This window comes from Vipera ursinii (genome assembly GCF_947247035.1).
Source record: "Vipera ursinii genome assembly, chromosome: 7".
Classification (NCBI taxonomy): Eukaryota; Metazoa; Chordata; class Lepidosauria; order Squamata; family Viperidae; genus Vipera; species Vipera ursinii.
In genome coordinates, this window is record NC_139521.1 from 34,412,259 (window position 1) to 34,700,616 (window position 288,358).

General features: G+C 38.1%; 2 protein-coding genes across 3 annotated transcripts in view; both read right to left on the reverse strand.

Annotated features, from left to right (window-relative positions):
- MTNR1A (melatonin receptor 1A) overlaps positions 1–10,486 on the reverse strand; it is a gene marked incomplete at its 3' end in the record, with an annotated part of 26,473 nt that extends 15,987 nt beyond the window's left edge. Inside the window, exon 1 of the mRNA XM_083367045.1 lies at positions 10,063–10,486. Within this exon, the coding sequence (XP_083223171.1) occupies positions 10,063–10,243 (181 nt within the window). The 5' untranslated portion in view covers positions 10,244–10,486. The remainder of the gene's footprint in view (positions 1–10,062) is intronic.
- Positions 10,487–17,110: 6,624 nt separating this feature from the next.
- Positions 17,111–144,091, reverse strand: FAT1 (FAT atypical cadherin 1). 2 transcript variants are annotated; one of them, XM_083367002.1, is made up of 27 exons: positions 143,941–144,091; positions 130,470–133,762; positions 91,058–91,372; positions 80,886–80,947; positions 72,277–72,606; positions 71,468–71,678; positions 67,009–67,148; positions 65,428–65,703; positions 64,143–64,353; positions 57,191–61,255; positions 55,106–55,302; positions 54,358–54,511; positions 52,970–53,203; positions 51,979–52,368; positions 49,592–49,806; positions 49,132–49,269; positions 46,986–47,129; positions 44,434–44,631; positions 41,674–42,475; positions 40,396–40,527; positions 40,146–40,309; positions 36,613–37,075; positions 35,800–35,953; positions 35,136–35,246; positions 28,936–29,564; positions 27,851–27,988; positions 17,111–19,364 (listed from the first exon to the last, which is right to left on the reverse strand). In XM_083367002.1, exons 2-27 carry the CDS (start codon positions 133,723–133,725, stop codon positions 18,751–18,753), a joined length of 13,743 nt encoding a protein of 4,580 aa, XP_083223128.1. In that variant the 5' UTR covers positions 133,726–133,762; positions 143,941–144,091; the 3' UTR covers positions 17,111–18,750. The 2 variants fall into 2 exon arrangements, with proteins under 2 accessions (XP_083223128.1, XP_083223129.1); XM_083367003.1 differs by lacking the exon at positions 28,936–29,564 and having other exon boundaries at positions 35,212–35,246.
- Between the last annotated feature and the right edge of the window lie 144,267 nt (positions 144,092–288,358).

Consider the following 288,358-nt stretch of genomic DNA (forward strand, 5'->3'; position numbering starts at 1 on the left):
ATTCAAATGCTAATTGTTTTTCATATTTAGATGGCAAGCTTTAATTTCAAAGAATACCTGTATGTGATATGCTGCTAACACACGAAAAACCAACTTTGTTATCCAGCACGGCTAATGCATCATGCCACGCACAGACCCCATCCCGCTCTTATTTCTGTGAGTCCAGGAAGTCAGTGCTGAGAGACCTATCAAACCCTAAATCAGTCACAACATACTGCTAGACTGTTCAGCTTGCTCAATATAAGTATAAAGGTAAAGGTAAAGGTTCCCCCCGCACGTGCGTGCTAGTCGTTTCCAACTCTAGGGGCCAGTGTTCATCTCCGTTTCAAAGCCGAAGAGCCAGTGCTTGTCCAAGGACGTCTCCGTGGTCATTTGGCCGGCATGACTAGACGCCAAAGGCGCACGGAACGCTGTTACCTTCCCACTGTAGTGGTCCCTATTTTTCTACTTGCATTTTTACGTGCTTTCGAACTGCTAGGTTGGCAGAAATTTAAGTATAGACTTAGCCTAATTACTATTCAATTTTTGCAAAACTAACAAACAAAATCTTCATAATTATTAAACTCTTAGCTTTATCTCTGACTATAAATTACAAAATGCCAAATAAAGTGCAATAAGGACATAATTAGCACATGTGGAATCCTGTATGGCACCGCTGAATGGCAAAATATTTGAAATAACTACATCTGCATCCCCTTATATAGAAAAACCAAAGGTTTCAGGTGTTAAATACCAACAACACTTCATCTTATAAGAATTGTCTTTCAAGATATAATTTAATGTAAATTTCAGTCCTTTAATCTACAAAGTTTTCTCTTGATCAAGCATTATATCATACTTTAAAATTTTTACCCATTTAGATAAATCTTTGTTATATTAATCTTCCATATTCATTTTTAATAATAGTTTGTATACCTTAGCAATAACATGCTTGTCATTAGTACCTAAATCTAATTCAAAATCAGTTTTCTCATTTGTAAAACCAAAATGAGTCTTTAAATCTTTCTATTAACTGAACATAAGCAAACTATTGATAAGTATGACCCTCCATTTCAAATTCTTTTCCTGTTTTCAGTTTAGGTTCACTTTCAGAAGTCAGTAGGTCTGTGTAGGTCAATCAATTTTGTAAGTATTTCTAAAAAAAAGCTTATTGGGGTAACAACCATGGAGAAATTTGGGAATCTTATTTTATACCTATTCTAATCCTTCAATATGAAAGATTTGGGGTTTTCATGAGCTGTACTCCATAATCATCACAATTATAACAAATCACGGCTTGAACTCTCTTGCTTTGCATGTAATGAGTCTATCTCATATATTAGTTTCCCCTTTTAAGTTGCATTACTGAAATAAATGAACTTTTGCACGATATTCTAATTTTTCGAGTTTCCCCTGTACTTTCTTGAACAACATTCTTAGGAGATCTCTGAGAGATATCTGTCTTTTGATTTGAGTTCCGCAACTCTAGTTGCAAAAGTTATGATTGCTGTGAAGAGAGAATGAATTGTGGCCTTCTCTATATAGTGCATAGCCATTTTTTTTTTGCTTTCTCCTACCCACCCACTTTCTTCCCAAAAAGCTAAAAGAAATCCAGATATCCAAATTGCCATTTTCTTCAGCCATTTGGTAACATGATGGAAAGAATGAAGAAACAGATTGATTTCCTCAAGGTATCACTTCCAACTGGCCTTAATCAGTAACTTTTCCTTGAAGAGAGAAAAAAGGTGATCTTCACTGATTTACATTTTCTTTAAGAGGCATCTTTATTCATCTTCTGATCTATGTCAGATTTCCATCATGTGGTGAAGTTTTTCATAGTGAAAAAGTCAGCAAATAACTGTGATAATTACCCAGGTTCCATGTACTTATTCTGTAGAGTTATAGCTTCTTCATAAATAATACATTACAAATAAAAAGTATGTGCATGTGTGCATGCACATGCACATGCACACACATACACATATGCAGAAATGTACTATATGTATTTAATGTCTTAAATGCTTTAAATAACAATTAGAAACTGAAAAGAAAATCTTTTCTCACAAAACACACAGGACAAATAATACTATGCTATATATCCTGTATCCTCTGCACTTTTATCATATCAGTGCAACACAGAATTCATGTTGCTTTGATGAGTCTCATTTAACAGTCTTCTCATGAATATAAAGTTACATGAGATATGTAATTGAATAACTAAATACTCCTGAATTCAGAATTTGTAACAGTTATAGCTAAATGTTACAGTTTAATTAATAACAATTATTTAAGATGAGTCAAGTTTGCTTTTTAAGTCTCTTCTCTCAACAGTTCATCAGCTGCAAATGCTTTAATAAAAGAATCTGGCATTGTAAAGTAAAGGTACTAAAGTAAAGGTACTAGAGAATGAAAATATAAGGGACAAAATGGACAGAGAATTGAGCCTTGTCCAGTACCATCAGATGCAGTATGCTATTAGAATCAGGGGCTTAAAAGAGAATCCTAAAGAAGACTTAAAGCAGATGATCTCTGAGGCTTTGGAAGCAGTACTGGGCCAGCCAGCATCTGTAATAGAGGGAAGTATGGATAAAATCTTTCGTGTAAATTCATGGATTGCAAGGCAGAGGAAGTTACCTAGAGATGTGGTGGTCTATTTTACAAAGAGAGCAACTAGAGATGAAGTTATTCAAGCTGCTTACGATACTAAATTTGTGGTTGCTGAGCAAGAAGTCCTGGTTTTAAAAGAGATTCCTCCAAAGATTTTAAGGAGAAGGAAAGATTTCGCATTCCTTGCACAGGAACTTAAGAAATGTGATATCAAGTTTAGATGGGAGATTCCAGTCGGAATGGTGGTGATGCATGAAGGTAAAAGATATCGTCTGGTTACTGTGACTCAGGCACGTGATTTTTACAGCAATGTGTTAAAAGCAACCCCTCTATCACTTCTGGAAGCTGCAAAGGGATTTGGAGAGGGAAAGCCTCAAGACGCTGAAGCTAGACAGACAGAGGAGAATGGTGCTGGAGGGGATCAAGTTACAGTCTCATCAGCTGCTGCTGGAGAGCAGAGGATGACGCGTGCCACTTTAAGACGAGCGAGACAAGAGCAAGAGCAAGACCAGCAGAAAGTAATGGAACTTCCAAAGCGTACTTATAGTGAAGCTGTGGCCCAAGGAAGCCACAGGGGTCATTGCAGACGTGCTCCAAAAGCTTCGGGATGCCAAGCATGGCGACTAAATTTCTAACTTGGAATGTTAATGGATTAAACTCACCACAGAAGAGAAGGAAAGTTTTTCAATATTTAAAACAATTTAAGACTGATGTTATTTGTTTGCAAGAAACGCATATTAGGGTTATGGACCAAAAGTACTTATCGAATTCAAGGTTGGGTACGCAATTTGTTGCTTCTGCGATGAATAAGAAAAATGGAGTGGTTGTCTACGTTAAAAGTACTCTAACAGCGGAACTAATTGACGTAGATAAGCAAGGAAGATATGTTATGATAGATTTGCTGTTAGAAGGTAAAAAAACGCTTCTAGTTGGACTGTATGCTCCTAATCAACAACAAGCTGACTTTTTTAACTTACTACACACAAAGGTTACCCAATTGGATTATAAATCTTTTATTTTTATGGGAGACTGGAATGGTGTCTTAGACGTACAGATGGACAAAGCTGGTTCTTTTAAGCGTGTCCCGAGCCATGCTAGATTGCCTAAATCTTTTTTTGAAATGAAGGACGATTTGGAACTGCGAGATATTTGGCGTGATACACATTTACACGAAAAGGATTATACTTTTTTTTCTGATAGACATCAATCTTTTTCCAGGATTGATTTTATTTTGCTGACTAATGACTTTTTTTCTAGGATTAAGAAGAAAATCCTTAACCTAAATATCTTAGGTTAAGATATTTTAAAAAGTTGCAAAGAATGGATTTTTTAGCATATTGACATACAATTGTGCTGCTCATTACAATGATAATTTCTTTATAAATACAAGACTTCCACATCTTACGCTGAATATAATTATTCTCTTAGTACACCCTTGACCATAATAATGAAAAGATAATTAGAAAAGCAATACCTGAGATGAAGACAAATAAGCAGATAAATGTGACAGTGCTTATGAAATGTGGTCAGAAGTTCTGAACATGCCATAAAACAGAGGTCACCAAACTTTTGGGCACCAGGGACCAGTTCCGTCGAGAAAATTTTTCCAAGGGCCGGAGAGTGTGTGGTTTTGTGTGTTGCCTGCATCCCACAGATGACGCTTTGCTTGTTTGTACAAACCGGTTGCTGGCATGCCACAGCCCGGTACCAATCCATAGCCCGGGGATTGGGGACCTCTGGCATAGAAGACTAAAGAAGTAGAACCTTATTTCTAGCAAAATACCAGTTGTAGCCTCGTCATATCTCCCTCAGCCACAATTTCCCTCATGTTCGATAGATCTCAGCTGGTTTCATTCACGATACTTTAAAGCAGTGATTTTAACTTTTCTTCACCATGGACCCTCTTTAAATATCTTTTGTGGCCACGGATCACCAAGATGTAACTCAAGGTTTAAATCATAACATTTCTTCAAGCCTTCACAGAACCCCCCTTGGACAACATTGTGCTCCGCAAGGGTCCACTGACCACAGGTTGAAAACCACTGCTCTAAAGCATTTTCTATTATTTTAGCCACAGTAATGTCACACATTGTGTATGTCTACAAATAAGCTTGTGATAGTGATATTCTGAATTACTGAGACCTATCCTTAAAAACTTGGCATATATGCCTGAGAACAGTAAACTCTGAAAAGAAGTCTTTATGTTTTTGGAATTTTATTATGAAAAACTATAGAAAATGGTCTCTTCTATTCCAAATAAGTTACTCTTAGGTTGATTAGAATTTTCTTCAGTTACTCTTAGGTTGATTAGAATTTTCTTCATCTGGTCTACCTGTTCCAAACAACAGTCACTTTCTAAGATTATAAGCACTGGCTACTCCCAACTATGTTATCTTGAATAGTTTAATAGTTCATTGCCGTATTGCCCCAAGCTCTGCAGCTATCTCTGACCATGCTATCAAATTTCAGTAGCAATTTTATGCCATTTCTGGATAGAAAATGAAAGAGAATGGTTGTGTGTGCTGCACCAATAGAGTATTAACATAAATAATTGAAATATATTACATCTATCCCTGAACAAAACCTATAAAAACATGGAATCCTTATGTGTTGTCCAGGCTTACACACTTTGGAACATCATGTCATTACATCATTCGCACAATCCAAAAATATTTAGTGTGATTCTGACTATAAATATTCTGACTCTCCACTCCTCTGCAAGCTGAAAATACCAAGCATGGAACAATAATGTTCCTTTAAAACAAACTTTTTTATAGTTGATGTGGAAAAAGATGGATTTAATGGATTCAGAATGCCTCTCAGCTGATGAACTTAAAGAGGCTAGTGATTTATTTTTGAGCTCAGCAATGCAGGTAAATACAGAAACTAAATTATTCACTAATTCTGTAAACAATACATTTTAATATACTATATTTAATAAGTTATTCCAATCTTACGCTCAGAAAATACTATTTTGTGGAGAAAATATTGGAGTACAACAAATACTACCTTGAACTCTTGGAGGAAAGTAAGATTATAAACCTAATATATACAATTATGCACGGAGACGGCATTGGTCGCTCTGGTGAATGATCTCTGGAGGGCTCGGGATAGGGGATATTCCTCTGTCCTAGTCCTATTAGACCTCTCGGCGGCTTTCGATACCATCGACCATGGTATCTTGCTGCGGCGTCTCAGGGGATTGGGAGTGGGAGGCACAGTTCTTCAGTGGTTCTCCTCCTATCTCCTGGGACGCACGCAGTCGGTGTTGGCAGGGGGGCAGAGATCGGCCCCTAGGTCTCTCGTTTGTGGAGTTCCTCAGGGCTCGGTTCTCTCGCCTCTCCTGTTCAACATCTATATGAAACCGCTGGGTGAGATCATTCGTGGTTTTGGAGTTGGGTATCATCAGTATGCCGATGATACCCAACTTTTCTTTTCGACCCCAAACCACCCCAGTGATGCCCTTGCTGTGATGTCCCGTTGCCTGGAGGCGGTTCGGGTCTGGATGGGGAGGAACAGACTTCAACTCAACCCTGACAAGACTGAGTGGCTGTGCATTCCGGCATCCCGGGACATTCAAAATGTTCCATCTCTTTCTATGGGGGGTGAGCTCTTACCCCCCGTGGATAGGGCTCGCAACTTGGGAGTCCTCCTAGATTCACGGCTTACCCTGGAAGATCATATAGTGGCCGTGACTAGGGGGGCTTTTGCCCAGGTTCGCCTGGTGCGCCAGTTGCGGCCCTATCTGAACCGGGATGCCCTGTGTACGGTCACTCATGCGCTCGTGACCTCTCGCCTTGACTACTGTAATGCTCTCTACATGGGGCTTCCCTTGAAGACCACTCGGAGGCTCCAACTGGTGCAGAATGCGGCCACGAGAGTTGTCTTGGGAGCTTCCCGGTACTCCCATGTTACACCTTTGCTCCGCGAGCTGCATTGGTTACCAGTTGTCTTTCGGGTGAGGTTCAAGGTTTTGGTAACGATCTTTAAGTCCCTACATGGCATGGGTCCGGGATACCTCAGGGACCACCTGCTGCCGGCATCAACTCCCCTCCGCCCTGTGCGTTCCCACAGAGAGGGCCTCCTCAGGGTGCCGCCAGTCAGGGAATGCCGACTGGTGGCCCCCAGGGGGAGAGCCTTCTCTGTGGGCGCTCCGGCATTATGGAACCAACTGCCGGTGGAGCTCCGGATGGCACCAGACCTCCGAACTTTCCGTCGTGACCTGAAGACCCACCTATTTGAAATAGCTGGTCTGGCCTGACGGGGATGGGTTTTAATAGTTGTTTTAGATTTGTTTACTGTTTTTAACTGGGCATGGGTTTAACCTTTTTTAATTTTTGTATTGTCTTTTTTATATATGCCCTGTGAACCGCCCTGAGTCCCCACCAAGGAGAAGGGCGGTATATAAATTAAATTAAATAAATAAATAAATAAATAAAATAAATAAACTTGCCTCAGGAAGGAAATAGTTTCACATAGGAAAACAATATACAGTTCTCATTCAAACAATTGTACATTCTACCACTCCAAGTTGTTATGGTTATATATGTAATTCCTGCTTAACAATGGTAATTGGGACTGGAAGTTTGGTCCCTAAGCAACGTGGTCTTAAAGCACTTGTGTCACATGACTGCATAGCTTAGTGATGGCACTCCTGGCAATCCATGTTGTTATTGGTAAGTGAAACTTGTGGATCATTAAGTCACCACCTCCTTGTGACAGTTCCCAACAAGTAAAGTCAATGGAGAAGTGAGGAAGAAGTTGCAAGTCCCAGATGGGACCAGGTGAATGCTAACCAATTTGCTTGTATGCATATAGTATATACCAGTGGTGGAGAACCTATGGCTCTCTCTGTGGGCACGCACACACAAAGGCCCCAGCCCTGCCTCCCCCCATGGCCCCATCCTCACCAGCAGCCCCCTGGAGGAGAGTCGCCCCCCAGGCGCAGCCCGTGCAAAGCAACGCAGCCAAGGACATGGCAATGGCAGCGGGGACAAGATTCCACCCTCGTGCCCCATTGCATGCAGATGATGCGGGGCATGGAAGAAGGCCTGGCCACCATGGCGCTGCTGGGCCACCTGGGCAATTGGCAGGCCATGGAGGTGGTGGGTGGCCCTTTGGGGGCAGGGTGGGGGGCAGAACAAGGGTGGTTTTTGCTCACTCAGTCTATAAAAGGTTTGCCCTCACTGTTGTATACAATAGAATGCGCTTGTATTCATTTGCTCTGAGAGAATCAGTTCCTATTGCCTGAGAGAATCAGTTCCTATTGCCTTTTATTTTCAATATCAAAGTAAAACTTTGTTTCCACTTGGTCTGTCCTTCTGTCAGTACTGTAGAATATACATGCAGAAATGTGTGTGTGTGTGTGTGTGTGTGTGTGTGTTTGTGTATGTGTAGAGGGGCCATGCAGAAAGGGCTGCAAGAGAGAGACAATGAGAATTCTATACTGCAAATGGAAATTCACTTTGTAACCCAACACGTTATTTAATATAGAGTTCCAAAATCTAAAGTCAGTGAGGTGGCCTCCCGCCCACAACAAACGAACATAATATTGTTTTCGGTACTCCCCACTAATAAAAAGAACAGTAGCAGCAAATACCTCAAAGAAAGGCTATATCCTTTGATTGCACTCTGGTTATGTAATAATTACCTTGTGGCAGTAAGGAGGTGATTTATTCTAAAACTTCCACAAATTCTGGAAAACACTGCAATATGTTAGGTGCTCTTATGGACACCACAGGAAAAAAGATGTGCTTCCCCAGAGTCACCTGTCAGGTTTCATCTGTCCAGATTGTTAAAACACTGCGTAAGAACAACTAACATTCCATATGACAAAGCTGGCAAGACATTTCATTCAGAGCATCAACTAAAGATTGGAATTCTAGAAGGGGGTGTGGAAATACATTTGTCTGCTTTGCTGACGCAATTCCCTGCACGTGTTTTCTGTTCTCTGCACGTGTTTTCTGTTCCTTCAGCAAGCAAGGTTTTTTTCTTAATGAAAGTTTAAAAGGGCCAGAGAGATATGAGCGATTAGATTTAGAATACGTTGTGCACCAACTTGATAAAGCGAATAAGGAAAAAGACCTTGCTTTATTAGATAAAGCATCAAAGAAGGCAGATTTTCTTAAGAGATTCTCTTCTTTAAATACACCCCCACAAGAAGAAGTAAAACTTTGTTTAGCTGCCTGAGAATCTCCCAATGAATTAAATAGTCAGAGGAAAGGCCAAAGAATTGGTTAGCATTGAATTGGCTGCACCCCAAACAGGCAAGGAAGCAACATATTCACTTTGTACAAATAACCACTATTTCTTACCCTGGATTAAATAACATAGAGCGTGATTTAACTGACCATCTCTCTTTCCATTTATTCATCTAAGAGAGAATTTTATTCTCTCTCTCTCTCTCTTGCCTGACTGCATGACTCCAACTGGGACTGGATCTTACAAATTACACTGAGCATGGAGTTTTATATAACAGCCTAAAACCTGGTTTCTGCTAAAAAATATATCCTTGTTTACTCTCCCATCTCAAGTGGAGGGAAAAAAAAACATTTCAGACCCTTGTTTTTTGTCACCCACTCTGAAGCTGATGCTTTGCATAGTACAGGGCTCGAGAATAACAGCGAGGGCAACCTGCAAACCTTGGAAAACGTGAGCACTTAAAGTCCATAGAAGAAAGCAGGGAGATGGGTTACACGAGATGGGTTCATCCTATGGCAGACATGTCAAACACAAGGCCCGGGGGCCGGATCCGGCCCACGAAGTGGTTTCATGTGGCCCCGGAAGCCATCCTGGAAACAGTGAGGGAACGGCCCCCGCTGCCTTGGCCCTGGCCCAGAGACCTTCCTCCTGCCAGAGACCCTCAGATCTGTCCCACTCCTGCCAGGCCCCCATAGGCACCCTTGATGTGAACGATGTAGAGCTGGCCACGCCCATCCAGTAGGCCATACGCACTCTAGCCACACCCACCCAGTAGGCCACGCCCACCCTGGCCACACCCACCCGGCCCCTTGAGGGCAACCGCAATGCTGATGCGGCCCTCAATGAAATTGAGTTTGATACCCCTGTCCTATGGGAAGGTCATAGGAAGAAGGGTGTCACTCCAAACTTCCGGGGAAGCTTAGCTTGAGCTACAGAACCTGCCTTGCAGCAGCCAGGCAGAGTCCGGAGAATAAAGAGCTGGCGGCTGGATGGAGCCTAGTTGTACAGGAGTGCTCGCCAGATTAAAGAGGGAGGGCGCTTGGGGAGGCAAGCGATCAAGCTTTCTGGGGGAGGGGGAGAAAAAAACTATTGGGCCCCTCGCAGTCAGAAGAAACGCCTTTATGACTTGCAGGGGAATATTGTCCCGGGTCGGAGTGACCGTCGGGCCACCTCAACCCTCCCGATCTCCACTCCTCTCCCCGGAGTCCCGTCCGGAGGGCGGCTGGGTTGGCTTGCAACTTTCTTGCCACCCTCCTTCGGCTTCCCGTTTCTCACCAGCGTTCCTCAGCTTCTTGTTCCTATACACGGAAAGGATCACCAGCAAGTTGCCCAGCAGGTCCACCGCGATGGTGAAGATAAGGATCGCGGCCAAAGTGGAAGCCACCCAAGGGGGCCTGTCCAAGGTGAGCTGGTCCTGCGGCCCTGAGCCATTCAGCCCGCTCCCATTGACTGGCATGCCGAGGAGACGAGGAGCCGCTCACCGGACGTCCATGACAGCGATGCAAACTTGGACCACGGAACTTCGCCCCTTTGCTCTTCCTTATGGGAGACGCTAGATGTGCACGGGGTTGGGGTGGGAGGATAACGGCATTACTCCGTCTCCCCGTCCCTTGGCAGACGAGCCAACCAGTGGCTGCCCCTAGCGCCGGACGCCTCCCGTTGTCGTGCCCCCCATCTCGTTCCCTTACTCAGGCGTGGACGTTTCGCCGAAGTCTGCATGTGCCTCGTTGAGCTATTTTTATAGGAAACCCCCCCCCGCTCCGCCTCCTCGTGCCCTTTCGTCGCCCCGACGCTTGGCTGCTGCACTTGCGTCCAGCATCGACCCCTCGGCGCCTCTCCCCAAACGCACACAGACGCCCCCCCCCCACCAGCCGCCACCGTTGTCTCCAGGTGACACTCCGCGTTGGCGTCTGGCCTCCCCTTCCCGAGGCACGTGCGCCGGGCGGGGACTCCAGCTGCCGTCCGAGTGGGCAGCGCCGGCACAGTGCCCCCCCTGCGGCCCTCGCGGGAACGAGGACCGCCATTCACGGCGGAATTGTAAGCGGGAGGGTCTGTGCGGGCGCCAACGCGCGAGGTCCCATTCATCTTCCCCCCCCCCAGGCTTTCCCTCCATTCATTCCTTCGCTCGCTCATTCATGAGCCTACCGGGGTTCATTCATGAGATTGGCCGTCGGTAGGTCTTGGAGAGACAGTCCCCAACATTTTTTCTATCTTTTGCCACTTGATGTACTTGGCTGGATAGCCTTCGGGAGAGCTTTCTGGGAGAACAGAAGAAGGGAAGAGCAAGAGGAAGATGAGAGGAACGAGGAGTTATTTATAATAAATCTATTTTTAGTCAAATAGGTAAGGAAGGGAGGAGTGGTTGGGAATGGGCGGAAGAAGGAAAAAAAAACAGTTCTGAGTAGAATGCTACCAAAACTTGCTTTGAGTACAGTATTTGCTTTGCATGGGGAATGAGAGAGCAGGCAACTCAGACCTCGGCTATAGGGGTAGGAAAAGAAAACAGCAAAGGAGAATCCAAATGTTTTATTTTTATCCTTCACCTTTGTAAAAATAAGTAAAAATCAGATGCTGTACGTTTATGCCATATTACTTACTTATCTACAAAAAGATACAGATTACATTTCCTGACTGTGAGATGCAGTGCAGATTTTTCACATGATTTCAGAACACACTAGAATGGATGCCTATCTGGAACTGGGATCCTTTCCAGCCATCTCTCAGGGGCCAGCTTGGTTTGATCAGCAGAATATTATGAATTGGTAGCCAGATTGTGCTAGAAATCAGTATTTCTCACCCTTGGAAACTTTAAGGTGTTTTGGACTTCAAGCTCAAAAGGTTGGAAAACACAGTCTGATTGGTGTAAAAATAGCAGGGAAATAATCCTTTCCCCCCTCTCATAGAGAAAGCTCATCGCGTTTATTTTTTAAAGGTGCATGTCATTAAATTCAATGTATGTGCGAAGCATATTTACATTATTCAAACAGCCTTAACAAATGCTAACCCAATAGTCCATAGGGCTGAATCCCCTTCATCTTGGTGTCTATGTAGCAGAAAAAAAAGAGTAATAATGCCTTATATGCAGGGCTTTTTTTCTCATAGAACGCTCAGAACGGAGTTCCGGCACCTTTTTTGGATGGAACCTTGTAGGGTAGGCAAGGCGGGTTGTATGACATGTGTGAGTTCCGGCACCTTTTTCTTTTACAAAAAAAGCACTGCTTATATGTGAAGAAAGCACAATATGTAATTATTTGGACCGTTCAGAGAACTGCCCCCTTTCTTTTTTCAAAGAAAAAAAGTAGAATTTACTAACCAAAATGCACTGACTCTTACCCATTTGGTGATTATGTCATTTTGAAGTCCTTGACACCAAATAATGAAACATGCTGTGCTGGGCTATAAAAAAAGGGGGGGAAGCAATCAGTCATGAAGTTTAACAAGCTGAATAAAAAACAAATGAAAAAGTAGGAAGTGATAGATGTGTAAAAAAATAACAACCTCTAAGAAGATGCAGCATTTCCCTATGGTGGCATGCCATTTGCTAGAAGGGGGAAAAAACTGTGCTAAAAATAGCATCCAGTGCTCTTACACGTGCCTTATGCTACAAGGAAAATTTCTCTGATTTGTTCTGATCACAGATTCAGAGGAACATTGGAAAGTGAGGCAAAAGGATGATGCACCACAATACTAAGCCAGTTTTTGTCAATCAAGCTATTCTTGCGACAAAACAGACTCGTTAAAATCATTCAAAAATACAAAAAGTATCCAGGACCTCTCCTAAAGCTATGTGAATTCAAACCAGTGTTCAGCTATTATATCTGAAAGAAAGATGATGCTCTGTTTAAAATAAGCCCCACCATTCAAATGTGGACCATAGTTTTGTCCAATACCCAACTTCTCCAACTCCAATCCTACCTGTCCTAGCATCCATTCCTGAAGAAAATTTCCTCTGTCATGAATATATACATGTGACACATTTGCATATAAGTTTATGTATCCTGAGTTGCCACAGCTACATCAAAAGACAGCTTGGCCAGAATTATCTCCTTCCAAATTTATACTGCTTTATTGTACACTGTCCAGAGTCATGATCATGAGATGAGCAACTATATAAAGATGACAAATAAATATTAATTGAAATAATCACTAATTTAAAATAATTTACCTTTAACATAAATAGCTTGTTTATAAAGTTAATTGATTTCCTGCCGGCATACAATATACAAATCAGTCTCAGACACATGCATGCACACTATCTTGCTGCAGTAGAAAAAGAAAATAAAAAAGGCAGAAGACAAGGGAATAACATCAAAGGGAGGGAAAGGGAGGGGAAATGAAAGGAAGAACAAAACTAGTTGGAGATGATACAGAAATGTGTAAGTAAGCAGAGGGCAAACAAGGGAATAAGGTGCCTGTAGAAGTTGGCAAACCCCAGAAAGCTCTGTAGCTGCTTCCTGTTGTGGGGAAGGGTCTACTCCATGATGGACCACACTTTCTCTGGGCCCATCTCTACTCCTTCATGGAAGATGCAATAGCCCAGTCAATTCTATCCTTATGGATTTCACACTTTGAGAATTTGGAGTACAATTAGCAGTGTGGAGCTTCTTTAGGACTGAAAGTTACTCTTTGGGTTCTTTCTTCCCAGTACTCTTTCTTCCTGACACCAAGTGACCATCTTGGCCTCGAGGAGTCTTCTAGGACAGCAGCTTCCTCCAATCAGGTGGAGGTGTCTTCCCTGGGATAGATCTGGATGGCTGACTCACTGCAGTCTTTGGTACCAGCTTCCCATTTTGCTGCCGAGCAGAGACATGTTGTGCATGCACACACACTCCTCCCCAGTAGGGCAGATGCCTCTCCAGGTTGGGCACTGTTGCAGACCTTGCTTTATGTAAGGACCTGCCTCAACTAGATCTCCCAAGAAAGTAGAACTCTTGAAACAGGCATTGTCTCAAAAGGAACTTTTTATTGAGAGTTAGTGATGGCAAGAGATCAAAGCAAGGTCTAAAGATTTAGCGCATGAAAGATTACATCAAAAAGGCAATTCAGAAGTCCTTCCTCCAGTGTCCAACCATCCAGTTGAAATTCAGCCAATCCACAGGTGCCACAGTATTACGAGAATCTGGAGATTCAGCGGGTTTCTCAAGGTCTCTCTCGGTTTCATTTCCCAATGTTCCCAGGCTCTGTTGTCTGGAGATAAGGCAGATGTTTTCAGGTCATATTCCTCTCACCCCGAGGGAAGGCACCCCATACAGAGCTGAGCAAAGCAGGTAACATTCCCCCTCCATGCAAGAATGGCAGGCCCTGAAAATGAATATATAAGTTCAAGCAGGGAAGGAATAAATGAAAGGGGTGAAGTGAAGACAAATACATTGGAGGGGTTCTGACAAATATACTAGGTTTCAAGGATATAATGCTATGTGACCCTAGCTCTTAACATAAAACTGCTTACCTCAATACAATTCAGGAAAATGTACCTTCTTACGTATCCTCAGTCAATTGCGTTTCTGGAAATCTTGATGGCCATTCTGTATTATTTCAGTTACAGTAATTTATTTTAAAAATATGTCCACTGCCGAATACTGTCTCTTTGTGCTGGTATATACCCATAAAAGGTGTATTTGAATAATACTATAATTAAGTGGTTCATTAAAAGATGTAGTTCTCTCACTTCATTTGGGAAGATGGATCAAATCTCCATGTGTATTTTGTTTCTATGCGATCACTGCTTACCTTCCAGAACACCAGTTTTACATGCACTTTAATGAATGAGCATTCAGTTAATCAAGACATGATTCGTTACCTTCCCCTTTAAACACAGGTATCTTTTTTTATATAGCAAATGTCACCAACATAAACATTGCTGATGGGTAACAGCATCCCCAATCCCCTCCCCTTTGATTTTCCTTTAATCAAAGGATCTGAAGACCAAGGAGAAGCAGTATTCATTAGCAATGAGCCAAATATGGCTTAGTGTTTGAAAGAAAATCCTTGTTCAGCTTGGACAAGAAATTGCCTGTTTAGGGAAAACCTTAGGAAGTTCTTAATTTGGTAGTTGTCCTTGCTTTGTGCAGTCATTGCCCAGTAATTTGAAGCCTCTTTAGCTTTCTGCAGTTCAATTAAATTGCAAAGAGGCTATGAATGAATTCCTCCTAGAAGCTGTTTCTTATCAGGGATTAAGTGCAACCCCATATACTGCAGGTAAAGAAGAAAATACTGTTATGCAACAGTAAGAACACAATCTTAAGTTAAAACATTGTCAAAAAGTTCTAAAGCATTTCTTTCAGAATTAGAAGAAAAATAGGAATCTTTCACAGAAGAAAAAAAAAGAAAAACTGGGAAACAGATTTAGTGAAGTATTAATCCTTTCTTTCTGCTTTCTTTTCTTCCTTTGTTCTTTCATTTAACCACTTTTCAATTCTGATTGGGGAATTCTGGGCACTGGAGTCCTCTAACTGAAGTTGAAAAACATGGTTGTAGACGCAGGGGTGTCAAACTGCCGGCGCATGGGCCAGATGCATCATACCAAAACCGTGCCCACCCCATTGCTGACAATGGCAAAAAAGTTGCGATAGGTCGCAACACATCACATGGCGTTGCGAGTTTGACACCTCTAGTGTAGAGTTCAAGTAGGCAATTTTCGCCACATGGTGTCTCACCAACTGTAAAAAGCAGCTCTTCGCAGTGGAAATTGTATTATGCCCTATTAGTGGAAGGCCATTTTAGTGGATGACATTTTTTGATGTAACTACAAAATTTTATAAAATCAAGAGAACATTCATGTTTCTGTTATATTTCCCAGCACCTGTCAAAATTACTGACCTCATAGGATTCCATTTACTAGATTCATTTACTCTCAGAAGAGTAAAATTGACTGAGAGAAACCAGCATTTCTCCAAGGCTAATCATAAAATTTTCCTAGTGATGCTAAATCTCACTGAAAATATGTTCTCATACTGGGTTTTTTTTTAAAAAAATATATAGAAAATATACAAGTAGTCCTTGATCTATGACAATTGGGGCCAGAACATCCATCATTAAGCAATTATGGTCATTTAAGTGACTGATGCCTGATTTTATGAGCTACCACCTCTTTTGCTGTGATCATTAAGTGAAGCATGTTGTTAAGTGAATCTGGCTTTCCCAACCTACGTTGCTTTCCAGGAAATTCCCTGGGAAGGTCACAAATTGCGACCATGTGATTATGGAACACAGCAATGGCTGTTCAGTGCAAGGACTGGTCATAAGTCATCTATTTCAGCACCGTCATAACTTCAAATGGAGCTTAAACAAGTTTTCATAAGTTGAAGACTATCCGTATTCTCATACCATCCCTGAAATGCTCTTAAGATGTGATAGTCAAAACTAAATATAATTATTTTGTTCTTTGGTGCACATAACAGAATCAACTGGGAAATTCTTTTCCAGAAGTTACACCGAGATAAAATTATTTTGATACAGCTTGCAAAAGAGGATTTCCACATTCACTGTATGTAGACAGTTCAAGGGTGCAAATCAACAATATGAAAACCCAGTTTGTGAAGAGTGTAGTTAAGCTTCCTCATACCAATGTATATAATACACTGTTACAATTTGGATTATCAAGCTTGATTGCTTGAAAGATGAGGGATAATTTCATTGGGCTTTCTTTCATTCAACAAAGCAAACCTGGGACAGGCTGTTGGCACAAAATATGGTGTCGAGCGCTCACCAGTGTTGGCTTGGTGGGCACACGTGATATCTGTTTAACAAGCTCTGTAACAGCTCGATACAATTTGAAATGTTGGTTTTATAAAGACCTCTGTGACTTGGCATAAGGTTACCTGTTGGAGCTCATCTGCCCAGTTAGCCCAAGCAGTTCAAGACATAGTTTATAGTTAAATATAGTCCAATTTTATATTGATACAAAACACTAAGTACTCAATAAACTTGAACAGCTGAAAGGTTTCATTTACTAAAGGCATCACTAATAAACTAAAAGTTGTTTGAAATTTCTGGCAATAGCAACAAGGGTATCATATAACAACTATTGACCAAGTAACTTGTGAGTCTTCCATTCTATTCTGTGTATTTTTACTATGATAACGCACTGCAGTGTAACAGGCAATATATGAAAGATGTCATTCTTAAGTATGTTATCTACTGTCTCTAGATCATGAACCATGTATTTGATTTTTTTTAAAAAAATAAGCTCCTACTGCCACCTAGTGGATTGACTGCACACAACCAGAGCTTGGTTGTACCAAGCAACTTTACATTTTACTACTTATAGATTTATAAATTTATATATAAAAATGAATGAAATAGAGTAAACAAAGCTAGAGTATTTTATTAATAATTTATTATCTGTAAGAAAGACTGACTAATGGTAGATTTCAGTAAAAACCTTTACAAGACTGCTGCATCACAAATATACAGACACTATAAAAACTGTGCTGTGATTTTGGTTCTAAACAGGAATGCAGTGGGGCTCAACACACTGTTCAGGAAAAGAAAAAATGGATACTGTTCCAGAATACAGAAACTTGTGTAAGACACTGCTATGTTTTTTGCCAGAAAATATCAGATATGTTTTACAACTGGAAATTATGTACAATTGGAAATGCATGGGTTATTACACTGAAATATATAAGTGATAACACTGATTTTCTGTGAGAACACATGTAAATACAGTAAACCTAATGAACTAATAAGGGAAAGAGCATTTGTTCAGCACTCTGTGTTGCGTAAAATCTGAATCTGATTTAGAGCTGCACAGTGAATAAGATTCCTTACGTACGGACACAGAAGTTATACAGTGCATGGGTTGATAATATCCTTTGCATTGTAAGCCTACTAAAGAGAGAACTGTTCAATCAAGGGTTTACTGTATAGTGATTCCTGAATACAATAGTGGGCAAAATTGTGGAAACCTTTTGGGAAAAGTGTATTTCTGAGGTTTGATGGCTAATAACACTTTTTTTTGTAGTACCATAAAATTATATATCAATGGAAAGATAATTTAATCAAGAATGTAATGCAACAGTTTGTTCAATTATCTGTACTGTATTCTATGGAAAGTTATAGCCAAATAACCAGAAAAAGGAAGCAAAACTTGGTTAGATTGATAACAGGTAGCTTTCCTTCATCTGATTGTAGCCGATGAGCATGAGTGTTTAGAGAGCCAATCAGGTGTGATCTTATTTTGGCAATGAGCCAATCAGATCACAGTAGGATTCAGTTATTGATGTCATGTATTGAAGCTGGCAGGACGACATTTGTCAGTGTGTTATGTGATTGCTATCAGGTTGGTTGGGGTTTTTTGTGTTCTTTCATTTAGTGAGCTTGTAAAATGTAATAAAATTAAAGTAATGGTGCAAAGAGTCGAGTGGTTGCCCTGAAAGCGATGTATTAAGTGAACAAGGCTACAGTTATGAAGAAATTAGAAGAAAAAATGGAGGAAACTTAACCAAAGGTGGCATTTCTACTGTACATTTTTTCCAAAAGGTTTCCACAATTTTGGCCACTACTGTATCATGAAGCCCAGGGTTTAATGGCACACAGAACACCACTAAATCAATGGAAATCAAACCTTAAAATTATCTACAAAATCTAGGTAAAATTACCAAAATCAAAACTGTACATAAAATTTACAAAAATATAAGAAAAATGATTTATTTCTGAATGATATAAATACATTTATCATGCTAAAATGAGGAAGTGGTGTTTTTTTCTGTTTCTAACACAGACAATGTAAGTACAAAAAAAAATACACAGACCTGTGATTAGTGAAAATGCAGGAGGAAAAAAAATGGAAAATTGGTTAATATGAGCTGCATATTCCATTGCAGCCATGCCAGTTTTAGTTCACTGAAATAATAGCGCTCAAGCATTGCCAGGGAGGGAAAAAGCTCTTCAAGATTCTCTACAATCCTTTTTTTAAAAAGTTCATTAGCATCCAGGCACTTTTTTTTTTGAGGAAGAGTATCAGACTTCTGTGTGCTGCTGAGGATCAAGTGGAGGAATGATCACATCTTCAAAATGGCTGTCATCCCCACTTTCACAGTCACTCATCATTACCTCAGACTCCATTTCACAGCATGCTGACATATCAGAGCATGAAGCTGTGGAAGCGTATGCAGAAATGGACAAGTTCTCTACAGGGTCTCTGCTATAGCCTACAGTGTAAGGAGCAAAAGTTTCTTGGAAATTTGTAGGGATTCCATTTATTGTGTTCTGAGGTTCTGAAATGTCTGAAGGGTAGTGATGGGGAAGATACTGGTTGAGATTGAATCTTTGCCTGCTCCTCACCGAAGACTCTAAGCTACCTACAGCAGATACGTCCCTGGATTGCTGTACAGAATCAAACTGATCATTATATTCCGGTGGCAAGGGTGGGAGGTCATCAGGAACAGGGAAATCATCTGGTGGAGGTGGAAAGTCACTTTCAATGTCATAACCTCCAGTATAATAGTCAGCATCAATCGAATTTGGATCTGTGTACAAAGGTGCCGTCTCTTCAACAACTTCATAATTTGGATATTCTTGTATGCCAGGCAGTTGGACATTTGGCATCCAGTCAGAAGTATCCCAGTGATAGCCTAGAGAGCAGAAATAAAGATCTACTGAAAAACCAAAGCAAAATGCATCAAGAAGAACTAAGCCAACCATGATTACAGAATGGGAATAACTGGAGTAATTTGCTCCCAATGGTTAATGAAGACATTCATTGTTACTACCACAAGTTCACAAAAGTGCCATGCAGTATATAGTGTATTATCCAAGTCTGAATTACCTTAATGTCAATATACCTTATGCTAAGTTGTGAAAAGAAGTAGTTGCATAGCAACTTTTAAGACTTGTTAATTTCAACTTCCAGAATTCCCCAGCCAAGGAATTCTGGAAATTGAAGTCCAAAGGTCTTAAAATTGCCAAGGTTAGACGTCCCAGGCATAGCATTGTTCTTTGGGTAAAAGAGTTAAGTGGCAGCCACTTACTAAAAGCACTTTCTTTGCTTGTAATGCTTGTACTCCATTATTCTGATCCAGGTTTATTTAGAAATAAATCTCACTGGATTTAGCAGTATTTCCTTCTCAGTAAAGGTATATAGAAATACAGGTCTATTACAATTAATGGAAAGTAGATTTTTTTTGATGAATTACTGACTTCAATGGTTTTGAAATAGGGTTTATTAAATCGATTTTTGGCAACTGACCTATATTGCTTTTCCAGTCTAAAATATGCAGTAGTTGTTCAAACTGTGAATTTCCCCACTTGTAATCTAAGATTCAAAAACTTATTTTAATATATATTGTATGTGCATGTTTATATGTGGGTATATGTATATACACACACCTGAGTGGCATATTGTAGGAACAAAGTGGGTATTTCAGGAACTTTTTTCTTTATTCTTTTACCTTTTAGCAGATATGAACAAACTGCAGTAATTTTAGGATATTTCTCCTGATATACAAGAAATAGATTTACTTAAGTATTAATATGTATTTTTTTTTTAAAAAAGCATACACTAAAGTAAAAACAGAATGAACAGATTTAGGAATATGCACGGAATGCAAATAGTACAGAAATAAAGTTATCTTTGATCTGGATTGGGACCAATAAATTTAGGAGCCAATTAAAAATGGTTAATATTACTGTCACTAATATTATCAATGACCTACCTATCAGCTCTTTAACAGAGTATAAAATATAATTGAATATCTGATTTTTTTAAGTATTAGTAACAGCATTCAGACATTCATGTCAAAACAGATATTAAGCTAACCATGCAAAAATTCCAAAACTGCTTTGTGTTGTAGAACAAATATAAAATATGTAGAAAATAACGATGAACTAATTTGGCTACAAAAACATTGCAGTGTTACAAAAAAATAACACTTCTCCAATTCATGATAAATTCTAAAAAGGTGTATTTTAAAATATTGCAATAAAGTGTATGAATTACAACACAAACACACACTAAGCAACCAATTAAAGAGGCAAGTTAGTGCTGTGCACATTTAAATGAGTATCACTGAACATCTACATGCAGAAGTCACCTCTTGAATTGCCCAGGTCAGGAACAGCAAAAGACACTTTAGAAAGAAGACAGGCAAAAAGAGAGGGAAAACACATTTAGTTGATTAGTTCCAAAATTGTAATGGCCCTAAACCCTACATGATGGCGTGATAATGGCACACAAATTCATGTTCATTAGTTATAAAATGAATATAGCAAAGGCGGAGATCCATGAAGGAATATTAGGTTAGTAGCTAGATGATGATAACATTCATCAAATAATCTTACAAAAAACGTAATCTCAGTTTCAAAAGGCGATTCTGTATCTCAGTCAAATTTGGGTGTGTGAAATTAGTTATGTGCCTCCTTGGATCTAATAAAAGTGCTTATTATGAACCTCATGAACTTCCAAATTATCAGGGACATCCATCTGAAGATGTCCTCCTTAGTTATGAAGACACTCCACTATCATTCATGTAAGGAAACACCTTTTCGTATGTGACTATGGAATGTATGCCTTAGGTAGAGAGAGCTGGGTCCCACTGTCCTAAAATTTGGGAAATTAGTAAAAGCATTTTTTTTGTCAAGTCTGTAGCTGTTAACTTACCTGTTTAATTACTGATTTCAAATGGATTTTAATTTGTTTTAGCTTATATTTTGTACGCTTACAGTTGCAAGCTGTAAATAGATCAAAGCTATCATATAGATAGAAAGGTATAATATAAAGCCAATAAATAAATAACAACCACAACAATAAATGTCTGAGACCTAGGCAATTTTTGAAAAGTATAAATCTTGATCTTGGTTTGTTTTATTTTAATATCCACACTGATCTTGTACCACTGCTATGACCAATATGAGGATTACCGGTTATTTTTATAAAATACAATTAGCATTACAAATTTAGTGATTGTATACAAATGATAAAATTTAGAGTAACAAGCTAAATGTGGCCTGCAGAATCTCCCTACCTCAGTGTTTCTCAGTCTTGACAATTTTACAGTATGTGGTCTTTGACACCCAAAATTCCTCAAGCAGCTTGCCTTCTGGCTAAGAGAATTTTGGGAGTTTTAAGTCCACACCTCCTTAAGTTGCTAGGTTGCAAAACACTGCCCTCGATGGTCTGAAACCTCCTTCCTAGCGTTGGCCAAGGGAGGCTTCTTTCAGGCTAGGAATCTTCATCAGCAGAAGAATGTGGTATAGTTACCACATACCACCCTTGGAGATAGGAATCAGTTTTGAAGAAAGCTTTTTATTACTATCAAATCCAGCCAAGCACCTAGAAGGGTGCATCTAGGTAGTCATTTGTGATATGTAAGAATGTGTTGGGTGCATGTTTTATATGTGTTAAATTGTTTCTGCATATATTTAAACAGACAGATGCTTTGTCCACCCCCCTGAAGCTTTGCACTGGCTCGCCACAGGGCTGTGTGCTTAGCCCCTACCTGTACTCTTTATACACATATGACTGTATCATCTGACCCATCCACTGCGATAATTAAGTTCGCAGATGATACAACTGTGGTGGGTCTCATTAAAGGTGGGGATGAGACAGCATACAGGGCAGAGGTACAAAAACTATCCATATGGTGTAGTAACAACAACTTGCACCTGAACATCGGCAAGACGAAAGAGATGGTGCTAGACTTCTGGAGAAAAAAGGAGGAACCTGCCCCACTTTACATTGGGGAGGACTGTGTGGAGTTTCCTCCTTTAAATTTTTGGGAGTCTACCTCTGTGAAGATCTGACCTGTCCAGTTAATACAACCCAGGTGGCTAGAAAAGCCCAACAGAGGCTTCACTTTCTCAGGGTCTTGCGGAAGAACAGGGTAGAACAATGGCTAATGACCCTCTTTTACCAGTCTACTATAGAGAGCGTCCTCTCGTATGGCATTGTGGTTTGGTATGCTGGTCTGACAGCTGCGGATAGGAAAGTATTACAGAGGGTGGTGAGTACAGCACAAGACATTGTAGGCTGTCCCCTAACACCACTGGATGACATCGCCAGGGCTCATTGCCTTGGAAGAGTGAGGAAAATTCTCAGGGATGACTCACATCCTGGACGGTATCTCTTTACTCTCCTACCATTGGGTAGGAGATATAGGAGTATAGCCAGCCGCACCAACAGGCTGAAAAACAGCTTCTATCCGTGGGCTGTTAGGCTCTTGAACGGGAAATAACTTTTGTGAATTTTATGCAGAATTGACTTGGGAGGCCGGTGTGTGGTGTAGTTGGTTCACATGGTGTAGTAAGATGGAGGGTTTGTTGTCACTGTGTGTTGGGGGGTGGGAGCACAAAGGGAGGCTCAGATAATCTCAATGTACACATAGTTGTACTTTGACAATAAAGGTTCATCTCATTTCATTTCTATAAATGTATGTGTATGTTATAAGAATAAGAATGGGTATGCTGATAAATAAAATGTGAAGGATGATATTTTCACTCTGAAAGTTGATGGATATGTATAACTGACTGGAATCATTTCATCTTGTCTTGTTTACTTCTCGAGGGCCCTGACCATTGTGGCTACATGGTCTACTCTAACCATGTTCAGGGTTCACCAGGTAGATACTGACTCATTCCTCAGGCTTTTTTCCTTTAAAAAAATGTTTATGTGTATAATATTGTAAGACATGGGTTTTCCACAGCCTTATTTGTGGATGGAGGTATTTTTTGTAGACAATGATTTTGTAGCATTTAGGGAATTCGTGTGATTTTTATTAGTTGCTTCCCCTATGTTATATCAGGAGCCTCCAGAAACAAAGATCATCCATTACACTTTCTTTCTCCTATCTTTTAAGTTATTACACACATGAATAGCAGCACATAAGCAACACTTTTAGTATATGGTATTTCAGAAATACTACTTGTAGTGCCTTTTGTATAGAAGGTATGTGGATATATGTATTTCTATGTATAGAAAATATAATTAATACAATTAGTTTCATATTATTGCTGGAATATTTGTGTTACTGGCCAATTATCATTCTGCCTAATATGATGTCCTTCAGCTGTGTTTGGATTAGATTTCATTATCTCTTTTCTAGCCATCTTGCTTGGAATTCTGAGAACTGTGTAATACATATGGAGAACATTAGATGTGGAAGTTTGCTGTATTCAAATAGTCAATATAGATTTGTAAATTCAGTCCTATTATAAGTAACACTATCACCTTGCACTAACCTGAATGCCAAGAAGACGTAAAATATTAGTTATTCTTACACACTTATTTTAAATAGTTCCTACACTGCAAACTATTCTGTCTTCCTGCCCAGTTGGGAACACTTGTATATATATAAATAAATTAAAGGAATTTTCTCAATATGGGATGAGATCTAAACGCAGAACAGAAAACGAATATTTGGAGATTTTAGAATAATATTTGGATTATGCTTTTCATGTAAGCAAATAATAAATGTATGCAAAATGGGGAAAAATCTGATAAAGAACTGAACTGTATATGAACTGAAATGAACATGTACACTACTATTTGTAGTATACTACAACTATTTCAAACTGATTGCAGCCATTTAATAACCTTTTCACCAATATTATTATAGAAGTGGGGGCAGAGGGATTGCTTTATTCTGCGGAATTTCTACATTTTATCAGTACAATAAACTCTTGATCTGCATTCTACTATTGACACAAATGTATTCCAATCTGATCCCCCCTCAGATGTATTTAGACATTATGTACATCCCAACTGGAAATTCCAGCAATCAAAGTTCTAATTTATCTGGAGTTTTTCCATGGTGGATGAAGATGCATTATTAGACAAACATTTAACTGCTATGCTTTATACCATTGTTGTCAATAATCCCATTAGCTATCTATACATGAAGACAGAAAAGGGGAACTCTTTTATAGTTATGCAGTATTTAGAAAGCTTTTAGAATGCAAATCATGGGTGAGTAGGTTTTGGGTTGATGAAGACTACAACTTCATCCATTCACAATCCACTTTTTTTTTCCTCAGCAGGAAGAAACTTTACATTTTCTCTACAAGGACAACCATCACTAATTTATCTCAACCTTCCAATACTTAAGAATTTGCATATGGGAGCTGCATCAGAAGAATAAAGTTAGGGGGGACTATAGGAACATCTTATGATCTTGCTAATGCTATCATTTATGCATCTTGAGGATTGTAGAATGTTACCATTCATATTCTTGAATTAGTGCCATTTGAGTATTACAGACTTCTGTGTGGATGTGGATTTTTGGGAAATCAAGTCAGAACAATACAGGGGTACATTAGACATCTCATTTAGGCTCCTTCGTAAATCAATAAAGATGTCTATTTTAAGAATATAGAGCAAGTATATACAGCACACATTACTAATAATAAAGCAAATATTGTACATTATCTTCCAATGTTTCCTGCTTAAAGTATAGGGCATGCAATGTTCTACACAGGCAATAAATAAAAATGAAAGTTATATACCTTCTTTTCCCACCGAGTCAACAACAGCATTGACAAGGTGTATTACAGTCACTAGGGAAGCTTGTAAAAAGTATGGAAGCAGTAAATTAAAAAAAAAAACAACCTATGATTAGCAACCATTTCAAATAGCACATAACATTATCAACATGAATTAATGTAAGATTTATATTTTTATAAAAATTACATGCAATGTAAAACTTAAAACACTCATACAAAACATACACCTTCCCACTGCAGATTAGCACTAGCATTGTTTCATTTTGATTATACAGAGACATTCAATTGAATTAGTCTCTAGTAGAATGAAAACATTTTAAACCTGCAAATATTAACAATCAATCCTATCTACGTGAATGGCTTACAAAGGTTACCAAAATTAAAAATGGATTGCAAAGAGAAACATGCATATAATTTTAACAATCATTTATACTCATTCACTCTTCTTTTCATACTTGTATATAGACTGTCAAACAAAAATGCAATACAGCAATTATAAATCGCACACATAAATAGTGTGTGTGAACAGAAGTGTGTTCAAGCCTTTCACTATTGCACTAATCTTTTTGGAGAAAAGCATTAATTTACCAGGATATGGATCATCATCAAATTCCTATACTGCACCTGGATTCTATTTGTTTTGAATTATGTCTGAATTAGGTCACTATCAAGTTGCAGGGAACACCTTTAGATTTACTGATACAAGAAAGTGAGTTTAAAGTATGAAGAATGCCAGTCAGAGCAATTAACACCAAATAGATTCTGTTTTATGACTATGTGTATCCCCTGTGGCTTGCCACCTGCATATTTGCAAGCACCCATTTATTAGGGAAATAAATACAAGGCAGTACATAATCCATCTTTTGTGCAGGCAAGATGTAGAGAAACAGGTTTTCTAGCAAGTTTTATGTGAAGGTTGTAGTGACACCTGGAAAACTGACAGGTAAAAAGGCAGTGGTAGGGATAGGCAGAAAGGACGGGAAGAATATTTTACAAAATCTTGAAAAGCACAGGGACAAGGCAGAGTCTATGGGTTTTTCTCCCCACAAAAAAAAATGAGTTTCCTTTTAATAGGTTAAGGCAGGAGTTTTATAGGAACTAGTTCAAAATAAACAGAAGCAATGGCAGGAAGACAATTAGGACTAGTTAGTGGAAATAGAGGTGGAAAAAGGAAGCATAAAGTGGAACAATATTTCTGAGAGGTTTAATTACATTTCTGAATTGTGCTTTCAAATTTGCTTTTACATTTTATTTTCTTAGCTGTCCCAAGCATCCTTTTATTTAATTAAATAAAATGAGATGAAGTTGACAATATTAAAAAAGGAAGTGTGTTACTAGAAGTAATAGGGCATTAGAAAACAAACCACAGCTTAAAAGTCAAACTGGAGGGTGGGAGGTTTGATTTAAGTAGCCAAATTGCTGGCTCTATTTCTTTGCTTCTTCTTAATTATTATCTGCCCAGGCTACATCATTCTTATAGCACATAATATTTTCAGCTGCAGCCTGCAATTATGATATTTGTCATTGCTATTCCTCTCTTATCATGCTGTATTATATTAACTTATTTGGAAACAGCATTCAGATTTACAGAAAAAAGAACCATTTGTAGTGTAATAAAAGACAGGAGCACATTTTGAAACTTCTGGAACTTGACAAATGTAGTTTTATTATCTACTTAGAAACACATACACACACGCACATTTCATGAAAAGCCATAAATCAATAAAATTTTACTTTTTTAAAAGTAATAAAAGGAAGTTTTAATATGTAACATTTTATCATAAAAATGTTTTTTTTGATATACTAATAAAATTTACAAAAATATTTTAAAAGTAGCAAGCTTTGTGGTAATTTAAAGGAAAAACTACTTAAGGTTAAGTCAAATTTAAAAAAGTAAAAACAGATTTTCTGAGTATACTTGATGGGTCATGCAACTTTCAGAATGTTTTCCCATTAAGATTATAGTGTGATTCTGTTAAGTGGAATATTTTTAATGCACAAAGAGCACATTATGCCATGATAAAGACTAAAGAGACACTTAGCCCTTATCATGGCATAAAGCAGACATTTATAATAAAGCCCCTCGGGACAACTTCCTTCATTACTTATGTAAACACGACTTACAAGCAAATCCCTTATACTCTGCTTTCGCTCAGTACTGCTCTGATCCATATGGGAGCTGAGGCAGCAGCAGCAAGGGAGAAAAAAGGAAACAAACAAAGCTGTAACCCAATTTTAGACGTTTATAGCCTAACATTAGCATCAAACAGCTAATGTTTATACTTCCAGAGGATTATTTTGCAAAAGAATTATTTAGTTGTATATATAATCAATTACCTATCAAACTAGGATACATTAACTGATTTAACAACTTTACTGAGCCAATTGACATTATGTGGAACATGTACATTCCTATAGAATATTATGGTATTGATTATGAAAGTATAAAACAGATTATCTGGGGATTAAAGTTAAGGAGAGGGCAGGTTTCCTCCACCTGGTGTCCTTCTGATGGTGTTGCACAAATCCCCAAAAGGAAAAGTTGTAATTCTACATGTCTGAAGCACCCCAAGCTAGAGAAAACTAAGATGCAGCAATGATCAGTAAGGATCTGTTGTGTACCTACCATTGTCATCACATGATTCTGACTGGAATGAGCTGAGGGACTGGACCTCAGACATACTTTCCCGAGCACTGTAAGGCTGGGACACCTTTTCTTCCAGAGGCTTCTTTGGCAGGCAGGAATCAAGATCCACAACTTTAGCTAAGATGGGGGGAAAAACTCCACAAAATTAAGGATCATCAGAATGGAATCAGTCTATCTCATAAAATAGTGTAAGAAATATAAAAGGAATATGAAAGACATGTACTAATTTTATTAGGTGTGCCTTTCTATAGATCTCACGTAGGCTTAATGAAAGGAATGGGCGCAGACATTAGCTAGCATAAACAGTATGTTTCCACATAGAATACAACAGAGAAAGGTTAATGGATCCTTCCTTCTCCACGTTGTGCTGGAAATGTCAGTGACTGGGTAATTTTTCATGGCATACATTCCCTGAATCCTGTGTCCACTGTTAAAAGATGCGTATTATAAAACAATTAAGTGGCTTGAGCAGTCAATGTTTTTCATTTCTCCTCACTCCAACTTTTCATTGTTTTTGGTGTTTTCAACAGTAAAGTTACTTATTTGAACATTTTGAAATTAGGAAAGTAGCATGTTCCCTTCTGCTCTACAAAAGCCAGTGGTACAAACAGGATTTTCTGTCTTTAGTGTTCCATGTAATCCAGACGTTTCCTCTCTAATTAGAAATTTTCTTATTTCTATGGTCTCAAACTGTGGAATCTCACAAATATGTATAAATCATTCTGCATGGAAGTGGAGAAAAGAGAAAATGCTGCATTACTTTTTTCAGAAGTGCATACACATCTAATGTTTGAGTTTCCAGGGCCTTTCTGACTGTACAGAAAACAGTTTTCTATTTTTGGATGATCACATTTCACTTGCATTTAACCATCCTAATTAAGTTTCAGAGAGAATCATTTACTACATAAATGATAAAAAAGTGACTTGTCACTTGATGTTTACCTTACATTCTAAATTGTCCCCAGTCACTTTATTGCTAGTCTATGATTGATAATGTTACTGCAAGACACACGTCTCAACATCTATCAGCAAATCTTTTTAATAGAAAGAAAAGGAACACTTACTGTCATAATCAAAGTCCCAGCTGGGTTTCTGTATTGAGTCACTGTCTGATGGAGAATTGGAGGGAGGAGGTGGTGGCAAATTAGGAGCTACACTGCAAACAGCCACTGTTTTTCTATGACCATGTACAGAGTCAGGGTTAAAAGTAGTAAACTCTGGATGTTCTGGAATAGTGGAACCTTCAAAAGAATTTCTGTCTAAGTTGTTTCTAGAGTCACTTGGAATGCTTGGAGTATATGAAATGGGGCGTACAGGCACCTGGGGTGGAATGTCAGAATAAATGTTCTTATTCAGTTTGGAATCAAAGTATGGTCTTTGCAAGAAAGCTGTTGTGGTTCCTAGGTGTTTGTCTTCTGGTTGTGGCTGGCTTTTCCTCTTTTTTCTGATCATTCGGCGACAGAAAACAAAAACCCCAACTAGGACTAAGATTGTTGCTATGAAAATGATTATTCCAATTACTTCGGCTAAGCCAATGTTCCAGGAAGTTGAAACGTATTTATTGAGGACCTCAACACAATGTTTTCCTCCAAATCCATGACTACAGTTACAGTTATAGGCACCATATGTATTCTCACAAAGAGCGCCATTCTGACATGGGTTTTCTATGCATTCATCAACATCGGTTAGGCACCTACAAAACATTAAAATATGTCAGTCTGTGAATACCAACAGCGTATAATTCAAGTTACACACTCACAAGTTGATGCCAAGATTCTTATCATACAAACTGTAATGGGCTGTAATCTGAACTCCTGCTGGGAACAAAAAATAACTTTACTTTTCTAGGTCAATCACAGCAAACTAGAACCTGTAATCCTATTGCATCCAACCACTTTTCTCAAGTTACTCTTCCATTCTGATCCATTTTCCCAATTGGTTTGTGGTCATCCCAACAAGCAAGGGGGAGAGAAGGCTCTTCTATTTTGCTTTCTGCAATCTGGGGGCTATTGCTTGGAATATCTCAGCCAGTCTTAAAGTTGCTGTGGTTGGACACTCCTGTTTGTGGCAAACTTTCCTATGTTTCTCACCACTTCCTGTCTTTGCAAAGAGGTCTTAGAGTGCACATTTGCTACAATCCAGTGATAAGCAAAAAAGTAAAAAAAATAATAATGCCAATGCTTGTGGCAAGCTCTCTTTGGCAAATTTTTTGGGGATTTCAACCTACCATCGCTGGGAGGATCATCTGAGTTGGCCCGGGAGTTCATGGCTTCCATGACGGCCATGGACCTGACGCAGGTAATTTCGGGACCGACTCATGAGGGAGGCCACACCCTTGACCTAGTTTTTTTATCTGGACAGTGGTTAGATGATCTTGGTGGGGGCTCTCCAATTATTATGCCCCTGTCATGGACCGATCATCATCTCCTGCGACTGGTCTTCCGTTTTGCCACCCCCCGCCGTGGGTGTTTGGAACCAATTAAATGGTACCGCCCCAGATGCTTAATGGATCCCCAGAGGTTCCAGACAGCTCTGGGGTCCCCACCTGCCTCCCTTGCTCACAGCTCGGCAGATGCCTTAGTGGAAGCCTGGGAAAGGACGGCCACTGAGGCTCTTGATCGAGTTGTACCCCTGCGGCCCCTGACCCGGTGCAGATCCCGTCGAGCTCCATGGTTCTCTGCGGAGCTTCGGGAGATGAAGCGTCGGAGACGGGGCCTAGAGAGCGGTTGGAGGTCCAGCCGATCCGAATCCGACCGATTGCGACTAAGAGCCTACATTAGGTCTTATCTCGCTGCGATAAGGGAGGCGAGGTCTAACCACTTCGCCACCCTTATCGCGTCCGCAGATAATCGCCCGGCCGCCCTGTTTAGGGTGACTCGCTCCCTCCTAAATCAGGAGGTGAGGGAGGATCCCTTGCAGGGCCGTGCCGAGGAGTTTAACCAACATCTGTCGGACAAAATCGCTCGGATTCGGACCGGTCTGGACTCTGACTGGGCAGAGTCTGACGATCAGGACACGGGTGGTCTTGTCGATATCATCTGGGAGGAGTTTGATTCTGTGACTCCGGAGGAAGTGGACAGGATCATGGGGAGGCTGAGCACCACCACATGTTTATTGGACCCGTGCCCTTCCTGGCTGGTTTATGCAGCCCGGGAGAGGACACGCAGCTGGTTCCAGGCAGTTATATCGGCTTCTTTGAGTGAGGGTATCTTCCCCGCCGTCTTGAAGGAGGCGGTGGTGAGGCCTCTCCTCAAGAAGCCTGCCCTGGACCCTGCTGTATTGAATAACTTTCGTCCTGTCTCCAACCTTCGCTTTCTTGCGAAGGTTGTTGAGAGTGTGGTGGCGCATCAGCTCCCTCTGGTCCTGGATGAAGCGGATTATCTAGACCCGTACCAATCGGGTTTCAGGCCCGGGCACAGCACGGAGACGGCATTGGTCGCGCTGGTGAATGATCTCTGGAGGGCTCGGGACAGGGGGCATTCCTCTGTCCTAGTCCTATTAGACCTCTCGGCGGCTTTCGATACCATCGACCATGGTATCTTGCTGCGGCGTCTCAGGGGATTGGGAGTGGGAGGCACAGTTTTACGGTGGTTCTCCTCCTATCTCTTGGGACGTTCGCAGTCGGTGTTGGCAGGGGGGCAGAGGTCGACCGCGAGGTCTCTCATTTGTGGAGTTCCTCAGGGGTCGGTCCTCTCGCCTCTCCTGTTCAACATCTATATGAAGCCGCTGGGTGAGATCATTCGTGGTTTTGGAGTTGGGTATCATCAGTACGCTGATGATACCCAACTTTTCTTTTCGACCCCAAACCACCCCAGTGATGCCCTCGACGTGATGTCCCGTTGCCTGGAGGCGGTTCGGGTCTGGATGGGGAGGAACAGACTCCAGCTCAACCCCGACAAGACTGAGTGGCTTTGCATATCTTCATCCCGGGTTTATTCGGACATTCCACCTCTAACTATGGGGGGTGAATTATTACCCCCCGTAGATAGGGCTCGCAACTTGGGGGTCCTCCTAGATTCACGGCTCACCTTGGAAGATCATATAGGAGCCGTGACTAGGGGGGCCTTTGCACAGGTTCGCCTGGTGCGTCAGTTGCGGCCCTATCTTAGCCGGGATGATCTGTGCACGGTCACTCATGCGCTCGTGTCCTCTCGTCTGGACTACTGCAACGCTCTCTACATGGGGTTGCCCTTGAGGACCACTCGGAAGCTCCAACTGGTACAGAATGCAGCCGCGAGAGTGGTGTTGGGAGTCTCCCGATACTCCCACGTTACACCTCTGCTCCGTGAGCTGCATTGGTTGCCAGTTGTCTTCCGGGTGAGATTCAAGGTACTGGTAACGGTATTCAAAGCACTCCATGGCATGGGGCCGGAGTACCTCAGGGAACATCTGCTGCCGGCATCAAGCTCCCTGCGCCCTGTGCGTTCCCACAGAGAGGGCCTCCTCAGGGTGCCACCGATCAGAGAATGTCGATTGGTGGCCCCCAGGGGGAGATCCTTCTCTGTGGGCGCTCCGGAGCTGTGGAATCAGCTACCGGTAGAGCTCCGGATGGCGCCCGATCTTCGCTCCTTTCGCCGCGATCTCAAGACATTTTTGTTTGTACAAGCCGGCCTAGCCTGAGGGGGAGTGTTGGGGTTGTTTTATTTTTTGTTTTTAATTTTTCTGGGGGTTTTTAGCGTTGTATCATATTGTTTTTAACTAGGGCAATTGTTTAATCTGTTTTTAATGTTTGTATTGGTTATTTTATTCTGCCCTGTGAACCGCCCTGAGTCCTCAGGGAGAAGGGCGGTATATAAATGTTATTAAATTAAATTAAAAATTAAATTAAATGAGGTTCTGCTGTGCTGTTGCACTCACCACACATATCCCAGGCCCTTGCCCAGCGCCTGGATACAAGGCCATCAATAGAAAGAAGACAATAGCAAAGGTCAGCTGGGGGGCAGCAGGGATTTGTCATAAAGAACAAAGCAGCCAAAAAGGTGGAGATACTGGGAGAGTGGAAAATTAGCAGGTGTTAGGAACTGAAGCACGCCTATGGTCATAATTGTGGGCAGGCTGCCAAATGTCTGAATTTTTTTCACAGGACCAAGGGGATGCTGCAATGCAATGCAACTTCAGAGACCAATTATACTTCTAGTCATATTCTATCTTTCCTTCTATCTTTTCCAGCATTAAAGTTTTCTCCAGAGAGGTAGGTCTTCACATAATCTGTCTGAAGTAGGATAATTTTTGATCCTGGACATTTGTACTTCTAGTGAAAACTCTGTGTTGATTTGTTCAATGATCTATTTGTATATTTTCTTGGTTGTCCATTGTATTCTCAAGAGTCTTCTCCAATACCAAAATTCAAAAGCTTCAATATTCAATATCCTGCTTCTTCAATCTCCAACTTTCACTTCCACAGAGTGTCACAGGAAATTTCATGGCCTGCATTATCCTGATCTTTGTACATACCATCATGGCATCTGAATATCTTTTCTAAGACTTTCATCAATGCTCTACCAGGTTATAGTTTGGTGTATTTCTTGACTGCATGCAATTTTGTCCATTACCACTGCAACTGAGCCATCCACCTTGCTTGACCCCAAAAGGCAGAAACTATCACTTGGATATATTAATCCTAAGGCTTATGTTGTATCCATTGTCGTTAGTTTTATCTTTATATTTATTTTTTTCAATATGCACCTTGGCTTTTATTACTAGAAGTTGCTGTTATACCTATGTCATCAACATATTATATTTTATTGATGTTTCTTCCTACAGAGTCTTCTCCAATACCAAAATTCAAAAGCTTCAATATTCAATATCCTGCTTCTTCAATCTCCAACTTTCACTTCCACAGAGTGTCACAGGAAATTTCATGGCCTGCATTATCCTGATCTTTGTACATACCATCATGGCATCTGAATATCTTTTCTAAGACTTTCATCAATGCTCTACCAGGTTATAGTTTGGTGTATTTCTTGACTGCATGCAATTTTGTCCATTACCACTGCAACTGAGCCATCCACCTTGCTTGACCCCAAAAGGCAGAAACTATCACTTGGATATATTAATCCTAAGGCTTATGTTGTATCCATTGTCGTTAGTTTTATCTTTATATTTATTTTTTTCAATATGCACCTTGGCTTTTATTACTAGAAGTTGCTGTTATACCTATGTCATCAACATATTATATTTTATTGATGTTTCTTCCTACAGAGTCTTCTCCAATACCAAAATTCAAAAGCTTCAATATTCAATATCCTGCTTCTTTAATCTCCAACTTTCACTTCCACAGAGTGTCACAGGAAATTTCATGGCCTGCATTATCCTGATCTTTGTACATACCATCATGGCATCTGAATATCTTTTCTAAGACTTTCATCAATGCTCTACCAGGTTATAGTTTGGTGTATTTCTTGACTGCATGCAATTTTGTCCATTACCACTGCAACTGAGCCATCCACCTTGCTTGACCCCAAAAGGCAGAAACTATCACTTGGATATATTAATCCTAAGGCTTATGTTGTATCCATTGTCGTTAGTTTTATCTTTATATTTATTTTTTTCAATATTCACCTTGGCTTTCATTACTAGAAGTTGCTGTTATACCTATGTCATCAACATATTATATTTTATTGATGTTTCTTCCTACAATTTTAAAACCATGTTCATCTTACATTAGTTTAGTATAAGGCTATTTTACAATACATAGGCAATTAATATACATAGCAAGCTTCATTTTTTTCCAAAAAAATCCTAATTTACTATCTCCAAAATACTGTTGCTTTATGCAATTCAAGCAATTTGCTGGCTTATGCTGTAAACAGTTCTATTTGTACTATATAGGCTATGACTTCTAAACAAGAACATGGAGTTCTTCTCTTTGATTTATTCCCAGAAGCCTAACTCAACACCACAGCAAACAAATTATACTTAGTAGTATCCATGGTTTGCTGGCTGCACAGAAAGCCAGTGGGGATGACTATTTGCTGATAAACTAAAATTTAGACAAGTCCTTGTCTCATGTGTCAAATGAACATAAGATAGTAATAAAAGTTATCTTTGATCATAATGTTCTGTATTCAGAGACTATTCCAAGACCATCTTCATGGCTGAATTTATGTTTCAGCCTCTTATGATAAAACTAAGCTTTAAAAATGGGTAGGTAACATTCTAGACTACTACTACTACTACAGACACACACACGGTAAGAATTTTTATTTTACATTCTATGTAAATGAGAGCAATTAAAACTGTTAATTGTACAAAAGTTACCTACCTCTCACCATGAAAACCGGCCTCACATTCACAAACAGGTCCATCTAAGCTATCAATACATTTGCCACTATTCTTACAGGGGTTGTCTTTGCAATATGGACCAATCTGACACCTAGGGGGGAAAAAGATGTCAATTACCTCCTAAATCAATCATTCAAACCTGAGGAGCTATGAATGTACCCTTGCCAACTTCAGCATATCCAGCCAGGAGGCTGTGGAAAGTTATTTTGTGTACTAAATGGCGTGAGTCACAATATGATTCCAGGATTATTAACATTTATCTTGCCTCTGTATTTGCCCTGCCCTGAACATAAACAGATATGATATCATAAATTTCAACAGTTTGTTTTTACAATTCTTGCAGGGCAAATCTTGATTTTCCAATAAATGTGCATTCCACAAAATCCATAGCATGTTTTGACTGTCCACAAGAATGACTGAAACGAGACATGTTTATTTGCACAAGCTTGTCCTCATTTGTACCTTACTTCTTCAAGCAAACATGAAAACCTTCTTCTGCTTCAAACGAAGTAAATGGATGCAATGCTCACACAGACCATTTTCTCAAAGCACACTTGCAAGAAGAGAATATTATAGAGGTAATACTGTCAAGATAAACATACTGGGATGAAACATATTTCAACAGTTAGAGAAAAGCATCCTACCTCTGACCTGTATATAGCCCTCTGCACTGGCAGATGAATTCATCATTGATGGAAATACAAGTGCCACCATAAAGGCAGGGATTGGAAGCACATGGGTTGACATTTACTTCACAGTGTGTACCCATAAATGCAGCTGCACACTTACAATAATAACCTGCAATGAAAGCCAAGAATGAAAGCATGTCACTGTGCTCACAAAACTAAATGATTTTTTTTTTCTGCACGGAAAAGACAATCGATGGAACCTTTCTGAAACCCAAATTTAGATAAATCAGCACAAAAGCATCACAGATATGCACCACTCCTAAAAAGGTGTAAAGAACCAGTTAATAAAGCTTAATAATATCTTACTATGGGATAAATAACTGTAAATATGATAAGTCATTTCAGAAATGATTACAGCATCGTAATCAAAAGAACCTAACAAATCTCATTCCTTTCAAAAGGTTGACAGTATATGAAAACTTTAAATATTGAAATATAATAAATAAAGAGTCCAGATAATTTTACCCGACTAGCATTTTGAAAACCAGACACAGCAGTGTTGCTCCACCAGGGCATTTAACATTTAGGTTAATTGAACTGAATGGCATCTGTGATATGCAAGTTGTTTTTTTTAAAAAAAATTAAAATAAAAGACCTCCTCACTTGCTCTGGGGAAAGTTTGGTTTTAGACTATCACTTGGAAAGTATTCCAAACAGCTAATACAAAGTTGCAGTGAGATAAAGTGGTCTTGTACAGCACTACATTTGCGATCATATAAAATAAAGCCATGCTAAATACCAATAAACAAACAAACAAATAAACCTTACCTCCAGTGGGGAGTGGATTACAAATGCCTCCGTTCTGGCATGGACTGCTTGAACAATCCTCCATAGTTGTCAGTAAACATCCAGGAGATACATCTACAGATTCTTCCATTTGAGCATAACTCCGAGGTTTGTTATTTAGAGGCAATTCTTGACCATTGAGTATAATGGAATCCATACAGCCTCTGAAGCCATTGCTAACCTGTGGGCTCCTTCCATGTCTCATACTCTGCTGTCGAATGTGACCACCAAAAAATACATGGTTATCTAAATTCAGTGTCCTGAGAGTACCAGGGGCAATACCAGAGGCAGTGTGGACCCTATCTAGAATCAGTTTAGCATAGTTTCCATCCACTTCGAGAGACACTGAATGCCACTGGCCGTCACTAATTTGAATGCTCTGCACAGACACGATTCCAGGACCGCTTCCACAGTCAAATTTGTATTGAAGTTTCCCATGGTGAATCTAAAAGAAAGAAGAAAGGTAACAATTAACTATGAAGACATTTCATAGGCTCCACTTACAAGAATGTCAAATGTGAACAACCTTCTCTGACATATTGCCTGAAAACTTTAAGAACTACAACTCTAGATTTTTGAATTCAGTACCAAAACTTGATATCCCAACCTCTAAGAGGGTATCAAACTATGGTTATATTATACAATCATAGTTCATCTAACATCACTGAAATTCACCCATTCTTTGTTAATGACCACTCATTCACTGACCATTCAAAATTCGACAGTGTTGAATTATTTATTTATTTATTATTTTTTTATTATTTGGATTTATATACTGCCCCTCTCCCAAAGGATTCGGGGCGGTGTACAGGGCAATTAAAACACTATATACAACACATAATATACAAAATTAAAATAAATTAAACCAAGTAGCCCTAAACAATAAAACACGTTCTAAAATTTAAAATTTAAAATCTAAAATCCCAGTCCCTCATTCCAGGCCGGCAAGTTCAAATAGCCAAGTCTTCAGGTTGCGGCGAAAAGAGCGAAGGTCAGGAGCCATCCGGAGCTCAACAGGGAGCTGATTCCAGAGGGCAGGTGCACCCACAGAGAATGCTCTCCCCCGGGGGCCGCCAGTCGACATTCCCTGACCAACGTCACCCTGAGGAGGCCCTCTCTGTGGGAGCGCACAAGACGATGGGAAGTTAAAGCCGGCAAAAGGTGCTCCCGTAAATAATCCGTGGTAATTAGAGGTAAAGGTAAAGGTTCCCCCGCACATGTGTGCTAGTCGTTTCCAACTCTAGGGGCCGGTGCTCATCTCCGTTTCAAAGCCGAAGAGCCAGCGCTTGTACAAGGACGTCTCCGTGGTCATGTGGCCGGCATGACTGGACGCCAAAGGCGCACAGAACGCTGTTACCTTCCCACCGGAGTGGTCCCTATTTTTCTACTTGCATTTTTATGTGCTTTCGAACTGCTAGGTTGGCAGAAGCTGGGACAAGTAACAGGCGCTCACTCTGTTACGCAGCACTCGGGATTCGACCCGCCAAACTGCCGACCTTCTGATCGACAAGCTCAGCGTCCTAACCCACTGAGCCAATTCTCAAAGTTTCAGTTGTCCCAGCAACATGACTGCAATTTGGCAACTGGCTTGCACTTAAAATAGCTGCATGGTTGCATATTTGCCATTTGCAACCTTTCCTATCAGCTTCCTACAAACAAAGTCAGGGGAAGCTGGCAAGGAAGGGTAAATTTCCCACACCAAGCATCATCCACTCCAAGATTTGCTCTGCTTGTGCCATGCTGGCCCTCATGTACCATTTCATAATCCACAGCAGCCACCCCAAATCTTGTTGTGCTTGTACTGCACCAATACAAATTAAAACAAAATTAAAACCCCCGTCGTCAGTCCAGGTCAGCCAGTTGGAAAAGGTATGTCTTTAGGTCGCGACGAAAGGACTGGAGATCTGGGGCCATCCGAAGTTCTTGGGGGAGCTGATTCCAAAGGGCAGGCGCCCCGACAGAGAAGGCCCTCCCCATGGGGGTCGCCAGCCGACATTGTCTGGCCGACGGCACCCTGAGGAGACCCTCCCTGTGTGAGCGCACAGGGCGATGGGAAGTTGTTCCTGGCAGCAGACGGTCCTGTAAATATCCTGGGCCTAAGCCATGTAGGGCTTTATAGGTAAGAACCAGCACTTTGCAGCCCACGCAGGAGGGGTGTAATATGGGAGTATCAGGATGCTCCCACCACAACCCACGCAGCCGCATTTTGCACCGGGTAGCCTTCAAGGGCAGCCCCATGTAGAGAGCGTTGCAGTAATCTATACAGGAGGTAACGAGTGCATGAGTGACCGTACGTAAGGCATCTCGGTCCAAATAGGGGCGCAACTGGCGCACCAGGCAAACCTGGGCAAATGCCCCCCTGGCCACGACTCCTATAAGATCTTCTAAATTGAGTCGTGCATCCAGGAGGACGCCTAAGTTGCGCATCCTATCAACGGGAGGCAACACCTCTCCCCCCATAACCAAAGATGGTTGGACAACACGAGATGCCGACACGTAGAGCCACTCGGTCTTGGCCGGGTTGAGTTGGAGCCTGTTCTTCCCCATCCAGATTTGTACCGCTTCCAGGCAACGGGACATCACATTGAGGGCATCACTGGGTTGGTTCGGAGTGGAGATGAAAAGCTGGGTATCATCAGCATATTGATGATACCTCACTCCGAAACCGCGTATGATCTCACCCAGTGGCTTCATGTAGATTTTGAACAGGAGGGGAGAGGACCGACCCGAGGCACTCCACAATCAAGGGGCTTCGGGGTTGACCTCTGACCCCCTGCAAACACCGTCTGCGAATGGCCCGAGAGATAGGAGGAGAACTACCGTAAAACAGTGCCTCGGAGACGTCGCAGCAAGATACCATGGTCGATGGTATCAAAAGCCGCTGAGAGATCTAATAGGACCAGGATAGAGGAATAACCCCTATCCCGAGCCCGCCAGAGATCGTACACCAGCGCAACCAATGCCGTCTCCGTGCTGTACCCGGGCCTAAAACCCGATTGGTACGGATCCAGATAATGATTTATAAACTTTGCAAGATAATTATAGTGCTTTATTTCTTCTTACATTAAAATGACAACAATTAAGTAGAACGAGGTCTGAATATTTACAGATATAAGCTTAAAGATCTAATTGGAATTATTAATGCCATTTAAGATTCCTAATCATTGTTGGTCAATTCTCAACAATTCTGAATCTTTCAGTTTCCCCTTCTCTTTATCTATTGTATTTATTTTTTCACCATGCTTCTTACCTGTATTATAGAGCATTGTGAGTACTTTTGCTCAAAAAGGTTATTAACTTAGAATATTAAAATACATTATTCTAAAAGGCATTAAATATTTAGCTAAACATCTAAAGCATTTTACTTAATAACGTAGGGTGTTCAGCTGATGATTAAATTAAAGGAATCCAGTAAGTGAGTCTAAGTCTGCAGCAGTTTATATCTAAAGCAGATTCAGAATGAAATACAGAAGCTTTTTGTTAATTAATTTTTTTTAGAATTTGGAGCCACATACCTCTAAAATACTGTAGTCAGTTCCTCGGGCATACATGACAACCGCATGAGTAGAATAGGTTCTGAGCCTCATAGTGAGTTTCATTTCCTCTTTGTTTTCATTTTCTATGAGGCGATACTTCACATAACTGCTTCCAGTAAAAGTCACTGCTTGTCCTGCTGAAACTTAAAAGAAAGACCACAAACCAGAATTTAAAACTGCAGATCATCTATCTGAATTAGACAAAGAGGATTAAGTGATAAAACCTTACCAGGGCACTGGGTGGCAGTGCTTCCATCACAAACACAAGTGTACTTCTCTTCCTGAAGGTCAGCTAAGCATTCAGTACCTTCAGGGCATGGATTTCTTTCACAAATACTGTTCATGAGCGGGCATCTTCCATCTGGGAAACACATAACAGAGCACACTTTTAGTTTTATTCCTGCCTCCCCTCTCCGCCTCTCAGTAATTCTGCAAGTAAAGGTAAAGGTAAAGGTTCCCCCGCACATGCGTGCTAGTCGTTTCCGACTCTAGGGGCCAGTGCTCATCTCCGTTTCAAAGCCGAAGAGCCAGCGCTTGTCCAAGGACGTCTCCGTGGTCATGTGGCTGCATGACTAGACGCCAAAGGCGCACGGAACGCTGTTACCTTCCCACCGGAGTGGTCCCTATTTTTCTACTTGCATTTTTACGTGCTTTTGAACTGCTAGGTTGGCAGAAGCTGGGATAAGTAACAGGCGCTCACTCTGTTACGTGGCACTCAGGATTCGACCCGCCAAACTGCCGACCTTCTGATCGACAAGCTCAGCATCCTAACCCACTGAGCCACCACGTCCCTATTCTGCAAGTAGGAGCACCTAAAGCTCTGATCCTAATATTGCTTAGGGACAACAGGTGATGAAAATGATAGCTGTCAGAAAGCAGGAGGAAGGAAAATATGACAGCCACCCAGCAAGCAATCATTCCATCATTCAGTTGTAAATTACTATCAGATCACATTCTGCTGGGAAAATTACTCACCTGAGATTGCACTCTTTTTTTTCTCTATCTCTCTACAGAATTCATAAATTATGTTATCTGGGTTAACTGTACACTGTTTATCATTTTCAAATCCTTTGGAGCCGTCAGGCAGACTTTTTTAGGAATTGCAATTCTCCAGTCACACTAAGAATGTATGTTTTCTTAAAGGCCCACACTGCATATCCTTAGGGATAGAACTGCTAGTGCTAGTCTATCAAGATAAGGATAGGGAAAAATGAAGCTCTTAAATGTTTGAGAGACCTCTCATAATAGCCTCCTCTAGCCATTACAGCCAGCATGATTTGGGAAAAAGCTACTTACAACAGTGAGGTCAAAAGCATGATCTCTCCACTCTACTACAGTTTTACATTTTGCTCAACATAAGGTTATACTTATAATTGTGGCTGTTAAATAAGCATGGAGTCAATGTTTGTATTTTATACAAAGAATATTTCTTGTACTTCAGTTATTGCTTTTCTGCTTAAGAGCTTAGAAAGTTAATTTTGTACCTTAGAATATAGATAGTTCTTACCTTTACAAAGGCAGACTGCACTTCTATGGTGATGTGGTGTGACAAAACTCAGTCTAGCCGTGCTGTGAGTTGACATGATTTTCTCATCCACCATCACTTTTTCATTACAAAATTTCCAAGGGCAATCCAAACCCAAGCAGAGTTTGTGAAAAACTTTAAGGATTTGGACACCTGAGATCTCTTCAAGATCAGGCACAGAGGAGTTTATTTTGTGGAGCAAGGCTCTGGTTGAATGCTGAGAACTAGCAGCCTTTTCAACAAACAGCAGTACATCAAGATTTGATGGATGATCGGAAGGTTGCAAGCTGATTATCTGAATATCATTTCTTCTAACTCCCAAGGAAGTCCTTAAAGCTCTTTGAAAATTGCGCCAATAGTCACCAATGAATTCTTCTGGGGCAAGGTTTCCAAACTGAAAAGTTATGCTGTGATTCAACAATTCTTGTGTGACCTGTTTGATATGTACTGCAATGACAGCTGCAGTGGTAAACTTTCCATCTGTAACAGTAACATTCAGGGGATATTGCCCTACATCTAACCTTTTGTGAGCAATCAGTTTCCCCCCAGTGCTAGAAACACTGAACAGAGATTCCATTTGGGGATCCAGTTTGTATGTTAGAGTGTCATAAACATCTTGGTCTGTTGCGTGCACTTTTCCAATGACACCACCACCATATTCTTCTCCAAAGATTGTGATGAAGATTTCTAAGGGCAGGATTGCAGGAGGGTGGATACTTTCCTCAATGACTTTAATGTCAATGTAACTCACAGAAGACAACTGAGGCCTTCCACTGTCAGACACCTAGAATAAACAATGAATTTGTACTCAATCAACTCACTTTTTGACTTAAAGCACTGTAAGATGTATGATACAGGTAATTTTTACAAACATTAAAGGACTAATGAAGATGATATAAAATTGAACTTGAGAGAAACATTACCAAGGAGATGCATACTTATCTATCATACTATTCAGTTCAATTTGCTTTCAGTATCTCAATTATGATGAAGAACCATTCAATGTACATAGGAAACATTCATTACTGGCAAAATGTCTAAATAAATGCCTAGGCAGCAACATATGATAATTAACTGGTAGCTCTCTGGAGGAAAAGGAACACTGTAAGGATTTCTAATTCCTAGCTTTTTTTAAAGAATAATAACAACTATAAGAATAAATGGGATACTGTTTCAAATTAAACTCATTACTAGCAAGTTTCTAAGCTGACAAAGCATAAAAGAGAAGCTCATTTTAAACACATAATCCAGGAGTTTTGTTAAGTGGCATTTTAGAGTTTAAAAAAGAAAACAATTCATTTCAAATTGAAGTCATGGCTCCTTCTTGAGCCTGGAAGGCATCTGAAATGACTTCCATCATCATCAGAGTTCATTTTGTGCTGCTAGAAGACCTGACAATAAAGACCTCCCTATTACAAGATTTCAGCAATACCTATTTATAAAAGCTTCTCTGATACAGTTGAAATAACTTAATTGCCTCCTCAAAACTGTTTTTCATATAGTTTAATTAATTTAATTTGAAATCAGTGGGTAAAATAGTATAAAACACTCATTACAAACCTTTATAGGAAAGGCCGACTCTTTAAATATGTGAAACATTTATACATACTAAAAAACAACAACAACCCTTTGGAATCACAAAATTCAGAATGTTCTCTAAGGTACTAAAATGATCAAGGATGCAATATCAATCAACAAACAGCAGGTGGCAGTTGGACTACTTTTTGTTTTCTTCAATGGATCCTACAGTAAACTATTCCAGAACTTTCTTAATATAATTACAAAGCAACCTTTTACAATTCCTTAAATATGCTATTACGTACTTCATCAGAATCAGAAACCATTTATTTTGGTATCATGTAGGAATTTCTTCTTTGGAATCAGGCTTGAAAGGGAATGGGAAGTTCTTCCCATGTTATGATGCTATTTATGTACAAATTCCACTGATCTGAGAAAAGCACATTTTGGATAACATTGTAATATTATTTTCTTCATTAATATGCCTAGACTGAATTATTGGTAAGTTTTTTATGCCACCCATTTCCCCTATAAGATGACTCTATTGCTGTTCTGGAGTAATTTGACAATTTTGTGGAAGTAAATCTTCCATAAAAAATTTCACAAGGCTTCAGATGTAACCCTGGCAAGGCTTGTGAATTCTGGAAGAAACATACGAGTGGTGACTCTTGCCTTTTCTCACTTCTGAATTTTCATAATAGCATTTTAAATGTAGTTTCTATGTAGAACAGAAATGGACCATTAATCTATCAGTGGTTTTATATATATATAAAGGCAAAAGTTTTCCCTGTCTGGTCATGTCTGACTCTAGTGGGCAATGCTCATCTCTGATTCTTAGCCGAGAGAACTAGTATTGTCTGAAGACTCTTCCATAGTTACATGGCCTGCATAACTATATGCTGAGGTGCACAGAACAGTTACCTTCCCCCTCAAGTGGTATCTATTTATTACCTGTATTTGCATGCTTTTGAACTGCTAGGGAGCTCACCCAGTCACTCGGTGCTTAGGTCTTGAACCGTCAACCTTCTGGTTGACAAGCCCAGCATCTTAATTCATTATTAGAATGGGATGGCCACTGCATCCCATTCTAATAAAACAGCAATAAAGATGCAGTGGTGTCAGACTAAACTGAAATAACTATCTGACCATACAGCAGCACATACTAACCCTTTCACAGCCCAGCTCTTTCAACATATTTCAAAGACGTATTACAGCATTTCATACCTTAATATGGAGCAAGTAATGATCCTTCACTTTGCGCTGTAGTTGAATACCAGTTGTAAGTACAGCATGTTGGTTGATCTCAAAAGCATTAAGTTCATTTCCACTCAGAATTGTGAAAAGAAATGGTGGACCATTGTGGGAGGAGTCTTTGTCTGTGACCACCAGCTGCTGAATGTTATATCCAATTGGCTTATTCTCCTATAAAAGTGGGATGTTTTATGTGGATGCGTTAATATAGTTACAAAGCTATTTTCAACTACAAAGATGTGACGTGACAATTGAACAAGAAACTCCATTCTTAGTTCAAAACAATTGTTTCAGATTCAATGAGATATTTCAATCTTTCTCAAACTGTTAAAAATTATAAGGTGAGACAGATACTTTAAATTTAGGATACCTCTTTCAAATTCAACATGGGTCATGTGGATTTCAAAATGTTTCAAATTTAAAATATATTTTTGCACATTCCTTAGCAGGAGTGCTTTGTCTTGTTTTTTGGCTTTGTACAATGGAAGAAAACATGATCAACCTGACTTCATTTTTTCACATGTAAAGCACTGAGCACAATGATCCAGCTCAGTCAGTTATTCCATTTCAAAGGAGGTTGCTGCAAATATGCTACTTTTACACATATTACTGTGTCCTTTCTAGATCATTGAAAGTATTAAAATATAAGAATATAAAGTATAAAAATGTGTAAGAACCAGTAACTGTAATGTATCTCCCCCCTGCATTGCTGAAAATGGTTGGGCGACGTACTCCCATAATTTTCGATTCAATCTCTTCAATTAATGGACTAAATCTAATAATACTATAATATTTCTGGAGTATACTAAAACAGGTTAAAATCCTTTCAAACAGATAAAACTGCTTTATACATAATGTATGAATATATGTGATAGTGAATAGTTTTGTCTTATTAAGAAATTATTAGCTAAAATGAAAGTTTTTGCAACTTAACAATATATTGGGCCTTTTTCAAATGCAATCCCACCTAATTGATGTATTTGCTGACTATTACCCAATGCAACCTAACCTTCAACTTGGAAGAACAAAAAAAATACTGTTTATTGCTTATAAAAGACTTCTGGTCCTTTTTCTTATTTTTCTGAAATGACCACTGCTGAAGTAGGATGCTAGATTAGATGAAATGTGTTTAGCTATTTGGGCAATCCTAAAGTACAAGTCTCAGCAACAAAACATCTAGGATTATTTCCTGTCTGTGTCACAACCCTCTGTGAAATAAATCCTTTAATCTCTCTGTCACTTTACTTCCCATGTAGTTAAAGGAGAGCTAAGCTTACTGTTTCCTATCCTTTGTTTGGTCATGTATACTATGATGCAACCCAACTAGGCCTCCAACCATCAATTCTTGCCTGACAATCAACATGCCAAAAGTTAAGCTTAGCTAGTAAATTCTGTAAGAGTAAAATTAAAGATTCAGATAGGACCTATTTAATTTATAATGACTACTATTATTTTTGAGATCATACAAATAAACGCACTATTACTACAAAGCAAGCACCTGAGAATGAGGAATTTTAGCTACAAGTAAAAGGGAATGAGAATATTTTTCATCTCTTAATTAAATTGCCCCCGTTCTGCTTTACTGTATATTTGTAAAAGGATAAGTTTGATATTGCTAATTTAAGCTTGTTAAAACCTTGTTTTCTTGTTCAACAAAACAAAATTATTAGTTGTATCCCCGTTTTTTGTTTTGTTGAAAGATTTGGATTTATTTTTAAAAGAAAATTGTCAATTACTTTCAGTAAACATTACTATTATCCTCTGCTCACTTTCTGAGTATTGCAAGTTCACACATTAAAACCAACTTTCAGATGATTCTGTAAAATTTATTTCTTGTTGCTCTCTACCTAAGAAACCTAAAAAGGTTTTGAGTATGAACATGCAAATCAATTAACATTTTTATTTGTTAATCACTGATTTCCAATGAATCAGAAAAATAAGTTCATCGAGCTATGATAGTTCCTTTTTTCCTTTCAATTATGCTATACTTTTGTTTCTTTCTGTAGAAAGCAAAAAGACCTGCATTTCTCATGTTGGCAAAACTAAATTTGTGAGATTCTGTCCTCTCCGAAAAATAAGAACAGTTTCCATTTGCAAGATAAACTTAAAATAAATTATCAACTTCAACCTAATAACATAATTAGAAGTATCAGTAAAAATCAAAGGATTCTCCTCTTTGTCCTACAGAATTTTTGAAGGAAATGAAAGCAGCAAAGTGCCAATATGGATCTCCTTAAAAAAAATCAGGATAAGGACTTAGCTTATGGAATCAGGGAAGAAAATTCTTAATTCGTTAGCATTAACACAGACCCTTTATTTATCAACTCTCAAAATCCATACACATTCAAAAGATGTCATTATCGAAACTCAGACTCTGGAATTGATCCAGTCTCACTGAGAATTTATATAAATGTCTTACAATCTTCTAATGGATGAATTATATTACATTATAAGTAGAAGCTTTCCAAAAGTATAGAAAACAAACAGAATACATCAAATGCTAGAATATAATATCTATGAATTACCTGAATAATAATGCTATAATTCTCCTTTGAAAATAAAGGTGGATTATCATTTATATCAGATACATCAATATTGACTGTAGTTGTGTTACTTCTTGGCGGGTATCCATTGTCTGATGCTTGAACTGTCAAAGTGTAACCTGAAATCTTCAGAGTGAAACACATAGAAAAATATTAACACAATCAGGATATATTCTTTTGAACTATAAAATATTTGAATCCATGTATTCACCACCTTTTGCATTAAGAAAGTTTGTACAGATAGCTTATAAGTGAACAACACAGCATCTGGAGATAAACAATACTACTTGATTTACACAATGATTTGGATATAAGCCACCTGTCTATTACAGTATCAACTATGTACAACAAACAACATAACTAAAATGTAATCTTGCTCTTTCCAAGAAACAATTTTTGTCAATAGGGTCAATTCACATATACTGGTCTGTATACCATAAATCAGTTTTAGTAATATGCTACAAACCTCCCACCATTAGTCTATTTTGATTATTGCAGTGCAATTAACACAAAATCTAGCAGTGATGATGCTAACTTGTATAAGCTTGTATTAAAGCATATGATTGACAATCAGTTTACCAGGCACAATTTCAACTTCTTGGATTAACAGTTAAATCTCTGAATTGCTTTCAGATTAACTATCTGAAAGACCATCTTTACTGCTATAAAGTAGCCTAGTCATTACAATTAGCAGGAAAAGCTTTATAACATATTCTCTATTTAATAGGTCCCTCTATCTGGCATGTCAGAAAAAATATTTTCTTTTTTAATCTCTCCCTCTCTCCACCTAACTACCTATTTTAGATTTTAATAAAATCTAATACAAACAGACTTAAAGGGAATATAAAGGAATAAAAAGCACATAATAAAGAAAAAAAGCAAATAAAGAAAAACAAATATATAATATAAAGAAGTGACTTCCAACTTTTATCACAACAGATTCTTAACTCCCTCTAAGGTTAGAAGCATTTACCGTATTTTTCGGACCATAAGACACACTTTTTTCCCCAAAAGTGGGTGGGAAAACGAGGGTGCGTCTTATGGTCCGAAGGTGATCCGTATGGCTAGCCCCAACCTCCGCAAGTGGAAAGCAAGGGAGATTGCCAGGAGCACGAATCGGCACGTGCTGAGAAACGCCAATCTCACGCTCCTGCACTCTCCCTCGCTCGGTTTCAGCTTCCATTGCTACAAGAGAAAGCAGGCTGAAACGGAGTGAGGGAGATTGCCAGGAATGCGAATCGGCTGATCTCATGCTGCTGCAATCTGCCTCGTTTCAGCCTGCTTACTCTTGTAGCAAGGGAAGCTGAAACCGAGCGAGGGAGTTTGCAGGAGCGCGAGATCAGCCGATTCGCATTTCTGGCAATCTCCCTCACTCCGTTTCAGCCTGTTTTCTCTTGTAGCAAGGGAAGCTGAAACCGAGTGAGGGAGTTTGCAGGAGCGCGAGATCGGCCGATTCGCATTTCTGGCAATCTCCCTCACTCCGTTTCAGCTTGCTTTCTGCAAGAGAAAGCCGGGCTGCAGGGCCGCCTCCGCGGGTACTGCTCTAATGCAGAGAGGGAAGGACAAAGAGGGAGGGAGGGAAGGAAGGAAGGAAGGAAGGAACAATGGGAGAGGGAGGGAGAGAAAGAGAGAGAGAGAGAGAAAGAGGGAGAGAGAGAGAAGGAGAAAGATTTTTTTCCCTTGTTTTCCTGCTCTAAAAACTGGGTGTGTCTTATGGTCCGGTGCGTCTTATGGTCCGAAAAATACGGTATCTCTCCATCCCATATGCCATCTCTTATCTTTAAAACAAAACAAAACAAAACAAAACCATCTTTTCAGTCCTGTTGCCAGCAGAAAATCTATAAAATCTTTCTTGGTTCAGAGAAAATCATTTTATTTAATAAAATCAAATTATAGGAACTATAAAATTAATTTAGTTTTTCTAATTTTTTTCTGATAAGATTTGAAGCCTTATATGGACCTTTTGCTGAAAGAAGAAAAATGAATTGAGGATTTTGGATTTGAAGACTAAGAAATATTAAGACAAAATGAAGGGTTGAAATTACTTGCAAAATACTTAACTAATAAATAATTTCTAGAAATACTGTTAAAATAATTACAAACATAATCTTAAAACGTATAACCCTACTTTCTCTCTGTCGAGAGGTTTAGCCACTTTAATTTCCCCCAAGGTAGCATCAATTGTGAAGGGATTTCCTTGGTTGCCATCTATAATAGAGTATCGAATGTAGTTGTTCAAAGGCCCATCAGCATCAGCTGCAAGAATCTAAAAGACACATATTTCTCCATTAAAACCAAACCAGGTAGACAGTGATTTTTTTTCAGATTGTTTAACATTTCGAATAAACCTTTTCCAGAATCATAACTCTTATTTAAACCAATCTGTCTTTAACTATAAATTTAATTATATAGCAGAATTAATATTTTGGGCATTATGGTATTCTGTATCCTTGGTTTAAAATAATATTTCAGAAAAATCAGCAAATATAGAACAGTATTATTCTCTCATGCAGTGCTGTTTAAGCATAATTTTTGTTCTTCTAAAATGCAAGGACTATCTCAGGAAAACTGGGGACGGAAGTACATACTGTGATGACTGATTGTTCAACCTCAGCATCTTCACTGATTACTGCTGTATAAGTGTCTTGACTGAATACTGGAGTATTATCATTGATATCAGTTATGTTTATATTCACTGTTACAACATCACTTAGCGAAGGTGTTCCTCCATCTGTGGCTTCTACCATCAGAAAATGCTCAGGGGAAATTTCATAATCAAGGTTTCCAATAATAAAAATTCCACCTAGAAAAAAGAAAGTGACACTAATAGTTAAAGCAAGTAAAATGACAATTTATAAATATCAAACTGCTTCATAAATTATTTCAGATTTAGTAACAAATGTCTCTGCTTTTGTAACATGGGAAAGAGTTGAAAATAACCACTCATGAAAATAATCCATGTTTTTATGGCTGATCATGTTCATAATATTTCCAGCAGTATTATTTCTATGACACATTTGTGCTAAAAAGCCATCAATCAGTAATCAATAAATGTTAAAAGCAATCAGAAGGGTGGGTAATGAACAATAATCCTTTGGAAGTTGTTGATCTGCAATTCTTCAGCTCTGTTACCTCTGTGAATTCTTAAAGACTGGTTTTGTGACAGGATTTGAATCTTTTGCTCCTTGTAATCAAATATATTGCTAATCTCTCAATGTGTGCATAAGTAAGTACAAGGGAGCAACTGTGACATGTCACAAAATGTTTCCAAGTTGTGCACTTGAAGGTATCAGGATGTAAGTATATAATGGCAACTATGTTGTCTATGTGTTGCCATGCTGGCATTACTGAGCTGGATATAAATTGGTGTTGATTATGTACATGCTCCTCTTTTTAAACAGTTGCTTGAAAGCTTTGAGGTAATCTTCTTTTGTTAATTTAAAATGAAATTAACCTAACATAAAATCTTATTTCACACCTCAAAGAAGTTGGTTATAATTCTCTTGTTGCTGGAAATCTAACTTGGGAGTTGTGGCTTCTTCAATATATTTTCGGTAAGGAATTCACCTATTAATATGACTTTGCAATTATATTTTTTTCTGTTTCCTAAGCATTTGGTTGGTGTAAATTGAATTTATCAACATATCAAGTACTACAGCAGATTATTCAGGCTTTGGATGTAGCCCACAGAATAATCATATAAAATTGGAATGATATAAGTAATGCTTGATTGTTTTTTTTAAGTGTGTGCATTTGTGTATGTTCCTATATTTCAATTTTTATTTATGTACATAGATAAAAAAGGATTTTCAAACAATTTGTCATATTCACTTGTTTAGTTTATAATATATTTTTTCTCTTTTTTCTTTCTTACATCAGCAATCCCCAAACTTTGTGGCTTGGCAGCCAGGCTGGGAGGAGAGGGGAACTGGGCCGCAAGAGTGGGGCGCAGGCATACGAGTACTGCGAGCGGTCTAGCCAGCCACTCGAGTGGCCCAATTCTAAATAGGCCACAGCCTGGTAGTGGGCTGCAGCCTGGTGGTTGGAGACCCCTGCCCTACATGATGTACTTTATTTCTACTTATTCATATTCTAGAAAAATCAGAGTAGCATTAGTTTTTTTGTCTCACAACCCTTCACTTTAAAAAATTATGGAGGACACCAAAGGAGCTTTTGTTTGCATGGGCTATATTAATGAACAGCTTTATGGCTAATTTATGACTATTTACAATCTTTGCAGCATCTCTCAGGCATATGATCACCATTAGTATGTGTTGTCCTGTGCCTGATCTTCTCCTACTTTTCTGGTAGCAGGAAAGGGTCAGGAAAAGGAGGTTGCTTTTTTTTCTCCTATCCCCACTCCTTGCAAAGTAGAGATATTGGAGAGGAAGCAATTTCAAGACAGTACTGTAAGCTGTTCGTGTAGTGTGCCTGTATCTCCCAGCCCTGGACTGCTGGCATAATTGCACTGCTTTCAATGTGCTCTGAGGTGGTGGAGAAAAGGGTCAGGGGTTCCTCCTTGCAGAGTGGAGATATAGAAAAAGAAGAGGTTGCAAAAGAGTAAACAGTTTGCAGAGTGCACTCATGGCTCCCAGCCCTGGGCTGCCAGAACAATCACATGACTTATGATGTGTACAAGACACTAAGCAGACATTCAAGTGTTCCAAAAGGGGTTAGGACGCAAACAAAAGCTGAAAGTGTGGAATTGTCTAGTCTTGTCTCTTTCCAGCATAGTTGCAGTCATGTGATTTTCCACTTCATGAACACCTCATTTAGCAAACAATTTAAGCATGATAATTTGCCCAAGACTTTTACCCTTAATTATTCTATCTCGTTCATGTTTTTTTTAAATAAAATATTGTGTTAACACAATACATTATAGAAAGGTTTAAAATGCACACATATATCCAGTCCTCTATGCAATGTTATTGATGCTAGCAATTTTTCCTTATTAGTAAAATATATGAACAATTACCTGTTTTTGAATCGATACTGAATTTTCCATGTTCATTTCCACTCACTATGGAGTACGTGATTTCAGCATTGGCTTCAATATCCCGACTAGCAGCATAGACCTGAAGAATTTCCATCCCAACTGTTGCGTTTTCTGAGATGGTTGCACTGTATTCTTTATACTCAAAGACAGGGGGATTGTCATTTATATCCAAAATAGAAACCACTAGAGTAGCAGTAGAAGACAGCTTCCTTGGTGAACCTTCATCTTCAGCTTTCAATATTAAATGATACACTGCTTGTAACTCCCGGTCTAAGGGCTTTTCTAACTTAACAATCCCAGAGAATTCATCAATAGAAAATTGCCCATCTACATGTGTTAGCAGAGAATAATGAATCTTCTGATTTAAACCTACAATAAAAAAAATCCCCAGCAAATTAAGGCTCTAAATAGTTTTTCAAATTAATTCCTTTGATTAATGCAGAAAATAATGACAACTGTCACTTTTATTTTTTACTATATAGCTTTCCGCTAGTGTCAAATGGCACACAGTACAAATGTTTACAAAACTTACCCTATTTTTTCCCAAATGCATGCATTAGTTCAATACAACCACAGAATTTAGTCTAAATGGATTGATCGCCCATATCTTTAGTTAATTTATATACCATTCATCCATAATCACAAAGCCTACATTTATATTTTTGTAACAATTATATCTTTCGTCTTCTAAGCACTCAGTTGTTCCATAGCCCAGAAGATTCTGGATAACAATGCTTGATCTAAAGTAAAAGAAATGACCTCACATTCACATAGGCACTGGCTGCCAGCTGGAAGCAGTAGCTAGTAGCAATCCACGCACTGGAACTGTGAGTTGTGATAAGATTATGCTCAGCCACATCTACAAGTTATAGACTGTATCATACAAAAGAAGACTTATGAAATATAATTAACAAACAATTGCATAAATAGTAGAGCTTTCTTTTAGAAATAATTATTCTATAACTCATACCTGCATCTGCATCAGTAGCATGAACTCTTGTCAGCAAAGTGTTCAGTTCAGTGTTTTCAAACACTGTGATGGAGTATGTTTCTGCTGTAAACTCTGGAGGGTTATCATTTATATCTTCTATATTCAGAATAATATCAGACTGGCAAAATCTTCCTCCTGCATCTGAAGCCTTTACCATAAGGGAATATACAGATTTTTGTTCACGATCAAGTGTTGCTAATGTTTTCAGTTCACCTACAAAAGAAGCAACAAAAATAAAATGGAAGCAAATAATGTTAAGAACTAAATACATACTTCAAACTGCATTTATAATTTGGTTGACCAGATTAAAGAGATCCTCTGAAGCTTTTCAAAATCACATTTAGTTATATATACCAAATAGTTTAGTGCCATTCATAAAATGGTTCTCACTGCTTACTAATTGTCAAAACATTTATAACTAAGTTAAGAAGCAGAAAGACAAACACAATCTTTGCAGAACTCTACTTTTTATTTCCCTCCATTGAGAAACCAATCCATTTATCTACTCTTTGCTTTCAATTTTTAACCAGCTAAGAATTGCTTAAGACTCTGCTAAAGATCTTTGTCAAAAGGCTTTTTGAAAATGCAAGTGTAAAAAGTGTGCAGTGTCATCTCCATCCACGTGCCTGATAAAAAAACAGACTAAAAGATTGGTAAAGGATGGCAACACTTGTTCCTTTATGCTAAAATAGTAATTTTTTTCCTTCTAATTTATGTCTGGAACAGCATAATAAGTAATGAATACATTACAGTTTACAAATCAAATCCATCCAACAGTAATTCTGGAATAAAAGTAATTTAAAACATAAAGAGCTAAGATAGTTCACAAATATAAAAAGATATAAGCTGTTCATATTAAACTAATCAAAATACAATCTTAAACTGACTAATTATGGAGTAACCACACTAGTAATGATCTCACAAGTATTTCTGATCTCTAAAAGGTGGGGCATGCAAATGTGAACATAGCACCTGTCAACAACACTTTAAAGCACTTAACTGTTGGCAAGGGCAGCAAATATATGTTTGCTTTGTTTAGCTTTTATGCTAGGCAGATTCTATAGTCATGATTTTAGCTTTAGTAGTCTTATCAATGTAACTGACAGATTCAAACTAAGACTATTTGGGAGAACAGGTAAGTGTTAGTGATTCCAAAATTCACTGTTCCACTCTCCACTGTCAACAGTCTTTGGTGGCTACAAATTGGTAGAAGAATCATGCTCAATAACTGTTGTTCTGCCAAACTAATAAGGAGCTTGTTCATGGTGGCCTTCTCTTGCCTAAACCATCATAAAACCAACTATGCAAAGACCTCTCAACAGTAAGGATTAAGGTTTCACTGAAAGTTTATAACCTCTAAATACTACCTGTGCCTGGACTGAGTCTGAATTCTTCTGCGCCAGCACCATATAATGTATAAGTTATTTCTGCATTGGAACGTATATCTGCGTCTGTGGCCATGACTTGCATGATGAATTTGCCTGGCGGGGAATCTTCTGGAACAGTGTCTGTGTACAAGGCCTAAAAGCAATTTTAAGATAAATATTAAAACTCTTCAGCTTTCCTCCATTTGGCCCCTTCCTACAAGTCCTATAATATTCAAATAATATGAACAGGAATGATAGAAAGTTTCAACATTTTTCCCGGCATCAGCTTGGGGAAGATTGCTCTTGAAAACAGCAAGCTTTGTAGTTTTTAAATATGAACTGTTTACACACACACACACACACACACACACACAAACACACACACACTCCTTTTTGTGTACTATATGCATGTGTCTGAATATTCTGAATAGTTTACAATTAAAAGCTTAAAAAAGAATCTGTAAGTGGCTTGATGCCAAATAAATAAACCAAGCTCCCACCCTACTTTAACCCAACAGGGGCTCAGCCATCACTCCGCCCTAAAGTCTGGGACAATAAACAGGTCTTTTAATAGATTTAATAATATCATCAGATTAGATCTTATTAATATAAATTAGGGTTAGCAGACATACTGATTAAAAATGTTTGTGGGACTTGAGAATTTTCTCCCTCCAAAGTAATAATTCACTTTGAGCATCGTATTCTTGTTATCTAGATGGCAGCATGTATCAAAAATCCAGACCAATACCTTTTCACAAACTGGGCTGTTGTCGTTTGAATCAAGGACTTTAACTTCTACCACTGCTTTAGCAGCAAACATCCCATCAGTAGCTGTGATATTTAGAAGGTAATTATCTTTTACTTCTCTGTCCAATGGCTTCTTGACATAAACTTTCCATTCATTCTGTATACTTTCTACAGCAAACTGGTCCAATGGATCACCTCCTAAATAATTATCAAGACGATATATGATTATGCCATAAAAAATGAATATCCAAGATTTAAAGACTCTAAACGTCACATGGGAAGACAATGAATTACTCGCCCAAGATCGAAAATGCTCGACATCCCTTGCTTAATATGCTACACAGCACGGATCTAATGCTAATAAAAAATGCAACATTTTATGCAGATGAACTGGCACTATGCAAATATATGCACAACACACGGAAGTCAATCGTTTAAAGTTATTACAGTAAAAACAAGCCCATATTTATTAAAGGAAACTAAAAAATATTATAAACCTTATTACATTTAGTGTATACCTCTACAATTTTAAATAAAAGCTGTAACAGCATACAAGTAGTCCTCAACTTACAACAGTTCATTTATTGATCATTCAAAGTTACAATAGCACTGAAAAAAATGACTTGTGACAGTTTTGCAGAGTTACAACCGTTGCAGGATCCCCATGGTCATATGATCAAAATTTAGATGCTTGGCAATTGACTCATATTTATGACGGCTGCAGTGTCCTGGAGTCATCTGATCACCTTTGCTGATCTTCTGACAAGTAAAGTCAATGGGGAAGCCAGCTTCACTTAACAACAGTGTTACTAACTCAACAACTGCAGTGATTCACTTAACAACTGTGGCAAGAAAAATCATAAAGTGGGCAAAATTCACTTAACTGCCTCACTTAACAGAAATATAGGGCTAAATTGTGGTTGTGAATTGAGGACTACCTGTATTTGAGAAAAGATGCAATGCTGCTTCAACAAAAAATATATATTCTGGTTTGGCATGTTTTGTATGTAGACACTTGTACCTTTGTAAGAACCTGTATCCAATGTTTTAGACCAGTGTTTTTCAAACTTGGCAACTTTAATAGATGTGGACTTCAACTCCTAGAATTCCCAGACAAGTTTGAAAAACACTGCTTTAGGTTAATAGGGGTATGAAAGTTTTCCTCAAATAATTGTTATGCATTATTTGATATAACAAATACCTTTTCTATTTTCCCAGGCATTCCAGTCTTTTCTATCTTGTTTTTTTAAATACTGTTTTATGTTGCATTAATTGCCTAACAGAACTTTATGATTTTTTTTTAAATCCATAAAATCAAGGGTTATTTACATACTGCTAAATAAGCAAGGCAAACAAATATGCAGATTTGTAAGCTGTTACTACTCAAACATTGTTAAAAACTTTAAAGGTTCAACTATTGCCTGCTTTGATCCCTTCTTTATTGTGTATCCAACTGGCAATAATTTTAGATGGGAAAAATAACAGCATTTCTTTAGTAATGGAACTCTTACATTCAATACAAGTAATTATTCCATAATAAAAATTATATGTAATATTTTTGTTGAATAAACAATTGCTAGTTTATTATCAAACAGAGAGATTCAGGTTAATGGAAAAATTCAGAAGACCTGAAGTTATCAGACTCTAAAAAACCATGACGGTTTCACATAATGCATCAATAACGCATTACATTATTTTTCTTTTCCATAGCATACTCATATTAAAATCTTAATTTCCTTTCACTTATAATTTTAACATACTGTACATTTTTCTACTGGCCAGAAACTACTAATATTATGGGCATGGATTAAGAAACATTAAGTGCAATGACTTCATAACAGGGATAGGAATAACAATATAGGAATGCCACATTAATTTAATGTTCCATATTTCTTATATCACAATAGCACAGGATTTTGACCTTATATTTCAAGACCACTGCCATAAAACAGATTATGGAACAATAAATTTTCCTCCTTCCATGACTGTGAATCTCATAAATAAAAAGATGTCTATTTAAGATGAAAGTTATGTTATACAAAACATATACAGCTAAAGCTATCTAAATATATTTCTAAATATTTACCAGTAATAAAATAGTTGACTTGTCTATTAGAATATTCTGAGTCAGCATCAGTAGTGCTTATTATAGCAACTACTCCTCCAACTGGATCATCTTCACTGACTGTTCCTTTATAAATCTCTGCAGTAAAGTGAGGAGGGCTGTCATTCACATCTGCTACATAAACTTCCACAAGAGTGGTAGAGGACAACTGCATTTTTTCAGCACGGTCAGATGCCACCACAATAATTTGGTATTTGTCTTGCTTTTCTTGGTCAAGCTCTCTTAGAGTGGTAATCCAGCCAGTTTCCAGATTTATGCCAAAAGACTCCAGGATTTCAGTATCCTGGGTTGGCTCCAGCTTGTATGTAATTTGTCCATTGCTCCCAGAATCCTGGTCCATTGCTTTTACCTGTATGACTTTTGATCCAGCTGGCATATTTTCTACTAAATTTGCTTCATAAGGATTGGCTTCAAAGATTGGTTCATTATCATTTGTATCTTTGATCTGAATACTTATGTCTACAGAAGAGACAACTTTATAATTTTCATTCATAAAATATGCAAGCACTGAGAACTGGTACCATTTAGTTACTTCATGATCCAGAGTTTTTTCAACTTTTAGCCTTCCATTATGCTTGTCTATCACAAAACAATCATCTTTATTTCTTTCAGGTGTATATCCTTTAACAAGACTATATAACAAGGTATGGGTGTGCTCTGCTCGTATAATATCAATTTCAGTCCCAATAGGAGTATCTTCAGAAAGAACGTAAGAATAAAATGGTTCTGAAAATTTTGGCAAACGTATTTCAGGAGAGAGTATTCTAACATATAGGGGGACACTAGAATCCTTTTGTGGAGATCCACCATCCCTTGCTCTAACAAAAAATGTAAGAAACTTATTTTCTAACCCAATTAAGCTTTCTTTTGTGGTTATTACTCCAGTCAAATGATTAATTTCTAAATTCTCCTGAACATGTTCAGAATCTGCTTCAATTGTGTAAGTGATATCTGCATTGGAACCTTCATCAGCATCGGAAGCCAAGGCTTTGATGATAGATGTACCTCTTGGAACATCGGATCCAATATTAACTTCATACTCAGTTGCTCGAAACAGAGGAGCATTATCATTAACATCAGTAAGTATGACATTGATGCTGCAGAATGCCACTTTTCCCCCAGCATCCTTAGCCATGAACCTAATAAAGATGACCTTTTCAGCTTGAGTTTCACGATCAAGTATTTCCAAGGTAAATATTTGCCCCCTCTCATTAGTATAAAATCTGTCTTTTGCAAATTCATTCATAATATGGTATGTTACAGATCCATAACTGCCAGTATCTTTGTCTGTAGCTTTGACTTCAGTCACCAGGGTATGCAATGGAGCATTTTCAGCTAGTTCCACCTCATATTCATTCTGACTGAACATAGGACTATGCAAATTGGCTCCAATTACATTTATGTGAACCTGAGCTGAACTTCTGAAAACTCCATCAGAGACAGATATATTGAGATGATAAACTGATTTCAGAGTCTGTTTATGTATGTTTGAAAGAGTGATGACCCCAGTCTTGCTATGGATAACAAAATGCATGTTATCATTGCCTGTTAGTATGGAATATTCAAGCTTTTCTGAATCTGAACTGTCTGGATCAGAGGCTTTTACACATGTTACAAAGTGCCCATGGGGAGCCAATTCACTGATATTAGCTTCATAAAGCAGCTGGTTAAACACTGGTGGGTTATCATTCAGGTCTGTTATATCAACAGTTACAATAACGTCACTGCTCAGTGGAGGCATTCCACTGTCTATTGCTTTTATCAACAATGTGTGTTGTCGAGCTTGTTCAAAATCCAAATTCCTTGCTGTCAGAATGAGCCCTGTGCTATCTATAACAAAATAATCATTGTTCTTGGCAATGTTGCCTACCAAGTGGTAAGAAACCTTTCTGTTTGCTCCAGAATCAGCATCAGTGGCCCTGACATGCACAACTGATGTTCCAATTATAGATGCCTCAGAAATGGTGGCAGTGTATCTTTGCTCTGTGAAGACAGGAGGATTATCATTGATGTCTTCAATTATTATATCTACAAATACTTCAGCATGGGCCCCTGTCAATGAATCAGTAGCTCGGATGCTCAATTTGTAAGCAGGATGGGCCTCAAAATCTAAGGGGGCAATAACATTGAGAATGCCAGTATGGAAGTTGATATTAAATTGATCAAAAGGATCACCATCTTTGATGCTGTAAAAGACTTTCAGCCCTTCTGGGCTATACGCTTGCACATGAACCACTGGACTATGGACTGAGATATTTTCGGGTATCTCTGCACTGTAGAAAGCTTTTTCAAATATTGGCATGGCTTTATTTACCACAGTGATTGGAACTGTTACTTCAGCAGATAAACTTGGTTCTCCTTTATCCTGGGCTACCACAGTAAGACGATACTCTTTGTTTAGTGTTTCTGGATCAAATTGTTTCTTGAGTGTGATTTCACCAGTTTCCCCTATTTGGAATTGGTCACTGTATTCCCTGAAGTAATACTGTATTTCACCATTTCTACCAATATCATTGTCTACAGCAGTGACATAGTGAATCACTTCACCAACTTCAGTATCTATTTTAACAGTGGCATAATATGGAAGATTGACAAAGACAGGGACATTATCATTTATGTCTTCTATAGTGACCTTTACCACAAGGTGTACAATTATGGATGGATTATGTTCTGCGGTCACTTCTACCACAATATCAAATGATTCCTGTTGCTCGCGGTCAAATGGTATTCCAGTGGTTGAAAGAATTCCAGAAGTATAACTGATTTTAAATCGATTATCTGGATTTAGAATCTGATAGAACAAAGGTTCATTTATTTGATTTCCTATAGCAGAAATGACTGCTACTGTTTTCGCTTCTGTGGAATTTTCCTGGACCACAGCATTATAGGAACTTCGTGTAAATTTCAGCTGATCTGCCTTGCTCTCTTTTACATTAATTTTGACAGATGTAGTGGTTGAAAACCTGCCATCTGATGCTCTGATTATCAATTCATACCGGCTTCTTAGCTGAGTTGTATTTTGTACAGTTATCCATCCAGTCTTGGAATTGATTGAAAATTTTTCTCCAATATTGCCTTCAGTGATAGAATACATGAGTTGTGAGAAGGCTTCTGAATCCGGATCATTTGCATTTACTGTAACAACTTTTACTCCTTTGTATGTTGGCACTAGAAGAGTTGCTTCATATAGATCTTTAGAGAACACTGGAGGACAATCATTGATGTCAATTATGGAAATGGTAACATTAGCTGCATATTCTGCAGATAAGCGTGGTATTCCCATATCATATACCTGTACAGAGAAGTGAAAAATATTGGTTTCTTCATAATCCAAGGTCATTACTGTACGAATTGCTCCTGTACTAGAATCAATGGCAAAATATTTGTGGGCAGACGGCTCAACAATCTGATAGAAAAGTAACGCATTTGATTCTTTGTCAACATCTGTAGCTCGAATCACTAATGGCATATTGCTCTCTGTTAGAACCACACTGTTAATCGAAGCAGATTCACTGATGAGTCCTGTGTATTCTGATTGCAAAAAAGTTGGTGCATTATCATTCTCATCTCGAAGATGCACCAGTACAGAGGTGTTAGTGGACTGGCCAGCCATATTGGTTCCCTGAACAATAAAACTATAAAAAGGCAAGGTTTCAAAATCAAGTATCTTCTGAGAGGTGATAACACCAGAATGTGAGTTGATAGTGAAGGCATCATCTATGTTACCCTCTTTTATTTCATAGATTAGAGATGACTGGCTATATGCAATAACCATGATGATGAAGCTGCCAATGCTGCTGTTTTCACTGATTTCTGCAGAATATTCTTGGGAGGAAAACTTGGGCAATGCATTGTCAGAGATTGTGACTGAAATGTGCACAGCTGTGACTTCATTCATTGGGGGGATCCCTTTATCTGTTGCTTTCACCATCAAAGTGTACTCATCCTGAATCCTGAGATCCAATTCTTTTGCAGTAGTAATACTACCCAAGACTGGATCGATATTGAAAGCATTCCTAATATTTCCTGTTTGGGAGAAAGAAAAACAAAAGGACAAGAAATTAATGATCTGGAAAAAAATGAATAATTTATTTACATAAATCTACAGGCTGCCAACTGTACTTAACTGAACACCAACTTATTAGATTCAAATAATATAAAGCACAAATGTCCTGTAAATGCCATAGCATTTTATGCTGAAGTAAAACAAATAGCTTAAATGAATCTTGCATTTAATAGCAATAGCAGTTAGACGTGTGTGTGTGTGTGTGTGTGTGTGTGTGTGTGTGTGTGTAAATGCTTGTTAACTATTTTTAGATTACCTTGCTAGGCCCCAAACATGGGACAAATCTTTATTTCCTGTTTCAGCCTAACCAAAGGCCATCGACAGGCAGTAGTCACACCAGTGACAGCTCATATTTGTGTAAATTTTAGATTGCTAACAAAGAATTAAAGGGAGACTGATATGCATTTCAAACTTATTTGTTTTCATCAGTCAGCCATACCCTTCTGAGATTCGAACCTGGGCTGATTGCACATTAGGCAGTTGTTTTAACCTCTAGGACGCAAGCTCTCTCTCACTTTGTTAGCTGAGAAGCAAGGGAGATATGTGTAAATGCTTGTTAACTATTTTTAGATTACCTTGCTAGGCCCCAAACATATTTTATATATATATATATATATATATATATATATATATATATATATATATATATATATATATATATATATATATAATCCCATTTATATCCCACCCTTCTCCAAAGACTCAGGGCGGCTTACAATCTAAAGCACAACTCAATGTGCTTAGCAATAGCCTTCATTCTATGTATATGCCTGCTTATTAGGGCTCCCCCCCCCAAGCAGCATTATTACAAAGTCAGCTTATTGCCCCCAACAATCTGGGTCCTCATTTTACCTACCTCGGAAGGATGGAAGGCTGAGTCAACCTTGAGCCTGGTGGGTCTCGAACCTGCACTAATTGCAGGCAGCTGGTGTTACTTAAGGAGGCATTAGCCCACTGCTCCACCAAGGCTTCACCGCTCTCTATAAGCAGTTTACCGAGTCAGTATATTGCCCCCAACAATCTAGGTCCTCACTTTACCGATCTCTGAAGAATGGAAGGCTGAGTCAACCTTGAGCTGGTGAAAACTGAACTGCTGAAAGTCAGCAGAATTAGCCTGCAATGCTGCATTCTAACCACTGCGCCACTAGCTGGTAGCCAGCAAGGAACTAAATTCTGTAGGTGCCTGAAATTTTATGCAGTCAGAAGAAGAAATCAAGTGGGCTATAAGCAATGGGAAGGCCTGCCCCTATGTGCAGAATAGGAATGTAGTGGGCTGCTGATGAAGTCCTCTGACCCTGCTTCTCTCAGCCCATAGCAATCTGGAATATTTTAGGAGGAGGAAGGTTAATTTTTGTGGTCACATTTTCAAAACTGATTTCTCAATAAATATCCAGCCGGCAAATTGTAGTCAAACATCCTTTGATCAAGTCTCAATTGAAGCTTAATTAGTAGTTCATTAACAATCCTTTTATGTCATTATTTTTAAATCTAAAAACACTTCAGTGGCTTAATTAAAACATTTTTTCAGCTAAATTACTCCCAATTAAAATGTATAGACTTGAGGCTCTGTATTAATTTTTTTACTTTGAGAAAATGCAGTTCCATTCTGATTGCTGAATAAAAGCAGGAACAAGTAGGCTTTTCTGAATGGCAGAAAATGTTCTGGCATTTCACACTGCCTGAGAAATTCCAAAAAATTAAGACAGCAAATATTTTTCCTAATGCTTTAATTATAGAACATAGCAAGCAAAATTTAAATCCACCACTTCATAATGACTGATTTTATTAATATGTTCAAATTATGTATGTGGGTAGGCTGTTGATATTAACCTTTTTTATTACTGAAAGTCATAAACAGAGTGCCATTCTTAGAATATCCCATTTCTAATCCTTTAAGCCATTACAAGCATTTAAGGAATGTTCATTTCATATGCCTAAAATATTTGTCCTAGTGCTTTAGCTGTAGAGTTGCTGAATATACCAGAAAAAACAATGTTGAGAAAGTTTTAACATTTCCTCCCACAATGTTCCTTGGATAAATAAGGAAGAACAATTTGTAAGGAAAGAAGAGAAAGTTTGGGTGACAGAGAGCAAACTGGAAACAGACATTTGATCAGATACAGTTTTTATTTCAAAAGAATATCATTTCTTTTAGACTAATTGCACACAACATGGGATGCTACGTTTCATGCATTTTAACTGACAGATTACAACCTAAACTCAAATGTGGGGTTCTAACAGTTGTATTTAAATAAAAGTATATAACCTTCATATAACCTTCTGTGCTGTGAAGGTCTGGTTGGAAATATACTGCATCAGAGATCATCACTCTGAAAAGGGAAAACTGTATGACCCCAAGATAAGACAGGTCATTTTCAGAGATGCCTCTTGATTTATAGAACTTCCTTTTAAAGTAGCTTATTTCATTTCAGCTGTATTTCATCATCTTTTGGATCCTAGAAACAGACATTTCTAATTTCCTTCCCGCTTTTAGTGTAGCATATTCCAGATAATATACACATTTTTTTAAAACTTCTAAAATAACTGAACCATTACTCAGCTAAATTTAAAACAGGGACAAAACAAAATTAACCAATCATTGGTTAATTTTAATGGTTAATAATCTGAGGATTTTTCTTCTTGGGGAGGGATGCTATTTTGCTTCATACTACATAAATAAATCAAACAAAGAAATAAATTCAGTGCAGATCAAATACAGTTGAAAGTAAGCCTTGCACTATTTTGAACAATGTTGGTCTGGTCACAATTTGCATATTAGAAACTGGATATTTTTATACTATTACATTTTAATCTTTAAAACAGGATATTGAAAATATTGGAATTTACCTGATTCTATGGAGTATATGATTTCTGCATTTTCCCCTTTATCCTTATCTAATGCTGTAACTCGAACCACCATGGATCCAACAGCTGCTGACTCATATACTTGGCCTTTATAAGAAGCACTGGTGAAATATGGAGCATGATCATTCGTGTCACTGACATTAATGATTATTCTAGCAAAGTTGCGCTTGACAGGAACATCTTGATCTCGTACCTAAAATAATTAATACAGTATTAATAATTAGCATATTATTAAATCAGCAAAAACTTCATTTTACATGCAATTGTATTCTAAACAAATACTCAGAACTACTGATCATACATGCTACATCCTATTGAAATGGATTTGCTCAATACAAATAAACAATGCAAGAGAATAAATATTACTATTTTGCCTATTTCTTTTGTGAGGGGGTGAGTGTTTCTAATATTGCTGCACAATTCACAAGCTTATGATTAGTGTTATGGATGGCTTTTTATATAAATCTTAGTTAGATTAGCCAAGGAAGAGATATGAATTAAAATGGGGAAAAGGAGTAATAATAGTTAAGCATTTCTTTCTAATTGGTCCTCTCTTTGAAAATATTCCAAGTGAAATTCCTTCCAAGCAAGAAAAAAATAGAAATGAGGGAACAAAATATTCAACAGCTTGAATGTGGAAAAAGACAGTAACATTAGCTGGCATTAGTATTTTATAGTATATTGAAAGTTTTTGATCTTTCAAATATGTCATCTCAATAAAGTTTACAAAACTCTTATAAAGTAGTCAGTTCTATTATCTTCTACATTAGCCACCCAGAATGGCTGTAGTGAGTTGACAGGCCTATACTTTGGATATTTCATTTTAAAGCCAGTGTCTTGTGGATTTGGAGATAACAAGTTGCCAAAAGCCAATGTAACTAGTATCACAGAAGAACTAACATTTCAACAAACGACTTTTTAATTTACAGCTCAATCTCAGAGTTAAATCGAAGTACGGTTTGGATGAGTTAATGAGTGTATTGGAAAGGGAAGGCATTCTAAAAATTAGGGAAAGGTGGATTCCCAGCATACATACCCCACAAACCTTTCCTAAGCAAAAACAAATAAATGGTTAAGATATGTGCTGTGTATAAGTGTAAGAGGGTAGCTGACCTGCAGTCATTTCAGTTTCTGCTTATGAATGTTTTATTGTTTTACTGAAAAGCCAAACATTTAATTAATTATTTGTTTTTCAGATTTGTATCCACATACCCCTGGCAAAGTTTACCACTTCAGCTGAAGAACAAACACAACAATGGTTCTTTACCATGATTGTGAGAACATGCTGATGGATGACTTCATGATCCAACTTTTCAACAGTATAAAGTGAGCCAGTTACAGGATCAAGGCGAAATTTCCTAAGGCTGGTAGGATCCATGCTGCTTTGCATAGTATAAATTAGCTTATTCTTCTCATCTCTGTCCGAGGCACTGACTTGCAAAATTTCTGTCTCTGGCAAAATGTCTTCTGCTATAACGACTTGGTATTCTAACAGAGAAAATTCTGGTCTGTGATCATTTGTATCTATTACGTTAATGTACACCTGAAATGACATGCAAAAAATAAAACATGGCAACAACATTATAACACAAATATGAAATCCCATAGGAAATCAGAAAATAATGCTACAAACAAATTATGAAAAAATACATATTAAAGATGATCAAGTCAGTCTGTTGCAGAGGAAAAAAATTATCCATCCACTACTTTAGAAGTTTTCAAGATTCTGTGCATGGTCTATGAAATTCTTATTTTGTCCTCTAAACAACACAATTATCTTTGAGATGGACTGGTCTATTTAGAAAATACAACATTCTTAACATGTGTCAGAACTTTCCAGTCATATCTACTATAGTATATTATTTACTAACTTTACTAAATTAGCAGAAATTATAGACTACCCCAATCCAATGATTCTAGGTCAGGGGTAGGCAACCTTGGCTCTTTTATGACTCGTGGACTTCAACTCTCAAGGGGAGAAGGAGAGGAGAGGAAAGAAGCTGTTCTTGCTATTTCACAGTACAAATACAACTGATAATAACTGTCTTTTATTTTCTACTTTCTAATCTTTAAACTGAATTAGTTCTTTAATCATATCATATGTCACAGTTAAGTTTATTCAAATTGCTTTTGTTTCATACAGTCTTCTGGTGCCAAGTTGTATGGAGAATTGTTGTCATGTGGAATCTGTTTAATGTGGTTTCAACAGAGAAGTTATATTCACAGCCATTTTAGTTTGACACCAAAATAAACAGGAGGTCTTTAATCATTGGGATAATTCATACATAAACAACTATCATTGCTTTATTTCAGGTTTTAATTTAAATAACTCCATATGCAAACATAAATATAATACTAGTATATACAATTAAGACACATAAATGGATGGAATTTTTTGTTAGGGAACATCTACCAGCAAGAAACCTAAACTATTATTATTACTTTTAAGACCAGCATTAACCCAGACATCAAAACAAGATTATTTCACTACAGAAATGATTATTTTCACTGAATTTGTGTGTGTATGTATGTATGTACACATTGTAGTATTTTCTTATTACTGATATTGTACTTTCTTTTCCTATGTGAATTGTAGTTTTGTTTTGTTTCTGGTTTTCATTTATTCTACTAATAGTAGAACACTGTCTGATTTTAAACCTGACACAAAGTGTACTTATATATTTACACATAATCTTCTCCCTTTATGGAACTTTAGAGCTATTGTATTCTATTTGTATACAAAACTCTTTTTTTCAAATAAAGTTACTTTATGTAATTCTGTCCAGGGACAACGAGAAAACACACACACACACAAAATCTGATTGTTGTAATTTAGAAATTCCGTTACCTGAGTACTAATAGTCCTAGTTCCATCTGTTGCTTCTACTGTCAAATTGTAATTTGATTTCTGTTCTGCATCAAGAGGTTTAGCGACAACTATTGTTCCTGTGCCCTTGTCCACATCAAAGCGGCTGTCAGGGTTGCCACCTGTTCCAAGAAATTGCACAAGAAGTAAGTTCATATAACCCAGTTTTCTTGTAACAAGAATATTCTTTGCTTTAATGTAGGTAGGCAACTATGGCCCCTTTAAGACTTGTGGACTTCCAACTCCATGGCTGTCTCTGGAATTCTGGGAGTTGAAGTTCATAGGTCATAAAAGGGCCATAGTTGCCCTATCCCTGCTCCAATGTTTAAGACAAATTCAAAAAGTCAACTTTGCAATCTCTATTTCATTCAAAACTATGCATTTAGTGTTAAAAATCCAATAGAACTGATTCATCATGCCAGAATTTTACCTGCTAGAATTCCTTCAAAGGCTTCTGAGCAAAAACAAAGAAGAGACAATTCCAGCCACCTTTTTCTTTTCCTTAAATTAATTCTGACTATGATAAATTTATTATGAGAGGAATCCATCCTGCAGTAACAATGAAGTGCTACTGTATTTAACATTATGATAATCATTAAAACACTTTAATCAGCTGTAATATTTTTTTGTTCACCCAATTTTATTGATCCTCAATTTTAGATAAAATATTTCTAAATGAGAAATCATATTGTTTATTACCAAGTCATTAGGGATATCCCCTCAATTATCTTACTTGCATGATGCATATATTCATTGTTGTTGTTGTTGTTGTTAGCTGCGAAGTCGTGTCCGATCCATCGCGACCCTATGGACAACATTCCTCCAGGCCTTCCTGTCCTCTACCATCTTCTGGAGTCCATTTAAGCTCACGCCTACTGCTTCAGTGACTCCATCCAGCCACCTCATTCTCTGTCGTCCCCTTCTTCTATTGCCCTCAATCTTTCCCAGCATTAGGCTCTTCTCCAGTGAGTCCTTCCTTCTCATTAGGTGGCCAAAGTATTTGAGTTTTAGCTTCAGGATCTGGCCTTCTAAAGAGCAGTCAGGGTTGATCTCCTCTAGGACTGACCGGTTTGATCGCCTTGCAGTCCAAGGGACTCGCAGGAGTCTTCTCCAGCACCATAGTTCAAAGGCCTCAATTCTTTGGCGCTCAGCCTTTCTTATGGTCCAACTTTCACTGCCATACATTGCAACTGGGAAGACCATAGCCTTGACTATACGCACTTTTGTTGACAGGGTGATGTCTCTGCTTTTTAGTGTGCTGTCTAGATTTGCCATGGCTTTCCTTCCGAGGAGCAAGCGTCTTTTAATTTCTTGGCTACAGTCCCCATCTGCAGTGATCTTGGAGCCCAGGAAAATAAAATCTGTCACTACCTCCATTTCTTCCCCATCTATTTGCCAGGAATTGAGAGGGCCAGATGCCATGATCTTGGTTTTCTTAATGTTAAGTTTCAACCCAAGTTTTGCACTCTCCTGCTTCACCCGCAACAAGAGGCTCTTTACTTCTTCTTCACTTTCTGCCATTAGAGTGGTATCATCTGCGTATCTTAGGTTGTTGATATTTCTTCCGGCAATCTTAATTCCAACTTTTGAATCATCTAGCCCTGCCTTTCTCATGATGTGCTCTGCATATAAGTTAAATAGGCAGGGCGAAAGTATACAGCCTTGCCGGACTCCTTTCCCAATTTTGAACCAATCAGTGGTTCCATGTCCAGTTCTCACTGTTGCTTCTTGACCCGCATATAAGTTTTTCAAGAGACAAATAAGATGGTCTGGTACTCCCATCTCTTTAAGAACTTGCCACAATTTGTTATGATCCACACAATCAAAGGCTTTAGCATAGTCAATGAAGCAGAAGTAGATGTTTTTCTGGAACTCCCTAGCTTTCTCCATGATCCAGCGTATGTTGGCAATTTGATCTCTAGTTCCTCTGCCTCTTCGAAATCCTGCCTGTACTTCTGGTAGTTCTCGATCCACATACTGCTGAAGTCTAGCTTGTAGGATTTTAAGCATGACTTTACTAGCATGAGAAATGAGTGCAATGGTGCGATAGTTTGAACATTCTTTGGCACTGCCCTTCTTTGGAATTAGGATGTAAACTGATCTTTTCCAATCCTGTGGCCACTGTTCAGTTTTCCAAATTTGCTGGCAGATTGAGTGTAGCACTTTTACTGCACTGTCTTTTAAGATTTTGAACAGCTCAGCTGGAATACTGTCACTTCCACTAGATTTGTTGTTGCTCAGCTTTTCTAAGGCCCACTTCACTTCACATTCTAGGATGTCTGGCTCGAGGTCAGTGACCACCTCATTGTGATTATCAGGGACGTTAAGCTCATTCTTGTATAGTTCTTCTGTGTAATTTTGCCACCTCTTCTTAATCTCTTCTGCCTCTGTTAGGTCCCTGCCATTTTGGTCCTTTATCATGCCCATTTTTGCATTAAACGTTCCCTTCATCTCTCCAATTTTCTTGAAAAGATCTCTGGTCCTCCCTATTCTATTGTTTTCTTCTATATATTCATTACATTTTTTAAAAAAAATATTTTAAAATAATTTAAAACAGATGTTGTCATTCATTCTTGAGCTGTATTTTTTTCACAATTACACTGTACATTTCTTCCAAACATATATTTAGTTGTAAAAAAAGCTTGAGAGATTTTAAAGGCATCTAATATCAAGTATGTTTACAATTACATTCCCTGTAAATAAGACATTTTATTTTAGATGTTGTTTCAGCTTTTAAGACAAATCATTCATACTAATGGACAGGATATTGCCTCATTACAAATACTACTGAATTTCTAGATTTCTAAACTCTAAAAGCAGGATAAAGCTTCTAACTGCTGCAAAACACAAACTACAGCAGAACATCATATACTTTATCTGAATTTCCTGGGGACATATTGCATTGGAGATGATCAAACGACAGACACAACCATGACAATTATTGTGAACTAGAAAGCTGTGAACTGATATAAAATATTCTACATCAGAATGTTTTACTGTAGATCTCATAATCTGAGCCGCAATTATGTGATCTCAGCAGATACCTTCTGTTATACAAGCCATGGAAAAGATGTAAAAAACTTCACTAGCAACTTTGTCACCTGATACAGCCAAAAAGAGAGAAAAATATAAAGCAAATACAGAAAATGTCAATCAATTTGATTCATGCTGGCAGTAACAATCAAGAAACTTGCAGTAACTGCAGGATCCCAATCAGTACATTATATTATCTAAACAACAGCAGTATTTCATGCAAATAGGAATTTTCACAATTCCCATTTAGCTAGGAACAAGCAGATAGACATAGATCAATTACTCCAACTAGCTCTTCTATAATAACTAGATCTCACAGAGTGCTGGCTTGTTCTACTCTTAATAAACAAGTACTAGAAATCAGTGTTTGTTCTTTGTTTGTTCAGAGCTTTGGCAAGAGGAAAAAACCCTCTATAGATATAGAAGTTTGTTTGCCTCCTGACAACAGTCACGAAATGGAAATAATGAAGCATTGAGATGCCTTCCATTCTTGGATAAAAATATGGTCATAATTTCATATTAACTCGCTATGTTCCCCACCACTTTCTCTTACGTTTTACTATTGAACTTTGTATCACTAGGTGGTCTTAGAATACTTTGTATTCAACCTCCTACTGGGCTAAAACATCCATGTTAGAATTATGTCTCTATTAGAAGTATTTGGACTTAAAAATGACACACTTCCACAACAGAGTGGAATGCATTCTGTTTGTACAGGTGTGCAGCTTAATAAACTGAAATTGCAACAAAATACATTGAAGAAAGTCTGCTGGTTGATAGTTACATTGATGGAAAGGAAGTGTGTTCTTTGAGTGATATTCAGAGAATGGGCCATACTTGAGACTATTTGCTGTTCTCCATTTCAAGATCCATTGTGTCTGACTGGGAATCATTGGAGTGCAGAGCTTTAGAAATAGTTTTGCATCCTTTTCCAGATTGATAGATAATAGCTTTTTACAAAGCTCTTCAGAAATTAAAGCAGAACACCTGAGTTGTGACGAGTTCATTGTGATGAAGGGAGCCAAAATCTTTGTGACTGGTATGGTCTAGGAATTGAGAGTTGAAGTCCACGAGTCATAAAAGAGCCAAGGTTGCCTACCCCTGTATGGTCAAATCAGCCCTGATTGTTTAATAATGCATTCAAAATACTGCCTCTAATTATCCTTTTTTTACTGAATTGAATCTAGCTATTAAATTAGAGAATACAGTTATTTTTCATACTGGAACACATGACTTTGGATTACTAATATTATTTATGAAAAAACTGAAATGAACATCACATTCTCTTTAACAGCATATACTTAATTAAATCCTTCCCAGATTTTTTATTTTGTAGCTACAACAGTGAAGAGATGTTAACTATCATCTAATCAAGAAATCACAATGAAAAATTCTAAAATACTCTTACCTGTAATATCAAACCAAAGTGGAGTACCCAGTGGTTCTACGCCTATTACACCAATCATGTGAGCTACTGGATCACTTTCCATGACCGTAAAAGAAAAAAATGACTCTTCAAAAGAAATGGGTTCAGAAGATGGAGTGGGTTTTGAGATCCATTCTATATGGAGACGGGCTGTTGATGACTTTTGTGGCCGGCCATTATCCACAGCCTTTATCTAAGAATATAACAATATTAGCAATTTTAAATGTATGAAGGAAAATAAGATTATATACAACACAGAAAATACTGGACTAAAATGGCCAAGACCATAATTAAGAGATATCAAGAATCAGAAGTTCTGTAACTGCAAGAGAACTTTCAATACAATCCTATTCTGACATATTCAAACATTTATTGACTTTAAGAGGGTTTATTTTCAGCTACATTAGAATAAACTGCAGCCATGTGATATGTATAAAAGGTATATAAATATATTAAAATGTATAAAACGGGGAATGTATCTATGTAGAAGCAGGCTAGCATAATTATTTGCACAATGAAGATCTGAATCTTAGCTAGGAGAATGTTGTTTAAAAAATCAGGTGGTTACTAAAATATTACATGAACTTTTTAAACATTTCATTTTTTTTTTAAAAAAAAAGAGAATACCTATCTCTTTTATATTTTGAAAAAGTATAAGTTTGAGTTGCTATCAATTTAAAGATTTTCCAGGATTTTATACTCTTTTCCATATAGGCAGTAATAACAGTACTACATAAAAATGTAAAGGCACTGACAGCATACAAGGACATGTAACTGAAATCCAAACTTACTGTAAGAATGTCATATTCTCCAGCTCCAGAGTATTTCTTAGATGAGACAACACCAGTTATTGGATCAATAAAAAATTTCCCATGCTCATTGCCATCCTCAATTTTGTAAGATATTTCTGCATTGGGACCTTCATCTTTGTCTGCAGCCACCACACGGTAGATTGGTTCTTTTTTTGCTGTTCTTTCTCTCTCTGGTTTTTCACGTTCAGGCAGTTTGATTTGATAAAATTTTTGCAAGAATTGAGGTCGGTTATCATTTTCATCTAAAATTTTCACAATGACCCGGGTAAGGGTTGATTCTGCTGGTATACCATTGTCTGTCACAGTTACCTAATTGGACAATAAAACAATTCACAACAGTAAATGTTTCTTCTTTGTTACAAATCAAAGCAGACTGTGACTATCCCTCTATTTTCCTACTGTAGAACTTTCAATATGGTTTCCAGCTGTAATGTCTAAATATTTTGAAAAGTAGATTGAAATGTGACGACTATCTTTGCCAACAATATCTAATATGAGCCTAGATTAGATCATCCTCTGAAGTATTCATCATTATCTATTTATCAAAATGGAAAACATGACTCACTTTACTGCAAACACTTAAAAAATAATTAATACTTTCCTTAAATGGTGCTAATATTAAGTATGGTTCAAAATATATTATTTAACAGACATCAGGACTAGAAGCTACATTTCACTGTGCTGGAGCTAGAAACAGGGAAGACGAAAGACACTTTTAAAATGATTCATTTATTTATACAGCCATCCATCTTATGTGCCATATCTCTAGGCAGTTCAAGAACACAAAAGAATGAACAAAAATCAACCTCCAGAAAATAACTCCTGAGTCTTTAATACAATGTACCTGAACATATAAAAAATTGGAATTATTGGGGATCAGATTCACCCTATCCCAAAGCTTGGGGGTAACCAATCTAGAAGGATGGAGGCCTGACATATCTCATGGAGAACTATATTTCATGCAATAGGGCTGCTGCTATTTGGAAAGCACTTGGCCTAGGCACCACCTATCTGACTTGATGGAGCCTGAGGACACATTAGGGACCTGTGATTTTGCAAATAACCTGGCTCTATGCCATATAGAGTTTTAACTGAGATAACCAACATCATGAATTACACCTGGAAAGAAAATGGAAGTCAGTGAAGCATGCAGCAATGATATTATAGAGGCAACCAAGAGGGCACCTAAATGTTAGGATTCTGATCCTAAATCTGAAGTCCATTTTTAAAAATCTCAGTAATTACCAAACTTACCCATTTTAAGTCCTCATGCAAATTTATAACAATTTTTGCCTCAATATTATTATATTTCATATCTTACACACACACACACACACACACACACACACACACACACACACACACACAATTGTCCACAAGATTCTATGTCATTCAACAGAACAGAAGAAAGGACAAGAAGAGAAAATGATCGCTACAGCTGAAAATAAACTAATCCACAGTTCATCATTTGCAAAAAGATATAGTAAAAAATGCCAAAGTTTATTATAAAAGTACGTGAGATGCTATTTCAAAATGTTATGTTAAAGCACTATATCAGGGGTGTCAAACTCAATTTCATTGAGGGCCGCATCAGCATTGCGGTTGCCTTCAGGGGGCCGGGTGGGTATGGCCAGGGTGGGGGGTCGCCTACTGGGTGGGCGTGGCCAGAGTGCGTATGGCCTACTGGGTGGGCGTGGCCAGCTCTACATCGTTTGCATCAAGGGTGCCTATGGGGGCCCGGGCAGGGGTGGGACAGATCTGAGGGTCTCTGGCAGAAGGAGGGTCTCTGGGCCAGGGCCAAGGCAGTAGGGGCCGTTCCCTCACTGTTTCCAGGATGGCTTCGCGGGCCGCATGAAACCACTTCGCGGGCTGGATCTGGCCCCCGGGCCTTGTGTTTGACATGTCTGCACTACATCAACCTTGAACACTGCTCTAGACAATTTTCCATGTAATTTCTGTTTTCTCAACCCTCAAGCTTATGCAGAATAAAAAGTCACTTTATTATTATGTCCTGTCATAAGTGAACTCAAGGAAAAACATTCCTACTTTATCAAAAACAGTACTGTAAAAAACAGATTAGAAACACAAGTTAAGATACACAAGAAAATGGTAAGAGAGGACCTGTCCACCTTAGATGAGTTCAAATCACCAGGACCAGATGAACTACACCTCAAGGTTCTGAAGGAACTGGCAGATGTGATCTCAAAAGCACTGAACTATATCTTTCAAAGATCCTAGAACATTGGCGAATTACCAGAGGACTGGAAAAGAGCTGATGTAGTTCCCATCTTCAAAAAAGAGAAATACCTGGGAAGATCTTGGAAAAGTTAATCAAGCAACAATATTAGCAAAAGCCAATATGGGTTTGTCAAAAACAGATCATGCCAGACAAATCTTATCGCAGGTGGCAAAATTAGTGGACTGGACTAGGAATGCCATGGATATAATTTACTTGGACTTCAGCAAGGCATTTGATAAAGTACACCACAATCTACTACTTGATAAGATATAAAAATGTGGGTTAGACAGTATCATCATCAGACGGATTTATAGCTGACTGACTGGCCGTACTCAGCATGTGATCCTCAAAGAAATTGCATCTACATGGAGGAAAATGTGTAATGGGGTGCCCCAGGGCTGTTCTGGGCCCAGTGCTCTTCAACATCTTCATCAACGATTTGGATGAGGGGATAGTTTGGGAACTCATCGAATCTGAAAATGACACCAAGCTGGCAGGAATAGCCAACACTCAGGAAGATAGGCTTAAGATATAGGAGGACCTGGACAAACTGGAACACTGGGTGCTATCTAACAAAATGAAATTCAATGGTGAAAAAAGTAAAGTTCTACATTTAGGCAAGAAAAACCAAATGTACATGTACAGTATTGGTGGTACCTTGCTCAATAGTAGCAACTGTGAGAGGGATCTCGGAGTCCTAGTGGACAATCACTTAGATATGAGCCAGCAGTATACTGCAGCTGCCAAAAAGCCAACACAGTGTTAGGCTGCATTAACAAAGGGATAGAATAAAGATCACGTAAAGTATTAATACCACTTTACAATGCCTTGGTAAGGCCACACTTGGAATACTGCATCCAGTTTTGGTCACGACGATGGAAAAAAGATGTTGAGACTCTAGAAAGAGTACAGAGAAGAGCAAAAAAGATGATTAGGGAATTGGAAGCTAAAACATATAAGGAATGGTTGCGGGAATTGGGTATGTCTAGTTTAACAAAGAGAAGGACTAGGGCTGACATGATAGCAATGTTCCAATATTTCAGGGGTTTGCCACAAAGAAGGAGTCAACCTATTCTCCAAAGCTCCTGAAGGCAGGACAAGAAGTAATGGATGTAAACTAATCAAAGAGAGAAGCAATGTAGAAGTAAGGAGAAATTTTCTGACAGAACAATTAATCAGTGAAACAACCTGCCTCCAGAAGTTGTGAATGCTCCAACACTGTAAGTTTCTAAGAAGAGACTGGACAGCCACACAAAAAGAAGTTCCATGAGACTTTCCAACTTCTCGCGAGATCTTGCAAGAAGTTAGAAAGTCTGATGGAACTTTTTTTTTAACTGATAAGTCCCACAAACACGCGGCGAAGGCCGAGAAGTGAATGGAGAAACGGAATGCAGCTGAAAAGGCAGGTTAGTAAAAAAAACACTTGGGGAGGCGAGGGCATCTGGGCAGGGGTGGGCCTGGCAACCTTACCCTGCATGGTGGCGGGAGGGTGGGGCATGTGCCCTTCCATGCTAGGCCAGCCCCTGCAGCCCTGGGGTGGCCGTGCTAGGCAGCGGTGGGTAGGGTGTTGAGCTGGGGGCCAGCAAGCCGACCAAAGCTGCATATGGAGCATGGAGGCTCAGGGAGGAAGGGTGCTGAAGTGGGCGGTTGGGCCATTGGCAAGAACAACGCGTCTCAGTGGAAACCGGCCTCAGAACAAGTGGGGCAGGTAAGGAAAGAAATCCTGGTTCCCCTCAGAAATTACCTTTCTTTCCTTACCTGAATTCCAGCCCCGTGCCATTGCTGCTTCGCAATCGGCCACCACTGCCATGTGCAAGGAAACACAGGAAGTTTTTTTGGGGAAAAAAGGTCAATCAATCAATTCCAACTTCTCTTGAAAGGTCGTGAAGTTGGAATTGATTGACTGACCATTTTTCCCCAAAAAAAATTTCCTTTTCTTTTCTTGCACACGGTGGGGGCGGATCGCAAAGGAGAAGGGGCATGGGGCTGGGAATCAAGTAAGGAAAGAAAGGGAGTTTCTGGGGGTAACAAGGATTTCTGTCCTTAGCTGCCCCCACTTGTTCCGAGGCCGCTTTCTGCTCAGAAACGTTGCTCTTGCCAATGGCCCGACTGCCCACTTCAGTGCCCTCCCTCCCTGAGCCTCCAGTGCTTCACCTGCTGCTTTGGTGGCTCTGTAGGCAGAGCTGTGAACTTCTCTTCTCTGACAAAGCAGCAGGTGCCGGGCCCAGGCCCAAATTTGGGGCTGTCCCACAAATGTCAAGGGATCGGCCCCCACTGTCCCAGCTCTGGCCCACCCCAACTTGGCCGGGCGCACTCCCAGTGCACACACAGGAAATGGCAAGTGCCACAGAGGTGGGAGTGCACAGTGGCACAATGTGAGCATCAGCTGGCTCCCATTCACCCTCTCTGCCACATTGTAGGGCCGGAGAGGGGAATCAGCAGTCATGCAGAGCTCCTGCAGCTTGGAACTGCTGGTGGCTGGCAACGTGTGGTGGCTGGAGAGAAAGGGTGAGGAGGAGAAAGCAGGAAGGATGTGTGTGTGTGAGAGAGAGAGAGAAAGAGAGAGAGAGAGAGAAAAGAGAGAGAGAGAGAGAGCTAGGAAGGAAAGAGGAGGAAGCCCAGTTACAAAAAAGGGGAGCTTCCCCTTCCCTCCCCCTTCTTTTTTTTTTTAACTTCCTCCCACTCCGTTCAGGTGCAGCTGGAGGAAAAGGGCGAGAAGGGGGAGAAAGCAGGGCGAGTTTTTGTGTGTGAGGGAGAGAGAGAAAGAGAGATTGAGCCAGCAGGGAAGCAAAAGTGTGGGGAAAGGAAAGCATTCAGAGTAAGCAAACTTACGAAAAGGGGATCTGCCAGCAGTTCCAGGCTGCGTCTCTTTATCCGGCATGAATGCTGGGTTCCCCTCTCCAGCCCTACCACGTGGTGGAGAGGGCAACGCTCGGCTTGTGCCTCCATGCTCTCCCATCTCCCTATTTCTGACAGGCATTAATGTCATATCTTATTTTATTATCGAATGATGCAAGAGGAATGTCCATACTATATGTATATATTCAAACTACACTGTGATGTTTGTCTGTGTCATATATGTGTGTGTATGTGGGTATATGCATAATGGTATTTTTTAAAGAGCTGAATGCAACAAAAATTCTTTTTGCTGATTAGCGTACATTTAAAGTGACAATAAAGTTTCTGTTTCTATTTCTATTCTATTCTATTCTAATCTAACAGAGGAGAAACGATTTGCTTTATAATCACCAACTTCATTATTTTCTTTCTTTTTTAATTCACTTCAGTGGTTGCAGAAGGAAATAAGGGGAAAAAATAAAATAGATTTAAAAGATTCAGTGAAGATGCAAGAGATGAGTTCCATTTCTGACACCTCCAATTACTTAGGAAGCAGGATTGGAGAAAAAAAAATTGTTAACAAGCTACATGCAGGTAACAAAATATCTGCAAGGAAACAACCAAGCTCAGCACCAAACACACTGCAAGCTTTCCCAATCTTCACTTTGTGTTGGACTTCATTTCCCAGCCAGTATGGTCCAATATCCGTGAGACTAAACTTCAGCATCACTCTTCTGGATAATGTGGGCTTGCTCTGGTTGTTGTCTGACTTGTCCCATCTTTTCTTTGTTCTTATCATTGGATTATTTTATTGTTTGGTGTATTTTTATCTACCGCCCAGAAATGCCATGATATTCAATAAAATCTAAATAAATACATCTGAAAAGTTCCAGGCTGGGGAATGCTATATAAGTAACATCTATAAATTAACATGTTTTGACAGATTTTAAAGTGCCCCTGGATGGCAAGTGTAATTTTGTCTTTAAACTTCTCAAGTGAAATTATGTACCCCTTTAATAGATTCATTTATATTAATATACCGTATTTTTCGGACCATAAGACACACTTTTTTCCCCCAAAGTGGGGGGGGGGGAAACAAGGGTGCGTCTTATGGTCCGAAGGTGATCCGTATGGCCAGCCCCAACCTCCGCAAGTGAAAGCAATTGGCTCCTGCAATCTCCCTGCGGCCCGGCTTTCTCTTGCAGAAGGCAGGCTGAAACGGAGCAAGGAATGCGAATCGGCCGATCTCGCACTCCTGCATTCTCCTCCGCTCGGTTTCAGCTTCTCTTGCTACAAGAGAAAGCAGGCTGAAACAAAGCAAGGGAGATTCCCTCGCTCCGTTTCAGCCTGCTTTCTCTTGTAGCAAGAGAAGCTGAAACCGAGCAGAGGAGAATGCAGGAGCGCGAGATCGGCCGATTCGCATTCCTTGCTCCGTTTCAGCCTGCCTTCTGCAAGAGAAAGCCGGGCCGCAGAGCTGCCTCTGTAGGTACTGCTCTAACGCGGAGAGAGAAGGACAAAGAGGGAGGGAAGGAAGAAAGAAGGAAGGAAGGAAAGAAGGAAGGGACAATGGGAGAGGGAGGGAGGGAGAGAGGGAGGGAGAAAGAGAAAAATAGAGAGAGAGAAAGAGGGAGAGAAGGAGAAAGAAAGAGGGAGGGAAACAGAGGAAGAGGGAGAAATAGAGGGAAAGAGAAAAATAGAGAGGGAGAGAGAGAAGCAGAAAGAAAGGGAGAAAGCAGAAAGAAAGGGAGGGAAATAGAGGGAGAGAGAGAGAAAGAGGGAGAGGGAAAGAGGGAGAGAAAGAAAGGGAGAGAGACAAGGAGAAAGAAAGAGGGAGGGAAATAGAGGAAGAGGGAGAAATAGAGAGGGAGAGAAAGAGGGAGAGAGAGAAGGTGAAAGAGAGGGAAATAGAGGGAGAGAGAGAGAGGGAGAGAAAGACAAGGAGAAAGAAAGAGGGAGGGAAATAGAGGAAGAGGGAGAAATAGAGGGAAAGAGAAAAATAGAGAGGGAGAAGGAGAAAGAAAGGGAGGGAAACGGAGAGAAAGAGGGAGAAATAGAGGGAAAGAAGGAAAGGGAAAGAGAGAAAGAAGGAGAGGAGAAAGAAAGAGGGAGGGGAGAGAGGGAGAGAAAGAGAAGGAGAGAGAGAAATTAAATTAGTAACATGATTGTTAAGTGAATCTGGTTTCCCCACTAACTTTGCTTGTCAGAAGGTTGCAAAAGGCAATCACATGACCCTGGAACAATGTGACCATCATAAATATGAATTGATTGCCAAGCATCCGAATGTAAATCACATGACCCTGGGGATGCTGCAACGGTCATAAGTGTGAAAAATGGTCATAAGTCACTTTTTTCAGTGTCGTAACTTTGAATGGTCACTAAGTGAATCATTGTAAGTCGAGGACTACCTGTACTTTATCATTTTTTTCCTTTTTTAAGGGGGGGGGCGTCAAGTTTTTGACATGTTGCTGGGTGACATTGCCTTGTCCTAAAAGTGGTACAATGGATGAAAAGGTTGAAAAGCCCTGTTTTAGAATACTGGTACTATTTGGTTCAGAATATTTTTTTTCTTGTTTTCCTGCTCTAAAAACTGGGTGCGTCTTATGGTCGGGTGCGTCTTATGGTCCGAAAAATACGGTACTTTTTTCTTTGCAATCCCTGTTATGTTTTTGGTGAATCTCAAATATTTCCCTCTGGCTCCTAGAGCAGTACAGCTTTTACTGTAAGCAGAACTACTGTGAAAAAAAAAGAAAAGAAAAAGAAAGCAGCCAAATGTATTTGATGAATTGCAGCATTAATCTCTTGCTGATCAAGTCTGCAAACAGCTTACTGAGCAGCCTTCATCGAATTGTCAAAATTGGCATGGCTCTAGAACAATTGACTAAAGAATGGCACTCAATACATTAGTTTAATGTAATATATAATAACAGCTCAATGTTGTATTGCTGTTTCACAAGAGTAATTGAATTTGCAAGAGGTTTTAGTGGGATCACTGCAATGGCAGGCTCTCCTGTTCCAAGTATAAATGGACACAGTGAAGCATAATAATAGAAAGCAAATACTGCAGATCATACCCAGACAGGCAGTTTGCATGAAAGAAACGGAAGCCGATTTCCATTTCTAAAGTTCAACCTCTCAAAACTGAGTCTAGCTGGGTGAGCACCTTGAAGTGTGCCAAAAGGAATGAACAGATAAACAGATAATTAAGACTGCAATGCATGTAATTGGGGACTTGGGGATGGAAAGCTGTCTTATGAAAAAAACAATCACCTTCCTCTCAGCAGTCACATAGGGACTGGTTAAGCCCAAAATTTTCCTCCCAAGAAGTGAAGAGGGAGACCTAGGGCTTAGAAGTGTCTGGACTCCCATTTATTACACTCTTGTTGCATTGGTGTGGAAAGAGCAGAAGGGCAGAAGTATTTAGCAGGCTGTTTTGGGCAGAAATACCCCGGCCCCCCAATAAGCAGAATTACTTTGTCTAGAAGTGTACTAAGAATACAGCAGCATAATTTACCTCTAATATATGTTCTGCTTGTTGTTCTCGGTCAAGTTTTCTTGAAGTTGTTGTAATAAGACCTGTAAATATATATATATATATATAAAATCAACTCATTAACCATTATTTGGTGCGAAAACGAAAAGAAAGTATTATCAACTGCAATTTTATAATCTCATTTTGTTACAGAAGTATTGTATTAGTCTGTATATATGTATTTTCCAAGCTGATTTAATATTTGATTCATACGTGACAATACTTGATAATAAGCAAGAAAGTCTTAATGCTAATGGCAGAGTAAGAGAAGACCACTACTCTTGGCTATCTTTTCCTTCCCATTGGATTTGTTTATCATAACCTTCACTTTGTACCTTCATAGGTCACCTAACTATTCATCAACTCAATATTTTCCCTTCCAAAAGTTGCCAGTAAATGCTGATATCATCTGGCTAGACTGACCATAAGCGTTTCTCTGTATTCCCAGGATCCAAATGCAAAGATGTTTTATCTTTTTCTTTCCTGCATTATCGAATTTGGCTGATTCTTCTGCACACATTTTTTCCTGGACAACTTACTTGAGAAACACACACATCCACAAAGTGCAATGATATGTGGGAATGAATTACCTTGGAAGAAAGGCAAGGAGATGCAGCCAAGGGAACTGTCAGATAAAAGACAGCAGGCCAGGAGAGGCAAAACCTTGCCTCACTTTTTAGGCTGTAAAGGGTACTGATGTCAGGCTAAGGCCTAGAATGAGGTGGAATAATTCAGCCAGAGTTCAGTTCTTTATTTGCTTACACATAGCAAACAGAATCTTGCCAGACCAAACTCTTACTCTACACCCAGCTAATGATATAACTTGGGAGATTTAGGGAGTGGCTATCCCTACTCTTTTCATCTCCTACACAGCTATGGGCTCTGTTGCGTCGTCTGCCTCCCCTTTCTGGAATGTGTTCCCTTCTTACTGGAAAACTGCTGTTCCATTGCAGCCCATCAACCCAGCTCCTGTTCCACGGGTATCACATCTTACAATGCAGTTGAAAGAAGCTCTTTCAGACTTGCAAAATTCTGTTAATGTAAACTTATAAAAAGTAGCTTTAGCTCATCTGATTATGTTTGCTGTCTGATCTACCTTGCAAGGCTGAAAGTTAATTTGTTCATTTATTTAATGCCTATTGCCGCATATCTCAAACAAGTGACTCTAGGCAGCAAACAATAATAAAACAATTTAACCAGTTACAATATAGTACTCAACTGAATATATATGGCAGCTGAGAAAAAAAATAATCATATATGTCAGTATAGCCAGGAAACAGAATCTTGGTGGCCGAAGCATGGGGACAAAGCCACATATATATTCAAGGCCTTACAAAAGGCCTTTAGAGTTGTGGTCATCCTCAACTCTGAAGGGAGAATGTTCCAGAAGCAGGGGCTAAAGCATAGGAGGAATATCTCCTACTTCCTGCCAACCGACATTCTTTGGCTGATGGGAGCTGTAGCACGCAAACCTGCTGGACCAAATTGTACATTTTCACATAAGAGTCATCGATACTTAAGGAACATACATAATATGATTTTATTTTTGTAATAAGAAATAGCCAAAGTCAGTCATATACCAGAACTGTAGTGTTTGTTTAAATATAAATAACTGTGCAGCAACAGGTACAGAAAATGTAAAAATGCATTTTTATCTATTCTGATAACTTATAAAGCTAGCCACCTAGAGTCTCCCCAAACAGTGAGACGGGTGGTACATAAATTTAATAATAAATAATAAAATATTTCTGTATTTGCCCTGTACTTTAAACTGCAGTAAACTCCATTATTTTCTCAATGTTTTCTGGAATAATTGCAAAAGTTTCAGATTATCTTTGTGTCTCAGGTGACCAATTTTTACCCTTTAAAATGTATTTTTAATATAGGCAAGATTGCACTGGCAAATATAATAATACCATGAAAGCATGGGGGCTGGATTTACAACTAGATGCTTAGTTTTAATGACTGAATGGAAAAATTAGGATTCTTTAAACATATGAAGATATTTTTTTTTGCTTCCTGAAAATAGTGAAATCACAGTTTCTATTTATCAAAAGTAAACATTTTGGGCCTTTCGGGACTGCATCTAATCCTAAAATCATGAACTGCTCCAACTGAATATAATGAAATGATAACTGAAATGAAAGGTAATATTTTGGAAAAAAAACTGGCAAATTATGAATCTTTAAAATTACTTTTTAAATTAACTGGAATATGACGACAATATAATATTTTTTTTAAAAAAACAAGATTTTTTCAAATTATCAAAGCAAGTAGAAAAGTTTATGAAGGTTTTGACTGAGGATAGTCAAACTAACCAAAAACATCTAGATATTCAGGATTGATTCCATTATTTAGTTATTTATCCACAAGAACAGCATAATTATTGCTATCGACAATACAATTAACCTTGAAGCATTTTAACCTGCAGTTGGTTGATAACCTTATTCAAGATAAGAATGCATTCTGCAGAGAAGTAGGATTGTATGTAAAAATAGAGATGGCAGCATTTAAACAGAAATTTTAAAATAAATTAGTTCTTAGCCCTCTGGAATGCAGATGTATGCACACACATTCACAAGACATTGGATTTAGGAGAGTGGAGAGATCCAAGTAAAAATCCAAATCTTCCATGGAGCAAACTAGGTAATTTTCAGCTAATCGTGTTCTATTAGCAAAATCTACTTCACACAGAACAGTTGTTATAAAAGTTACTATGCAAGCAAGTTTGATAATTTAGAGAAAAAGCAGAATATAATAGTAAAATAAATGAAAAAAACTGCTATGAGTTTAGTTATGCATTATGGGGATGGGCAATAAATGTATCCTGGAGAAATGATCCACTAAACTTTGTCCTGTCCTTTGTGAGATGGAGATCATATTAAGTTTAATTGAGATTTAAAAATGTATCTTTTTCTAAATAAAAGAAAATAATTTCACTATTATATCTAATTTGAAGCACAGATGGTGCACATTTACTTTATCTTTTAGGGTTCTTTCTTTGGATACCAAAATATAAACAAAGAAATAATAATGACATGCACAGTTTGACCAGGACTGTGGTCATCTTCAGTTCAGCTGAATGCTTGGATAACTTCAAAAGAGACGGAGAAAGGAGAATGATGCTGGTCCTGTCTATTTTTTTCCCTCTGACCTCCATACATTCAGCTGGAGAGTGTAAGAAAAACAAACTGCTTAAAATTCCAAATCATGAAGGGAAAATTTTCTGAGTCGAAACAAACGGGTAGGGTTTTTTTTAGCCTCATGATTTCAGACTTTGACCAGGGTAAAGTTCTTCATACCTCCAGCTAAAATGTGGAGACAGCTTTCCCATTTATTATTAAACTGCCCTTGTGCACTATTAACTATCAATAGTGCAATACACTACATTCAAATGAATGCTGAATCCCTAATTAAAAAGTGCTTTTAATAGACTAGTATGGAACATTCACAAAATAGTAAGGAAACAGTGAGAATAGGCTCTCATCAGCTGTATTTTAGAGCCTGAAAAATAATTATACGACAGCATTTGGACACACTTTCAGCCTGTCTTTTTTGACCTCTGTACTTCTGGAGGGCTATTTTCTGATAGAACAGATTGGACATCAATTAGCATATTCCACCATCTGACATCATCTATGTTAGCACATCATCTTAAGGCTGTCTAAGAACATTCTTCAAAATCTACTCTTTTCCTGCATCTTTACATGTTCATTCTTGGAGTCAGTTCCAACTAGACAGACCTGGTGAAAATATGTGATGGAAAAATTCGTTTTACAGATGATATAGCAGTGTCAACACCAAAAGTAGTAAGTATACTCTGCTTACAAATATAGTTGTTCCCCTCTATGTGCACAAACACATAGCAAAAAAGAGAGATAATGATATATTATAAAGCCGATCCAGTTACAGAATTACAATTTTCTTAAAAGAGTTTTAGAATTGTCAGTTACAGAATTCCTTTAAATGGAAAGTTGAAAAGCCAGAGATACATTCCTGGCAACCCATTTTAGAATGTTCTCCACTTTAAGCATGAATAGTTCTATTAGGTTGTCCAGCTTAACTGGAGTTTAAGTAAGTTCTATTGTAACACTCTTATTGGAAAATTTAGACAGACTGCATTCTACAGCCTTAAAGTAAATTACAAACATTATAGGGCAAAAATGCAAGTATTCTTAAGATAATGTCATTTCTATAATGGTCTTCATGTTGCCTTATCTTTAAATAAGTTTTCCTTAACTGAATACCTATTATAAATAGGCTTAATGAATTACTACCTCAATCGTATTGACATGCAAAAGGCTGCCCTAAAGTAGAACTTGTGAATGAATTAAGTGAGCAACAGTGCCCTATGGGTAACAGATGGCACACCTACATAGCACAAAATCAGTAGAGTACAAGCTGGCAAACTTGTTTGATTGGTATGTTTGTCAAGGAAGTCTCCAGGACTTCATGTGCTAGATCAAAGGTTACCATTTTAGCTTATACTTGGTATTTTTCTGTAACAGTCATTATGTTATCAGCTGTCAGGAAACATAGAATTGGTTTCAGCAAAACTACAAAGTACCGGCATTAGAGTGCATATGTGTCTGTACCAGACTACTTCCTCAGTCTCTAAGCAGCATTAAGATGTTAAGATAATGAATCTGCAGATTTTGCAAGAATTAAGACTTTTAAGTTATATAATGCCACATGAGAAGATGGATCCAGATATTGGCTTGCTGCCCAAGAACAACACATAATAAAACTAACATTCAGAGTTTAACAAAAGTAACTAGCCACTCAAAGCTTTACCCACTCACTACAAAAGTCTTTTTATGGGCACTTTATATATATATATTTATATGAATTCTCAAACAGCAAATAAGAATTTAATTGTATAGAATTTAAGTTAATCTGGATATTCTAAAAACAAAGGATGTCCCATTCACAATACTGTAAATACTGTTGCTTGAACAATATTGTTGCTTGAAAGGGCAAGGCAGACATTTATAAAAATATAAACTGAACAACTTTTAATAAATATTTACTTTCAAATAAAAATGCCAACCGAGGGCAACATTTTTAGAAGGATAAGACTTCAACTAGATGCTACCTATATAGTTATGAGAAATGGTTGACAGATTGGACAAAATTTCAATGTTTTATTACTTTAATAATGTATTAGTTTTTGGATGAATCCACCACATGATTTTTTAGCAAGCGTTGTGTTAGAGGACTTGTTTTATGAATTAAATGAAAATTTCACTTAAACTGACTTTATTTCAACAGTTCTGCTTTAAAGGTAAAACAATATACGACACTTCAATATTCAACTGATTGTCTTGATCATTTAAAAAAAAAGAATAGCTTATTTTAGGAAAGTAAACCTCACTTTGAAACCATTATTTTTTACAAAGGGTTAGTCTTTGATTTAAAAAGAAGGAACTGATGGCAAGCCATGAATGCTTTACTGATCAGCATGACTGGCTTCTACATAATTTGTTCTACAAGTTGTGGTTAAAACAAATCCTTGTTTCCTGTGATATGAAAAATACAGCCATTACCTTTTGGCAAATTTAATTCTAAAACAAATCTGCTGAGCACTTGTACTATTAAGTCAAATTTTGTTCTAAAGCTAATTATAGATTCTTTAAGCAAAAGAGCAATTCAGCCCTTTTTCAATTTCCCCATCCATACATTGTTCTACAATTATATCCAGAAATTCTGTTGAGATTTTATGTGAAATATCTTTAATCTCAGTTTCTCAGTTTCATGTACTATTCTGTTGCTTAACTTCCATTTGGTTAAATTAACAAGGGCTAGGAAACCGGAAAGCTCAAAGATAGAGATCAAATGTAGTTGATGGCCATTTTTAATCTATTTGATTACTTCATTGTGTTTGAGAATCAAGATCATCTGACTCTCAGGTTTGTTCATTTCTTAACAAGAAAGGCACATACTTGAACAAAATGCACCATACGGTTTAGTAAAATAAAGCTCATTTAGATGAATTATTTTTACTTCTCCACTTTTGTTTATTATTTGAAACTAGTAAACTGTATTATCTGAAACTAGTAATTGGCAAAAGACTATATAAGATTTCTGGTTTAATGAAAAGCCTAGACAATATTAAAATATGAAAATTAAAATATAGATTTCCTTGAAGAAAAAGTGTAAGTTGTACAGTACAGTATGTGTGTCCTGAATGTGGACAAGGGAAGAGAAAATATTTGCCTTGGGCAAAGCTCAAAGACTGTAAGTCCTAAATACCTTTCTAGAACAAACATGCCCACCTAGCTGATGTTAGTAGATCCTCCAAAGCTAAGCAAGTCTTTGGAACCTGAAGTCTTTGGAACTTGCTTGTACTCACACTTTCCTAAGTCCAAGTGCTCAGTCTTTAGATGACCCACCACAGTGTTGGCCAGGAGAGTTGAAAGATGATAGCAGAAATATGATAAACTGTCTGCTGTTATACTTTGCATTTTAGATATGGGCAATTAATTAATTCAAAATTAATTCAAAATAGTTGTCAGAATCCATTTATATCACATTCATAAATGTATATTTAAAACATTATCCCCCCCTATGGATTCTGCCATCTCCCGAGGAAGGAGGAGCATATGTGGATTCAGCCTGCCTTAGGTTATTTCAAAGGCCAAGGGAACCTTTTGAACTGGGGGGAACAAAAGGGAGGGTTAGAGAAGAAGGCATCTGGCTTGTGTCTTCTTTTAATTTTGGAGAGGAAGAAGACAATAACCATAAAGATTCAAAGTTCCTTTTTTTCCCCAGGAAAGGGATCACACGAAGTAGAAGGATGGGGGCTGACCAAATGGGGTTGAGGGAAGGGGGGTTGAACTGGGTACCCTTTATAAAATTTCAATTTGTAAAACAATACTAAGTCCTGTCTTGTATTCCCACAACCAAGCATGACCTAGTAAAGATTCCTTTTGGACTAGAACTGACTCCAAGAGTTTTTGTTTTCCTAAGACGTGGATTGGGGTGGGTCCTGACAATAGTAATAAATCCTTTCATTTATAAAAATCTTGTGAAAAGCTGATTACCAACGGCTTATTTTTTTTTTTGCTAAAAATACACTAGGATCCTGTTCATAAAACGAGAATGCCATGTAATAATTGTTAAAACAATCTGAAGACTAGGAGAACTATTTCTAACATCAGTGAAATGAATGAAATTATGTTCTAAAGTCACTTTTTAGCTTTTGAAAACAGGACATAAATTGGTCAGGAATTCTGTTACAATTCTCAAGGTTTGGAAATATTAGAAATAAAATACATTACTTAGCAAATGTGTATGGGGGAGTTTTCCCCAAATGATAACTCTAATCCTGAATAGTCTGCTGAAGAAAGACTCACTGGTAAGTGGACTAATCATACATCTCTTTAAGGTCTTTTACCCACCTTAGGTAAATGGAACAATCATTAACAAAATATGAAAATATTTTTATTAGTATGATATGGATAATTCCATTGTTATCATAGTGGAAAGATCTGAAACCTATACTGGATTCTATAATGTTCTCAATCATATTTAACAAATCTATGCTTGAATTAGATTTTCTGCTCTCTAACTGAGTGTCGATTTAGTAAAACCAACTAATGCAGGCAGCCTCTAACTGCACTGTGTCATAAGAACTAACCTTTAAAATTGTTCAGAATTGGCAGCTGATCCCAGGATGACGGTAAGCTTATTAATTAAAGCTGATATTTATCCCCATTACACCTGTGCTGTGTCAATGCAATGGCTCCCACTCCTTTTATGAAAGCAGCATGATAGGATTCCAAGGCTAAAGTGCCGTTCTGCTGTACTACCTGGAAGACTGCATTTTCCTGTACACGTCTTCAAACTTCATACTCCAAGTATTCCAACCAAATTCAGGATAACAAATACCAGAGTCAGAAATGGTACTACATATTGCATATTTTTCTTACATAAATATGGCATGATGTGCACTTTCTTATGTGTTATGGGTTGAAAATTGTGTTTTGTCTGTTTAAATTCAGTTTAATTTTTAAAACTAAAAAAAATAAAGATAATTATCTCTGCTCAGTTGTGCCCAACTCTAGGGGGTGTTGCAGATCTCCTTTTCCTAGCTGAGAGAGCCAGTGTTGGCAAAAGATGCTTCCATGGTATAAGGTCAGCATGACTATACGTCGAGGTGTATTAAATGCTGTTACCTTCCCACAGAAGTGGTAGTTATCTATCTACCTGCATTTGCATGCTTTCAAAAGGCTAGACTGGCAGAAGCTGGGGTAAGAATGGGAGCTCACCCTGTCTCATGGTGCTTCAATCTCAAACTGCCAATCTTTCGGACACAAAACCATGCACCCTCAGGTCCATGGAAAAACCTCTCTCCACAGTACCAGTCCCTGCTGCCCAAAAGGTTGGAGACCTCTGCTTTAGAGAGTCTTAAATCAAAGCTATATCTTTTACTTTTATGTGGCACTTTCATTCTAATAATGAAATAAACTGATTTCATTTCTTAAAATTTAAGAAAGCAGAATAGGGAATATGTGCAAAACCTTCCCTCTCAATGAATTTGACCCCCAGTAGAAGACAAAGTACATTCAGAAAAAAAATATAACAGGTGTTAAAAGAGGATAAAAATACTGTTAAATCAAGCTCAACTGCTGATGACTTTGTGGAGATACCCAAATATATGCCTTAATTATTTTTATTAAAATATTGTCATCAGATCAATTTGCTGTTGTAATCTCCTTCGTTTCTACAGAATTCTTTTCCCCCCCTCCAATTTTATATTCTGGATGGAAACACAAGTTGTATTTAGTAGTTTCATTCTGTTTTGGAGTTTGCGGTCATTTTTCACAAAAACTAACTAAAAACAAATAGAATGTAAGAACATAATGTAACATTAATTATTTACATACAGGTAGCACTTTGTTAACAATAATAATTGTGACTGGAATTTCCTTCGCTAAGTGACGTGACTGTAAAGTGCAATGACAGGTAACTGCATTGTTTAGCAACAGCCATATGGTGGCCCTCATTGCTGATGTTAATTGAATCCCATCAGTTATTATGCAAGGCCCACCCTCACCCAATCCAAACTGTCCGTACCCCCAGATTAATATGATTGCTCCGAGGCAGTCATAAATGTAGGTGGCCCTGAATTTTATTTATATACCCATGGAGGCAGTGCAACAGCTGAAACTTTGTGGATCAGTAGTAAATTCCTTTGTTCAGCACAGCTGTAACTTTGAATAGTCACTATGAATGGACTTAAGCAAGGATTACCCATATATTTTTTTTGAATGAAATGTCTAGCAAGTTTGCTAATCATGCTTGTAATAACAAAAATTACTTGATAACTCATTAATCTAGTTCTGAAAGCTATCAAATATGTCTGATGGAGAAGATTCATGTATCATGGAAAATTCTATGAAAAAGTTAATTACTTACTAACCAAATGAAAGACCCAAATTATAAAAAAAAAATGTATCCCCCTACAAGTCAAATGAGTAAGGCACAGATAAGTGCATAGTGTAGGTAGCACTGGAAAAAAATGCTGAACCAAACAGTTGCATACACTGTTCGTGCCATATTTCAGTTTAACCTACTGATTCCTTGACAAAAGGAAAATAAATAGCAAAAGCTGCGTGAAAATGTGTTTGAGATTGCTAGATCGGATGGATTCAAGGACCTAAACAATAAAATACTCAAATAGTTATTTATTTTCATGACTGCATTACCTTTACAGAATTGCATTTAATCTTGACCTGGATACCACATTACCACATGCACTTCCATATACTTATTTCCTATGGCAAATTAAACCTAAGACATTTAAGTCTGTACTAATAAAACAGTATATATTGTGAAATAAATACAAACCAACCAGAATTCAACAGTGGCTGAAAATAAGATACTTTAAAGTTATCCTCTGAATTTTATTTATAGCATGTTCAAATATAAGTATCTGCCAACATTCCCAATAAAAATCATTTTCTCTATTAGACCAATATATAAATCAGTTTTGCAATAGTAGTCCTATTATTTTCCACATATTCTTCATACAGTACACATTATCTCTCAAAGTCTCAAATGATTTTCTCCAATTTAATTTCTATTTAAAAATCCAAATAATTAAGTTAATGATATAAAAGTTCACAAAATAACATCTGCCAGCTACTTACCAGTTTTAGGATTTATGTGAAAGAATCCTTGTGGATTTCCACTACTAATCTTGTAAGTGAGCTTTTCATTAGAGCTTGAATCCAAATCAAAGGCTTCAATCTGGATGACTGAAATGTCCTTGGGCGAGTTTTCCATAACTTCTGGGTAATAAACAGGCTGAGTAGTTTGTGGAGCATTGTCATTAACGTCTCCGACTTCTATGTAGATTTCAATGAATGAAGACAGAGGAATAACCCCTTGGTCAGTTGCATAAACAGTTAGCCAGTAGTGAGAAGTAGTCTCTCGATCAAGCCGATCAACAGTGAATATTTTACCTGTTTAGAAAGAGATAAAAAAGGATGAAAACTTTTTTGTAGGAAGTATCAGCTAAGTTTTTAAATTCTTTTTCCCCTACAGGACAGGTCAAAAATATTTCTGCTATTCTGTAAAGAAAAAAAAAGTATAATGTTCAAATCAATTAATTACAGATGGGAAGTAAAATGCAAATCATATTTAGCTAATTATTGTGAATTAGCATTACGAGAAAGAAAAACCAGCACAATTAAATATACATATAATTGTAACATCAAATATATCCTAACTTAATATTTGACCTGCAATGATGCCTAGCCCAGGGCTTTTCAACCTTTTCATGGATTGCACCACATTTAAGACATGACAATATTCGAGTACCTCCAGTGCTTAGCAAGGAGTCAAAAACTTGATGACTAAAAAAAAAAGGTGGGGATTTTGGGCTTTACTGGTTAGATTCATTTGTTGTTATATAAATGGTTAGTTTATAATATTATGGAAAGTAAAAAGTTGAGGTTCAATGTTAATACTTCCTACTGCAACAGTGGAACTCAGAAGTCAATGCCTTTTCTTTTCCCATTTCCCCCCTCACTTTTCCCTTTTTCTCTCACCCTTCACTCACAACCCCCACTCAACCTTTGCTAGCAAAAGCCTCTAGCCACTCACACATTGTGCACACAAGCTTCTCTCTTGCTCTCATTCACACACAAGTTCTCGCAAAAGCTTCTCTCTTGCTCCACTCACTCACACATTGCTCACAAAAGCTTCTCTCACTCCATTCATTCACACGTTGCTCGCACAAGCTTCTCTTTCACTCCATTCACTCACACATTGGTCACACAAGCTTCTCTCTCCCTCCATTCATACACATGTTGCTTGCAAAAGCTTCTCTCTTGCTCCATTCACTCACACATTGCTCATACAAGCTTGTCTCTCGCTCCATTCACACACACGTTGGTCGCACAAGCTTCTCTCTTGCTCCATTCACACACACTCTTGCTCTATTCATTCACACATTGCTTGCAAAAGCTTCTCTCTCACTCCATTCACACAAAAGCTCACAAAAGCTTCTCTCTCACATTCACACACGTTTCTCACACAAGCTTCTCTCTTGCTTCATTCACTCACATGTTGCTCGCAAAAGCCCCTTGCTTGCTCTTTCACTCACCCTTCACTTGCAAAAGCCGCTCTCTATCTCTCTCCTCACCGCTTCGCTAACAAAAGTCTTTTCTGTTCTCTCTCTTTCTCCATGTGTTTTTTTTCTCACCCACCAAAACCTACCCCTTTTATAGCTTCTCTCTCCGCCCTCCTCCCCCTCCTTTTCTTTTCCTGGCGTGCCAGAAGCTCCAACCATCACGCAGTGGTGAGTGCAGATTCTGGGGCTTCTGCCAAGTCCTGCAGCTCCAGCTGATCTCCAGATCTGTGCGGCACCACTTTAGCTGGTTCCCTCCCCAGCTACCCTTGACTAGGGGTCATGTACCACCTGCCAGGTACTAAGGTACCACTGGTGGTACACGTACCACTGGTTGAAGAGCCCTGGCCTAGGCTGTCAACACAGTTGATCCAGTCCTACTTCCAAAGCAGGAAACAAGTACCTTAATGTGCAGTGGTACTATAAACAGGTTGCATAGTCTTTAGAAACCCTGGGATTAATTCTCCTCAGTTCTTTAGGAGGATTACAAACTTGTGAGGCAATAATCTCTTCATTTCTCTGCCATGGCTAACAATTATAGTAAAAAATTCAATTAATATACTTTGCTAACGTGGATTTCACCTGTGTTAGATCTTCTCCATAGAAAGGAACCCATGAACCTCAATCTTTCCCTTTACTATTATCCTGTTGATCAGATTTAAACTATACCAGTTCTGATGCATTAATGATAAAATTTGGACTTAGTACTGTATTTCCATGAGCTCAAGCCAAAGTCATAGGAATTGTCTTGTGAAGGTTGACTGACAAGCACAGCGGATAAAGAGCCTAAAATCAGGCATGGGAAATGTGCTTTCCTCTCAGGACACTTTGACCCAAGATGAAGATACCACCTTTTGGCCTTCCAGAAGCTTTTAAAAGCTTTGTGTTCTAGAGAGCATTTGGGACTTTAATGCCAAGTTTTCTGAGAGTTGGGATTACATACTTTTTGCAGAAATTATATACAGTATTGCTGTTATTTTATGCAGTACTACTGTTGCTGTATTGGCTATTACCGCTTCTGTAAAGAGTAAAACTGACTACTGTAGTTTACAAATGTACAAATTAAATAAAAGTGAATAAATTAAACTACACATTCAGAAGATCCAGCTACACCTATTCATTAACAACTAACCATCCCCCATATTTGGTTTTCACTTGGCTGCTCTGGCCACTCAATCCCAATGCAGTAACACCAAAGAAGAATTAATTTTCTTATTGGTTAATATATTTGAAGTGTTCCCAATTCCAAAAAAATCTGACCATCATGTACTGTATTGAGTTACACTCTGATCAGAACTTTTAGTCACCAAGGACTTCCAGTTAGGCATTGTGGCGTGATGGGCGCAGGAAGATGGCCTCCATATTCCATGTTCAATTTTGCCCCACTTGGGGCCCTAAAAAGTGTCAAAATTTTCCCTGGAGGGGACCCTCGTTGATCATGGAGGGGCAGTGGCCTCTCCATTTGATCTGAGGAAGCCCTTCAAACTGGGAGGGGAAAGACTGGCTACAGTTCTGTGGCCAGTCAGAAGCTGCTGACAACCAAAGAAAATAAACACTAACGAGAAGCTTTTGAGCAACATGGACTATATCCTCTCTTTATGATTTTAAGATTTTTTTTTCCTGGGGAAAAAACCACCCAAAGCAAAGAATCCTCCCCGATGAGAGAGGGAAGGGGAATTTCCGCCCCATTCCTTCAGGAAAAGAAAAGCGCGAACTAATTGCTTCAGGGAAAACAGAAAATCACAAGATTAATATGGAACCAATATAGATAAGTTTTGAAATTTTTGGGATGAAAAGTATTTTTGAGATTTTTTTAGAAAAGACTTGAAAAGTTTGTAATATAAGTTTGGATTTAAAAAGGTGGAAGACGGTGTTAATGACACCTAATGGAGAACTACGGCACTGCAATTTATTATTAAAGAAACTTGGCTTGAAGCCCACTCAGATAAGACTTTGGTTGTCCTTGGAAACTTTCACTTTTAAAGACTGCAGCTGGGAAAAGAGGAAAAAACCTCTTGGTCTGCTTATCTGTGCTGGGGACCGACTGTATTGGACTATAAAGACTATGTACAAAAACAAAAAGAGTGTTCCATACTTAACCTTAAATGGTAAAAAATAATCTTTAACACCTGTCTCTGAAGCTCCCAGGTTGATATACTGTTAATGTTAATGAAATCTCAGAAAGAAATGCTATGTTGAAATCAATCCAAAAGACAATTGTTTTATTTCATGATGAGACTAAAAATAACGCAAATGAGATAAAAAAAACAATTTTCTAATCTAAACTTACAAATCCTGACAATGACTACAAAGAAGGAACTAGTAACCCAGAAAACAGAAGAAAAATTGGAAGAAACTGGTCCAAAAATGGAGGACCTAAAGGAAGGAATTAACAGACAAGATAATAAATGAAAGAATTATTATAAATGAAAAATTAGAAGATGCAGGATAACACCGGAAATGGAAAAGATATCTTACTTGTCAAGATTTCAAAACACATTTGAGGATAAGGAAGAAGAGCTGAGCGAACGGATAAAGCTGTTAGTAGAAATGCTGAATATTGACAAACAAGAAAAGAAAAGCTGAAGGAGAAAGATGGAGGCTGTTTAATGAATATAAATGGGTTGAGCCTTCTTTCAAAAATACTTCAATCAAATTCTCTTCCTCATTCCAAACAATATATACAAAAACAGGAAGAATTACTTGATGATTCAAATGTACTGACTTGGAAAGTTATTTGGCAAAGGAAGAAAGCAAGAGTAAGACTGAAGAAAGTAGAGGTTTTGACCTATTAGATGGGATATTATACTATGAAACAGATGTTTGAATATGGTTTAAAAAATAGATAACTGTTAGAAATAAAAGTATTATTACAATTAAAAGGATAGGATTTGTAACCAGAATATTATATTTTGTTATGAGATGGGAAATATGAAAATTCTAAAAGGGTTTGAATAAGAGAAGCCTTTGGTTACCCAAATATAATTTATTATGAGAAAATTATAAGCAATAGATACTTTGAACACTGAGGAGAAATTTTTTTAAAAAGCGGGTAAAACAGGATATTGATTGAACAAATGGATTTTAAGTGCAAATGCAATTGAGATGTGTTTTGGCTAGAAAAGATATTATAAACTGACTCTATCGATATTACGTACAATACCAGAAAAATGTGATGAAGATTTCTATATTTAATTGTATATGTATTAACAGTAACAACAATTGTATTTGCCCATTGTGGAAAAATGCATAGCACCAGAAGAAGAGAGGATTAAGGAAGCACTGGATGGTGTAGTATTGGAACTATACTGAAAAAGTTAATATGTATCACTGAATTACCAATGGACCCAGACAACATGTTGTTTATTAAGTACTTATAATTGTAAAATTATAAAATTAATAAAAAAATAAAAAAAGAAATTTTAGTCACCAAGAGTTCATATCTTTTTTCTCTCTTTATTCCTTGCTATATTTGAAAAAGAAAAGAGAAGAAGCCACTTAATACAAAGAGAGGACAGGGATAATAAGCACCAGAATTAACTCGCTACAAGACAACATTAACTCTGAACAGGGTGAATACTAATTGATTATTATTATTTTTTAAAAAAAATAAAAATAGGATTTTTTTTACTTAAATTGGATTTTTTTATTTTTATCAAATTCATTTTAATAAAATGCTTTTGGAGTAAAAATATATCTAAATATAGTTTTCTACTTAAAATACATTAATAATTTAGTTTATTCAGCAAGAAATGGAGCTTTGTTCTGTAGCATTAGGCTGTATATTCTGCAATATTTACCTTTTTGGTAAACTCATTCAGTGAATCCAAGCTCTGCAAGCTGAGATAACATACACTGCATTGATGCATTCACACAATTTCACAGTAACCGTGAGATAAATCATAAAACAAAGTTCAGGAATATTCCTTTATCCCATTGTTTTGCAAATCTATGTACATTACAAATTGTATGATTGTTTGAAGAGAAATGCATCTGTACCAGGTTCTAAGAGTTTTAGTTAAATAAAAGAATTTGAGTATTTTTCCAGCTATGTGTGATGAGCCTATTAACCTAAAATGGGTTCTGATATCGCTGTTTTACTAACCTGACAGCTTATTGTTCTAAACATTTTGTTTGCAAATAATATTAAAGATTCTAACTACCAGCAAGAATGACTCCTTACATTTAAAGAGCACCTGTCATTTCAGATCCATATGGCAGCACCTATTAGCAAGCATCCACTCAGCTGCTGTCCGCCATGTCCCTCACCTTGTTGTGTCACTGCCGCATCACCAGCTGTCCCATTAAAGTGAATGAGACTGTCGGTGAGTCAACAGCAGGTCAGAGGAGGAGTCGCTGTGGGACAGAGATGACAGTTGCTCTTTAAAAATTATGATTTAAATCGAGTTGATTTAAATCAAGCCTTTTTACCAGTGATTTAAATCGAGTTGATTTAAATCAAATCCACCCTGATTCTAAATGAATGGTTAGTTCAATTCAACCCCAGAACCTTTTAAAAAATTGTTTCTAATCACATCTCATTTACTTAAAAAATCCACAAAAAGAAAACCAATTATCATACTCAGTTTTAAACAGGTTTAAATTGAATTCAGTTTCAAATGTTATTTTAAAAATGTCTGAATTAACCACCAGATGTCACTGTAGAAAGACATTTATAAAACTAGCAGTGATGAAACAATATGAAAAGCAAGTAAACCAGATAGTATCATTTTTGTTTTTCATGCAAAATGGTCCCATTTTATTAGAGGAAAAACTGCTAATTGCTTTGAATCAAGAAAAGCCAAGTTATTAATGCAGGTCAAATTGTCATTTATGTAGCACAACTAATTCAAATTGCATATTTTAATTACGATCTACTGTAGACTACCAAATAGAAAATCCTTTACATTTTATATACAATCTACATATATTAAAACTAATATAGTATCATACTGGCAAATTTTCTTTTCTTTTAGAAATTCTACAATGAAAAGAGAAAAAAGAAGAGCATTTCAGAGACAATTGAAGCTAGCAGGTATTGTCTGAATAAACTTGAGGGAACTGTGTTACAACGTCCATCAGCATACCCGTGAACAAATTATCACCTGTTTGATACACATAATATTTCCAATCAGTCTAGTCAATTTGCATTTTTATTCATTTCTTGTAAAGTAATTAGTTTCTCCCTCCCAAATGGAGAAAATAATGTTGTGGCATAGGAGATCTTAACTGATTGGAAAAATGTGCTATAAACATGCCACAACATTTCCTGAACTTTACTTTGATCAGAAAGAGTATGGTAGCAACTAATTTTCCAGCTAATTTTATTAAAATGCAAAAGCTTAGTTGGAAAAGGTGGTACCAGACTCCTCCAGGTTTTTTTTCCTTTTTTTTTTTGCTGCCACAGCTCTTTTAGTGTTTACAATTTGATCTTATCAGTGATGCAGTCTTTATCCTGAGAAAGCCAAGTCATGTTGTAATCCAGCCAACCCAGTTGAATCTTGCACAGAAACTATGACTCACTCCTAGCAACAGACCCTGCCAATTATGTACTGATAAATAGCAATATCCATGAGGTTATTTTATGCAGAAGAGTGGGAAATATTTGGTTGGAGAGATCCATATGATCAGCCTTATCCAAACATTTCTAATATTCACAACTATATAATATAACAAGTTGCAAAGGTACCTCAATTTATTTATAGTGGGGCTTAAAAATTTGTGAATTCTTTTGAATTTTCAATATTTCTGCATGTATATGAACTACTATGTGAGATGTTCTCCAGACAAATCTTAAGACTTGATAAATAGAATCCAATTAGTCAAAAACATTATACTTGTTCATTGATTTGTTAAGGAACACAAATCAAAGTTACATATTTGTCCTTGAACCTTTTTCCAAGTTCTATCAGGGGAGTGCAGATATTGAACACTCTCTAGGATGATTGTCCTCTACTACAGAATGCACAGCTTTCGGAAGAATGTAGAGGAAGGGGACACATATCTAGGCAACCAGATCAATCAAATCAACCCTGGCGATGTCGCAGTAGATGGGTTTTGGGGATCTGACTTTGTGAAGAGTATTTTGACCCTTAATATTGATTTGGAATCTCACTATACAAGCAACACTAACTCATATCATTTCATGATATTTTCTTATAGTCCAAAATAAATTTACTGTTTAAAACAGGGGTCCCCAATCCCTGGTCCATGGACTGGCACCGGCCCACACAAACAAGCCAAGCCCATCCACAGGATACAGGTAGCACGCAAAACCACATCCCACCCAGTCCACAGAAAAAGCTTTCTCCATGGAACTGGTCCTTGGTGCCCAAAAGGCTGGTGGCTGCTGATTTACAGCAAGTTTAATCTGACAGCTTTCAACTTACATACAATATATATTGAAATGCAAATAAAGGTCATCAGTTAAAGGAGATGATGAAAGAAATGATGGATAGAATGCAAGAAAATACACAGAATGAAGAGATCAAAAAGAGTTGCAGCTTAGCTGGTTCAGAAAGCTGTTGATCCTATAATTGCATATTAAAATGGAAGATTCCCATGATGTCTGGCACAAGTAAAGAATTCTGGGACTTCTTTTTAATGACACCTTGCTTCTGAGGTATGGGATTGTTGAAATAGTATACTTCAAAAAGGAATTTAATATTAAATGCCAAGTTAATAATTATTTTATGTCAACTCAGGTTTGTCTTCTACTGACTGCATATATATAAATGCTCATTAGAATTTTACTGAATTAACTCTGGTACAGTAATAATTTGTAACTCTTGCAAGGGCATGCCAGTAATTCCATCCATTCCATCTATTTTTGTCAACCCCTCCTAACCTTAACCAAACTCACTTCAAATGTCCAAATAACAATGACTATTGTTTCAAAGCAGTAATCTGTTTTTATTTGGTTCAGCACTCATTGATTGATTCTTCATGGTATTCTTAGTAAGTGTCTCTAACCCTATCATTCTCAGGATCCTATGTCATACCAGAGTTGTTTCAACTTTTTCTAATCTATTCTGATCCCATGAAAATATGAATCCAAAAGGTTCTTAAAGTTCAACATATTTCATTGTTTTACAACAACTACAACTAACAGGAGCCAGGATACAATAGAAACACAAATCCTTAGCACACAACAGCTACTGTTTTTTATAATGAGAAGATGGTAAAAAGACAAGGATGAGAAATGACAAGGTAACAAGTAATTGTATTTTAAGTGGTAGAGACATAGTTGATCCCCAGCAATTACATTGCAAAAATGGAAGATCCCAGAAAATCTAGTCGAAGGGGCGTTGTCTTACCTGAACGCCTTTTCTCAGCATGATGATAGCGAATGCATGAATGGGTTAACTCTGTCTTCCTGCCCAATTAGACTAGTCAGTCAAACTTGCCACGCCTCTCCTGGGCCAGGACACCTCCCAGTGATGACGAAGGCAAAGCAAATGACGACAGTCCGACATGTTGGCTCCTATACCCCTGACACAGGACCTGACGAACACTAAGGGGTGGGTGTGGATTCTCCATCATCATGCTGAGAAAAGGCGTTCAAGTAAGACAACGCCCCTTCTCCAGCATGACAGATGGAGAATCCACGAATGGGACATACCAAAGCTGCCCTGTCCCTATGGGAGGGAATCAGTCTGGGCCTGTGTCCCACCCTGTGGCACTACCTGTTGCAGCACTCTCCGGCTGAATGAGGCGTTGAGGTCTAGAACTGCAATTGAAAACCTCCTGTGCTTGACCATTCACTTCTGAAAAGTTTTGGAGTCAAGACAAACAATGAATGGGTCTGATGTTGTTGAGTCAGCATAAAACTGATGACACACACACAAAATTGAACTGCAAGCAGAAGGAATCCGAACTCAGAGCCCTCTGCAATGATTAGAAGGAGGAAGCCTGAAAAGGGGCCCTGCGCCTGTCCAGCACCTCAGAGCCAGCTTCTCTTGGATTGACAAAGCAAACTGCAACTCTGTAGTTTGGCGGCTGCTTGAAATCCACCCCCTCCCCCTCCTGAGCTGGCAAGGACAAACCGAGTCAAAAGCTTTCCGGAAAAACTGGGACAATAGCAACGCCCAAAATGGCAGCCGCTACTGAAAATGAGCACAGGAGGGAATCTGTTCCTTCCCCTCAAGACCGGTTAGAAGGCAAGCAAAACTCTTCGCGTGCCTCTGCTACTTCAGGCACGCTGAAAAAAAAATAAGCAACGAAGAATTTCTTAGTAAAAGCCTCCCCACAGACTTGCAAAATTGAAAAACGGAATTCAAAATGGTGGCTGCAATAAACGCACTGCAAAAACGCAAGCCAGAGAAGTCAGAAGAGGCTGCAGCTTAGTCAGAGCTTCTAGCTAGAAAAAAAAAAAGGAACGTTTTCACGAGCTCCTGCAATTTCAGGCACTCTTAAACAGACAGCTGAACTGAGAAAAAACTCTCCACAAACTGACAATAAACAGCAGGCATTCAAAATGGTGACCGCGGAAAATTAAAGCCTGAGGCTTTTTGGAAGGCTGCATCTCACACAGAGCTTGAAGCTGGAAAGGGGAAGGAGAAGCCAGATACTGCACTGGTCCCAGCTCAGGGGATGAGAAGAATCCACGAAGGGGGAAAAAAAACCTATACGATCTGCTCAAATTACTCTGAAGAGAAGACTCAGCAGAATTCTGGGAGCCAAATTTGCTACGTCTTTTCTGGGCACAGACTAAGTCGTGACTGGGAGGTGTCCTGGCCCAGGAGAGGCGTGGCAAGTTTGACTGACAGTCTAATTGGGCAGGAAGACAAGAGTTAACTCATTCGTGGATTCTCCATCTATCATGCTGGAGAACAGAACATTCTAGGATCGCTTGGATAAATCTGCACTAAGGTTAACTCCAGAGGAATTAAATGATTATGATGGGTATTGATTGCAACCATTATTACGAATGGGGCAGGAGAAATGTGGGGGTGTAAAGTAATAAGCAGATTAACAGGAATACAGAGAACAAGCCCAAATGGTGCAAATTTGAAGAAATGTACAATAATTGCTGCTCAAAGTAAATGAGGGTAATGATAGTTTAGTGACAAATCTGCAAAGAATAATCAGATAAACAGCTCTATTAGGAGAGTAAATATTTTAATATATTTTTAATCTTCCAGAGCTACACTCTCAAGCATCCAAAGTCACAGTGAATTTGTCAAAATTGACAAATACGAAAATGATTTTGTTTAGGTAGGCAGACTCTATGAAATTAAATCTTGTTATATTTTACAGACTGCATCACCATTATAGTCAAAGGACAGATGTTCAAATCAACAATGTAGAAGGGAAAAGTTTAATTGCCATGACTTCTTGTGCTTAGCATGGACAGTAGACATTTCCATGCCTACTTTACATGGATCACAATTTCAGATTACTACAATATAGACTTTACCTTTCTTTTTTAAAAAGGGAACCAAAATATTATATAAGTAAAAACAACATCTCTATTCCATAATTATTTGAGAACTGTAGTATGTGCATTTGTTTCTATTATCTAAATGAGAGAGAGAGAGAAAAGAAAGAGAAAGCAGCACTAGCAATAGAAATGTATATCTGAAAAGTAATAAGCAGGTTATTGGGCTGTGAGATGGGGAAAATGTATACCATTTACAAAGAAGCTTATTAAGCTATTAAATAGAAGAGGTCATCTTCCTACGGAAAAGAGCTATGGTACAGAATATTCATTACAGCATCCAAATGTCAACCTGTATCTTGTCCCTCTGGAGACTGTTCCAGAATTCTTTTGGTACCTCATTAAGGAATCTCCATGGGCCCAAACAAATCATAATAATGTTCCATTTAAAGTTGTATTTCTTATGTCTGTTACTCTAAACCCATTCTGTACAACTTCGTATTTTTCTCCAAAGTATTACATTCTCTCTTGTACAATCTCCTCAAAAAATAAACACAAAACCTAGGTTAAAATTTCTCTGAACCTGAAGGCTGTATTCCTATGTTAATGTATCTTGCACTTGTTCCAGCTTGACTGCTGTTGTTGAATTATTATCATAAGGAACTCTGAGCTGACTAGCCCTCAACCAAGCAGAATGAATCATTTAGCCATTTTCTCTTGATAAAGGAAACCACAAATGCAAAACAAACAATTTTTCTGTGCATGATGCTGTGTATAAATTTGATTCCAAGTCAGACAAATCCCTTTTGGAAGAAAGCTGGAAACAATATTTAATTGAAATATATTTAGATACTTTTCATTTCTATACAACTACTTGATATTCTGGAAAACCACAAGTGAGGAAATAGGTTAGTAGACAGCTAAAATCTGTCTGTTGCAATTCCTGCCTTCAGGAATGATCCTCCCCATGCTCCCTCACCGAGATTTTTGTGGCTTCTATCATTATTTCAGTCAGGAAATTAATGAAGATTTGTTGTTATTCCGGGCCTCATTTTTGTTTCTTTGCTTCATTTTATTTTGTTTTGGTCTTTTGTTCTGTTGTATACTTTTTATTTTTTTTAGTTTTTTCTATGTGTCCCAGAGTCATTTGTTAGCTGGGCAGACAATGAATGAATGAAGGGTAGAGACTGTTATGAGATACAATTTTTAATTATGCTTATTGCTCTGTGTACCAATGAAGGCTTCAAAAAGACTACTTTGTAGTCTCCACTGCAGTCTTAATTTAGCAGGCCCTAAATGTTTCCTTTTCTGACACACACACAGCCAAAAAAAAACCCAAGCACAAGTGTGCTTTTTAATGGCCAAAGAACATTTATACTCAAGCTTCAAGTGTTAACACATACTATCCTCTTTCTTGGATAAGGACAATCTAATTACTGTTGCCCATGTACTGGTAATCACTCATTTAGATTAGCATCATACACCTGATGGGATACACAACCTGGACTTAGTGCATAATGTAACTCGGCAAATTCCAAAGCAGAGACGCTGGCCATTCATTTTATACCTTGTTTACAGACATTGAACTGACTGACAAATCAAGTTCACCCTTCAATATTTGGCATACAAAGGCCTAAATAATTATCATCAGGCTACCCTGAATACCGACATAATGCAGTGCTAGAATTTACATTAAGGTCCCTTCTCTATGATCATCTTTTCTCTGAAATTATCTCCTCCCATTTCTGATATTTATTTCTATCATAAACAAAAATAAATTACCCCCCCCCACCGCGGCTTTTTCCAAGCCACCTTTTAACATACATGTTTTTTTATATAATTTCAATAATACTGTTTTATTTTAATTTTATTTTGAAACCTGCTTCAGGATAATTGCACAGAAAGATTAAAAATACACCATCAATATTTTTAAAGGCATTAAAAATATGAATTGAAGAAATTGTAACTTCCTACTTCCCCGCCACACACACACACACACACACACACACACACACACTTCATATACTCAGATCAAGTTTTTGAGGGTGGTGAGGAAAAACATGGGACACAGGGATGAATGTTTTAAAATCTTTTCAAGTGCCCAGTTCTCAGATCTCTCAAGTTGCACTGGGACACAGGAGTATATTTTCAGAGAAAATTAATGCATATAAAAAGCATTTGTTTCTATGACTTGTTAATAATCTTGGGGGGGACACCTACATTATTTCATATTATTTTTTACAAAATAAATCTCATTGGAGAATGGAAAATTGATGAACTGGCTGGACTATGTGCGTGATCTGCAGTATGAAATCTACCCTGGTTCACTTATTTTTCAAAAGATCCATGTTTAAAGCTCACAATGATCTTTTAAAATAAATTACCATGTGAAAGGCATTGAAAATTGTTTTCCAAAATTTGAGTAGTTATTTGAACCGCAGCTTAATTGCAACATGAGGATAGATAAGAAGACACCTGGTCACAGAAATCTCATTTGTCTCTCTAGCACAGGGGTAGGCAACCTTGGCTCTTTTGACTGGTGGACTTCAACTCCCAGAATTCCTGAGTCAGCATGGCTGGTTGAGGAATTCTGGATATTGAAGTCCACAAGTCATAAAAGAGGCAAGATTGCCTACCTCTGCTCTAGCATGAAAAACAAGTACTGACACTTCTTCAGCAAGACTACAGACAAGTGATGGAGAACCTTTTAGAGACCGAGTGCCCAAACTGCAACCCAAAACCTACTTATGTATTGTCGGGTACTGGGTGTGCATGGCCCATTGGGTGGGCATGGCTGCAGTGGTAACTGCAGACTGGGTGGGACTAAAAAGTTCAATCAATCAATTCCAACTTTGTGAGATCTTTTTTTTTCCTGCGAGAAGTTGAAATTGATTGAACTTTTTTTTTTTTTGCACATAGCGGTGGAGACCTAAAGTGAAAAGGTTTTATAAAACCCAGCTGAAGGCCTAGGACTGGGGCAACGGTGCACGTGCCCACAGAGAGGGCTCTGCGTGCCACCTGAGGCACGTGTTGCCATAGGTTTGCCACCACGGCTATAGACTAAAGGAAGATAGAACAAGCCTGTTTTCATCCAAAGGTCTGGCAAAAATTTTGGTGATTTAGTTTTGCTTCTGCTATAGACTTAGCAAGTCAAGCTTCTGTTTCCAGTCTCCCGATCCAGCCTACTAACTTACCCATACAGATATCCTTGACTTATGAGCACAATTGGAAGTCCCATCATCAGGCGATGCAGTTAAGTGAGTCATCACATGACTGTGCCCAATTTTATGACTTTTGCCATATTTGTTAAGTGAATCATCTTCCCTCACTAGTTTTGCTAGTCAGAAGCTGTCTGGGAAGGCTACCATTGTAAATACATGCCAGATGATAAATGCCTGAATTGAATCATGTGACTATAGGGATACTACAACCATCATAAGTGTGAGGATGGTTACAACTACCATCATAACTCTGAACAGCTAAATAATTGGTTATAAATCAGGGATTACCTTTATAGTAAACTGAATTCTGAGTTTGAAATGTCAGTCATGCATAATGCAGACCAAGCAGTCCCATTTTCACCACAGGAAAAGTCAAAGAAAGCAGAAAGGAAGTCATCACCATCTATTCTTATTCATTCGCTTTATAACACTGCAATAAGCCATTACCTTGAAGGCAAAGCCATGTCTTGACAAAATAGTTTTATTCCCCTTCCCCCCCCCCCATCAAAGGGGAATGTATGAAAATTCATTCATTCAGTTCTGAATAAAATGCATAACTGCAGTGAGATCTTCCTTTTCTTCCATTAATGAAAAACTATAAAGTACGCTTCCTTATGACATGAAAAAAGTACGAAAGAAGGTACTTATAATGGTTTTTATAAACACTTCAGAATCAATATACTATTTTTTGTTTTTGTAAAAAAAACTATAATGTTAGCATGCTTTCCTATTTTCCTTAGCTGTGCCCAATAGCTGAAGGAATTCTCCAACAAATGCACTGGATTGTGTGCTAAAGCTTGAAGTTTCAAAATACCTTTCTTTCTGCCAGAGCAAGAAGACCAGTCATGGTGATCAATTTGCTACCACAACCAGTTAAGATCTGTTAACCCACCAAACAAGGACCAAATTGAATCTGATCAGTAAAGAAACAGGGAAATAGAACAGATTGGACAGAGGACACTTCATTATATGTTGTTCATCAGAAGAATATGGAGATACAAGGAAGTTTTCTTGTGACCTGGAGGGGATGTGTTATGCTTGTTTTCCTCCCCAAATTAGGGACTATATACCTTACAACTGTTGGATCATCACATTCCTGAAGAAAGTAAAAGGGCTAGACTCTCTAAACCTTAGTTATCAAATAAGATAGGGAATGTCTGAATCAAGCAAAGGAAGCATTCACATATTCACCAAGAAACCTTTGAGAAGGTAGCCCAGTGCAATAGTATGGCAAGATGTAGCAATGTGACATAAAGATTCAAACCTCTCAATAGAAGTTCTTATAATATGGAAAATATTATAAAAAGTAGATTTCAAGATTCATTGTTGATCTGCAACATGTTTGAGACTGAGGAAGATGACTCTACAATGTCTATAGTGTAAAGAATTCTTGCTTAAAGAGGAGAACACTATCACTGTTGGTAGTAGTGAAAAAGACCCCCTTTTGAAAGAGAATGATGCAACAACAATCAATTGGCCACTGATTGGGGGAAAAAACTGCCCTCCGGTACACACATTTGGGATATGACTCCCAGGATTCTCTAAACCTACTGACAAATATCACTTCCAACTGATCCAAATATAAACAACTAACACAATTAGATGTTACAATAAGTAACTAACATGATAAGTTCTTGGCAAAATTAAACATGATTATTGAAATATGTCTAATTAGATTATTGAAAGGAAAAATGCTTAGTTACAAAAATCTAAACAACTGGATATTTTCATGTAAGCTCCCATTTTATCTTTAATTCCACCAGGATGGGGAAATCTTAATGAACCTTCTATATGATGGGCAGTAGAGATGGCTAACCAGTTTACTAATTATGGAGGAACGTACAGATTTTATACAACTTTTGTAAGGTCTTGTAAACCTTTACTCATTTTCTTGAGTTCTGAGAAGCACATAGCTATTAGCCTGAGAAATACTGGGCAAGCTAAAGATGCTGGGATACACATAGTGTTTCATTCACTCACTATCAAAAGATATCCCTTAGAAAGAGAGAAAATATCTTTAGTGAGCAATTTTCTTCACTGATGGTGCCAAAGGGAATGGTTTGGATTTTTTAAAACAATAACATGAAATGCATTTTTCAAAATAGACTTCTGTAAGAAGTGGGCTGCATTTACATTGAGACTATTGTAACTTCTGAATTCTATGGGAAGTGAAGAGAAGTAAACCCAGAAAATAGTGTAAAAACAAGTACTGCAGGGATGGGGTGCAGGGTAGCAGGCTGTGAAGGCGCAATAATAAAGAGCACATAATGCAGTACTGTAGGAACAGGTTAATTTAACGATTCCAGTGTACTCATACAAATGTATTGAGCATAGAAAACACAGAGGAAGAATTATGTTCTTAATGCAAGCTAAAACTTATTTAATAAGCATTAATGAAATTTGGTGGGATAAAACTCATGAAGAAGAATGTGAAGACTGAAAAGCATAACAAAACAAACTGGCTACCGAAATGGAGAGGAGAGGGCGGATTGTGTAATACAGGGGTGTCAAACTCAATTTCATTGAGGGCCACATCAGTATTGCGGTTGCCCTCAAGGGGCCGGGTGGGTGTGGCCTGGGTGGGCGTGGCCTACTGGGTGGCCGTGGCTAGAGTGCATATGGCCTACTTGGTGGGCGTGGCCAGCTCTACATGGTTCGCATCAAGGGTGCCTGTGGGGGCCTGGGCAGGAGTGGGACAGATCTGACGGTCTCTGGCAGGATGAGGGTCTCTGGGCCAGGGCCAAGGCAGTGGGGGCCGTTCCCTCACTGTTTCCAGGATGGCTTCGCGGGCCACATGAAACCACTTCGTGGGCCGGATCTGGCCCCCGGGCCTTGTGTTTGACATGTCTGGTGTAATACATGAAGGAAGATACACTCACATTGACATCCAAAAATTTGAGCATAAGTGTCCTGTCATGTGTATTTGAATAAGGAGACCATGAAGAGGAAACATTATATTATAGCGTTGGTAGTAGGGTGCTGTAATCTGTCAAGCCAAGGCAGTCTAGAAGAGAGACGACTTTGGAAAATTCCTAACTACGAAAATAGATTTCTCCTGGAAAAACCAACTTGACCAAAACTGCATAAAAGTAGGTAGCCAAAACCCTAAAATTTCTCAAGTGTTTCTGTTCATTTTTAAAAAGCTAAGAAAAAAATGAGATTAGCTTTATCACATCTGATCCTAAAAAAAAAGAAATAAAGCAGGATACTTCCCAATTTTCCATTGGTTTTCCCTCTTGGAGTTCAAGAGAACGACACTGATAAATTGGACACCGAGAAACTGAAACATGACCAGAAGAGAAAAAAATGTAGATGATTGAAGCCTGGAAGGAAAATCTTTTGAAGAAAAATTGAAGGTTTTGAGTATGCTTAGCCTACAGCGAGACGTTACAGCTGTTTTCAAGTATGTTAAATATTGTCATGCGGAAGACAAGGCAGAATTACTCAGAGTTGTTGCAGAGGATAAGGCAAGTAACAACTGGTTTAAATTACAAAGAAGCAGATTTCAAGTGAAAATCAAGACGACTTCCTAACACAATAGCTGTACAATGATGGGGCAGACTGTTTCAGAAACTGTAGATTCTGGATTATTGAAGCTATATTAGCAGATTTGACTAGAATCTCCAGATAGTCCCTGACTTTAAACCATTTGTTTAGTGACCATTCAACATTACAACAATGAAAAAAGTAGGTTATGACTGGTTTTCAAATGTTGCAGCATACTCATCATGGGAGCAAATTTTGGGTGCTTGGCAACTGGCATGTATTTACGACAGTTGCACTGTCCCAGGGTCATGTGATCATCATTTGTAACCTTCCCAGCAAGTTTCCAACAAGCAGAGTCAATGGGGTAAGTCAGATTGGCATGACTGCATGATTCATTTAACAAGTACAATGATTCATTTAACTACTGTGGCAAAAAAGGTTGTAAAATGGGACAAACCTCGCTTGACAACTCCCTTGCTTAGCAATGGAAATTTTGGGCTCAATTGTGGTTAAGTTGAGGACTGCCTGTTTATCACTTTCAGTCAACTTAAACAAGATTATATCAGGTAACTAAAAGTAACATACTGTATTTTTTTTAAAAAAATCTTCCTCAACCTTTAAAATATAAAAACTTCAGGATGATTTAAGACTTGGGTCTCCTACTGAAAAACACAGGCCAGAGCCTGTAAACCTAAGCCATAACCTGGGGAGAGTAACTGACCATCTGCAGCCTGCCTCTACATAAGGACAGATTAAAAAAAAAGATTATTATTATTTTTTAGCTGTGTTTGACTTCAGGTGATTGTTAGGACATCTCCATATCTGTACAGTATTATTGGCAATAATAGGATTTGCAAGAATGATTTTTTTCTTATGTTCTAGTCTTACCTAGTAGTCTCCTATTCAAGTATTAACCAGATCTGACCTTGCTAAGTCGTTTTTTCATGATCACACAAGGTCAGTTGACTCTGCAAAGCCTACATCAAAGTGCCACTGTAATGTTTGGTGGAGGACTTCTTTGCAGGTATTGTAAAGTTTACCTTTTATAGAGCAACTACACTTAAGGCTGATTAAATAATAATTTCCCAAGGCTTATAAAAATTGTACAATAATCTGCAAAATCATATAAACCACAGACTGAGTTCAAACTTAAACAATCCACCAGTAATTAAGGATGATGAAAGTGCCCTTCTAAGTGACTAACATTACAGTTCAAAATTTCTTTTTATATACAATTGCAAATCAGAAACAGAATGTAGCTTGTGTGTTATAAAAATGGCATAAAAAGTAGGGATTTAAAAAATATAGCAGAATTACAGAAAAGATTAAACCAAAGAACAGCAAATTATGCCTGTGCCTGTAAAAATCAGTACTTTCCCTTAATAAACCTGATTGCTTGGGGAGGGGAGTAAATCTTAGTTTTTCCTACCTGTACAAGTCATAGCGATTATTGAAAAAAATATGTTAATTAATTTGCTTAAGCATGACACAGCTTTCAAATGCCAATTTTATTCCATTAACAAATTGTAAAGCTATCATTCCCTGGATAACCTTCTTTAAGTGTGCTTATTCATGAGAACTCTTTATTAATATTATTAATGATTTTGTAATGGAAATCAAAACCTGCAATCATTTTTCAGCAATGCATGAAAATGAAGTTTAATGGACTATATCTTAGGAGTGATGGTTGAAACAAAGCGAAAAAAATATTCCAGTCTTTGGAACGTGAAGTTGAAATTTTGATTATAATTGTAATTAATCTGAATTCTAATAAGCTAAGCACATTTTTAAAAAGTCACATTTTGATTGTTTTGCAGTTCTGTGGAAATATGTACCTATTATCAAAGGATGATACTGTAAGAATATTCAAAATTAAATTTCAGAATCAACGCTTTAATAAAATATGTATTTCTCCAAGTATGTTTTTCAATTTTTTTAAGAGTATTTATAAATAATTTCATATTTATCTAAAACTGGTTACAGAAATAGAGACCTGTATACAATTAAAAGGGACCAATGTATATTTGATCATATTTATTGCTGTCTTGTATAAAACTATATAGGCATATGTGGCTAATATATGAATCATATAATAATGCCCATTATCACTTCTTTAATTAATTAAATCTAGGCACCATTTAACTTCAAAAACTCTGGGTGGCTTATAATGTAATGCACAATATAAACATAATAGAATAAAAAAAAAGGAATCTGTTTGCTCAATAAAAAAACATGACCAAAATGTACTCAACAAGGTGCTCCAATCATCAATTTAATACAAGGGCTGGGAAAACAACCAAATCTTCAAGGAACACCAATAGGATGGAGCTACATAGATTTCAGGGCTGGGTCATTCCAGAACACTGAAGCATTTATGGGTGAAGCATTCTATAGTAACTTCACTTCCCAGATATACTTCGAATTGCTGCCAGATAGTGTTGTAGAAGACAAATGTTTTAATCACACATGTAGTTTTTATTTTAAAATAGTCTGCACAAGCCACCTCATCGATTGTTAACTCTGTTGTAGTTACCCACAAATCTATATCTTCAGGCAGACCTACAGTATTTCTGCTTGGACTCCATTATACCATTGAATTAGGGAAACAATACCACCTGTATTTGCATTTTAATATCCAAAATAATTATTGTAATAATTCAATAAGATTATACTATATATAAATTATAATAACTTATTCAGTTTAGAGCAGGGGTGTCAAACTGTCGGCCCGCAGGCCAGATGCATCATAGCAAAACCATGCCCACCCCATTGCCGGCAATGGCAAAAAAAGTTGCAATATGTCGCGGCATGTCATGTGATTGGTTTGACAATCCTTGTGTAGAGCAAATGGATTACACTGCCACAATAACTATGAATTGTGAAGCCATTAATTCAGAAGATCATCAATATGGATTCTGTCAGCTCTCCATTCACCACTTTCATGTCGACTTGCTTTAAATAAATTGATAATAATACTGGAATGAAGCAACTTTGTTTAGACCCAGCTTCCATATTGTGATATAAAACACATTTCAAAACACAAGAGAACAAAAAAAACAAACATGTGATTTGGATCTGGCACATTACCAAACCTAAAACCATGAAGAATCAGAACATGATGATTGCACCAATCTATATCACATTTATGGACATGTGAACTTATGTAAATTTCAGAAATATTTGTTTTGAAATACCATCTTAATTTCATTAAGATAAGGTGAAGATTCCCATGAGTTGATTCTTGTAATTTTTTTTAGCAAAAGCAAGTAATGTGACATTGCTGACTATGAAATCTTCTAATTTCATGATTAAAGAAGCAAATCTGTATTTTTTCAAATAGAGATGCCTAGCATCTGGAGCAAAATTGTACTTCAAGGGAAAAACTGTGCTTCAAAGCAGGCATGGGTATGCACTCCACATCTGCTGGCACTTCCTTAAAGAATCTGTGTCTTTTTTAGGAACTCAATCAGTAACTGCACACTCCCAGAACAATCTGCATTTCAATTAAGGAAGTATTGACACAACATGGCCATGAAGCGACTTCTTTCAGTCTGACAGTGCCTCCTTAACTCTCATATAGTTATTCAGGGGATCCCATGGCTATTGTGAGAGGTCAGAAAAAGATGATGTTTCTTTCAGAAGTTAATGATGGGGCTGGGAGTCTTCATCATTCCCTATTGTAAGGCATTATTTTATTTTTATTTTTATTTATTTTAATTCCATTTATATCCCGCCCTTCTCCGAAGACTCAGGGCGGCTTACAAGCTTAGCAGTAGCCTTCATTCTATGTATATGCCTGCTTATTAGGGCTTTCACACACACCCCAAGCGGCATTATTACAAAGTCAGCTTAATTGCCCCCAACAATCTGGGTACTCATCTTTGTGGCTTTGGAACCAAAGCACTGAATAGTCTTATATATGAACAAAAATAAACTGAACAATGTATGTATCCCCTAAAGTTTCTATCTACATAATGTAAACTGAACCAGCCAATTTTTGTACTTGTTTTTTCAAATCTGACTTTTTTTTCTAGACTCAAATGGCTGTCCTGAAAGTCTCACTGTTTCTGTATGGGTGTTTTTTTATGCTGATATTTCTACTGAGCAAACAATCCTATATTAAACCTCTACTTACTGAGCTTTATTACAGGGATAAAACTGATTTGGTGCACTTAGGAAAACCCTACACAAATTACAATTACTTTTCTGATTAAATATGTCCTAAGCTTGGAAAATGAACAAGAGCATTTGAAATATTTTTAGCTGAAATGCAGCTTGGTAGATCAGATTATTAAGATTCTTTGAAAGTACAGTGCTAGGTATCTATCAGCAGCTCTATGTCTTTTTCAGCCACTTCTTTATCATTGGATAATTAAAGATTAACCCTTATTGCTTTGAATAGTATTTAATCAAGAAACATCTGTGTAATCTCTATGTGCAGAATATGACATAGTATGGCTTTGAAGTTCAGCATGGAATTCATTTGTGAAAGGTTCCAGATTCACCATGGCTGGAAAAACACTGTTGCCAGTTCTTAACAATACTAACTTGAGATGATCTAACCATCTCATTCATTACGCATCACCATCTATGTCTACTTAGACACACTGACTTCAGTGGTACTTGTAACCCAGATAATAAGTACAGAACTGGAGCCTAAGAATTGAGTTTATTGGCATTTGCCCTCTATCCACTCTTACTTCTAGGATTAATCCACAGCTCCATAAATTAGCTAATCCATTAATACAGGGGTGTCAAACTGCCAGCCCACAGGCCAGATGCGTCACACCAAAACTGCACCAACACCATTGCCGGCAATGGTAAAAAAAAGTCGAGATACATTGCAACACGTCATGTGACTTGCAAGTTTGACACCCATGCATTAATTAATGAGCAATTAAACTCATCTCAATCCCAGAAGCAAAAATTGAGGGCCCTCTCCTTTCTTTGTCTAGTATGGAAAAAAGGGATGCACACTTATTACATTAAGTGTGTGCAGGAGAATTTCCAGTTGTAATGCATTTGAATGGTACACCTATCACTGTCTCTGTTTATCTAACTCCATGGAATCATCAGAAGTTACGTACCACTTTGAGCTTCATAAATAGACTATTTTTTTCTGTTTCTAAATTGCTGAATTAAAGTAGGCTTCCAATTTAAAATAATAAAAATCGTGGAAAACACTGATCTAAACTGCATCCTAAAATCTCTGACGGTGACAGACTGCTGGGTCAGCTTATGCATAGCTTTGTCAGCAATGAATTAAAGAAAGGGAACAACTCTAGGCAACAGCTAATTTCAATCATGGCTCTTTAGCTAACAGAGCAGCTTTCAGTAGACAGAGTTCTCAGAAGATTTCAAGCTGCAAAACCCCTCTTTTCTCTCTTTTAAAGCAACTAGACCTCTCATGCTTCTTAGTCTAAGCAACCCAAAGCACAAGCAAGCTCTTTGTACATGGTTCTGTTAAAAGATATCCAACCACAGTTGTCAACGAAGCAAGTGAGTTAAGAGGACCATCTATATGAAAGAGCCAAGGAAACAGCTCCACCCAGCCTTAGTGATGTTTTCAACTAGGTAAAACCAGCTGCCTATAAGTGTTTCAAGTTGTAACGTACATCCTGTTACAGACAAGGTACTATTGAGCACTTAAACTGTCAGTTGAAAACTCAAACAGTCATACGTTACCTATGCTCCCTGAAGCAATCTTCTGCTAAAGAACTATGCAGTCTTTTATATTTCCAAGTAAAATACCAGATTGAATATTATATGAACAGAATGGTAGTTTTTCCACTGCAGTTAAAGAAAAACCATAAATATGACTTTTGTTCTCAAAGTATTATAAAGTACTGTAAGTACTGATTAGAATAGCTTTTAGAAAAATATTAGGAAAGAATTTGCCTCTTCATTCCTATTTTGTAGTAATATACTCTGGATGGAAATATATATGGGAAATCTATTTTCTTAGAAGTAAAGTGCTGTTGATTTACATATATGATTAAAATTAATTGGCTATTTTATGGCTTTGCAAGAGGAAATGTGTTACTAAGGTAACTTAAGTTCAAATATATGACTTGTATGAGTTTATCAAGGGAAAAAACTGATGCTTTATTTTAAATCTAATGGGAAAAGATATGATATTACAGTCTATTAAAGCCCACGTACTAATTACTAATGGATTGTTATTCATCACCTTCAAATAAAATTTCTAAGCCAGTTAAATGTTAATCATTCAAAAAGATGCGCTTAGCTTCCCAGATGTTTTGTTTTGAATATATGCAACTAGGAAACAGGGAAGGAATGACATGAATTATATGATAAAAAAAATAATGATTATATTTTGTGTTAATATTATAAGTTAAGAGTGGATTCATTTACCACTAAATAGTGAAAAACGCATTATGAACAGTAATTTGCATAACATATTCTCATCTGAGAGATGATACAATTACGCAACCATTTTAACAGGATCCTTAAATACACCAATTAAAAATGTAGAAATAATTAATACAATTTTATCCTCTAATTTGCATGTTCAAAAATCAATTAATTACTCTGGTTACTAAAAACAAACTTACAGAGAAGGCACTAAAGAAATACAAGAATTTGGGACAAACTATTCCACAATTATAAATTGACATGTTCATGTTTATTATTTGTCATACATATTTGTTAATATAAATAAATAAGCTATGACAATCACTTAATACTTGTATCTATTCCTATGAAGTTAGGTTGCACGTTTGTTGGCAATAATTAAACAATATGATTTTGATTTTTGTGCGAAGTATGTTTCCAGTATGATCTAGATACAGAGAATGATTCAAGAGATGTTTTGTGCATAATGTGCCTTCTGAAAGTTTTTAGTATTATGATCTCTTATTCCTGATTTAGAGCAGGGCTGTTCAACCTTTTCACCCATTGTACCACTTTTAGGATAAGGCAATATCCGAGTACCACCAGTCTCTCAGCAAGGCGTCAAAAACTTGACCAAAAAAAAAAAGGAAAAAAAAAAGATAAAGTACAAGTAGTCCTCGACTTACAACAATTTGCTTAATGACTATTCAAAGTTACAACGGTACTGAAAAAAGTGACTTATGACCATTTTTCACACTTATGACTGTTGCAGCATGCCCAGGGTCATGTGATTTACATTTGTATGCTTGGCAACTGATTCATACTTATGACATTCAGTGTCCCTGGGTCATGTGATCAATGGCCGGGTGTGTGTGGCATGGCCAGCTTATCACTCAGGTTGCCGGGGGCCTGGGGGGGAAATCCGTGGGTCTCTGGTGGAGCGGGGTGGGTGCCTTCCTTTCTCTCTCCCATTGTCCCTTCCTTCCTTTTCCTTTCTTTCCTTCCCTCCCTCTTTGTCTCTTCCTCCTTCCCTCCCTCCTTTCCATTCTCTCCCTCCCTCATTGTCCTTCCTTCCTTCCCTCTTTGTCTCTTCCTCCTTCCATTGTCACGCCCTCCTTCTCATTGTCCTTCCCCTCTTTCCTTTCCCTGTCTCTTCCTCCTTCCCTCCCTCCCTTCCATTGTCTCTCCCTCCCTCATTGTCCTTCCCCTCCTTCCTTCCTTTCCTTCTCTCTTCCTCCTTCCCTGCCTCCCATTGTCTCTCCCTCCCTCGTTGTCCTTCCCCTCCTTCCTTCCGTCTCTTCCTCTCTTCCTCCTTCCCTCCCTCCCTCCCTCTCATTGTCCTTCCCCTCCTTCCTTCCTTCCTTCTGTCTCTTCCTCCTTCCCTCCCTCCCTTCCATTCTCTCCCTCCCTCATTGTCCTTCCTTCCTTCCCTCTTTGTCTCTTCCTCCTTCCATTGTCTCTCCCTCCCTCATTGTCCTTCCCCTCCTTCCTTCCTTTCCTTCTCTCTTCCTCCTTTCCTCCCTCCCATTGTCTCTCCCTCCCTCATTGTCCTTCCCCTCCTTCCTTCCCTTCTCTCTTCCTCCTTCCCTGCCTCCCATTGTCTCTCCCTCCCTCGTTGTCCTTCCCCTCCTTCCTTCCCTGTCTCTTCCTCTCTTCCTCCTTCCCTCCCTCCCTCCCTCTCATTGTCCTTCCCCTCCTTCCTTCCTTCCCTCTGTCTCTTCCTCCTTCCCTCCCTCCCTTCCATTCTCTCCCTCCCTCTCATTGTCCTTCCCCTCCTTCCTTCCCTCCCTCCCTTCCAAGCAACCTGCTAGTCCAAACTACAAATACTGCACCTCACACAACCTGCCCATCTCCCATTTTCAGGCACATACATTACGAACCAGCTACTTCTCCCAGTCATTTTTCCCCTACCAGAGCCCAGGGTTTGAGCCAGGTTCCCGATCCTCTCTGTGTACATTGTTCTTCCCATAGTGCTCCCCAGCGCTGTCGAGAGATGCCCATTTCTGGCCGCATTGCTACTATTATCAAGTAAATTTTCACATGCCCGAAGGAAGAGAACGATGCTTTTCTCCCTCCTCCAAAGGAAGGGAGACAAACACAAATCGCCACCAAGTCACCCTTCCTTCGGGCGAAGTAATCTCCTTGCAATGTAAAACTGCAGGGGCTCTGTCTTTTGCAAAGGGCAGCGCGTGCGTGCGCTCCATGAGCAAAGGAGGAGAGCAGCCAAGCAACCTGCTAGTCCAAACTACAAATACTGCTTCTTGGGATGGAGTGGGGTGGGGAGGGAGAGGAAACGTCTGGAAATCATGCAAGAACTTTTCCTCTTATTATTGCTGTTATTCTTCCAAGTTGCAAAGGAAAAGCAGAAACAGCCCAGCCACGTAGGTCAAGCTCGGCTCTCTCTCTCCCTTAAACGCAGTTCATCAGGAGCTCTGGTGCTTCCCACACTTGCGGCGGGGAGACTGGAGGATTTTCCACCGACCCAGGGCAACTTTGCAAAAAAACAGCAAAACAGCACAGAGAAGCGCGGCTCAGCTGTACTTGCACACCCTGATCCCACACTCCTGCCCCACTCGCTTGCTTTCCACTCATGGGGTGCTCAGAAGCTGGAGGCACTCGGAAGCCAGTGTGGGGTGCTTGGAGGCCGCCCGTGCGGGGTGCATCAGAAGCCACCCGCGCCGGCCGCTTCGAGGCCGCCCACACAGGCTCAGAAGCCGGTGCCTCTCAGAAGCCATCCGCACAGGCCGCTTGGAGGCTTCCTGTGCGGGGTGCATCAGAAGCCACCCGTGCCTGCTCAGAAGCCGGCGTTGCTCGGAAGCCACCCGTGCAGGCCGCTTGGAGGCTGTCCACACCTGCTCAAAAGCTGGTGCTGCTCGGAAACCACCAGTGCTGTTCGGTGGTGTCGGGGCCACCCGCCGGGACTTCCAGCTGGCTGGTGGCATCGGATCCAGAGTCCCAGCCTCCCAGGTGATCAGCGGTGCTCTCCTCTGGTTGGTGACTCAAATCTGGAGTTTCAGCCTCCTAGCTGATTGGCGGAGCAATGAGCGGCTGGCAGGCCAGGTAGCCAGGTTGCTGCGCAGATTCCCCCCCCCCTCGGTTGATTGTCAAGCCCGGGGCTTGACAACCACTCCTGCTCAAAAGGCAGGGTTTGGCGGCTGGCGAGGCACTCGCGTGGGGCTCTTCCGGAGCTGGCGGGCCAAACAGGGACCGGCCTCCCCCTCTCCACACTAGAGCGGCACCCGTGGAGGCGGCCAAAGGCAAGCAGGGCAAGGGCACTCCTGCTCAAAAGGCAAGGCTTGGTGGCCGGCAAGGTGCTCGCGCGGGGCTCTCCCAGGGCTGGTGGGCGATGGAGAAGGAGCAGGCCGATCGCCTTACCGGTACCTAGGACTCCAATACGCCTTCCCGGCCATGTGTACCCCAAAAAAGCACCGATCAGAAGTTAATCCAGTTGCTGCACGAGTCCCTGGGGAGGGCAGGACCTCGCTCTACACCTGCACGCGCCCTCTGTAGGGTTTCTGCAGGCTGCTGCCAAGCAGCATGCTTTCTGGCAGCAAGTGAGTGCTGTTATTGCTTAGCACTGGGAAAAAGCGGAGGAGGAGGCGGGAGGAGGAAGGCAACGCCGCGTACCACCAGCCAGGTGCTTGTGTACCACCAGTGGTACGCATACCACCAGCTGAAAAGCCCCGATTTAAAGCACATCAAAACAAGGCAATATATAACAGCCTATCATGCAACAATATTTCTTTTTGGTAGTGTAACAAAATAAAGTTCATGTTAAAACATATTATATCAAATAAAATGAAAGAAAAAAACCCTACTCAGTATTCAGTTATCCTGTGAACTAATTTTTAGTTTCAATTTTGACAAATAACAAAAATAAAATGTCAAGTAGACAGCCTAAAAGTGTGCTAAATATTTCCATTCTATATATATCTAGGTTGTTTGGGATGTCTAGATTCTATCCATTTTTTAAAATTAATTATGGAGTCATATTTAATATTAATCATGGTGTTAGGTTTTGAGATTCAGGGTAAAAAATATGGCTTGAGTTAAATCATCCTAAAATTAATGCATTTGGGTTACCATCTCATAACCATTTTATATCAATTGAAAGGGACTAATTTTTGGGCAGACATGAATAAGTGGTCTAAAAAAAATAAGCAAAAGATGTAAGATTGTTTCAATACATCTTTTATTTCAGGCGTGTCAAACTGGTGGCCCACGGACCAGATGTGTCACCAGCGGGCCATGCCTACTCTGGTTCTGCAAAGGCAAAAAATGCCACAATACATCACGTGACGCAATTGAATTTGACACCCATATTTTATTTGATAAAGAGTGACTTATTTGTATAAGTGAGAGATTGATTCTTTGAACTTTTGCTGAACCGTGCTTGTCATCCTCTTTAAAAAATAGCAAGATGTTTTTTTATGCTAAGTCTCCAATATGTAGCCCTTGACTTACCACCATGATTGAGTCTGCCAACCTATGGTCATAAATTGTGACAATCATAAAGTGGAACATCATGCGATCAATCTGATTTTTACAACCTTCTGCTGGGATCGTTAAGCAAATTCAGTGGTTGTTAAAGAAACTAATTATTTACTATGGGGTGGTTTTGCCTCAAACATTGTAAATTGCCATCATGTGACCCAGGACATGGCAAACAGCCAAAAATGCAGGCCTGTTGTGGAATCATGTGATAGTGGTGGCAGGGCAGAACTTCCGAACTAGGTTCTAAGTACCTCTTTGTTGTGGTGCATTGCAACTTTGAGTGGTCGCTTAGTGACCAATTGCAAATTGAAGGACACCTGTAGTTAATTCCTGAATAAAGATTCTCCTAAAACCCAACTCTTCAGGGTGTTAAGCTGTTTTATAAAAAAAATTAAAAGAAACATATAAATATATTAACACAAAAATCAACAAGGCCTATTTAGCAAAAAGGCCCTTCCCCAACCTAAGTTCTGCTATGCTGTTTTCATAACATGGATGGTTAATATGAATCCCACCTTTCCAAATTGATAAAAAGATTGTTTCAATGAAATATTAAAATATCCCTGAAGTTAAGGCTGTGGAACTTTGAGATCCAGTACTCTAAGCAAAAGGAGATTTGAAGCAAGTCTTCTTGAAAATAAGCTTTTAAAAATGATTTAATTGATAGATCCCAATGGAGTCTTAGAATTCTATTTATTAATTCCATTTCAGGAAATCTTTTGGGCCAAAATAGACAGCTCTTACTGTTACTGCAGTTTGTAGTTTACAGTTATTATACTGCATTTAAATAAAATTTTAATTGATAATATTTTCTGAGACAGGGAACACTTGAGAATACACAATTAAAAACTGTTCTGCATGTTTAAATGACATCTTGCTTACAACAAATCAGGAAACCCTCCTGCGGACTATGAATTTCACAGACATAGGTGTCTTAGGCTCTTCTGTACAAGCAACTCCACCTGTAAGCAGCATGGTTGTTAAACACAACATCACATGATTGTGCAGACTTATGATATTCGTTCCAGCTGTAGTCATTCAGTGAATCACTGCACAGTTGTTAAGCGCAATGTCACATGACTACAACTTGCATCCTCCTACCAGCTTCCATATTGACTTTGCTTGTTGAAAGCCAGTTGTGAAGGTTGCAAATGACCACATGACAACGTGATGTTGCAACCATCAGAAATGATGCAAACTGCCAAGTGTCCAAAATGTGATCATATGACTGTGCAAATGGTACGATGACTGCAACTTCAAAAACAGGCCATAAGTTTCCTTATTCAATGGTGTAGTTATTGGTCACTGATAGTAAGTGAAGACCACCTATACTAACATGGAAAGTCTAAATCTGCCATTCCACCTAACACTTTTGTTTTTTTCTTCATCAGGATATTCAAGCTAATACATGTATTGTATACATGGAATGAGATTATTTTATCATAAAGAACATCAAGTCTTTCTGAGATGTCCCATAATTTTGGTAGTAGTTAAATAAATAATGAAAAATGTGTTTTAAAAAAGCTTCCTTGCCTTGCATAAAACTATGCAACCAAATTTATTGCTCTGTAAATTATTGTTAAAAGTAGAATTGAATAATTAGCAGTATTCATATGCTTTGTGTAGACATTTTTAAATTGGTATCAAAAATAATGTCAACCAGTGTTGCTGTATTTTTTGTTTATAATTCTATCCAATTTCTTTTACAAAGCAATCAAAATTCCAAACCTAACAGGCATAACATTTGTTAATCATTAATTGTTTAAGTCATTACAGAAGCAGCATAACCCTCCCTTAAGTTATCCAAAGGCAATCATTTGCCTTTTATTTTCTCCCATGCTTAAATCAGCTAATGGTTATCTTTCACAGCTAACTTTCACAAGAGTTCATCAGCTGTAATGCAGTAAAAGAGAATTTCATTTAGAAAGATACACGTCCTGGAAGTTCACATAATATTGTCACTCTTCAAAACTAGGAATCATCTGAAAATGTGCTTCTAAGCATGACAAAACAGGAGTAGGACTGTACTCAAAGAGCAGGTGCTGACAAACACATTTTATTATCAAAGTTCTCCTAATTTTTTTTGCTACCTACACAAGTCTCCTAAGTGTCAAGAAAATGTCTGAATCCCATTAACCAGCAAGCTTCAAATAGCTCAAATTTACTTCTCTCTCAACAAGTTCGTTTCTTTTTGGTCTTACTTGGGAAGTAATTACTATGGACATATTTTGCTCCCATAGGTATGTGCCCTATTGCAGCTAAGTATGGTGACTTCTGGGGAAAAGATAAGGGGAGAGAGTTGTTATTTCTATCTCGAATAATGCAATATCAAGTTCTTTTATCCCTAAAGATTTGTAAGTATGAGGAAAAATGAAAACACTTCTTACTCACTCATTCCTCTGAACAAATTAATCTGGGGGAAAAAGCAATTCACTGAGTTTAATTCTTAATTTATTCTGAAATAAGAGATAGCAAAAACATAAGAACTATATAAAATTGTCATAATGGTTTTCTGTTTTTTTTTTGTGTGAGGTCTTCTCATCACAGATGTGTTAAATAGAAACTCCTAATCGGATATGAACAAGGCAAGCAGAAATGCACATCATATAATGCAAATAAGAAGTAACTACTGGGCCGTGGGCTATTAGACATTGGGCCACGTGAATGATTAGCCAGTGCATGCACGTGTGCACTCTCGCACCCCACTTGCACTGGCATCATGCAAGTGTTAGCAATGCCGTGAGCATCGGGCAGACGCTAGCATCACCACGAGTGCACCCCACTAGCGCTAACACTGCAGCATCATGCCAGCACTATTGTCACTACAAGCACAACATCCCCATTTGTGGTAGCATCACAGCATTGCGCGGGTGCTAGTGTCACCCGAGCATTGCCCAGGCGGGCTTGTGGCCCCATTTGCATCGTGCACACAATCACGGCCCCGTTCATGCATGTGTGGCCCCGTTCAGGCATGCACATGCTCGCAAATGTAATGGCGTTTCCAACACCAGCCGCCCTGGGCTGCCAACCCAGAAAGGTTGGGGACTCCTGATCTAGATCTAGTTACTTTTCCTCAACTGCTTTCAAAATTTGCCCAATTTCTCATCTCAGCCCAGCAGAAAGTGTCCAATGTTTCAGTTTCATGAAATATGCTGGCTTATTTGTAGTGTTTTGTAAGCCTAACTTTGGTATTAGCACAGTGATATTAAACGTAATTAACATTAAAAACTATGTTCTGCACATCACAAATGTTTAAATTACATTTTATCTTGCAAATTTGAAAAAAATAGGGCTATCATTATTTAATTTAATATCAAACAATCTTATTTAATTTTTTTAGAAGAATACTGGCTTCATGTTAGATACAGTTCAGTGACAATTAGAGATAGAAAAAAATCCTAAAGAAATACGTAGACTTCAAGGTCACAATCCACCAGAAACCTGAGCAATTGCCATTGCAATCAACAGAGTACACTGCAGTACATTCAGCTACCTTTTTTAGACAGAATTTATTCATGATTTAAAGCAACCCCGCTTGATCAACTACCAAAATGAACTTTGACCAATGCATACAAAGCTATATATTCCCATAAATTGGATAGTTGACAATATATAACAGCACAATAGTCTTTACCACCATCCTTTAATCAGTGATGAAAGATAAGTGATAACAGAGGAAAAAACCCGGTTATGAAATTATTTTAATTATAAGTCATAAAGAGCTAGGTGAAGGACCCAACAATTGACTCTTACATAATATTAATATAAATTTGCCACTTGACTCCGTATTTGTGTTATTCCTTCTACAATTTTAGAAACTAATATAAAATATGAAAGATATTAAATCTGAAATGTAATTATTAAAGGACTAAATGACCAATGTATGCCCCTTTCCAGGAATGCACCATGCACCCTTCTTGTTCATGCAAAAGATATGCTAATCTGACATGTCCCTATGATGTGATAGGGTTTCCAGCTGCTTTGGCATTTAACTTTCAGCTTAGTTGCTGCTCTAGAAAGCAATTCCAGTGACATTTTAGCAGAGTTTTTCGGGACTTCCAGAAGACTTTTTGAAGGCAAGAACATCTGTCCTCTCCTTCTAGAATTCCTCTCCATGTATTTTTCCACTAAACGGAAGAGCAGCTTTGCTATTGTTCCAAGAATATCCACCTTGCTTTTTTCATCCCCACATAAAGAGCAAAAACTACCAAGTCCCATGCTTTTCATGCTCTCTCATTTGAAGCCTATACAATGATTCATTAATGCAAGAAAAGCATGGAGTCTACTGCTAAGTACAATGGAGAAGCGCCCTATCATAATTAAGATTAGAAGGCAATACTAGTGAATGTATGCCTTCACAATCCAGAACCAGTTCTATTGATGAATAAAGTATTTAAAAGTACACATTTGGTGCAGAAAACATCTGTGACTTCTCAGAAAAAAATGCCAAATATTACACTATTAACTCTATCTAATTTGGTAAGGTGGAACGCATCTTGTGCTGATTCTTTGTATGCTGGTGTAGAAAGCCATAGAGATGGGCTTGGAGAGACTATTCAAAAGTTGTTACAGAAATGACAAAGGCAAAAACATTTCTTACATTCTAAGAAAAGAGATAGTATTAAAGAAGAGAATCAGGCTGGCTTCTTCTTGATTCCATAGGATATAGAAGGAAGGAAAGTTAAAACGCAAGCAGACTTGCAAGATTCTGTTATTGTAGCCTATTGCCATAAAGTTTAATCCCACACTAATCTTTCTAGGGGAGAGTTTCTTAATATGATTTACTTTGAAGGCCTGAAAACTGATACTTGCACCTGAAATGCTAACACACAAATGATTCAGCCACTTTCAATTTAGCCTCTTGGACAATCATTGGATTTACAAAAGAAATCTCATTGGATAACATGCTGCTCTGTTTCTTTCTACACTTACAGTGTATATTGTGCCTTACCCTGAATACCCAAAACAAAAGATCCAAAATCCAAAAATCCAAAATCTCAGTTTGCAGATTTGTTTCTGTATCTTGAAATCATCAATTGCTCATCATTCACAAAGGTTAAAGAGCACAAACTTCTGTGCTTTGGCATCCAGTCTATGAACTCAAACATTACGATTCTATCAACTCACACTTAAGTGGCAGATTATATTTAAAGTGGTACTAAAAATAATCCATTAACTTTCGTTTAATTTTAAAAGATTTTCATAAATATAGGAAACATGAAATTATGAGAATGTATGAGAATAAATATTGCAGTATGTTAGTGCATGAGTGCAGGACTTTGTACTTCAAATGATAAGTATACTAGGTAATTTAAAATGTGCATCTAGGCTAGTCTTAAATTCAAATAAAATTTGAATTTTGAACAAGATTCTTGATTTGTTTTTACAAGCACCTTATCAGCTTTACCAGATAGACCAGGATAGGAAAAACAACCAGGTAAGTTAATTCACTTTTATCGTAAACTTACATTAACAATGTAATGTAACTTTACATTACATTACATTCTGTTATACTTTAGACTTGCAAGAATCTTGCAAGTCTAGAGTTTAAATCTCCTGCCATCTCCTTTACCGCCAGAGAAACTAGGGAGGATCTTTCCTGAACCTCTCACTTCAACCACTCCTTAGCTGCAGGCTATGCCCTCTTTTATTTGACTGTTCCCTAGGCAGTATTTCTCTGTCCTGTATCCCAAGGTCTTTCCCACATACCATTACATATCACATAAAACAGAGCATCTGTGGAAATATATGCTTGCTGAAATGAGTTCCTCCTTTAATTTTAAACAATATTGAATTCCAGAATATGAACATATTCTGAATATATAGAATAGAAATGGAAGACACCTTGGAGGTCTTCTAGTCCAGCCCCCTGCTCAAGCAGGAGAACCTATACCATCTCAAACAAGTGATTGTCTAGCCACTTCTCAAAAATCTCCAGTGATGGAGCACCCACCATTTCTGGAGGCAAGCTGTTCCACTGGTTAATTGTCTTCACTGTCAGGAAGTTTCTCCTTAATTCCATGTTGCTTCTCTCTTTGATCAGTTTTCAATCACTGTTTCTTGTCCTGCCCTCTGGTGCTTTGGAGAATAATCTGACCCCCTCTTCTTCGTGGCAGCCCCTCAAATACTGGAACACTGCTATCATGTCTCCCCTATTTTTTCTTTTCTTTAGACTAACCAAATCCAAGTTCTGAAGTCATTCTTCATATGTTTTAGTCTCCAGGCCTTTGACTGTATCAGTTGCTCTTCTCTGAATTTTTTCTTAACTCTCAACATCTTTTTGGTGATATAGTGACCAAAATTGGCTGTAGTATTCCAGGTGTAGTCTTACTAGGGTTTTGTAAAGCAGTACTAATATTTCCCATGATCTTGATTCTATGTCACTGTTTATACAACCCAGGATTGTATTAGCTTTTTTGGCTACTGCTGCACACTGCTGGCTCATAGTCAAGTGATCGTCCACTTTGACTCCAAGGTCCCTCTCACAATTACTGTTTTTAAGCCAGGTCTCGCCTAATCTGTACTTTTACCTTTGATTTTTCCTGCCTAAATGTAAAACTTTGCTTTTCTCTACACTGAAACTAATTTTGTTGGATAGGGCCCATTGTTCAAGTTTGTCAAGATCTTTTTGGATCCTGAGTTTGTCTTCTGGAGAGTTAGATACTCTAGCCTTATATGATATACATCATAACATATAAAAAGCAGAACTGTACCACTCACTACATAGGATTAATCTCTTCCTAAATACAAAATAACATTATTAAATAAATAAGAGAAAAACCATACATATTGCCAGTTCTACCCCATATTTCTTATCTTAATTTTAGTAGAATTTCCAGTGTGATTGTTGTATCAGCAACTATATAACTAGACAAATTTTTTAATTTTTGATAAATGATTTTCCTGCACTATTTCTTTACTTGCTGAGTACTTTCTTAAGACAGATCTGGAAAAATCAAACCATCTTCATGGGTACTTTAACACATGAAATTCTCTAGGGCAATCTTAAACTCAGGAGAAACTGTTTCACACCTAATCTTAGTTCTCCTAAAACTAGTCTGTTTTCAACAACTGTAGTCACTGCTAAACAATACTCATTTTCATTAGAGAAAAAAAACCCAGAAAATCCAATGTTTTCATGGTCAGCGACCTTATTAACCAGACTCCAGGACAGGTTATCTAACTAGTTGTTTAAAGACTCATCTTCATTCTCAACACTAATACAGCAAGAGACTAGTAAACTTACATGTAAAAAGCCCCAGAGTAATAAAGCTTTTTATTAGTACGGTCTATTTTTTTCCATGACAGTCAAGTATTTCTGATTATGCTTTTAAATATAATTTCAGATGATACACTAAAAGGCTGCTAAATAATATGCCTTCTATCCAGTAAAACATTCTAAGCTAGTAACTACAAATTGTTGAGTTTTTGTCAGCATAAATAGCTTAATTAAAGGCTTAAACAGTGTCTGCTACTTTTTACAAATAATAACCAGATGCTTTTATCTTGCACACAAATACAGAACTTGCATTTCACAGGTAATATATATTTTGCAGCCATATCAGAATATTAATATATGGAATTTATCTTATCTGACAATGTAGTTCAGGATCGATATAAAACATGGCTAATTACAACAAATCCTACACATATTTATATAGAGATGTGTACAGGATTTGTTATACTTTCCTAAAAAATACATTTTTTCTTGTAATATTTTTTTTTCAAAATATTTTTTTCATTTTTTAAAACTATAAAGTTTTATAAACCAAGTGTGTCTCACAGGAATTTTGTTTTTCTCATTCTAAAGTGCCCTGCACACGAAGATATTACAAGCTTTTAAATTCTCTGCTCCTCGCTCCTCTCACCTCCCACCAACCCACTGCCACAAATGAGAAAATTTTGTTGAGAAAAAGTACATATACTTAGGAAAAAGAACCAGGTTGTCATTCAAGAAATGAGTTTATACCATTGCAATATTTAAATCACACTTCTCTCTCTCTCTTTCTCACACACACACACACACACCTTATGACCACTGAAAACTATTTCCATTATATTTTGGAAAGCAACCCACAATATTTCTGTATTTTTATAATGGAAAATAAAATAAACAGTGTAGTGTAAGGCCTAAAATACTATAAAGCAGGGCTTTTCAACCAGTGGTACGGGTATCACTTGTGGTACATTGGCACCTAGCAGGTGGTACGCGACCATGCTAGAATACTGGTAGCGGGGGAGAGGAATGAGCTGAACCGGTGGAAGCACCGCAGAAGCCTGAGCGAGAGATGGCTGAAGCTGTAGGGCTGTCAGGGCTCAGAGGAAGAGCCAGAATCAACATCAGGCTCCAGCTGATGACGGTCAGTGTCCCAGGGTAATGTGAAGTGACCAAAACCTGCTGCAACCACCCAGCAGACGGGGGGGGGGAATAAAAACCAAACACCCCCCACCCCACCCCACTGCCAATCCTCAACAGAAATGCTCACAACAATGAAAACCTCGGACAGGAGGAAGAGTGCCGCAGGCAGGCAGGTGTCTTGCTTGCCTTGGGGGGCACTTTTTTCAGTGCCATTGTAACTTCGAACAGTCAGTAAGCGAACTGTTGTAAGTCAAGGACTACCTGTACTTCATCACTTTTTTTCCTTTTTTTTTGGTCATCAAGTTTTTGACACCTTGCTAGGTGACTGGTGGTACTCGGATGTTGCCATATCCTAAAAGTGGTACAATGGGTGAAAAGGTTGAAAAGCCCTGCTATAAAGCAGTCATTTTTGCAATGTTGCTTTCTCTACTTTGCTTCCTAGCTCTCTTCTATTAATTGTTTGTTTTTTATTTATATCCCGCATTTATTATTTTTATCAATAACTCAAGGCAGCAAACACAACTGATAGACCACCCCTCCCTCCTCACCATGAGGTGACTTCGGCTGAGAAGAATGACTGGCCCAAAGTCATCCAGATGACTTTCATGCCTAAAGCGTGACTAAAACTCATGTTCCCCTAGTTTCTAACCTGGTGCCTTAACCACTACAAAAAACTGGTCTACTTCTGTTTTATAGGTTCAAGCCTTACGACATATCATGGGATCAAAAAACTGTCTCCCATTTTCCTTTTCTTGCTATGCTGACTAGAAAAAAAATCTTAGGTTACACAAGAAACCAACATTACCTGTGTTCCAAAAACAAAGAATTTACATATAAATTTACATATCAGAGATGCTAAAATAATATCCCATATAAAAACATTGTAAATTGTATCTTGTTCACTTTGGAATATGTCTTTACCGTGTGATTTCTAATCTATGTTGAAAATGTACTGGAAATTATGAAACAGATATTTTTTTTCTGTATCTACCTATCAAGCATTCTGAATGAAACAGTAATAATCACCAGATTATGTTCATTTTTTTAAAGTGTGCATTTTTAAAAGAAAACAAAATATTTCAAATATTCCATTTTGCTTAAACAAAAAGCAATTTGTGTGGTGCAAAATGTGTGAAGCAAAATGTCATGCTGCTTTCCTTGAGCATCTTTCAGTACACAATCCTAATACTTTTTTGAGAACCTGCTATAGGTATCTAATCCATAACCAATTTGCACAAGATTCGAGTGCAAAGTCATGCCATAATTCCAGAGATTTCTAACGTGCAATAAACAGAATATTAGCCTATTAAGTCCCCCTTTTTCCCCTCATTTTATATTACTTATAAACTAGTGAAATAGGACAAGTGAAAGCAAGCCAAGTGTCTCCAAAAGAAAGCAACATGGTAACCTCGCATGCATACTGCTTCACAAGAGGGCAGAACAGTTAGTCAGCACAAGCCAGCAAGGACATTTGTTCAATAGTTGCAAAGGTCAAGCAGAAAAGTTCTTCTCTGTTCTTATTCAGAAGAGGAAAGAAAGGAAAAATATTCTTGCATCAGGAACAAATGAGAGATTAGAAACAACAGTAACAACAAAAGTAGATTAGATCATATTTGCACTGTAAGCAGATAGCATCCCTACGTCTTTACAGAAACTGCAAGGAAAGGGTTGAATAGTAAAATATGCCTAAGTTACAAATACAGCAGAAAAATGTTGATTCCCCAGATATTCTCCATCTTACAACTCATTATGCAGGTCTAACTGAAGTTTACGTGTCTCTTCTTGTTCTTTTTAAGGGAAAGCAAGAGACAAACATGGATATATTTCTATCCTGTAATCTGCCTAAATATTATAATAGTATTAGATTTTCAACAAATAACTTAGGAAATAGCTGAATGAGATGCAAATTAATTAATGACAACTGGGTTTTTCCCCATTACATTCTAAAAAATTATATTTAAGACAACTCACATGCAAAGATATTATACAATCAGTTCAGAGTTATAATACTGGCCTGACAATAAATAAAGAGTACTTCATTATTTCATAAGCACAATTTAATGTTCACATCTTTAAATCTCTAAGGAGACTTGATAAAAACAACTTTGTTGACATTTCATGTTTATACACATAATAACTGGTCTGGCAAATAAGTACTCTCTGTATTTATGCTTTTTTCATTAATGAGAATAAAAGGATACCAAGCCTTTAAATTATAATGAACATATTAGATTTCTTAGAACTATGAATGGAGCATTAATAACTTGGTTTTCAATGACTTTGGGCAGCTCACACAAGTCAAAGAAATTACAATAAAAAGAATTAATTGTCAATAATCATTTATTTATATGAATAAAAATAAGTATGAATAAATCATGGAAGAAAAATATGGTAAGCATGATGAAATGGTTATACTTTTCAGTCTCTTGATTACATGTTTCCAGTCATTTTTAGGGAAAATTATACGCAGTATAAATTGTGCTATTTCACTATTTCTTTATTTAAATCTCCTATGGATAGATAATTGGGCTTTGTGCTTTAGTTTTTTGCAAATTAGTCAAATTCTTAACAAAATAATACAAACTTAAAATGACTCGTGAATCTTTTCAAAACATTTAGGACAGAAATTTCTTACCTTTTTCTTCATCTATTCTGAAGATTCCAACACCAGATCCATTCTTTATTGAGTATCTGATTTCACCATCTCTTCCTGTATCCTCATCATAAGCAGATACAGTCATTACTGAAGTACCAACAGGAACATCTTCACTTACAAAACTTTTATCCACAAAATTAGGAAAACGTGGTGGGTGCAGATTTTCATTTACATCAACTATTTCAATTTCAACGTAACAGGTAGAAGACAATGAAGTGGGTTTTCCCTTATCTTTAGCCCGCACTGTTAGATTATAAACTTGTTTCCTCTCAAAATCCAGTCCTTGCACAATACGGATTGCTCCACTGAGTTTATCTACATCGAAACTTCCATTTCCACCATCCAAAAGGCTGTACCTTACTTGGCTTGCCTGACCTAAGTCAGGATCATACGTTTCCAGCCACATGACAATAGTTCCTTCAGGAAGATCTTCTCGGATTTTCACTCGATAATTTGTAGGAACAAATTTTGGAGGATTGTCATTAACATCTTCCAAAGATACTTTTAATAGAACTGTTGAAGACAACTGTGGTGACTCTTTAGCTTGGTCCCTAGCTTCTATTTTTAAGAAATACACTGCCTGAAGTTCACGATCTAAAAGTCCTGAAACTTTTACAATTCCAGTGACACTGTCAATAGAAAACTTATTTGTATCTGTAAGAAGTGTGTATCTCACTTCACCATTGATCCCTAAGTCTTTATCTATGGCTTCTATCTGTATTATTTCTGTATTCAGTTCTTTGTTTTCACTTACATCAATAAAATAACTATCCTGTAAAAATTCTGGAGGATTGTCATTGGCATCAAGAACTATGATATTTAAAAGACGCCAGTTGGACTTCTGTGGAATGCCAAGATCATAAACGGTAATGTTCAAAGTGTATTTATCTCTTACTTCTCTGTCAAGAGGAGACAAGATGGTTAGCATTCCTGTTTCCATTCCAACGATAAAACTGCTGTCATTATTACCTCCAGAAATAGAATAGACTAACTTCCCATTGAAACCAGTGTCAAGATCAGTTGCATTCAAAAACATGATGGTAGAATCTACAGGCTGATCTTCTTTTACTTCAATGCTCCTGGGAAGGCCACTTTCAAACTGAGGTGCATGCAAGTTCATTGTATGTGTATCAAAAAAAGTATCCTCTACTTCAACACGACCATGTAGCTTATTTGCTTGCAAGAGTTTTTCTGCCAACATTTTGGCCACGCCAGTCTCTTCACATTGTAAACTCACTGGTTTGCGACTGGTAACTACAGTGATGTTAATAAATAAGGGTGCTGCAAAATTTTCTCCATCTGTAGCAGTTATTTCCAAACTATGAAAAGATGTTCTTGAACTTAAGCCATCTCCTAGTGATTGTTTCAGGAAAAGAACCCCAGAATTTGGATTCAAACTAAATAAATCTAATTCATTTCCAGATTCTATTTGGTACTGTACTAACTGGAGCTCATCAGCATCAATAGCAGACACAGTAGTTATTTGCTCTCCCACACCAAGTTCCCTGGGAATTGTTCCCTCACAGTTTATTTTCTCAAAGAGAGGAGTGTTATCATTCAAATTATTTAAAACTATTGTAACAGGGACTTCAACTTCTCTGCGATATGGGGTACCCCAATCTGATGCTCTAATTCTTAATTTATAAATTCTTGGCATCAATTCATAATCCATAGTTTCAGAGGTGGTAACCACACCAGTGAAATGGTTTATCTCAAAAGGAACAGGGTTTATATTTGCAATGCTATATGTGACATAGCCATTTTCACCTTCATCAGGATCGTTTGCACTCACGCTCATAACATGTGTCCCTATAGGGACATTCTCATTAAAAGAAGCTTTATATGATGTCTGAGTAAATTCTGGAGGATGAGTATTCATATTTATGACCTTAATGAATAATTTTGTAGATGCTTTTTTATCGCTTGTCATTATGTCAAATTCAAAATGAGGTGCATGTTGAGCTTTTATGGCAACTAGAGTAGTAATAAGGCCTGTGTGAGGATTCAAATTGAACTGAGCTTTGCTTGGTGCATTTACAAACAAATATTTTACGTAGGGAGAAGTAGGGAATGCTTTTACCATAACCACAGGTGTGTTCGGTGGAGCAAATTCACTTATTGCAGCTCTATAAACTACTCTTTCAAACTGGACTTCTCCAGACCTAAACTGGGGAGAAGGCAGATGAATTGCTTTCACAGAGGAAAACTTTGGAGGGTTTCCTTTATCTTTAGCCTGCAGTGTAAGATTAAAGCCAAAGGGTTGGCTCTCCCAATCAACATTGCCAACTGCTTTGATTTTATATTCTTTTCCTCCTGGGACGGTTCTCACAGCTTTGAACTGTTGAAGTGGGTCACCTGCTACAATACTTAGAGATGCTACCTCTCCATTTAAACCATAATCTTTGTCCTCCACAGTTATAATTGCATATGCTGGATCCTTATCCAGCTCTGAAGGAGTCAAAGCAAGGGCTGTTATGACTGGTGCATGTTCATTAGCTTGTTCTATATGAATTGTCAATTTCGCCATGCTACTAATCCCACTGCTGCCGTACAATTTCATACCACGATCCACGGCAAGAATTTCCAACTCATAAATTTTTGTTTCTGAATAGTCAAGCCTGCCAGTCAAAATGACCATCCCACTTGTTGGATGAATTGCAAACATGTCTGTCCTCTCTTTAAAACTGTAATAAAACTCTCCATTGGTTCCAATATCTGCATCAGTTGCACTGACTTTGGCAATACTGGTCCTTATTGCTGTATTTTCTGATAACGAAACACTGTAAGAAGTTGGAGAAAATAAAGGCCTTAAGTCATTTGTATCCAATACTTGCACTCTGACGTTTGTGAGAGCTTCTGCATTTGTATTTTTCTCTATTGCTTTTACAGTTAATATATAGTGGTCTTTTACTTCTCTGTTAAGTATAGCAGTATTCCCTCCCTTGGTCCGAATTCGTAAGAAGCAAAAATCCCCCAAAATGTATTCTTCAGCTTTAAACAAGTTCTCACTATCCCCAGAAATAATTTTGTATTTTATATCCCAGAGGGAGCTAGTAATGTAAATGCCCATTTTTATTGGATGCCCAACGTAAGTCTTAGCTGCAGAGTTTTCATATACTGTGGCATTGTAATGAACTTGTGTGAATTGCATTGGCAGTGCATGATACTGTTTCAGGGCTCCTTCACATTGTTCAAAATCCTGCACAAGCAGCAGTAGGGACAACAACAGCAACATGGTCAAATGGCTCTTCACAGAAGCAATCACCAAAAATCTGAAAAAAACCCACAAGAATAGAAATCAATGTCTTTGAACATGTTCCTTTAAAATAACAATTCTGTGATTAAAATCATTTGGAATATTCTTATAAAGTCTATATTAAAACCTAATGTATATCCCCATTATGCTATGCACACATTTTTTCAATTAAGTGGTCATACCAAAGGATTAAAATAATGAAATAGAAAAGATTTTCCATATTAGTGACACCCAAGAGTCCCTTGGTTTGGGCTAGCTTTGGAGATCCACAAAGCCTCAAGCCTCTACCAGTCTTAAGGGCCAGGTTCTTGTCCTTAGCTTGCATTTAAAAATGGGTATAAATCAGAACACAGGATAACATTCGTAAGCATTAATCTTACATCACTGAACTCCAAGATCTTTCCTATAAATTCAAGGACCTATTTGAAATTGACAAGTTAATGAAGAATAATTATAGTTTTTTTTCTTCTGCATCATTTCATAGCCATTTCCCATTAACTTTATTTCTTCCCCCAAAGAAGAAAAAGACAAAATTCTCATGAGTAGGATGCCAGTTTCTTGTACTTTAAAGTTTAAAGGACACTCAGATATGCACCAGAGTCCTTTCTTTCACTATGCAATCTGCCCTCAAATCCCTCATTTTCCAAACTGACATTAAATCTCTAGGGAAAATATAAGAGAAATGTTCCCAGGGATTTTTTTTTCATTGTTGGGAAATGAAGTTTGACAAATACATAACTGGGAGAGAAGAGGGACACTAGCATTCTGTGACAGTGCCCAGTAATAAATTCTAAAGCATTCTGAGTGTAAGCCATAAACAACAAATGCCTCTTTTATTAATAAAACTTTCAGGAATTTGGAAGAGTGTTTTCAATCTGGCACTCATAGAGATAATTCACACTGTCTTGAGCTTCTAATACATAAGAGATTAATAAAGCTGTGAGATTGATCTCTTCAGAAGAGGAAGACTATGGTTTTCTCACTATAATGAATTTCTAAAGTGACCATGTTGTTTGTGTCATTAATAGCAAACATATATGACTAATATATACTTTTTCATATTTTATTGATGAGAATGAATGATTCTACACTCAAGCAATGCAGGCTGTAAGCACTCAAGCAATGTCTCACTTAAAAGACAAAACACAAATGTTAAAATAAATGTCTTGTTCTTTACCCTAATCTTGGTATTAGGTAATATATAAAGGACTGAACCTTACCCCAAACTGCAGTTAACGAAACCAAACATTTTATGTTTGCTGAAGCTCAGAGAACTTACTCTTCATTCTTTCAGGCATGCATAAAATAGGCATTAATAGAAGGACAGAAAAATAATCTCCACTGCATTCCTAGCCATAACAGCTTTAAGTGAAGATTAGTTTTTAATTAGACTACCATCGCAAGAAGAAATTCTATCCTTTAAGAATACTGTAAAAACAATTAAGAGTTTTACTCAGCAAGATAGTTTACACAGTGACTCTGTTCTATGAACAAATGCAATTTCTGCTCCATTCAATGTAGATAGTTCAAATATTTTTATTAATGCTTTTGGAGTGCAGGTGGTTTGCCTTAAACTCTACTTTTTTCCAATATACTACTTTTTCTTGCATACTCTCAACTAATACATGATACAACAAGAACCTGGAGTTTCTGAAATTGCATGCACTCTCAAGTACAGTCAGATCTTAAGATTTGGTTTGCATCACCTGTAAAAAGGATAACAGATAATGAGTTCTCACCTTTGGTCCACAGAATATATGATAACCCACATGTGATTTCAGGCAACACTGTTTTGCAACCAAAGTCCTATGGAGCAATCTCAAAAATTGCAGTTTTCTAAACCATAAACAATTCCTTCAATTATCTCTAACTACACAATATGACATGCTGTCCCACAAAATGAATAAGAGGCACTATATTTGCAATTTTCACAAGTATAGATATTATTTTATGACCTAGAATCTCCTAGCACATCCCCTAGTACTTTAAAAACCCAGCTAATTCAATTTTGAAAATTTCTATTTATTAACAAACGGCGAGCAATCCAACACGCTGCAAAACAAAGCATCAGCTTTAAACTTAGGTTTTACTTCTACCAAAGGGCCATAATAATAGACCAACATTTGACACTTTCCTTTTGTTAACAAATGATTAGCCACTAAATCCATTTGGTGAGCTGAATAGCATTACAGTGATCACTTGAAATGATACTTGGTCTGGAACCAGAAAAAAGGCTGTCCAATCTCATTTCTCCTAGACATATATATAAATTTGTTCACTTTCTCTGAGAACTTCATAAAAAACGTTCCTATGTTTAACATATATAGGTAAATATTTATATGCAAACTCAATTGTAGATAATCTAACATATTAATTATTTAAAGAGCTATGGCTAAAAGATAACAGAGCCAAAAACAACCGTAACCACCATTAATCATTAAAAGAATCAAGTGCTAATCAACTGGAGAGGAACAAAGCTTATCAACCACGACTGGGATCTGCAACTCTATTGCTTCCACTGCTAAGTGAGACATCAGGTGACCGCCACATGCAGTTCTGGTTCCATGTTCTCCATTAAGTCTGATTGTCAGAAGCAAGTTTGTGAAACTCACAAATGGTGATCACATGGTATGTAAATGCATGCCTGTTGCAAAGCACCCAAATGGTGATGTAGCCCAAGAAGAGAGGACTGGTCACAAAGCTGTTTTTCCTTCCATTTACCCTCCATAATTTCAATTGGTTACTAAACAAGGTAAGTGAGGACTACACGTATACTGAGAAGTGTTTTCCCAATAGTTTTTCAATTCTGCCCAGTTACCAAACTATCAAAATATTTCAGTACATTCTACAGGTGAAACTCGGAAAATTAGAATATCGTGCAAAAATTCATTTATTTCAGTAATGCAACTTAAAAGGGGAAACTAATATACGAGATAGACTCATTACATGCAAAGCAAGATAGTTCAAGCCGTGATTTGCCATAATTGTGATGATTATAGCGTACAGCTCATGAAAACCCCAAATCCACCTCAGAAAATTAGAATATTACATGCAATCAATAAAACAAAGAGTGTACACAGAACAATATCGGACCTCTGAAAAGTATAAGCATGCATATGTACTCAGTACTTGGTTTGGACCCCTTTTGCAGCAATTACTGCTTCAATGCGGCATGGCATGGAAGCTATCAGCCTGGGACACTGCTGAGGTGTTATGGAAGACCAGGATGCTTCAATAGCAGCCTTCAGCTCTTCTGCATTGTTCGGTCTCATGTCTCTCATCTTTCTCTCGGCAATGCCCCATAGATTCTCTATGGGGTTCAGGTCAGGCGAGTTTGCTGGCCAATCAAGCACAGTAATCCCACAGTCATTGAACCAGGTTTTGGTGCTTTTGGCAGTGTGGGCAGGTGCCAAGTCCTGCTGGAAAATGAAGTCAGCATCCCCATAAAGCTCGTCTGCGGAAGAAAGCATGAAGTGCTCCAAAATCTCCTGGTAGATGGCTGCATTGACCCTGGACTTAATGAAGTACAGTCGACCAACACCAGCAGATGACATGGCTCCCCAAATCAACACAGACTGTGGAAACTTCACACTGGACTTCAAGCATCTTGCAGTGTGTGCCTCTCCATTCTTCCTCCAGACTCTGTGTTCTTGGTTTCCAAATGAGATGCAAAAGTTGCTCTCATCAGAAAAGAGGACTTTGGACCACTGAGCAACAGACAAGGTCTGTTTTTCTTTAGCCCAGGTAAGATGCTTCTGACATTGTTGTTCAGGAGCGGCTTGACAAGAGGAATACAACATTTGAAGCCCATGTCCAGGATCCCTCTGTGTGTGGTGGCTCTTGATGCACTGACTCCAGCCTCAGTCCACTCTTTGGGAAAGTCCCCAACACTTTTGAATGGCCTTTTCCTGATAATCCTCTCCAGGCTGCGGTCATCCCTGCTGCTTGTGCACCTTTTTCTTCCACACTTCTCCCTTCCACATAACTTTCTATTAATGTGCTTTGATACAGCACTTTGGGAACATCCAACTTCTTTTGCAATTACCTTTTGAGGCTTTCCCTCCTTATGGAGGGTGTCAATGATGGTTTTCTGCACAACTGTCAGGTCAGCAGTCTTCCCCATGATTGTGATTCCTACTGAACCAGACTGAGAGACCATTTAAAGGCTCAGGAACCCTTTGCAGGTGTTATGGCTTAATTAGCTGATTAGAGTGGGACACTTTGAGCCTAGAATATTGCACCTTTTCACAATATTCTAATTTTTTGAGATTGTGGATTTGGGTTTTTCATGAGCTGTAAGCCATAATCATCACAATTATGACAAATCACGGCTTGAACTATCTTGCTTTGCATGTAATGAATCTATCTCATATATTAGTTTCCCCTTTTAAGTTGCATTACTGAAATAAATGAACTTTTGCACATTCTAATTTTTCGAGTTTCACCTGTAGTTCTGAACGCTGAATGCTTTTACTTTATGGATGTGTTCTTCATTGGGAATAATTAACAGTAACTTAGAATAGTTATGTTGCCACAAATGATACAAGTCCAACCCTTTTTGAATTGACTATATTAATGTCAGGTGCAAAGAATCAGGACCATACATTAAATTGTAATTCAAAAGTTTTATTACTCAAGCTACACACAAGAATCTAGTCAAATTAAGTTCAATATTAAATTGGTACCAGATGAGGGTTAACAGAATTCAAGATGGGTTGTACATGAACCTTTTGTGACAATTAACCATTCTAAGCTGATGGATTCTTAACTCCATCTCCCAGCTCTGCCTGCTCTTCTCCTACAATATTATCTACAAAGCAATATAAATATTCAACAAATCAAAAACTTGTTTTGCACAAACTGCATGATCTTGTGCAATGCTAAAGACCTACACACACTTTTTCTATGCACAGCCAAGGGTTTACATTCATTTTACATGAAACTTGACTAGATGGCAACACTCAAAGCAGAGAAAATGTAGCTTTAAGCAAATTCTATTTATTGAAATAAATCAGAAAAACAAAGATCCATTCATATACCTTTCCTGGGTTTTTGCTGAATGAATAAAGTTTGGCAATACTTAACTAAACATGTTAAAATGTTTAGTTCAAAAATATTACTAGATTAAATCTTTTTATGAAATTTTAAACATAGTATGAAAAGTTGTTTGCTTAAGTTAACTGGCAACTGAATACTTAATTTTTTTTATTACAGAACTAATACTTGGTACTCTTAAAAAAATTAAGGCTTGAGTTTAAAATGATTTTTCTCTTTGTCTTTAAAAGCAAAGGATCCTTGCAATAAGGGTTATTCCTTAAAAATGGGAAAATATTTATTTATTAAATTTATATGTTGCTCATCTCACCCTGCAAAGTGACTTTGGGCAGCTCATAATCATAAAAATATCAAAACATTAAATATAGACACAAGAAGGCAAGATTGATAAGGTGGCTGCATCTCTTCTGTAAGTCCACAAGTTTCCTCCAACATAGACTCCCTCAGGCCAACTGGAAAGCCAGGTTTTAATGTGCTATTCTGAAGGCTAAAAGGGTGGGGACAGACCTCACCTCAGGTAGCAAAATATTCCAAAGAGTGGGGACCTCAAGCAGAAAAGACTCTCCTGCTAGTCAAAACTCTTTACAGTGGGGCACACAGAGTACCCTTTGACCAGATCAAGTGGGACAAGCAAAGACAGTTCCTCAGATAACCTGGTCCCATACCACAAAATACTCTATGCAAAACATACAATAATACAAAATAAAATTTAAAAATATAATAGAAGAGTATTGCTGGTCGTAGTAGAGAATAGGTACAGATTGAAAAAGATATTTATAAAAGAAGTTCTTAAGCCAAAATCCTCTGAAACAAACTTTTTGCCATATAATGGTTGCCCCTTAATCTCTACAATAATCTTTCCTTGGTTTCATTGTGGAAAGAACTGTTAGACAGTATTAGTCTGTATATTTCATACAGGCACAATTGCATATTTAGCCCTCAGTTACCAATTTGTTGTTGTTAGCTGCGAAGTCGTGTCCGACCCATCGCGACCCTATGGACAACATTCCTCCAGGCCTTCCTGTCCTCTACCATCTTCTGGAGTCCATTTAAGCTCACGCCTACTGCTTCAGTGACTCCATCCAGCCACCTCATTCTCTGTCGTCCCCTTCTTCTATTGCCCTCGATCTTCCCCAGCATTAGGCTCTTCTCCAGGGAGTCCTTCCTTCTCATTAGGTGGCCAAAGTACTTGAGTTTTAGCTTCAGGATCTGGCCTTCTAAAGAGCAGTCAGGATTGATCTCCTCTAGGACTGACCGGTTTGATCGCCTTGCAGTCCAAGGGACTCGCAGGAGTCTTCTCCAGCACCACAGTTCAAAGGCCTCAATTCTTTGGCGCTCAGCCTTTCTTATGGTCCAACTTTCACTACCATACATTGCAACTGGAAAGACCATAGCCTTGACTATACGCACTTTTGTTGACAGGGTGATGTCTCTGCTTTTTAGTGTGCTGTCTAGATTTGCCATGGCTTTCCTCCCCAGGAGCAAGCGTCTTTTAATTTCTTGGCTACAGTCCCCATCTGCAGTGATCTTGGAGCCCAGGAAAATAAAATCTGTCACTACCTCCATTTCTTCCCCATCTATTTGCCAGGAATTGAGAGGGCCAGATGCCATGATCTTGGTTTTCTTAATGTTAAGTTTCAACCCAAGTTTTGCACTCTCCTTCTTCACCTGCAACAAGAGGCTCTTTAGTTCTTCTTCACTTTCTGCCATTAGAGTGGTATCATCTGCGTATCTTAGGTTGTTGATATTTCTTCCGGCAATCTTAATTCCAACTTTTGATTCATCTAGCTCTGCCTTTCTCATGATGTGCTCTGCATATAAGTTAAATAGGCAGGGCGACAGTATACAGCCTTGCCGGACTCCTTTCCCAATTTTGAACCAATCAGTGGTTCCGTGTCCAGTTCTCACTGTTGCTTCTTGACCCGCATATAGGTTTCTCAAGAGACCAATAAGATGGTCTGGTACTCCCATCTCTTTAAGAACTTGCCACAGTTTGTTATGATCCACACAATCAAAGGCTTTAGCATAGTCAATGAAGCAGAAGTAGATGTTTTTCTGGAACTCCCTAGCTTTCTCCATGATCCAGCGTATGTTGGCAATTTGATCTCTAGTTCCTCTGTCTCTTCGAAATCCTGCCTGCACTTCTGGTAGTTCTCGATCCACATACTGCTGAAGTCTAGCTTGTAGGATTTTAAGCATGACTTTACTAGCATGAGAAATGAGTGCAATGGTGCGATAGTTTGAACATTCTTTGGCACTGCCTTTCTTAGGAATTGGAATGTAAACTGATCTTTTCCAATCCTGTGGCCACTGTTGAGTTTTCCAAATTTGCTGGCAAATTGAGTGTAGCACTTTTACTGCATTGTCTTTTAAGATTTTGAATAGCTCAGCTGGAATACTGCAGTTACCAATAGCCAAATCATTATAGCTGTTGAATAGTATCTGCTTAATTCTTAAAATTTCTCTCAGTTCTTTTATCTTTAGTTTATAAGACTACTATTCATGACTATATGAAAATAAGTCATTTGCTTATCAAATCTACACATCATACTAAACTATAATACGGGTTGTTTAGTATCTTATGCAAGTCCAACTAATAATGCATATTAAACACTGACTTTTGTCTTAGAATCAGACAATGTATCAGACAATTCACTTACGTTTTATTGAATAAGCTACAATTAAACAAACTACAATTTGGATCTGGTCGCCATGTTCAATGGACCTTTCTCTTTGGTTTTGCTTTCTTCAACTTGCTGCAAAGCAGTAGATCTATCTACTACACTATCACCCTCATTCATAACAGCCAATAACAGGATTAATAATATAACTAATTAGAAGAAATAAGATTGGTGCCTAAGAGAAACACATTTATGATTGCATCCTATTAACAACCAGTATAAGTGAGTTTAATATACAATACTTTGTTACTGTTTTTTAAGGCAGGCTAATCTTAAGTGTCTTACTAGCTGAGAATTCTGTCTAGCATATGAAAAAAAACATTCTAAAATAATTACATAAATGTCACTTACAAAAAATACAAAACAGAATTGAAAAATAAAGAAAAAAGTAGACTCATATTCAGGATCAACAATTAATAAACTAAAAAGGGACTGACTTTGAAAATGGGAAGATGACTTGTATTTGGCTGCAAGCCTCTCAGATTGTTAAGGTCATCATACAAAACACACAAATTGAAGAAAGTAAACTATCCAATTTTCAAGACCTTCCTTTCTGAATATTCTAAGTTATATCCTTTCAAAGAATGTGAAGGTCAAACTGTGGTGGACTCTGTCAACAAGCCAGAAAAGGAACAGAAAGATCAAGGATGAAGTCTCCCCAAAGTTAAGCACTCTGAAGGCCTCCTGAAATCCTAGAGGAATTTGCCAAGGCAATGTTATTACATAGAAACTTTTTAAAATTAATGTAAGATTGTGATATGTGAACAAATACTAGGCTATACAGTGAACTGGATCCAAATAGGAAAAACATTTAGAAGTTGGTGGGGTGCACACACTGCATCTACTGGCAACTTCCTTAAAGAATTGCATTCCTTCCTTGACTCATACAGTAAGACACACTGGATTAAGGGAAATCAATTTAATATGCATGTCCAATCAGTCTCCAAATCACTTTCTCCTCTTAAAATTCAGATTGCTGCATATCCTAGTATATCTATTTAGGCATGTTTTGCATATATGGCAGATGTAATATGGAACCTGTTACTGTTTAACTAAACAGAAATTACTTTTCAATAGATATGAATAGGATTTAAGCAAGCTTAAGTGTTGCTTGAAATAAGTGGGACTTTGCTATGAGTGGATTATATTCACTTATGGACTATGTCCTAAATATTATATTCCTTTAAGATAGACAGGGAGATGGCAAGGATAAACTACCTCTGGATTCCTGCCATGATATAGATATCTCCATGAAGTCACCAAGATTCAAATTTGATTTAAAGGAGACTATATTTAATGAAGTGCTTACACTTGGACCAAGGAGAGCCAAGTTTAACCAACTCAGCAAGAGCCTACCATCATCTCTCAAACCAATTTATCTCACAGATTTATGTGGTGGGACAAAATAAGAAATCCTCATGTATGCCATCTCAATCTTTCAAGAGAAAAAGTGGAATATAATTGCAATAAACAAATCTTGGCATTTAAAATGCTTTTTTCAGATTATAAAGTTTATAATCTTCCACTACATGATGCCAAGAATTCTGCATGCCTTCCTTTTTGAGACATATTAATCACCCTTTGCTCTTCAAAACAAACTCTGGGCAAGCATAACAAGAGAAATCACAGCCTCAATCCATACTTAACAGCTCCTTCCTTTCCAAGCCCACTAATAAGAAAAGATAATTACTGCCTACTTCCTTCAATTTTTCTCCAGCACTTTAGTTAGGTCACAACAACTGGATTCTGATCCAATTAGGAAAGACAGGCCGACCTTGATAAAAAATAATGAACTTAGACCAAGGGAAAAACAATAAAAGACTGGCAGGGATTTTAGAAGTGGATAAAACTTAAAAGCACTCTGAAATCAAGTACAGGAATTGTGTTGGGAAGGAGAGACAGAGTAGAAAAACGTCTTTAAAGGCTTTGTCTCACTTTAAGAACTAGCTCTCTTAAAAAGATTTGATTTAGCAACTACTCTTGAAAGAAAAGGGAGTCGTCCCCCCCCCTCCCGGTTTCTAAGTTCTTTTCATTCCCAACGTGGCTCGCCCTGCCCTACTCTGCTAAGGACAGAGCAGGACAAAAGCTCCCGGGCAGGCTGCAGCCCCTCGTGTCTCGCTTGCCATTCTACTCACGTCCTGACACACACACCCCGAAAAGGGAGGCTCTCCGCCACCCATCCAAATGCAATTGTTGGGGCGGCCGGGCAGAAAAACTCCTAACTTTGCAGAAAGCACTAACTTTCCCACCTCCCCTTGTGCGGTAGCCCCGGCGCCTCTTTCTCCGTTAGCTCTTTTGCACTCCCGCTTTCCTGGCTGCTTCTGCCAGAAGCCCCCCTTCTCGTGCGGGAAAGACCCCGGTGGGAAGGCACCGCGGGCATTCCGACCCCGAACTTTCTGCTACTCTGGTTTTCCGCGGGTCCAGGTCACCGCGAGACCCATCCTGCCCCGTTTCTCACCTCTAAGGTTTCCCCGCAAAAGGCGGAGGCATCGGGGGAGATGGCTTCCACCGAGGAAAAACGCCAGCCTGCCCTCTCGCATGGTGCTGGGTCCGGGTCCCTAGTCTGCCTTTCTTCCTCTCCTCACTGCCTGGTAGCAGCAACAGCGGCGGCGCCTCCTTTGCTCCTGCTGCCGCGCGTCGCCACACGCTCCGGTCCCCGGATTCCTCCGCCAAAGCAGGGGCAGCCGCCACAAACCGCGTCCGGAACTAATTTCTCTGGCATGAAAAGTTAAACCACTCTTCAGCGACTGCACGGCTCGCAACCATCTGGCTCCGGAGTGATTATAACCCTGCAGATCAAACGCGCCACTATCATGCTCCTTCGCCCCTTTGAGGGCAGAGCGCGTGTAGCAGAGCAATAGTTGTGATCACACGAACCGTGTGTGTATGTGTGAGTGAGAGAGAGGTGTATGTGGGGGGAGAGATGAAAGGGCTTAAGGCTAAGGGAGGTAACTGTGTAGGGTCAGGGCCCTGTTTACTCAGGAGGAAGTCTCACCGGCTTCATTAGCTGCTTGGAGCTTGACCAAATCTGTTTACTCGGAAGTAAAGCTAGGTGGCGCTTCCTTTGAAGCTGGCAAACTTTATTTTAACCTGGCCGGGTGTAAGCCTTCCTGAATTCACATGCACACAGTTGATCTTTAAGATAAATCCAGCTAAATCTTTTTAAGAACCCTTAAATATATTTAATGCTCCTTCGCTACTACTTTTAAAGTAATGTTTGCCTCTAGCAGTATGTTAATCTTTTCTTTGAACCCTCGAAGATTTGGCTTTAATCCACCATTGGGTTAATGTCCTAAAGCAAGGAAATGTGAACAAGGCATCTTTTCCTCTCTCTCTCTCTCTCTCTCTTTGTAAGAACTAAAGCCTCAGATCTCAAGAGTTTCTAGTTTCCACCCGCCCGGATTTCGGCCGAGCATGATAGTGTTCTGCTCCGAGTCCGTCTCTCAGCACTTCCATGCCTGTAATTGCTTTATACGCTGCACATTCTGTTACAAGCCCTTAAAAGGAAGACTCCGCGAACCAAAACTCGCCTCCTTTGGCACTTTAATACTCTACCGCCCCAAACCTTCAGCAACACCGACCGCGACAACGCAGGGCACATCAACCTGCAGTTGCGCTCACAGCTGGGGATTCGCTAACCTTTCAATCTTGCAGAACCCCAAGGCAACTCAACGCCCTTCGTGCGGATTCCGCAAAGTATCATATCCCAACCAGAAATTAAAGACAGAAAAGGGCAACTACGCCAACTTGGGAGGCCCAAGCAGTTCTAAAAACAGTCGCATATTTGAATTAAAAACAAAACTTGCCCGATTTAAACTAAGGAATGCACACGCGATTACCCGCCTCCCCCCGCAATAGTTTGGACCACAACCTTCAGAACACAGCGCAAGCCAATTTGTCTTCCTACTAAAGGAGTAGCTATGTTTACTCATGTGTAAAGCACTGGCTGCAAGCAGGCTTATTCCTGGTTACATGTAAAACGGATGCTGCCTGAATCAAATCGTCTCCCTGGATTCAGGCGCCTCCGGGATTTGACGGTTGATCCTAAAACAGGAGTACATTGCCCGAGGCTTCAACGTCGTTCTGATCGGCGGTCGAATGCTTTCTCAGTTAAGCAATACCGCTTAAATTCTTGATTATTAATTACAGCGCCTTGCCGAGCAAGGTTACTGGAGCTCAACTCCGCAAAGGACCGCCCTGTCGGTAACTTCAGAAGTGCCCACAGCTTCTATTGCCCAACAAAAGATTACTGTACCGTAACCACCTCCGCGCCCGCTTCTAAGAGGAAATAAATGGATAGACAGTACCTTACTTAGGGAATTTCAAAGTTGAGTTACTTACTTTTAGGAGTAGGAATTTCCACACACCAGATGCATTGCTGGATTATTTTTGAGAGACTGAGCCTTGGAAGGGATTCTCCAATAGGAACTGGGAGGGGGGAGTTTCTCTTGGAGGAGGGGGAAAATGGGAGGGTTTTCATATTCCATTTAAGAGCTTTGATTTAAAATGCAACCCGATACCAGCAACCCACCTCTTAATTTCAGGAACCCTTCGAACAATTTATAGAAAGATGACTTTTCTCCCCTAACCCATTGATAAAAGAGGCGAGGCTTGCTCTGATGAATGAATTTTTTAAAAACTGCCATGTCATGAACGGGTAGTTTGAAATCCTTTGAAGAGCTCAATAAAACCTGGAGTTCACCTGACTATCAGCAGTTTACAGAGTACAGAAGGCGGAGAACGCGCCTGCCTTCTGCAAACAGGCGTTGGTGAATGGGTGGCCAGGCCTCAGATCCAGGCCCACCACAGCAACTTTAGGTATCTACTCAAGGGTAAATCCTTTCGTGGTTAATGGGGCTTACTCCTACAGTAGGATGCTTAGGTTTCCAGCCAGAAGTCTGGCGGTACTTACCTAGAAGTACCCTCCAGCTGGCTTTGCTGTGCGATCCTACCCATCCTACTCATAAGAAAATTGATACTTGGCTCTGGTTTCCATTAGACCACTTTTGTCAGTTTGAATTTTATCTCGATGCACAGAAATTGTTGGGCACCCCCATTTGGGCTACATCCTTGTAAACGACGGACGGCCACTGTCTCCTGCAGCCGAGTCACCATCCTGCTGGTGTCTGCAGGGGAGTAATGCTTCGTAGACCTGGATGGACCTACTTCCGGGTGGGGCGCTGAGTCGGACGGAGCCGTTTCAGGTCGCTGTGATTACAAATTACTTGAACAACCCAGCGCGTACCGGCTCAAGTGGTCTGAGGATCACAGGGTCCCTTCGTGTTGGGGGGGAGCAGCAGGTGACACATACGTCGATTTTGGCGCCACGTTGGTCTTTGTTGGGGATAGAAGCGGTTTTTTAAGCAATCCGAGTGTGAATACAACAATGCGACACGTTTAACTGAGCATCTCTCCTCCCCAGGGCTGTTTCAGAAACAGGTTACAACTAGGAGACGGTAAAAAAAAAATCGCTGTATGGACGAGACTTACAAGAGGCATCCCCGAGGAAGAGACCGCAGCGGGTTTAGCAAGTTCCGGTTTCCAACCTTGCGACCCACCCTCCGAAATTTAATTGCCTGGAAGGAAGGAATCGCCTTTTTCCTTACTAAAAACCTCCCTCAAAAAAGGAGGGGCTAAAAATAATGCAGATTCTCCAAGGTGCGCCACGCTCTTTGGTCACTAGCCCTATATATATATATATATATATATATATATATATATATATATATATATATATATATATATATATATATATATATATATATATATATATATATATATATATATATATATATATATATATATATATATATATATAAAGGTCCCGCGACGAGTGCTAAAGGGGGATGAATCGCTGTGATCAATCCCTCCTCACACCTCGGCTTAGAAAGCCCGTTTCTTCTCATCCATTCTTCACACGCCCCGTGACTGACAAGAGGTCGTGAAACGAGACGCCAAAACTCGCCCTCGAGTCTCACCATTGGAGAAAGCCGGAAGGGGCTCCAAAGGTGGAACAACAATGGACGGTTGGGGTGGGGGGAGGAGAGCTCATCTCTCTGCTCTCAGCTCTCTCTCCTCGTGGCTCCGGACAAGGCTGAACTTGACTGACTGGTTACCGGCCCCAGGCAGCCACAGAAAAGGGGACGGGAACTCGGCTCTATCCCTTTTTGGTCGCTAGAGGGCGCTGCGTCATAATGCTTCCTCGTGGATCGCCTACTTGTTTCTCCTTCCCATTCCTGACACAAGTTGCACTCGACCATATACGTAAAAGCTAGGAGCACCCTTTTACAACCAGGTTCCTTAAACCACGATCTGAAAGACGCAGACTGCAACTGGGATCAGTGGTTCTTGCAAAAAAAAAAAAAGAAGTGGGGAATGGGTGGGGAGTTTTTGCTAGAGGTCACACAGAAAGAAACTAAAGGAGGTTAAGAGAGGCCATGCAAAGGGCCGGTGCCCCCGAAGTGCCTGTCCATTCGTCTATCCAACACTCCCTCTTGCTGGCGAAGCAACGCGGGGCTTCCGAAACGCAACTGGAAGGGCTGGGAAGGAGAGGATGAAAGGAAGGACTCACCAACCAGGCCAGCTGGGTGCAACCTCGCTTTCCTCGCTTACATCTAGATTCCTTTGGCTTCAGTCCATTCCAACAGAGCCGGGTTCAAAGGACTCGCATAAACCAAAGACCAACTTGGTTCCGTCTCTTCCAGCGCCCGAGAGATCGCCCGCTGGCTTCTCTCCATCTCCAGGTGGCTGCCTGCCGGATTGAACCCATCCGGTTCAAAAGGAGAGGGGAGAGAAAAAAAAACACCTAGCAAGTTGAGAGGGGCGGGACAAGATCCAAGTTTTTCCAAGACATGTCCAGGCAAAGCGCGCGGCTGTTGACTTTCAGCGCCGGGAGAGCGAAGGCTGCAAGCCGGTCCTTTCCCCGCCTGCTTGTGGAACTCGCCGGCCGGAGCGCCGCCCACTCCCGCTTCCAAAGGCTGCTCTGGAGGGGCTACTCCAGCCAGACGCCGGTGGCGGCAGTTTGGTGCTTTCTCGCCCGGCCTCCGCCGCCCTCAGCGGAAAGGGCGGCGGCCTGGGTGGGCGAACTCTGCCTTGGCTCTGCTCCGCGAGAGGTGGGGGCGAAGGGCGCCACCCCACCCTGCCGCGTGGGTAGCTTTGCCTTCGCCGCTGGGGGAAGGGGACGCGTGGCTTGAGCGAGAGCGGGCAGGTAAGGAGAGAGGGGAAGGCTAAGTGCTTCTCATCGCTGGCGAAAAAGAGCCGTTTGGCCAAATCCTGAAGCAACGAATTTTCTCTCCGACTTTCTCCATACATCATTGGATCTGTTTGTTACAACGGTGTCATAATCACATCCCGCGGCTCTTGCGTTTAGATGCAGTCACTTACGTACACACACTTTGATTTGCCCAGAAATCCTGGATCCGTGGGTCCGGATGCTAATCTGCCCACGTTAATCATGTTAGGGCATGATTTCAACCTAGGACAAATCCGTTTAGAGGAATTGCAGTAAGAATTCAAGAACCGCAGGAAAGTTGTGGGCAAGAAACAAAAGATCTTTTGTTCTGTGGTTTTTCAGCAACCCTTTCAAATATAAACATTAGAATTACCTAATCTTAGATAATGAGTTTCACTTTTCAAAAGAATTACCAGAAATAGTCAGCAGAAATCCATAGTCTTGGGGGCAATTTTTCTCCCCTCCTTTGCCAAGCCACTGCCAAGCATAATTCTTGAAATGTTTGTGGTATACAGCAGATGACACCAAACATCCTGTGTTTGTTTAGACAGTTCATGCAAAAGAAATAACTGGAAAAAATAATCTCTAGCAGACTCCCAACAAACACCCCCATTTGGGCCTTCAAGTAGCACTAGAGAGTTTTGATGCTGACATTCACAAATAGTATATAGGAACTTTTCTGCTCTGCAGACATTAAAATCATATACAATATCAGGGGTTACTGATGGACACATTAGAATTTGGGGCACACACCAGGGACGCTGCAGTAGAAATAGCAGAAAGTCTAAATGGAAATCAAATAAATAATGCATTAATCAATATTATTATTGGTAATTGTGATGGTGATAGCCCCTATCTGGAACTGGATGCCTTGCGTACAGTCACCCATGCACTTGTGACCTCTCGCCTTGACTACTGCAACGCTCTTTACATGGGGCTGCCCTTGAGATCCACTAGGAAGCTTCAGCTGGTACAGAGTGCAGCTGCACGAACACTTTTGGGGGCTTCCCGATACTCCCATATTACACCTCTGCTCCGTGAGCCGCACTGGCTTCCAGTTGCCTTCCGAGTGAAATTCAAGGTGCTAGTGATGACATACAAAGCCCTACATGGCATGGGTCCGGACTACCTACGGGAGCACCTACTGCCAGCGTCAACACCCCTCCATCCTGTGCGCTCCCACAGAGAGGGCCTCCTCAGGGTGCCACCGGTCAGAGAATGCCGGCTGGTGGCCCCCAGGGGGAGAGCATTCTCAGTGGGTGCGCCAACCCTTTGGAACTGCTTGCCTGCCGAAATCCGGATGGCCCCCGACCTTCGCACCTTCCGGCATGACTTAAAAACCTACCTATTCCAGCAAGCCGGCCTGGCCTGATAGATTTTGGGGTTTCATTTGTTTTACTATTGTTTTTACTGTATACTTACCTTGCTCTGTACACCGCCCCGAGTCCTTCGGGAGAAGGGCGGTATATAAAAATAAATAAATAAATAAAATATTCATTTACCCCATCATAGACTCATTTGTTTTCATTGATTTATAGGACCTTCTTGCAAAAATGACTCTCTCTCTCTGTTTCATCTAAAACTGGGATGTCAAACTGCCAGCCCACAGGCCAGTTTCATCATACCGAAGCAGTGCCCAACCCCATTGCCGACAATGCAAAAAGAGTACACATCACGTGATGTGGTGAGTTTGACACCCTTGATCTAAAACTGTATAGTAAAAGAAAACGCTACTTCTGAACCTTCATGACTGGGAAAATTGAAGGACATACAAAATACTGTGGCAACAAGAAACCAGCAACCAATCCACTTGGCTCAGTTATTTCTGAATCTCCTTGACCATGTGAACATGGCTATTTCCCCCTTCCTTCTCAAACAGTTCTCAACTATGTTGCTCTTAAGCCCTACTAAGCACTCTGTCAGAAAACCTCCTTACCACAAGGACATTTATATATTTACAAATATTTTATTATTACATTTATAATTTACAGTAAGACTAAAAAATTTACTAGTTTGTTTTGTGTCTCATCTAGATTATTTCCAGATAGAGCTGTGCGTGCTTTGAAAATTATTCATAAGAACTTTGGATTTCAAATGACTAGCTCTGCTATTTGTTAAAGCAACCCACCTTTTCTCAGGCTTCTGCCCAGACTTTAATGGCTTGGCTGCTTTAATGAGTTGATTCCTTAAAGCAGATGTAACTTTTGATTGTTTTAAGGCCTACATTGAAATCTGGAAAAAAAATGGCTCCTTTAATTAGTAGCAGCAAAATGTTGTGCTCAGATAACATCCAAAACCCACTTTTTGAATCACTTTTCAAATATGTACAGGCCTATTTATATTGTTGATTGAAAATCACTTTTATTGGATGAACCTTATTGTCACAGTTTATGTTTCTCTTTTTCCTGGGCAGATAGACTTTCTTCTCTTCCAAACAAGAATATTGGGATTATAATGGTCTAAAAAGCATATTTCTTCTTCTATACTTTCATTTCATTGCCAGGAGCCTCGAATGGAGAGCATTTGGAAATGTACATATCATTGTTTCTACTTTTTCATTTTTAAAAATTGTAATGTAAAATGACTTAAATAAGAATTACCAAATTGTATAGTATGGCAAGAATTGACATGTAAAATTAGTTTTGATTACTAAATGAGAGGATTATATTCTGGGGGTGGATTCTTCTCTCCCCTTTTTGCTTTTTGTTTATAACATCCTTAAAACACATGGACAAAAGACTGCAACCATCCCATTTTCATTTTGTACTACTGCCTGTTGAAGGCATCTGGGTCTGGAACTATTCCTGAAATCAAGTTGATGAAGTGATGTACAAATTTCCATTCAAGGTATGGTAAAAAAATTCAGGATCATGGTCCTTTCTTTAATCATATCAGAAGCACTACAAATTATGGTCATTCAACACTCAGTGTATAAAATAGGTCATAGACATATAGCATGTGTAAAAATAAGAGTATGAATAGGATTGAAACTAAATGATATTCGCCCTGGCCACATCGATTATGTTGCAATAGTACAATTGAAGTGCCTATTTTTTCTGTGTGACACAAGAACAGGCAAAGGTTCAATTGCATTATTGCTGCTACCTTTTGGTAGGTACTGTGGATACCCCTTTCCCATTAGTTGTATTTGTATTTCATTAAAGACACTGCTAGTATTTATGTATTTATATTGGTGTGATTTTAAAATGCCCTGTAAACCGCCCTGAGTCCTTCGGGAAAGGGCGGTATATAAATCTAATAAAATTAATAAATAAAATAAATAGTAGTAGTCCAAAGGAAGTTTGGAGCCCTGGGAAAAGTATCTGTAGTACAATGGGGCTCACAGACTTCAAAAGGTTTATGCTCAGGAGAATCTTCAAGGGAGGCAAGAGGGGGCCAATTGCAACTTATTTCTTGATACAATAGAAATACTATAACTTATGTAGTTGTGGCAGGCATAATGCCTCAAGAATGTAGTGGTACCATTTGTGCAATGACATCACTGCACCTGTTTCATACTGTTGGTGTCATTGTGGATTTTTGTTTTCTTGTTTCTTTTGCAGGCACCTCTATCTTGATCTATGGATCAGGCAACATGCAGAATGAAAACTTTCTAATCTTCAAGCTTTTGCATTAGCTGTTGTTGTGCTCCTCTTTGGGCATTTCTACAGTGCTCAGTCCAAAATCTACAAACACATTGTGATTGTTTTCAAAATTCTGGGAAAAAAGCAAAAATTATTGCTATCTCCTGAGCTGAAATAGCAAAAGTCCCTGAAATAGCAAAAGTCCCTTCATCAGTTCTGAGAGTAGACAAAAGCATCAAGCCACTTTGCTCATTGAAAGAACTGAGGCCCAGAAACCCGGAGGTGGATGAATCAAGAGGGAATCTGGAATTAATGGGGAATCTGGAAACTCCAGAGAGTCATACATTTTAAAAAAAAAGTACTGCAGTTTTAAACCAATAGCAGGTGATCCAGAAGTAAATCAGACCCATTCTTGATTCAGTTAATCTTATGAGATCCCAGGGGTGTGGAACTCCTTTAGATCTGATGCAGAGTGGTACTGTTTTTCCTCTTTTTTCTAAAGCTGTAGAGCACAATTAGATGGATGCTTTGTCATAAGTACATTATGAAAGCATGTTCCAATCACAGTTCAGCACTGGGTTTAATGGGGTGTTAGATATCTGTATATGAGCTTGAAAGCACATAACTAGCACTTGCAACCCCATTTGCACCCGCGTGTGGGTGCAAATGGGGCTGCTAACGCCAGGCAGATGTGTGTGGCCCATTTGCACATGTGCAAACAGGGCCGCTAGCACTGGGTGAATGTGAGGGGCCTGTTTGCACATGTGCAAATGAGGCGCTAGTGCTGGGCAGGTTGTATGGCCCATTTGCGCATGTGTGCATGCATTCATGCTAGCACCAAGCAGGTGTGTGTGGTTCCCTTTTGCATGCATGCATTTGGAAGCTGGTCTTCTTCCCTCTGGGCTGCAAGCCCAGAAAGGTTGGAGAGCTCTGTTCTAGTAGGACCAGTGGAAAGTCAGGTCATCCATCTTTTCCTATTGGCAGATCATTCTCTTAAGCATGCCTGGGTTTTAATTACACTTTTTGAAGTTTTTGTTTTAGTTTACTTTTTGTGTCTAAAAGTTAACTGGCTGTTTGAACGATGATTTAATTTACGCCCCTGCTGGATCTTACCTTTTTTTTGTCTCTTTCCTTTCATCTATTTACTTATTTTGAATAACTCTTGCTTTTCCTTAAGGAAATCATGATGTCCTAGTTTTGTGACCCAAGATGGCTGCTGAAGAGTAAAAAGATATTTCAGCCAAACAATCTGCCGATTTTGCTGCCTGGGCTGGTTCTCTGGCAGTGCTGCTCCTGGATTTGAGGGGCACTTAGGACTGACCCAAGATGACTTTTGGAAGGCCATGGACCCATTTGGGAAGGGTAGTCTTGAAGATTCCAGTCCCCTTTGAGTTTGGTCAGTGTTGTGTACTGGGTTTGTTGTGCAGGAATGAAGACGAGGCGAGTGAGTTCAGCAAAGAACATGGTTTATTTTTTGCAGGATCTGAACTAGAGAACAGGGCTGCAGCTGCAATAATTTATACCTTGGCCCCTAGGCGGCGGCCAATAGGTTTGAAGCAACCTATTGCCGCCTAGGGACAACCAATAGCAGCGCTGGAGACGAGTTGTCTGAGATGCTGGGAACCGTTAGCTAGCTTCCTGCTCTAGCAACCTACCAGCCATTACCACGAGGTGTTCACAAGCAAGCCCAATACATAACACCCCTCCCCTCTTAGAACGAACAACACTATAGCAACAATAGAAATAGGGGCAAACCCCTGGGATGCCTTTGGTTGTGCGTTCCATGATTCCCTGAAAAAGCCCAGGGCTACACTGACCCCAAATTGCAAACATTTTACCTTAAAAGCCCCCCCCCTGTGGGTCACAATTGTCTGAGCTGCGGCGATGGCCTCATCAACAGGTAGTTGCTGATAGGCCTGATCTAATTTTGCAAACGTGGGGCCACCCTGCAAAGATGCCAGGATGTGGCTCACCACTGGGACTGGGTATCCATGCTGTTTAAGGGCCCTGTTAATTGTGCATTTATAGTCTGCACATATTCTGACTTCCCTGTTGGCCTTAAGCGGTGTTACAATATGAGTTTCCCACTCCCCACCATCTACTGGCTGCAACATGCCCTATTCCACAAGCTTGTCTAGTTCCGTGTCAATTTTGTGCTTGAGTGCAAAGGGGACCCTGCGAGGCTTAATTCTGATGGGAACCACATTTGGGTCTAGTTTAAATGCTATTGGCGGCCCGGTGTAAGTTTCTAGGGCTGAATCAAATACGTCTGGGAAGTCCTCACAAACTGACGCTAGACTCACAACTTGTGTCCGATTGATACCGGTTACTTGGATGCCTAGTGCATCAAACCAATCGAGCCCAATTAGGCTTGTTCTCTGACCCCCTACTACAACAACATCCAGGTGCCCTGAAAACCCTTTAAATTGAACAGCCAAGGTGGCTTCACCCTTGACTACAACCTTTGCATTCTGGAAATCTGTTAAAAGTATGACAGAGGGCCTCAGCTTGACCCATCTCCTACTGCGACTGCACACAGAGTTAAAATGTGTCCAGAGAAATAATGGAAACGGCTGAGCCTATGTTCAGCTCCATCTTACAGGGGACCCCTTGCAGCTCCAGCTGGAGTCTATACTTGGGTTTAAGGGGGCGTCGGGCCCCGGTGCGGCAGACACTTCTACGGCTTGAGCAAAACCCCATGCTGAATGGCCCCGGGGCCCCAGTACCTCTCCTGGTCAGATCTTCTGACTGGCGATTCGACGGCTGGTCCCTCTGGCGACCTCTGCAAATGGATGCGATGTGGCTGGTTTTTCCGCAGGCCCGGCACGTGGCTGTCCGGAACCTGCAGTCTGAGCGTTGGTGGCGGCTGCCACAACCTGGACATCTAGGCAAGGGATCTGCCTTGTAAGGAGTCTCTTGCCACTTGTTGCTGCAGGGCTGTTGTTTGGGTTGTTTGTGCAACTTGTCGACTTTGGTGTCTTCTTCGGAGTCTTCGGTGAGTTCTGCGTCCTCGTGGTGGATGGCTTCTTTGCGTAGCATTGTTCAGGTGGGCTGGACCATTCGGGCGGCTCCACCGGTGGCTTTGTCCACCATGACTTCGTTCTGGGCATCGGCAAAAGACAGGGCTTCTCTAGCAAAATGTTTCTGCTGCAAGCTCTCTGTTGCGGAGGCCGCAGACAAGCCGGTCTCAAAGTCGCTCTTCGACATCTGAAAATCGACACAGGCATGTGGCTTGCCTCAAGGCCGCAATGTACTCTGATGCGGTCTCTCCTGGCTGCTGTATATGCTGTTCGAAGGCGTAGTGCCATGCAATCACCGACATCTTTGGTTGGAAGTGTTCTCCAAGCTTCTTCTTCAGTTCGGCGTAGGAAACGGATTCCAATGGCGTGGGCGCAAACAGGTTTTCTGCCAGATCGAACGTCTCTGGGCCACACACACAAAGCAGCGTGGCGGCCTTTAGTCCGTCCTCTGCGACCTGGTTCACCTGGAGATAATTTTCGACCTGGGACAGGTATGAGGGCCATCCTTCTGGTTGCTTGATGTCAAACTCTCGCAGCCTTCCGACCTTGCTCATTCTGCTGGTTTTCATGGCTGGATTTCAGTGTCTTCGGCTCCTGCCTCTCTGTTGCCCAGGGACTGGTCTTCTGAGCGTGTGGTCACTAGCGTGGCTTAGCTAGCTGACCATAGAGGGGGATTTGTTTTCCCACCAGACATGTGCTGCCTCTCCTCTAGTGACTTTCAGCTTCGATGGAGAAGCAGGATCCCACCTTCATCGCCAGTGTTGTGTACTGGGTACGTTGCGCAGGAATGAAGACGAGGTGAGTGAGTTCAGCAAAGAACATGGTTTATTTCTTGCAGGATCTGAACTAGAGAACAGGGCTGCAGCTACAGCAATTTATACCTTGGCCCCTAGGCGGCGGCCAATAGGTTTGAAGCAACCTATTGCCACCTAGGGGCAACCAATAGCAGCACTGGAGATGGGTTGTCTGAGATGCTGGGAGCCGTTAGCTAGCTCCCTGCTCTAGCAACCTATCAGCCATTACCACCTGGTGTTCACAAGCAAGCCCAATACATAACAGTCAGAAAGACCTGGGCGTATATCTACTTGTACAGTCAATATCTCTGTGAATCTGCAACTTCCGAGTCAGATTTCTCAAAGCTACATGCCTCTGCATATTTTCCACAAGCATTATCATCTCATCAAACTTTTTATAAAAATCTGATTAAAAGTTGCATGTTGTCAAAAGATCTTTTCTCTGATTTCAGCCACTGCTTGTCTGTAATGTAATAAAGTGTTGCTCTATGGAGCTTAACCAGAGAACAAAAAAACTGAAGCAAAAAGAAACAGGAAAGATGTTTTCTGGATATTTTGATCCAAGATTAAAAGAAAAAAAAACCCTCCAAAAATTTTGTAAATTAAAAAGATACAAAAACCCTCTTGTGAGATTCCAATATCCATATAAATTAAATGAGAGCACTTCATCATAAACAAGCATGCTGTGCTTCCATATGGAAAATAAAAGTTATTTAGAACAACAGCAAAAATCAAGGGGAAAAAAAGAGAACAGTTAAAGTCCAGCATTGAAATAAATCAGATTCAGCTAACCAGTTTACTTTTAAAGATAAAAAGCAAAAGTTCAGAAATGAAATTAAGACCTATGCATGCTTAAAAACCAAAATGCTTATAGGAAGATATACCCCTTTTATGTTCCTTCCAAAGAAAACAGTTTTTAACTTTTCATATTTCATTAAAAATGGGAACAGCAGAACAAGCTATGTTTACTCCTTTATTATATGATAGAAAACATCAATAAATCATTAGGATTGTAGACAACATTTATTTTACTACCCATTATTGTTAGTGTAGTTAGGCAACCATAATCTCTACCTTTAGTCCATTTTTTAAATATGTTGTAAAGTAGGCAATCAAATTAGCAGTCTTCCATTGCATTCCTTCTCCAAAATATGGTCTTGTTTTAATCCCTAGGAACTAAATCAGTCACGTAATATATATTGATGGAAACATGTAGGCTCTTGATACTAAATATGTAAGACTAAGGAATCTCAATATTACATGGTATTGCAAAAGCATATTTTAGTGTAGCAACACAGAATATTTCATCTTATGTACAATTTTTAGCTCTCTGTATTGTCCCAAACAAGGCAAATCTCATTTAAATTCAACTAGTCCACAAATGAGGGTGGTTATTAGGTCCAAGATTTGATAAAACATATGCTCTATTTGGGAATGCAAAATTTTATTTGACTCTTGTTTCTTTTCTTCAATCTTCCACAGCAGTGCATACAGGCCCTCAAGTCCCTATCATGCTATCAATTTATGACTGAACAATTCAACATCGCAGTGTCTCATCCAGCAACAAAATCTTTAATGACCGGAAGCTGTTGCTCTGACCTTCTGACTTCTGTAAGTTCAGGACAACACAACATCAGGTAAAAACAATTAGGTGTCTTGCCCTAGTACACTGGAATGGATGTAACATGAAGATGAAACTAATTATATGAGCCAATTTTACCAGCTGCTAGTTCAGAATCTGCCAGCACGATAGGCATTCAGATTCCCCAACTGTAAATTAAAGATGGAGAGACAAGCTTGGGGAAGTCCATGTTCCTCCAGGAAACTAAGTCACGACAAGGAAAAAAAAGAACCTTTTCTTCCAAATGTTTCTGAGCATTTGGATTTGGGGGCTTCTTTCAGCTTTTCTTCTGTTATTCACAAATGTAGAATATCTGATAAATTACCTTTTCCATCATTTCTGTCCATTCCATCAGATTCAATAGAGCAGATACACTTTCAATAGAGCAGATACACTTTGTAGCCTTTCCATTGAGCAGTGTCTTCTAAAGAGCCCCAGATTCTCTGTTGCAGTCCTGCTTTTTGGAAAAGCATTGCCCTGGACGTTCAGATTGCCCAAACTCGTAGGCCTTTAAACAATCCTTGAAAGCCTGTTTTTTCCTTCTAAATTGTGGAATAGATTTGGATGTGTTTATCTGGAGTGTATTATTTCTTTTGATTGGGGAGATTTATTTGTTTACTTATTTATCTGTCTGTCTGGTAGGCATTTAACTTGTTTTTAATTTATATGCTGCCCAGAAACAGTATAATGGTGGGCAGTCTTCTAAATCTAAATAAATAAATAAATAAAGGTATTGCTTTGGGAGTTGCATTTGGTCTCTTTTTGCATTTTAAAAAATCTATAAGGACACACTTCTGCTTTTAATTGTTAATTGGTTTGAATACCCAAGTTGATGTTAATGCTAAATGTAGCTTTTAATGTTTTTATGTTTTTTAATTTGTTTTTAATTTTCTCAATTCCCCGAGAAAGATGAAGGATCAATCATACAAACAATTAGATGTCACCTCCATATATTTGTGCCTGTTTTAGAGAGAGAGTCACATTTTGAAAGAAAAATAATATTTCCCTATTTTCTATTGTCTATTCTATTTCCCTAATTTAGGCAGGTAGTCACATTTTGTAAGAAAACAAATCCCTATTCCCATCCCCATAATTTTTTTAAAGAATGAGTCAGTGGTATATGGGGTGGGGAGCAAACACATTTTTGGAAGAAAAAAAAGATTGGGCTCATGACTGGATTTTGTTTGCCATCTCTTGATAAATAATAACACTTTGAAAGTCGGGAGTCGATATAGTCTGGCAGTTACCAAGAGAATGAAATTGGTCACCAGGGACACCTGACTGGAGACTAAGAGATTAGAATCCAGTTAATCAGATGTACAGAACTTCTGAACTGTAAATGAATGTTTTAATATCCCATGCCACATAGTTTTTGTTATGTATTGAATATATGTAAAGTTGTGTTATTTTATTTTATTTTTATTTTAATTCCATTTATATCCCGCCCTTCTCCGAAGACTCAGGGCTGCTTACAAGCTTAGCAGTAGCCTTCATTCTATGTATATGCCTGCTTATTAATCCCTGCTAAAGTGAAACTAACTTAACTCCAACTGCTTGTGAAGCTAAAATGAAACTAACCTTTAGATAACTGACTGTTAACTCCAACTGTTTTGGAGGGAAACTGAACATTCATATTTGGGTGTGTTTTTCTAGTATTGTGATTGGTTAAGGCCCTGTGGGCTCAGAGTAATTGCCTGCAGTTCTCCAGTTCTAGTTTGAGTCAATAAATAATGTTGTAACCATGCTGGTCTGCTCCTTGCCTACTGAAGCCCACTATTCAATACTTTTCATACTTCAAAGTTCCAAGTCTGTAAACTTTCTTATTTCATTCTTTCCCTGCTAAGGCCTTAGAGCACATTCTAGAGTCATCCATTCATCAATGCAGTAATATAAAGGCTGCCTCATTACTGCTCTATAGGGACAGGAATGGTTGACTGACTCTAGAAGATATTCTAAGGCACTGGTGGAGAAATAGCCTAAGTCAGTGTCACGGTGTGTTTTGACACATGGCACTCTTTACACATTTATTTACTGTATTAAGTTTAGATTGGGAGAGAGTAAATAGCCCAAAGCCAGTGAGCTTCCATAGCAGAAGCTGGATTTGAACCTGAGTCCTTCCAATGGTAGTCAGTGTCTTTACTTCTACATTGCATTTGCATTTATATCTTCACAGCGATATGACAATGCATACCAGCTGCATTTCTTTCAGATACATATCAGTGCAAAGGAATAAATTGTGAATGGAAAAGGATTTTCCTATTCAATCTCCATTGCTCATTGTATGTAGAATTACCAAGTAGCTGGTTTTCTAACTTAGCACTTGAGGCTTGTGAGGAGCATGGTATCCAGCAGTCTCAATACATCTGGAGGGTGTCGACTCAGAGATGTGTTGCAGCACATCAAACTATTCAGTTCTGAATAATGTTATTTGAAACATTATTGGGTATTTGTTTACATTAGGAGCCTAGTGGAAGAAGGAGAATAACTTATTAGAAAGCATACAAAATACAAAGGATAAGCATTTCCAGTAGCAGCTGATGAAATGTGTACATTTTTTATTGTTGAAAAACACCTACTCTTTCAATACAGATTAATATGGAGAAAGAGAAAAATGTTACTAAGACAATCACCCTATTAAATATAAAATTAACCAGCCCCTTGCATAGAAACTGTGTACAAAGATGTTCATTTTTCCCCACTTAGCTTTCTGCCTTCATACACACATAAACATACATTCCAGGAAAATGGTATCTGTGGACATTAATGAATAAAAATCCTACTGTCAACCTAGTGCAAAAAAAGCTTATGTCCTGCTGAATCATTCCTTTTTTCCCTAAGTAGCTCTGCTTTTGCCCTTGTTAATCATCAAGGGTCACATCACTGTTTCTTCTGCCATTTTTCATTGCAACATTCTAATAAGGAATCCCATGCAGCAAAAGCAGCCAGAGAGGAACAGGTTATCTTGCCAGATCCTTTTTCTCTTGGGAAAAGAGTAAGATCTCCAAATCTATCATCTCTAATCCACTCTGCTATCCCTGCTTGCCTTTACTGATCTCAGATAGTCATAAATCAGGCAACTCTTATCATTGGTGTGAAAGTGATCTTTCTCAAAACTATTCTATATCTATTTTCTGTCTCCAGTTGAGAAACATTACTTTAAAATGTCAGGACAGGATAAAACAATGAAGGCCTTTATCAGCTTCAGGTTTGCCTTGGGAGTCAAAGGGAACCTGTATTAATAACCAGATCAAACAATTATATGTGTATGATCTTCTTAATTAAAGAGGTCAAAATGTTCGATTCACTGATAAGTGACTAATCACAGAAGTTAATTATTAATAGTTTGATAAGCATTTATTTTTATTCTTTTATTCTTTCAACTGGAACCGTTATACTCAACTCAGCTATAATGCTTGAAACATAACTGTTTTAAAAGGCTATCTTAGACAAGGGCTTTGAATTTTTTAAATAAAGTCTTTGTATCCTACACTTCAGTTGACTGCTTTTGTTTCATGCACATGTAGAGAAAACTTCAGGGTTCATTAAAGTTATACTTTATGAGGTCCAAGGGTTAGTGGGGGAGATGAGCTTTCGATCAGTGAGCTGTTTTGTATTTTTTAATAGAAAAATGTACAATTCTCCCATTGTGACACTTTTTACAATTCTTTTACTCCTTTAAAATTAACAATTCGGTATCTAGTCTCTGGTGATGTCTGGTCCACACCTCCATTGACATGAAATTGTTGTTGTTAATTAAGAAGTTAATGAAAAATCTTCATGCAAGGTAAATTTGCCAATTATAATCATCTCTGTTGAAACTGAAGTATAGAAATGAATGATGAACTGGGAACAAACCTAGCTAACTTATTGATATATGATATTCATTTTTTTGCTTTATATTTTCTGTTCTCTCTTTATTTTTAAAATTTAATTTTCTTTATAACCAGATCATTGATCCAAATGAATAAACTTACTGACAGGCTAATGGGCAGACCAAAACACTTCTGAATTGATTTTAAGTGTTCCTACATTTAGGGTTATTAAAAACTTCAGTTTCAATTCCAGAAAGATGCTATGTTCTATGAAGGATACAGTTACTTTAAAAAGTTGAAGAAAGGTGCTATATTTATGTCCTGGCATGCTCCCCAAAACTATTTAAGATTCAAACTTGAAGCACTGCAGATAGCTACTATTGGAACAATTCTAAGCTCAGAGATCATCAAGTTATCATTTTAACCCTGAGCTACAAATATTCTCCTATATTGGAGGCTAGATAACCTCCCAAAGATGCTGTTGTGGAATGCACTTAGCAGGATGTTGGATTGGGTGGCATCTAAGGTCTATGATCAGTGAAATATAAAATAGACACAAATACTCCAAACATTATACCCAATGATTTATCGCTTCTTATTTCCAAAGTAGTGCTGATAATTTGGCTTATATGTCAGTGTCTTTTGAAGGCCAACAAAATGACATATTATATTGGGGAAATATAAACAGTAGGGGAAAAGCTGAAAAGGCTGTGTTCCAGAAGTGTCTGATTACAAACAATAATGCTAAAAATGACAAAATATGCATTGCAACATCATGCAATACACCAAAGAATAGCCTTTTATACTTGCAACGAGATCTCAGATGCAAATACATAAGTCTCATGTTTGTACTGTGATGAACATTTCATCATTTTCTCTGCCCTATTATCTGTTCCTTTCTTTAATTTTGCCACATAAATTAAGAAAATAGTCATGGGGTACAGTTAAATAATATGGGGAAGTCCCCAGATTCTTTACCCATGTTATAGTGCAAATCAATATCTTCACAAAGATGAGATAAATGAGGAATGGTAAACTAAATTTGATACTTTATTTTTATTATCACCATTCAGCTAGTAACCAAAACAACAAGCAGAGCAACAACACCCTTCAGCTACACAGAATCCACAAAATTATTGTTCTGCTGACTCAGCTCAGAGATCTGGTAGCAGCAGTAGAGGTTCGCTTATTTATTTCAACCACTTATTATAATTTTCTTTCATATCTAGCATCTGCAGAGGAGGTCCACAAAATCAAGATGGCCTTATTCCCTTTGTACATGGCTCAAAGTCACATGTATGTTCAAAGAGGTATGGCTTTGATTCCAAACTAACTTTGCTTTTTGACACAGACCCTTGCAAAATACAGCTGTCTTTAATGCATGCTCTAACTCTTCAAGGCCAGCCTATTACAAAATACTGCAGTTACAGATACTATATAGAGGATAAAATCAGATCCTCATAGCAGAACATATTAGAGGTGTTCCTTCCTGTCACATCTCCAGATATTTGTAAATTTGATTATATATCATATACAGCACTGGAAAAATGATCAATCCTGCACAGTGTTTCCCAAAGTGTTGACAGTGGAAGATATTTCTGTTCCTCATTAAAACAGCTGGTACATCTTTTTTTGGGGAAGCAATTTTTATTCTCATGTGCTTCTGTGGGTGTAAGAATGAAATACCTCAAGAGGTATTGTTAATTTTCTGCACAAACCATTGATCTATCTGCACTTCTTTCTTGACTGCAACGCAGCAAATCTCCAGTAGTGACTCATTCAGCAGTAGAGCTGCAATAAATAACTGTATATTGCAGACTTAATGGCTTTATTGAAAGCCTCTTTCAGTTAAGCATGTTTATTGTTTTGATTGGGAAGCTCATCCTCCAACTGGAAGCCTTAACTGGTTTTCTGATTTTAGACAGAAAGAAGTATGTTTTCAGGGGTAGTGCAGAGCAGCATGTTCAACTTACATAAATTATAATGCTTTATTAAGTAGGGGAATAATTTCATCTAGTTTGTATTTCAGAACAAATTAGCATTGTAAAATTAGCAGTTTATCTATCTTGTGTTACGGAAAAGTCTGTGCGAAAATAAAGCTGGAGGAGTCCACAGTGAAGGAAATTGTAAAAAAAAAAAAACAATTAAGATGACAAGTGCCTGATTGATGTCTTGCCCTTAAGGTATCAATGCTTTTTGGGAAACTGGGAACATTATATTATTAAGAACAATTACAAATAAACATTTAGGAGATAGTTACACCAAAATGCATATAAATGTTAGCATAAATTTATTGAGAAGAAAGTTCAACTGCAATAAACCTGACAGGTCTGTAAAATTAAGACACCAAAGAACCCTGAACTTGATAAATTTGAAAAATGAAAACTGGAAAAAACTAAAATTGACTTATTTGTCCTTGCCATCATGTCTATGGGAATAAAAAGAATTTGCTTCTGCAGCCCTGACAAAAAATATATTTACTTTGGAATAAGTACCCCTTTTATTGGAGAAAAGGGAATATATATTTTAAAGAGTAAGAATAAAATAAGAACTTTAATTGTTGCTCTGGGATTAGAGATATAGGGGGTAGCACACTCTGGCCTCATCCATTGGTGAGGGACCTAAGGACGGTTGGAAGCCTGTTCTTCCTGCTTCCCATAAAGAGGACAAGAGGGAAAACAACTTGGTTGCTTAAATCAGCCAGAGAAAAAGCATCTGCAGAAAGTTTGCTTTGTTCCCTCTGCCAACTAGAACAAGGCAATTGAAGAACTGATATTCAACACACTCTAACCCCCTTTGTCAGCCGAAGGAATAATAACCACAATTGACAATTTGAGCAAGAAAGCCAAGAAGGAGAGAGAAGTCCAGCTGGGTGGTATATAAATGCCTACCCATAGCCAACTAATTCTTTTTTGCTTGAAAAAACAGATTTTCTTGCTTTTTCCTTTATCCCCATCTTTGTTTGGTTTTGAGCCAAATAGCAAGGCCCATCACTCTTTTGTTAGTTAATATGAACTGCTGTTCTGGAAAAAAAGAGCAGTCTGAAAAGTAAGACACAATATAAGTAAGAGTTCAGTGTTACACATACTAAGCTGCATAGAAGTATATAAAATAATTAAAACAAAACAAAGCAGAACATAGCATCCACCATTACCAGTTGCACCACAGTTATCATGGCCATAGCCCAAACACACAGATGTATAATTTGCCTCATATTAATCCTATATCTTTTAGCATCAGTAGTACACTCTAGCATACTTATGACCACAACCTGCATTGGTAGTTCTGAACTTACAACCACAACTAAACCCAAAATTTCTGTTGCTAAGTGAAACAGTTGTTAAGTGAGTTTTGCGCCATTTTACAATCTTTCTTGCCACAGTTAAGTGAATCACTGCAGTTAAGTTAGTAATATGGTTGTTAAGTGAATCTGACTTCCCCATTGACTTTGCTTGTTAGAAGCTTACAAAAGGTGATTTCCCATGACCCCGGGACACTGCAACTGTCATAAATATGAATCAATTGCAAGCATCTCAGTTTTGATCCTATGGCCGCAGGAATAAGGGTGAAAAATGTTCATAAGTCACTTTTTTCAGTGCTGTTGTAAATTCAAATAGTCACTAAACAAATTGTAGTAAATAGAGGACTACCTGTAGTTGCAAAGCTCATGTTGCACTGACTTAAGAATAGCATGAAACCCATGTCAAGCAGATTCCTTATATCATGAATAAAAAGTAATAGCATATTATTCTTGTAAGGAAAAAATTCTCCTCCTGAGATATGGTAGTAAGGCTTCCTGTTTTCATTCTTATTGAAAAATCTGCTAACTCTAAAAAGAATAAAAAAGGAAAAAGGAAAGAAAAAGCCATACTATCCATAACCAGATGTGGTTTTCCCCTTCATTATTACGCACATATGTTTTGATGCAACCCTATCTCAAGTAAATCCTAGACAGACTTTCAGTGTATCCTGACTCTGTCAGATAAAGTAGGGAAGTGATTTATGAGAAAATAATAATAATAAAAAAAAACTTCCACAGAGAAAACTCTTTTACAGTAAATACCATGACAGTGATTGGTAGCTATTTAAATTTAGGGAGGCCAATCTCTGTCATTTCACTGATGGACTGATAGCGTAGCTGTTATGGCAGTAAACAAAGGAGTAGGTAAATAAAATTCTCTCTGGCAGCATAAAATGAATTGAGAAGAGCTATTTTCAACACTAGGTTGTACATATTCAAGAATACGGCTTGATAAAGACAATGGTGAAGAGAAGGAAGGTGATTGTAGTAGCCAACAGGATTTTTGGCTAGTAGCTGTAGCCAGCTACAGAAGGACAAGTAGGTTGAGTGACATCAATTGAACTGACAGAAGGGAATATTCTACCACAAATGGGCATCAAATGCTTCAGAAAATACACAAATGGGAAAAAATTGCATGTAGGCACACTTCCACCAATGCCTATGACAGCATTCCCTGCCTACCAGTGTCAGATACAAATCTCCAATAAACTGCATAGCAGGATGGAAAATAACTCAAGAAAGTGTGTGGAGAATGGTACAGCTCATGATCACATATGCACATTTCAGACAAAACAAATATCAGCACGGAAAACCTCAAGGAACAACTAGAACAGACTATCACACCAGAGCATATAGAAAGTTTGACAACCACCATCAAGACAACTGCCCAGAGATATGCTGGGAAAAGGAAAACCATGCTACAAATCAAACTATACAAACTAAACTTGAGAATCTAGGAGGCACCAGAAACTGACCAGGCAGTCAAAATAGACAGCTGGCCACTAAGCTAAACAACTAGAATTGTTTACAGGCTTAGGAGGATTATTTTAAACTATAGGTCTTCCTACAGAGACCCATCAGACAAACTATGAAAGACCAAATGAAGATGAGAACAAAACTCAAAGCCGAGGACAGAGCAGCCCTCAAAAATCTAAAGAAAGATCATTATCCTACCTGCAGAATCAGTCTTATCATGGACAGGTCACAATATACAAAAAAGTGAAAGAATTATGAGGAGACATAGTAACTTTCATTCCAGTGAACACCAATCTCATACAAAAACTAGAAAATCAGTTTCAAAAAAATTGTCAGTGATTTCACCAAGAAAGGTCAAATTGCCAACAAAGGCCAGTGGTAGATGAAAAGTAGTGGCCATGGACACTTCTATGGACACTCTAAAACACCCAAGCCAAGCATACCTCTTCAACCAGGCACCCAAAACTATAACAATAGCAAAGAACTGACAAAACAAACATGAAACCATCAATAACATCTTCAAAGGAATAAAATTCACTAGGGGAAAAAGAAAACAACACACTACCCTTCCTGGAAATTGTCATCAGCAGAGGCAGTGACAGAAAATTAGAAACACTAGTCTATTGTAAAACCACTGCCCAAAAAACACAGAATGTGTTTTTAAGCCAGACTTAGTAAGTAAATGACTCTGCATCTGATTTCACTTTGCAGCCATTTCCACCTGGCTTGAGGTTCTCCCAGATTTTAGAACTAGAACTTTTTTTCAAACTTTAGGGCACAAGATCACCACTGAATGATGATAATCACCTTATCTCTTTCAATATGTTTGAAATGGAAGAAAAAATGTATTAAAAAGTGCTCAAGCTTCATCACCTTTCAATATGAACAACTAGTTTCTTATTTTTTTTCCAGGTAGTCCTCAGCCAGCCATTAGTTTAGCATGTTAATGCAAACACTGACATGTTTTTGCACTGAGAATATAAGAGACAGCCTGTTACTTTAATTGCTTCGCTTGGGGGGAGGAGAAAGCTAACCAGATGTTTTGAGAAGATAAGAAAGCCCTGTACAGAATGGGAAGTGAAACTTCATATGTAAAACTAATTGGATAATGTGATTTATGACATGTAGATAAGGGCAGGGATTGTGTGTGTGTTATGATGGGTTTGGAGTGGGAGGAGATTTCAGATTTTGGCATCCCTCCATGAGTGCCAAAGTTTTGTTTCATTATTAAGACTTTTTAGATAAACAATGCTTGCATTTTGTTTAAACTGTCTCATTTATCGGAACCATGACATAGCGATTGTTCAAAATTACAGTGCATGGAAAAAAGTGACTTACAACTGGTCCTTGCACCTGCAACCATTGCAACATCCACATGGTCATGTGATCAGAATTCAGGTGTTTGGTGACCAGCATGTATTTATGATGGTTGCAGTGTCCTGGGTTCATGTGGAAGGTCCATTTGTGAACTTCCCAGCTGGCTTCTGAAAAGCAAAGTCAATTGGTGTGTGTGGGGTGGGGTAGTAGGATTCACTTAATGACTATGTTTTTCTCTTACCAACCAGGGCAAAAGAAGTAATAAAACCTAGTGAGATTCACTTAATAACTATCTTGCTTACAATAGGAATTCTGGTCCCAGTTGTGGCTGTAAGTTGAGGTCTACCTGAACTGCTTGGAGCATGCGTTAAATTTTATTTAGTGTTCTATATTTACATCACATACCCTTCTAACTCATACTTAAATAGCCTTAGTGTTGATCATCCATATTCAATCCCTTGTTTTACAGAATGACAAATTTACTTTACATCACAGCTTAACAATTGCAGTGTTACATTTTTTTAACATGGTTGGGAAAAATGATGAAATAATGGTTTTGAGGGAATTAATTCTGAACATTTACTGCATTCAGGAGGTCCTGTTAGCATACAGTATATCCATGACAAAATAAAAACAAAAAGTATAATGGAAAAATGTAAATTTTCTTCCCTCTGGCTTCTGATTTTATGTTCCAGAAATCTTTTTGCTCATATGCATCTTCCTTTAGTTTTTAAGGCAACAATTTATAGAAACGAATAAAAACAGAACACAACTGTTACTGTATAGCAAAATTTTGTAAGTGGTTAGAGACTGAATTTATAAAGAATGTTATTTCTCTTCCTGAACTTTTGTAGCATCTTAGTAAGTATTTTGATTTTCAATTTAACAGAATTGGTTTATGCTTCTAGGTGTCTTATTTTGCAAGTTTTTTCTACACAATCCCCTGCATGTTGTAGCAACCAAGATAAGCCCATCACACTGTAAATTAGACAAATAGGCAACTCTGTAGAAATTTTCACAAAGGTAATATGCCTTACTTTTCCCTTCTCATTTACAGAAGGATCATACAAAGGTCAATGAGTATAAAAAAAAGAACATATCCAACTAGGATCTAAGTAAAAATCTATACAAATCTGCATTATTTTTGAATCAATATCTCTATATGTATCAGCCAAATAAAATTATTATATGTTATTATTTTACTGGTATATTGCCCCTTCTCCCAACAGTTGGCATGAGATAAATATTAATTGAAAAGGAAAAAGGCCTTACATCTTTAGAATTTCAAATATTAAACTGAATCCATTAATATTTTGATGTTAATATAAAACAATTCAGCCCAAAGAGATTCATGTGAAGTGGACAAATAATTATTAATATAATTTCTGAATGCATCTAGAATAGAATGAATCTTTTCGATAGGTGCAGGGTGTTCACTGTTCTTAATCAGAAAAAAAAATAGCGTACAAGTTTGGACATTGTGTTTTTGAAACAGTTAACTCACTTCAGCATAATTTACCATTGAAAGGGCTCTCCAAAAGTGCTTCTTAGATGACATGTGCACTTTTTATATTAAGTGATGAATTTTTATATTCCTTAGATCCTGTCTTTTTTCTCCCTCCTTTGTAAAAGGTATCTACTAGCTTTCTATGCTGCTTAATCAATTTACACAACCAGCTTTTGATTGTCCCACTTCCACATAGTTATATTTAAGTTATGCTATATCTTTAATTTAGCAGTGGTAGAACTTACTATCAAAGTACACTAACCTGGTTGTGCCCAACTCATATATATAAATTCTCAGGCAATGGTGCTTCCAATTTACATCTTTTTCAACACGCCACAGGGAACCAAGGATTCCTTTCCAGTTTCAGCTAAACATGGTTTTCTACTATGGTTTCTGCCTTGGGCCAGCCAGGAAACTGTTTACTCTAGTTACAAGTTCATTAAGGTAAAGCATTTAAAAAACTTTGTGAATTGCCTTGAAAAAAGTTTTATCTATGAAAATATGGCATACTAATTAATGTCTAAATCTAATATATCTGCCTTATCTTGGAAAGGAAACTTCTGTACATTGCAGATTTGGCAGATATCCCTTGAAATTAAATAAGTGAGACAGGCTAGAGGTCAAAACACATCTGGAATTTTTATTATACAGAATCAAGACACAATTGTTTAAAGTTTTAAAGATACATACTCATTTCTTACATTTGCTAGTTTGGAGAATGGGTTCACTTTAAACACAGCTCTGACTTTTATATAGATTATGGATATAATAATGTTACTTCTTGAAGTCAAATATATGAGTACTGTATCTAGACCTGACTTGTGTATTATGTTGCAGTGTATGTGTATGTGTCAAGTACATAGGGAATTATATGATTTTTTAAAAATGTGACAGTTGCTTAGGGTAAGTAATAAGGATATATAAGCTTTAAAGCTGATTTTCTTTCTTTCTCTTTCTTTCTTTCTTTCTTTCTTTCTTTCTTTCTTTCTTTCTTTCTTTCTTTCTCCCTCTCCCTCTCCCTCTCCCTCTCCCTCTCCCTCTCCCTCTCCCCCTCCCCTTCGCCCTCTCCTCTCCTCTCCTCTCCTCTCCTCTCCTCTCCTCTCCTCTCCTCTCCTCTCCTCTCCTCTCCTTTCCTTCATATCTGGGCAGTTCACAATGTACATAGAATAAATATAAAAAATCCTATACAAATAATAATAACCATATGGCAGAACTAGTCAACAAGACAAGCATGTTATTATATACCTACAAGGGACTCTGAGCACCCTTATCCAGTACTTAGGAGAAAAGTCAAATCTTTCAGGCATTTGAGAAGCCACTTGGATCTCAGGGGAAGTTTCTTTGCAGAGGATGGTCCTCCACCATGATAGAGTAGGCAGACCGCTAGGATCTCAATAGATGGGAGTGCTGGTCATCATGGAGGAATAGAAAAAAAGAAAATAGTAAGGAATAGTAAGGAAAAAAATAGTAAGGAAAAAAATAGTAAGGAAAAAAAGAATATAGTAAGGAAGAAGAATGAACTCAAAGTTGTCCCAAAGAATAAGTAGAACAGATATGGACATTTTACCACCCCTGGGCCACATCTGGCCCTTTGGCTATCCCTGTCCAGCTCTGTTCTGGTCAATTGGAAATTAGAAATCAAATGTAAATATATGTTCTGCAGGGGCAAGAGAAGAAGCCATGTTGGGTCCAGCTCTGTGCAGTTGCCATAAGCTCCTTCAGGTGGCTGCAGGAGGGCAAGAGGAGAAGCACTTTCCTTGCCCCTAGCATCGAGTAGCTTGAAGAGGCAATGGCAGTAGTCACTGAGTGAGGGGACACAGGCTTGGCCATCCACCACTGCCTCAATCAAAGTGCATCAGGGAACTATTGGTTCAGTCATCCACAACATCCCTGTTCCTCATGTGGACCCTTGGAATAATTAATTGCCCATCCCCAAAGTAGAAATTCACAGAGAACACTAACAGATTGAGTGTTATCCTTAAAGCTATTGCTACACCATAAAATTGAATATGCCTACTTCTTACTCAAATAGTGAGGTATAAAAGAAAATTAAACTATATGTTGAACAACTTGTTGTTGTTGTTGTTGTTAGCTGCGAAGTCGTGTCCGACCCATCGCGACCCTATGGACAACATTCCTCCAGGCCTTCCTGTCCTCTACCATCTTCTGGAGTCCATTTAAGCTCACGCCTACTGCTTCAGTGACTCCATCCAGCCACCTCATTCTCTGTCGTCCCCTTCTTCTATTGCCCTCGATCTTCCCCAGCATTGAACAACTTAGTAATCCAAAAAAATGAAAGAGATTTATTTTATATTTGAGCATTAAAAGACATAGTAATTACAGTATATTAAACCTGGCTGATTGGTTCTAAAACAGCAAATCATTTGTTTACATTCATGAGTAGATTTTGGGAAGAATTCTAAAGCCACAAAGGACCTTGAAGATAAATGTTGCATTTGCTACATTGTGTTTGCTTGGCGTACTCTATTTACATACAATTTGCATTATGCCTTCAGTTTAACCTTGAAATTATATTTCTCAGTCAGTCTCAACTTATAAACTTATTAACTTTGTTTTTATTCTTTTCATATTTTGCATTTTGAACCACTAACTAAATTGGTTTTCCAATACCATATAAAATAAATGTTTTGGAAAAAAAGAAGTGCAAAGAAAAATCTAATAACCCTTAACCATGAGGATGGTTGATAAACATGCTATATTTACTAAATTATTCCAATATACCATTAGTAAAATTTGATATATTCCATCATATTTCCATTGTAATATATTTAATTTTAATTATTTTTACTACCCAATAACATACACTGCAATCTGTAGAGTCTTTTAAAAATATCCCAGTCTTATATGAGTAATTGAATTTACTGCGGATTGGGAGAGTGGAACAACCACCCAAGAATCACATAAAGTCTTTTTTTTTTTTAGTTTCTAGCTTATATACAGTATATGAAGATAATCTGGCATTCCTTGCAGAAATTATTTTTCTGCAGTCCTTTAATTTCTATTTTCTTTCCTCATTCACCAGTGGACTCTTTTAATCACAAATTCATCAAGGTACATATCTACAGAATGAAATAGTAATGAGCAAGAAAGCACAAGAGGAAATTACACAAGATTAAAGGAATTTATTGGAAAATACCTATGAAATATTATCCTGCTTTGATTTCTAAAAGTATTTAATTTCATTGGTAGCCAAACTGACTCTTCCCAACAATCAGGTGTGTCCTTTCCTTGTTCATTCTTAATGCATGATTATTATATCTGAAAGGAAGCTTGGTCATAAAAATAAAACCTTGCTAAGTAGTAATATTTGAGCTTTCCTGCAACTAACTGAAGTTAAGGTCTATAGACATTATGAAAAGATGATTGTGGTTGTATTTTGTCCAAACTTCGATTATATACTACTTAATGGCATAGATATTACTATAAAGGTAAAGGTTCCCCCGCACATGCGTGCTAGTCGTTTCCAACTCTAGGGGCCGGTGCTCATCTCCGTTTCAAAGCCGAAGAGCCAGCGCTTGTCCGAGGACGTCTCCGTGGTCATGACTAGAACGCCAAAGGCGCACGGAATGCTGTTACCTTCCCACCGTAGTGGTCCCTATTTTTCTACTTGCATTTTTACGTGCTTTCGAACTGCTAGGTTGGCAGAAGCTGGGACGAGTAACAGGCGCTCACTCTGCTATGCGGCACTCAGGATTCAACCCGCCAAACTGCCGACTTTCTGATCAACAAGCTCAGCATCCTAACCCACTGAGCCACCGCGTCCCAATAGATATTACTATATAGAACACTTATTTTATTTTATGAATGAATGTATTTCAAAATGTAAAATGTAATATATAATTTCTTGAATTTGTTTACATCTTACAAAATTGATCACACATCTTTGTCTTACGTGTATTTTATCACTATGTGTTCTATTCATACATCTTTGCTACTGCTATCCATGTACAGTATTTCATGCCACACATTAAATAAATAACAAAACATACTGACTTAGGTCCACCTGACGTCTTTCAGTGGTCTGTCACAGTCCAGGATGGAATCCTTAAAAATGAACTATCATTTGTTTCTGTAATGCTTTGAGGTAATTTGTTTGCTTTTTTTGTTCTTCCATTCAGTCATGTCAGATTCTCAGAGACTGCCTGGCCAAGTCCATTCTGTTTTCTTGGCAATTTTTTTCCAGAAGTGTTTTGCCATTACCTCCCTCATAGGGCTGAGAGAAAGTCCAAGGTCAACCATCTGATTTCATGCCTAAGACAGTTTCTAGTCCAGTGCTTTAACTACTACACCACACTGGCTTATTTGCTAAAATATATCACAATTCACTGTGTTTTACCAATTAACATCATTAGGAATTACGTTCTACATATCTTTGTACATAGCATACAGTTAAAGTCCATTGATGAAGAAGCGACAGTTGTAGAGTTTGAATCTCCTGGGAGGTTTTGGAATTGCTCGGACATGAGCAAAACTTTTGTAGCTAGCAAAGACTTTATAGGTTCTTATTGAATAATATTTGAAATAACATATAATCTTTCCAGATACAAGAGCTGTGTCCAACCAAAATCAACACCATAGCACGTCCATGCCATAATATGATGTTCCTGATTATTTTCATGCTGAATTAATTAATCTAAAATTAATGATTGTCTTGTATTTCTTAGCAAAGGACCCTAACCATCTGGAAGGAAGGAAGACTGATGAGCTTGGGCAGGGAACAAGATAGAAATTGGAGAAATTAGAGTATGCCATGCAGAACTATGAATATATTCCTGATGATTTGGGGATGAAATTGAAGGCAATATTGAAAGAGTTTATTTAAGAGAAAATAGGCCTAGAAGTTTGATAGAGAGGTGGAAGCACAGAAAAATTATAAACTTTCACAAAACCAGTCTTCACAATATAACTTTGTGTATCTATTTAATCTAGCCGAGACAGGAAGGTTCTGTGCTTGGGGAAGACTATTTAAATATTCCATAACAGAACAAGGGAGGGAGATTACATTAAGACTAGATTACTTGTCTCCTGCTTTCTTATGACTCAAACTGGATGAGTGGATATGCTAAATCTTTCCTATGTTCTCCCAAACCTGCAAATATGTCTTCTGTTTTTCTTTAAAATATCTTAGCTGTGTGACAATTCAGAAAGTGACAACGAGACAGAATGTTTGGGACTGACATATGTGTACATAGACTTAAAATATTTATAGTATTAATATGCTTAATTAATAGGCTTCAGAATAATGAAAGCGAAGCATATCAAAAGCACAGCTGCCAAATACACTTTGGCCCGGCAAGGCCAACCGTGAACAGCTGACAATTAATAATGCTTAAGCAATTCTATTTTTTAGCAAGTGATCTAAATAGAAGCATTTAACTGTTGAGCCACATACAGTATCCATGACACAATTAAGCATTTTTAACACATCTGTAGGAGTATTTTTAGAATTGTAGCTGGTAGCAAAACTTATGTTTGTTCTTCCCAAGACCTGATTCCTCCCCCTCCAAGTTAGCAAAATATATGGCTGGAAATAGTGGCAAGCTATTACACAATTGTCTAAGTCAGTGACTTGTATAGCAGAAAACAGTAGGCATTGTCTGTGTTGAAACAAGTTTCAGTTACCAATCTTGTCAGTTTCTACACATGGCACATGGGGCACTCAAATGCCTTGGCTCTTCCCAAAGAAAGGTGAACTCCACATATTGTAGAATTCATATCTTAAACTCTTATTCTTCTGCATGATTATAGCTGCATGGCTTTGAACTGGTATGAGAGCAACAGTTCTGTTACAAATCTTGTTGAGGGGACAGTGATTTTTGTGAATGTATATTCCTTATTTCTAATAAAAACATGACTTGACTATGTATGTAGGAAGGGGAATGGCTTTTCCCTTTCCTTTGATCAGGAGTGGAATATCATTGTACTTGTAGAAGAAGAAGAATTGGAGGCAGAGTCAAGAGAGGAATCAACCTGGAATCATTACGTTCTGACAAGTGGTCCATTAACTTCTAAATAGTGCCAGTTTAATGCTGACTGTTAGTTGACTAGATCTTGTGCAGAGGCATGAGCAATAAATCAGCTGAACTAGAATTTAACCAATGGCCCTAATTCTTTGTACCTGACAGTTCCACTTCAATTCTCCCTTCACTCTGTCTGTTCTGAGTGAGAATGATTGAAACTGTAGTCCAGTGCCTACCAAAAACAAGAGGATGAGGAAGGCCATACTACTTTCAGAACTACTGGAAACAAAGTTGAGATTAACCTGACTTACTGTATATCCAAGGGTTGCAGTTTAACTGTGTGCCCAGTCACATTAGTGTTATTATACTGGATCAAAAAGAGTTCAAGAAATGAAAAGGGGAATGTTCATGTTATATAAACTGAAAAATGCATAATATATTTGCAAAATACACTTTTCCTTTTCTTGTTTTTTAATGTGTTTTTTTTTAAATGGACACTTTTCAGTAAGTTTTGGAAGCCTTAGGCAACTGCCAGACAGAAAAATAATTAGTAAGACATTGTTCATTTAAACTGTTCTTTCTAAAACTAAATCCTTGAAATATTTTTAGCAACTGCTAACAAGTGCGTATAGCCTATCTGACAGTAAAGCAAAATTGTCATAGTATAATTATAGACCATTTCACTGTAAGATTAAAGAAACATCTGTTTTACTATCATAACCCTACAATTAAGTAGCTGATATCTTGCCATCTAGATTCAAAGTAGATGCACCAGCTTATAAACGATGTCTGGATCTTTACTCTGATAATTTATCCCTTCCAGACTTTCTGGAATACATGAAGAAAATGTGGATTCTGCTGCCAGATTAGTTTATAAAAACATATCCATTGTTATTCAATTTACCCTGTTGATTTAACATTTATGCTTACTCCTACATATTTTATAGAGAAAAGAAAATTCTTTTGCTCCAGTTCTTCTAGAATGCTGAAAGAAATATGTGCTTAAAGATCTATTTTTAATGACAGGAAGAATTTCCCCCTGCTTTTTATTCTATCAGATGTCAATCTTTCTGTTATAATAGAACATAATTTTAAAAAGTTTATTTTGGATGAATTCTCATGAGTGGAATCAGGCACTGTTGCATTTATTAAGTTATAAGTGGCCAAGAAGTGTGTACAAATGCCCACTCTTTCTATAGATTTGTGGTTTCCTGACTTTCTAGACTTCAATTTAAATCTCAGGAAATCCCATCAGCAGGAGGAAGAGGAGGAGGAGGAGGAATAACAATATTCTTGTCATCCCTACATAGAATACGATTCTTGAGAAATTATTGGAGAACTTCTCTTGAGAAATCTAGCAACATTTCTCTCTTCATGCAGATTTGAAAGAGAATCCGTGAAACAGGTCATCTAAGATCTTCTAAAGATTTATCATCTGTTTACACATTTGACAGCTATAAATAACTGTTAAGTCTAGGAACAGAATACCATTGAATATAATTTTCTGGCAAAAGTCTGGTTAATCAGTGTTCATCTTGCATCCTTTTGTAAAGGCATGGCAATGTAATCCTTGCCATGGTTGTTATATCACATATTCCCTTCCTTCAAGTTCATATTACTGGGAAGCATAAGGGGGGGTCTATACTTTGTGACTGGGGTGGAGAGTAGAATAGGCATGTCTCAACTATGGCATTTGATGAGTTGTTGTAAGTGGAACAGATTAGGTCCCTCAGTCCTGAGTGAAACAACTCTGCTTTAGTTTGATTTGGAGATTCAAAAATGGCAGGAGACAATTTGAATATAATTAAATTAATGCCATTTTAAGAGTTGACTTTCAATTAAAAATAATTGTCATGCTGTCTATATAGGGATACTTTAAAATACCAGAAACTCTTTTTTTGGTTCATAGTGGGATCCTTTGGAGGACATTAATGAAGCCAGGTTTTACCTAGATATCTTCAAGGTTTTATCACAAGTTTTAAAATATAGGTCACTGCACTATAGAGATAGAGATAGCAGTGATGAGGAAAGGACAAAGCAACAATCTCCAAATTGTCTGGTAAGGAGCCTTTATAGAAGATGCTAAAACCAATGCAGTTAATGTCTGACTCCACTTTAAAAGTATAAACATTTAAAAACACTACTGAAAATAAATTCTTACTTTTCCACTTTCTTTTGTAGTGGACGCTGACTTAATATAATTCTAAAGAATGACCATGCATTTCCCCTTATTTTATCTATTTATTTATTATTGGGACTTATATGCCGCCCTATCTCCTGAAGGACTCAGGGCGGCTAACAACAATAAAATACAACAATACAAAAGTTAAAAAGAATTAAATTAACAGCCCCAATAAAATAAATTAAAATTGAACTTAAAAATTAAAAAACATTTTAAAATCCCTGTCGTCAGTCCAGGTCAGCCTGACAGAAAAGAAGTGTTTTAAGGCCGCGGCGAAAGGACCGGAGATCCGAGGCCATCCGGGGCCCTCCCCCTGGGGGTCGCCGGCCAACATTGTCTAGCCGACGGCACCCTGAGGAGGCCCTCTCTGTGTGAGCGCACTGGGCGATGGGAGATCGTTCCCAGCAGCAGACGGTCCTGCAAATATCCCAGGCCTAAGCCATGTAGGGCTTTAAAGGTAAGTACCAGCACCTTAAATCTCACCCGGAGGACAACCGGTAACCAATGCAGCTCACGCAGGAGGGGTGTAATATGGGAGTATCTGGATGATCCCATCACTACCCGTGCGGCCGCATTCTGCACCAGCTGGAGCCTCTGGGTGGTCTTCAAGGGCAGCCCCATGTAGAGAGCATTGCAGTAATCTATACGGGAGGTAACGAGTGCATGAGTGACCGTACGTAGGGCATCTCGGTCCAGATAGGGGCGTAACTGGTGCACCAGGTGAACCTGGGTTAATGCCCCCCTGGCCACAACTCCAATATGATCTTCAAAACTGAGTCGTGAATCCAGGAGGACGCCTAAATTGCGTGCCCTATCAACGGGAGGTAACACCTCTCCTCCCATAACCAAAGATGGAACCTCTTGGACTAAACGAGATGCCGGTACATAAAGCCACTCAGTCTTGGCCAGGTTGAGCCGGAGCCTGTTCTTCCCCATCCAAATCTGTACCGCTTCCAGGCAATGGGACATCCCGTCGAGGGCATCACTGGGTTGGTTCGGGGTGGAGATGAAAAGCTGGGTATCATCAGCATACTGATGATACCTCACCCCGAAACCACGGATGATCTCACCCAGCAGCTTCATATAGATGTTGAACAGGAAGAGCGAGAGTACCGACCCCTGAGGCACCCCACAACTAAGGGGCCTAGGGGCTGACCTCTGCCCCCCTGCCAACACCGTCTGCGAACGGCCCGAGAGGTAGGAGGAGAACCACCGTAAAACGGTGCCTCCCACTCCCAAACCCTCAAGACGTTGCAGCAAGATACCATGGTCAATGGTATCAAAAGCCACTGAGAGATGTAATAGGACGAGGACAGAGGAATAACCCCTATCTTGGGCCTGCCAGAGATCATCCACCAGCGCGACTTCTTCTTTTTGATGTGTTGAGTGGCATACTTGTTCTCTAGTTTTTATGGTATGCCAGGTAGGTTAACAAGTATGACCTTCCTTATTAAGGACTCCTCATCACTGACTTCATGATGGGCATAGTATAGTAACAAAACCGGCCATCTTCTGGACAGGAACCAGAATAAAGTCCCTCCTGGAATGACTTCCCTCATCTCTGATTGGGCTCAAATGATCAAGATTGTATCTTGCTGGCAATATTCCTTGTTAATTAATGGTCAGAGGCAACAGAGGCAGGATGGCATTGTGAGATACAATTTGACAGAGATAGGCAAGTCCTGAAAAAGAGGCTAGCCAAATTAAATGACATGGATGTTTTTTCCCCATTTCTATTCTTAAAAATAAGTAAGACAGTATCTGTTAAGGGCTAATCTGTCATCTATTCACTCATCATCAAGTGATTATACTTCCACATTCATGCAGACTGTGAAACTGAGATCAACTGAAGCCCATACTGAGAAAGCTGGGAGCAAAACTGATTTCCAACCTGTGTTGGCAGGATTAGGAGTGAAATGTAACATTTAGTTAGGATAGGACAGAGCAAAGTTAGGGTTACAATTATCCACATTTTAAATGAATGAATGAATGAATGAATGAATGAATGAATGAATGAATGAATGAATGAATCCCAAGTTATTACTGATATCTGACCAGAGGCAGAGAGTATAATGAAGCATTGAGCTCAATGCCTATTAAGGTGTTGTTGTTTTTTTAAAAAAATATGATTTGTATCTAATCGATCAGATTCACAGTATGACATTCACGACTATTAGGTAGCTCAAGCACTTCACTAACCCACACAACAATTTCTAAATGGCAACACTGTATATAGTTTATAACAAATGCAAAAGCAATATAAAAAAAAACATAAATATATTGCTTCAAAAGGTCACAGAACATTTCAGAGCCACCTGATTTGATTAACCATTTTGAAGCAAACTCCTACTTCCATTCACAAATCTGTCTCAATACTGAAGCTTCAAGCTGAAGCATTCTTCTAAGTTTTGCACTGAAGTAGGATAGCTTCATCATCTTGGAATTGCCTTAGATAATTCTTTTCCTATTGCAACTAATAAAGAAGAAATTATAAGAAAAAGTGCTATTAACTTCAAGCAAATATCCTGATTGACCTTAGCAGGTAGGCATCAAAATAGCAGATCAACCTCCACTTCACTTCTCTCTTTTCTTTTACGATCAGTCAATAAGCTCTTTATTGCTTCTGGGAAGCCTGAGGACAAACAGCTATGGTACTTCTGTATACTGTATATACTATTTTGTGTGATGTTAATACCTGGTAAAGCTCAAAAAGTTCTGCATGAGGTAGAATGAGAGATCTATAGTTCTTTGGTGTTTGTATAATGAAAATTAATCCTCATGGAACTCTTGATGAAAATACATCCCTTTTACCTGAATGAGAAAAGAGTCATGCTAACACAAAAATACAACACATCAAAAAGAAGAAGAATCGCTGATCTGAGAAGTAATTGATTGTAGATACTGGTCAGTTTGTTGTACAAGAACAAGATTACTAGCAAGAAGTGAATGTCCGTAGTCCCTTAGAAACAGAAATACTGTATATAGGTACTTTTGTCTAGCCAGGTGTGGAGCTGCTTGATCTACCATCCTAACCTTTAGATAGCTCAATGTGTTCCAAACATTACTGACAATTCACAATATTTGGCAGTGCTAAATGAAATTATGGCAATTGAAGTGTGATGCTTTAGGAGGGTATCCAAGTGATATTTTATCTGTGTTTGAATCATTTTGTGTATAAGCAATGTCTCTTAACCAGTGGTGGGATTCAGCCAGTTCGCACCACTTCGGCAGAACCGGTAGCTAATTTTTTGTTGCCAAGGCCCAGAATGGACTTCCAGAAGCAGCATCCACACAGAGAACCAGTTGTTCAAATATTTGAATCCCACCACTGCTCTTAACTATGTTTTTGATGAGTGGAGAAAAGGAATGAGTAACTTTGGCTTAGTGTTAAATTCTAGTGTTAGCAAGCAGCCACATGCAACATGAGGAAGCTTTTGCTAACCTGGCATCTCTAGCTGTGTGCAGCTGCAGTATGCCTGTAACCATCAGGCAAGTAGAGTAAGAATCAAGGGAATTAAAATTCAACATGTCTAGAAAGTGCTAAGGTGAGGACAGCTACTCTAGGCTTTTCCGATTTTGTGACTTCTTTTTTGAGATTAACAGTGGCATCAGTAGTGCTTTTGCAGTAGATGGTAAGACAGAAGTATTTTAAGTATATGAAATAAATTAATGGAGACCCATCTCCCACTTCAGAACATTCATTTTATAAAGAAGAGGAGGACAGGCTCTATGTTTTAACAGACTTACAATCTCTATACAGAGGAAGTACAGTAAGAAGGGGAGAAGCAAAACAGAAGAAAAGATAAATAGTGAAATGTGTAATCATATTCACATGTGTGTAGCAGAGCACTCTGTTACAGCATACTGTTAGAAAATAGAGTTATTTGGAAAGAGGGGAGAGGAGCGCCATATGTGGCACTCCAAATGTTGTGGATATAGTTCTCACATTCCTCAACACTACAGGTAGTCCTCCACCTATATTTGGTAGATTTAATGAATGTTCAGTTGTAACAGACCTACTTTGAGACTCTTTATGATCCAGATTCAAAATTTAGATGGTCACCCACCCTTGTGGCCATGTGACCAAACTTTGGGCATTTAGAAACATGATTGTAAAGATGATTGCATTTTACAACAGATTTGCTAAACAATGATTTACTTAATAACCATGGTTTTTGCTTAATGACCATGGCATTAGTTTTACAACTACTACATTCACTTAATGACCACCACAAAAATGGTCCTAAAACCAGGTTGGACATGTCACTGATCCATTTTACAACCAGCATAACTTATGAGTCATGGTGACGCAGTGGTTAGAATGCAATACTGCAGGCTACTTCTGCTGACTGCTAGCTGCTAGCAGTTTGGCAGTTTAATTCTCACCGGCTCAAGGTTGGCTCGGCCTTCCATTCTTCCAAGGTCAGTAAAATGAGGACTCAGATTATTGGGGGCAATATGCTGACTCTGTAAACTACTTAAAGATGGCTGTAAAGCACTGTGAAGCGGTATATAAGTCTAAATGCTATTACTATCATGATGGGAAGGCTCCATTATGATTGTAAGTTGAGGAGCACCTGTGATGGGTTAGAAACTGTAAAGTAGTTTGGCTACATTTGAAAAGCCATAGGTTCCCATCCGTGTATGAAAGAAAGGTTTAGTTTAGAACAGGACTTTTCAACTGGTGGTATGTGTATCACCTGCCAGGTGCTAAAGTTCTGGTTCGCAATCCCAGCCAAGTGTAGTGGGGGAGGGAATGAGCTAAAGCATGCTGCACAAGCCTGGAAGAGATCAGCTGGAGCTGCAGGGCTCAGAAGATGCCCCACGATCTGCACGTGCAGCTATATGCTGATTGGAGCTTCCGGTGCACCTGGAAGAGAAAAGGAGGAGGAAAGCGGAGAGAGGAGAAGCTATAAAAGGAGCTGGTTTTGGTGGGAGAGGGAGAGAAAAGCAAAACACGGAGAAAGAGAGAGAAGAGGCTTTTGTTATCAAAGCGGTGAGGAGAGAGAGAGTGAGCCAGTGGCCTTTGCAAGCAAAGTGAGTGAGCGAAAAAGCAGCCTTTGCGAGGAAAGTCTGAATGAATGAGAGTGAGAGAGGCTTTTGTGAACAAAGTGTGAGTGAATGAGACAGCGAGTGAGCGAGAGGCTTTTGTGAGTAAAGGGTGAGAGAGGGGGGGGGCTTTTGCGAGTGAAAGGTGAGAGAAAAAGAAAAGTGGGAGGAGAAGGGAAAAAGGCATTGACTTCTGACTTCCACTGTTGCAGTAAGAAGGAAGCATTAACACTGAACCTCAACTTTTTACTTTCCCATAATATTATAAACTAGCTATTTCAATAACAACAAATGAATCTATCTAGTAAAGCCCAAAATTCCCACCCCTGTTTTTAAGTCATCAAGTTTTCGACACCTTGCTGAGCACTGGAGGTACTCGAATATTATCATGTCCTAAAAGTGGTACAATCTGTGAACAGGTTGGAAAGCCCTGGTTTAGAGGACTGAACAGTGACAAAATAGTAGTGCCCCTTTCTTGCCCTTTTACAGACATTCCTTGTATCTCCCAAAGAATTCTTTGGGAGGCTGCACCATTTCAGGCAAAAATTGAGATCATGGGAACATGTAGTTAGTCACAGCCATATGGGCAAGCTTCTTGAGCTCTGCTGAATAACTTCTCATCATGAAAAAGGTATTTATGTGCATCATCACTTTTGCCTGATAGTTGTTATTCGTCTTTCATGCTTCCCCTTGCCAAAGGCTTTAGCCTTTCTGTTAGAGGACCAGAAACATGTGTTGTAGGAGGCAACAATGAATAACAAATTCAAAACTGTCAGAACTAAAAGTTCAGTGTAGAATGTAGGCTGAACATTAGTTACTCAAAGAATTTGGCAAATAAATGGCCTGTTTTGAACACAGAATACACGTAGTCTAAATGGGAGTGATTCCCAAATAACTTGGAAACTGAAGAAAGGTAGAAATTTAATGGATAATTAATTGGCAACGAATCATTTCACTAGTATTTAAATTATTAAAAATGTACACAGTGCTTTGAAGATATACCATGCTATATAATTGCCATATATTACCTTTATTGATATTATGCCTGCGTTAGCTCTTCCTTTTCCCTAAAGGAATTATGCAAAGATTTTGTTTTCCAGATGGGATGTATATATAGGCCCTTTAAGTAATGAAATATGGTAATCTTTCTGAAGTATATAATTATAAAATATAATGAAGAAAGGCTGAAAAGGAGAGGAAAAAAAGCTCATATTAACACATGATTTGCCATTATTTCATACAGTTTAAACAGAAGACAGATAAAAAAGCTTCAGAACATCAGATGTGTTACTTTCACCATCTTTTAAAAAAAGGGAGCAGAAAAATGTTTTCATTTCATTGTTTGATTTATTTCTCAAATTTATATGCCACCCATCTCACCTAAGTAACTTGGATAGTTTACAAGCAACAAAGAAAGTAGGAAGTACAAATACTGTATATGTGTATGTGCAGTATGTTTCAGTCCTAGCACTGAATTTTGAAACTTTCCAAGTGTAAGGCAACCTAGTTTTTTTATTAATGTTGTTTAATATGGGGTTGATCATATTTAGATAAATATTGTTTAACCAATGAAAGTTATTTTGTATATAGTGTGATGCACACTTTAGCATCTGAGAGATAAAAGAGTTGTGTGAAAAAGTTTATGGAGAATTCTGGCAAAATATTGTTTTGTGGCTTCTGTCAAGATTGTTCTGTTGCTAAAATACTGCTTTCTGACTGAAACAAATTATGGTCTCATATCAATCAATTGCCTTGGTTCTTCCTGGCATGCAGCATGAAATCTCTGTGACTATGTAAGATAAAAAATGAGAATAGTTTGCATTTTGTGTTTTCACTATCAATGCTTTTCATCAAACTTCAAATCCGTTTCTGAACTAAGTATTAACAATAACTTCTCAGAGTATAACCACGATGAACTGGTGTCAGAGGACTTAGTTGAGAGTGAGTATAACCAAATGATTACAACATTGTTTTCGAATTAAAATTTATGTGATTTTTAAGAAATTTTTTTTATATAGTCTCTTGTTCCTATCAGTGTAATGGGAAATTCTTTCCGATCCTTCAACAGCTTCTTCCTCTCTCCTTTTATCAAAAGTAGTAGAAGATCTTGAATCTAGATTTTTACCCTGAGAATCTGTAGGGTGGAGTGAAAAAAGCCAACCTTGCAGCTACAATTCAAAGCTCCAACCTTGGGGGTTCCAGACATGAAAAAGTCAAGATGACAGCTGTAATAGTACAATCAAAGTCCAACTTTTTTGGGGAGCGGGGTTGTATACAAATAATAAAAAGGCAAGCTTGCAACAGTTGCAACTGCCATCCTGATTATTTTTTTTACTCCATCCCTGTACATGTCCCTAACTACAATTTATGCAGTTACACATATTTTGGTGCCAACTGAGCCTATTCCTTGCATTTGATGAAGTGAATTCTAGGCACAACAGTCTACAGTATATATGTCTATGGAGATTCTCAGTTATCCAGGCCATGATTGTCCCAAAGGTGTTATTCAAAAGGCAACTGGACTTCCTTTGTTTTTTCCCTTGAAGATGTTTCACTTCTAGAGAAGTTCTAAAGAAGCTTCTTGGATGAAAAGTGAAACATCTTCAAGGAAAAAACATATCTTTCAAAAAGCATCTTTGGGATTATAGTATACAGTTATATCATCATCTTCAGATTGCTTATTTGAGTTACAAGAAATCCCAGCAGTACAACAGTTATGCAAGTTTCATTTCCTTTGGAACAAGGTCATCAATGACTTATGTCATATTGTAATATTTATGTTTGTTTATAAATATACAGATTAAACATTGATAGGAACCACCAAAACTGCTGCTTGCCTCAGACAGAGCTTCCATTCCCAAAAAGGTTTAGCACATAAAACACAAGTCATTTCTCTCTAGATTACAGGCATGAAACTGCTGGTCCACGGGCCGGAGGCGTCATGCCAAAACCACACTCACCCAATTGCCGGCAATGGGGAAAAAGTCACGATATATCACGCAACGTCACATGATGTCACAAGTTTGACATGCCTGCTCTAGAAAGATAAAGATATAGTGAAAAGCCACAATTTAATTAACTATAGTTTGTTGAATAAAACACAATTGTCTGGGTTTCCATACCATGGTAAACCATAAACCACATTTTACAAAAAACAATGTTTGAGTACATAAAATGAGTTAAATCAAACCAAGCATACCATGTTTTGGTTTACTTCAATGAGTGAAGCCAAGTAATGTAATTAACATGTTTCCAGACTTACCTGAAACATGTTTTAACCACCCAGACTGAATTATCATTTTCAGGTGCTTGCAGAAGATGTAAGAAAAACTGTACATCATAGAGGCAGGTCAGCTTCTCCCAGCCATTCCCTGAAATCATGCTGCTGAAATTTGGCAGCAAAAAGACTGAATTACTGTGCTGCACTTTCAAATCATTTGAGAATAGGTGGATTAAGAATTGGTCTGGTCTAAGATTGTCTTGTTGATCTAAATTGTTTAGATCACTCCTAATCTCATCCTTTACCATAACTCCCCCTACCCACAGAAAAGTGATCTGAACAATTTATTTTTCAAGGGTTGGAATGAAAATAAAGATAGAAATGAAGGCTTCTTTTAAACTTCAACAATAACGTCTGACAGAGATCATTTGTCACTTCCCTGACAAAAGATTCCTAACACTTTGCAGTACTTAGTTGCTTATTTTCTTCTGAGCAAATACTTCACAATCATTTACCCTAGGTCAGGGGTCTCCAAACTTGCCAACTTTAACATCTCTGGACTTCAGCTCCTAGAATTCCTCAGTCAGCATAAGTTTGGAGACCTCTGCTGTAAGGGGATCATGAAGCCAGTGGCTAGCAGCATTTAATGTCACAAAAAGGTGATTACGCTTGTGATGAACACATATCACCACCCCTGTTGTTACAGAGAAGAGCACTTGTACACAATATGGCTATCACACATGGGTTTTTATTTTTTGTAATTTTTACTCACCTGTTTAATAGGAAGTGTTAGATATATACCAAAATGCTAGTAAAAATATAGAAAAAATACTAGTAATATTATTACTAGTATTAATAATACTAATAATACTGGGAGTTGAATCAAAAGAAAAATCTCTAACCAACAGAAAGGGATATCTCTTCATGTAAAATAGGATTTTAGAAGATTATCAAATTACAGAGAAGGAGAATGAGAGATCAGTATAATTTGTTCCTTCCCCATACCTCACAGGTACGAGGCAGAAAAATCCAGATCTTGTGATCATCTGAACAAATATTTTAGCTGATTTATCTACTGATAGGAGGACATGCTGCCCACATATTTTTATCACTATTGTTTCAAAGCAATGGCCTTCCAATGGAAAATTATCAAGTTTTAAAAAATTGGATCCATGTCCTATACTTGTAAAGTGACTTGATTTGCAGATGTAAGCATATCATTACATAATGGTAATAATTTACAACCAGCAATTAAGATGTATTCCCTATATGGTTTATAATTCATAATTGTAAGTACAGTAACACATCTTTTAAAAAAATCAGAATGAATTTTGAATGAATAAAAAAATAGATGAAAAACAGTCGGATTCAAAATTTAAAAGGGCAATGAAAAAGATTCCTGGAGATAAAGCAACATAGATTAAAACACTGGGAATAATAAAAGAAGTCTGCCTGGCAGTACAAGTATATCAACGTAGGTTTTGTTATTCAGAAGATCTTTTTTTCATTATAATAGCTTGAATAAATAAATATTAAAATAAGAAAATAACCTTAGGAGAAAAAATTATCTTTCAGTATTCAACCACTTAGAATTTACTTTTTCACAGTCTAGTATCGGTATATAATTTTAATTCAGTATGTCATAACATCCTGTTTAACATTGCTGCTTGCATTCAATTTCTCCCTTCTTTACAATACATGGTTTTCCTTGACCAACTCCATATAGCTTTTAATTTATCCTTGGCCCTCAAATATATACTATCAAAAGTGTCAGAGAACTCAGAAATCAATGATGTTCTTAAGCCACAGATACATGTGCATTATTCCTCCAGTTACCATACCTAGAACAGAAAAAACGATAATTATTTTTCCCAAGTATAAAAGCAAATGTGACTTAGTTATTTTCTGTTCAAATGATGCAAATATTTCTGGGTTAAATAACTAGGTTAATTTAAAAAACCTGCTACTTGGACATTCTTATACCTGGACTCTTGGCCGTACACTGATAAACACATTCATAATAGTATATAAATTACACTAAATGTTCAATTTGGTTGCCATTTTCTTCTAAACACTTCCTTGTTTTATGCATAACCTTTGAACATTGTTAAATACAACAAATTTTCTCTGAAAAATTAATTACTAAAAAATAATGCAATTAGCCTGTGGGGCCTGACTTTTGGTACATTCTATATTTCTATTGGCTGCAATAATGGCTGCCAATGCAGAATAAATCTGTAAATCTGTCATAGGGTACCTTCACCTGCAGCATTTGTGCCTTTTTACTCTTTATGTTCCAACAGTATCAGAGCTATAATGCAACAAAACGGATGAACCACTGCTCACCTGTGATGCAAAAAACCCAAAAAGTTATGAAGACAATAAGAACCTTGGTTTCATCTTCGTCTTTGGTTTTATCGTTCCTGTTAAAGTCAAAATGCCGTGGTATCTTGCAACAATTTCTTCATATATTTTTCCTATTCACTTTGAAGACAAATCAGGGGAACAATGATAAGGATAGGGTCTGGCTGAACGTGGAATTTTTCATTTTCTAGAAATAGCTGATCAGTACATGAAGTACTGAAGGAAGTCATATAATTTGATATAATTTGAAATCTGTGGCTGTGTGGAACTGCCCATGTCTTTTGTTGCAATTCCTCTTAAGCTTTCTTTTCTGTTTGGATATTGGGATAACTTGTAGTTCTGATCATATGCAAATTCATTGATGTGAAAATGCCATTAACATCAAATTTAGAGTCACTATCTAGAGAAAATCCCATCATTATATAAGGATCTGATTCAGATTTTTAAGTTCATCCAGAAAGAGTTCCCAGAAGACATATAACCAGGGTGCAAATACACTAAGTCTGTATTTTTCATAATAGCAATCTGTAAAAGAAAATAATCTGGCACTTCAAAAGGGACCATGCCTTACAGACCCAGCTGAAAGTTCTTTTAGATGTTAGAAATTATAACTGAATAAACAGATAAATTGTACATAGAAATAAAACCATCAATGTCTTTGTTTTATATACTGATATTTGCATGTCAAAGTTCTCTGCTAGTCCCAATATTTTCTCCTAGTAGGCTACAGCACCATTCATGGAGTAAATCTGTAATTTTGGAGTTAACCTGGACTCACAGTTCCTACCAAAGCAGCAAATAGAGGCCCGGGTGAGGATAGAATGTCAATTATAGCCCTATCTGGAGTAGAGGGCTTTGTTACAGTAACACATGTGCTCATCAATACTTGTCTGAATTTCAGCAATACGTTATTCATAGGATTATCATTTAAAGTAAGCCAGAAAATGCATTTGGTTAAGAAATCAGTGGCCCATGAATTATCTGGAACACCAGTAGAACATTATAAGTATGCTACAGGTCCTGTATGGGCTTCCAAAATTTTCCTCATGCAATTGAAAGTACTTGTGTTGATCTATAAAGCCAGCTTGGTATAGACCCAGGCCAGCCAAGCTCATATAGAACTGAGTCTTGAGTGATTTTTCATCCTAAGAGAAGCAACAGATTTTTGCCTTGCTGAAATAAAGCAGCTATCCAAAGTAATGACCCCCTTTTTGATATTATTCACAAAATGCGTAAAACCAAGCTCTTCCAAAGACAGTTTAATAGACTGAGTAAGGCAACCCAGACTGAAAGTATTGACCAAGTTGACATATGACAACCTGGTCATACATTTGGATTTAATTATATGTCATCTGTTCACTATTTGTTATTAATTTTACAGAGGTTTTTTGTCATAATGTATCATGTATATTTAAATATTTGTTAATATTAGTATAAACTACTGGGAATCTTTAATGAATTATAATGTTACAGAAATGAAAAAGTAAATTCCATTTTTTTTGTCCTCCAGTAAAGTTATTATGCTTCCTAAGGCTTTTTAAATGGTGCTATAATCAACATGGGGGACATAGTCCAGTATTTCAGAGCAATAAGAGCAATAAAATATTAATAGGCTTGCAATATTTATATTACCTCAAGTACAATTTATTTAAGGATGCATTTTATAGGTATGTTGTGAAGATTATGAAATGCTTATAGAAATTAATCAGCACTAAATGTCACATATTATTCATAGTCTTTTAAGGTTTTATTTCCTATTAATAAAGACTTGGCAATTATTATATCCAATTAATAGCCTTTTGCTTTCTTTGGAATCTCCTTCTCTTTTAGCTCCTGTGGTAATGACTTTTTCTTTGTACATTCCATGATGACATTTTATTCTATAGTACTGAGCAGCCCTCTCATTTATATATGCCTCCAGTGAGCAAAATTCTTTAGATAAGCACCCGAGACAAATCACCTCTACTACCTTGAAATTTTCTGCAATTCATTTTACAGCTTCCTTAGCAAGTTTGTAGTTTCTTTAGTCTTCAGCTAGAAGAGTTCCTAAAATTCTAGTTAGAATAAGGAAGATGAATAGAAAAAGAGAATGGAAAAGGATAGAAAGAGAAAGATGGAGAAAAAGATGAGCTTTGAAGAAAGTTTTGTTTTAATATTATGTAATGTGCCTTTTTAGTAGGAGCAAACCTAAAAACACAATTAGAGTTGGACAGCTAATAAATTCAAACAAATACATGATTTCTTTTTTTAAAAAAACAACAACACCTCATTTCTCAAATGAGAAATTAAGTCAAATTGAAGAGGATGTGCAAATCCTCTCATGGGTAAATTACTACATAAAATTCTACAACTTTTGTTCTTAAAAGATAATTTTATTAGCTGATTATAGAATTTAGCTGATAATTTTAAATAGACATTTCTTTTATAAGTTCATATTGTTATAATTCAAAGATCCACATTCAGTTTTCTTTGTTAGGGAAAGTAATTTGAAATAATGATATTAACTGTTCTGAAGATCAGACAATCTGGATAAATGCCTTGTTAAAAATCACCACATTAACTAGGCTAACTTAATCAGCTGGTATTTCAATTTTCTCTAACAGTAAGTTTTTAACAGTATATTTCCCAACAGCATTTATTCAGGTGGCCATTATGTGGCATGAGATAATCAAATTAACTTAAAATTAGTAATAATGTACAATTGTGAATTTATCTGAATAGTGAGAACAAGATTCACATTTTCTTTAATGAGATTAGTAGTTGAATATCAGCTTCTTTCATTGTCCATTTCTCATTGTGTTATATTTTAAAATGTTTCTGGGGACTGTAATAATATAAACTTGACTGTCTTTCTCAGTCTTTAATGTTAGTGCCTTTACTGGCATGTCTTTTCTAAGATATGTCTCATTGGGAAAGAATGTGACTAATAAACATTGCATTCTTTCTGGGAGCTCCCTTCTAATACAGAGCATCCTAAACCAGAAATAACAATTGTCCCAGCTCCACCTTTTTAATGGAATTCATTAATTTGCTTTCTTTCCATTTTCTTGTTTTCTGTGTTGTACAGATTGACATAGATGAATACATCTAAAAGAGTGATGTTCAAAGAGCCTTTGGAATGCCAGATGTGTAATTCTGCTGTTAGCTATATGGATAGAGAAAGGAAAGGTGGTATTATGTACATTTTTTTACTCAACGGCTCTTCATTTACCTAGCCTGATAGGAATGTAAAAGAAAAACATGTTTAATAATTTATTTTTTTCGTCTTTATGACGGCTGCCTTCATCAAAAGGAATCAACCACTGAGATGGATGTTCTTATTGACCAAGATTCAGTATACGTACAAATGTTAATTTAAACAATAACTGCAAAAATGATTCCTTCATGCTTCATTTTCAATGACTCTATTATAAAATAAGCAAGAAGAGATTTTAAAATCTGTAACATGAATGCCAGTTTCCTCTCTTGCTAATATTTAACTCTTCGTGGAAGCACAAAAATGTCAATCTTTTAAAATAATGGCATTTTGCACATATTATTAAGCTATTATTTACTTTGAATCTGTGCAATTTACTTGGAAGATATTATATTCTCTCCTTTCCCCTACCTATGTTAAGATAAAATACTAATCTTGAAAGAGTAATTCACCCTGAAGCATGAATATGCCACATCAAGTCTAACTACAAGTGACTTATTCAGGAATCAGAAATAGCTTGGCTTGTGGGTTATTGCATACAAATGCAACATAAAATCAACTTGATTTAAATTATACACAAAGCTACAAAAACAGAGCCCTCCCTGCAATTACTTTATATGTGAAATATGCTCTCTACACTCTCAACTAATCATTTATAACCAAGCTTGTCAAAAATCCTATTTTAATGAGAAAATATATATGAGGAAACTTGCACAGACCTCCTTAAAATATAATTTTTGAAAAATGCCTGCCTCATCTCTGTGTCTAAAATTCTTTATATATTTATTGCTGAGACTGCAAAATGTTTACTGATTCCAAGGAAACGATTTTACTTTTCCATGGTTCTGTTTAGTAATAGTAAAAGGCAAGCTTAAAACTAAAAATTTGAAAAGACTACAGGCTACAGAAAAGCCACTTTTAAGGATATCAAAGACCTCACTCATTTTTGGAAAGTCCACACTATGTGCTGTAGCCTAATATAACACAATTATTCACACCAGAATAGCCAATTCCTGCCTTTTCAAGTAGGATTGCAATATCATAGAAAGGTGAGTTTGAATAGTTGTGAAAGATGTTTGTGAGTTAATTCAAGCATCCTTTTGTTTTACCACATTGCTGAGTGTCCTCTTCTTCTCTTTCTTTCCTCCTTTCTCAGTATTAGAACCTTTTCCAAGGAGCTAGGTCTTGGCATTATGTTTCTGAAGGAGGATAATTTGAGCCTGGTTATTTATATCTAAGTGAAAACTCTGGTTTGATATGTTTGACAATCCATTGGTTTGTTTTCTTGGCTATCTATGATATTCTCAGGTGTCTTTTCAAACATCAAAGTTCAACATTATCAATTTTCTTCCCATTCTACTTCTATAAAGTCCAACTTTCACTTCCACAGGGTGTTGCACGAAATACCATGACTTGCATGATATTCATCTTTCTAGATATAGGCAGAAGGTATCTAGCACTTCAGTAGCTTTGATAGTGTCACTGTCTATTCTAAGGCTGATTGTTCTACCATGGTGATCTTTGACTTTTAGCACTAGCACTGCAGATCCTTTGCATTTTCAGTTATCATGTTAATGTCATAAGCATAGCAAAAGTTATTGATGTTTCTTCCTCCAGTTTTAAAACCATGCTGATCTTTTCCCAATCTTGCTTTCCTTAATATAAATTCAGCCTATAGGTTGAATACCCCTTCATGGATTACTGCCTTGTCATGGCGAAGGGGCTTGCGTAATTCAATGAAGCTATGAGCTATGCTGTGCAGGGCCACCCAAGACGGACAGGTCATAGCAGAGAGTTTTGACAAACGTGATCCGCTGGAGAAGGAAATGGCAACCCACTCCAGTATCTTTGCCATGAAAACCCTATGGACAGTATCAAAAGGCAAAATGATATGACACTGGAAGATGAGCCCCTCAGGTTGGAAGGCATCCAATATGCTACTGGGGAAGAGCAGAGGGCTAATACTAGTAGCACCAGAAAGAATGAAGCAACTGGGCCAAAGCCAAAAGGACGCTCAGCTGTGGATGTATCTGGTGGTGAAAGGAAAGTCCGATGCTGTAAAGATTTTTTCTCCATAGGAACCTGGAATGTCATGCAAAAATATCCTGCAAAAATGGGCATGATAAAGGACCAAAATGGCAGGGACCTAACAGAGGTAGAAGAGATTAAGAAGAGGTGGCAAAATTACACAGAAGAACTATACAAGAATGACCTTAACGTCCCTGATAACCACAATGAGGTGGTCACTGACCTCAGGCCAGACATCCTAGAATGTGAAGTGAAGTGGAGCGATACACTGGATCATGGAGAAAGCTAGGGAGTTCCAGAAAAACATCTACTTCTGCTTCATTGACTATGCTAAAGACTTTGATTGTATGGATCACAACAAACTGGGGCAAGTTCTTAAAGAGATGCTAACAACAACAACAAATAAGTTGAATAAATAAGGGGGGGAATATGCAACCTTATCATGTTCCTTTGTCCATCTGGAATCAATTGTTTTATCATATTCTATCCGTAGCATGGCTTCCTGTCCTGTATAAAAGTTTCCCATGAGGTCAATGAGATGTTCTGAGATTTCTTGTTTATTATACTCAGTCTAATAAGGAAGAATAAAAGAACTAGGTTTAACTGTTTTCTGCAACTTAGGGAAGAGTTTCCTTATTTAGTTAATATGCCTCCCATCTCACTATTGCAGCAACTCTGGGCTACTATACTACTATATACTACTATATACATGTATTATATACCGTTATATACTATATACTATAAAAAGTGATCTTTCAGTTAGAAAATAAATGTTAATAAAATACAAATAAAAATACAAACACTTCCTGAGTTTCACCTCCATTTATTGGCAAATATATGTACCATGCAAAGTTGGGTCAATGCATTGGGAAACCTATTCAGGCAATGATAAAAAATGTTCAGGTTTGCTTTCTTCTGGAGAATGCATCATTTAAAACTAGAAATATAGACTATTTTTAGCAGAGTTAATGTTGCTGGCTGTGAGTTTCTGCTTTATTTTGTATGCTGTTGCAAGAAATGGAAGAGGTATTGCTGAGTTGTAATTAATGACATAGATTTGGTCACAACAGCTTAGTATCTTTATGAATAATGTGTGAATAGGAGCACTGAAAATTTCTCTGTAATAAATACATTTTCAATCATTTTTATTGGACCATCAATACAACAAAGAAACAAATGCTCAGCTCAAGGATTCTTGCATCTTTCTTCTAGCACATTGAAGAAGGGGTATAGCTAGTGTGGTATTAGGTTAAAAGGGCAGGATTAGGTTCAGGGAGATGCAAGCTCAAGTCTGTGGCATCCTCAGTGCTCTTTCAGCTTGGATTTCTTCTTGCAGATATTTCATTATCAAGCTAGGTGACATCACCAGAAAGAAAAGAATCAAGCTCAGAAGCACTGATGACCCCACAATTCATTCCTAAGCTACAAATATACTCTTTTGTAAGTTCAAGTCTGCTCTTCATCATGGATGCTTAATGGGTGACTTTGGGTCACATATCCTGTCCATACCTGCCTTTGTTCTATAAACACAATCAGGTAAAATAATGCTTTGTGTAACCATTATGAACTCCCGAAAGGCAAGATATAACGATACCTAACAAAATAAATCAGTCAGAAAACAGTATTTTTATGAAATTTGACTGTAATTACCATTATAGGGAGGGGGGAGGGTACTCTTTTTGGTTGTTTGGACAAGGGGGGCAGTCCAACAACCACTGTTCAGGCCAGTGCCAAGGTAGTTCGCGGGGGGGAGGAGCGGGGGCCGGTTGCCTCCGGGGCTCCAGGGCTGGTCGTGGGAATACCTATTCCCACGATGTTAGGGAATGGCAGCAGGTGCAGGAGCAGAGGGCCGTATCGTCCTCAGGGAAGGCCTCTCCGCTGCTTAAAAGCGGTGGGGCACTCCGACCCTCTGGCTCCGCCCCGGGGCTCTGGGAGTGAGGATGTGCAGCCTCCTGAGCTCCGGCTGGTGTACTTGAATGCCAGGTCTGTCGCTAATAAAGCTCCTCTCGTCCGTGACTTGGTTGAGGGTGAGCAGGCGGACCTGGCTTGCATCACGGAGACTTGGTTGGGCCCAGAGGGAGGGATTCCTCTGGTTGAACTTTGCCCACCAGGCTTCCGGGTGCTACACCGGCCTCGGGCCCAGGGTAGGGGTGGGGGTGTGGCTGTTGTTATGAGGGAGACCTTGTGTCCGTGGGAGGCCACCGTTCCCCAGATAGTCAGGTGTGAGTCTCTCTTTTTGAGATGCGGCCCTGGTGCGCAGTTGGACTTGCTGCTGGTGTACCTTTCGCCTAGTCACATAGCAGCCTACCTGAGCTTCTCGATGTCCTCTCTGGGTTGGTGATTGAGTTCCCGAAACTTATAGTTTTGGGGGACTTCAATCTACCATCGCTGGGAGGATCATCTGAGTTGGCTCGGGAGTTCATGGCTTCCATGACGGCCATGGACCTGACGCAAGTAATTTCGGGACCGACTCATGAGGGAGGCCACACTCTTGACTTAGTTTTCTTATCTGGACAGTGGTTAGATGATCTTGGTGGGGGCTCCCCAATTGTTATGCCCCTGTCATGGACCGATCATCATCTCCTGCGGCTGGTCTTCCATTTTGCCACCCCCCACCGTGGGTGTGTGGAACCAATTAAATGGTACCGCCCCAGACGCTTAATGGATCCCCAGAGGTTCCAGGCAGTGCTGGGGTCCCCACCTGCCTCCCTTGCTCACAGCTCGGCAGACGCCTTAGTGGAAGCCTGGGAAAGGGCAGCCACTGAGGCTCTTGACCGAGTTGTACCCCTGCGGCCCCTGACCCGGTGCAGATCCCGTTGAGCTCCATGGTTCTCTGCGGAGCTCCGGGAGATGAAGCGTCGGAGACGGGGCCTAGAGAGCGGTTGGAGATCCAGCCGATCCGAATCCGACCGATTGCGACTAAGAACCTATACTAGGTCTTATCTCGCTGCGATAAGGGAGGCGAGGTCTAACCACTTCGCCACCCTTATCGCATCCGCAGACAATCGCCCGGCTGCCCTGTTTAGGGTGACTCGCTCCCTCCTGAATCAGGAGGTGAGGGAGGAACCCTTGCAGGGTCGTGCCGAGGAGTTTAACCAGCATCTGTCAGACAAAATCGCTCGGATTCGGACCGGTCTGGACTCTGACTGGGCAGAGTCTGTCGAGCAGGACGCGGGCGGTCTTGTCGATATCACCTGGGAGAAGTTTGATTCTGTGACTCCGGAGAAAGTGGACAGGATCATGGGGAGGCTGAGCACCACCACATGTTTATTGGACCCGTGCCCTTCCTGGCTGGTCTATGCAGCCCGGGAGAGGACACGCAGCTGGTTCCAGGCAGTTATATCAGCTTTTCTGAGCGAGGGTAGCTTCCCCGCCATCTTGAAAGAGGCGGTGGTGAGGCCTCTCCTCAAGAAGCCTGCCTTGGACCCAGCTGTGTTGAACAACTTTCGTCCTGTCTCCAACCTTCGCTTTCTTGCGAAGGTTGTTGAGAGTGTGGTGGTACATCAGCTCCCTCTGGTCCTGGATGAAGCAGATTATCTAGACCCGTACCAATCGGGTTTCAGGCCCGGGTACAGCACGGAGACGGCATTGGTCGCGCTGGTGAATGATCTCTGGAGGGCTCGGGACGGGGCATTCCTCTGTTCTGGTCCTATTAGACCTCTCAGCGGCTTTCGATACCATCGACCATGGTATCTTGCTGCGGCGTCTCAGGGGATTGGGAGTGGGAGGCACGGTTTTACAGTGGTTCTCCTCCTATCTCCAGGGACGTTCGCAGTCGGTGTTGACAGGAGGGCAGAGGTCGACCGCGAGGTCTCTCATTTGTGGAGTTCCTCAGGGGTCGGTCCTCTCGCCTCTCCTGTTCAACATCTATATGAAACCGCTGGGTGAGATCATTTGTGGTTTTGGAGTTGGGTATCATCAGTATGCTGATGATACCCAGCTTTTCCTTTCGACCCCAAACCACCCCAGTGATGCCCTCAAAGTGATGTCCCGTTGCCTGGAGGCGGTTCGGGTCTGGATGGGGAGGAACAGACTTCAACTCAACCCCGACAAGACCGAGTGGCTTTGCATACCTTCATCCCGGGTTTATTCGGACATTCCACCTCTCGCTATGGGGGGTGAACTATTACCCCCCGTAGATAGGGCTCGCAACTTGGGAGTCCTCCTAGATTCACGGCTCACCCTGGAAGACCATATAGGAGCTGTGACTAGGGGGGCTTTCGCCCAGGTTTGCCTGGTGCGCCAGTTGCGGCCCTATCTAAGCCGGGATGATCTATGCACGGTCACTCATGTGCTCGTGACCTCTCGACTAGACTACTGCAACGCTCTCTACATGGGGCTGCCCTTGAGGACCACCCGGAAGCTCCAACTGGTACAGAATGCAGCCGCGAGAGTTGTGTTGGGAGTCTCCCGATACTCCCATGTTACACCTCTGCTCCGTGAGCTGCATTGGTTACCAGTTGCCTTCCGGGTGAGATTCAAGGTACTAGTAATGGTATTCAAAGCCCTACATGGCATGGGTCCGGAGTACCTGAGGGAACACCTGCTGCCGGCATCGACTTCCCTCCGCCCTGTGCGTTCCCACAGAGAGGGCCTCCTCAGGGTGCCACCGGTCAGAGAATGTCGACTGGTGGCCCCCAGGGGGAGATCCTTCTCTGTGGGCGCCCCAGAGCTATGGAACCAGCTACCGGTTGAGCTCCGGACGGCGCCCGACCTTCGCTCCTTTCGCCGCGAGCTAAAAACATACTTTTTTGAACAAGCTGGCCTGGCCTGATGAGGGGATTGGGGGGGGTTTGCTATTGCTATTTTATTAGGTTTTAAAGATGTATTTTAGTATGTGGGCATTTATTTAATCTTGTTTTAACTTTTGTAATTTGTATTTTTATTCTTGCCCTGTTCACCACCCTGAGTCCTTCGGGAGAAGGGCGGTATAGAAATAGTATTAAATAAATAAATAAATAAATTATAGTGGTGATTCTCTGCTAAATTACTAAGGAATCTTGAAGCATAACTTGAAATCTACTGAGCTATTAGTGTGGACCAACTGTATATCCAATCATTTCTTTTTTAATGGAATATTTTTTCAAAAGCCATTTCCTAAAATATGGATGTTTCCTATTTGTGTTACTGTTCCTGCCAGGGCCCACTTCAAAACCTCATCCTAAGAAAGCAGAAATCGTGGAAGCAGTTTCTTCCAAAAGGAACTTTTATTAGGAGAAGCTGATAGCAGGCATAATAGACAGGATCTGAGGGTTACCTGTTCAGACCAAAAGGTTAAAAGTGTCCCAAGCAAACCCCACCCCAATAGTTCATCCGGTCAGTTCAAATGGGCCAATCCCCAGGTGTTAAGTCCATTGTGGGAAAATGCTGATAATGCCAAACTGTCTCAGGCTTGTGGTGATGTTTGTTGGGTCCTCACACCTTCCCTTCTGAAAGAGGAGATAAGCCAGTGGCCAAAGGTGCATTCCTTTGTTTCTCCTCCTTTCGAGCTGACACCAAGAAGAAAGACAGTTCAAAGAGTTTGTATGCAGAGAAAGCGAAAGAGTTATATTGTAGCGATAGAGAAAAACAAAGAAGAGCTTGGTTACACACTCTGGGTTAAGTTGTGGAATCCTTGGTACTCTCTGACAATCAAACTCAGAGAGCACCAAGGAATCCACAGAGTAATGTCTTTGTCAGAAATTTACTATCTTCTCCCCCTTCCGTTAGATTCAAATTCATTATTTTTAAAAACAATAACATGAAAGCCTTATCTTCAGAAATGTTAACATTGTCGATGGAGAAATGGCTGGTGAAAATGGTGGAACTTGCTGAGCTGGCTCAATTGACTTTTTTGTTCAGGAAAACAACAATATCTGCATTTATTGATAACTAGATTTTAAATTAAATCTGTCAAGTAAAATTTGAAACAAAACATAATCATTTCAAGTAGGGTTCAAGTCAAAGTTTTGGAAACCTAACAATGACCCTATGTTAGTAATCCAGTTCCAAAAGAAAAATGATTACTTCTTGTTATCACAATGTAGTGAGGCCTGTCAATAAAGTTTTTCCTAAACAATATGAAGTCCAGATATCGAAAAAAGGTTATTTTCCCTGTATCTTGATTCTGACAATCTTGATTCTGGCAATATTTAATTTAAAAAAATTTCTCCCACTTCGTAAGCACAGTTTTGCTTTCTTAAGCATTACCAGAGGCAGAAGTAGAAAGAATGGAACCAGCAGCTTTTGGCAGCTGCCTCATGTTACTCATAAATGCTTACTTCCGGACTAAGACAGCAAGTAAGTAATGAGACATCCACATTGCTTGATAGCACGAAGCAGAGAGTGGCAGGGGAAAGACAGGAAAAGTCATTCCATATGAACTTTAGATGCTAACATTTGAAAATAAAAAACAAACACATCATAACCTCCTTTGAAGAACATGAGAAAAGGATGTGTTTCTGACTCGCGTGCTTGTTAATTTGGAATCACTTCACAAAGGAAATCTTCTTGAATGCAACTCAGAATAAATCACATCATTCAACTTCAAAGCATCAACATCTAATGCAAACAGTTCTCTGGAGTGCACAGACCAGTGAGTTCAAAATGCTAACTTAGCAACCCTTGCTTACATTTGCCCCCTCCTAGTATAAAGTGCAAAGGAACCAACAGCAATTTTGTAAGCCACAAGTATTTGAGCACCAGCTGAAAGAACAGAAATTGGGGAGCATAAACACAAAGGATTTTCTTCCCCACAAAAAAAGAAAATAAAAAATGTAATTGTGCTTGCTGATCAGGTCAAGCTGTGGAAACTGCTTGGAAACATAGAAATCCCAGAACATCTCATTGACTTCATGAGAAACCTATATACAGGTCAGGAAGCCATGCTATGGATAGAATATAGTAAAAAAACCTGATTCCAGGTGGACAAAGGAACGTGATAAGGTTGCACACTCTCCACTTGTTTATTCAACCTATAGGCTGAATATATATTAAGGAAAGCTAGATTGGAAGAAGATCAGCATGGTTTTAAAACTGGAGGAAGAAACATCAATAACTTTTGCTATGCTTATGACACTAACATGATAGCTGAAAATGCAAAGGATCTGCAGTGCTAGTGCTAAAAGTCAAAGATCACCATGGAGAACAAAGTAACATCAACTGGTAGAACAACCAGCTTTAGAATAGACAGTGAAGCTATCAAAACTATTGAAGTGCTGGATACCTTCTGCCTATATCTAGAAAGATGAGAGTCATGCAAGTCACGATATTCCCTGGAACACCCTATGGAAGAGAATGTTGGACTTTGAAGAAGTAGAATAGGAAGTATCAGTGCTTTTTTGTAAAAAAAACGTGTCGGAACTCACAACTTGTTAATCTTTTATTAAAAAATTAGATATTCAGTTCTTAACATAAATTAAATTTATTGTATTTAAGGCAAATGTTCATAGTAAATTCCAAAGTTTACAGGAGGTGCCTCAACTCACACCATAGCCCTGCAGCAGCCTGAATCTGGGACCTATGGAAACCAAGGAGGAGCTCGGCAACAGCTTGCCCACACATTCCTTGACCCAGAGCGCTTGGAGCTGGGGCACCTCTGCCAGTAAGCAAGAAGCCAACCCACAAGTGCTGTAGCAGCAGCCTTGCCAAAAATGATACTGCCGAAGCCGGCCTGGTACCTAGCAGGAATCTGCACCACCCACCTCCCCCCATGCCTCTGCCTGTGTGCTCAGCCCGCTAAACCTCATTTCTAGCTGAGTGATCGATTTAGTGAAGGCACAGGGGGAGGCGAGCAGTGCAGATTCCCCATACATGAGAAGTTGGTGAAGGAGGAAGCAAGCAGTAAGCAGTAGCCCCAGTGGCAAGAAGGGCTGCCCAAAAGAGCATAGTATATGTGTGCACATGCCTTGTCGAAGTCAGCCCTGTTCTCCACAGTGCACTACAGCTGATCTGCTTTCCTCCTCATGTGCACCTGCTACGTGCTCACCCATCAGCCATGCTCTCCACACCTCAGATCAGCTGTAGTGCACCGTGGAGAGCAGGGCTGACTCGGGCAATGGCAGGCACCGTTCTTTTTGGCGGCCCTTCTTACAGCTGGGGCTGCCGCTTGCTTCCTCCTTTGCCAACTTCTCATGCATGGGGAATCTGCCCCTCCCGCCTGCCCCTGTGCCTTCACTAAATCGATCACCTGGCTAGAAATGAGGTTTAGTAGGCTGAGCACACAGGGAGGGGCACGGGGGGAGGTGGGCAGTGCAGATTCCCTGTGCATGAGACCAGGGTTTTTTTCCCCACTGCCAGATTTTTAGCTGCCATACTGTTTAAGTTTCTTTAAAGTTTATTTGATGCAGAATGGGAAGGATCTGCATTCTGCATTAAGTAATCTTTAAAGAAATGTAAACAGTATGGCAGCAAAAATATGGAAAAAACCCCGGTGTTTTGAGATGCCAGACTGGCATGCATTCATGTACCTCCAATCCCCTTGCTTGCTGCAAAGCCAAATGGGCGACCTTGGGCTGCTCCTTCCAGCCGATTTCAGAGCCGGTCCAAAAGCAAAGGGAATGGTTCCTACCCAATCCAATCACTGCGGAACTTCATTTCCAAAGACCCTCTCCACAGGCTCTGCACAAACTAAGATCTGGGACTGAAAAAGCAGTAATGGGAGCGAAGGGTTGTTCAAAGGAGGAGGAAGAAGGAGAAAGTGGAAGAAGTCACTACTGAACAGGTGAGTTGTGACAGGTGTCAGAGCGTGGTAGGCTTCACTGCGAGGGCCCTTCAGCATGGTAAGTGGGGAGCATGGGGCAGCTGCCCCCCTACCCCACCTGCCTCATGGCAGCGCCCCCCCCTTTGCAGATAACTGGTTGTTAAATTGTTTGAATCTCACCACTGGATCTACCTTTACATCTACCAATACATAATTAATATTTATTATTATTATTATTATTATTATTATTATTATTATTATTATTATTATTATTATTATTATCATCATCATTATCATTATCATTATTACCTCTGAATCAAAAGTGATTGGGTTTATTCTTATTCTTCCTGTCTGTAGTTTGAATATAAAGTAGAAAAGACTAAAAAGAGATTTTCATAGACATCCCAGACTTTGAACTACCCAAGGAACCAAACAGTTTCGCTATTGGGCAATCTTCCATGCCAGCCACCTTTCTTTCCTCTCGCTTCGCCTTCTTTTTAACCTGACACCCCACCTTCTGTAAGGGAAGGCAAAAGGCTCACTCACCCTTTTGTTAAAGATGGTTTCCATGTTTATGTGTCTCCCCCCACCACCACATGGTCTGACCCAGCCAATCAAGCCACGGTCTGGCTGTGGTGCTCTGGTGCCTCATGGCTCCTCCTAGAGGTGAAGGACAGCACCATAAGGGATCCTGCTTGGGCAGGTTCACACCGTACCACCAGTGGAGCATTTTCAAAAGCAAACAAGGTTAGGAAGGGCAACAATAGGAAAAGAATGTAACTCTGGAAAGTCCATCGAAAAAAGGTGCCGGAACGCCATTCCAGTGCGTTCTATGACAAAAAAAAAGCCCTGGGAAGACTATCGATAATGTTGAACTTTGGTGTTTGAAAAGACACCTGAGAATATCATGGATAGCCAAGAAAACAAACGAATGGATTGTCAAACAGATCAAACCAGAGTTTTCACTTAGGTATAAATAACCAGACTCAAATTATCATCCTGTGTCAAGACCTAGATCCTTGAAAAAGGTTCTAATACTTAGAAAGGCTGAAAGAAAGAGATGAAGAGGACAACCAGCAGAAAGGTGGATGGACTCAGTTATACTGGCAATGAATGCACCATTGGGAAACTTGAAAGAATAGGTTAAGGATAGATCATCATGGAGAAAATCCATCTATGTGATCACTAGGAGTTGAAACTGACTTGATGGCATATAATCAATCAATCAATCAATCAATCATCTCACCATCACATTTGAAAAAAAACATACATTTATAGATTTTAAAATGATGTTATCTGGTGAAAGTATAATTCTCAGTGATGAAACTTTTTATAATTTTGGGTAATTACAGTATATTTAAACCATGTTATAAAATCTGTTAATTATCCTACAGTTGAAAGATTATTTAACTTCACTTAACATATAGTTTATGTTAATAGGATTAATGAATGAGTCAATTACCAGACATATTGCCGTAGAAGCAGAATTCATTTTTAAAGCAAAAAACAAGCTAGGACACAGGTTATTTTCTCAGTAAATGTGAATTGTGAGCCTTGGTGGAGCAGTGGGCTAATACCTCCTTAAGTAACACCAGCTGCCTGCAATTAGTGCAGGTTCGCATCCCACCAGGCTCAAGGTTGACTCAGCCTTCCATCCTTCCGAGGTAGGTAAAATGAGGACCCAGATTGTTGGGGGCAATAAGCTGACTTTGTAATAATGCCGCTTGGGGTGTGTGTGAAAGCCCTAATAAGCAGGCATATACATAGAATGAAGGCTACTGCTAAGCTTGTAAGCCACCCTGAGTCTTTGGAGAAGGGCGGGATATAAATGGAATTTAAAAAAAAATATCTTATAGAGTTTTGGTGCAAACATATAGAAGAACAACCATAATTATAAAAGTCATTCTTCTTCCCATATAGTGTGCTTGTGCAGACAGACTCACTATCACCTTTAAAATGAATGAAATCCAGATACAGTAAAATACAGTTGCGCCCCCCCCCCACCATTTAGCACAATATAGGAGATGAAATTCTAGAGAGCAATTTTTCACCTGATATTCATCTAACCTTTCTAATAGAACACAGATTATGAAATGTATTTGACATTAGGCTTCAGCTATAATAATAATAGAACCATGTCTCAATTCTAGCTAAGTTAATATGAAACATTTCTGTTAGTTTCAATGGAAATAGCATTAAGACGAAGCCAAGTTCTTTCCAGTAGTCTCCAGTAGACCATGTTTCCTTTTATTGTGCAACATTTTACATTTTATTCTGAGCTGATTTCTAGTTTGGTGACTTCTGGTTCATGACATAAGAATGCATGCAGTTTGCACACATTTCATGTTCAATTCAATAAACTTGTTTAAAACTTTTATGCCATTACTATGGCAGGTGAGGAAAGACATTTCAGAACTACTGCAAGCAATGCTGGATTTTCTGTATGGTTATTGCTGCTGTCTTGGAAACTGTAAGAATCCTGCTAAAAATTGTGATCTGTTGGAATTTAACATGTACATTTTTTTAAAGAAATCAAAGCAAGATTGACACATATGGATTTAGAACATTTATCACATGTGAAATGACTCTGTGTTGGTTTACAAAGACAAATGGAAAAAAGGCCTGCCTATTAATTTGTAATTTGTTTTTGCTGGACTACTCAAAACCTGAGCTTGGATATTCTTTTGAAAATGATGAAGGTATCCTTATTAATTTGGGGTTTCTATGCTAATGTTAAGGGACTATAGCCAAGGGAAATTAACTTATAGACTTTGAACATTAAAGAAAAATAATAATACTAAAGTTGGGAGAAAAAGTGTACTCTCCCCTAGTCTATTCTAAAGCCAATTGTGTCCGTAAAACTGCTCAGTGCCATTAATAAAACAATGCTGAAGAAACCAACATTTTAGAGCTCATAAACAATATTGCTCAGTGGGAATGTGGCATTTGTTGTTAAGAATGTTTATACTTGGAAAAAACCAAGCAGACCAACAATTATTAAAACAACAGAACAAAATAAATAGAAACAAAAAGCCATTAATATAAAAGAAATACAACACACAGAGAAAAAATAATAGCAACAAAAAGGTGTGAGGATAATAAAATCAATTGAAAGATGAACCAGACAACAGAAGCATTCTAATGAAAGATATAGTCTAAAGTAATTGTGTCAATCATATTGATAACCCATGCAAGTAAAATGTAATTTCCTTCACCATCATTCTGTGAGCGTCTCAGTCACTTAAATAAATAAATCCATTTGCTCTGTCATATGTGGTTTATGAGTGAATTTACTGCTTGAAACAAAGAACTATTAAAATGCTATTCCTGTGCTTCAAAAATTAGGAAACCTAATATAGCCTTCAAAGAAATTACATATGCCACTTCTTAATAAATAGTAGAAACTGGATTTTAGCCTCTGGAAATATGTAAGATAGTTGACATTAATTTTACTGTACTTTTTTTTTTGAAGAGTAGGTACTAGTTTCCCTTCAATGGCACAGAAGGCTGATGAGAATCCTACTAATATATACCTTGATGTGCCAATGGTGCATACTGGAGTTGAAATATTTCTTCAAACAATATGCAAAAAAGGAAGAAAAAAGTCCCAGAGGTGCAGAAGTTGCCTTTCATATGAGACATCCTCAAATATCATCCTTAATTAGATGACATGTTTTGCTAGGAAGGTTAATTTCCCTCTCTGCACTTTTCTAACTTTCTGAATGTCACTTTTATATGAGCCAAAGCACATGGCAAAGAACTGGAGAAACATCTGTGTTTGGTATTAGCAAGGAAAAAGACTTCTGGCTTTGGTACATGCTAATGCACATGGCCAGGTTGCCAAACCACTTGTGGATTGTCTCATCCATCTGGATTGGGACTACAATGCCAAACTGAAAGTTTCAAATTAGTTACTTTGATGCTCTGTTGCTGAAGTGTTGTTTATTTCAGTGGGTGCATGGTCTCCATAGCTAAATTCACACAAATATTTCATGCATTGTGATGTTCTGGGATATGGTGAAGATCTTAAAAATGTATACAAATGGTTGTCCCAGGGTAGTGCAAATTCCAGAATAATCTGATGTCAAGAAAGGGTATTTAAAATCTTCTCCTTTAATGTTTAACTTGGCTGGAGGGGGGGATATATCCCTGTACATACACTAACTCACTCACTCACACACACATACACAAAGAAAAACATGATTGCTAAACCTGCTTTTCCAAATAAAACTGACTTTTTTTTAAAAAAAAAGCTTTTCCTTCTAAATGTTTATTCTGTACTTTACACTGGCTAGAAAAATAAAGGGAAATATAAATGTTGGGTGTTTAAATATTTAGTTATGGGGAAAAAACTGTACATAGTAAGTAGATGAAGCTTGCTACACATTGATTTCTTCTATGCAAACAACAGAGAGTGGCTCTACACTACCATCATTTCTATTTACAAAACCCAAAGGAACACTTTCACTCCAATTCATCTTTTATTTAACCGCAGCTAATCTTGTAACACTAAACTCTAGCATTTCTATCTGCAATATGCACAAAGGAGTCTCTTATCCTGCAACTGGTCCAGAAAGCAAATTGGTTAAGCTAACTAAAAATGATGGGATAGGGTCCCAAGAGTCCAGACTGGCTTCAAAATTGAGGCAAGGGCAGTATAATTTAATAGTTATGGCATGTTATGGACTAGATTGGGCACGATGTTAAATCAAGTCAATTCTCAGCAAGTTATTTCGTTTTGCAATTTATATAGTTGCCAATCCCAAGTACAAGACTTTGGGTGATGGGTAATGGTAGGTTGTTGTCACTTCTAGCTCCCTGTCACCATTTTTCAGCTTTATCTACCACACAAAGTTGTTGTAGGGTAAATTAGACAAAAAAAATATAAAGTCTGTCTTCTTGAGATCTTGATGAAAAGGCAGAATGTAAATTTAATGCATATATTAATGATGCTCCTGAAATCACTAATGATCTTATTTGCAAAATTAATCTGATCAACTTACATTGCTAGAATGAATAATCAGCTTGGTGCCATTGTCCCAACTTAGTTCTTAGAGCTAAGTGAAGGCCAAAGTACCTGAAGACAGGAGAAGAAGTAATGGATGGAAACTAATCAAGGAGAAAACCAACCTAGAACTAAGGAGAAATTTCCTGACAGAACAGTTAATCAGTGGAACAACCTGCCTCCAGAAGTTATGGGTGCTCCAACACTGGAGGTTTTTAAGAAGAGATTGGACAACCATTTGTCTGAAATGATATAGGATTTCCTGCCTGAGCAGGGGATTGGACTTGAAGACCTCCAAGGCTCTTCAAACTTCATAATTCTGTTATATTTCACACCAAAGTGATATATTATTAATGCCTTGGCTTTAGAGGACTTTTAATATAACTTTGAATGGGAAACAATGCAAATTAAAAGGCTAATCAATAAAACATGTCATTGTTTAATTGGATGTATATAATCAGCCTACTACCACTTCTGATAAGCAACCTTTGATTGGTCTGTGTGTGTTGGAATCTTGAAACTGCTAGATGGAGATTAGGGATAATAAGTCATATCTCATAGCCTCTCTTGCTTTTGGGTTGGAAAGTGGACAGATCTTTCAAATAGATCTGAAGTGTTTTAAGAAGAGCTCAAGTGTTTCATTAAATAAAAGTCTGATGACACCAGACTATCAGGTTGTCATTGTGCATGTGTACAGGACTGCATACAGACCTACATTAAGAATAAGAAGAAAAATTCTTAGTTTCCCTAAGTTGTTATGAAGAAGCTTCTGTCAACCAACCCAGTTCTTCCATCTCACAAAAGATTTTTCCATCTCCAAGAAAATTTCTTATTTTCATTGCTTCAGTTTTCACTGTCAAAGACAAGACACTTTAAATTAAATAGTGGCTTATCTTGTTGACAGTGAAAGCTGCTATAGAGAAAATAACAGATATTTGGCTGTCCATGCTATTTCTCTTACAGTATGTATCAATTTTGAGAAATGGTGAAAACTGGAAACATATAACTGAAGGCTTAGCAAGTGTTCCATAAATTATGAGTCATCCTCTTAGTTTTGATTTCAGCTATTTATTTGTAATAATTTAGTGGCCCGATCTGGATCTAGATCATTTCATGTGGAACAAAGGTATCTATTATGTTTCTTTTCTTTTTTTGAATATACCATATAGGTATAGGGTTTTTCAAAAGCCTTTATTGGTTTCATTTTGATCTTGAACAGAACAGAATACAGGTAATCCTTCACTTACAACGGGTCATTTAAAGACCATTTGGAGTTCTAATGGTCTTGGAAAGGTGCTTTATAGCCCATAAAACATTTCTGACTTTTTAAAAATATTACACTGCTCCCTCATGTTCACATGACCATATTTCAGGCATTTGGAAACTGGCTCATATTTACAAGTAGTTGCAATATTCTGCTGTCACATGATCACAATAAAAATTGTTGTAAAATCAGGTCAAGGCACATTAATGCCTTGACTTATGATGGTTATGACTTACTGTATAATGGAAATTCTGGTCTGAATTGAGGTTGTAAGTCAATGACTACCTGTATTTCTCCATAGGAGCCAAAATAAAAAAATAGTTCTATCTGTCCTCATGAAGAATTTGATTGGTCTGTTAGATGATTATTGTTGATTGCTCTGTCTTAGGCTTTTATAAAGCTGAGGACTTATTCTTTGAATCTGAAAAATGGTGATATAGATTTGTTGTACTGTTGTGGGGAATAAAATGTCTTGAACCTTCTGTTTTTCTCTGAGCTTCACTACATAGCCACCATTCTGAGGGCAAGGGTTCAGAAACAAGGCTGCAAGTTCAATTTCTGGCATTTCCAGGTAGGTCAAGGAGAGGTTGAAGTGAAAATGTTATTCTGTCATTGTAAACAGAACAGAACTATTGTACAATAGACGTACCAAATATTTGATTTTATATAACACAATACCTATGCAGAAGTCTCTGTTTATACACAGCAATCCTAATGATTCTCCTCTCCTTCCCTCATCATTTTATGGTTATAATTATTGGGCCAGGCACTTGAGAATGTGGTAGCTGATCAGATCCAGGTACTCTTGGATGAAATCAATTTTCTAGATACATTTCAATCCACACTGAAGCCCAGTTTCTTACACTTAATTTTTTGATTACTTTGTTGGATGATCTTTGACAAGTATAAGAAATGAAGCTAATACAAATGGAACCAGCAATTCTTAAGTGAGACATCAGTGGTATATAATCAATGAATATATGACCTTCAATCAGAAATGTGTAAAAAAGAATTTCCACTGAGATAAAAGGAAGAAGAAAATATTAGAAATTAAACTCTGGAGCAGACCTACCAATTGTGGGTTTTGTGTGTACTGCAGTAGGCAGTCTTCTGGACATTACTTCATACTGGTCTGTAATAAAGGAATTAAACTTGGCATGTTCTGTTGTAAGCAACTTTCTAAATGTAGGGTTAAGTATATATGGAAGAGGGTTTTATTTTTTCCTTAAGTTTAGTGAAAAGGCTTACAATGGGAGAGCCACAAAGAAATGCAATCTGGTTGTTTCTCCTGGACTTAACAATGGCTTTCAATAGCACCTACATGATATTATTTTGGAGCAATTGTCAAGCTTGTCAAAACCATTACCAGATTATTGCAATAAGTCTCTCTCTATACTCTAATCCATAATAAAAATCTGGAGAAGAGACTAGGATGACTTTCCAATGTAGATTATACACATACTATATATAATTGGGTGGTTAAGAAATCAAATGAAAAATAATAAACAAACAAATACATAGAAAAACAGGACTCTGGGCTGCACAAATCCAAATTAGTTTAAATTAACAGAAATTGGTATCTCTGGTTCTATCTAGTGGTTATCTGATCGAGCTCAGGTTTAATAACTCTAACCAAAGCCTGTTTTGTTCTGATTTTCTTACAAATATTTGGGATTATTCTACTATTCTTAAATTCAAGATGATCAGAATTTGATTTATAATTCAATTAACCACAGTAGCTACTTTGATTTAAAGGAAAATTCCAGCAGCCCTATGATCATCTTGCACTTGCCCAAAGGTCAAAAGAGAAGCAGTGATGTTTAGAATAACTGCAGTAGGTTGAGAGGCCTGTGCTGTTCTGCAGGCAAGAAGAAAGCCAATGTATCCAAGGACAAGGAAGAATGTAATGGCAAACTATTTCCTTATCACTATAACATCTAAAAAGGGTATGTTTATGGTGGGTGATTAGAATGCCAGTTAGAAAAATAAAGAAACATAAATAATTTGAACTGAATAAATGCAATAATGCAGGAGATAGATTAATAGAGTTCTTGTGAAGAACAAAGAGAATTCTTTGCTCATTGTCAACACTTGTCAAGCAATATGAACCATGCAGACTCTGCACCTGGACAGTACCAGATGGAAAAAAATTGGAATCAGATTGGCTGCATAATAATTAATAGAAGATGGAAAATGCAATCCAGTCAGAAGGACTCTTCCATATGCAGGTTGTGGAACAGACCATGAATTATTGGTGTCAAATGTATGGGTTAAATTTAGAAAATTAAAGACAGTAGGTTTGTGAGCAAAATTTGGTCTGCAAGACATACAGTCAGGCTCTAAGATTAACTGAAGAAACAGAATGCCTAATTTATGTGAAAGAGAACATGAGGAGCTGTGGGATGAAATAAAAGATGTTCTAGTTTTCCAGAATGTGTTTAAAAATTGATTTATTTCTCCAGGAATTGTGATAAGGTGAAACTGAAGCCTAGTAATTGTGGTTATTGATAAAATGAAAAGACTTATCAATATGATTTCAAGTTGTCCAGGTTTAAAGATTTAATTAAAAAGTTAGCTGAATAATATATTTCCATTTCTCTTCCCCCCATTATTTATTCCCCCTTTTAATCTTTTTTTCTTGCATAGAAGAAAGATAAATAATTTTTAGAAGATATGTACATCATGCTCTACAGCTCTCCTTTCTTGTTTTTTTTTAAAAAAAACAAATTAGGGTCAGAGTAAGACTTGATGTTGGAGTAACAAAGTTGTTCAAAATAGGGAAGCAGATGAGATAAAGATACATACATATGTCTCCATATCTGGTATGCAAATAATAAGAATGGCAGAACTGCAAGAAATAACAATGAGAATAACAATTGTAGTTCATAATGCTGATAAGTTAATGCATGGATAGGACACACTTTGTTGAAAATAAAGAAATTGACTTATTATAGATGATAGACAGTTTTGCTGTCTTGGACAATGAGATAAAAAGAGATTAATTCTAGGGACAAAGGCAATGACAAGATCATGTAATATAAGATCATGTAATATAAACATATGCCTACGACAACAAGATCAGGATTCTTAAAATCATGATATTCCCAATTTTAAAATATAGTTGTAAAAGCTGCAAATTAAGAAAGAGACAGAAAAAGAAGATAGCTGCTTTCAATTGATGGATTGGAGATGATTACTAAGATGATCACGGATTGCAAAAGTGTCAGTCAGTTTTAGAAGAAAAATAGCCTTTCCCTTGAAGTGATTAACAAACAGAAGCATACTTACTTTGAGCATGTGGCTGAATGGTGATTGGACTAGAAAAAGTTAATAAATTATGTTTTGTGTGATTGAGGGTAGAAAAAAGTGAAAGTCAAGAGATAAGGACAGAATTACGCATTTCACAAAAAGTTGCTAGAAGAGCTTTAGATTGTGCATGGGGACAAACCGAGATGGAAGACATCCGTTCATCTCATCAGGAGATGAATCTAACTTGATGGTATCTAGCTAAAGTTAAAAACATCCAATTATGCTTTTAACATTTTAATTTCTATTTTTACCATTTTTTTCAACTTCAGATACCTCTTACAATTAAAAAAAATCAATATGGCATGATATTTGAACTAGATTGCTTGGGTAAAAGCAAAAATGTGGGACAAATAAGGCACTGATCTAGCAATGTAAATGAAGTTACAAAATATTTCAACTACTAATAGACAAATGGATACTTTTAAAGCAAATTGGGCATTATAATTTTCACGAAAGAGAAAACAGGTGTTTGAAAATCATAAAAGTACCGTAATAATAATAATGTGCCAAACTATAATTCTCTAGCTGAAGAATAATAATGTCTGACATAAGTTGAAAACAAAACATGAACAAATGTCTGGTGGGGAGAATTAGAATTTTAAATAGTGTATTTAAATTAGAAATGTATAAATATTTTTAGATTTCTTTATTTGGGGGACTAGAAAGTAACAATATTAGAGAATAACATTGGTGTGAACATATAAACATTTTATCAGACCCAAGAATGTTTTTTTGTTTTGTCTCTTCATACTTTTGGAAATAGTGACATAAACAATTTCATCATATCAGTGATCATGCACTGAATAATATAATATTCATAGCAATCCAAAGCATATTTACTCAGAATTGAGTACCACTGTGTTCAATCAGTGGTTAAACAGTGTTTAACAGTGAGAAGACATTGCTGAGGTTGAAAGTAGAAGAAATTTAAATGCATTTGCTTTTTTACATTCATGATATTTATGGCTGCAACAAATGTTTATTATATGCAACAGTAAATATGAGTGTATATATGCACATATGATTCCATGTTTGAATCAAACCATCTAAAACATAAAATATTGATGAGCTTCATCTATATCATGCAGGCTTTTGAGAGCTGAGGGTTTTGTAGTGATTTATAGCCGAACTGGGGGCAAATGCAATTTATGCAACTTGCCTGAGTCAAGTAACAATATAATGGTGGTAGGTCTGATGTTGTATCATTTTGGTGTTTTCATCTTCTCCAGCGTTGCATAATAACTTTTTAAAAGCATGGTGCCATTGGCTCCAAAGTTATCTTGCTAGATTCACAATCTAGCCTACAGCTCTGAGAGTTGCTGGTGGTCTCCCACTCAAGTACTAAATACCCTTTTCCCCCCTCAAGGGTTAGTTAGGGTTGCTCACAGCTGTTCCAAATAAGGAACCTCCTACAGACCTATCCCTTTGTTCAAAAGATTTTAAATATTCATTCCAGAAGGAAAATAAGTATGAACTGCATGAATTCCTTCTTCAGAGCATTTAGTACCAAACTCATTACTCTGTTCCTGGCTCCATCATGTCAGCCTTATGAGTGAATCCAGACAAAAAGCAGACTTGTATGAACAATAATTGTATCTTATTGTAAGGTTACATTAATAGAATCTTACAAATATGAAAGTACATTTCCTCCCTCTTTGCCTTTACAGCCCAAGAAACTATGGAGAGTCCCTTCTGAGACATTTGCCATACCCACATTTCTTTTGTGGACTAAAGTGACTCTAAGTTGATCATCCCATGGCTAGTTCTTTCCCCTTACACACAAGGCCATTCCCCACAAACACCACATATCAGGAACAAGTATGTGCGCTCCAAATATAGAGAGAACAAGTTGAACCAGTGTATGTAGTAGGAGGAAAGTGCCATATTTGGAGGTAAGTTTATCCTTGACATAGAAATTAGGCATTTCAGCAGCTCAGAAATAAGTGATATGGACAAATCTCTATGGTCAGCATTTTTAAGCTGGATGTTTTCAAGCAAAAGATTGAATAAATTTAGGCAGTGCTCAACTTATTACCATTCAGTCAGCAACCATTCCAAATTATGACAGTGTTGAACAAATGGTGGTTATGACCATTGCTTGGAGTTCCAGCTGTCCCACCATCCCTGCAGTCCTTTGATTACAAGCTGTGTGCTTGGTAACCTGTTCACACTTACATCCAGTTGCCAAGTGCCCTACAGCTTCCCAGAAGTCAAGGGGGAAGCTGGCATGGAAGGCTGCGAGTTGCTGGGATGAGTCCCCCCCACCCAGGTACCTTTCCCAGACCTTCTGCACTTGTGTCACATCGCCCACTTGTATACCATTGCACACCATCCCTAATTCATATGGCAGCTCTTGCACATCTCTTCACACCCTTGGACATTCTACCTGGCCCACATGAAACCTTTATGCACACCTTTGTGTACATTCCCATACCTGTGTGTCATTGCTTGCACACCCTCACCCTCCCACTCCTTTCCCAACCCTCTTCTGCATCCACACTCATCCCCTTGCACCATCCCTCACCTGGCTGCAGCCATTTACCTGCCTGTGGGCCTGGATTTTCATCTTTTTGCCAGCTTTCTCACAGACTTTAATTGTGGGAAACCAAAAAGACGTTGCCTCAGCTAACAACTGTGGGATTCAGTTAGTGACAGCTGCCAGGACTGCAAGGGCTGCTGTTGCTAAGTGATGTAGTCATACTGTATGTTTACATTGTTTAGCAATGGAAATTCTAGTGCCATTTGCCATCATAAGTCAAGCATTGCCTGCATTGATCATAGGTGCTTTAATTTGGATTTCTTCATTAAACAAGTAGTTGGAATCAGAATCCTTAATGGATCTTTCCAACTCTGTGATTTTATGATCAACAATTGGTCTAACGTTGTTATAAAATAATGAACATGAACACAAGTGGCAGAATAATTGCATTGTGCGTGTACAGTTCAAATATTATTTCTCCAAATAATTTTTTTTGTTTGCTCTGTTCCCAATCTACATTTGCTTGCCTTTATATAAATTATTCTCCCAGGAATGGGGACTCTGACCTGATTTACAAAATAGGCAGGTGCAATATTTTGGAAACAAAATTTGAAAAATGTCCTTCCTTAGATAATTGCATTCTGAAAATAATATAAATCTCCTGGTTTAATTTTATTTATTCGATAGGAACTGCTTCATTGCTTGAGGGAAAATATACACAATTGATAAGAGAGAAATAAGCCATTAATATTTAGGACTGCACTAATGAAAAATACCAATTTTCTGATAACTTGTTTTGGATAGTGGTGGGAAAGTTATCCATGCTCATAGATGAACGTGACTTTTCCACGTACATTTTGGTCAGCTAATTTTTGAATGTTTTATAATTTGAATATATTGAAGATAACCAAAAATTCACATTTTTTTCTCTCTCTTTTTGAACACTGGAAAGTTAACAGGACAAAATGGTTTATGCTTTAAAGAATTACATTTTCTGCCAAATATATACTGAATGACAGGATACTGAAAAGCCTATGCTGCAATCCCCAACTATTTTCCTTTCACATTTTTAAAGCTACATTTTATTTTAACATTCTGGTTTAAATCTGGAATGTTCAAATAAATATATTTTGGTTGTAGAGGTCCTTATTGCAGAAAACGTATGATATTCTGAGTTAAGAAAATTCACTTAGAATTATTAAAAAAAACCCAACAACCTGTCAGTTGAAGGATGAGCACAGCTGATGAGTTATACAGTTGTGTTATGCACAAAACTATATGCCCCCAGAAAGAGCCTGTAAATGATATGAGCTTAATGTATTGTTTTGCACATGTATATGCATATCTGATTTCATTGTAAATACAAGCAAATGAACACAGGAGCTCATGTTTATGTAACTGCAGAATTTAGACTGGAATCTGAAACATATGCTTTAGATCAGACATGTCAAACTTGCAACGTCATGTGACATTGTGTGACGTATCAGGACTGTTTGGCCATTGCCGGCAATGTGGTGGGCGTGGTTTTTGCGTGATGCATCCAGCCTGTGGGCCGGCAGGTTGACACCCTTGCTTTAGATAGTAGAATTTCAGTCTCCTTCCTATAAAATAAAATATGTGTTACAGTAAATCCTGTGATTCTCAATTCTCCAATTTTTAACTTTCCTGTTAACTATACCAACTATACAAATCCTTATGTATTTTAGGGTTGTGACTCCAAACCCCAAAGAATGTTTAACTCCAGTCCGGATTGAATTAGCAGTACAATCAGGTCATTTATGTCCAAATAAGTGAAAAAGTCAACATTTATTCAAATAATATCTCTGCCATCCAATGAAAATCATCTATTCTCCACAAACTATTATATATTTTTTCTGGTATTTTGAAGGATTATCTAGTAAAAGGGCACCAACTACATAAAACAAACCTATTTATCTGGACATACATTCCATTTCATTCAATGAAACTTCTGATAATGTCGAATGTTTCAGTGATTTCAGTGGGAATATTAATTATGTGCTTAGGTTTGCAGTTAAAGTATGCAATTGTGGCTGAACCATAGCTATTACTTGGATATATGACTAATGAGTTTCTAATAGCTTGTAATAAGAAGAAGTTTAGAGAGAACTCAGAATTCAGTATTTTAGCAATAGCAATAGCACTTAAACTTATATACTGCTTCATAGTGCTTTACAGCCCTCTCTAAGTGGTTTACAAAGTCAGCATATTACCGTAGTTTCCGGTGTATAAGACGACTTTTTAACCCATGAAAATCTTCTCAAAAGTCAGGGGTCGTCTTATACGCCGGGTGCTGAAACTTTAGGGACAGGGCTGGCTGGAAAACCTAGAGCGGATCTTCCATTTAGTCTGCGCAGGGAAAGCGGGACCAATTGGAGTAGAAGCTGCAGTCTGTGATTTTTTACAGGCTGGGGTCTGGGCGTCTTTCCTTCTAAAGTTGAAGAGCAGCTGTAGGCAGGTGGGGAATGCAAGAGCAACTTGAAAGGCAGGTGGGGAATACCAGAGCAGCTGCTTAGCTCTAAGGACACATTTGACTCAGGAACTGGGTGTGTTGGCTGGAAAACCTGGAGTGGATCTCCCATTTGGTCTTTTTTTTTTTAATCCCATTTATATCCCGCCCTTCTCCGAAGACCACTTGCACTATTTTATGTTTACATGTTTGATGACAAACAGCCTTATGTTGTTGTTGTTGTTGTTGTTGTTATTATTATTATTATTATTATTATTATTATTATTATTATTATTATTATTATAGTTTAATCCACTTGCACTGTTTTATGTTTACATGTTTGATGACAAACAGCGCTATGTTTATAAGTGACAGTTTTCCTACTAAGTACCTGCATGTCATAAGCATTTGAATTAAAATTACCATATTAAAATCAAATCTGATGTTTTTTAATTTTTATTTGGTGTGCGTTGGAAGAGGGGTAGTCTTATATGGTGAGTATAGCCCAAACCCTATAATTTAACAGGAAATGTAGGGGGTTGTCTTATACGCCCAGTCGTCTTATACACCGGAAAATACGGTATCCCCAACAGTCTGGGTCCTCATTTTATCACCCTCAGAAGGATGGAAGGCTGAGTCAATCTTGAGCAGGTGAGAACTGAACTGCCAAACTGCTGGCAGTCAACAGAATTAGCCTGCAATACTGCATTTTAACCACTGTACCACCACAACTTATACACCACTGCAAGATTTGTAAAGCCCAATATTTTTTTCCAATACCAATAATTGCTTTATCAAACTTTCTGAATGGTTTACAACATCAGCATATTTTCTCCAACAATCTGGGTCCTTGTTTTACCAACCTCGGAAGGATTGAAGGCTGAGTCAACCTTGAGCAGGTCCAAATCAAACTCCTGCCTCACATGGCACATTGGTTACTATGTGGCTCCCAGGTGAAATTCAATGTGCTGGTCATCACTTATAAAGACCTTTACAACTTATTCCAGGGGCGTCAAACTCGCAAAATCATGTGACGTGTCATGATGTATCGCGATTTCCCCCCCACTGCCGGCAATGGGCTGGACACGGTTTCACCATAACACATCCAGCCCATGGGCTGGCAGTTTAACACCCCTAGATTATTTGAAGGACCTCCTATTTCCAACTGTTTTTGCCTGTTTGATATGTTTGGGCAGACTGGATGTGCTCCAGGTCCTTCCAGTAAACATAGTCATCTTGTGGGGCCCAGGAAGCTTGCCGTGCTTGTTGCTGCTCCCTATCCTTTTGGACAGCATCCCTTCACAGGGCTCCTGGGATTTTGAAAGGCCCTTAAGACTTGGTTCTGCTCCCAGCCTTGGGATTAGTATACTGTATTTGTGAATGGATGTGGATATTTTCTAAAAAAATTATGGTTGCTTTTTAGTCTGAGTAGTTGTGTTTTTTATTATTATGCTTTTAACTGTTTTAATTGCATATTTGGATGTTATAAGCTGCCCAGAGTGGGCAGCCACAATACATTTAATAAATTTAATAAATAATCATGAAGAGACATATGGGTATTGATGAAAACAAAAGAAACTGGAAGTCAATCAGTGCTTAAGTGGACAGATTGTTTGTATCTAAGATATTCTTGTTAACCATAAATGTGGGACTTCCCAAACACTAATACTTGCCTTCCAGCCTTCTTCCATTTTGAGCTGTTGCATGCTATTATTTGTTCCTTTACATTTCAAATTATTGAATAACTGTTTAGTATTATTAATATAGATCCAATTACCATAATTAATATAGTAGTTATAGCCATAGTTTTCAGGCTACTATTTGGTACATTGTACAGAATCCACAGAAAAAGATATTGCATACTTTATGACCTAGAATGTAGGTTGCACTCTGAATTAATCAGCAAAAGTTAGCCATTATTTTGCAGTCACTATGGTTAGTGGACCTTGAATTTTGAGTACAATACAAAATAGATCTTGTGAGCCTTAGTATTATCTGCTCTGACTAGCAGCAATTATCCAGATTTCCAATCCCAACAATTCATTTTTATTATGTGGCTCTTGAATTGAAGATGCCAACTCTGAAAATGTGTCCAATGATTCTTTCTTTGAGAACATTTTGCAACAATGGTTTAACTTTCCTTTCCCCAACCTGGTGCTCTCCAGAGGTGTTAGATCATAAATGCTAAATTTACCAATTAGCATGTCAAAATATACTTGAAATTGCAGGCCTTGCAGTCTAATGTACCTAAAGGGCATAACTTTGGGGAAAGCTGTAAATCCAAGATTTGTAAAGCCCAAGATTTTCCCCCAATAGCAATAATTGAAGCTTTGAACCAATATGAATACACATTTGTTTTTATATGTACATGAAAATATACAGGTATAGCACACATTCTGCAGCTGGATGGTTCTTTGAAAAGACAAGGAGGAAAACCTGGACAGATTTTCCAGTTCATTCATTAAAATGAAGCTTATTTTGAAAGATAAAATCCAATATGGATATTACTGGAGAAAGACAAGACAGTTGGATTTCTCCATTGTGCTGTCTTTCATGCATCATCACTTTCTTTACAACTTCCACTCTTAGCAAAAAGTCATGGATGTACACTTTAGCTTAATTGAAGTTGCCTCTTTATTCCAATGTTACTTTAGGTAAAACTATGATGTTTTCAGTTTAACTGGGTTTATGTTTTTTTTAGAAACCCAAACTTTGGTTTCAGTTTTTTCCAATCATACATGGCAGCTCATGGGATCAGAAGAATTTTTCTTCAATTTTCCTTTATAGTATACCTTTATGCTAATTTTCCATGAGCCTCCATATGTCAATATTTCTTGCTTATTGCACCTATTAGGGAGCTAAGCCTGCTTCACACGCTCTTTTCTGAAGCAAGAATTGCAACCATTGTGGAATATGTTTAGCAGAGCTGTATGTCAGTTCTGAAAAATGCTTGGAATGGATAATATCCCCAATTTTAGTTCCATTGCACTCAATGGACTGCAATCTTACATGAAGCAGGTAAGATTACATTATTTATAATTTATGAATGGGTGGGAAAAGATTGAAATAGAGATAGGAAAATCTAGAAAAAGGCCTACAATACTGATTGAGATGATGTCAAGAGGGATTTAATGACAAATATTTACAATGACATAAGAGCTGTTAATACACACCAGTACAAACCTAGAGATGTCAAACCAATCCATCACAACTTTTAGTGGAGTTAATTAACATGCTGTACTGAAACAGATGCCACTTTGCCACAGATAGGTAGAAATTTATGTTATTGTATTTATTTTCTGCATTTGTGTTCTGCTGAAGCAACCAAAGGACTCATGATTGTAAACAATAGCAACACGCATCCATGGTAAAATTGAAATATAATCCATGCAATCATATATAATATGTCTAGACACAAGCAAAATATGGGAGCAACAAACCAGAAAACAAAATAAAAATAATGAAATGTTGGATGACTCAGTTATCAGTAAATCAAGATAGTGATCTCAGAAAAGTTATTGATGATAATAATGATTATGATATGCAATCAAGTAATTTTTTTTATTCCTAGTGACCAAATAGATGATGTTGATACTTTTTGTCCCCCTTTTTAAAGCAAAAATTGGTCAAATCAAAGTGATAAATATACATAGCAGTCCTCCCTCTGCCTAGTTCCCTCATAACAACTCTGGCAAGTGGGATGGGCAGAGAGAGTGACTGGTCCAAAGTCAGCCAGCTAGCTTTCATGCCTAAGATGAACTTAAACTTTTAGATTAGCAGCTTAACTAACTATGAGGGGAAGAGAGAGAAGGTTATAGCTATTTTTGAGAAAGGTTTATCTTTGATAAATTTTGTTGTTAGAAATGACATGCTAGATACAGGGTTTTCTTTAATTGTATGTAGGGGACAGTTGTGGATTATCTTCTGCATATCAGGGATAGCAGAATATAAAAGTTTTTTTAAATTAAAGAGAGTGCACATAATAGAAATAGGGATTGATAAATGGAGCTTTTCCATCGTTGCTAAAAATAAATCCAGGCAGAATAGAACAATACAGAGAAACCAGAAACCAATTTAGTGATGTCTCCATGCACAATTTCTTCCACATGTCACATTAGTTTATTGAACAATGGCCCACTGTCTAGTAAAACACTTTTGAAATTCACATAAGTTTGGATTGGCATCATGGCACAGAGACCAAGGAAATCAAATTAGAACTGCCATATTAATGCATATGTAAAGTAGCTGTCTGGATTGGGGCCTGACCACACTGAGCTAGTTCATACACCAGTGCTTGGCAATGCAATGGACAAATATAATTAAATCATGGCAAATGCTGATGTATTGTTAGTTAAGCCATAATGGGTGAATGATTCATGCATTGGTGATTGGTTTCAGTTCATAAAATCAATTTACTGTTCAGAACTCATTTGGATCTTGGAGCTGTCATGTTCTGAAGCTCTTGACCTACACTAAACTCATAAGGAACTTGGAAAGCTCTTTTGTTTTTGCCCAGTTTAACATGTATTATTGGTGTCTGTAGTATCTTGACAGCCACACAAACTATGGAAATCCATTGAGGCCCACACACAGACTGCTCCCCAGCCAAGGATAGGATTTCCTTTTTTCTTTGTAAAAAACAGCAGTGGAAAAAACCCCACATATTTAAGGGGAGAGAAGTTCCACATCATCACTGAAGCAGCTCATTCAGCAAAGTTGTCCAACAACAGAGTTAGGCAGACAAAGAAAAGACAAACATGGTATAACACTATGAAACCAGTTTATGTGTTGAATGCACAGAAAGGCTGGGAAACAAGAGAAGCTTGGAAGGAGGAGCTCAGTGCTAAAAACAAAGTGGAGCAAAGTGAGAAGAAAGGGCACAACCAGATTAGAAGCTTGGAGAACCTTCTTCCATCTACCTCCGACACACCCATTTTTTATTGCCAAAGGAGAACAAAGACAATTGAGAAAAATGATTTGTTCAATGATAGATTCCAGGATACCGAATAAATGCAAAATATCTCTAGTCAAACTGAAACTCACCAACAATTTGCAAACTGTTATAAACCAACTAGGGGAAAATGGTGAAAAGGAATTATATATGCCTTGGCTAGAAAGTGACATAACTGAAATAAACTACAAAATTAAGCAAATTTGTTTTATTCCCCAGCTTCCTAAAAAATATGATAGGTTCGTAAAGCAATACCCAAAAAGAAAGAAAAGCCCCAGAATGATTCAGTCAATTATTTCATTAAATATAGAGTGGCCAGCCCTGTGTGATGAATATATGTATTTTTATTTTAAAAACAGAAAAGACGACTTTTAATATTTTTGTCCCCTTCTCGATGAAGGTCTGTACTTATGTAATAAGAAGAGCAAAGGAAAAAAGAAGTTTCTTGTGATATGCTGGGGTGTGATTTGCTTAGGGTTGCAACAGAGAAAGAAAGAAAGAAAGAAATGCCTTTTCTCTTGTATTGCAGTTCTAATTCAAATAGACAAAAGATTACAGTTTTTTCTGGGATTGTCCACATCATTTTGTTCAGTGGTTTGAACAAATCTTGTTCATCATCTAAAATCTTGTGAGCATATGACTTTTGTAAAATCACCTGGAGTCCTCATGACATTTCTTGCAAAACTTTGGCCATTTTCCATGTTTTCATGAGAAATATTTTTAAATAAATGGGAAATAGCAGTATTTGTTTGTTTATTTAAAACAGAAAATAGATATTCTACTATCTGTGGAATTCTTTCTGAATTAGCTCAGGCAAATTTTTAATTTAATTAATTTAATTTAATTTTTAATTCCTATTGAATATGCCTAGTGAGCTTTCTAAGTGGCAAAATCCAGGTCTGCTCTGAACAGCTACCGTTCCCTAGCTTTCATATATTTGCTATAATGATCATTAGATTGTAATCACTATCCACATTTAACAAATGATCCTGTACAAACATGAGACCACATTACACAGTGTTTCAATACTGGCCCACATCATGCAGAATTTCAGATTTGGACAATTCCAGTACAAACACTCTAAATTTAGTGTCTTTAATTATTGAATTATATGAGAAGAAAAATATCATTAAACAGAGCTGCCAGTAATGCATAATATTTATAAGCCAGCCACCTTCCAGATAAACAGTTGTGTAAATTTGTATTAGCCTCTAAGAAATGAGTTTAGGATCAGCTCTCTTAAGAGGAAACTCTTGAAAAGCATAAGCTACTTAATCATCATAGTTATCCTTGTTTTAAAAGCATTGTCAAACACATGCTTTCAAATAAGTGTAGAATGGAAGCAGTCCTCATTTCTCCTTGTTTGAATCAGTTTGTTGCATAGTTTTTAATATATGACAGAATCAAGATATCCATTTACTGAACAACAGCTCAGATCTTACCTCTTGGCCATTTTACTGCACCCCCAATTTTTATAGTCAATGACATAGAATTACAGTAACTCAGAACATTGGGAAACCATGATGTGATGTAATTTGTATTGAATAGTATTGAAAGGCTAGAAGCATAACCCAGGTTAGTTCTGTGTATTGAAATATATGGTCATAGACCAAACATAACTTAAGTTAGATATGCGGTTATTGTCTTTAGCAATTCTTGTGCATTTACTGTTTGTTTAGTTTGTGAATATTTCAATCTCTGTCTCTAAAAGATTTCAAAGTAACATTCCATAATGGACTGATGGACAAAAACGTCATGAAGTAAAAATACTTATTATGAAGAAATAATTTCTGGTCTGATTAATGTATGACTATAAAGTAAATTCATAAATTTATAATTCTCATGTTGGACTGGAAGCCCTTTGGGAAAAAAAAACCTGTTATCTTGTGAAATGTTTGTACGATGTGAGTTTGTGTTGATGCTAGCGTGTGTGTGTTTGTGTGTGTGTGTGTGTGTGTGTGTGTGTGTGTGAAACCACAGCTTCCACCAGCCATTTTTTCTAATCTTCAACACCACCAAGCCTAGCCTGCCATAAAATAAGCACATTCCCAAGATAAAGAAAGACCTGAACTCACAGATTACAATATTGGTAAATGTTTTAGATTTTTTTTTTACGGTTTTATGTATACTACATTCAAATTGTGTTTTTATAAGGAGACCCCCAAACTTAGAAATAACTATAACAGATATCCATCACTTGATTTCTAAGGCTTTAATACAATTAGAATTAAGCTGTATTTCTTCCTTTTAGGTTCAGTTAAGAAACTGATGATTCAAATCATACCTTGCTAAACAGGTTTGTTCTAACCTAAGGAGATGAAAAATGATTTAGCATCATATGCTCTTTCTTTGTTAACCATAGCCGTAGTATTGAGGCTTATATATGGCCCCGTAGTACTTCACAGCACTCTTTGGATAGTTTATAATGTAAGCATTATTTGCATATTGCCCCCAACAATCTGGATCCTCATTTTATTGATCTTGGAAGGATGGAAGGCTGAGTCAACCTTGAACCCTGTCAGTATTAAACACTAGGCTGTGGGCAGAGTTTGCCTATAATATTGCCTTTTAACACTGTACCACCATATGTGATTACTTTCCCGGATGGTTCCCCAAATATCTCTCCAGCTGTCAGCTCTGTGGATGAATCAGTTCCAGGCATGTCTGGAGGTGAGTTGGTCAATGGCTCCAAGCAACCATCTAAGAGGGATTTGGCTGAAGCACAGCTGCAGCAGGACAGCTCTGATGCTTCAGGTGGGGAAAGCATGCAGCTGCAGCTGGTCACTGATGAAGAATAGGTACTGCCTTCTGCACTTGCTCCAAGAACACGTAGGACAGAGAAAAGGCAGGAGCAGAGAAGATCAGCCAGATTACTTGTGAGGAGAAAGCCTCACCCTTCTTGATGGGCTGCACCATCTATTTAGCACAGCAGACAGATGGAGGCATTGCTGGGAACAACGTGTTCCTTTCCTAGCTGTGTGTTTTCTGGTCATTGTGATTCCTGCCTCACTTTGGATTGACACTGTGCCTTGATTGTATCATGCCTTGTGAATTCTGGACTTTACTTGCCCTTTTGTATTGTCGATTTAATTTTGTCTGGTGGGTTTATTTTGATTGAAAAACTTTCAAGTGCCTTGTGGACTCCTTGGCCATTGCTCTGTGACTAGCATTGGTCTGCTTGTGACTGAACTTAATTGGGACAGTTCTGGGTTTTTGGTGAAGGGAGTTGTGGGGGAATATTAATAAACCCACTAAACCACAGTTGTGTGTGTGTTTGTGAATGGGACAGCATATCAGGGCTCCTTGTTGGCATTTTTTTTTACCCTTGGTCTGAATTGAAGCAGAGAGGTGAAGATTTAGATATTCATATTGACAGGCCAATATTTCATATTTTTTCTATTGTCTAATTGTATGTATATAACAGCATTGCAGCAGAGTTCAGTGGCCAGACAGTGAATTCTGCCTGGCACAGTCTTTCCAGAATAAGGAGAGATTGTGACATCACCCCCTTTCACTCAAGAAAGCTGCTCCTCATGAGAAAACTGCAGAAACTGAGGTAGACATATGACTCGAAAGGCTGGGAATTGAATGATTTCAACTAAGCTCACAGCTGTAATGCAGCCTGTATGGATACAAGGTTCATATAAGCCTCACTTTGCTAATTATTTTTAATGCAATTAAATTTACAGCTATAAATTTTCTGAGTGGGAGGATACGAGAATTCCACTTGATGTGTCAACATTATTTCCAGACTTAAAAAAAATAATTTTAAAGATTTAAATACTTTTGGTAAAAAGCATAATAAGGAGTAGATGCAAGAAAGTTTAAAAAATAATAAATTGAAACAACCTGGAGCCTTAGTAGGGGGGGGGGAAGAATGCTTCCCTCCTCCTTTGCTTTTAGATGGAAAATAACAAATACCAATTAGGCTTGATAAATATTTCTCATATTAGAGAAAGGAAGAAATGAGAAAACATGCAAGCAAACAAACCAATAAAAATTCTTTACTTCCTTAATGTAAATCAATTTCCTCAAGATGGCACAGAGTTCTATCAAGGATAATTTTAACCTGAGAAATGAAAGAAATTGCTACATTTCAGCTGTTCTAATTAGAAATGCACAGGTAATAAATGAAATACAGGGACAAATAGACCACGAAGAATTCAAACGGGCTGTTATAGCAATACCTATCACTACTAATGATGGCAATGAAACATAAATAGGCTGATGGATACATGGATTCTGCATCATCAATGAGCGTGAAAGCCTCAGCATAGTGACAAATGTGCTATTATTGGCTTTGACATTCTTGTGAAACTCAACTCTCTTTTGTATTAAAACTATAAATGATCAGTCTCTGGGCTCCATGATATGGACTGTAGAACAAATATGATCCATCTAGTAGCATCTGCAGAAAGTGATCAGAATAGGAAAATGGTGCTCACAGCCTCATGATCCGATCCATATTCCTTTTGGACATGTATCAATTTTGCCTGCACATACAAAGGAGTGAGGACTTAAATTTTGGTATCAGATCTAGAGCTCTGCTTGTTTTAGCATATAGTTCCTGCAGATACCATTGCTATCACTTATCTCTCCATTTATATCTGTTTCCTAAGCAACGTGAAATAACATTTATTTATTTACTTTTATTTTTACAATAACTCAAGGTGGTGAACACGCACAGTACTTCCTCTCCTACTTTCCTCCCAACAACAGGTGAATTGGGCTGAGAGAGAGTGACTAGCCCAAAGTCACCCAGCTGGCCAGGAGTAGAACTCACAATGTGCTGCTTTCTAGCCTGGTGCCTTAATGACTAGACCAGGGGTCCTCAACCTTGGCAACTTTAAGACTTGTGGACTTCAATTCCCAGAATTCTTGGAGTTGAAGTCTGCAAATCTTAAAAGTTGCCAAGGTTGAGGACATGGACTAGACCCTACTGACTTTTTTGGATCAATATTCTCACCCCTTAGAGAAAAAATATCAAGCAATTGAAAAAATAAAATAAAAATGACCATCAGCAAGATTATACATTGAAAGCCTTCCCAAAGGAAAGTTTTCATGAAATACTGGAAATCTGTTAGGAAAGAAGTAGAGTATATATGCTTCAGAAGTTCTAATTGTTCAGAAGATATACAGCTGGGTCTAAGAGCAGTTGTTGGATATTTTTTTTCCAGTTTCTGTCAGATAAGTTTCAGGGACTATTGGGACATGCAGGAGCGAGCTTGGATAATTTAGGGTGATGGAAAGATTCAACAATTTTTTTCTTCAATGCCAAAGTGACTGACTAAATAAATAAATAAAATACCAACAATTATGAATGTCTGTTCGATGTTGTATTTGTCTAAACTACATTCTTTCTATTTTATGGCAATTACAAGTCTATCCATCTGATCTGTAAGAGATAGGGTTAAGGGAAGAATGGCAGCAAATAGCCAATGATATTTTATCACTTGCAAATTGGATCTTTTTAAAAAAAAACAACATCAACTGGATAATTAATTTAGGATTACTTTAGTGAAAGGTATGAGCCAGTTATGGTTTTCTACTGTTTCCTTCCAGATTGATTTTCAAAGGGCAACACACATACACAGAAGCTTAGCACATATAAAAACCACTGTGAATTTTCAATTAAAAATTGTCTGGAAACAGTCTATGATTGATTTTGTTGAAAAGAAATTAATTAGTACACTGTGTTCTTGACAAATAATAGATTAGGAGAACAAAGAGACTGAGGGGTAAGAAGCAAAATAAAAACAATTTGACAAGTGAGAAACTTCTAGAGCTAGTAGAGATGAAGATAAGCTCAAACAAAAGTTAGCTGAAGCAGAGGAAAAACAAAATGTCCTTTTCACAAGGTAAAATAAAGAACTATGATCTTCAGATATGAAATCTACTTGGTATGTTATTTTAATGAATACGTGCACACACAATATTTTCATATATTGCGGTGTAGCAAAAAATCTTTTGCATTTTTTCCACTCTTCACTTCTTTCTATTAATTCCATTTGATAGAAAAGAAAAAAAAACTTTTGAATTTTTTTTAATGGAAAGATTTTGGCAAAGGCTAAAGAGATTGAATGTCGGGCTGCTTGTGTTTACCGGTAATCTGAATTATGAAATGGTCAGCGGGGGCACAAGAGGAACTTTTCATTGGAATATTTGCAATTTTGTGACTCAAAAATTGGCTCTCACACCATGTTGTTAATTTTCTGTTTGGTCAGATGAAGAGGAAACACAGATTGGATTATGGTGTTCTCTGTCCTTTGCATTGAATGGAAAAGGAACTTGAGCAAAGTTAGTATGATGAGGAAATGACATAATATTCCTGTTTTTAATTGTATAAGCTTGTTTCCTATGTAGGTATCTCTTAAGGCAGAGGTCCCCAATGTTTTGGGCACCAGGGACCATTTTTGTGGAGAGAGGTTTTTCCGTGGACTGGAGTATGTGTGGTTTCGTGTACTGCCTGCATCTTGTGGATGGGGCTTTGTTTGTTTGTGCGGACCAGCTGCTGGCATGCCGCGGACTGGTACTGGTCCATGGACCAGGGGTTGGGGACCCCTGTCTTAAGGGGTCCAAAGGAAGTATTCATGACAATTTTTTTCCCAATGGTTTTATTTCAATGTGTGAAACTTGGGAAATCAGGGGGCATATTGAGAAGTAAGGTTAAATAAAGTAAATCAACTTCTGCAACTTTATTACAATAAAGCAAGTTCTAAAGAAAAAAAGTTCTAAAGAGATGTGAAAACATCAGAGAATAAGGTATAAAGGAAAAAAATCTCTTTTAGGAAAAGACAATCCTTGGGGAATAGGAGAACCATTGTTGACACAATATTACTTTAATAATCTAACTCAGGGTTACTTGTTTCAGCAATTATGTACAAGGTTATACAGTATTATAAATGTTTAGTAGAACTATAAATGTATGGTTTTCCTAATTCCTCTAGCTTTAAGACAGTTTTGCACTTTCCAGTATTTCCAGTAATTCTATTTGTAATTTATGGCTGCACACAGATTGGGTTGTGAAAAACAGACTCATATCAATTATGGATCAGAATTCAGGAAAAGAGCTCTCAACCATTTTTAAAAAATTCAGTTGAAGTATTCCAAACTCAGATAATTAAGCCCACCTTCATTCTTGATTTCTTAGGTCCACAATACTGAACTTTATTGTTTGACAGATAGATAGATAGGTAGATAGATAGATAGATAGATAAATGTTGAATGTGTTAAACTCACAATTTATAAAATAAATAAACAAGAATAAACAATTTAAAGGATTCTTAATAGCAGATAGTATGTGATTAGGATCTCACCCATCTATATGTAAAAACCACAATAGCTGACCAATGCAATGCACTAAATGTACAATATGTAGTTCCTGGATTTTGAAACTTCATATTTAGTTTTCTGTAGAAACTATGCTTGAACTATGCTAAAGTCACAAATAAATTCATACAAAGATGAAATGCATCCACTGCCCCATATATATCTGCATATACAGTATGTCATCTAATTTTGGGATTGTTATTGTTGTGGTTTGAATGCTGGCCTTGCTGCCATGATCGAACAGATTTTAAATGGCTAACAAAAAAGAAGATCTAGGATTAGGGTGATGCAAGTTGAGGCAAGAACTCCTCTGAGTCATTTGCCTGATATACTAGAAAGTGAGAAAGAGGATTGTGTATGCCTCACTTCCCGTTGAGGTGAAAAGAAAAGAGAAAAGAATTATGTCATTCCCACATGTAAATTAGTCTTTCTCGGTGGAGCTGGAAGCTGTCTGTTTCCACAGCTCCTGAGCACAGGGACAGGGCTTTCTGCATGTTCTGTGATTTTCATAAGATTCTTATCTGATTTTTAAATAAATCTCAGCATGAATAACTGTAAAAAAATCCCAGGAAAAGACAGTGACAAATTACGTTCAGATGGCGGTTGACAAAACTACATAGATATGTCCACAAAGTTACCAAGTGTTAAATTTGATCCGAAAGAGATTTGACTTAATTTACTTAGCCACTAGAAAAAATCCCAAGAAAATAATGAATTGGAACAGAAAAAGAATGCAGCTGATGTTTCCAAAGACACTGGGAACAGAAAAGGAGGAATGAAAAAGGGCAGAAAAACAAGTTTTAAACAGATCACTAAACAATCATTTCCATCTTACAAAAAAGGAACCTCTGGTCCAACTATAGCGTAATTAGCAAGATTTGTATCTCCAGTTTACTAAGATCTGGACAGATATCTAAGACTGCATTACAGTCTTCTTCTTTCTACATAAAATATTTTATTCATAACCATTAGCAAATAGAAGTAGTTTTAAAGACAGGATTTGTTGTCAAGTACTGTCTTTTGTCTAAGGCTCTGGCCTCTGATATTAACTTTCCCATCAATAGGGAATGTGTGTAGGAAATCAAACCTTTTGATACTGTCTAATCAAGACAATAATAACAATGGACAATAATTAAAAGAAGAATGTTATTCTAGAGACAAGATCATTAGGAGACACACCTGCAGATTTCAAGAATCCTGCAGAAAGTAGAACAGATATGATTTTTTAAATTTTTCTACAAGTGGCACTAGAAATATAGAATGGCAATTGCATAAAAATAATTTTGGCTAAATTTTCAGAGATGTTATTACTGCACTGTAATTTATAGATTCTACCCACAGCAAGAATGATCCCAAACTTTGTTCCAGTTATAATCAATCTATCTCAAGTCACAGAGAGAGAAAAAAGGGTAGCCCTATACCTACCAACTCTATATATACATACCCAAAGGTCTGTGCATGGATGTGCAGAATGTAGATGATATATAGATTTAAGATTTGATGAGTACACTTTGAGCATCAGTCTTTGACAACACAATGGTCACAAGTCTTTTCCTTACTATAATATTTTCATTGAAACTGAACATCCTAGTTTTGAAGATTTAGAGCAGTCTGTGTGAGGATCAGTGCACTCTCTTTTGAGAAATCTGTCACTGTCATTTCACTGCTTGAGACTTATGAATGGGTCTATTGTTGCAAACAGCTGTAGCATGAAGACATTTAAGCTAGACATTACTGCCTGTGGTGTTTAGTGCTCCAAATATTTCAAACACTGACATTACAAATTATAAAAAGAGTTCAAAAACAAAACAAACAAAAATGCTGTCTGCATAGCCTATTTAACTCTCCTTTCCTTTTATGGTATTGATCACAACATAATGTTATTATGCTGGCCATGCATTTAATCCCAGCTAGTCAGAATGAAACAAGAAAGGCAGGTGATGAAGGCTGCTTTGTTTTATGGCAAGAATCTTACAAGTCTGAAATTGTTAAAGTGACCATTTCAGAATAAACTGATGAAGAATTCTCTACTTTTTTGTGGTGAATCTGTACAAGCTGTGTTAATGGCTCACTCACCAGATGCATAAGACATCTGGTGTAAACTGACATTGCTAGGGCTTGGAAGATTAAAAGGTTCAGCTAATCACAGCTTTATTAATGAATTAGATTTGTTTTTCCTTAAAGAGCTTAGAATGACTTGGATCCGACTCCCAAGGCAGTCTTTTCTAGGCAGTTTATAGGGCAGACCTGCTGAGTTTTAGCAGTGAAAATGCACTACATCTTTCCAAACTACTCTCTGGTTACACATCTGATTTGCTTTCAAAACTGGTCAGAGACAAGAGACAATCTTCATGAGAAGCTCACTGGTCTCAGTAGAATGGAGATAGTCACATATATATATGTTTACCTCTTCTCAAAGGTGGGATTCAGATATGTGGTTCTCTGTGTGGATGGCACTTTCGGAAGTCCATTCTGGGCCTGGGCAACAAAAAATTAGCTACCGGTTCTGCCGAAGTGGTGTGAACTGGCCAAATCCCACCACTGTCTCTTCTTCTGTACCTTCTTCCTCCTCATATTCAGAATGATTGACCATTCTATATGTTAATATTGTGATGCACAAGTGAATGTCTTTTACTGTTGAGAGGTTCTCCAGAATAGAAGCAAACTTTTCATGACACTAAGAAAGAAAGAAAGAAAGAAAGAAAGAAAGAAAGAAAGAAAGAAAGAAAGAAAGAAAGAAAGGTATTAGAATGCATTAGAACCAATCACTGGCTAATGATAAATGCATACACATACATATGCAATATAATATCTAGCTCCATCATCCTAGGGAGTGCATTGGCTCATGAGGTTAGGACACTGGGCTGATGATTGGCAGCCTCATGTTTGAGATCTGGTTGCTGCCATTGTATGTGTTAAGCTCCCATCACATGCTCCAGTTCCTGCTGATCCAGCAGATTGAAAGTGGGCAACTGTGAGTAGATAAATGGGTACCATTTTGCTGGGCAACTTAATGGGGACTTGAAAGGAGCCCCAACCGGGCATCCTCTGGCAACAGTGAAATCACCATTTAATCCTTTCAACCCAGAAGCACTTTGGTGGTCCCGATTTGACAGTAGTAGTAGTAATGTTAGTAATAGTAGTACGCCCATCTTCCAATTTATTTTTGTCAAACAAAGTATTTGTGATAGACAATATACAGTATAGACAGCATAGTTCTAGGAAGCAGAAAGGAGGTGGAAACAACACTTTACCTGACAGGGAACATCTATTTGAAGTTCCAGTTGAAAGTCATAGTTCCTTTCTTTTCAAAAGGGACATCTGTCTGTGTGTGATTATAAAAAAAAATAAGAGTAGAAAAGTGGTAGGAAGAATACAGGTGGGGTTACCTTGCTAGGACAGAGTTACTCCACAATTCAAGATTCCCTAGAAAGCACCATGGTACCTATGTGCACATTAGGAGAAGTATTGGGTTTAAGTGCAGGCCAAGCCCTACCTGTTGCATTTATAGTATTATTTATTTGTTACAAGAAATGTTTTCTTTTGTCTCCCCTTTCTGCAGGGGGTGAATAATAATAATAACCCAAAATAATGGAAGGATTTTCAGATATTGCCTCAAGTGGCATGGTCTATCCATAGAATTAATTTTTTTAACTCAGAAAAAGCTCAGGCCCACTCACACACCTGCAGTGGTCCAACTTCTTTAGACAATGAATATTTCATTAGATGATGTTGCATCTTAAGCCTCCTGTGCAGTAGGTATTCTGTTGTAAAAGGCCTTTTGCTGCTGTGAGCATATACAGACAAGGAATTTTAAAAGTTAAGAACATATAAGGCATCATTTCTTATCTCCTTTACATTTATTTTTCTTTTCCCCATCTTCTGTAATGGGACAAAATACTTAGCACAACATTAATGGTGTCATTTATGGCTCAGCAGTCTATTACTCTTGATATAAAATGAACTGTTCTTAAGCTAAGGAAAGTTTAAACTTCTGGGATGAAATTTGGAAGAATTGCATATTTTGTGCAGATTACAACTGCACCTAGGAATTTAAAATCAAAGGGCTAGCTGTTCAAAGTGATTGGAGTTTAGCAGAAAGGGAGGCTAAACCAAATCAAATAACAACAGGATTTTTTTTCCTGCTTTACACTCACATTAAACATTTTACCCACATGACTAATGCATGTGAAGATAGATTTATAAACATGCATGGACTTGCTTTACAGCTTCCTTAAAGTCTGTTGAAGGTGAACCAGAAAAATCTCTCATGGATTCAGTTCATATTTAAAGGGGGAGAGGAAATAATTTGAAAATCAGAAAAAGTCATTCAGTGATGATTCCTATTCCATATGCAGATCTACTAACTAACAATCAAAGGATATCACATTATAGGGGAAATTCTGAATATGGCGCCTTAAAAATATTTCCTGGACCATGTTCTAGTATTCCGACATGGATTTCCATTTGCAAAATCTATTCGTGGGTTGTGTTTATAACAAAGCTGTCTGATGATCTGTCTGTCTCCATTGATTTTCTGGTAAATCCATAAGGGATCCATATTATATTCCTGGCATCATTTCTGCTTCTTGCAAATGACACCCCGCTTCCTAATCGTGAACAGCTATGACTGAATCAACAAAATATCTATGTGTTTTTCCTGGCAGTCGATAATCACAATTTTCCATTTATAGGAGAATCAGACGATTCTTTGCTTGTTTTTAAAGGACTGCCAATATAGCATAACTTTGCCTTTATAATACATTTTGATCTTCCTGCATCCCATCAACCCCAGGAGGAAGGCACTATTCATCTGGAATAATTTATGGTAATTTATCATTTTTCTTATTGATTCTCAAGATGATTACTTTCCCCTCCACCAACAACACCTATTCTTAGTTCTGTACTTTGATTAATGTCAGCTCAAGAGATAGTATAACCACAGGAGGAGCATAGATTTCAACAAACACACAAATAAATGGTAAGTACTGCAAAGTGACAGATGCCTTTAATAACACCCATCCATGCCTGCATATAATTATTTCCATTGCCTATCATAACAGTATGTTCAGGCTCCAAATTGGTTTATTTCAGGAGGGGGAAGGAAAAGCTGTTTCTAAAGTAGCCGCTGTTTGAGGGCTTCAGACTGCAACTTGGCCTCTTGACCTTGGGAAAAGTCACACAAAGTTATGTAGTGATATTCTGAGATGTCCAGAAAGGGTAAAACTTCATCTTCCTGTAACTTAAGAAAGCAGATTATAGTATTAAACAAGATGTTGGCCTACAGTAAGTGGTTATTGTCAGGGAAATTAACTGGAATTTCCTTGCAACCTGTGGTGTTTTCCCTGAAGCTCATGATTGGCAAATGTTTCTGGTAGTTAAACGGAAAGGTAGCAGATCGTAAAATATTAGACAAGTTTCAAGGAAGAGCATCTTCATGTTGCTATGATAGATTTCTATAGTGTGACTATTTTATTTATGTATTTATTTATATCACACCTCTATTGTTTTTATACAAGTAACTCAAGGTGGCGAACATACCTAATTCTCCTCCTCCTATTTTCTCCACAAAAACATTCCTATGAGGTGAATGAGGGTGAGAGAGGGTGTGACTGGCCCAAGGTCAACCAGCTGGATTTCAGGCCTAAGGCAGAACTAGAACTCATGCTATCCAGGTAAGTTTTAGGCCTTAAAACCACTAGACCAAATTGCCTCTCATTATAATTATAAACTCTGTGGTCCTTCAAATGGTGGGCTATGGTCCCTGTAATGTATTGGGATTTTTACTCGAACTGTTTCACGTGTCTGTTTGAATGCTGCTTAAGGTTGCTCACTGGTGTGTCTGTGTAACGATCACTGACTAAGCCAGACTTGTTGTCTCCAAGAAGATCATTGGATGATTTGGGGCGGGAATGGGTTCCTTTAAACATTTTGGGCACAGCCTAGTGGCCAAACATATAAGTAGCTGCAGAGCAGCCTCTGTTTCAGTTCTGTTACTGTTTGCCTCAATAAAGCAATGTTCCTGTTTGCAACCTTCTGTCTCATTTATTGCCTGCAAAGAACCAGATACACAACAGTCCTCATGATCTCTGGCTGTCACCACACTGATTGGGATTGGTGGTTATCACAGCCAAGCAAAATTTGGAAAGTGATAGTTTTTTAAGTTTTGTCTTAGATGCTTCTGATTGAGCGTTCTAGGGTTTCTTGTCTTTAACAACTTTAAGCATGACAGTCTGGGGAATTCTGGAGTTGAAGTCTAACCATCTTAAAGTTGGCGAAGTGGAAAAACACATGTTTTGGATTAATGATCATAGGGACTGATACAACAAAACCATGGTTCAACAAGTAATTACTTGTTCTGATGCCTTTCTGCAGTCTGCTTGAGACACTGTGGTATGGATTTCATGAGGGCAGTCATATGAATGGTTCCATTTCACAGCAGAGTTTTTATTATTATTCAACTCTAAGATGCTATAAGGTTGGTTCATGCTAGTAAACTCCTTCCTAGAGAAAGAAATATGTAATATAATAGCAGGAAAAATTGAGAGAACAGGATACCTTTGCAATGATTTCCACCTTATGAAACTCTGGAAATAAATAATGGATCCAAGCAGTCTTGATCCATTATAGTTTTTGTTCCTTGATGGAATTGTATTTAATTAATGTAAGTAAAAGGTAAGGTAAAGGTTCCCCCGCACATGCGTGCTAGTCGTTTCTGACTCTAGGGGCCTGTGCTCATCTCCGTTTCAAAGCCGAAGAGCCAGCGCTTTTCCGAGGACGTCTCCGTGATCATGTGGCCAGCATGACTGGACCTCCAAAGGTGCACGGAACGCTGTTACCTTCCCACCGTAGTGGTCCCTATTTTTCTACTTGCATTTTTACATGCTTTCGAACTGCTAGGTTGGCAGAAGCTGGGACGAGTAACAGGCGCTCACTCTGTTACACGGCACTCGGGATTCGACCCGCCAAACTGCCGACCTTCTGATCTACAGGCTCAGCGTCCTAACCCACTGAGCCACCACGTCCCTTTAATGTAAGTAGATTAAGTAAATTCAGAGAAAGATTCAACATCTGTAGGCTTCTTCCTAGAGTACTGTCAGATTTCTGTGCTTTATTTTTTTTTAAAAAAATTCTTTGACAAAGATGGAAATGTAGCTTGTTCCGAAATTTAGACTATTGATTTACTTGCATATCAGTCATTACCAACCCCTGATTTTGTGACTCTGCTGCAGTCTAGTAAAGTATTTATTCCTTTAATTTCTAAACAGACACAAAGAATAAGTAACACTATCTCTTTGCCTGCTTGCATGATAAAATAATATGAAAGAAATGAACCAAGGAAAAGGAAAAATTGTTGCTCTGTTAGCTGTGGTTGATTTTGTGGTTTGTACCAATTTAGCAGGTACAGGATATAGCATGATCAGGATTCAGATGAGAAAAAGAAGTAGGGAAAAATGCCATTTTCATCTGGGTGTTTCTCTACCTCTTTTGGAAATAGTGAAGGGGAAAACAAAATGTTCATGTTATATTAGTGTTTAGAATGTTGTGGATATTTACACTCTTTATGAATATGTAATACATATATTACAAATCAGTACATGCATGGGATTTAGGAGCAGATAGTATTTTCCGGAAAACAATTTTACTGAAATGTTTTAAATCAGCATTTTTGTGTGCATTATGCTGTAGTAGTCCTGTAATTAATCAGGAGGTTTGCAAGCATTCAGGACAAACTTCTTAGCATTTGCTGTCATACACACAAAAATATATCACTGGCTACTGGAAAGGATATAGTTGAAGAATAAACACACTGCAGTCTAAGCTAAAGTGATATAAGAACTTCACAGAACTTTTTTTTTAAAAAAATCATCTATTCACCAAAGCTTGTGAAACTTATTTATATTAAACTCAATTGCATTATGATACATTTTACCTTTCAGAAGTGGCTGTATATTTGGGAAATTGTAGTTCCAAAAACTGAAGGAACCGAACTGAATAAAGCTTTTTTTAGGAAATCACAAGCTTTAAGCCTTAATCACAAAGGCAACTGGGTGACCTTGGAAAAGGAAGCAGGCAATGGCAAACCACTTTTGAAATCTTGCCAGGAAAACTGCAGGGACTAGGAAGTCACTGCAAGGCTTGCTTATAAGCACCAAAACTAAATCCACAGCATGCAGATATGAAGAAGGGAGAATCCATATGGTCAACCTGAACACATGGATTGGAGTCTCCTACCATATTACCTTTCTGGTTTTATCAGTATTCATTTGGACCTGGGGAGTATAGCTGAAATATGAGAAAGTTTTGCATGGGACAAATGCCATCTACAGATAGTCCTCTACTAGAACAACAATTGAGGCAGAATTTCCATTGTTAAACAAGGCAGTTGTTAATTGAGTTCAATTTTACAACTTTTTTGCCATAATTGTTAAGTGAATCTGGCTCCCCCACCCCATCAACTTTGCTTATTGGAAACTAGCTGGGAAGGCTGCAAATGCCAATCACATAACCCTGGCATGGTGCAACTGTCTTAAATACATTGCTAAGCACCCAAATTTTCATCATATGCTTCTAGGGATGCTGCAATGGTTTTAAGTGTGAGTACTGGTTCTAAGTGACTTTTTCCAGTACCATTGTAAATTTGAACAATTGCTAATTGAACGGTTGTAAGTTGAGGACTGCCTGTAGTTTAATTTTATGGCTATTGATAGTATTAATTATCTACAAAATCACTTACAGATGCAATGAAAATATGTGTGTATTGCTGTTGACCTAGTTTTATATGATGATTCCAAAAAGTGAGACAAATCCTGTTTCACAGGGAAAAATTTGAAATTGTCCAAGTGTCACCAAGATTCAAAAAAACAAGATTCAATATTATTACTTTAATAACAACAACAACTTTATTGTCACTTTGAATGTACACCAATCGGCATACATCAAAATGAATTTTTGTTGCATACAGCTCTTAAAGAGTCACCACCTCTGATATACACTCCTTGTTCATGGCCAGCTCAAGTTTCAGATCGTCCATTTTAGTCTCTAGGGAGCGAATGATGGCAAACAGGACAGATGGAATTGGAGCTCCATGTGGATTAGCCCTCAAATTAGCTTGTATTCCTGCATGACAACCTCGCCTCCTTTCTATTTTCTGATCCTGTCTCTTCCACCTTTTCCTTAAAGAGGCCTCACTCCTTTTTTTTCCCTGGAGCAGGCTGCTGCTGCCACCAACTCCTCCAAAAGCCTCTCTCTCTTCCTCTGGGCCTGCCGACAGCCTCATCCAGTTCCTTCACTCCATAAGCCCCGGGACCTCCTCCTCCTCTACCTCCTTTGGAAACAGCCCTGATTTGCAATAGAATCCATCTAGTTCTTTTTGAGGCTACATATTATATACACATATCTGTTACTACATAAAATACATTGCCAAAGCATCCAAACATAAGGAGCTTGAAGGATACATAAGTTATGAATCTTTTTTAGGATACCATTTGATCTTAAAGTGTCTCATGGCAAAGGAAAACTTGAGAACAAAACCTAAACAAGGTGAAATACCTAAAATATGATTATTTAATTCTTAACTTCATTATGAAAAATAGGGAAACACAAAAGACATTCAGTTCTAAGTATTACAGAAACATACAAACCTGTTTTAAAATTTTCTAAGGAGATTTTTAAACATCCAAGTCATGGTTGTCCCAAACGTACTTTTCCAAAGGCAACTGGACTTTCTTGCTTTTTTCCTTGAAAATGTTATGCTTCTCACCCAAGAAACTTCTTCAGTTCTGTTTCAGAACTATTCCAGAAATGAAGAAGTATATATATATTGTGGGAAGTCAGCCCCACCCACCAGAGAAGGAAATATTAAAAGGGCAGAAGCTAACCTCTCCAATGGACTGAGAATGGTAAGCCCCATCTTGCGGGCAGCAGACCCCTTGTGTCTGTGGATGGGTTTCCCAGGCCCTGCCCATGTGGAGCCAGGGTAGTAAAGGCAGTTTTGAGTTTGAGCTCAAGGGCTGCTTTGGAAAGAAGGTGAAGGTGAATACCTCTAAATTTTAACTTTAAAGCCCAGGGGAGTGAGAGAAATGTGTCTATGTTTCTGTGTGCGTGAGTGAGAAGACCCTTTTCCCCAATCACAGATGGATTTTGATACCTCTGGTCTTTCTTAACTGCAGAAAGGATCTGTTCAAGTGGCAGATCCTGGAAAACATGGGGATTTGGCCAGAACACAGGACCTTTTGTTAGGGAAAAGGGACAGGCTGTGTGAAAATGAAATGGAATGAGTGAATGAAAGAATTTGATTTGGGCAACCAGCTGGTTAGGTCCTGTAAGTAAAGCAAAGCAAAGTTAGGAAATTAAGCCCCAGGCTAGGAGCATCCCTTACCTCTGGAAAGCAAGCAGAAGTCCTCCCAGACATTTAAAATCTGCAAACACTGGTGGTAAATAGTGAAGGTAAAGCCAGTAAGAGAGCATCCACGTACCTTCTGCAGGGGAGCAGAAGAGTCCTTTTTGGTCTGAAACCATGGTGGTAGATCCCTAAAGGAGCATCCAGTTATTCTGTGAGGGATTCAGAATGCTCCATGGGTCCCTTTGTGATGCAAAACTGTGGTGGTAGACAGAAGTCTCACTAGGAGGCTTCAGTACGCCGGACCCAATAGAACCAAAGTGAATCCCTGCATCAGGAATAAGGGAACCATGGGGTGTTCTAGTTCAAGGGTTGAGATAGGCACCCCAATAAAGGTGGCTTGAGGCCTGGGACGGGAAACAGCTACCCGTTCAGGCAGGTATGAAAAAAGAGATAGGTAGAGAAACTATATATAAAAAAGGACTTTGCTTAGGGCTTTGCTGGGAAAACAATTTGGCTAAATAAAGGGAAAATGAGAAATAGTGACTCTCTCTCTTTCTGTCTCTCTCTGCAACCACATGGTATGTTTAAGATTTGTGCTTTCCCTAATTTGAGTTAACTGAGATTTATGGTGGGAATGACCAGGATGTGTAAAACTAAGACTTCTGTTTCCTTTTCTGTTCTCTTGTCTTTGTGTGTATATGTGTGTCAAAGTCTTTGTGTGTGACATAAATGTGACTGTTAACTGTCTCTAATCCAAAAAGAAAATAAATTTAAAATTTTGCTAGAAATTCTGCTTACATTAAGCCACCAAAAGGAAATACCCTCACTCTGTTTGTCTGGCCAACAAACAGAGTGAAGCTAAATGGGTTTGTTTGTTTTTTCCTTTCCTTTTCCCCTTTCTCTCTCTTAAGAAAAGCCCAAAGTTAGCAGGAGGGAATGTTTTAAGTTCATCTGCTGGAAAGGTAATCATCACCATCATCATCATCATCATCATCATCATCATCATCCTCATCCCGTGGCTGGGCCTGGACAGCTACCTGTGGCTGGGCCTGGACATCTATCAGGTGCGGTCCCTATGGTTATGGGATTACCGGTCTTCTGATTGGTAGTGGCTTAGCCACCGTGAACCAACCCAGGCACCTCCCATCACCAATGATGAGAAGAAATAAAAAAAATCCATACTGGATTGGTCATCGCCCGGGTCAAAAAAGACCGTGTCAGATGCTATGGCTCCTGGACATCTGTCGAAAAATGGGCCACAGGGCTCAGTTGCTACTGTTGGGGAACCAGAGCGTACAACTGTAAATCTACTGGAACAAAAGCGCAAAACCTGGACAACCGAAGAAAATCGAGAAATCATCCAATGCTACTACCAGGCAGAACCAACAGCCAGGGGATTTCAAAAAAGAATGATGCAACTGTGGAAGGAAAAGCATCCAGAAAGTGATGTAACTGAACAACGATTAATGGATCAAAGACGTTTCATCATCCGTAATAAAGTTTTTACAGATGTGGAAATTCAACATCTAGGAACATTGGCTAAAAAGAAAAAAAAACAAGCAATGATGAACAGGCTGAAGAAATTGTTCCAATACCTGAACAAACTGACCAACAAACTGACCAACCAGCAGAAGAAGCCTCCACACAGGATGAAGATTCCCCTGTGCAACAACTCGAAAGTGTAGAGCTAAGTAATCTAGCAAAAATGCTGAAAGAAAAGATTGTAAACCACATCAAAGAAAACACAGAAAGTAAAAGACTGCCTGCCATCCGTGAAGTGCATAGCAAATGAGTGAAAGATCTACTAAATGCTGTGAACAACATTTTAACTTCCATCCCATCCAGCACACTGTATGAAACAAACCAACTAATGTACAGTACAGCTGCCGTTATAACTGCAGAATTTCGTTATAAAATGTCAAAAAGGAAACCAACTGGAACACCAAAGTGGAAAATTCAACTTGAAAATAAAACAAAAAAAAAAAAACAACTACAAGGAGATGTCAGCAAATTGAAATACTTGAAAGAAGGAAAACTAAAGAACGAAAAGCTGAAAAATAGTTTATACAAAAATATAACCTCAAAGAAACAAAAATAACAAAAATCATGGAAAACCTAAAACAGTGTGTAATAGCAACAGCAAAGAAAATTGAAAGATATGAAGGACAAATAAAACAATATCATGAAAACGTCCAGTTCAGAAGAAACCAGCACCTTTTCTATCGGTCACTTGATGAAAATAAAGTCCAAACTACTGTTCTCCCATGTAAGGAAAAATTTTTAAACTTTTGGAAAGAACTGTGGGAAAACCCAGTGGAACATAATAAAACTGCCTACTGGATCAAAGATATCCAAAAACAAGCAACACAAAACAAAATGGAGAATATTGTAATAACCACCAATATGGTTGCAAAACAAGTAAAGAAGGTCAAGAACTGGAGTGCACCTGGCCTGGACGAGCTGCATGGATACTGGTTGAAACACCTCACCAGTCTCCATCACCGCATGGCCACTCAGTTTGATGAAATGCTTCAAAATGCCACAAGTGAAGAATGGTTAACAGCTGGTCGAACATACTTGATAATGAAAGACCCTGCAAAGAGCACAGAACCAAGCAACTACCACCCAATTACTTGTCTGCCAACAATGTTCAAACTTTTTACAAGAATACTGGCAAATTCAGTATTCAATCATCTGATGGAAAACAATTTGTATCCAGAACAAAAAGGAAATTATAAAAAATCAAGAGGAACAAAAGATCAGCTGCTCATTGACAAAATGGTACTTAAAAATGCAAAACAAGCACTACAAACTAATGCCATGAAAGTGAAGATACAAAAGTCTACTGACAATCCAAATTGCCGACTTTGCAACAACAAAGCTGAAACTGTTTCACATTTAATATGTGAGTACAGCAAAATCATGCAAACTGATTACAAAGCTAGACACGACCGAGTTGCTAAACTAATCCACTGGGCATTGTGTAAAAAATATGACTTGCCTGTGTCCCAGTTGCCTTTGTGTCCTGGTTTTTTTTGACAGCTGTTATTTTTCTTCTTTGTGGGAATTGTGCTAGACAGGGCTTTTATTATCTCACTTTTCAAAATTTCCAAGCTTCTTGAATTGTTTTCCTCTTGAGGATTCTCATCCATGGAATCCTTCTCAAGCCCTCTCTTTGACTGTGTTCTATTGCTTGTGTTTCCATAATGTTGAATTCCAATATTGTATGATCACCACCCCCCCATACACACAGGTTCCCGTGGCTTCAACATCTTCTATCATTTCATCTCTATTAGTGAGAATTAGATCCAATATGGTTAATACCCTAGTTCCCTTCTCTACTTTTTGGGAGACAAAGTTGTCTGCTAGGTTTGTCAGGAATCTGTTTGTTCTTCCATTTGGTGCAGAGTTTGTCTCCCAGTTGATGTCAGGGTAATTAAAGTCCCCCATTACTATTGTGATGTGCTTCCTACATACCTTAGTTAGCTGAGTAGCAAAAAGTTGATCCATTTTGGTTGGGTGGCCTATAGTATACACCTATGGCAATGTCAAAGACAGTTTTCATCATTGTTGTGCTCTATTTCTGTAGAGATGTAGTTATTTCTTATATAGAGAGCAATGCCACCTCCTCTTTTATTTGGTCTGTTTCTTTTAAATAATTTAAATCCCTCTAGCTGAGTGTTCCATTTGTGGGTTTCATCCCACCATGTTTTCGTAATGGCAACAGTATCATATCTGTCCTCATTTACCTGAATTTCTAGTTCACCCTGTTTATTGTTCATATTCTGTGCATTGGTGTATACAGTAGACATTTGAGTCCTTTAGGACTGACCTTGTGTTTACTTTCTACATAACCTGTGTGGTGCCTGATTTCCCCTATTTTCTTACTACCTGTTTGGTTAATGAACTTTGTGTGGCACTCACTATTAAAAGCTTGATTTTGCTTGATAGCAAGGTTGATATTCTTGTCCACACATACACATCTTGCAGTGCTAACCCTGTAATTTTTTGATTGCTGGGGACAGGGATGTTCTGTATCAATTAACTCACTGTCCCCATTGTTTAGTTTAAATATTCCTCCAGAAAATCAGTCCCTTTCTTTGATGGATGCAAACTGCCTCTTTTGTACATTGTTTCATTGGACCAGCTACAGACATTGTGACTAATATAACCAAAGCCTTCCCCTTTACACCACTCCTTTAGCCACATATTGAATTCTGCTATATGCTGGTCTTTTCCATTTTGCTCCTTATACACTGGTAAAACCTCTGAAAAAGTAAGCCTACAGCCTATCCTGCTAAGTTCCTGCCCCAAGCTCTAGAAATCATTCTGCAATGTGTATGTGTTGTAAATGGGTTTTATCTGTCTATCCTTTTCCTGAAACATGACCAGCATTTTTCAAGTTGCAAGTCCTTATGTCCTAACAAATGTCATGGTTCCGACAGATGCAATTCTTTTTTTTATGCAAGTTTTATTGATTTTTTTTAATATTTACATATACATGTATTTGTGAAACAATATGGTGGTTGGGTAGTCAAAATAACAAATAACAAGTTGTAAATAGTTCAGGTTGCATCAACAGGGATTCCCTCTCTGATTCCCTTAATTATCACATTGTCAAATAGTCAAGTTAATACACTTCTAGTTGTAACCTAATCAATTAACAAAATTTTCAATATATTTTCACTAATACATATCAATATCTTGTTTTTAAATTTTATCTAATTGCAATAGAATATTCTAGAATAGCCTATAATATACAAAAGAAAGCTTAATTTTTGGGTAACGCACAATTCCCTATTTCAATAAAGAATAATTCTCTTGTCTACAAAACTTACATTGTTCATTGCAAAACATTCTTATGTTTTACCATTAAAGTCTAGTTTTCATCTTAGGAAATCATCCATTATTAGAAAGGTATTTTTTGTCTTGACCTGTTGTGATTCAGGGTCAGCCTGTAGGTTTGGCAGTTGGGTCGGACGATTCAGAGGAGAAGGAGGGGGGTGTTGGAGAGGTTGCTGAGGGTGTTAGAGAGCTTGCTGATGAGAGCCCTCAGCCAGGCCCCTCTCACCTGGTTATGACGCAGACCCAGCTGTGTGAGCCTGACAGCGTGGATGAAGATGACCCACAGCTGGCCCTGTTCAAGGACACCTGACGCAGGAGGCAGTCAATCAGGAGTAAACAGAGGAAGGCAATGGGGCACCTCGGAAGGAGGCAGAGAGAAGCCATGCCCTGAACTGTTTAAAAGGGGCATGCGTGGGAGGGCTGGTTTGCTGAAGGCAACCGTTTGAATAGCTCCTGTTTCATGGTCCGTGTCTTGTTTTTGCTCTGTTTGCTTTTGTGTCCATAAATTTGGCAGGCTTAGTTCCAGCCTCTTGCCTTCTTGTAAAGGGGTGGTCCCTGCCTTATCTGCAGGGCCGGTAGTAGGCTGGTACAGAACATGACCATCCAACAATTATTAAAATACTATCTTTTATATATAAAATTCTAGATTCTATAATAAAGTTCAAAAGTAACAACTAATATATTCTATAAGTCGTCTTAACCATACATCAATTGTTAAAATACTATTTTTTGATATATCATTCCAAATTCTATAATATAGTTCAGAATTATATTCTAAAAGCTTACTTTTGTTTTCCCTTACAGATCTAAAACCTAAATGTAAAATCAGTTATATTTTTAGAGATTCCCCTTAATCCACTGAAAGGTATTTTTATACTCTATCTTTAGGAACCCCCAAAAAGAAACAAGTTCAGTTTTTTAAATCTAACTCTTGCCTTCCTTTTGTGCCAATCAGGCTTCCCTTTTGGAATCTTTAAATTCTCAAATGTATCTCCCTTTCTTCCTATACCCCTTATTTGAATCCAGGGAGCGTATTCAAATGCTAATTTTGCAAGGAAAGTGTCCCCTTTGTAACCATTGTAGTTTTGCTTTGATAATTCACTTTTTGATGATTGATGTAATATAGTTGTCATTAGATCAGTCAAGTCTTTTTCTTCTTCCAATTCTATCTGGGTTAGGAAGAAAGTAGTAGCTGGTGTTATGGTTGTCATTTGATTAGTTGAATTCTCAATATAGTGTATTTGAAGGCCTTTAGTGTCTTCACTTTTAGTATTGCTTTCTTCAGGTGCTGTTGCTTTTTGAGTTGTAAGTTTTGTAGTTGCCATTGAAGTTTGGACTTTAAAGTTTTCTGTAGGTTGCATATGTTGTTCTTTGAAATCTCCTATTTTAGTGTTAGTTTCCACTTCTTCTATTTGGTTTTGGATTATCTTTTCCTCATTTAAAGTCAAAATTTGATTTGGTGGCTTTAAGTTGTCAGATTTTTCTTGCAGTTTGGCTTTAATTTGCTCTCCGACAGATGCAATTCTTCAAAGAACCTCGAGGCATTGTTTACCTTAAGGAGTCTTTAATCAAAAGAGCATAGCTTCGGCATGTTACATGGTCAAGCCGAAATCTGGATTCCCCTCCCCTAAGCACACAGTATCAAAGCACAGTTCCTCCCTCTAATTAACCATCATAAATCACATTCTCCAATTAGTTTGAATTGTAAGCTTTCCCTTCTGTTAAACAACATGCCAAATTCTTATCTTCTCTTATTTCAAAACAGCCTTGAGAGACATTCTTCCTACTCCCCCCCAGTTTCAAATAATTCTAACTCTAAAAGTAACACACAAGTTTTTAAGAAGCAAAGCTGCCTCTCCACTTGTTGTCAGAGCAAGAACATCTGATGTTAGCAGTGTTGACATCTGTTGCAAATGTTCAGTTAAGAAGTGAAACTTTTCATGTATGTTCTTTTACCAGAATCCAGCCTTTCTTTTGTCCTCAGCTTTGATTTCCTCATTTTGTCTGCCTGTTTCTTTAACTACAGTATTAATGCCTTTTCAAACTCTGCCTACAAGCTCCCCGCCCCCATTCTACTTTTCCTTTTCTTATCCTTTGTTCTCTCCAAAGTCCACCCAGAAACGGGGAGAGGAGATCTTGCTCTCATGACTTTCAGCCCTACACAGATGACCACCCCCACAACTTTTGGAAGCAGAGAACACTGACCCAGATGCTAGCTCCACCCATTTGAGCCATGGAATTGGGTTTTGAATCCAGCCATCCACCAGAAAACCATTATGCAACCTGAGTGGAACATCTTCCCAAGTCCTACCATTCCCCCAGATGCCTGTGAAAGCTGCAGAAGAAGGAAGGAGTCCTGAAGCCATTGCTCCCAATGTGAAGCCTCAGAAGAAAGTTAGGAAGACTATGGGGGAGGGTGGAAACTCATTGTAAAGTTTTTTCTTGTCCCATTTGTGTTGTAATAAGCCATTTGAATGTATTTATGGAGTGATGGCATTTGAGAATAGTTAGCACAGCAAGTACTGAACTCCTTGAATTTCTGTCTGGTGGAAAGAAAATTTATCCAGGATGGTTGTATTGTCTGTTTTGTAGAAGCAGCTGCATATACATGTGCACACACACCATTCAGAATCACAGTGAGTCTATTCCTTCCACCTAACTTCAGTAAAGTTCCCCAGGCTGCTTTTTGCTCTCTGGCTCCAAAGCTTTGCATGTACAACTTCCTGCAAATTCCAAGGGGGTGGGAACCAGGCCCACTCAGAAAATTTGCAATTCATATGCCCTGACTAGGGAAGTGGCAGAAAAGAGATCTCCAAATCTAATCCCTGAATATATTGCATTGGTGGACTCAGATTGGGAGTCCTAGGGCTCACCATGTGCAATTTAAGAAAATGTAATAGCCTGGCTTGCATACTGGCTAACCTCAATTGTGTCAATGCTGCAAACATTGACATGTTTTTGCACTGAAAATATAAGAGGCAGCTTTTGCTTTAACTGTTTGGCTTTGAATCACTAAAGCGTGGGAGGAATGCAACCCAGATGTTTTGAGAAGATAAGAGCACGCTTCAGAAGGGAAGTGAAACTTCGTGTGTTAAATTAATTGGTGAATGTGATTCATGACGTGCAATTAAGGGAGGGAGATTCTTTATGATTTGATGTGTTAAGGGGAGGAGAATTCAGATTCTGGCATCCACCCATGAGTGCCGATGATCCGTTTTCATTATTATAGACTTTTTTTGAATAAACAATCATGCAGTGTACTTTGATCTGTCTCATTAATCGGAACCATGACATTAGAAACCTGGATGCACTGAACTAAGAGCTAATGCAGTACACAACCCTTGAAAATGGGCAGCCAGCAGTTATGTACTGAGGCAAATCATGGCTGTGAAGAATTTTGAGAGGAATATGCAAACCTGACTGGAAACTCAAAGTGACACCCAACATTTGAAAATGATTGCACAGTATATTGAACTCTATAAATTTCTTTTCCACCTAACAGAACTTTTGCCCTGACTTTTGGACCTTTATGGGTTGGAAACTCCCCTTTTTGGAGCCACTGCAGGGATCTTTTTCTGCTTACCTCTATCAGTTTCTTCTTTTTTTGTGACTCAACAGTTTAAAGCTTGTTTACTAAGTCTCCCTGACCAGATCAATTTTAATCTTGTGCCAGTAAGTGTCATTCACACACTTATGGCACAAAGGGGTGATTTGTGGGAAGTCAGCCCCCCCCACCCAAGAAGGAAATATTAAAAGGGCAGAATATATTTCCCTAAAGGATTTTAAAAGCAGAAACCAACCCTGCCCCCAAGTCTCTCTGTCCCAAGCAGAAACCAAGTCTGCAGAAATGCAGATAAGCTGGGATTAAGAAGAAAGATCCCTAGAGTCAACACTAAAAATCTAAGAGTCATCAGCCACAGCCCCAGGGAAGCAGGATATGACCCTTGGGACATAATAGGATTAACCCACCACCATCAGAATACCAGAAAGGCACACCCAGACTTAGGTCAGAATATGTGAAACAAGAAATACAAAGCCTGAAACAGAAACAGGAAACAACTCCAAACAAAAGGCTCCAGAGGGTATAAAACCCCACTCCCTACATGTGCTCATTCTCTTTCTTCCAGAGCCATCTTCCTGTCTGGCTCTCTTCTTCAGTAAACTGCAACCTTCTTCCTAAAGCAGTCGCCATGTTGTTTATTCCCAGCTTGGATGAATCATGGTGAAGACTTTTCTTTCAACAATGGAAGGCAATAGATCTTCAGGTACCAACATTAGTGGAGTGGGCAGAAAAAGAACAAGAGCAAGATTTGATGGCTTAATGGTGAATAGATCTTGTAAGGTGTTGATCCATGAAACTAAAAGGCCTCATCTGAACTCTAGTTTGGGTAACTAAACAACTTAGTAACTGATGGGCTGCATATGCTTGCCTACAAATACAAAAAAGACCTTTGTGTTAGAAACAAAGTGCAATTTCGCCAATTGCTTTCCAAACATGTGTTGGATATAATGTATACCTTGATTACTTTGATATATGGTTTGTACCTTGCTCACCTATCACCTGCAGTTTCTTAGACAATTTTGTGTATAGTCATAGAAACTTAAAAGGCTAAAAAACAGCTAAACTGAAAGCTGCAGTAATATATAATTTTTTATTGTTAAAAACAGTGAGTAAGACTTGCACTAATATATGCAGTTTTAAAAGGGAATATCATCCACTTCTGATTCTTTAAGAGCTAGATACAGATGGAAAATCACAAACTCAAATCTTATTTGCCCCCCTCCCTGTTTCTCCTCCACCCCAGAATAGATCTTTAGTCTTTTATAAACTTCTGGATGAAAATGAATGAGATTAGGAAGGAATGAACAATGTCCATTTTTTAAAATATGCATCTGAAATTTTGAGATATTTCATACATTTTGTGCAGAAATGTTGTTCTGTTTTATCTGAGAGGTTACAGTTTGCATATATATGTCCAACTTTCCCAGCCTCCCTTATTTGAGCTTGGAAGGATAGGTCAGAGCAAGAAATCTTTATGTGCAACGTTCTTTCCAGTCAATGGTGAATATGAACTACAAGCTGGAACCTGGAAATAAAATAGCAGTATTGCTGACTGTCATATATGTCTTATACTACTTAGAAAAGCAGTCTGTCTATTATTTAGTGGATGGTGACGTGGCAGGCAGGAAAATATTCCTCTCTAGGCTATGTCTGGATTGCAGCATTAAAATTGCTTTAGTTGGTAAAATAAGTATCTATTATTCAGTTGACCCTGAGAACCAATTGGAATCTGATTGGAACTCACTGAGGTCTCAAGGCATCACTTAAAGGTCAAATTTGACTTGCTAAGTAAAAGTATCTTTTTTTTTTAAAGAAATGCAGTGAGACAAAAAGCTACAATCACAGTGTTCAAGCTAGATGAGTTTCTTCCATTGATCACATGGTATTATAATTTTGATCTGCTCCTGTACCAGTGGCATCATAATCATGAATGAAAGTGCCATTTCAAGGCAGCAAATTACACTTAGAAAGAACAGATTTGGCTGTTCATATCCATACTGGCACATGAACGTATCTAACAGTAAAACCAGACAAGGCAGTTTTTAGTAGGGTGGATAAAGCTAGAAAGTTTAAAACTGGATTTGTTGGTAAGGTTACAAAAAAACCCAAACAAAAACAAAAACCCTAGAAAGTTCCTTGATTGTGGGAATGAGAAATGACTATTCCCCATGTCCTGTGGATCTACAAATTGCAAATGGCAAATTGGAATTTTTGCCATTTCAGTTGAGGGAGAAGAAAACTGAAACACATGGATCATTTTAATACAAAATGAGAACCTACGCATGAGAGGTGGCTTCTGCTTAAAAGCCTCCAGAGGTAAAGAATGTAAAACTTCCACATGGAAATTGTGTTGCTATTGAAAATGTCTGTCAGAAAAGTTAGTTTTATAACTGTATAGTTAATGTCATTGAGGTAGCAGCAATTTATGCCCATTTGGTATATAGTATACAGTATGTTGTTGACCATATTTGCCATCTTGTTCATTGTTTATCTTAACTGGATTGCATGTTGCTTTTTTATGCTGTGAACCACCCAGAGTGGACTGGAGTTGGATGGCACTGAAGTATAAATAAATTCTCAACTTAGTTTCTGTGGTATGGAAAACAATTGAGAACCATCTTCCCTGTAGTACTCGACAAAAGCTTTCAAGTTTTGCCTAACCTCTTCTTCACACTGATGTCAATTTCCTTCACATCCTGTCCTCATTTGGATGTTCTCCAGTCCCTTCATCTTTTTTCTTACCCCATCCATACTGATGTAATGGGCAAAAGACATAAGAAACAGAAAGAAGACCTACAACCAAGAGAACAATAAATCCAGACAGAAATTTAATTTGATTAAGTTTCTCATGCACATAAGGAAGGGAGGGGAGAAGTGCATTCAGACATGCAAGATTCTTGTTATTATAAATCTTATAATAAAAGTAGTATTACTTGCATATCTTTCATAACCAAATTTGGCCTACCTTGAATGCCTGATATCTACCAGGGCCTAAGACTGAGACCCTGACTCTGAAGAAGCTGCTCCAGCTGAACCTTTGAAGTATTAACTTAAGGAGACCCCCCCTCAAGAAACCACCTGAGGCTGATCAACACAGGTACTATCAGAACAGCTGTAGCAGTCAGATTATGAGGCACAGCCCTCAAGCCTTTGAACTCAGCAAGTATAGCAGAGGGGAAAACTTAAAGAGGCTTCTTGTCAAGCAACTCTCTCTTAATGGAAGATAGCTGCCTGCAGCCTGATTTAAGAAGCCACCTTGACCCTTGTTTCTGGTAGGAAAGTACTGCCTGATTTCCTGCTCTCGTGTGTCATTCCTGTGAATCCTGCTTGTAAAACCCTGATCTTGGACAGTTTGACAAAGCTGACATGGCTCATTGAATTTCAGACTGGATGTTTGACTACTCTCTGTATGCTCCTGTTTGAACGTAAAACCAATCAAGCAAACTTTCTTTCCAAGGTGCTTTGAATTTACATTACTTTCCTTGTCTCCTTTTATTTGTCCAGTCTTGAGTAAATTGCTATTTTCACCTAGCAATTGTGTATCTCTGTTCATGTGTGGTAGTTTTGAAGCCTGAAACAGGACATCAATGTCCTCTTGGAACTAAAGTGTCCAGAATCCTACACAGTATTCCAGATATGGTCATTGTTAAGTAGAGAAGAATGACTACTTCCTGCATCTTAGATACAATGCTTTCGAATGCAGGCCAGAACTCTAATAGCCCTTCTAGCAACTGACTCATGTTCAGCTTGTAGTCAAGGACCACACCCAAGTTTTCATCAGATGTAGATTTTCCAATCCATGAATCTCCCACCTTATATATGTGATGCATTTTATCCCCATAAATGTAATCTTAAATTTTTCTCTGTTAAAGGATATCTTCTTCCTCTGAGTCTGGTCTTCCAAAATATCCAGTTGAGACTGCAATCTTATTCTGTCATCCTGGCTGTTAGACATACCTCCCAATTGTAGATCATCTTTAGCTTTCTTTGAATAAGCATAATAGAAAAAATTGGAATATCGCATCCCTTTTTCAATTATTAAAATTATCTCAGGAAAAAATAGAAAATTTAGAAAAAAATTAATAGATGATAGATTCAAGTGCTAGGTCAGGATGGGCAAGTATTTGGCTGCAAAAATTATGTATGATGGCTGATTGTGGATTGGGTTCATCCATGAACATATACACCTGCACATATATACCAGCACATATATACCCACACTGTAATGGTCACAAACACAAAGTCTTTTTCTCCTAATGCAATGAGCAGATGCCTTTTCACCTCAGCAGGAAGAAAATATGGTCTATCCACCCTGCCAAATGGATATGTAAGAACAGAATTGTTGGGCGAGATGAATATCAATACAACATACTATTTGCCTGTTGCTTTAGCAAGATGGAAATGGCTATCTTGGGTGCAAGAAAGTTAGTTGGAAAAAGCAGATTAAAATTGTGTCCTTGAGTTAAGTTCATAGAAGATGGGAGCTGTGAGGGCAGAGACTGACAGTGAGGCAGAGGAATTCTCAGGGCTGAAAGCAAGATTTGGACATTTTCTATCAGCTATTAGTTGTTACTATCTACAGTTAATTACAATCTTGAAATCAGTATTAACCTGTAAATGGTCACCAGTTGACATAATAAGGCAAGGATGGACTTATGTATGTAAGGGAGAACACATCTCTCTCTATTGGCTGTTGATTAGGTTAAACTGTTGAACTGAATTCTACTTTGGCAACATCTGGAATGTGAAGGGTTTCCACCTCAGTGAACATTATTCTTAAACATACCAACATCCTTCTTAAGAAAATATCTTTAGAGCAATGTGGTTAAATTAGCACTTGGGGGATCTGGACTGAACCAGATGGTTACCTAAACCACTAGGTAACCTTGGGCCAGTCACTCTCAGATTAATTTATCCCACAAGGTCATTGTGAGGACAAACATTATCTATGCTAGTTTGAGATTCTGAATAAAATGTAACATATACTGTAATTCTAACAATAAAGAAAACTGTGATTATAAATAATGTTAAGAGTAGAAAAAATGATAAAATGTTGATTGCTTTTGGGGTTGATTTATATATTTTAAATGGATGGCATTACTAACAACTTTTCATAATACAAAAACCTAACAAATTTTGACAAATAAGGTATGCCCAGCATACACTAAATAGGTATTCTGGCTTTCACTCTTGAAAAATAGATTATCAGGCTGTAAGACTAAAACCAAATATGAAATATCTTTCAGATTTATTAGTCAGCTGCCTCTACCAAATGAGTTTGTAACTGGAAGATTCTGCACCTGTTGTTCATAAGCCATACCTGGGTTATTTGCATGTCTACAAGATGGTGAAAAGAGATTTTTGTATTGCTTGCTATCTTCATCCTCAAGTAATTTTGTGAATTTGTGAACCAATATATTGGACCATTAAATTCAACGCATTTGTTGGCATTCCTAGAGGGCCATCGATGAGAGGTTAGACGTGGATGCATTCACATATGTTCACATATACACATGTGTTAACAGTTAATATTCATAATGGTATAACACTATTCCTCTAGGGTCCACTGAGTTTATATACTTGTACATTGGATTAGTTATAACTAGTGGCAACAAGCCAGTTTGGTCTATTGGTTAAAGCACCAGGCTAGTAAGGGGACACCATGAGTTCAAGTCCTGCCTTAGCAATGAAAGCCAGCTTGGGTGACTTTGGGCCAGGCACTCTCTCTCAGCCCAACTCACCTCACAGGGTTGTTGTTATGGGGAAAACAGGAGGAGGAAGGTATGTGACAACTCTACAATGAACCTGGCTGCAGTCATTTTTTTTTCATTCTAGGTTGCCACAAGAAGGGGGGAGGGGGAAAATGGTATTTCTAGTAATCTAAACATAAGCAACTCTTGTAGGAACCAAGGTCATTTCCATGCCAGGGGGAGGGGGGAAAGAAGGAGGATTGTTAAGACAGAAAGCCTCCAAGTGTTCAATTGGGTAATAGGAATAGAGAGGTAGGAAGTGTTACATTGTAATACTTTAATTCTTGGAGGGAAAGTTTAGATCTGTTTTCACTTTTGAACGTGTTGCTATTATTTATCCAATAAACATGTTCTTTGAGGAACTTTCCTGCCTCAGAGTTCTGATTTATTTAGTCTTATTAATTGGAACATTGACATTAAACCAGATCTCCTAAAGCAGCAGTCCCTGATCTTTTGGGCACAAGGGACTGGTTCCATGGTGAAAGTTTTTTCCATGGACCGGAGGGGGTGTGGTTTTGTGTGCTGCCTGCATCCCTCAGATGAGACTTGGCTTGTTTGTGTGGCCTGGTTGCTGGCATGCTGTGGACCAGTGCCAGTCCATGGGCCTTAGGTTGGGGACCTCTGCCTAAAGTCTGTTTCTACAGGATCCTGAGCCCCAGTCACCTACCCAATGCCTTTGGGAGAATGGCAAAGACTCAGGGAAGAATCCAGAATGGAGAAGAAAGAGAAACCAACCACTAGCCTCGGTGCGACTTTAGCTGCTGGGAAACATGTTACTGCTCAGGAGTGGAGCACTGGTGGCAGGACCTTGGCCGAAGACCTAGTGACCAAGCCGGAGAAATTGGGGCAGCAAGAGGGACTTTTAACCCTCAAGGACCTCAGTCGGGCTGAAGCAAACCCCCAGCATAGGAATACTCCCAAAGCTGCTGAAGCTGATTTCTTGCTGATTTCGTCAGACAGTCTTCTGTCACCTGTGCCAAGGAAGATGAAGAGACTGGCAGGATGGGACAAATCTGGAGAATGGAGGTACCTGATGGCAATCCATAGCCACTCGGTTAAGAAGTTGAAGGAAAAGTTCAACCGCCTTGAGGTAAAGAATGTGGCCCCAGTCGCCTGATACTTGATTTCAGCTGGGCAAGAAGCCAGGATGTCACCAACACTCCCTCCCCCTTGTCAGAATCCAAGCCCAATCACAATGGCCTGGGCTGCTTCACTGAGACCCAGATCAGCCTCATCATCGAATTCACTGACCAGGTGAAGTCCCAGGAGAGATTGGAGGATTGCAAGCCCTGGACCTCAGCTGAGGGGATTCCAGACAGTGGCTCAGCCGCTGCCACAGTACCGGTTACATGCTTTACACCCCCCATATGCTGGGGCCAGCAGACAGTGCATCTACCTCCCATCAAGCCCAAGTTTGATGGAGATCCAGAGAAGTTGCCTTTCTTCTTGAACCAGGTGTGGGCTCACCGGAATCACTACACTCCTGCATACACTAACAATTCTGGGATGGTGGATGTGGTAGCAGCAAACTTAGAAGGAGAAGCAATGGAATAGGTAACCAGTCTGCATGATGAGCAAGCACCAGAGCTGTGGGATATAGACCTATTTATGGGCCAGCTGACAGCCCAGTTCAAAGATGAGTCCCAAGTACTGCAAGCTGAAATAGAGATCCATAGCCTGAAACAAAGGGGATGTCCAGCTAAAGAATGTGTCTGGGAATTCTGAAAAATTGCCAGCAGGATCAGACAGTGGCCAGAATGATCACTGATCCAGTATTTCAAGAAGGGGCTAGATCCTGTACTTACCAGGAAATTCCCAATCAATTCTGTGAGTGGTATCACATGGCTGTGACCCTGGACATTGAGCTGCCCCCCACAGAAGACCCAGTGCCACCAAATTGACATCACAACATGGCCAGGAAAAGCATCAAGTTGGGCGATGACCATCAGCTGCTCCAACAACCAGTGTCACTTGAGTGCCTACCAGAACTCCCATAAAATTCTTCAGATGTGGCAAACAGGGCCATCTGGCTGCTGATTTCCTGGCTCCTGCACACCAGGGTAGAAGTGCACCTGTCATCGTCACCAAGCTGAAAAAGATGCCATGGAAAGAGCAAGAGAGACTGAACTGGGTGCACCATGACTAAGCCATCAAGTTTCCCCCTCCTACCCAGGGGAGAGAGGGAGCTCTGGCTGAGCACCTTCAACTGCCGATGCCCTATGACAGTGACAACAACAGTGAGGGCGACCTGATGGTAAGTTGACCCATCCCACCTTTTGCCATTGCCGCCAAGCTTATAGTGCCAAAGACTGGGGTACAGACTGACTTCAATGTCCTAATGATTCGGTTGCACAAGGTTCTTGATCAGTCTCCCAAGCTAGGAATTCATGCCAAGCTATTGCCTGTAGCAATGAGATTTGAGCAGGCAGATGGATCTTTAATGGGAGGTTCCCCTGTCACACATGTAACTGAGCCGATCCATTTAGAGATGGGACAGCACTGGGAAGTCATCCATTTTGTAGTTATCCCAAAAATGACTGAGACCATGATTCTGGGATTAGTGTGGTTTGACAAGTGATGCCCCACTATTTGGTGGGTCAATGGGGGAGAACTTAAGGTTAGCAACAGGGCCCATCCCACCTTCCAAGACCAGCCAAATCAAGTGGATAACAGACACTGAGAGGGGAGGGGAATTGATAGAGTTGTTAAAAGACACCAAAGATCAGACACCTGGAATTCAATTCATTCTGATGGAATACCTGGACCTACTGAGAGCTTTTAGCTAAGAGGACTGTGACATACTTCCCCCTCACTAAACTATCAATTGCGCAATTGAAATACTTCTAGGGGCTAAACTCCCAAAACCTAAGATGTATTCCATGACCTCCAGAGAGATGAATGAATTAAGGGAGTACATAGACAAGAATGTGGCCACGAGTTTCATCAAAACAGCTAAATCACGAGGGGTCGCCTCTGTGCTAGTCAAGGAGAAGAAAGATGGGTCTTAGAGAGTATGCATGGATTTTAAAGGATTGAACGCTATTAGCATGAATAATATGTACCCTCTTCCTATGATGAAGGACATGTTAGCCCAACTCGCAAGAGGGAAAATCTTCACCAAGCTGGACTTAAGAGAGGCTTATTATTGTTATTTTTATACAAGTTTTATTGATTTTTTAATATTTACATATACATGTATTTGTGAAGCAGTACAGTGGTTGGGTAGTCAAAGTAACAACCAGTTGTTTGTAAATAGTTCAGGTTGCATCAATAAGGATTCCCTCTCTGGTTCCCTTGGTTATCACATAGTCAAAATAATCAAGTTAATACATTTGTAGTTGTGACCTAGTCCATTAACAGAATTTTCAATATATTTTCACTAATACATATCAATATCCTGTTTTTAAGTTTTACCTAATTGCAATAAAATACTCTAGAGTAGCCTAGAATATACAAAAGAAAGCTTAATTTTTGGGTAACCCACAATTCCCTATTTCAATAAAAAATTCTCTTGTCTACAAAGCTTACATTGTTCATTACAAAACATTCTTATGTTTTACCAGTAAAGTCTAGTTTTTATCTTAACAAATCACCAATTATTAGAAAAATATTTTTTGTCTTAACCGTTCAACAATTATTAAAATACTATCTTTTGTTATAAGATTCTAGATTCTATAGTATAGTTGAAAATTATCTTCTAGAAGCTTAATTTTGTTTTCCTTTAAAGATCTAAAACTTAAACATAAAATCAGTTTATATATTTTTTAAAGATTCTGCTTAGTCCATCAAAAGAGATTTTTTTAAGCTCTGTCCTTACAAATCCCAACAAAGAGACAATTCTATTTTTTAAAATCTAACTCTCATCTTCCTTTTGTGCCAATCAGGCTTCCATCTTAGTGCCTTTAAATTCTTAAATGTGTCTCCCTTTCTTCCCCCACCTCTTATTTGAATCCAAGGAGACCATCCAAATGACAGTTTTGCAAAGCAGGTGCCCCTTTATAATCATTGAAATATTGCTTTAATAGGTCAGTTTTTGATGTTTGATGTAATATAATTGTCATTAATTCAGCCTGGTCTTTTTCTTCTTCCATTTCCATTTGGCTTAGGTAGAAAGTAGTAGCTGATGTTGTTATCCTTTGATTAGCTGAATCCTCAATGTACTGTATTTGAAGGCCTTTGATATTTTCACTCTTAATGTTGCTTTCTTTGGGTGTTGTTGTTTTTTGAGTTGTAAGTTTTGTAGGCTGCATTTGTTGCTCTTTAAAGTCTCTTATTTTGATGTTAGTTTCCACTTCTTTTATTTGTTTTTGGATTGTCAGTTCATCATATAAGGTCAAAGTTTGATTTGGTAGCTTTGAGTTGTCAGGTTTATCATGCAGTTTGGCTTTAATTTGCTCAGTTATTGCCAAGATTGTGTCCGATATCAGTTTGTAATTAAGTGGTGGGATATAGTCATCCATTTTGTTGGTGTTTACAGCTAAGTCTTTCATGGAAGCTATTTTAATAGGAGTCAATAAGTTTCCACCTCCAATGTTCCTAAAAGTTGTTTTCAGTGCCAGTGTTCCCACACTTATTTTTGAAGATAGTGTCAAGGACTTCTCTGTTATTCATTCAGCTCTCACAATAAGCAAAAGGTTTACTTGCTATTCCATTCTATTACTTGATTAGTTGGTTTTTTCTTTTTCTTTTTTCTTCAAAGCTTTAAGGCTTAAAATGTTATTCCCCAAGTATACAAATGCCGTTTTTTTCAAAAAAAGGGGTAGGAAATTTTTGGAAAAGTCCCACAGGAAGGCAGTTAGGGGGATAAGAAAGGTAAGGTCTCACCCGGTCCTTCAGATTGCTTCATTGTGCTATATGGTGCTTTTGGCTTTCGACAGGGAACGGCTTAATGATTGACCATCTTGATGGCCGATCTCTTCTTCTTCAGGCCAAAGGAGCTGTTCTGCATTCAAGCAGAGAGCTGCCACCCTTCCGCGATCACAGGGAGGGCCTTCTTGCAGTGGTCGCCCCTCCAGGGCAACTTTAAACCCTTTTCAGGATCCTCCAATGAAGAAGGATCGGACGGCAGGGAGAGAGCTCTTCCTGAACGTCCGAAAGTGCCATGTGCGCAAACTGGAACCCGAGAGAGGCTTATTGTTGAATGAGAATCAGGGAGGGAGACAAATGGAAGACTGCTTTCAATTGCCCCCTAGGAAGTTTCCAATTTAAAGTGATGCCTTTTGGCCTTCAAGGCCCCCCTGCTGTATTCATGCAGCAGATCAATCAAGTGTTGCGTGATCATCTTTACAAAGGGGTGTTAGTCTACCTTGATGACATCCTCATTTACACAGAAACCATGGAGGAGCATGTGAAGTTAGTCTGAGAGGTGCTCAAGAAACTTTTAAAGGCAAACCTCTACACTAACCCATCGAAATGTGAATTCTTCTAGTCTTCTGGTACCTATTTAGGGTACCAGATTTCCAATGAGGGGGTTGGAAATAGACGCTGCCAAAGTCAAGGCTGTGATGGAATGGGAGCCTCTGAAAACTCAAAAACAGCTACAAAGTTGGGGTTTGGGTTTCACAAACTTTTACCGGCAGTTCATTCCTTCCTTTGCCACAATAGCTTTACTGATCACTGAATAGTTATGGAGGAACTGATCCTCAAACACCCCAACTCTGAAAAGCAATTCATCTTCCAGGCTGATGCCAGTGATATTGCAGTAGGTGCCATGCTCCTACAAAGAAATGACAAAGAGGACCTACCACCCTACACCTCAAAGAAACTTACAGACACAGAAAGGTGATAGGCAGTGTGGGAGAAGGAAGCTTTTGCAGTGAGATGGGCATTGCTCACATGGCAGCACTTTTTAGAGGGGAGCAAAATTCCTTTTGAAGTATGGACTGATCATAAAAACTTAGAGGCACTAAAAACCTCACACAGATTATCTTCAAAACAAGTCCAATGGGCACAATACTTCAACCATTTTAACTTCAACTTAAAGTACATTCTGGGAGTAAAGAACTTCCTGGCTTATGCGCTTTCCAGAATGCCACAGTACAAAAAGCTGCCACAAGGAGGTAATTAATGCAATTATTCCCTTACTGTAAAAAGCCTCTTAAGTGACCACTAGGCGTTAAACCCAGGGACAATCTAATGAGCATGACAGTCACTTGACTCAGAAACTCAAAGACAAACTGAAATCAGACCCCTGGTTCAGTGACCTATCAAGATAGATTGGCCTGGAAGGGTTCTAAGTTATACCTTCCCAGTGCTTTAAGAATCCAAGCCCCCCATCAGAGACATGATGCTAAACAAGCTGGTCACTTTGGATTCCTGAAAACTACATTCAGTGAGGAGGCAGTTCTGGTGGCCAGGGATGAAGAAAGAAATTGACAGTTATGTGAAGAGTTGTGTAACTTGTGCTGCCATGAAAAAAATTACCTGGAAAACCACCTGGTCCATTGTAGCAAGTGGCAGACTGTTCCCATCCCTGGGAAGAAATAGCAATGGATTTTATTGTAGAGTTGCCCAAAAGCAATGGAAATACTGTAATTTGGACTGTCATAGAACTTTTTTTGAAACAGGATCACTTTATTGGTCGTCCAGGACTCCGTTCTGCCCAGAAGGTCGCCAAGCTATTTTTGAAGCATATTTACCAACTCCATGGAGTGACAAAATGGATTATATCGGACAGGGGAGTTCAATTCACCGCCAAGTTCTGGAGGGAGTTTGTAAAACTGATTGGGTTGACCCAAGAACTCTCTTCTGCTTTTCATCTGAGTATGAATGCATTGACTGAACATATGAAAGCAACGGTGGAACAGTACCTTAGATGTTATGTGAACTATCAATAGACTAATTGGGCAGACCTACTACCATTTGCTGAAGTAGTTTACAATAATACCATTCATAGTAGCACCAGTCTGACTCCATTTCAGCCACTTGCAGGGACTTTGTTCCTATGCCAGGAGCCCCCCTCCTCACAGATTCCAAGTCAGTGGGTGACATCCCTACAGAGTGTTTGGGTAAACATTAAGCAAGTTTTGTCCCAAGCTGCCAAAGTATACAAGGAGCAAGCTGATAAGTGGCAATCTCCCCAGAGACCATTTCATGTAGGAGAAAAAGTCTACCTATCTACTAAATACCTGAGGCTGAAGCTATCTAGTAAGAAATTGGGACATAAGTTACTTGGTCCTTTTCCCATAGTCAGAATTATTAATCCTGTCACAATTGAATTAAAGCGCCCATGGCTGTTAGGAAAAGTTCACCCTGTTTTCCACTGCAGTTTGTTAAAGCCAGTCTCAGAAACTACATTGAGGCCAATTCCGAACAAAGCTCCAGGGCCCATTATGGTGGAGGGTGAGATTCATTATGAAATAAAATGCATTCTTGATTCCAGATTGTATAAAGGGAAATTGCAGTACCTAGTGCAATGGAAAAGATATCCTTTACCCTAAGCTATTTGGGTGAAAGTTGGGGATGTGAAAGCAGAAAAATTAATACAGAAATTCTATGATAAACATCCTCAAAAACCTAATTTATGCTTCTCCTTCTTCCACAGGACTTGCTTTCTCCTTAGTGGAGTCCAACTGTCAACTCTACAACAAACATGACTGCAGCCATTTTTTTCATTCTAGGTTGCCACAAGAAGGGGAGGGGGAAGATGGTAATTTCTAGTAATCTAAACATGAGCAACTCTTGTGGGAACCAAGCTCATTTCCATGCTGGGGGGAAGGAGGAGGAATATAAAGGCAGGAAGCCTGTAAAGGTGTTCAGTTGGGTAGTATGAATAGAGGGATGGAAGTTGTTACATTGTAATACTTCGATTCTTGGAAGGAAAGTTTAGATCTGGTTTCACTTTTGAACATGTCAATATTATGTATCCAATAAATGTGTTCTTTGAGGAACTTTCCTGGCTTGAAGTTTTGATTTATTTGGTCTTATTGATCAGAACCTTGACATTGTGTTGGATAAATTTACTGCCTTTGGTGGTGTGCAAAAATAATAAAGGTGGGATACAAATAAATAAAAACAAATCAATAATTGACTGTTCTCAGAAAGCTAAGAAGAGTACAACATGATTAGTCCTTGGATAGGGACCATTATTTTTATTTATTTTTATTTTAATCCCATTTATATCCCGCCCTTCTCCGAAGACTCAGGGTGGCTTACAATCTAAAGCACAAATCAATGTGCTTAGCAATAGCCTTCATTCTATGTATATGCCTGCTTATTAGGGCTTTCGCCCCCCCCCCCCAAGCGGCATTTTTACAAAGTCAGCTTATTGCCCCCAACAATCTGGGTCCTCATTTTACCTACCTCGGAAGGATGGAAGGCTGAGTTAACCTTGAGCCTGGTGGGACTCGAACCTGCACTAATTGCAGGCAGCTGGTGTTACTTAAGGAGGCATTAGCCCACTGCTCCACCAAGGCTCTTCTAGAAAATAACAGGCTTGAAAACTGGGAGATTGAAACAAGCATCCAGGAAAAAGGCAATGGAAGGCATTTATATTGTGTTGACAAGAAAAAAATGTGGACATCTCCCAGTAATCATCAGTTCAAAACTAAGTTCAAAAGGCCTTTGTTTTCCAATGATACATTCAGCAAAGGTTTTTCTGCTCTATATGAAAAACCTTTGGAAGTTATACCTTTAAATAACTTATAAGGAGCTGGTTTGTTTGTTTGTTTGTTTATATATAGTACTCCCAGAAAAACTACATAATGCCCCCATTTCAGATGTCCTCCCTTCATATGCAATATGAAACAGAATTAGCTCTTTAGTGATTTATTACATATGAAAGTCCTGGAAAATATAGTGAAAGCTAGTGCAGATCATTGGACCACGAACCATTGTTCTGTTTTCTCCAACTATAAAACATTGACTGCCTTTTTATAAATATATATTTTAGTGGACAATATTCTTACAAAATCAATGTACTGTATATTCAAAATATATTTCAAAACAATGGCATACAAAGTAAAAATGAATCCCCCAAAAGCCAATCTATATTCAATAGATTTATCCAAAAAGGTCAGATTTTTATACCAGCTCAAATAACATGAATCCAACAATTCAGTTCTATATTTGACTATTTATAACTCAATTAACTGGTATTATTTTATGTCAGGTCTGCCATCATTGCTTTGATGGCAGCCTGCCATAAAATATGTGTTTAGGGAAGAGAGGGAGGATACTGGGGAGGGGGATGACAGGAACCAAAAATGCCAACCACAGTTGAGTGATCCAAGGACAAAGGCATGAGAATGGAAACCAAACACCCACCAAAGAGGTGCCAAATATGTTACAAACAACTATTTTTAACTTTATTGGACAATGGCAAGATGACCAAGGGCGAGGGCCCAGGAGAAGGGAAAAATATTTGACTTGACATGGGAACTTTTATATCTGGCTTTTCCTATACTGTAACCATTTGGCTTTAGTAAAATTATACCTTTCTCTACAAATGAAGTTGAGGGTCTTTCCTAAATATCAAGCTCTGACAGTTTAATAAAACCAAATTTAGAACTAAGCCAACTGGTATTATTTTAATAAGAACAAATCATAGATAAGTAACTAAGGGATAACTGTGGCTTAATCAATTAAAATGTCACAAATAACCAACAAATAAAATTTTGTTTAAACTTATTTTTAGTAGATAAAGCTCTTTTCAGAATGTTTTAATTGAAGGTCAGGGCAAAGCCACGAACAGTTCAAACAAACACAGGGAAGTTTAGTGGAAGCCCTCTGATATCCCTCTGAGTTTTTCCTGTTACTTTGGTAGAGGTTTCACATTTGTCATTTTGCCAGCTGTCTCTGTTTGCTTTATAAATACAAAGATCTGTAACATTAAAAAGAATAAATGTCAACATGACAAGTGTAAGTTAAATACTTCTAAAACAAATGCTGCCAACAGTAAATATTAGTAAAGATTATGTCTTTTGTGCAGTTGTGTGGGTCATTCATTACACACACATATATATACATGCACACACATACACAGACATAATTTTTTTAAAAAATGTATGCACAACAAATATTAAAAGGGAATTCTAAGGAGAGCATCGGGAAAAGGATAAGTGCATAAGTAATTAGATTACATTCACTAGTGGGCAAGGATTAGTATTCTTGAAATAGAAGGTTTAGGACAGACATGTCAAACTCATGTGACGTGCAATGTATCGGGACAGTTTTGCCATTGCCAGCAATGGGGTGGGTGCGGCTTCTGGATGATGCATCCAGCCCGTGGGCCAGCAGTTTGACACCCCTGGTTTAGGAACAAACAGATTAAAAAGCAAGGAACTTGAAATAATATGGAAAGCATAATTTTGAAAACAGCAAAGTTTACTGAATATTTAAATGTATATTGAGCATATACTAACTTACATGCACTTATCTACACACGTTATATCCTTTATAAAGACAGAGATATATTTATCTCTGTATATGTTGTCATAAATAGAGGAAAAGAAACACTAAATTGCAGCTAGATAGATATCCTCAAGGCAGATGAAAAATACTCAGAATTAATAGCTAAATATATTCATAATTGCAGAGGAAAATATATTGTCAGAAGATCCTTGGGTAATGGACTCCAGCTGAGTAATTAAGACCATTATAACCACACAGACACTAAATGAGGATGAATAGATATTTTAGTACAGACTGAAAACAGGGAAATCACAGAACTGAGGTCTGCTTTATCCAACACAGACATTCATATATAGTAGGACTGCACAGAGCCCATCCAATCTGCTAGGAGGGCTATATCTGAGGCTCCCAAATAACTGGACATGGTTATTCCAGTCAGTGCCTAAATATTCCATTCCGACTCCAGAAGGTAATTTGTTCTGATTCAATTCCTAGATTAGAAACAGATTCAGAAATAGCAACAACATACAATTCAGTTTTTGCTGGACTCTCCTTTAGCATTAAATATGCCTTCTTTCTCAAGGACACATTTCTCTATTCCATTCTTTAATTGAAAAAAATTGTGTCTATTAGTGTATGTAATCATTCAGCTCTTTGGAAAATGAACATAAGCTTCTCTGTGTGAAAGAGAGTAATACTTCCAGCTTTTAGAATAAAGTGCCATTTTTACCTTCTGTAAATGATTCCTTCACCCAGACCATACCATAAGTGCTTCCGTATAACATCTTCCCATAGATAGACTTTTTGTAGCCAATCTCAGCTTTCTTAAACAGATTCTACAGTGTTTCCCAAACTTTTAACAACCTGAGCTGTTACATTAGCTGTTAAGACTCAAACCTACCTTGGTTCTATTTCCTCAATCTCTCCAGCCAGTCTTTCAGTGCCCTGTTAAAACCCAGAGACCCTATTCTCATGACATAGCCATCTATCCTGATGTAATTATTAGGACATCTACAAATTGTAACCTGATTGTGATAGTCATTGTGATTATATGGTAATCCTTTTTCTCTTTGCTATGGTATTTGATTTAAAATCCATACTTTTTTTAAAAAAATATAAGTGCTATGTTTCTGTCATTTGCAGTTTCCTGGAGCATGAAAACAAAAGACTGGAATTTTTTGGAGTTTGATTCATTACATGGGGTTTTTTTTGTGTGTGTGTGTGTATAATTAGAACTGACCATTCTATCTTTGAATGGATTGACATGAAAATCTATTGTGAAATACATGGGATTCTGGGACTTCTGGTTTGTCTCCATCGTGCTGCAGGTTTAGCTACACATATTTTATGAAGTTTAAGCTAGGTTAAAAGTATTCTAGGTCTACAGTAAATGCATTACACATACAGATGTTCTAAGCAAGTTTGAAACATGTTATATACTTGGCTGACAGGCCAAGAAAATTACCAATGCTGTAGGCTGTAGATTGTTTGAGGACCAAAACACGTGCAAAGCATTTCCATATTTTTGCCAAGAAAACCTCATGTATGTGTACACAAAGTCACCAGGAAATTCGTCTTAGTTAAAAGAGACCTTATTTACTTAGTCTTCAATCATTTATGACAGTCAAATAGTCCAGCAAACTAAACTGTTATAAGCCACCCAAGCCAGTATCAAACAATATATGATGGAAGCAGAACTCATTGTCAATGCTGCTAACATTGGATGTTCTTGCTTTGAGAACAGATGGGAATGTAGCCATCTTTTCTCTTTCACTTTTAGAGTTAGTTGGTGCTGGGAGAGGGGATGTGGATGACAGTCCAGCTAGTCATAACAATAATAACTCAGCCGTGGGAATCCAATGTTATTGTGCACAGAGTTGATAAAGATTTGGCGGGCTGGAGAGCTGGGGAGAAAGCCTGCGCTTCAAGCTAATTGGGGAATGTGATTTATGATTGTTAACTGGAGGAGGGAATTGTGCTTTGCTACTTTGTGCCCAGGGGAGGGGAAATCAGTTTTTCGCTTCTACTATGTAGTCCTGATACTTTGTTTTTCGAATAAAAGATTCTTTAAGGAAAACAATGCCTCGAAGTTCTTTTGAAGAGATTAATCTGTCGGAACCATGACACTCATGTTTGTCAGTCTACAGCAGACATGTTAAACATGCAACATCACGTGACATCGCACAATGTATTGGCACGGCTTCCGGATGACACGTCCAGCCCGCTGGCTAGGAGTTTGACACCCCTGGTCTACAGCATATCTATAATTGGCAATAGAAGGAAAGATGAAAATTAAAATCAAAGTGAGCATACCCAGATCTTCTTCTATAGCTGAATCTAATGTGGGAAGTGATCACATCTGCAGAAAAGAATCAAAACATATATGTAGAATTTCCTTGTCACCATTTTGGATTTAAAATGGTTTTATGTTGTGCTTTTTAAAGTGGTCATATATATTGTTCTGTTATGAATCAATGTCTGAATGAAGAGCTTGCCCAATCTTGCTCATTTATTTAAAGTCATAAAAAAAGAAAGATTTCAAACTTCCTCATTAATTTTGACATTTGGACCGGTGTGGTAGATGGAGTAGCCACTACAGATCATTTGTTATGTTTTCCCTATTATGCTAAGATCTGTGATAGTCCTCTTTAAGCTGTAATAATTATCTCTATATTAGATATATCAGATATACCACATTTGGTATAGCAATGATGCAGATTGTGAAAATTACCTTTTTGCATGTTCTCTGTTTTGTGATGTTAATGTTTAAGTGATTATCCTAGCTGACTTTCTATGGTGCATATGGTAGCATTCCTCATAAAGTAGAGAGAATGTGTTACTAGGGAGGATTCAAATCATGACCAGTAATATGTCAGTCCACAGATCTCTGCACTTTTATACAAGCACATCTGTTTTGCATAGTGTGATGTATCTCACCACAAAATCTTAATTTTTAAAAAAATCTGCCTTGTGAATATATACATCTAGCTAGCAAATTTGGGAGTAAGGGGGAACATGTAGTAATCACTAACATCAAGTGGCATACAAATCCATAGAGAATACAGCCATGTTGTTTCATATTATATTTCTAATGAAATGAGAATTGTGGAGCTTGACAGGCTCTTTAATGCATTTAGAATATGATTCACAATTTGATCTCTAGTTCCTCTGTCTTTTGTTCAAAGTTTTCTTCTTGCTGTTTTCATATAATAACACTTCTGTTCATAAAGCAAAGGGGAATCCCTGTTTATCTAGCATAGCCAGTGGTGGGATTCAGCCACTTTGTACCAGTTTGGCAGAACCGGTATCTAGTTTTTTGTTGCCCAGGCCCAGAACGAACCTCCGGAAGCGGCAACCACACAGAGAACCGGTTGTTCACATATTTGATTCCCACCACTGAGCGTAGTCTTATCCCATTCCTCTTTTTTTAAAAAAAAAATGATAAATGATCTCTGTAAGATACAGAACTGAAGAGCAGTATTTTATTGGTAAGAAATCATTTTTCACATCAAATATAAATCAAATAAATAAATAAATAAATAAATAAATAAATAAATAAATAAATAAATAAATAAATAAATAAATATGTAAGGCTTTCTAAAATTTTCCAAATTATAACTTTGGCTGAATATATCAGTTTGGTATTGTAAAAAGTTATACCAAGTGATTCAAAAACAAATTCTGGAAATTAGTTCAGAATCCAAAGTATTACTTTAGGTAACTGTAAGTATTAGAGGTTAAGGCCCATTTTGTCAGATTTTCAGTTTATGTTGTTGATTCAAAACCAGGCTCATGCTATGACTCCAGTGGCTTTGTAACAAAGATGTTAAAGAAATGGGAGACTTTCTTTTCAACTAGCATGAATCTAAAGCTGCCTTCTGTTTATGGAGCTGCATCTCCCTTGGTGCTACTCTGTACAATCACATCCAGTATGGCAACATCCAAAAGCATAACTGCAATATCTCTTTATAATTAGACCTTAAGGTTCATGTATCCAAGATCATAATTAAGCCAACAATCAGGATCTATTTTATGTATTAAATTGCACAAACACAGTGGAAAAGTCAATGTTTTTTTGTTCAGAAATTAAACATCCTAGATCCATAAACAATAGGAAAGTTGCATCACCTTTTGTGCAGACCTGCTATTTAGGATGGGTGTTTTGCTCTGGCTAAACTTCCTTGGTGCTTGCAGGAATTGGATAAGACTTTTCTGTGTAGAAGACATGAGCTGGTTTAGATTATCATATTTTGATTTAGCAAGATGGACTATGCTCAGATTATTTCTTTATTTCCACAAGACACAACTCATTGAGAAAGCATCTAATAAATCATGATTTCTTTTTCTGCTCAAACTTGAAGAAAAATATTTTTCAGTATTGGTAACAGACCAGGGTGTTAAACTATGGAGTAAAGGTAATTCTGGCATGTTTTTATAAGTTAACAATAGATCCTTGTTTTTGTGAAAATAGGAAAGTATAATCAGAGCTTGAATTGTGGCTTGCATACTAGATTATGCAAGTAGTCAAAAGACAAAATATCTCTGCCAGGTGATTATGTGGATCTAATCATGAATTTATAATCTTTATTCATGAAGTTTTCTGACAATACTTTCTAGCTTTCCTTTCATCCTTTTGCAGACAAACTCTATATCAGGGTGTTAAACTGCCGGCCCGTGGGCTGGATGCATCATAGCAAAACCACGCCCACCCTATTGCTGGTAATGGCAAAAAAGTCATGATATGTCACGACACCTCACATGACATTGCGAGTTTGACATCCCTGCTCTATATTATTGAATCTTCAATATCTTAAATTTGCATCTTCAATATTTAATCTTGTGTAACACAGTGGCTAATCTGCTTAAAGCTTTTTAAAAAAGACATATTTTCTAAAAAGTCGCTCAATTTTCTGAGTCTCATGACAAAATGTATTCTATGCGTTTATAACTATGTTTGGGTGTGATAAGAGTAAGAAGTGTGGTAATTTTTTAAATTCTATAACCAAATCAAAGGGATTCTATTTATGGAATTATACCAATTGATATAACCAAGTTTGAACCATTGGCCCTTTTCTTGACAGTGAATGATGCACATAACAAAGATATACACTTTTTAATGAAATTGTAATTATGTTTACTCAGAAGTAGGTGCCATTATTCACTGATAGTTTTGTATTATATTCCAGTCTTAATTATACATTATACATTAAGGGTATGGATTTTTGTCTATTTTACAGTATTTTATCTGTCTGTATATATGTTGATGACACCCTGTAAATAATCATATTGATTATTGTAATAATAAAAATCTAAATTTATTCCACTAGCAGGTTTTACAGTTTTCATGCACAGTAAGTCCATAATAGAGGTAGGCATTAATAAAATCAGAGCAAAGAACAGTCTGAAAATACAGTAATTGCATCTAAGCCACTACAATGAAGTACTAAAGAGAGATAGTAGCCAGAGTAAAAGTGCAAAATAAGAAAAAAAAAATCTTGATTTAAACAAAAAAGCAAATAACCAGCATAATAAAATAATAGCAAAGGAAAGACAGTTATCTATTTCAAATAAATTATGCATTTAGGAAAGTGCAGTTTAAAATATACTTAGAGGTAGATTATTCATAAAACGTACTGTATAATAAAATACATGTGGTGTGAAAACAGCAGTAGCATTAGAAATATGACCCATATTTAAATTGATAGTAAAATTATGCAAAGTGCTAGCAGCTACCTTTATCCTTCTAAATGAAGGAACATGATTCAGATTCTTATATGTATGTCCAATTTAATTTCTTTGGAAATTCTGGCTTTACATGGTTAAGCAACTATGCTAGTACTCATTAGTGATCCTTGTGAAATGGTGACCCAAGCTCATCAAAGTCCTTTGTGATGCCACTATTTTTTTCATTGTTACTGCTTTTTTGTACTCATTTTAGGTTTTTGTTGTTTTGGGTGATTATTGTGATGTATGAAGTTCTAGTACTGTTTTTAATGTGTTTCATATATAGAGCGTTGAAAATAAAATAGGGTTGGAAGAGACCTTGAAGATCTTCTAGTCCAACCTCCTCTCAAGCAGAAGACCCTATAGCATTCTAGACAATGTTTTAAATTATTTCTATGTGAGCCACCAAGAATCATTTTGAATGCCAAGGGGTAGAAATATATTGTATAGATGGATGAACAAATGAATAAATGAATCACTGTTTTAATCACAAAGGTCAACAAAAATCTGCATCCAATGCATTTCCCTTCCTAAAATTTAGTAGCAGGTCAGTGACTCACACTAACTGGTCATATCCCTAAAACTAACATGATTAAAAGAACCATAGAGTGACACGTATGATAGTTGTAGCTTCTTGTGTAGGAAAATAGTGCAGTCATCTCAGAATGTGTCACTTTGGGTGCAGAAGGATCCTCAACCCCTGTTGAATGCTAGGAAGATAGCCTTAAAGCAAATATTTAAAATCTATTATGTAAACAAAGTGGGTAGAAACATCTCTTAAGTAAGAAGAAACTTGAGTTGACCTCTCCCTAAATAACTGGACTATAAGATGGAGGAAAAGAAATTCACAGGCAGACTGCCAACTTCCTATTGTTATAGAACTCAATGAAGTATATTTCTAATCTTCTTGTGGAGTTGATTTCCTGGCCTGGTCTACCTTGTAACATTGACACTACCAGGCTCACTCTAGATTTTAATGAGTTTATGACTTTTGCCAAATAATTTTTGGGACTGTAATTGATGCTTTATTGTCAATTTATGGTGAAACAAAACTTCTCGCAGAACTTCTCTAATATGAGTAGTTGATTATTTAACCCATTTTTTAAATTGTGTCTTGAAGATTTCATGGTCACCTCCAGACAGCTTTGGGGGCAAACAATACAAAATAATTTGTATTACAGGTGGTCGTTGACTTTCAATGCTTCATTTAGTGACTGTTCGAAGTTACAACTGCACTGAAAAAAGTGACTTATGAACCTTTTTCACACTTATGACCATTACAGCATCTCTGTGGCCACATGATCAAAATTCAGATGCTTGGCAAATGATTCATGTTTATGAAAGTTTCAGTGTCCTGGAGTCATGTGATCCCTTTTATGACCTTTTGACAAGCAAAGTCAATAGAGAAACCAGATTCACTTAACAACCATTTAACTAACTTAACAATTGCAGTGATTCATTTAACAACTGTGGCAAAAAAGTTGTAAAATGGGGCAAAACTCACTTAACAAATGTTTCACTTAGCAACAATGAGCAATGGTGGTGCAGTGATTATAATGCAGTATTGCAGGCTAATTCACTGCTGACTGCAAGGAGTTTGATTCTGACCAGGTCAAGGTTGACTCAGCCTTCCATCCTTCTCAGGTCAGTAAAATGAGGATCCAGGTTGCTGGGGGCAATGTGCTGATGTTGTAAACCACTTAGAGAGGGCTGTAAAGCACTGTGAAGTGGTATATAAGTCTAAGTACTATTGCTATTGCTGCTAACAGAAATTTTGGACTCAATTGTAAATCAGAGACTACCTGTACTCTCTTATGACATGTCTTTCAATAGTCCACTTGAATTTATAGACTTGCAATTTCCTGGTGCTCTCCCATTTAAATTCTAACCTGTCTTACACTTTATTTCATTATATTACCTCCGCATTTGAATTTAAGATATCAATTAATAGTGGTGAATGGCTATAAAAACAAACAAACATAGAAATACATTTTTGTCATTTGTTTTCTCCAAAAACCACTCCAGACCAGTATTTAGGAACTGTATAAATCACCATCAGGTAACCATAGTGATATCAGCCATACTGATGAGTGAAAAGGAAGGCTAATATTTCTCCTTGTTTTATATATATTTCAGAAGGGTGTGGCTGACTGATGAGAACAAATAAGTTTGAAATAGCTATATCAGTCTCCCTTTAATTCTTTGTTAGCAATCCAAAAAATTTACACAAATATGAGCTGTCACTGTGTGACTACAGCCTGTTGATGGCCTTGGGTTAGGCTGAAACAGGAAATAGGATTTGCCCTGTGTTTGGGGCCTAGCAAGGTATTCTAAATACTTAACAAACACTTCACACACACACATACACACACACACAAACACACACACACACACACACACACACACACATATATATAGTGTGTGTGTGTGTACGTGTGTGTGTGTGTGTAAGAGAGAGAGAGAGAAAGTGTTCACCACCCTGAGTTATTTATAAAACTAATAAATGTGGACATAAATAAGCAATAAAATAAAAAGTCCACATCAGAAGAGTGTATTTTCCCAATCTTGTGCATGTGAATTTCAGTGATGTGGTATATTTCTTTTACATCACTTTTCATTTTTCAACATCTTTCTGGAGTGTGCTTTAATCTTTTTATTAGGTTTTAAATATATTTAAATTATTATCACTACCTTAGGATTAAAATTCAAAGTAAAGATTTTTGGGTGGGTTGATGAAGTTATGAAAAACCACAACAGCATTCTAGCTCTGTATAAAAACATCATCATTATAATTTTAATTATTTGCTGTAGGCCAGAGGATGTAACTGTCTGAACAAAGAAGATTTAATATTTACAGCATATTTGAATTTCTTTTCATTTGGCATATACTGGTACTTTTACCACATACTGTATATGAAAAACAATATTACAGTCAAAAAAGCTTTCCATTTTCAAAAATTATTGCTAATTTTGTGGACAAAAAAATTGAATAAATAAGTTTTTCCAATATTCCCAGGGGATGGGAAAATCTTCCAGGAGCACCAGGCAGAATCACACTGCTATTGAAAAAGTCTCAGAGGAAGTATTGCTACACAAACTCTTTCTATATGGAATATAATAGCAGTATGGAGTCAGGAGTCTACAGTATTCTGGCTACGGTGAAAAATAGGACCTTCAACCATACTCCTAGATTACTTGACAACTAAATGAACATCACATTCATTCTCATTCTCCTTTAAAGGAATTTTTAAAGCCAATTCCTTTCATCACATTGAATGAGGATTGATACAAAAGAGGCAGGGGAACTTCTCCGATAAATTCAGTCGGTGTTGGCAGGGGGGCAGAGGTCGACCCCTAGGACTCTCGCTTGTGGAGTTCCTCAGGGGTCGGTCCTCTCGCCTCTCCTGTTCAACATCTATATGAAACCGCTGGGTGAGATCATTCGTGGTTTTGGAGTTGGGTATCATCAATATGCTGATGATACCCAACTTTTTATTTCGACCCCAAACCACCCCAGTGATGCCCTCGCTGTGATGTCCCGTTGCCTGGAGGCGGTTCGGGTCTGGATGGGGAGGAACAGACTTCAACTCAACCCTGACAAGACTGAGTGGCTGTACATTCCGGCTTCCCGAGACACCTGGGATGTTCCACCTCTTTCTATGGGGGGTGAGCTTTTACCCCCTGTGGATAGGGCTCGCAACTTGGGAGTCCTCCTAGATTCACGACTCACTTTGGAGGATCACATGGTGGCCGTGACTAGGGGGGCTTTTGCCCAGGTTCGCCTGGTGCGCCAGTTGCGGCCCTATCTGGACCGGGAGGCCTTGTGTACGGTCACTCATGCGCTCGTGACCTCTCGCCTAGACTACTGTAACGCTCTCTACATGGGACTTCCCTTGAAGACTACTCAGAGGCTCCAACTGGTACAGAATGCGGCCGCGAGAGTTGTCTTGGGAGTTTCCCGGTACTCCCATGTTACACCTTTGCTCCGTGAGCTGCATTGGTTACCAGTTGTCTTCCGGGTAAGGTTCAAGGTTTTGGTTATGATCTTTAAGTCCCTACATGGCATGGGTCCGCGATACCTCGAGGACCACCTGCTGCCGGCGTCGACTCCCCTCCGCCCTGTGCGCACCCACAGAGAGGGCCTCCTCAGGGTGCCTCCTGTCAAGGAATGTCTACTGGTGGCCCCCAGGGGGAGGGCCTTCTCTGTGGGTGCTCCGGCGTTATGGAACCAACTGCCGGTTGAGCTCCGGATGGCATCAGACCTCCGATCCTTCCGTCGCGGGTTGAAGACCCATTTATTTGAACTAGCGGGTCTGGCCTGATGGGGGTACTTGGGTTTTTTATAGGTTTGTTTTATTATTCTGGTTTTAACTTGGGCATTAATTTAATTATCTTTTAATGTTTGTACTGTTGTTTATATTTTGCCCTGTGAACCGCCCTGAGTCCCTTTGGGAGAAGGGCGGTATAAAAATCTCAATAAATCTTAAATCTTAAATCTTAAATTCAATTAAAAATGAGAATGTATAACATCTAAGCTTTGTGTCTGAAATGTGCAAAATGTGTAAAAACTCTCTTTCACTTGAAAGATGATCCACTTAGTAGAATACTTTTATTCTTAGTAACAAAATCTCAGTATACAGTAATAGGGTTAAAATGATGTTAATATGTAATTTTTTGGGGGGGAAGTGTTTGTTTAGCACGCAGTCTACATGCATGCATATCCATAATGCCATTCCTTTTTAAGGTAAGCAGTTTTATACAAAGTGTGAAAAAATCAGTAAGCAATACCCTTTTGGCTTTGAGGAAGTTGTGTGGCTTTGTTATCTAGCTTGGAGATACAGTCATATTTCTTATATGTCATGTTCATATTTCAGCCCGATACACCTCCCAACTTTGTTGTTGTAGGAAACATAGCAAGGAGTAGGTTTGCCGCATTTATTTATTTATTTATTTATTTATTTATTTATTTATTTATTTATTATGATAAAGCCGGGATTAAAAATCAAATAAATGAAACTAAATAAAAATTGGTGGAGAGCCAATTATATTTCTAGGAAATGAATAGAGCTCTCCTGAAGATTATGTTTTTTTAAGAGTATGTTTTTTTAAGAGTATTTTCATAGTTTTGTTTTGATGATTTTCATTTTTAATTATTTTTGTGGATTTTTGTGGCTGTCTCTGTATTGCTTTGACAAGTAAAAAGCATGACAAACAGATCAGTCCCACTTTGACCTTGTTATTGTTAAAAAGTCAGTGAAAGTTCAAATTCAGTTACTCTGTCCCTACAAAAATAAAATACTACTGGACTCCCTAAAGTATATTTCTTGACCTGGGCTACCTCAAAGGGCTGACAAACAAGGCTACTTCTTTTCACTTCCCCCCATTTCCAAAACTATTTACAATTGCTCTGCCCTTGCCTACTTCTTTTAATCTCAATAATTTCTTTACTTTTTTATTATATTCTTTGTAACTGTCTTTTTCTATCTGTGCATATTATATATCCATTCTAATTTTTTGCATGAACCTTTCCCTTATGTGTATTTTTTCACCAACAATTCCATGAAACATTCTATTCAATACTTCCAACTAGCATAACACCATCTAATTTTGTAGCATTCTGTAACATATCTTTTCCCATTCCATGCCAAGCAGCTTTCACAATCTTCTTCCTCATGCACACTTGTCATTATGCTACTGGAAGATCAATCTATTTTGTAATATTTTTCATAAATAAATTTTACTTTCTCTTTCAACAGTTTTTCTACTTTGATTCCAGTTTCTTTTACTTCTTTTCCTTTCTTCCATGGACATTTTCCCCAAGAGCTATGCTTGACCCTTCCAAATGATAGCATGCTCGCATTCAGATCCTCTCATCACACTGCATCCTTCATTAATTTCCCCAATCTTTCATCATAAATAATTAAATTGGTCAGGCTTTTGATTCATTCTTTTTCTATAAGCTTGAACCTACCACTGTCTTAAAAAGGCCTTGAAAATGCAATCTATCCCTCCAAAGCAAAAATACCATTCACTGCACCTGAGAAATCTCTATCAACGTTTGTTGTAGTCAGCACACATCACAAAAGCATAAATATTAAATAAGTTGAAGTCTTTTGCATGAAAATAAAAAAGAAGTAAAGATGGGGGTCCCAGCTGCTCTAATCTACTCTTCTTATGTTTTGGCTACCATAGACTAACATCCTCCTTCAAAATGTACAGATGAAAGGTATCTTAAACAGATATTAACAGCTCTTAGATAAACCATACATGCTTCCATGCAGCTTCCTTCAGTGAAAATAATGAAAGTTATAACAAGCCCTAACAAAACCAAACAGCTCTTTCAGTTTCTTGTATCACGGAATTAACAACAATACAGTATCTGTATAATTTAATAGTTGCTTATTCATTTGCTTATGCTGATTAGATTTTTTCTAGCATCAGTCACTCCACTCTTTCCTCTTAAGGAAATTCTTTTATCCTTCCAATCATTTAGAATTGGCCTTCTTTCCTCCCCTCCCCCCTCGCTTTTATGGGTTATATAGCTTTAGAATTTATTTTATAAAATGTAGGAAATAAAATTGTACAGCATGTGTAGATTTAACTTAGATTTTTTAAAAATGGATGTTAAAATATTGGTAGTTGTGTTTTGTGTGCCACTAAAAATTTGTAGTGTGGAATTTGTCATAAATATGGACCAGGTGATATTTTTTGTCTTTACAAGAGCCTTGGTGGAGCAGTGGGCTAATGCCTCCTTAAGTAACACCAGCTGCCTGCAATTAGTGCAGGTTCGCATCCCACCAGGCTCAAGGTTGACTCAGCCTTCCATCCTTCCGAGGTAGGTAAAATGAGGACCCAGATTGTTGGGGGCAATTAAGCTGACTTTGTAATAATGCCGCTTGGGGGTGTGTGAAAGCCCTAATAAGCAGGCATATACATAGAATGAAGGCTACTGCTAAGCTTGTAAAGCCGCCCTGAGTCTTCGGAGAAGGGCGGGATATAAATGGAATTAAAATAAATAAAAATAAAAAATAATATGTGTTACTTTTTAGACTCATTTGGTATTTGTTTTCACTGAATTTCACTTGTCTTTATAACCCTATTTATTATTTATTTATTTATTTATTTATTTCCCACATTTTTTTTTACAAACTCAAGGAGGTAACATATCTGTCACACCTTTGTCCTTCTATTTTCCCACAACAACCCTGTCAGGTGACCTGGGCTGAGAGATAGTAACTGGCCCAAAGTCAACCACCTGCTCTCATGGCTAAGATGGGACTTGAACTCATGGATTCCCACTTTCTAGTCTGGTGCCTGAAACCCTAGACTAATATTTACATAAGATGCTTTTTGTAGGTTTTCATTATCTCTTAATTTTTGACCATCCTGAAGAGTTTGCTGACATCATCAAAATTAGTTGCTTCCATAATCATCCCCAAAACAATGAACCAGAATAGAGTTGGAAGGGACCTGGTGATGATGTTGTCTATTCCACATTTTTCTTGCTTACCAAGAAGTAGGTTGTGGTCTACTTTGTCGAATGCCTTTCTGAAGTCTAAGTATACTATGTCCATAGCATTTCTCTGGTCTACTAATTCAGTCACTTTGCTAAAGAATGAAATAAGATTGGTTTGGCGCGATCTGTTTTTAACAAACCCAAGCTGGCTTTTAGTTATAACTTTATCTGTTTCTAGATATTTGTAGATCTGTTTTTTTATTAACTTTTCCAGTATCTTCCCAGGTATCGATGCTAGGCTAATTGGTCTGTAGTTTCCTGGGCATGTTTTTTTTTCTTTTTTGAAGATGGGAACCACATCAGCTCTTTTCCATTCCTCAGGTTATTCCACGGTGTTCAAGGATTTTTTTAAAGATATGGTACAATGGTTCTGAGATAACATCTGCCAGCACTTTCAGAACTCTGGGATGTAAACCATCAGATCCTGGTGATTTATATTCATCAATATTATATAGGTGTTCTCTAACCATTTTCTTGGTTATTTTAATTTTTATTTCTAGTCTGTCTTTTACAGTTAGGTTTTTATAGTTGAGCTATATATATATATATATTTTGCGGGAAGACTGATGCAAAGAATGAGTTAAGCAGCTCTGCTTTCTCTCTACTGCCTGTTACTTCTTTGCCATCTTCTTAAGTAGATTTACTGTTTCCTTGACCTTTTTCTTGTTATTTATATGTTGAAAGATTTTTAAAAAAATTATCTTTGACTTCTGTTGAAAGTCTTTGTTCATTTTGAACCTTTGTTTTCCTGACTTCATCTTTGCAGATTTGGGCTATCTGCTGATACCATTAATTGATAGTTAAGTGTGTCTCTTTCCATTTTTTTAAAAAAATAAATTAAAAAGTTAAAAGCAGTAATTCAACAATGGCCCTCAGGGATCTCACTTTACATATCTGCAGTCTGAACATTGTTAATTCCTATTTTCCATTTTTTCTTTAAGTATTGTAGAAATGTAATGTAGAAGTGAGCTTGTGAGACAGGAGGAAGAGCTACAACCTGGACCATTGTCATACAAAAGGTATTTCAATCTTCAATATTTCTTTCTCTGACTGTTTATTGCAGTTAAAGATCCCAATCAATACCAATAAACTAGGAAACTCCAAATACTGAAATCAATTACATTTTAACCAATAGCATGTGTTACTCTGAGTGAAAAGTAATAATCCACATAATAATTTCAAGCAACCATATGAACTACATTTTGCATACCTGTGACAGTTAGGCATTTTTCCACAATTACTTTTTCCATAGAAGCAATGGTCTTCCCTGGTTAACCTTAATAACTTGTGGCAGCCAATTATTACAAGTCTTTAAAAAGTTATTAGATAAATCCATGGAAGACAGATCTATCAGGGGCTATTAGTCTTGGTGTTATCCTAGTCTGGGGTAGCATGCTTTCAAATACCAATGCAAGGGAACAATGCCAGGAGATGCTACTGTGTTCCCTTATCTCCTGTGTGTGCAAGAACTCTTGAGACATCTGGTTGCTTATAGGCAGCCCTCAAATTATGACTATTTGTTCACCAGCCATTTGAAGTTGCTGAATGAATGGTAATTACAAAGTATCTTTGAGATTTTGGCTATCACAGAACTTACATGGTTATGTGATTGTGATCTGGCAACCAGTTTGCCCTTATGACCAGTTTCAGCACCTGTGATCAAATGATCATGGTTTACAATTTTCTCTTCTGGTTTTTCCAGAAAGTCAATGGAGAAGCTGGCAGAGAAAGTTACAAGTTGTTAGGGTAAATTTCTCCTACTTGAGCACCCTGCTCCAGTCCCTCTATAGTATACTGATGTCACACTGGCCATTCATGCACCTTCTGCACCTTTACACACCCTCCCTGGCATGCACTGTACCCTTGCATGCCTTATTCACTTATCCCAATCCATGCCACATCCCCTTTCCATGTCTTCCCCACACCTCTGTATAACCTTTTGATCACTCCCTAATCCAACAGTAGCCACTTACCTGCCTAGTGATTTTGGTTGTGGGAAGATGGCAGGAAATTGTATTGCCTAATCCTTGACTATGGGATTTAATTAATAGTGGCAACCAGGACTGAGTGATGTGGTGATACTTTATTCCAATCCCAATTACCATCATAAATTGAGGATTACCTGTACTGTAAGAAACAAGCTGCTGGACTAAGGAGGATCTTTGGCTGACTCAATAGGACAATTTATATATACTTCCACTAAGAACTAAAGTTTGTTCATTTTTTGCCTAAGCTAGAAATTAAACAGTAATCAGAAGATACTACAGTTCTTTCAGGAGAGTGAGTCACTTCTCTGAAACTCTTAGCTTTTCTTTTCATTCTTTCTGTGTTTGGGATGAATAGCAGTGTCAGCTTTAACCCAAAATTATGGTCCTTATGATATGAATCATATGTTTCCTAAGCATTAATTTTATGTCAAGAAAATTCAGTTGTGATTTTTTTATAAGCAAGATAAGAGACAGATAAATCCTGTTAATACAGTATATGATGAATTCAAAGGTGATATAAAGGTGTTAAAAATCAAAATACTCATGAATTCAGCATCTTCTTTGCTTGAGCTAAATATAGATTTGATTTTTTGCTTCACCATTAGAAAAGCCATATATAAACAGACAAATTTGCTTTTTGTGTGGGAGTTACTCTATGTGTCTCCAAAGAAATGAGCAGTAAGGAAATTCACTATTATTCAACTGCCCTGACTTCTTTTTATAGATACATTTGAGCAAATTAAAGAGAACACACTTGGAGATTGGAGATATTTTCTTTTCTAAAGTTATGTCCATAGACAATTTCAAGCAATGTAGTAATAATATTAGAAAGATGGCTTCATTGAAAAGGAGGACAAGGGAGTACAAATTTTTTTTTCAATATCACTGTGAGATTGTCAGATATATTTCAGTTCAAAATAAGTAACATACTCCAGAACCTGCTTGACTATATCTAGCATGATAAAGGCACCATAGAATCTATTGCCCCCATTTTATTGTTCTGCTGTTTTTACACACAGAATCCATTTTATTTTTATTTTATTTCCTCTTGCCTGGTAAAATTCCAAAGTTAAAATTTCTACATACAAAGTCAACTTTCTGAAGAAAGAGTCTCTATCCCCCTGGATGTTGCCAAACGAAAGCAAGATAAGATCCAAACTGTCTGTTCCCCATCCCTTAATGCAGTACAACTGTCACTGACTTTTGAACAACACTGAATAAGTAGATGATAGATCAGTGTCAGATACTGTATAAAGGTGGTATCAGCAAGTGCTGTTTTGAAGGCAAAGGATGGTCACGGCAAATATTGATTGGATTTGGATTTCTCTTCTGTTCATTTACTTTCCATTTTGTTAATTGTAAAAATAAAGTATTAACACTTCTATTTCTGGAAGCATTCTTAATTTACAGCATTTTTGGACAACTGCCTAACACTTTTACACAGTAAATATCTATGGAAATTCTCAGTCATCCAGGTCATGGTTGTCTCAAAGGTGCAACTGGACTTTCTTGGTTTTTTTTTTTAATACATTTTGGTTCTCATCCATAAAGCTTCTTCAGCTCTGACTGGATGGTGGAGAATGGAAGGATTTATATTCCTTGCAGACAGCTGGTCATTTGCATTCATTTAGAGAGTTCTTGAGCCCATCTGGAGGTTTATCTGTGTCCTCAGGGTCACCTGAGTAGTGACTGAATACTAAGTACTGAGAGTGAGAATATAAATCCTTCCATTCTCCACTATCCAGTCGATGCTGAAGAAGCTTCTTGGATGAGAAGCAAAATGTCTTCAAAAAACCCCCAAGAAAGTCCAGTTGCTTCCTGAAAAAGCACCTTTGGGACTTTTGTGCAATACTGCATGTGTACTGTATGAGTGAGGTTTTGAGGACAGATTTTTGTTTAGTGAAACTGGACTCATGTTGGAGACATAATGATTTGAAAACTTGACCAACCCATATCCTGGATGGTTGATTGTTCTCCCCCCCTTCCATCCATACAGAAAGTTTTAATTTTCCAAACCTCTAAATGAAGAGGTATATCCAACATGTAAAAGAAATAGCTTATTACAAACTAGAGGGACAAATTTATACATTCTCCTTCACTTTTCATCAGTTGCTACTTTCATGTTGAATATACAGATTTATAATATAGTTACACAAGTAACCAATATCTGTAGTTAAGGAATAGTAAAGTATATGTTTTAGCCTAAAAGACTCCAAAAACATAAACACTGTTGACAGCATGTAAAGAAATCTGAACATGTAAATAAAATGTTAGCTACTAACGACTTCCTCCTGCCCTTATTACCAGACCACCCATAATGAGACAAATGACCACAGGAAGAGAAAACTCTTCTTTAAAGTTTAGCCCATTTTAATTATTGATTTTTATTTTATATTTACTTTATTTATGGACCTTTGGGGGGTTTAGACATTTCTGGGCACACCAAACCTCAATCAGGTGTCCCAGTTTAACTCTAAATATATGTTTACTTATTTTTGTTGAATTTTGGCCCTGCTTCTTATGAAAGAGCTGCCAATTTTCAGATGCAGATTTAAAGCAACATAACTAGCCAATATTTCCAGCAGCAAAGGCCGTTGTTAAAAATGATGTTTCAAAGTCAAGTCATACATTCTCTCTTGTATCACAAAGCAAATAACAATGAAAATCTTAAAGGTTTTTATGACAAACCATTAGATTCTCATAAAATAGCATATCAAACATTTTGAATTGTATAATCTGAATCTATGCCACATTCTTCTCTTTAAACCTTTCCCTGCCTGCATGCCAATTCCATTAAACATGGCCTCAGCATAGGATTAATTTCCACTTGTCCTTCTTTGCGACAATAGTACTTAGAGAAATAGAAAAAATACCGTCCATCTTCAGTTTTACTCAGCATAAATGCAACCCCCTAGCAACACATTTAGTGAGCAAGATATACCCCTCTTAAAGAAAGCCTCAATAGATACAAGAATATCATAAGTACCAAAACTATCCTTTATGTTCCAAATAGAAATTCCTTACAGTGATGTTGGCCACCCAAGAAATATTGGAGATAAATTTCTATTCAACATCTTTATAGAAATGTGTGAGTGATCTATATTGTGACAGAGCAAGAATTTTCCAGAGTAGTTGCCTAAATCAGTTAATTTGAGCTTTATGGTTCTTTGTTCACTCATCTCACTTGCGCAATATGTTCCTTTTGTAATTGTTATAACTGTTACATTCCACTCCAGATCAATGTATTTATCATATTGTTTGGAAGGAATGATTCTAGCAGAGAGGAAACATGATTGAGAATTCTTTTTAGGCAAATCAAGAAAAAAGCAGAACAGCAGAAGCCAGAACTGCTGAATAAGCCTAGGACAAAGCTCTAGTCTTTTCTTCAAAATCTTTAATATAGAACTGCTTCAAGGGGAAAAAAAAAGGATGCTACTGTTTCATAAAGTTCCTGAATACAAACCTCTTTAACATTTTGCTTTAATCTAGAAGGGCATTGTTGCCCTCTAACTGGTATTTATTAATTAAGAACAGTCATACAAACTAATGACCTTTTAATGAACAATGAACAATTAACTCCTTTTGTGACATTCAGCTGTTTTGTTTGATGTTTTTCAGCATAAAGCATAGGAATAGTCTGTTTTTCGTGATGCTATGTTTCCTTTGAAGAAAACAAAGCAAGTTTAGAATTTATAATAGGAAATTAATTATAACTAGAAAGAAATAAGATGCTTTTCAGATCAATGCAACTGTGAAAAAATAATTTCAGGAAGGTTCTTGGAAGATTCACAAAAGAGCCAAAACCTTTCTTTTAGATAAATTCAATATGTGAGTTTCATGATGTGGCACATTCAGAAATAATTTAAAGATATGTACAAATTAAATAAACCACCAAAGCAAAGTATTCCCCTTTCTAACCCATCTTAGTGTAGTCCAGAAAGTCAGCATTTCCTGTATGGCATGATAAAAGAAAAAATACACTGAGGAACACATTCAGAGTAATTTATTTATAACAATGACTATTTGTGCAAAACCAGTGAAGAACACCTTCGGCAAATTAACCTACCTTTTAAAAAAATGGTGGTTAGGCTAGAGTTAACATGTATTTACAGATAATATGAAATTTTAAACAATGAATTAAGGACCTATTCTCTGACATCACTAGAATACTTTTTTTTAGAAGTTCCATGTTAATGCCATCAGTAGAATATTAGAAGTTTCATATTAATTCTTTGTCATCTAAGTATATAGTTTTTTGGGGTACATCATTTTTTCTGTCAACTTCGATAGGAACAGATTTTGCAGAAGTCCAAAGACAAAATGGATCTTGATTGCTGGAATATGCAAGGGTAGATTTTTAATTTAAAGGACTTAATTTTAGCTAAATTGTGCCTATTAATTTTAGATATGCCAATTCAAGGTAGTTTATGCATTTAGTTTGTGTCAACCCAACTATATCACCCAGGGAAGTAACTATTCCCATGGTTATCTGCTTATGCAAGCATTTAACATACACATTAACATTATGCACAGTTTACATGCACTTGGAGAACTTATAAAAGAAGAGAAATAACTGGGATTTATATGAAAGTAAGATTAAATACACCCTTAAAAATAAATGTATTTTATGTTAGATTTATTGTGTGAAGTAGCAAATAGCTTGTGGCAAATAAGACAGAATATAACTTAACTTATTTGTTTGAAGACATACATTTCAGGGATGGAGTACTTAATACAGTTAGATTAGATTATTGTAATATTAACAAACATTGCTACAAATGGCATTTTTATATTACAAATATACACAAATATTACAAATAAATTAAGGTAAAGTCTTTCATTTCAGTAGCTTCCAATGCCTACTGATCCCATATGACTTTGCTCCATTTAGTTCTCTTTGACTCTTTGCTTATTTCTCACTTTAACTGCAGTTTGTTATTCACTCTAAGAATTCTAAATTGCATTTCTTTATCTGAGGTAGGTAACAGATTTTTATTTCATTTCAGGTATTTCCTGTTCATTCAGAAAACACACAAACAGTGTAACCAACTAATTCTCATGAAAAGACACAATCAGCAAGGACACTTTGCCAAGCTTTTAGCTATACAGTACCATCATTCTTCTGCTATTCTAACTTTGTTGTGGCTATTGTTTGGTCATTCAATTGCCTCAGATTTTTCACTACATAGCAAATGTTTGTCAGGATTTTTGGTCAGCAATTGGTTTTCAGCGTGGGAATTAGATGTAAAACCAAGAAAAATATATGAGGGCTCCTTGGTGCTTTTTGAGCTTGGTTGTTTTGTTGCAGATGTTTCATTACCCAAACTAGGTAACATCATCAGTGCTGAGTAACAAAACATCTGCAGGAAATCAACCAAGCTCAGAGATTACTAAGAACTCCTCACTGCAATTCTGAGCTACAAAATTCTCTTTTATTGGTACCACATATGGATGCCAAATGCTTCAGAAAGCATGCAAATGGGGAAAAATTGCCTGTAGGCACACAAAAAGAGTATTGGTGATGTTACCTATTTTAGGTAATGAAACACCTGCAATAAAACAACAAAACTCAGAGAGAACAAAGGACTCCTCATTTCAACCCTAAGCTACAAATATTCTCCTTTATCAGAAAAATATGTGCTATATCTTCCTAGAACCTGATCTACAAAAGTGTCCCACTAGAGTTGTTATCCGTAAACCCATGGTGCATTATTGCTTATACAGCATTGATTTTCATGAAACACTTGTCAGAATAAAGTTTTTCTCTAACCTCATCACAAAAGGAAAAGTTTGCTAACCCCAAAACATTTTGGAATAAAGAGTTTGAAGAAAAAAATGAAACTGTATTACTGGAATCACATAGGATGCATTTGGAAAACAAACCAAACTCTTGCCAAACAATAAGCATTGAGGAAATGGATTATTATCTTTTAAGGTTTTGTAAAATATTCCAGCAATAAATAATTAGTATATCAGATACATACCTAGGGCTTTTTTCCCCCCATAGAACGCTCAGAACGGAGTTCCGGCACCTTTTTTGGGATGGAACCTTGTAGGGTAGGCAAGGCGGGTTGTATGACATGTGTGAGTTCCGGCACCTTTTTCTTTTACAAAAAAAGCACTGTACATACCTATATATTAACCAAGGAAGAAAGTTAAAGATTTGAGAGGGCAAGTCTCCTATATCAATATTATTGGAATAGCTTCCCTCCCAATGTTGTGGGTGCTTCATTGCTGGAGGTTTTCAAGAATATATTGGACAACCATTTGACAGCAATCATATAAGGTGCCTTGAGAAGGAGGTTGGACTAGAAGACCTGCAATGTTATTTCCAGCTTTATGAGTCTATGTTCTATTACTGTAAATCTGTGAATATAATTCAGGCCAGAATGCATGCAAGGAAATCTAAGAACATTTCTGAACTAGATTTCTGGAGTGTGAGATTGGTACAAGAGTAAAGACAATAGGCCATGGGAAGGTAATAATTTCTAGTTCTTGCTTAAATGCAAAAGCTAACAGGATGACTTTTGGCCAGTTTTTTTCTTTTAGCTCTAGGAAGCAGGAAATGGAAAAACTTGCCAAGAAAATTGCAGGAACTTGTCCAGTCACCAGGAGCCAACACTGAGACAAAGGGAGGAGGAGGAAGAAGAGAATGAGGAGGAGGAGGAGGAGGAGGAGGAGGAGGAGGAGGAGGAGGAGGAAAGGAAGAAGAAGAAGAAAGAAGAAAGAAGAAAGAAGAAGAAAGAAGAAAGAAGAAGAAGAAGAAGAAGAAGAAGAAGAAGAAGAAGAAGAAGAAGAAGAAGAAGAAGAAGAAGAAGAAGAAGATGAAGTCTAAATTCTTTCTGCTAAGGAGTAGCTGAATATTTGCATCCATCATATTCAATATGTTGCTATTTTCTGTAATCAGCTGAAATACATAAATGACAGATCGCTGTCCACATTTGCAGAAGGATGTGCACATCTTTCTTCCTTATAGATGTTGTGTCAGTTTGTGTACCCTTTGGGATACATTGAAGAACACAATCTGACTAGGGATTTTCCTCTAGTCAATTAAACTTTTTCATATAACCGTAATACTTAAGTTCTTATTTATATGAACAGCAGTAGAAAGACAAAGAGAACTTTATTTAGGTCATTGACCAATAAAAGTACAATCAATAAATGAGCAGCACAGAACTGTCCCCTCTAGCTTGATCTGATTCTAAGATAAAGATGCTATCACTGGAGTTTCTATTCCTATATATGAATATTCCTATCCAAATAATAATAATAATAATAATAATAATAATAATAATAATAATAATAATAATAATAATAATAATAATAATAATAATTGGAAGGGACCTTGGAGGTCATCTAGTCCAACCCCCTGCTCAGACAAATGGCTGTCCAGTCTTTTCATAAAAACTTCCAGTGTTGGAACAGCAGTAGAAAGAGAAGGTTACCATCTCATCCATTGCTTGCTGGAAAAAGCGGTTAACATAACTGTTGGGGTAGCTTGGAGTTAAAACTAATCTTTCTGTTTGTTTCAGTACTAACTGAATTTGCTATTCACATGACAAGTAACTCTACCCTTTACTAAGTATGTTATGTGACCAGAATTTTTTTATATATTTGTACTTCTGCCTTCATAAAGCAAGTAGATATGTTTTTTATGAATGATGAAAGATCTATATACATTTGGTAAAAGTTTGCCCACACATCCATGTTGTTTTCTAATTTCTGATGCAACTACCATTTTAATATAATAACTTATGATTAAAAAATATATAAACTCTAAAAATCTATCACTTGCACAGCTATGGCATCTATCTTGAAAAAATTGTGAAAACTTCATCTACTGGGACTCTTTTCTTTCTTTAACTTCTGAATTTCAAGCTAATCATTCCTTTCCATTTTTTAAAAGGCAAGAATAAAACTGTTTATACCAAATGTTCTCCAACATTTCTTTACTGTTTTGTTTCACATTACCCATAATCACACAGGATCTCAGAAATGAAATGAAACTTCTCTTTAGAGCAGAATACCACTGGAATGCACAAATTATCTATGGTTAAACAGAATACAAAATGGCTAGCAAACACTATATTTGGGCTGAACGTGTGCTATACAGTTTCTTTTGCCTCCTTGTCCTCAAAAGGAAATTCAAACTTTAAAAAAAGGAAATCTGTCATTAACAGAGTGCAGTTTTGTTTATAAGCTGGAATGTCTACTGTAATTTAGAGAAAAAAAATAGAGACTTGCTCAAGATGCGGCAGCTTATTATGTATCTGCAATTTTTCTTTTTTTAAAAAAAACTTCCTTGAATGAAAAGCAGAGTGAGTCTCTGCTTCTTTCATGAGACATAATGATGAGATAAGATAGATAACCTTATTTTCTGTGAGCAAAGAGGAGCTTATAATTTGCATAAAGTCTACAAGTTTCTGCTGTCCAAAGGTTGAGAGTAAATGAAGTTAGAAGAATCAAAATAAACTTATTCGCAGCATACATTTAAAAGGAGTCGGAAAACTTCTGTTGGTGTGGAATATTTATTCATTAAATTTATATACCACCAATTTCATGGTTCAAAGCAATACTTAATATATCCGTTACATTAAATGAGTGATGAATGCGATCATGCAAATCAATTCACAAAAGACTGTACTTACCAGGCTAAGATACCAGGCCTAATATTGACAAATATATCAATAACACTTAGACTTATATGCCACTTCACAGTCCTCTCTAGGTGGTTTTTCAGAGTCAGCATATGGCCCCCAACAATCCAGCTTCTCAGTTTACTGACCTTGGAAGGATGGAAGGCTGAGTCAACTTTGAGCCTGTCAGGATCAAACTGCTGGCAGTTGCTGCATTCTAACCTCTGTGCCACCAGGGCTCATGAAAGACATATATAAAGTTTAAAAAGTTGTGGAGAAAAACTGATCAACTCAAAAGACTCTTCTCACAAAAATATTTGACCTATATATAATTAGTTAAGGAAGATTTGCTTACCTCAACAGTAGAACTGTCCCAGAGTATGATGTCTCACAATAGACCTTTTCTGCCTGAACAAATTGACCTGTCCTTCACATTACAGTACCTAATTTAATGTAGACAATTATGATATATGTGATCATCTGATCTTCTGGAGAGAACAAAATAGTGCACTTAACTCTACATATTTTGAGAAGAAAACCAGTGTAAAAGCAAACTCACACATAGAAATTAAATACAAGAAATTCAGGATCCCTAATTTTAAGCTGGTATCAATTCAAATCCCTTCATGGATTACTGCCTTGTCGTGGCAAAGGGGCTTGCGTAATTCAATGAAGCTATGAGCTATGCCATGCAGGGCCACCCAAGACGGACAGGTCATAGCCGAGAGTTCTGACAAAACGTGATCCACTGGAGAAGGAAATGGCAACCCACTCCAGTATCTTTGCCATGAAAACCCTATGGACAGTACCAAAAGGCAAAACGATATGACGCTGGAAGATGAGCCCCTCAGGTCGGAAGGTGTCCAATATGCTACTGGGGAAGAGCAGAGGGCTAGTATAGTAGCGCCAGAAAGAATGAAGCGACTGGGCCAAAGCCGAAAGGACGCTCAGCTGTGGATGTGTCTGGTGGTGAAAGGAAAGTCCGATGCTGTA

Coding starts and splice junctions, on each gene's coding strand:
- FAT1 (XM_083367002.1), bottom strand. CDS start 133,725: ATGTTGCTGTTGTTGTCCCTACTGCTGCTTGTGCAGGATTTTGAACAA. Junction 47,130..49,131: donor AACCTCTCGACAGAGAGAAA/GTAGGGTTATAC, acceptor TTCACTCTGAAG/ATTTCAGGTTACACTTTGAC. Junction 35,247..35,799: donor GGGCTATATACAGGTCAGAG/GTAGGATGCTTT, acceptor TTTCCCCCCTAG/GTGTCAGATTGGTCCATATT.